The 243957-nt window shown below is 42.2% G+C and overlaps 9 protein-coding genes and 2 long non-coding RNA genes across 25 annotated transcripts; 4 read left to right on the forward strand and 7 right to left on the reverse strand.

Annotated features, from left to right (window-relative positions):
- Window positions 1–8254: 8254 nt before the first annotated feature.
- Window positions 8255–21409, reverse strand: KLF15 (KLF transcription factor 15). 3 transcript variants are annotated; one of them, XM_083795127.1, is made up of 3 exons: window positions 21092–21409; window positions 16021–17128; window positions 8255–10295 (listed from the first exon to the last, which is right to left on the reverse strand). In XM_083795127.1, exons 2-3 carry the CDS (start codon window positions 17061–17063, stop codon window positions 10127–10129), a joined length of 1212 nt encoding a protein of 403 aa, XP_083651253.1. In that variant the 5' UTR covers window positions 17064–17128; window positions 21092–21409; the 3' UTR covers window positions 8255–10126. The 3 variants fall into 3 exon arrangements, with proteins under 3 accessions (XP_083651253.1, XP_083651252.1, XP_083651251.1); XM_083795126.1 differs by lacking the exon at window positions 21092–21409 and adding an exon at window positions 18896–19334; XM_083795125.1 differs by lacking the exon at window positions 21092–21409 and adding an exon at window positions 18192–18786.
- An 87-nt stretch (window positions 21410–21496) lies between these two features.
- On the reverse strand, window positions 21497–58700 carry LOC310880432. Of its 3 annotated transcripts, XR_014571678.1 has the most exons (12): window positions 57756–58700; window positions 57128–57356; window positions 56776–56858; window positions 55681–55784; window positions 54375–54469; window positions 45837–45968; window positions 41054–41405; window positions 35594–40742; window positions 35327–35413; window positions 24652–30148; window positions 24022–24540; window positions 21497–22756 (listed from the first exon to the last, which is right to left on the reverse strand). It is a non-coding gene; the product is annotated as an uncharacterized lncRNA (long non-coding RNA). The 3 variants fall into 3 exon arrangements; XR_014571680.1 differs by lacking the exons at window positions 35594–40742; window positions 41054–41405; window positions 57756–58700 and having other exon boundaries at window positions 57128–57608; XR_014571679.1 differs by lacking the exons at window positions 35327–35413; window positions 35594–40742; window positions 41054–41405; window positions 57756–58700 and having other exon boundaries at window positions 57128–57608.
- Window positions 41430–59212, forward strand: CFAP100 (cilia and flagella associated protein 100). Of its 4 annotated transcripts, none has more exons than XM_083796200.1 (16): window positions 41434–43538; window positions 45185–45355; window positions 45763–45849; window positions 46666–46772; window positions 47852–48044; window positions 48609–48676; window positions 49314–49477; window positions 50057–50137; window positions 51659–51834; window positions 51961–52075; window positions 53642–53690; window positions 54978–55129; window positions 55789–55924; window positions 56392–56594; window positions 57618–57711; window positions 58708–59212. In XM_083796200.1, exons 2-16 carry the CDS (start codon window positions 45289–45291, stop codon window positions 58816–58818), a joined length of 1803 nt encoding a protein of 600 aa, XP_083652326.1. In that variant the 5' UTR covers window positions 41434–43538; window positions 45185–45288; the 3' UTR covers window positions 58819–59212. The 4 variants fall into 4 exon arrangements, with proteins under 4 accessions (XP_083652324.1, XP_083652323.1, XP_083652326.1 ...); XM_083796199.1 differs by having other exon boundaries at window positions 41435–43538; window positions 53639–53690; XM_083796198.1 differs by having other exon boundaries at window positions 41430–43562; window positions 51659–52075; window positions 53639–53690.
- Window positions 59213–59363: 151 nt separating this feature from the next.
- On the reverse strand, window positions 59364–75981 carry ZXDC (ZXD family zinc finger C). 2 transcript variants are annotated; one of them, XR_014571672.1, is made up of 11 exons: window positions 70620–75981; window positions 69969–70121; window positions 68796–68874; window positions 68549–68679; window positions 67447–67617; window positions 66433–67118; window positions 65571–65655; window positions 63629–63801; window positions 62620–62721; window positions 61429–61574; window positions 59364–60097 (listed from the first exon to the last, which is right to left on the reverse strand). XR_014571672.1 is itself a non-coding variant. In XM_083796163.1 (10 exons), the coding sequence occupies exons 1-10, from the start codon at window positions 71752–71754 to the stop codon at window positions 61488–61490; spliced, it is 2802 nt and encodes a 933-aa protein (XP_083652289.1). In that variant the 5' UTR covers window positions 71755–75981; the 3' UTR covers window positions 59364–61487. The 2 variants fall into 2 exon arrangements, 1 of the variants encoding a protein (XP_083652289.1); XM_083796163.1 differs by having other exon boundaries at window positions 59364–61574.
- A 145-nt stretch (window positions 75982–76126) lies between these two features.
- On the reverse strand, window positions 76127–115366 carry UROC1 (urocanate hydratase 1). 4 transcript variants are annotated; one of them, XM_083796184.1, is made up of 22 exons: window positions 112238–112547; window positions 109268–109358; window positions 108196–108326; window positions 107037–107130; window positions 105939–105998; window positions 103245–103373; window positions 102513–102574; window positions 101388–101454; window positions 100788–100931; window positions 97060–97148; window positions 96554–96616; window positions 95660–95839; window positions 94056–94153; window positions 93720–93792; window positions 92268–92389; window positions 88377–88447; window positions 87347–87445; window positions 85717–85816; window positions 82810–82891; window positions 77474–77573; window positions 76340–76361; window positions 76127–76262 (listed from the first exon to the last, which is right to left on the reverse strand). In XM_083796184.1, exons 1-22 carry the CDS (start codon window positions 112288–112290, stop codon window positions 76252–76254), a joined length of 1941 nt encoding a protein of 646 aa, XP_083652310.1. In that variant the 5' UTR covers window positions 112291–112547; the 3' UTR covers window positions 76127–76251. The 4 variants fall into 4 exon arrangements, with proteins under 4 accessions (XP_083652310.1, XP_083652308.1, XP_083652309.1 ...); XM_083796182.1 differs by having other exon boundaries at window positions 76127–76361; window positions 112238–112546; XM_083796183.1 differs by lacking the exons at window positions 109268–109358; window positions 112238–112547 and adding an exon at window positions 115074–115366 and having other exon boundaries at window positions 76127–76361.
- Window positions 115367–115472: 106 nt separating this feature from the next.
- On the forward strand, window positions 115473–170271 carry LOC310880411 (netrin-4-like). Of its 3 annotated transcripts, none has more exons than XM_083796201.1 (10): window positions 115473–118703; window positions 125454–125995; window positions 138046–138309; window positions 152336–152462; window positions 152998–153186; window positions 160832–161045; window positions 161878–162014; window positions 163029–163097; window positions 164018–164188; window positions 166092–170271. In XM_083796201.1, exons 1-10 carry the CDS (start codon window positions 118637–118639, stop codon window positions 166226–166228), a joined length of 1917 nt encoding a protein of 638 aa, XP_083652327.1. In that variant the 5' UTR covers window positions 115473–118636; the 3' UTR covers window positions 166229–170271. The 3 variants fall into 3 exon arrangements, with proteins under 3 accessions (XP_083652327.1, XP_083652328.1, XP_083652329.1); XM_083796202.1 differs by lacking the exon at window positions 166092–170271 and adding an exon at window positions 164299–166076; XM_083796203.1 differs by lacking the exon at window positions 166092–170271 and adding an exon at window positions 164302–166076.
- On the reverse strand, window positions 158001–160956 carry LOC310880433. Its single transcript, XR_014571681.1, has 2 exons — window positions 160819–160956; window positions 158001–158371 (listed from the first exon to the last, which is right to left on the reverse strand). It is a non-coding gene; the product is annotated as an uncharacterized lncRNA (long non-coding RNA).
- Window positions 170272–176109: 5838 nt separating the features above from the next.
- On the reverse strand, window positions 176110–185307 carry CHCHD4 (coiled-coil-helix-coiled-coil-helix domain containing 4). The gene is made up of 3 exons (XM_083796228.1): window positions 185189–185307; window positions 183010–183108; window positions 176110–177275 (listed from the first exon to the last, which is right to left on the reverse strand). The coding sequence occupies exons 1-3, from the start codon at window positions 185208–185210 to the stop codon at window positions 176980–176982; spliced, it is 417 nt and encodes a 138-aa protein (XP_083652354.1). The 5' UTR covers window positions 185211–185307; the 3' UTR covers window positions 176110–176979.
- A 112-nt stretch (window positions 185308–185419) lies between these two features.
- On the forward strand, window positions 185420–197983 carry TMEM43 (transmembrane protein 43). The gene is made up of 12 exons (XM_083796214.1): window positions 185420–185578; window positions 186185–186334; window positions 187369–187503; window positions 188201–188295; window positions 189058–189107; window positions 190614–190683; window positions 192442–192512; window positions 192665–192786; window positions 193420–193494; window positions 193576–193677; window positions 195195–195312; window positions 196277–197983. Exons 1-12 carry the CDS (start codon window positions 185567–185569, stop codon window positions 196477–196479), a joined length of 1203 nt encoding a protein of 400 aa, XP_083652340.1. The 5' UTR covers window positions 185420–185566; the 3' UTR covers window positions 196480–197983.
- Window positions 197984–199148: 1165 nt separating this feature from the next.
- XPC (XPC complex subunit, DNA damage recognition and repair factor) lies at window positions 199149–210885 on the reverse strand. Of its 2 annotated transcripts, XM_083796165.1 has the most exons (16): window positions 210677–210885; window positions 210030–210228; window positions 208943–209079; window positions 207941–208064; window positions 207760–207844; window positions 207112–207269; window positions 206781–206901; window positions 205796–205885; window positions 204368–205303; window positions 203730–203890; window positions 203412–203493; window positions 202860–202994; window positions 202202–202371; window positions 201783–201876; window positions 201172–201261; window positions 199149–200515 (listed from the first exon to the last, which is right to left on the reverse strand). In XM_083796165.1, exons 1-16 carry the CDS (start codon window positions 210804–210806, stop codon window positions 200303–200305), a joined length of 2925 nt encoding a protein of 974 aa, XP_083652291.1. In that variant the 5' UTR covers window positions 210807–210885; the 3' UTR covers window positions 199149–200302. The 2 variants fall into 2 exon arrangements, with proteins under 2 accessions (XP_083652291.1, XP_083652290.1); XM_083796164.1 differs by lacking the exons at window positions 199149–200515; window positions 201172–201261 and having other exon boundaries at window positions 201783–201908; window positions 210677–210864.
- LSM3 (LSM3 homolog, U6 small nuclear RNA and mRNA degradation associated) lies at window positions 210813–213727 on the forward strand. The gene is made up of 4 exons (XM_083796229.1): window positions 210813–210965; window positions 211818–211928; window positions 212901–212996; window positions 213320–213727. Exons 1-4 carry the CDS (start codon window positions 210945–210947, stop codon window positions 213398–213400), a joined length of 309 nt encoding a protein of 102 aa, XP_083652355.1. The 5' UTR covers window positions 210813–210944; the 3' UTR covers window positions 213401–213727.
- The last annotated feature ends 30230 nt before the right edge of the window (window positions 213728–243957 follow it).

A 243957-nucleotide genomic window follows, 5' to 3' on the forward strand; every position in this document is an offset into this window, starting at 1 on the left:
CCTGGCAGCCACAGGCACGTAGATCAAACACGAGGCAGGACATCGGGTCTGCAAATCACGTTTCCACCTCTGTCAAGGCGGCCACCAGTGTCCCTGTGTCTGTCTAACAATGTAGGGGAGTTAAAGCCACTGCATTGCCTAAACAGTATCTCTGACCAGAGAAAGCAAAGCAAGGTGGAGGGTACAGTTTAGAAACGACTGAGAATATGACCTAGAGGATCTGAACATCTTTTCTCTGCAATATTTTCTCTTTTCCCTCATGATGGTAGCTGTCACATTGCAACGCTAGTCAGAACTATCACTGTGTTGTGGCTGCCTCCAATTAAAGGCCCTAAAAACTTTAGCTGAGTCTTCACATCTCTTCAGTGTTGCATTTGCCCTGGAATATGAAAAGGGCCTTGTCATGAAAAATCATATTTCTGGGGTTGCTGAAAAGTGAGGGAAAAGTCAAATTCAAAGATAGCTGCTGAGGTTTGAACAAAACCAGACAGTTCTCCTGAAAATTCCCATATGACAAAATATATATCTGAAAAAAGAAAAAAAAAAAAAGAAGAAGAAAAAAAAAAGACAAAATCTGAAGCTTATTTGACAGGAAAGTTTTGACTGGTGGAAGACCTTGACCAGGCAGGAGAGAGGAAGCTCAGAGAGTAGAGACAAAGGGGTTATGGAGAGTCGTCCACTGCCTGTACTAACCTTCGTGACCCACGGTCCCAGGGCTCCTCCATTAGTGTGGACACAGATGTGACTCATAAGGGCTCTTCAAGGACAAAAGTTGAGAGAAGTGCTTTCACTGGATTGCACTCCTTGCTCTCGCTGCATAGCTGCATGACCTCAGTAAGTCCCCAAACAACACCTCACTTAAGTAAAACCCTCAGCAGGCTATGAAGTTTTGCATACTTTTGTCTTTTACATTAGCTTATCAATAGAGCTTTTCTGGTAAAATCAAGACATGTTCAGTTCACAAGGGAAGCCTCAGTGGCAAGAAAACAAGAAAGAAGCACCATTTCAACGTAGCCAATTTGAGGGACCAACCCAGTAGCTCTGGGACCTGAACCAGGACAGCCAACATCCCCAGTAACTGCCTGCCACCACATTAGCAGTCCAGCTCTCTCTCATGCTCCCTCATATCTTCTGGCGAACAATTTTGGCATTTCCTAGTGAAATTGAATTTTTTTTTTTTTTCTGAGCAGCCCTAACTGTTCTTTCTTTGTCCTGCCCATCTGATTAAACTGCCTGCCTCTACAAATATACTGCGTCTATGTCACAGAGACCCTACTTATGAGGTTTCTGGGTGGATTACACGTACCTAAGTAGTCACTATGAACAAGGCAGGCAAAAACCTGTCTCTCAGCAGCACATCTCTCTAGCTAGTGACTAGTTATTTGTTGATCCAATTAACTGCCTTGAAAACAATAATTAGCACTTATCACAACAAAGAGTAGAGTTTATTAATTCCAACACAAATTATCTAGTTGCAGAAGTTGAATAAAAGATCAGAATAAACAGCAGAGATTAAATTGGACTAGATCTTCTGTACCAACTTTCAAAATGAGCACTCTTACACAATCCAAAATGTTTGTGTTAATAGATAACAGCTAGATAGATAGCTCACATACAGTACATCAGCAACTGGTCATTTTCTTTAAAACAAATGAGTTTGAGGAGATTCCTGATAAGCGGAAAGTTTCAAAGTCAAGGAAGGAAAGGTTGCAGGCAGATGAACAGGAAGATCCAGCAAGGTACACATTGGATTTTAGCACAAGGAATCCTCTGAGGGTACTAATCAGCTTCACACCATAAGGGTGAAGTTTTAAACAGTGTAGAAGTGCTTTATGGAGTGACAAAGTCAGCAATAAAAGGAAATCAAGCTGAACTTCTTGCCACTTAATGTGGGACCCAAGAGGGCCCCCACAGAAGAATATGAACCCATCTGCAGAGGCCACCTAGGGCCATTGCAAAGACTCAAAAATCCACGAGCAGATACAGCCAAGCTGTCCCCTCCTTTTCCCCAGGGTTCTGCAGCAGCCGCAGAGACCACAGTACACCTGCTCCAACGTCACTCATGCTACATAAGCAAAATGAACACATTTGTCACCCCTTGTGCTTGACCTCATGGTTTTCTACAGTACAGATCTTAGGCCTATCCAGAGGGCTAAAATGCATCCCCACTCCTCCCCCAGTGTGCTTCAGTTAATTGCATCTACATATCAGTGTACACGTCTCAAAATCGCATCATGTGATGAAGGTCTGGGCCTGTGAAAAGGAAATGTTGTGTTTGGGTTTGCTGTACAGCTCTGCTACAAGCTGCCCAAGAAATACTAGTCAAATCATTTAAATCCATTTTCTGCCTTTGTGCAATGAAGGTGACAACTACTCTTCAGGGGGCTTGAAAGGCTTAAATCCCCAGTGGGAAGCACGTTCTGCTCTTCAGCTGAGAGATGCTAGTGAAGTGCCAAATATTGTTATTAACTTAGCACAGCTAATTTGTTCCATGGAGATTAGCATGCGACTGCTAGAGCAAAACGAAGGAGGTAGCTCCAGCTCTCCCTGGATTCATGGTCCTCCAGCCACCAGGGATCAGGTAACTCTCATGAAGTCATCAGGACTGATTCTAATTTGCTAATCATTTCCTGAGGCATGACACAGATTGATTCGCATTAAACTTTCATGGGTGCCTCTGATCTCTTGCAGAAGCTCGGACTATCCGCAAGGCACTGCCAGCAATACTGAGCAAGGGGCACGCACTCAGGCAGCTGGGCAGTGCTTGAGAAGGACTGTTGTGAGCTTTGGTGGCCAAAGAAAACCCACTCTCCCTTGAAGAGAAATGTGTTACTAATGTGTGTTTATTTATCAGTTGTTGGAATACACTGTGAGGAGACTAAAGGTCCCGGGTGGCAGGTAAATGAACACCCTCCAGTTGTGCCATTAATTCCTAGGGAGCGAGAGGAAGAGCTCACCAGCCAACTTGCCAGCTGTAAATCACTAACTGGCTTTTCTGGAGAGGACAGATCACTCCTCGTCCCTTTCAGCCAAACCTGGTCCTCCCCAGCAGCCCTTGCCACTTCCAGGAGAGACAGACATCTATCTGCCTTTCCATCATCAGAGGCTGTTCCCCCATCAGCTAAAGCAGAGAGATCTCACTGACAGCAAGGGGCTCCCCGCATCAGCCCTGCCTCAGGACGTTCACATCCCACCTCAGCCCCGTAGAACTGCAGCACCACATGGTCAAACCCCAGTTCCTGTCCATCAGCCGGCGTGCAGACGCGCTGCTGCCCTCAGCACAGTCAGGGTGTTTTTCCAGCCTCTCTGACATAATAAAATTTCCAAGCCCTTTGCCCTCCCTGATGCATTATCTGCCACCAGGGACAGCCGGGCTGAATGAATCAAGCCCCAGCCAGCTCTCTAAGGTCCAGGACATGCTGTCCATGGAAAAACAACACACACCAGAGAAACAAAAAGTGAGAGACTACCTGGCTGCCACTTATAGTCTTCTCAGAAGAAGCCAGCAGTCAACAGCCAAACCTGAACATTCACGTCACTCTTCCACTTATGGAAGGCGAGCGTACTGAATGCCTGGACTCCTTTCAGCCCAACAGCCCCATCTCTGCATTTGCAACCATAACATTGGAATAACTAGCAGGGCTCAAGCTGGTGCCCGCTGGAGTCAATAGGAGATGCAGGTGCCAGAGGCTTTTTTAGATGCAGAACAGTGATTCTTTGTACCTTTCTTTCTGTGGGTTGCAGGACTCCACCCTCAGTCACATGCAAAACAATTCCTGGATAGATGTTTCCACTAAAGATCTCAGAGAGTTTTGTAATTATTGAGTTTCCCGGTATCCGCGTCATATGAATAAATAACATTTCTGCTTATGGAAGTGCTAAGACTCACTCAAGGCCCCTCCAAGAATCAGCTACAGTGTCCAGAAGAGCAAAGGGAGTGTCCTTATAGCAGGAAGGACCCAGGGGACCAACAGCGAGTGATCCCAGCCCTGTCTCTCCATGCCTGCCAGCTGCCCAAGGCGCAGCCCAGGGACTCCCCTCTGTGCCATCCCTGCCACCGAGCTGCAGTTGCCCCAGGGCTCTGCACTCTGACTGCTGCTGGCTGCTGGCTGAGACCACCCTCCTCCTACACAAGACGCAAAGCCCTTCCTGCATGCAATGAGCCTGTCACCTATTCATGCTGGAAAAAGACCAAATGGGGTCTGTTACACCATAACATGCTTCACTTTCTGTTTTCATTCCCCTCTCCGCTCCCTTCCAGGAAATTATAGGCCACATTCACCTTGATTTTCTCTGCCTTTCAGGACAGTTACAATTCCAACATGAGCAGAGGCAGTTACTGTCAACTAGTGAAAGCAAGATGAGAGCAGGTTTCTCCAACAGTTACTTGTCACCCCTGCATTTCACTCCCATTTTACCTAACGACTTGGCTCTGTGGAGATGCAAACACTGCCCTCTGCTCCTGCTGGCCAGAGCGCTGCTGGATGTTGCTCTGCACTGCAGGACGCTTAGACAGGGAGCTGGGGCTCAGCAACATGCTGGCCAAGGCATACACGCTCCATAGGGCAGGACAGGTGAGCTGATGAAAGCTCTCCACAGCAACGTCTCCAAGGGCCAAGAGGTTCATCCAGCTGTAGCAATGTAGGAGACCAAGTACTAACATGGGCTTTGAGTCAGCCTGACCACAAAACCATTAGAAAAGTGGTACTTGGGCAGGGAATGCAGCAAGAGCTGGAGGATGTGCTCCAGCTCCAGCTGGAGGAAGACCTGCGGAGCAGGCAGAGCAGATCAAAGCTTAGCCCTGGGAAATGCTGAGCACTGAGTAGCTACAAACCTTACAATATAGGAACATTGGACTAGAAGAGTCACTAAGTCCTATCTCTGCTGCTGCATGCAAACACACACCAGGTGTTAAGGCCAGAAGATTCTTTACAATATCTATTTTTCACACACCACACACCCTCAACCCCCCTTCCCCCCAGCAAGCTAGAATAAAACTAAAACCTGTGGGATAAGAGGCTGATAGCCACAAAAGCACAGATGTCCCAGAAGAAACAACTGAATGAAGCCAAGGACCTGCCGGGATCTGCAGTTCCTGCCTTAGCTGGGATTTTTTTTCCCTGGGTAAACCATGGCAGTCACTGTCCTTGGCTTGCACTGAAGTCAGTGGGAACTTAGCACAACTCATTCTTTAAGAGCAATGTCTCTGAATAACAAGAAAACACAGCATGGCAATCACTGAGCCGAGTGAATAACGGGTTTCATAGGTGCTGTCAGAAGGGGAGAAGGAAAATCCCAGCTGGCTCCAAACAGCTTTCTATGTGCATTGGCAGGTCCTTGGTATTTCTCCCAGACGGGGAGGGCAGGTCCAAGCCGAGTGCCCATGGTACAGCACATCCAGGCTTACATAACCCAAGGGGCCCAGGGTAATAATTAACACTGGCTTATTGCCACTGGCTTTGTGCTGGAGTCACCTGGCTGTTTGGATTAAATGTATAGTGGCCATTTAGACAAGGAGAAGGCTCCTGGCACAAGGATTTAAGTGGAAACAACCCCCAGGGAGGGCAGGGAGCAGGGAACTGTTGCAAACATGTAATGTGGTCGGGGAGCAGGTCCCTTTTTAGGGAGCTTTGCCTGGACGAGTCCCAAGCACAATGTACCAGCAAGCGAGCTCTCATTTCTCTCTCCTTGGCATCCTTTCCAAAAGCAGACGCTATCAGCGCAGCTCGACTTTATCTCATGGCCCGTCTTTACCTTTCTTTGCTTATCTGATGTCTCACTTACACGTCCTATCACTCTTTGCCTTCTATTACCTTCTGTTTGCTATTGATACGCAGTCTGTGCCACTGTCTGGGGCAAAGGAGATTTGGGACTTCTTGGTTCTGTTCCCGCTTTCCCTCTGCTTTGCTCTGTGGTCTCGGACACATCACTCCACTGCCCTCTGATTAGCCACAGGTCACAGAAGTCAGGTCACCTTACAGAAATGTCACTTTACTCTCATTCCTTACACTTAATCCTTACCTTGAGAATGACCTTCCCAGATGACTGTTCCTCCACCACTAGCTCTGATGAAGAGCTAAAATATAAACAGCCAGAAATCGGCAGTAAAACCGTTCAGAATTACACAGAGCACTCACAAGCATTAGGGACTGGCTCGCAGTCATTATACAAAGGCTGTAACACTGCACATGTGTCCATTCATGCCTCAGAAAGCCAATTAGAGATGTCTCAAGTCAATGAGACTTAGGTATATGCATAACGATGCCATGCTGTGCTTTACCGTGCAGAGTTGCCAAAGCAAAGACATAATAAACCTATCTACAGATGTAGCATCAAAGAACTTAAATATATGTTTATCTTCGCGTGGCTAGAGTAACCAGGCTTAAGGCAAAGCCACCTTTTTCTCATGAATTAGCAAGACCTACAGCCCAGCCTAGGCAGGCCAGTAATTCCATGTAAAACAAACACCCAAAATTTTTTTTTTTTTAAATTTCTACTTTTTTGTGTGTGACAAACCTCTGAAAATACCATTTATTTTCATGCAGAACTAACTCTCCTTTCACAGCAGCTATGACCCTGCTCTTCTGAGCAAAATGTTGCAACTTTATATAAACTTATATTTCCCTACAGCTAAGCATCTAAAACCAGGAAAAAAAAAGAAAAAGAAGAAAAAAACTACACACACAAACCACACAGAAACTGTACTTAGAAGAGGAAAAGAGAAAAAAAAAAAAAAAGTAAGAGAGAATAAGTGTTTCATGGACAATATTCCAGGCTAAAACATAGCTTAGATCTTAAGATTTCTGTACTGCTCTGCTCCAAGAGTGGGTATTTTGCATTACTCCACTTCAGCTGTAAGTACTGCCTCTTGCAGAAAAAAATAACAACTTCTGCCCCAAGTACCTTGCAGGGTGAATTACCCAATGTTACAGCAATATCAGAACTCCAGAGGAGATGGGGAGGAGACTGAGACGCTGGTTAAAATAAAGCCACTTGTTTAATGCATAATGTCGATAGGGTGAGAACAGAAGGGAATCGGAGATCCTCTTGGTGCAGGTTTGCTAATTAAAGCTTCTATGCAATTAGAACTCTTAAAGCAGCTGTCCTTAGGACTCTGGTCTTCAGGCTACATCTCAGGAAGTAACACCACCACGGAGTGACCAGAGCTTGCTCTGCTACGTCCCTCAGTCCTCTTGCCAGGCTCATAGGAGTGCTCTGGGAAAAATAAAGGTCTGGAGATCCATGGCTCATCAGCTGGCCTGTTTTGGTGGCTGTACTTCAGGGAGATGCTTTAATCCCCAAGTCTCAGGGGATCCCCATTAGTCTCAGGGTGTTTCTTGCTGGGAGAAGATCTGGACCTGCTGCACCATTGCTCCCATGGAGACTCAGAAGCGGACACCAATAACATTGCTGGCTTCTTCTTCCAGTGGAGGCCGAGCACCCGAAAGCATATTGCAAGAGATGTCCCAGCTTGCAAACCACAAGACTATCATGTTCGTGCCTGTGTTGTTGCACATGGGAAGCAATGGTTGTTGCAGGACATGGTGTCTTCTCCTCAGGCCTGAGGCAAGCTTTGTACCGCAGGTCCCACACATCTCTCCTTCAGATGTGGGATTCGCAGCAGAGCCAACTGAAGCGCCTTGGCACCAAGACCTCCGCCGTGCTGAGCCATTCTTTCACAATCTAATCCCATGACTGGTCTTACTGCGGGCTCCTTCCATCCACGGATCGCACGCACAGCAGTCAAGTCCCACAGTGTCACCGCGATGAACTGTCATCCCCGTTTGACAAGACAAGGAACTGAGGCACATGGCAGTGAGCCCTTTGCCCTGGGTCACACAGCGAGTCACCGTCTCAGACTCTGAAGCCCTCCTCCTTCATGCTAGCCCCTAGAGCTTGAATTTCCTCAAAACCTGCTTGCTCTAATGTATTAACCACAGCCTGACTGTGGTTAATAGTCAGTTGCAGACCTGTTCCACAGCTGTCAGAAACCACAGAAGGCATTCGGGGCCCAGCGGCTGCCAGGCGAGGCGTGAGAGCTCCGGTGAAACATCTCGCACCTCCCAAGAGCTTTGAGGTGAGGAAAAACTGAAGGCGGCTTGAGGTCTGTTCCATCACCTCTCTGTTCCCCAGCACCTGAAAACTTACATCCAGGTGAATCAAAATTTCAAGCACTAACTTGATTTCAACCACTTTCTTGATTACAGAGCTGGCTACAAAGGAAATTGATGAATAATAATTTCAAAAAGGGATATAAAATTTCCATTTTCATTTTATTGTCAAAGTAAATATATTTTTATGAAGAACAAAAGAAAATATACAGAATTGTAACTTATGTACACTGGCTTTATAGGTATTTTTGTTTCCAATTTACACAAATTTTGATACGTTATTAAAAGATATTTTATATAGATATGCATCTATGTACAGTTTTATTTACATACATTCATAGGATGTGATATAAACCAGTCAATAGATGATAGCTCATTTATATTAATTTCTAGAGGACAAAAGGAATGCATTCGCTTTAGCTAGACCTGCTGTTCTTACACAGCGCGGGCTCCTGCTCTGCCTAGCACTAGGATGGCAGTTAGCTATTTCCCATTTTGCCAACAAAAAGACAAACAGATGCCGTCTGTGAATGGAAAGGAAATGCAACATCCATTATAAAATCGTTCCTAATTACTGAATTCTATTTTCTTCTAAAGCTTCTTACAATCACCAGAGTTCAAAAGGAAAAACAAAACAAGAAGAAGAAACACAAACAAAATTGCTTGCCTGCTACCATCTGATTATTTGCTTAAATTCCCTTCTTAGCCATCTACCATATAAATTTGTTTCTTTTGGCTACTGTTCTCACCCATTTGCCCAGCCCAGCTGTGTGGAGCTCTGACATGGCTGTTGGTAAGGGAAGGTTCAGTGCTGAAGCTCACCCTGGGACAGAAGATCTCCTGGTGCTGTCCCACCAGGCCATGATGCTCCCTTTGTCCCCAGCCACTGGCACACCCTGATAAATGGATAGGGAAAAAGAGGCTCAGCCCCAGCCACTGTGGGCAGGGGATGCTTGGGATGCCCAGTGCTCACCAGGACCACCGGGCACCTTGGGGGCTGGTGCTCTGGTTTCTCCCCAAGGACCACACAAGAGGACAGGAGTGGAGATGGAAGCAGAACACAGCCATTCTCACAAATGGCTTCCTGTTGCTTTACACTCTAAACAATAGATCTTCTGCTAAAGACAGTGGATGCTTCCAAACAGTCAAAGGAAAGCAGCATTTCTTTTGATGCGTGGGCATCCTTTCACCCTCAGTGGCAGCACAGGGCAGGAAAAGCATGCACATGGTACGCGGTGAGCCACACCAAAAAGCCTCCACGCCAAGCCATTTTACCCAGCCTGAGCTTCAGGTTTGTTTGGGATATACCTTTGCTTAAATATATACATATATATATGTATGAATATATATACATAAATATTTATATATAGCCCTAACTGAGGAAAAGGTAAATGTGAGCTGGAGAAATGAGAGGGGCGTGGGGGCACGCTGCAGCACCCGCCATGCCTCGCCTCCCCCTCTCCCCGACTCCCACTGTTCCTCCTCCTATGGCCAGCCCCTACAAATCCTTGGCTCAGGCAACCCAAAAACAAAGGAGTTGTTTTCATTTCAAAAGGAATTTGCTGTTTCCAAACTGGACAAATAGAGCAGCTTAATAAAAACTCACAATGAATGGCCTGTACATGAGCAAAGCCCTCAGGAATGCCAGGGCTATAATTAACTAGCAGCAAGCAACTCTTACATTTTCATGTGCAGCAGAAAACAGCTAAAAATAAAACACTGTAATTTCCAAAAGAAGCAGCAGCAAAGGAGGGAAAGATAGGAGGAAAGGAAAATAACATCCTTAAAAAAAAAAAAAAAGACAAAAAAGGAAGAACACCCCCCTCCCCTGACCCAAAAAGAACTTCATTCTCAAATCATCTTTAAAGGACATGGGACACTCAGACATGGTGGTATCAAGTAACAGCATTGACTGTTGTGTGAAGACAAATAAATTATCACTAGAAATATAGTGAGCAAAGTGCTGTCATCGGCTGCTGTAGGACGGCTGGGCGGGAAGGGGAAAGCAGGACCGATCAGTTCACGGAGCGGACGGAGCGGTTGCTTCGCGGGAACCGATGCACCTTGACGTGTTTGGACAAGTGGTCACTTCGAGCAAACTTCTTCTCGCAGACGGGACACTGATAGGGTTTCACTCCCGAGTGGGAGCGCCTGTGCCGAGACAGCTCATCTGACCTGGAGAACCTGCGGGAGAAGAGAAGCCTTTTCAGACAAAATGAATAAATTCTCTTACGGCCCCCAAATGTCCCCTCAGGCCACTCGGAGACTCTGCTTGCAGCAAAGCCCAAATATGCAAACTGAAAGGGCCAGGACACACAACAGAGCCACCCTGGTCCCAGCTAGAGGACAGCAATAGTGATGAAAACACACAATTCACAACCTCATCCCATGTAAACTCTAGACTTGGCACAATGCATGGAGGCACCATTTGTAGAAACCTTGCCCTAAGCCCAGTCATAAGGGTGCAGCTCAACTAAGACAGCTCTGCTCCTCATCCCTCTGCCAGTGCCCTTCAGAGTCAGTTCCCAGCCTCTTTCCTACAAAGCCAAGCAGAGGTAACCACCAACGTCCCGCAGGTAAAGTCTGCTCCAAGCTCCCACCAGCACTATAGCACATTTATCTGAGATGGACCCCAGATAACAGCCAGATATAGTTACCCAGAAGCTATCTGGCTTATCAGATCCAGCTGAAAAATTGGCCTTGGCACATGCTCCTGCAGGCTAAATGAAGAGCAATTAGCATCTCAGTACCAGAGATGCTCAGGGCTGTAACAGCTGAAATCCAGGTGGGCCCCATGGCCATTAGCATAGATACTTCAAGAGCAAATTGAAATCAAGATGGGGACTTTAATTACCAAAATTGTCTCTCAGAGTCATTTTAATTTTAGATATTCCCCACTTTCCACCTCAACAGAAAAATCCCCAAATCCCACTGCTAGTCTCGTAGGCGTTACTGAACTCCAATCAGCCAACCCTTTGGTCTGGGCAGCAGGGCTGGCTCTGCTTCCAGCTTGGACATGACTGGGAGCCACAGGGTTAATTAGCACTGTCATGCTAAAACAGCCCTGTCCAGATGGGTACAAAAAATTTGCTGCCTGACAAAGGGCAATTAAGTGTTTTGTTGCCAGCACAGTAACAAAGAGCAGCACAGAAAGCGAGCTTGCAAGAAATGGTATCAGCTGTTTATTTACAATAAATAAATGAAGTCATGGGCACTAGTGGAATAAATGGGGGAAAGAACATGTAGAAAAATGTGCCCTTCTGGAGCAAAATATCACATCACCAACCGGGTGAATACGCTATTTTTATGAAAGGGGAAAAACAGGACTGCTGGGCTCCTATGAATAAGTCCTTCATGCAAGAAAAATAAGTTTCCACATAAAGGTTTTAATTAGCAGTGATCTCCCGCCACTAGTTGCAGAACAGGGCACAGGCACTGGGAACACTGGGAAGAGCTCCTTCGGTTCCCACAGCTCTTCGGTCTGCTGTTCCTACCCGGAGAGAGCCCCGCAGCCAGCACAGAGCGGATGCAAATACTCGCCCTGGGCAAGGTGTGGTGTGGATGCAGCTCCCCCAGGGGCATTTCTAGGGGAGATTCCCTCACCTGTTCTCTTGCTTTTCTGCCTTGTCCTTGCTGTGGTGTCTCCACAGTGAAAGAGTCAAATTCACCATCAAGAGCAACAGGCAGGTGCTCTAATGGAGCCACCAACCCAGGATACATCTTCACAAAGGCTACAAGAGGAGCTTCTCTTTGCCTCTGGGACCTGCAGACTTGCTTGCTCTAACACCCCTGCTCCTTCCAGCCTTGGCTTCCTGAAACCACAGCCTGGGCCTGGGAGCAGCAGGGCCAGGAGCTTCTCCCAAGTCTCTAGCAGTGAGCTGGTCCCAGTGCCGCATCCCTAGAGGGACGGTCTTGCAGAGCTATGGGCAAGTGGGATTTGGCAACGTTTTGGAGAGCGCAGGTTGTTGCCTGTGCAGGCTGTCTCAGAGGGACTCAGGACTAGGAATAGACCAGTTGCCAGTGATGGCAATAGCAACCACATCCAGGAAAAGAGGGAGCAGCAAGAGGGAAGCTCCTTTGCAAAGAGCTGTCCTCCTATATACTGCCTTATCACCCAGGGAAGGAGCAAAACCAGATGTGGCTGGGTTGCTTTGTCCCATGTCCTTGGCTGTTAAGGTCACCATCTGCAACAGAAGTGCCGTAGCACACGGCTAATCCCGCACAAGAGCTCCACAAGTGCATTTCAATGGGAATCGCATGGTGAGTGGGGGAGAAGGAGGTGCACATTGGGAATGAGCAGCTCCGCTCCTACCCTGGGAGCTCGGATGAGTTCATCCGATAAAAATACACTCTGCCTCATAACGATGTCCTTAGCTGAAGAGGCAGGAATGTTGCAATACTGTTCCCCAGCAGTCACGGAAAGATCAGCTTACGAGCCCACAGAAATAAACCTCGAGCTATCGGTGTGTTTACAAAAAAACAACGCAAAGGTTAGGACAAGGAAGCTGGGAGGATCTGGCGGCCTGGCTCCACGGTGAAATGATATTTGCAGCACATTCTGGCACCGAAAACACCCAAGAACCAGGCAATCCCACAGCAACTGGAAGAGTTGCTTCATCCCCCTGTCTGGTGGGACCGCCACAAGACCTGTAAGCGCATCTCCCTCGGAGACAAACCTCAGAGCTCCCTGGTGTGCAGGACACGTGTCCCGCAGCTCCTGGCCACACGAGGACACGTGGCTCGCAGGGCAGGAAAGGCCAGGCGCTTCAGCTGGTCCTCCACGGCCCCCACCATGGCCACCAGCCACTGGACTGCCCCAGGCTGTACCTCTGCTCTGCGGTGGAGGGGAGGCTCTGGACATGCATCCTGACCTGCCCCAAGCCTCTAAACCCTCCCAGCCAAACCTCTGCCACCTGCAGAGCAAGCTGCGGGCAGTGCCCCCAGCCCCAGGACGTGCAGGTCCCTTAAACGCGCCTGCCTAATCCCGCAGGTGTCGGGAACAAGGGCAGCTTGGGTGCTGCTGCCCAGGGGAGGGACAGCGAGAGCTTCTCCGGATCCTGACGCAGCACGGCTGCTCGGGCCGGCCCGTGCCACAGCCCTGCGTGTTGGTGGGGATGTCTGAGGGGCAGAGAACCAGTGGCTGCCAAAGGCACAAGCTGGCCAGGCACGGATCAGCGCGCCGGCCAGTCCAGTGGGGTATCGAACGCGATGGGTCACCGGCCGCTCCTCACCCCCTCCTCTGCACCCTGCAGAAAACATTTCTCTCCCTGCACCAGGGAAGGGCACAAGCAAGGAGGATTCAGCCTCCTCCAGGGCTCTGCCGCTGTCCTGGGGGCTGGCAAAGCCCCCACGCAGCCCTGCCCTGGTGCGGTTACGGCACACAGCTTCCCTGCGGCAGCGCTGCCCAGCGAGCAGGGCGGGCTTTAATCCCCTCCACTCAGCCGCCTTGTGCTAGGCAACACTTTGTTTTGTTTTCGAAATGACCATCTTCAGCGAGCTCAGATCTTAAGTGTCTTTGGTGAAAAATAAATACACAAGCACAAGAATGTGGGGAAAGGAGGGAGGGAAGCAGAGCCCAGCAGCGTTTCGGCGCTTAAATTCATTTGAGATGATACAAAACTGGGAGAGGACAGAGAGTCCGGATGCATTTGACGTAAGTCATGCGAGACCACAGCTCTCGCTGCACTTCTGGAAAAGGTAAACACGCCTTATTGATGGAAGGGGGCTGAGCAATTCAGCGCTCGGGTGGGTCTGCCCTTCGGTGTGGGAGTGGGACACATGAAGCCCCAGCAAGCAGCGAGGAGGGCTCCCCGGGAGACGCCTCCCTCCCTTCCCACCTCCGTGGATGCCCTGCTGACATCTGGGGGTGCTGGGGGCCGGCTACCTGCCTGTGCCACGCGAACACAATACAAACAGCCAAAGTGAGTCTGCACAGCTCCCCCAGCAGCTGCTGGTGGACAGGAGAAACTCCTCGTAGCTAAGGGGATCAATTCTTCCCTCTTGGGCTCCTCATCTTTAAGGGGCTGTGGCTGGCAGAGAGCGAAAGGTGCGGATGCTCCGTGCTGCTGGATCAGCACATCTCCTGGCCTACCCGACCATGCACCCCGTGCTGCAGCAGGAGGCACCCGGCTGCAAAGTCAGCATCCCTCCCTCACTGCTTCAGGCATTTCCCCAAATGCTTCCCCTGGTTCTGCAGTCCGGAAAGCAGCAGCCCTGCGGGGAGACGGAGCCAGAGGTCACCCAGAGGCAACGCTTCAGACTCCTGAGCCTGAGCCACAAAAGTCACCGGAAGCATTGGCGTAAATCTCGGCATGGACCGGACCCAAACTCTCACGTGCCACATGCATTTGCCACGGAAACGAGGGTTTTGCTCACATCCCAGCACAAGGAAAGCCAACGCGACACCCACAGGCACGTTCGCAGGCAGGAGGCACATCTGCTGCCTGCGCGCACGTACTCTGACAGCCGAATAAACAGGGGCAGTGCCCCTGTGACAGGCCAGGAACCGCACCGCCTGCGCCTGGCGGGACCAACCGGGGAATAACAGGGCTTTAATTTCAGTGCAGTTCCAGCAGCAGCCCCTGAGCCCAGCTCATCAGCAGTGCCACCGGCACAAATGAGAAGAAAATCCCTGCCTGTTTGCAGAAACGCCACAAACTGAAATGGGGAAGAAAAAAAAAATCACCAAAGAGATCAATTGCAATGATCCCCCCAGTCCCTCCAAGAGGCTCCAAACTGGTCCAGTTTGGGAACAGAGGATTCAGCCCTATTCTGACCTTTTCCCTCAAACCAATCCAGCCATCTCTAATTGCTGCATGTCTCACATAGTTGCGTTTTTACTCGACCCTCTCCTGTTACTTTTTACCTTGTCTGTTCCCCATGACCACCACCCATTTCCTCATTAGCCGTTGCTCACTGAAGTTCTGCAGGATATTCTTTCAAAGAAATGTGGTTTAATTTACTACAAGGGAGTTAGGACTATGTTTTGCTCCCATCATAATTTGCGGTGCTCTTTATTAACACTAGCCAGCAGGCAGACTATTAGCACAGTTAATTGGAAAGAGGGATGAAGGCTTCCATCAAAGTTTCTGTCAAAAAAAATTCGACTTTTTCTCTTTAAAAAGTTTTAATGCTTTCTACTGGTATATAAAAAAAATCACCTCTACTTTTGTAGAGATCACCTGTACAAAACGTTTTGCTCAATCAAACCTGCAATCTTCCATTCAAGCAACACTCAATTCCATCTCAGCCTTCTGGGTGTGCTGTTACATCTGACAGCTTTTTGCAATTTTGAGCAGCACCCACGCATTTTTCTCAATCAATGCAGAGAATAAAACCCAGAGCAGGCTGGAGTGCCACTGCCAGCATTTCCAGAAGGAACAGGATGGAGTGCGTTTTCTACGAAACTGCACAAAATGCTCTTCTTAACTGCATTCACATCTCACAGCCCTTCACTAATCATGCTTAGCCCCCTGCAGCTGGGGCCCCACACAGCCATGCGCACCGTGACTCTGTCCTAAACCACCCAGCTCATTTACAGCCCTCAGCTGGTACCAGCTGAGCATCTGCTGCAGCTGGTGTGTTGCAACCAGATAGATCAATGTGACTGCAAGGCATTGCCTGCAGTAACAGGCTTAATCTGACCATCTTGGAATGAAATACGAGTTATAATGGGCTTTAAAGACACTCATACAGCTGGTGGCAGCAGGTGATGCTCTGCCATTTAATTTATCTCAGCCTTTGGATTACCTAATAGTAAGAAAAAAGTTCAAGTCGTCAAACAAACCGAGCCACTTTTGGGAACAGAAACTATTCAGAAATGAGTGCAAATGCTGAGAGTACTCAGCAAGTTAGGTGAAACGAGCAAAAGGGCGAGGGGAACTGGACCCTGCTGCACCCCAATACTAACCTCCATCCGCAACCTGGCCACGTGCACGCAAAAGGCTTTTCTCCTGTATGCCTCCTCAGGTGGGCTTTCAAATGGCTGCTTTTCGTGTACATCTTGGTACAACCAGGGAAAGAACATTTGTGCATTTTAATGAGTTCTGCTGCAGGGTTCTTTTGAAATTTCTGACCCATGATGATTCCCGTCTGACCCTGGATCATGCCTCCTGGCCCAATTGGCTTGGCGGCGATGGGGACGGGAGCAATGCGGACAAATTTAGAGGACAAGTTCAAATTGGATGACTGAACTATCTGGGGCACAAGGGCAAATGTCTGTCCTTGGATGTTGACTAGGAGCTGTGCAATTTTAATGTTGTCTTGTGCTGGTCCTTGGGAACTAGGGCTGGTGTTGGACTCCTGTTTGACCTGTACAGGTTGAATTTGGAGCATAACCGGTATCCCATTCTCCAGGGGCATTCCTCCATTTGAAGCTTGGCCACCTTCTGTCGAGCTGCTCAACTGTTCGTTTTTACTCTCTTTTAAACTAGCGCTGGGTAACATATGGTCTTTTTGCTGTAGCGAGGCAACAGAAACTTGGCTGCAAGCTCTCAAGTCCTTGGTCTCACTTTTAGGTCTGTCTTTGAGCTCCAGCTCCATGTTCTCTTCCAGAAACTCCTCAATTTCCTCAAGCGTGGGCTGAAATGGTCCAGAGTCTTCCATATCCACAGCAAATTCAGGCAACCTAAAGTACTCCTCTTTGACTATGGGCTGAAGTCTCCTTTTGTCCCACCATGACGCGGCGGCGTTCCCCAGAGATGCCTGGGACAACAAGTAGTCTAAGATGCTGTCCTGACTCTCCGCACTGGACGTGCTCCCATAGCTGGAGCTGAGAACCTGGGAGTCCGGGCTGGAACAAGAACAAAAGCTGGACGAGTCGCTGTCATCTTCTGACAGGGGAGAGGGCAGCATTTGGTAGGACCTCACCCCTGCCGTCATGTCCCCAAAGTATCCCAGAGAAGACCTCGTAGATGAAAAGGACTCATCGGTAGGCAGCAAGTGATCCACCATTCCTGGGCGATCTCTTACGGGTATCCCAACAGCATATACCACACGGCGAAAGTTCACGTGGGAGCCTGGGTGCAGGGAAACAAAACAGCAGCAGTCAGAACTCGGTGTAATCATTTACCTCCATGAACTAACCCTCGCAAAGCCCTGTAGCTCGCAGGAAAGTCCCAAGCATCCAGCCTCGGTGCGCACATGCTGCTGCACGCTGCGATACGTCTCTACCACCCCCAAAGGACTGTCAGGGCCTAAGCGCCTTGCAGGATTGCACCACATATTTGCAAAAGAATTCTTTCAGGAACCATTTCACAACCGTGTGTACTCTAGATTTACAGCTCCCTTCCAGAATATTACTGGCCAGAGGAAATAAATTGCGGGCTTTCACCTAACAGTGAAACTGAGAGCCAAAGAAGGGAATGGAGAAGGAAAAAAAAAAAGTGTTGAAATTTTTAGCACCCATAAAAAAAAATAATCAAGTTTACTGCTGGTGTCCATAAAATGCAAATCCTTTCCTTATCTTGTAGCTTTCCACCAACCTTATTTTTAACTTCCTCCGTTCCACAAATATAGGCTAATCAGCGGAATGCAAGGATCAATCTGTCAGGAGCTGGGAATATTTACTGTGCTTCAGCATTTACTAGGCGGATTTTCCCCTCCAGATGTAATGAATCAGTGTGCCAACGTCATCGTCACCTGCGCTGCCCTTAATCAGGCTGGCACGGCGCTGAGCTAATTGCCACGGCCTGGCAAGGCAGCTGGTGGCTGGTTTCACCCCATCACTCCGCGCTCCCGTCTCTCTCCGGCTGCAGAGATCGAGCTGACCCCAGCCTCGTGCCAGTTGCTGAGCGGGGAGGGCAGCCCTGTGCCCGGTGCCCCCCGTGTGGAGGTGGCAAAGGGGCAGTGTCCCGTGGGGCCACCCCACCGTGAGCCCTAACCCCGCTGCCACCCGTGCAGGCACCGCGGCCAAACGCGACCTCGCTAGCGCAGCCGGGCACGTCCCGTGCTCTCCCAGTTAAGCTGAGCAAAATTCCCAGCAAGGTTTCTGGGGAGGGGGAGGCAGGAGGGGCAGCTGTGGGTCTGTTTTCTTCTTTTTTCACCCCCACCCCAGTGGAAAAGAAAAAAAAAATTGCTTACGGGCTGGAGACTGTGCCCCTTAAGAGAGCAACTGCAGAGACCTCCGGACGGAGCAAACACTGGCTCTCAGTCATCCGCTCAAGGTGACTGATTGAAAACAGAGCTGTATATGTGCATAATAAAACAACTCTTTCTGTGGAAGGTATGCGGAGCGCAGAGATAGAAGTCATTTGATCAGCCTATGAGGTTTTGTGTGTGTGTGAATTAGGAGGCATGTGACCAGCGCGAAGGAAATGCCAGTCAAGCTTGTTACACGCTGTCATTTTCCACAGGCTCTGCCGCTGCGCTTTGGACGTTTTGCCATGAATAGTCAATAGCTCCCAGTTTTGTGCAGGGAAGGGGAAGCTTGTTATTGCTACTGCCGAGCATCCTTGCTGCCTGAGCTCCAGAATTTGCCCGTCTTTGCCTTCTCTGGAGAAAAATCAAAAGCCATCTATGTGCTTAGCAGCTAACGCGGCATGAGATGCTTCACACAACACCCTTAAAGAGCTCCATCCCAGCAGCACCTATTAATATTTCACAGGAAACAAGGAAAAAAAACCCACACATTTCTACATTTCTTAAAGACACAGCTTCCTCCCTTATATGCACACGAGGACGCAGAGACAGGTTGACAGAAAGAGACTTAAAAGTAAGATGGCATTTCCCTGGTTTGCACAGCCCGTCAGCCAGCTACGCCTCTGACCCGATAACAGAATACTCACATGTGCTGAACACGAGGAAGTTCAAACAGAGGTTAGTGGCTCTGCTTTGCGACCTCAGCCTACAATAATCTCTTATAGTAAAAGTGAAGAGCCAGGAGAGCCGTGTTTAAGACACATGACGTCTGTTTTTGTAAAAAAAAAACCTCTGCTGGAGGAACTTTCCCTCGAGGCAGAAGTCACAGAGCTGAGCGATGTGAAACAGAAAACCCAGCCTGTTTCTGAGAAGTTTTTGTTGCTCCCAGTAAGAATTCACCCCGGCAGCTCGCTTCGCGCCTGCACGAGGAAGGGGTGACTGCCTTGTGACACGGGCAGCAGAGGGGAGCTCTTGCCCTCAGCTGCTTTCCGATCCTCCCTCGTCCGTCCGCATTGCTCCAGCCTGAACTGCTGAAGAACGGTGCCGTGAGTGAAATCTGGACCACAACGTGTTTTTTCTAAGAAAAGCTGGCGTGCTCTGCGTGCGCAGGGAATGAGCGTGCACTCAGAGCAGCTGGCAAGTTTGCTTTTCCAAAAGGAAAAAAAGGAAAAAAAAAAAAAAAAAAAAAGCTCAAGTTTTCTTTAAATGCCTGCAAGAACTAGGAAGCCACATATCAAAATATCCGTAGATTTCACAGGGAATAAAACTAAACCTTATTTTGAATGAAGACTGAAAAGAGAGGGGGGAAAAAAACAACCGAGCCCTAGCAGCTGCTGCGAGCAGCATACCTCAGCAGAACCCAGCCAGCATGCTCATTTCCCCATTGCTTTTGACAAGGAGCAATGTCACTCGGTGTAACCAGAGTCGTCTCAAGAAGACAGGGGACTGTCAGAGGCAAACAGATCCAGGCACATTGCGGGCCAGAGCTGCTTTCTGCGCGCTCGCAAAACTTGCACAGCAGCCAAGAAGATTTTGGGGAATGCCTGGAATGCGGGATCGGGCCCAGGCTCTATTTTATCCTAAAGGCCAGACTAACAACTAAAAGGCTTTCATCCCTACTTTGTCTGAAGCCAAAACCAGAAGCTTAAAAAACAAAAACAAAAAAAAAAAGCCAGGGCTACGCGAGCTATGAAAACTAATGATGCTGTTTACATAAAGCACTTTCATCCCTGGAAGGGATGAAAACATGTCAGAAATGTAAGCACCTATACGGGGAGCTGAGCGCCCGAGCCACTGGAAAACAGCCGCTTCTGGAGTGAAATAGAGCAGCTGTTCAACAGCGCACGGCAACGCGACGGGCTCCAACTTTTAAGAGTTCCCTGGGTTGTTACGAAGTCCTTCCTGCCAGAAACATGTTGTTCTGCTTAAAATCTGTCCGTCTAATCACCAGCTTAAAGGGAAATAGGGAGAGAAGGCATATTCTGTCTCAGAATAACCTTAAAACGTTAAGTCCTGGGAACTTGCTGCAACATGGGGACCCATTTCCCAGCACAGATAACACAGCAGTACGTGGGTTCAGATATGCTGACAGTCATTTCCCATGTATGTTGCTACAGCTCTTTCTAGTTTAGGACTAATCTGTTTACTGTTTTCCCTTGCTCCCTAGAAGATTTAATATCTGTTCAGGCTGACTCGTGCTCCACGGACAGAGCCATAAACTGGCCAGGGAACCAGGGCCAGCGTTTCTAAGAAATCAGAATGGAAATGCATGGGGGGGTAATAAAAAAATAATTTAAAAAAAAAAAAAAAAGGAGCCACGAGCCAGGAAACCCGTTTACTCTCAGCCCTGCTGCAAGGTGGCTGCACTGCTCATCGGACACTAGGGGTGGGGGGGCTACATTTAGGGGCCTCCCCCGCTTTTTTTTCAGCGCCACTGCTTCTGGAATGCTGTAAAACCCTTCCCAAAGCCCTGTTTTCTCCCTGTTTTCTGCAAAGTGCCCCCACCTTTAGACCCAAACTTCGGCCTCCACGAGCGGCGCGCACCCCGGGCCGGCACCGAACTCCCCAAACAACGCGCGGTGACAGCGGTCGGGGGGGGGCCACAATCCTCACCCCGGCACTGCCAGATCTCCAACGCTGCGAAGTTGTTATTATTTTCCCCTATTTTATTGATCCTTTTTCTACTTTTTAGGAGGCTTTGGTAGCTCTCCCCCCCATCCCACCCGGCCCCGATGGCCGGGAGCAGCGCACCCCCCCCGCCGCCCCTTGTGCGCTGCCCAGCCCCAGCCTTGCGGCAGCCCCCCCCCGCTGCCACATCCCACCCCCCCGGTGCAAACCCTCACCTGAACTCCTCCGCAAGCCGAGCCGGGGCAAAAAAAAATCACCAAGAAAAATGCGAAAGCAACGACGAAAAGGCGAAGGAGCGCGGTGCAAAAATAGAGTAGAAAACGCAAAAAAAGATACAAAAATAAAAATTAAAAAAACAAGGCCGAGGGACACCCCCCCCCCGGGAGCGTAGTAGCCCCCAGCCCAGCCCACCCCCCCCGGTGACAGATCCGAGCCGCGGGGCGCGGAGCGGCGGGCGCGGCTCCCCCGGGAGGCGGCAGCGCGGGTGCGGAGCGCGGCGCGGGCCGCGTAGTGCTTTATCCCCGCGGGCCGGGCGGCCGGCGGCGGCGGGGGGGCCGGGGAGAGGCTCGCCCCGCTCCGCCGCCACCATTGGCCCCGCGGCGCCGGGGGCCGGCCCCAGCCCGGCCCCGATGGGAGCCCGGCCCCCGCCGTGCCCGCGGCCGCTGGATGCCCGGGGGGGGTTAGAAAGGGGGGTGCTGGGGCTGGGGGTGTCCCCCATCGCGCTGCCGGGCGTGGGGGGCTGTAGGCTCGCGTGTAGGGGCTCGGCGGGGTGTGTATGTGCACGGATATGCACCTGTATGTGCACCGCGTCCGTATGTATATGCTGGTTAAGTATGGACATGGATATATGCACTGGTTGCATACATACACACACATACACGCTGGTTATATGTGTACATATATATACACTCCTTACACATATACATACATATACTGCTTACATATATACAGGTATATACATATATACACATATACATACACTTACACATATATACACATAAACATATACTCACACTTTCATATACTGCTTACATACATACAGGTATATATACACTGGTTATATATGTACATATATACACTCATTACATATATATACACACATACATACACTCATTATATATATACATACATACACACTGGTTACATATATCATAGAATCATAGAATCAGAATATCCTGAGTTGGAAGGGACCAACAGGGATCACCAAGTCCAACACAGGACCACCCAAAAATCAGACCATATGTCTGAGAGTGTATATAGATGTATATATACACTGTATACATATATATGTGTATATATATACTTATTATATATATACATATATATACTAGTTACATATATACGCGGATATATACACTCGTTATATATATACATGTATATATACCCTGATTATATATACACACATGTATATACCAGTTATACATATATATATACACACACACACTGGTTAAATACACTAGTATGTATGTATGTATATATGTATAAACAAACTAGTGTATATATATGTATATACAGGTACACGTGCATTAATTATATATACACAAATTATACATAAATTTACAATTTTAAAGCTTTATATATGCAAATATAGCACTATTCATGCAACGTCGGGGCGATCAGGATCCACATTTAACTCCCGCAGTGGTGAAGCCCAGTGAGGAAGCTGCTGTTTGGACGCACAGGCTGCCAGCTCCCGCAGCAGTGGGTTTCCCTACTACATCAGAGATATTTCAAGTCACATTTTTTTTATTTTTCTGATCCCAGGGAAGGCGCAGGCCGGGCTGGCTGGGCACAGCCCAGTGACACAGGTCTGGGCGCCTTTCTGATCTCTTCACTCTGATGCTGCAGGACTGTGGGCCTCAGGGCTGCAAATTGCTGTCCTGTAGGAAAAATGAAGCATTAACGTCATTCTATGAATTCATGGTGAAACTGAAGCACAGACGGTTGAACCAAATGTCTCTGGTAGAACCAAGCCACAGCCTATTCTCTTTTCAACTCCAGCCCAGTGCCTTGAAGAGGAAAACTCTCCTCAGTCCTCATTGCTTCAGAATTGCCAGCAGCACATTTCACACTTTGGCAAACACCAAACAGCCTCTTCCAAAAGGACTTCCAGCCGAGACAAGCCCCGACAGATGCAGCCAAAGGACCTGGGGGTGCCCAGGCAGCACCCAGTACCTAAGGACCTGAGAGGCTTCAATGGCCAGGCTGGGCTGGGCAAAACCCTGAGGGGTCACAGGAATGGTCTGCAAGGAGGCACGGAGGCTGGAGATGTGCCCTGCAAGGGACGGGAGGGATGGGTTTGTGGCCTGTCCTCCCCACCCCAGACACACGGAGGTTAGGACCGTGAAGAAAAGGGGTCACAGCACATTCTTAACAAAGTGGAAACGCTTTCCTCATTTCAGCCAGTTTTGTCCTACCGAGTTTGCTTTAGCAGAGATTAGTGAGGTTTTCACCTTCCCTCGGTTTAGCCAGAGGAATTAGAGATGCAATTTCCACTTTCTCCGGATGCTCGGTGCCCTTGCAGCCGTCCCGCTTGCTCAGCGCTGCCTTTCAGCTTGCAGCACAGAGCAGCGCGCACACGCTCGCTGTGTTCTGCTCTCGTGCAGGGACCTCGCTCTTCCTTTCCTCGTATCGCAATGAATAATGCATAAGTGCACGCTCATCAGATTCCTAATACTATATTTATACACAAACACCAGGGCCAAATCCTGCATTAGTGTAACTTCACTGATGTAAAAAGCATTGCATTGGTAAAAACACTGGCCTTGAATATTTGTACCCCAAATAGATTTTTAGCAAGTCTTGTTTCACTGTTTTCTATCCCTTTGTTCCCTGAGTAGGTGAAGTTTAGCTTGATGCAATGCAAAGGATTAGATTTAGATATGGCTAAAATCCCAAACCCTCAAGATTGGATTTATTGGAATCAGAATTGTTGGTTTGTGCAGATATGGAATTACCTTAGAATGTTTAATGCCAGGAACACAACCCAAATTTATAGTCTTAATTTTATCATTATGACCTAGAAATGCACTGGGACACATTAGTGTTTGCTCTGAATTTTGGACAACTTCTTTAGATTTAAGTTACAGTAATTTCCAACTGTGTCTCAGTCGCAGAAGGGTAGGGAAATCCCATGTTTACTCACGTGGAAATGAACCGGTGCATGTCCCAGTTCTGCTTTTCAAGCCGCTTCCACTTCACTAGGCCCAAACTTTTCTGTTTTCCTACCAGTATCCCGCAGGGCTGGCTGCATTCAGCTCTTACTGAAGCAAATACAGAGGTTGGTGTCTCCAGGGGTCTCCAGCAGACCCAGATGTGCCGCTTGTGCTGGTGCTAGCCCTGTGCGGCTGCACACAGAGGAGGGATCCGTGGCTTTTTACCACCTGCTATGGACCAGTCGCTTCGAGAGGCAGGTGGGAATTTGGTAAATCAGGTAATGAGCTTGTGAGTCTGAGCCCAAGGACACCCATGGGATGAATAAACACAGCTCCAGTTCATCATCACTTTGGATGGCTCGGGATGAGTAACTTCAGCTACACTGCAGAACCCTACAGAGCTTCATACCCATTCAGTACAAGGCAAGAGCAATTCTCGGGAGTTCAAATGCAATGGCAATAAATAACCAAGTGTAACTAGGGCCTCTGTATTTGTCCTGGAAATTTCCCTAGGAAAAATAAAATAAAATAAAATAAAAATAAAATAAAATAAAATAAAATAAAACAAAATAAAACAAAACAAAATAATAAAATTAAAAATGCATGCAGGCAACACATACTGCCAGGGGAAAGGAGTCCAGAGCGTCCAGGACGAACCCCTGATGTGAGCTCGCTCACCCACTGTGTGACAGGTTCTGGATGCACCAAAATTCTTGCACATGTCCAGATGCCCTTAGCCACACATGTGGGATCAGCTGTGCTGGGAAACTTCAGGAAAGTCCTTGTACATACATGCAGAGGCTGTGCCTTTGGGACTTCTGGAGGTCCAGCAATCTTGTAGAAATTCCTGCTCTGTCCAGGCTATCGGACATTAGGACACCCCGGACAAATAGCCAAAGTCCATTTTTTTCTGACCAGACAAAAATTCTAGACAGACAAGGGACATGCTAAAAACAAACAAACAGGATACATGAAAGCATGCATTCTGATATTTCATTTCAGCACAAACAATTTCATTCCTGTGCTAACCCACTACCATGTAACAGAGAATAATGACAATGCATGCAAAAGTCAGTGTCACGTGGAGCCCGGATCTGGGGTCATCCTTGGTGAAAGATGCCCACAGCCTCATCCTCTACAGCATCTTTTCTGAGCAGAGATTTTACCTCAGAAGGTTTTTTTCACCTCACGCTGAGACTGTTGTGAGGCCTCAAATCACAGTCCTGGTTCTGGGGTCCACAGAAGTGCTTTTGGGCTTAAACCCAAACCTGAGATTTACGAGCTGCAGTGGCAATGCCAGCCTCTTCTCCATCCATCCAGGATAACTGAATGAACCTCTCAAGCTACGAACTGATTTACTGATCAATTCCTTGGAGCCCCGTGACAGTGAAAGCAAGTTGGCACACATCTCAGCTTTGCTCAAGGTTTTGGAGACACTATGAGCTTTTGCATAACAGCAGGAAATACACATATCGAGACTTATCCTCTGATCACTTTTGGCTGCCAACTTTTCACAAGAACCAGCAATGACTGTTGGGCTGGGGCAGGCTTTTTGGGGATGATCTTTTGTGCCGTTGTCACCAATGTCTCAAGTCAGCTTTCTTCTGTCCAGTGGCTTTATTTGGTACTGCAGCAAAACTGAACCCATTCTCCCTGCTGTAAAATACATGCACCTTTTCCCCTGCCCCATGCTTTTTGTGCATTGCTAAGTGACTTCCTTCCCTGTCCAGCTCGTCGCCAAGTTCTTTAAAAATCAGTTGTCACCTCTATGGCTTGATCCTGCCTGGGGAATTTCCATCGCCTTTTTTGCCACCTTTCAGGAGAGAACTTCGGTCAAACTGGTTCCCCTGCTCAGACAGCCTCTGTGGCATTCCTACTGCCCCGCCAAACACGGGGGCTAAGGCGTAGTTAAGGCACTTTCCATTGTCCTTTGTCTGATGGCTGTGTGCTAAGATCCAGTCAGGAAAGGCAAATAAAGCTCAGCATTCAAGGCTTTTAAAATTTTCCTGGAGATAATAATAGCACTGCATTGTAAAATCAAAAAGAAATTGCGGGCTGAAGTTGTTCCCAAGCTGCTACGCCACGTAGCACAGCACCGGGAAAGGTGGGAGAGGGAGCAAAAGGCTGCTCCGTGCTCAGCAGTTTGCACCTAAGGCTTGTTTGGCTCTGCCCACACTTTGCCTTTCCACATGTGGCTGTCCTGAGGCTGATTTTTTTCCTGCCTCAGGTTTTCCCATCTTCTGTAAGCTTTTTTGCAGTTTTGTGTTACAAATGACTTCTCGCTTTTGAGGGGACTGGAAGGGAAAGTGTTTGAGCTTCACGGATGGGCAAAAAGAGGGATTGTGCTGCACAGGGTAAGTGCTTTGCCGCCTTAGAGGTCACCTGTGGTATTTTTGCCCCAGCCCCTGCTATTCCCCGTCGCTGCAGCAGCAAACTGTCAGCAGTCTGGAGAGCCAACCAACCACTTAGCAGAAGAGTTAGCAAGGCTGAATTGATTACTTGCACATTTACATGTGATTTACAAATCGAGGCCGCTCTTTCCCAATGAGAGAAGCAAAAACAATCAGGCGAAGAAAAATTTACGAGTTCAACTTCTATTTGGAGATTTTCCTGAACCAGCCACCTGCAGACAGATCCCGTTCCTCTGCCACAAAGCCGGTGGCAGTGTCCGACCGAGCCTTGCCGAGCTGCAGCTCTCAGCCCCGGAGCCGTAACACAGCCCAGGGCGAGCACCCAAGCCTGTCAAACTCCCCAGTAACGTTACGATCGCTTTAACTCGGCAGTCCTTGACACTCGCAGATAAGGACTGCAAGTTCTCTCGGTACTACAGAAATATTGACACAAAGAATATGTTTATCCCTGACTGTGGTTCTGCAGGACAAGGTGGAAACGGCAACAGCAATCTCAGGGCTTCATTTCTTTGGCCTTGCAAGGGCATCTGCGCTGCAGGGCCAACAGTTTATTGATTCTTTCATATATTTTTTTCTTTCCTTAACTAGTTTGGAAATTATGTGGTCTTTTCAAGTCAGAGTTATAGGTCTAGGCGGGGATAAGATGGAAGAAACTCATTTTAGGATTTTTGTATGTTAATGCCCTTTGGAATATTAAAAACTGTGGAGAGCTGGCGAGAGTTTCTGACTTTCTCCCAAACTTTCTGTTCATTAAGATACTGAAAAAGAAAATATCAGCTGACTTTCTGGCTGCTATTTTTCCAAACCATCTTCAACCAGGTCCTGTTCCGAACCTGGCTTTCGATGCAGACCTCCTGGGTTTTAATCTGTGGTCAAACACACCCAAGAGCAGAGCTGCACCAATTACTATTCTGAACGGCCAAGGGAATCAGGCCATCTCCTGCAGGGATATGGGTTTGCTAAGCAAGTGACAGACATGCTGTCCCATCACTGCCTCCCCTGATGTGATGATAAGAAGCAGAAGAGCTGGGCCTCAGCTGTTTAAACCTTGGTCCCAAGGCTGTGCAGGAGCTGATGATGCTTCCAATGTGACAGATGAGGCTTGTTCCTAGAGGTCCAAGAGCAAGGCAAGCAGCGCAGTCCAAGCTGTCCCTCGTGAAGATGACTCAGGAACAGGCAGGTCTGTAAATGTGACAAAATCCACTGACTCACTTCAAGATTCAGCACTTACCTCTCTACTGCGTTTAGGAAAGCAAAATAGACTAGAAGACATACAGGAAGATCTGGGACATGACTAAACCTGGCTCCTGTTCAGGAGTGAATCTGCAATAAACTGTATTCCCCTGCCCTCTCCTGGAAGGAATACGCCAGAGCTGGGTGTGTTTGTGCAGGAGCCTGGTGCTGAGGACTCCAGGGAAGTGGCTCAAGGTGTTAAGAGAAGATGGTGCTTTTGCAGACAACGTTTACAAAAACGAACAGCTATGACTGTGTTGTATCCATCACATGCTGCCAGCACCGAGTCTGCCAGAAACTGGCAATAGAATTTGGAGGTTTTCAAGGAAGAGCTACCTTGCCTGTCTGTCCGTTTACATTGAGTTGGGAAACAGAGAGGATGACCCAACCAGTGGAATCCAGAGCCTCTTGCTCACCTTAAATAGTAAACACAGAGTCCACACAAAAACACTGGTAACCTTCGCTCAGGTCACGGAGCAACGACAGGTCAGAAATGCAACACCGCAGCACCAACAGGCGTGTGCCTGGGGGGACCAGTGCTGGACAGGCAAGTGGGAGCCCATCACTTGGCCAGAGATGTGGCGAGAGCCCAGCAGGGAGGTTCAGTCAACGTCTTTGGAGGTTATAGAGTTGAGACAGAGCCAAAGTTCACAAACCTGGGGAGATCCAAGGCTGGGGGTTTGGACCCTTTGGCTGTGATGTTACTCCAGGCACTCAGTTCAGTGCATATGGCCCATTTGTGTAGGTTCAGTGTTGAATAGATAAGATGCTTTTGTGAAGTTTCATTCTTCTCCAGCGTCACCTGAATTACAGCCATCTTCCAAAATGCCAAACATCCAAAGCAATACTGATCCTGCTTTAGAAAGAGGACTGATCAGTGAATTGCTGCTGTTAAGATCAGAATGGGAGCAATGAATCACGAAAGCTGAGTGTGGACACTCTACAGGTAAGTCTACAGTTCAACAGTTACCACATGTGCACTATATAACCACAAAAAAAGTCTCACATGCTTCGAGGTTTTTTTTGCCATTGTATTTCAGCTCCTCCAACGTGCAGTAGAGCTGAATTACCTCCTTGCTGCTGAGGTGCTGCTCAGCACAAAGGAAAGTGGGACCATGGCTTGAAGACAGACCATGAGCAAGTACTCCTATGGGGAGGGGGGCATTAGCTTCTAAACCCTGGGATATTGCCCCATCTTCATGTTGGGGGAGTCACTGAAGACCACAACAGACACCACATAATATCTCAACAAGCTCCACAGGTGGTTTCTTTCCCTGTTCCAAGCACAAGGCCCGTTTGCTGGGTTTGCAGCATGTTCAGCACATTTCTTTATCCTCCCCTTCACCCGCTTATCAAAGATATGAACTTCAACAAAGCAGTTCCAGCTGCCTCAAGAAGAGAGAAGGCTCCTATTTCCTGCTTCAGCACAGGGGTTAAGAACAACGTTTCTGTTCATCACAGAAATAAACATTAAATGAATGTTGAGTTATATCCCTCCTGTGACTAATGTTCTAGCTTGTTTTCTAAAGTTAATTCTCCATACACTTTTTCCCCTCTTGTTCTGTCTTACATTTGTCCAGACTCCCGTGTTCCTGGGGGAATAATTACCCACTCAGCAGTTACTCTGAAGTCCAATTGTAATAGTTGGCAAAACTCCATTCTTCCATGCAAGCTTTCAAAATAATACTTCAACTTATTTCAAATAGCACCACTCTCTGGAGCTTCTTCCCAATTTGTTTTGCCCTGGACTGAGATTTATTTCGCTGCTGTTGAGAGCTGACTGCTTTGCTTGCCACAGGCCAGATATTCTCAACAGAATAATTAACAACAAACAAATAAACAAGCCAGAGGGACTGCTCATTTAAAAATGATCCACTGTGATGTAATGTTCTATTTCTTCATCCACTGAATCCTTAGTAGCAGTGTAAGCAATGAAGAAAACACAGATGCAGACCTGGATTATACTTCCCCAAAATACAGACGTGATCATAGGAAGTGTTTTCATTCACGCCAGCCTTGGACTTGTCAGAAAGTTTAGGGAAATTTTAGTCATGCATCCTGTGATCTAAAAATTCACATTTTCTTATGTTGTAGGTGTTCCTGGGCAAAATATTCACCTCCACTAGCGTCACAAGAAATAACTAAGAGCTGAATTCAGATCACTGGCATATATTTTTTCCCATAAACACTGCTTTGGAGGAAAACATGTCCTTTCCCAACTCTGCTCCTATTTAATTAACGTCTATATGGCCAGAAGCAACTCACCTCATCTCCTTGCTCTTCGTTTTTTCCAATGGTTCCCTGAGGATAGCAGTCTTGACGCTGAACAAACTGATATTCATAAAAAGCATTTAGACTGTCCAGTGCAGAATATATAGCAAAAAGATGATGACAAAGCCTTTTTTTCAGGACACCTGAGTTGTGCCAATGTCACAGGGAATGTGGCAGCTCCTGCAGGAAGAACCTGCCATCACTGAATGGGAGAGAACAACGCATCTTATTTAACCATTTCACTCTTCTATAACCTCTACTTAATGACATGCTAATTCAGTGTAAAAAAAAAAAAAGGCACTAAACCACTGCACATCACCCAATAGTTGACGAAGTGGACGTGGGATCTACTTGTTGCAGAGACACAGAGCAGCACCAGCTGTTGGCACTGAAGTGCTTCAGTCTGTATTTAATTGTGAGCATCCCATGAACTAGTGCATGCAGTAGGGCTTCTCTGGATAGCACTATGGCTCCTGTCAATAAACAAGTATCAACTCCATTATTACAGTCAAGTATTGGTCATGCTAACTTGCCAGGTTTAGCTAAAGTTCACTATTGTAATTCCATTTTGCAATGGAATTCCTGTCTAAATATCACAGCCCCTAAGGTAAATACAGGCTAGTTGCTGCCCTGCAAAGTATCGCAACCTCACTAGGGTGACCAGTCAAGAAAATTAATTTTGCTTTTACGCCCAGAAATAAAAAATTTTCACTGATGAGAGAGCACAGAAAGCATGTTGGTTCTTGGATGTCAAGTTTTTCACTTTTAGCATGTAAAGTCAATTATAATCACAAGTATAAGTTACTCGCTGACAGGACCCACACCAGTACTAACCAGGAATTTCACTGGTTGGTGCAGCAGAGGATAAAGAAATCAATTGTAAACTCTAGATCTTTATTAAAATTGATCCAGTAATTAAATATTTACCCTCAAGACTTGTCTCAGCCCTATTTCCAGATCAAAATTACATTTTTTTTAAGGATAATTTCCTTACCTCTTTTCCTACACGTTAAAAAACACTCTCCCATTTTCTTAAACTCCATGAAAATTTATTCTTTTTTAAAAAATATCTACACAGGTTTATGTGTCTTCCAGTTTCTTCACTTCATGAGCCATCACAAATGTTCTCGCTAACATTGCAGGTCACCTTTTGTTACTTTCCCACTTCCCATTGCTATTTTTGCCCCATGCAGCCATGCCCTGTGCACAGCTACTGCTGAACAGCGCTGATCTGCCTGAAGGCAAGGACACTTTGTGCCCCCACGTCATGCTGGAACTTCTCCTGCTGGACTTAAAACTCGGAAAATCCAAGTACTTCCAAAATCTAAAATTGGGAGCGGTTCTTATTCTGTCAGAAGCTTTGAAGAAGAATCGAAGAAGTGCGTGGGCATTCATATAAAAATTGAAACTGCAAGACACCCTTTCCTTCCTTCTGACCTATGTGCAGAGCTGTCAAGATGGACCGCAGCCTGGGCCAGCACTCAGCCAACCAGCCGAAAGATTTAGAAGAATCATTTCTCTAGCTCGGGGTTGGAATCAGCCCGGGCCAGCGAGGCGCAGGCAATGCTTGTGATGACGCCAGGAGGTCCCAGCGAATCCACTCCTGCTGAGCAGCTCAACGCCATTTCACAGCTCTCCTGCCCTGCCTCTGGGGAGTGCAAGAGGCCAGGGTGCCTCGAGGTGCAGGGATGGAAGTGTGTGCTGCCCCGAGGATGTGAGGATCTCCTCCTTCCCTGCAGCACCAGGACACCTCCCTGCTGCAGTCAGGTGTAGCCGTTGTATCTGCCACCCTTATATTCCACCATGGTGGGTTGGGTGCAAGCTGAGGCTGCTGTTTTACCCGTCACTATTGCCTTCAGCAGACCTCAGCAGCAAGTATTCACAATAGCTGCTTCTAGATAATGTACTCTTGTTCTCTTAATCAGTGCCACGAGGATGAGCACCAAGCCAAGGCCAGTGATTTACTGGCACTCTCTGTGGTGCTGGCTGCTGCAGCTCCATGACAAAAGGCATTCACTTGTGCCAGCCCGAGCCCCAAGCACAGGAAAGGCTGCAAATTTGCTGGAGTTTTATCCCAGCCGCTGCCCTGCTCACAGGTCAAAACACGAGGATCCTCCTTTTAAAAGCAACTTCCATTTGCTTCCAGCCTGAGGTTTCTGGAGCTGCAGGGCCACCCGTGCTGCCCGTCGGTAACCTGTTAATTGCAGGTCAAAGCAGCAGCGGCTGCACGACCTCCAGCGCGGCTGCAGCTGCTGCAGCAGCAGAGTGCCAGGACGAGGTACAGTATTGCAGCCCTTGACGTCACTCCAGCAGGATCAGGCTCAGACGTCTGTCCGGATGGGAGATTGCGCACAGCCCCCCCGAGAACAGATGCGTTGTGCAACACCAGAACAGACTTTGCTGAGGAACCGGGCATAACTCTGCCTCGCAGTGAATCTGCTCAGCACTGCCAGGATCAGGCCTCGGGCATGCAGAAGTACATGAAATCGGTGCAAGTCTGCTCAGAAAACTCTATAATAATTTGTCCTCAAGCAAAAACATTTTAAAAGAGGGTACGCTCACATGCAGCAGCAAAAATCATAGACAAAAGAGCTATTTCCCCTCCCAAGCCAGAAAGTTTGCATGGGGCAGAAGGAGAGGGTTTGAATCCCCCTTGGACTTGCTGTTTGGTGTTAGGACAGTGCAATTGCTTGGGCAAGAGAAATAAAGGTTAAAAAAATCTCAGGGATCAATCAGTCAGGATCAGTACATGGAGACATTCAGGTCTTTTTTGGAATAAGAGAATTAAGGAAGGTTCATGGGGGAGCCAAAAGGGGATGATGTTTTGGGGAAAGGGAAAGAAATCAGAGCATGTGGTGCAAAAGGCACCAAAGGAGCTGGACACAGACAGGAGCAAAGCAAGCCCTGAGGGCCTCCAGGCGGCTCCGTTTGCTGCTTGGAGCAAATGGTTCACTGCTGGACTCAGGCATGGGCTGTCACCTCCAAGGAGAACGCTGAGGGCTGGTGTTTATGCTGAGCCAAGAGAAAATGAGCAATGGGGAGGGAGCAATGGGCTCGAAGAGGGACCAGAGAACTGCAGTGGCAGCCTGCCGGGGCGGCTGATGGACACATCCAGGCGTCCTGGGTAGGGCCCAGCAGCGGCGATGCTTTTCTGGAAACAGGGACCAAAAGGTGTCCCAGCGATCAGAGCCCAGTGGGTGAGACAAATCCTCATAAAAACACAAGCCAGTAGAAAAGCTTCAGCAACCCAGAAGAAGAGGCGCAGAAAGGAATTAAAATGCTGAAAAGTCACCTCGAGCAGAGGCTCCTGAGCCACACTGGAAGGCAGCCGCCACATGGGACAGGGCCAACCTGAGAACTTGGCACTTCTCAACCCTCTTTGGAGCCCACTGAGACCCAGACAGGAGACGAAAAATTTTCTCAGCTCAATTATTGCAGCCTCCTCCTCCCTCATCCCCAACTTTGAGGAGAAAACATGCCAGGAGCCTTCTTCGGCAGACTTCAAGGCCACATGCCTGCAGACGAGCCACGTGGGCTGCTTCATGGGGCCACTGTGAGCAGCTGCACACTGGTGGAGCTGCAGGATTTACCCTCTGAAAAGAGACCAAGCCACGACCCAGAGGAGCATAGCACGAAGTCCGAGGTCTAACAGTGCATGGGGAGTGGAAGGTAAATGAGGCAAACTGATAGAGTGTTCACTGGGCTGATCCCAAAGCGATGCTATACATTAAAACTTAGAACAACTCAAAAGACCTTCAGTCAGGAGCTGGGCTCTGTTTCTCCTGCTGTAACAAAATGTAGATATATTGCAGTGGTGGAACTGCTTGCTTCACCCTTTACCACTGCCAAAGACAGAAGATGATTTACAAGACACTAGGAAAAGCATCAAGAAAACAAACAAGAGACTTCAACTAGTCCTTGAGAATGGTTTAGCCATAACTCAGGCTCAGAAAGCACTGAAAAGCCTACAGGAAACTAAATACGAGGATAAGAGAAATCTAAGCACTCTTATTTACAAGACCCTTTCCCACAGCTGCCACCAATCTCAACAGCTTTAACAAGCTCCATTAAATTTTATTTGGGAAGCTTACAAGGGGGTGCTGGCCAGAGGGGCTGGATCTGAAGGACAGGCACCAGATGGCTTTTGCTGCAGGGTACAGCCTGGGGTAACTGGGCTCAGGGAAGGTTACTGCGTGTAACGCACACGCAGGGCAGGCCACTGGAGAGGGTGCAGCATGGCGAGGGTTTGCAGGCTTCTTTCCATGCCTGGGTGGCGTCCTGCTGCGATACTAAACTTTGAATGGGAGCTGCCATATCGAGAAATTTCACAGCAAGACAGGGGCTGCCAGTCTGAGCCTGAACCAAAGCGGTTCCAAAATGAGATGGTTTACCTTGGACATGCTACTGCTGACAGGGGAAAAAGCGATGGGCAGGCAGTGAGCTCACCGAGCTGCTCCGGCCGCTCCTCCGCCACCAGGCTGACCGGTGCCAACATTGCACAACCCCTGGGGAGACGGGGTGAGAAGGGAAACCATTGCAGTGGGCACCTGAACGCAATCGAGCCTCTTCGGCAGTAGAAATAGCTCTCGTCCCTGTGCCCTGACTCAGCCCTCCCAATGTTGCAAAATCCCTGTTCATATCATATGCAGGTGGTAGGGTTTCTAATTTAGAAGCTGCGTTGGAACAAGAACAGAAGAGGCATTCAGGGGTGAGGGCTTAACCTGGCATAAGTCTGCATTCAGCAGAGCGAGACTGCTGCCATACCCAAAAGAAGCTCCATCAGAGGTGTTGAGCACCGCTTCCCCTGTTCTCCCCAGGGAAGAGTCCTGGGTCAGGATCCGCCTTACTTCTCTGGGGTGCACATTTAGAGATAGCAGCAACTAAAAACAACTCTAAGAATCATGAAACCTGCAGTGGTGCAGGCCCCAGCCCAAAGGCAGCAACACTGGTGCTCGCTCCAGACAGCCCGGCTGCACGCACCACTCTCAGGGCAGCTCCATGCGAGGTGTTCCTATGAGGTGGGGATGGGCTGAGGGGATGCCAGCTGCAGAATCCACATTAGGAGTTTGTCTCCTTTTGGGAGAAAATGGGCAGAGTCTGAACCTGAAACCAGCTGAGAGGGAAAACAGGGCAGACAGCAGACCACCGCTGAGACCTAGATGGCAGAGGAGCTGGGTGGGCGCTGATAAGGGGAGATGCTGCTGCTACGTGGGAGGTGAATATAAGGAGACAAATATCAATTAACTTTATCTCCTTGTCTCAATAATCAGATAGCAGTGCATGAGCCACTCACCCGTGGCTCTCGGTAGTCAACAAGACACCTCCAGAAGGAGGATGGGCACTGAGAACTCAACGCAAGGAGTCAGACGGAGCCGCTTACCTCAGCCACCGGCCCCAGGAGATGCCTGTCTGCAGCCGAGCTGCGGGGAAAGGAGGAGGTGTCATTCAGTAATGACAGCATCAACACCTAGGAAGAGAAAGCAGCCAAAAAGCAGAGTTACATTAGGATTAGTATTGGCAGCATTGCTACGAGAGAATGCCCAGAGGAGGGAGAGGGTTTTTGAGCCCTGGCTGCAAAGGGGCCGAGGACTGGCAGCATTTTGAGCGTGACCAGCTCAGCATTGCAGGGCAGGGACCTTTGCCCCACCTTGGTAAAGAAAGAGGGTCACCGCTCAGCAGCACACATCCCCTTTGCTGAGGGCTCTGGGGAGCTTATCCCACCCACGAGAGGCAATGGGGTAAGCGAGCTGCAAGGCTTCTTCAGGCGAGATGCCTCTGATCTAACGGCAGATGCAGGAAGCCGCCGCTGTGCTAAGTGACCTTTATTCCATTTGCAAAACGACACAAGCTCCACACGCTGCCACTCGGCCGGCTGCCGGCTGGGGCTGTTGGGTCAAGCTTTGTCGGAGGGATCTGACTCACTTCTTGCATCAGACTTGCAAGAAAATGAGTCAGGGATAATCTCTAATATCCCAATCGGCCTCTCCTGCCTACATTTAGCTCTATTTGGGGGGCTCTTGGGGAGCTGAATTTGAGGCTCATTCAGTACAAATGCGGGTGGGAAATGAAAGTTATCACTCAAGGAGGTCACCAAAAGAAAAAGGGACTAAGAGAGATGCACCAAGGAAGGACGGAGGAGTTTGCACAGGGTTGTTGCTGCTCCTAGTTCCCTGGAAGGCAGAGGACTGCGTGGCATTTAGATGGGAGAACTGGTGCTCAGGAAAGCATCGCAGGACAGATCTCTGCAGGGATTGCCAGACCTACAACAGATTCAGTGAGTCCAGCAAGGAAACAGAATCTGTCCTCGATGAAGGAGGAGGAAACAGGGAGTGTGAGGATGAAGGGAATAGCAGGAGCCTGGGGGCAACCTGTGTGTGAAGCAGAGGGGAAGGTCTGGGACTTGGAGCTGTGCAGAGGGAGCCCTGACCTGCACCCACGGAGCAGGGAGAGCAGGGAACAGTGAAAGAGCCTCGTTACCCAAATGTTGCCTTTCCCTCATCTCTTAGGGAGGAATCAGAGACTAGGACGAGACTGAGGAACTGCCAATCTGGAACAGAGCAGCGGTGCCTGCAGTCAAGTACCCGGCTTCCAGAGGAGGCAAATTTGGATGCTTTAGAGGAAAATCTTCAATAGCATCCCAGTTCCAGGAAGAGTGCAATACGTTGGGTGTTTACTCGTGTTGGGATAGCTGCAGAACCATAGCAGGGCAGACAGGCTATTTATAAGTGTATCAGATATCAGCTAAGCACTTTGCACTTTCTATGGAGCATACATCAAGATTAACGAGAAGGAACATGGGCTGAGGGCAGCAAATGAGCACAGGTTGGAGAAGAGGTATCCTTTAATACAGTGCAGATGGGGAAGAACAGCAGCTGGCCCTGTGCCCAGTGCTACTTCTAAGACCTCTCAAAGCTGAGGAAGATTGCTTTATTACTAACACTGTGAGAAGGAAGGGTTGAAAATGCTGGGTTTGATGTCTTTGCAGTATTAGATGGAGAATTGTTTGCTCCTAAATATATATATATATATACACACACAAATCTATTCATAGATATTTCATTAAACTCTTCTAACTACATGCTGTGTGTAACAAAATAATAAGCCAGCTAAAGAGTTAACTCTCTATATATATCCAAACCTACTAGGAGAGAGCTAGAACACAGATTTAAGCAGACAGAAGATGATACTTGTTCCAATTAATGTTCCAGCTAGCATCTGCTCGTTTTAATTAGTTGAAGTCTGGTTTTGTCTGGAGACAGAATTGCTGAGCAGAAGCGTGCTGGCTTCTTTTCTGCTTAGTTGGCTATTCTGATCTCTCTTGGTCTTTGGAAACTTTTTCTACACTTCACAGAGGCTAAAAACTATTGTGCACTGATATTTGTGTGTGCCCATAGGCTCTCTCTAAGTTTCACTGCAACCAGCTTCCATCTGTGTTTCCACTGGAGGGAAAACAGGCACAGGAAGAGCTTTTACAGATGTCCTCCCCACCACACACACATTTGTGCATTGCTTCACTTATCCGAGACTCAGTTTTCTTCTGCAAGCAAGAATTCCTGTTGAGCAGATGCAGGTGGATGGAGAAGGGTTCCCCAGGACCTGTTAACCTTTCTGTTTTGCTCAAAGCTTGCTGATCCTTCACCTCACCCTTTGTAACACGACCTTTGAGGATCTGCATGTTTCAATTACGCACAGATGAATAATTTACAAGCCATGGCTGTTGGAATAAACAAGCCCTTCTGCTCTGTCCAAGCACTAGAGAGTTTGTCCTAAATTTCCCTCACTTTGCTGAAACCTCCATGACTTCAGCAGCATTCAAAAACCTTTAAAGGAGAAGCTGGTGAGGGAAAAGCAGGATGGCATATCACAGCAGCAAACAGCACTCACAGCAAGTATTCCTGTTATCTCTGAGCAGGGCATTGACCTGTTGTACAAACTCCAGGTAGGAAAGCCACTGGCAAAGCAACCTCAGATGTAATATTTACCTAAGAGGAGACATTTCAGTGGAAAACAAGCTACAGGATCTGCTGACACCCTGGTGGAGAGAACAGCGGGCATTCACGCAGGTGCAGTCAATGGAATAGGAACAGGATGTGGAAACTTTCTAGCATTTCCAAGTAACAAGGCTGTTGTTGCATGAGGGGCATGTTTGCGCTGTCTGTGATTGCAGCTGAACAGCTAAGAGAAGCTGTGGATCTGGGGCTTGACCTGCCAGAGCCCCACCGTGCGGCATCAGAGGAGTCACTTGGCTCCTCTCTGCCCCACTACTCCGTCCTTAAAGCAGAGATGCAAGCAGGCAGGTCCTGCAAGGAAACAGCCAGGCTTGCACCACACGTTTAGGAACTGCTATGACAGGTACCCACTGACGCCTAGTCCTCTGGCAAGGGAAACGGATCCCATGAGCTGCCCTGGGGATATGAGCTGCAGTTTAGGACCATAGATAACAACTCCTGTCAAAGCTTCTCTGCAGAAGAAGACAGGACCGAAACAGCTCAGGAGCAAAGTGAATAACGGGGTTGTTTTTTCTCTTTAATCCTTTCCACATGAGCAGAAATTGTTTGGAGCCATAAAGCATGTGCTCTCTCTTACAGCTCTTAGAAATCAGCCCTTTACTTTACAGATCCTTTTTGGTATGATCCTTATGCCCCTACTGAAGGAAGGGAGCCTGCAGCACCACCTGTTATACTAACAAAAAGCCACAGTTTCTCTATCTCCCTAAGCAGAGACTGGCACTGACAGGGCCAATCCCACCTTCCCCCAGCCTTTGATCACAGTAATCAAAATAAAAGGATCTTTTCCTCAGGCAGGGTATTTTTCAGCTGGACAGTCACAGCAGCTGTACTTTTGCCATGAAGCAAGGGCCAGGAAAACAGCTGGAACTGTGCCGTAAGAGCTTAATGTAAAATCATGAAGTTGCAACCTCAGGTTCCTGGGTCATTTGTCCCTGCAAATAGCAAGAATTTATAGCCCTTGTTATAGCCTTGGTTAGGAAAGTCTCCTTGGCTTCAGTTCCGTGGCTCTCTTTCCAATGGGCCAAACACAAACTCCTAGGCCCCAAATGTACTCAGTTTTGAGGGAAATCTGGAACTAGTTTTCAATTTGGGATTAGGTCTAAACAGGTATTCAGAACTGGCCTTGAAATCACAACTATGTCATGTATTTATCATCCTTACCAACACAAGGCCGTGAGAGGCCATTCAGGGGCCCAACCTCGGCCTCCCAGATCTCCTCCCTGTCACCTGGAGAGCTTCTGAAACGTCCATTCTTTGAGGTTTTCAAAACAGCTGCACAAGGCCTTCAGCAGCCTGATCCGACTTTGAAGTTAGCCTTGCTTGGAGCAAGAGGTTGGGCCTGAGACCTCCAGTGGTCTCTCCCAGGTGGTATTTTTCTGTGGTTCTGTCATCTTCAGCTGCATTTGCATCATGCTCTGCTAGGCCACTATCAGCAGACAGATCAGCAGGTGTCCCCACACTGACTAATCCAGGCCAGAAGTCAGTGAGCCTGAATCAACCGACTCTTCAGTGTTGGCTGCATTATTTCAGGAGACAGAGCAAAGCCCAGAGCTTATCTGCATGCAGTTGTCTAAGAAGAGTACTGTGGACAGTCATTGCAAGGGAGGATCCTTGCCACCATGGCACACGCTAGAATAAGGTCTGCATTGCAAAAGAAACTGGCCCAGGTCTGGAGAGGGTCCCAAAAAAAAGACTGCAGAGTATTTTCTCCTCTTCTCAGCAGGAAAGAATCCACAATCTCAGCAGGAAAAGGAGAGGGTGAAGTACAAATCATCATGCACTTGCTGCTTTCTGCCCAAGTCATTACACAAGTACCCTCAGCAAAAGGATGGATGACAGGGGCTGTCCTGTCATTTCCACGTCTCTTTAGAGTATTTATCAGCTTTCAACCACCAGATTGAATCGAGAAGAATTCTTGTTGCAAGAATATCACAAATTCATTTTGGATGAGGCAGCCCTGGAAGACACTGGGTGTGAGAATCAGTGGCAGGACTCAAAGACCTGAGAGAGTCTTGCTCCATCAGTTTGTTTGCGATGATGAGAGTTGAGCTCACGGGTCTTCTTGCAGAGCCCCCTGTCTGGGGACACTTCTAAGTGTCACTTCTTTCTTCAGCAGCCAGAGGATGGGCCAGATTTTTCTTGGTGTGCCTCATGTCTAGAGACCTCACATATATGGTAAGAGTGGGAAATATGGGTCACTGAGCCAAATCCCCGGCCTTGGCAATACAAGGTTGCTGCCACCTCATGGCTGGCTCTGGCCGTCCAAAGGTTACCGGGCATGTTTTTCCAGCTGGAAAATTTTACATTGAGATAAAAATCCCTCCTAGAAGTGAGCTTCAATTGGGGGTAAACAGCAGTGCCAGTAGATAGACCCCATGGAGCCAGGGCACCTGGGTATCACAGCTTTGCTGTGCACAGGAGGTCTTCTGCTTACTTTCTGCACTAGCTGCTTGTCCCTGTTTGGGAAGGCTCCAGCCCAAGTCATGGTACCTCTATTTCTGTTAGGCCACCACTTCCTTGTGCCCCACAACCTAAGGAGACAAGGAAACATCCACATTTTTGTCAAGAGGCCCTGGGTTTGCCGTGCACATGCAGCAGTTGGTATGTGTAGCAGTTCGGCATGGATGGCCATTACAACAGTCAGGTGCTGGGAAGGAAAAAAATCTGCAGAGAAGCAGAGACATGCTATAGCCCTAATGCTTGATCAGATGGGATAAGATATGGTCTCCAGTACTGTTTCTTTATGTCGTCTTTCATTGAGCTGTGGTGCTGATGCAGGGATGTGTACTGTAAATAAAGCACAGAGGAGAACCACCTAGTCAGTGTTCCTCCCTGACTCAGTGTCTATACAGAGCTCAGCGGTGTGTATGGACCTTGCAAGAAGGGTGTGAGCAGCTGTAATTTCCCCATCATATCTCCACAACCAACCTGAAGCTGCTCCCCTCTGAGCAGGGAAAAGGCACAAGAACAGTCTCCCTAAGAGACCCGCCAGCAGAAAAGCACCCAGAAGCCGTAAGACCACACTGAACACACTGAAGCAGAGTGCTGGTTTCATCACCTTCAGTGGAACTCTTACACTTTGTGCTGTGGACACTCACTTGTAGATCCCTTCTCCTAACTTGTGTGCAACACTGGAAATAGGTTCTGATTTCCTCTTCTTCCTCTTGGGATGCTCTGGGTTCTGCAGCCACACAGTTCAGCAGGAAACAGAGGAACAAGAGCTCCAGAGAATGAAAAAGCTGCCAAACCATTTGGTATTCCTGTGCCATTTGCTGGTTACTAAGGCTTTTCCCTTTGTGTGGTACGTATTGTGTCTCACTTTGAAGAAACTGAAGCAGAATACTTAAATAAATGAGTTCCCCTTGAGAAGACTCCAGGCAATGGGGAGATGGCTGCTCAGTGACCTGTGCAGTATCCTGGGTACATAGGGAGTTTCCTGTAAAGATAAGACTACAAAGGAATATTTATTTATCTAGATACTTACTTAGCTTTCATCTCTGGCAGTGTTTCTCAATCAGCCATTTCAAAATGTTTTGCCAACGCTAATTAACCCTCACAGCACCTCTGTGCTAGTAGAGAAGACAAGCAACTCCTTCACAAGCAACTCCTTCAAGAAAAAAATGAAAGGAGCAAAGAAATAACCATATCTTGCAATCCTAATCCCAGTTCCTAACAAAACCATCCCCTAAAAGCCCCCAGAACATCCTTCTGTTGGAAACACAAGAGGCAATCTGCAATTCTTATCGTGCAGCCTGTCTTCCTCAGATCTGCACCAGGGAAGCACTGTCCAGACATTTAATAAGACCCAAAAATGCAGTGCCCTGAAGCTACATTGCACAACCCGGAAATCCCTAACGAGCTACAGCATCAGTCAGCTGTACAGCCTATGCCACCAAGCAGGCTTTCCCATGATGTGCACATGATACTTATTCCATTCATTAACCAAGTTAATGGTGGCCAAGAATAGACCCCAGATGTCCTTCTGGCCTTAAAAACTTCTATGCCCTGAAGGAAACAAAAAGCCTAAGCGGCTTGTGGCAAGTGCGGGATATGAAAAAGGAACCAAAACTATGAAGAGCTTGTGCATTTCCAAGAATTCACAAAATACATCTCCGATTTTAAATAATTTCCCCAAACATGAACAGAGATAAGCGTTTAGGAAGGATAGCACAGAACTGAGCAATGCCTATATAAATGCATCATTCATTGATGTAGAGATTACGCCAGACAGAGCTGTAGCTGTTCCAATGTCTTAGTCCTGTTATCTATTTCCGTGATGGCTACTGCTGTTACTACTACTGCAAATTTGCAATTCTGTAATAAACTGGTATTTCCGAACAAAGGCCATTTGATATTATGCCTTTAGAAAAGTGCGTCTTAAGTACACTTCATTCCTGAATTATTTTTTTGGTAATGGAAATTACTTTACAGTCTCATTTTCAATACATACTCCCAAGTACATTTGGAAAATTTCCCAAAATATACCAAAGATAGCACTTTTCTGCATCACTGCTAAAATCAAAGTAATCATGTGCAGAATAAAGAGAAATTTCTTTCTTTATAAGCATTTTCCTTCTGTTGCCTGAATCCAATGTCTCGATAATCAGCAATCACGGAAAAGAACAATAACAATCAAATGAGAGTTTGCACTTACAGAAAATCATGCTATTTATTGCATGACTTATTCAGAGGGAGAAAGCTGTTTGGAAACCTATCTGTAAATGAAGGAAACCGCTATTTCAGAAAGCTGAAATTATATTAATAGAAAATCTAAAGAGTCTAGAGAAGAACATGGTCCATTTGGAATTGATTTGGTCTTCTCAGAAAGACGAAAAAGAAAAAAATGGTATTTAAAGATCTTTTCCTTCTTAAAACATATTACTTTTTTCAACTGATAAAGTATCAAATCATCTTTCAAATTATTTGAGTTTCTATAGCATTATTGACTTGGGGAGAATCCAGTAAATGACAGTTCATTCACCCATACCACATGTCAGCCCCCTGAACTGAGACTATTCAGACCTTGTGAACAGAAAGACCAAAGCAGAGGGAAAAAAGAAAAAAAGATGGTTTGAAGTCACACGATGACTAAAAATTGCAGTCACTTCCACAGTCCAGGGCTCCAACTCTCATCTCCTCAACCCACTGCTTTGCTCATTGAGATGGGGTTAAATGCCTGATCCCCAGGCCAGGTGGATCAAAATAAAGAAACCCAGCAAGGGAGGGGAGCCTTTTACACCTGATGAGTTTTCTCCCTTTACCATCCAGACAGATGGTTTGTACTTAAGGGAGCCGCCTGCTCGGGAGGCACGTAGCAGCACCTGTGTTGGGAAGCCTCCTGGGAGGACCCACCTGGCTCAGCCCTGTGCCATCAGGCCAGGGACACTTGTCCCTGCTGCAGGGAACCCAGGCCAAGGCATCCCTTCGGTGCATGGGCCGGGTGCCACCCGACAGCAGGCGCAGGGGTTCCCATGGCAGCACAAACAGAAGGACAACAGCCGGAGCAGAGCCGAGCTGCACCGCGTCTGCTGCAACGCGTCCACGGCCGTCTGCGGAGAGAAGCCCGGTGGAGGTCTCCTTTGGGTGAGAAGCCATAAAAATAAAGGGGTGAGGGCAACCACAGCATTTTCTTTGCTTGTCAGCATCGGATATAACTACGTGCTCAGACGAGCAGAGGCACTGGGGTGTTTCAGTGGGAAATCACACACACTAATGGTCTCCTCCTCCGTGCCAGCTGGGAAATGGGACACATCTGTCCCTACAATAGCTGCCCCACAGCTCAGAACTTGAAGCGATTTCCCAGTGAGCACAAGCCTTCTCTGTGAGTGATGGTATCATTTAAATTATTTGAGTATAAAGCACATACACTTATCACATACTCTGGGAACATGGTGGATGGATTTTATTGTATTATTTTTAGAATTGTTTGCATGTTTACTTTGGCTTTAATTTTTTTTTTTTTTGCACAGCAGATTGGTGCTTGGAAAATCACTGAATAAATGTTTCAGTAGATTAAAGCCATGAATGCCTTATCTTCTGATTCACATACTGCTGGACATTGATGTGTAGCTACTGAAACATAAAAGTGTCAGAGGCAGTGAAATATATGCCAAATGATTCTAGTAACAAAGTATTTTTCATTAGCATTATAGAGCTTAATAATTATAATTAGCACAACTAGCGCTTCTGTAGCTTTTGGCATTATTTCCAAAGTGCTGTGCAAACAATCTATTAAAAAAAACAACCACCGCAAAAACAATATCCTCAAAACAAAAATACCTTCATAAAATTAATATTTATAAGTTAATCTTAGAAACAGGGCTTTGTATACTTAGCTAAGTGTATTACAAAGCACTTTTTATCTCAGGGAGCTTCCCTGACAAATTATTTCCCACATATCAGTATCCTCTGTCTAGTTCTGCTTTTCAGTCCCATTCCCTATAACAGAAATTGGAATCAACCACTTGAAAAAAAAGATTTTTATGAGAAGGTTTTGGGATTACAGAAGCCAAGGTATGCACTGAGAGGGCTGAACGTTTGCTAGAACTGCTCTGTGTATTTCACAAAGTGTACTCATCTGAACACTGCCTTCCTACACCTGGCCCGATGGGTTTTTCCTCCAAAACTCACAACATCAGCAAAGTTTATGTTGTGGCAGGACACAGATGGGAGACCCCTAGAGAAAAAATCCCATGAAGTTACACCCAGGTTCAGAGAGACATGAAATCTAAGTGAACAGACAATGATGCTTTTGGAAAAGGTACTTCAGGATCTGAAAAGCAGAGAGAAAACATTTGGGGTGCATTCAAACAGCTTAAATTCTACCTCAGTCTCTGTGTCTCATCAATGCTGAAAGTTTGACACCTCTGAAGAATAAGACTAATTGGGCAGCTGCAGAAACACAGCCAGTAAAAAACACAAAGCACCAAGGACGTACATGGAAATTAGGCCAGATGAGTTTAGCTCAAAATACATGAAAACTGGAGGCTGTTCAGAGCAAATAATGATGCTTTAAAATAGCCTTAAAACTAGTGCAAGCGGAAGAGGATATTTTCTGCTGTGTCTTATACCAGTGTGGATCAGGAATGGTCCCAGCAGCAGAATTACATCAATTGAACTAATACCTCCCTGGACCCAGCTTGCTGCCTTTGTTGATTACAGGGTAACTGTAACAATGATCTATCTGTTCTTTGTGAGTGAGATCATTACAATTATGTCTTTTCCCCTAGGACCCACAGCAAAGACTACAAAAGAGGTTGGATTCAGAGAAACAAAAAGCTAATCTTCAACAGTTTGCCAGCCTAAAATTAAACACGAACCAGTTCCCTACAGCATGTCTGTGTTGTCCAGCAGTCATTCAGCCTTATCACAAGAAACCCACAGTACTGGAGCAATTTCTGGTAAGAGCTTTAGGGAGTAAAAATGTTACTTGTGAACCAGCATGGGCAGATGAAAGCATGGGTTTGGATCAGAACTGGAGCTGTGGATGGAACAAGAAAAGACAAGGGACTCGAGCTGCTTATTGTCTCCAAATTGTTTTGTCTTTGCTTTCCCATCATTGTGTATGTGAGGAGGACTCTTGTTTTACACAACCTTCACATCAGCCAAGGATCAACATCTCCTGTTTGGTGTCAGAACAGAAACATTTTCCAGTTTGCTGAAGCTTTTTTTTTAATTCCCACCGATGCAAAAGGCTCAGCAGTTAAGATCCAGAAAGCCCCTAGGCCATCACTGCTGTAAAACCTTACTGCATCACTTACTGGCAGGTTCCAATTGATCGATTTGTTTATGGTTTTCTTTGGGCCAGGGTCAACAATGCCATCTCCACATGAAGAGTCAATCTCTGAAAGTCTCTCTTCCAAACCTGGAATGGAAACATACCTTGTGCTGTCAGGTAAGGTCATGATGCTCTGGCAGCTTTTTGTTGTTAGGTCAAAGGAGAGGTCTGTGTTCATACTCTTCTGCCCATGATCAGGTTAGACAGACTCCCAAAAGCTTCAGCAAAAGTTCTGCCTGAGGAAAACAGTGAACAAACACTTCAGTAAACAAGGTTTGGAAATGGGAAGATGGACTGTAAGGGAACACAGCTCTTGCTCTGCCACCAACAGCTCCTCAGAGAAGAGCAAAGGAATCAGTTTGGTCTCTGATAGATCTCCTAGTACAGCCAAGATCTGAGGTCCTTCCTGAGTTTTTCTTGGTCTCTCAGACACTGATTTTACCTTGAGCATTTACCCAGGCTGACTTTATATCACAGTATTAAATTGTGAACCAGAGTCTCCCTGCACAGGGGCAAAAAGCATTCTGCTCTTCAGACTTGGGTCTGGCTAAAGCTTTCCTGATTTCCAGATAAACCAATTATTTTGAGGCTTTGACAATTAACTAAAAGCTTATATTTATATTAATAGGAATGACCTATGTATAATACTTTTCCAAGTACCCCTCCTGAGAGGACTATGTGCCTACCAGTCACAAGAGAGCTGGAGAAGGTCCAAACAATTGACACTTGTTATACTGGGGCTCCTAATCTTGGAGCAGGATTGTTAAATGCTAATGTTCAAAGTTAAAGTAGGCAGTCAGCTGTCACCAGCCAGAGGCATACATTGTCTCTGATCAGGAGATGTGCTGCTGCGGTGCAACACAGCAGTGTCCCTTTGCACTAGGTCCTGATGTTCTGCCTTGCACCTTCTACATCCTTGTCTATTTCTTGCAGAATTCCCAGAAGAGGGTGAAGAAAACCCAATGAAAAATCCTTTTACAATTCCTCCGGATCTTGATGTTTTCTTAATAAGGGACAAGGAAAGAAAAAAGGCTAAGGCGGTACGTACACATGTTTTACACCAGTGTGTATAGAAGGGGCTCACTAGGGGAGGCAACCAACTAATACAAAGTAAGACCAAAATCTACTGCGTGAGAGAAACAACACCTGCCATATTCAGCTGAGATTCCCCCAAATCAGCTACAAGCCCACTGAGGTCCATGATGAAAGATTACCTTTACCAAGGGCAGATGTGAACATAAGCTTGCTGGTCACTAGTGCACTAGCCCGGAGAGCTGCGTCTGTGGAACATCTCTTTCTTCCTTATTTCCACTGTGGATTTTCCCTAGGACATGTGATCCAAGGGGGCGGGAAGTCACGGAGAGCTTATGGTGTCTCTGAGAGGCCTGAGCATTGACGTGGTTGCAGAAGCCACGCAGTAGTGTGGAAGCAAGAGGTCTTTGTTTCTAAATCACAAAGGGAAGGCTCCAAACAAGCTTAGGCAAGCCTCCTCACCTCACCGACTGATGACTGATAGTCTGGGTTGAGCTTGGGTTCAATATCACTATGTAAGTATGGGGAAGGGCCTAGCAGGAAGTGCACTACGGATGTCTGCTGCGTGATGTCCTCAGCCTAACCCAGACCCACACTGAGGAGGGAGCAATGAATTACAGACTTCAGACCAAAGCTTTAAAGAGGGTTTGAAGAGAGACCCTCAATTCAAACTTGAGGGTTTACATGCCTGCGTGAAGGCTGGCTGAGGTGGAAACTGAACGTGGGCTGTCCTGTACCCTTTGAATAGGGGAAGGACGAATCTCTGACAATTTCCATTCTGTCCCAGGAATAACCCAGGAAGGAAAAATGAGGACACTGAGTGGGTACCAGCTGTCACAGCTGGTGGCTGGATGCAGAACGCAAAGTCAACAAACTAATGAGAACAAATGCTAAGAAAAGAAACAGTGTTTTGGTTGCACCAAGAGAGGGTATCACTGAGATCAGTCAGATAAACCAGGCAAACAGGCATCAGCAGGGTATCAGTTGCTGCAAATTTCTAGACTGTGAATAACCACTGATGTCATTAAAAACCACAGAAGACAAAACACATTATCAAGCTGTCCGCATAACTGACTCCTCCTCACAGGAACGTGAAAAGATGAAGACCATGAAAATCCATGAGAAAATGACATACTCCACTAAAGTAAAAGCAAAGCAAAAAGGGTTCAGGAAAGCTCTGCAAAAGGAGGAGGAGGAAGAAAACAGAAAACAGGCAACAGATGAAGAAAGACTGAAAGCTCTTCAGGAGTGTCTTTCGTGGAAGATAGCCATTAAAAAAGGTAGGGAACAGTTACTGTCTTTGTAGCAGTGCTGCTCAGCTGGATAGCAGACTACATCAAAAGTCACACAGGGGATGGGACTAGCAGTTAGCTCTAGCTGACTTCGGTGAGCTCTTCTTGCAGACACGATAGTTATCTGCTGCATCTTGCCAGCCGCTGTGTGGCCAGGCTGTCTCCATCTCATGCATTTACATACGCAGGAGGTGTCACCACCACCACAGTATCCGGGGTTCCGCCATCCCCTGTGGCCACAACAGTAGCTGGGAGTCCTGGGAAGCAGCACAGAAGACAGCTGAGAGTTTGCTGGACCTTGTGTCATGGAGACATTTCCACTAAAATTCACATTTAGGTCAGCTTAGTAGACATGACCCTAAACTTCCTGCCTCTAACATGGGGAATAGTTTTGCCAACTGAGCCTAACTGATGTCAAAATGGTAATAAAATAATTGGTATTGCTGCCTTCAGTGCCAAGCACATTCATGCTCACAGCAGCCACCATATTCACTGTTCTTTGCATGACCATGTTTCCCCCCAGTTTTGATGAACTTTTTGTCTTTGTTTCAGATTACCCATTAGAAAAGGAGACCTTCCGCGACTACATAAATGACAGAAGAGAAATATTTTTACTTGAGGTACTTGGCTTTCTTTAAGGATGTTGTTCTCTGTTCATTTAATTATTCTTCCCTGTGTTGCTTTTTTCCCCCATAATGAGATCCATCGCATAGAGGTTACGCTAGTAGGGCATAAATGAGACCTCATGAACTGATTGTCCAAGCCCTGTGTTGGAGGCTCATAATCCAGCAATCCACAACTAAGAAGTGAACACAGGTCACTCACACCACCCAGTGGCAGCCATCCAACTATTTCCTCTTCATTTACAAGATGCGCAGATACACTGACCTTTTGGCTTCTGCTGCACCATATGTAGTTTATAGCTGGGAGCCATTATGAAATCAAAATATGGGAGCCATGCGGGAATATCCCCATTATTCACCCCTATTGTTTTACTATAACACCATTGAATCAATCTTTATCAGCTAGGAGTTAATTCAGTGCTGGGACTTCTTGATTCTGCCTTCAGTTTCACCACTTACATGTTATTTCTGAAACATCTCCTGGCCTCTGTGTACCTCATTTGCACTAAGACATATCTTGGTTTGAAATCCTTACCCTCTCTGCCAACAACTAGAAGGCAAAAAGGTAACCAAGAACAAAGCCAAAACAACACACCACTAATACTAACCGATTTGCCTTTTGGGTTCATTTCAGTATGCCATGGCAGTGAAGAGAGAGGAGATTCAAAGGATAGAGAACATAGCAAAGAAAGAGGAAAAAAAGCTGGAAAAGGCTGAACACCGCCTGGAGAAGGATGTTGCCATGTTTGATGAGTTCCTGAAGGAGAACCACAAAAATTCCGTTCAAGCCCTGAAAATGTAAAGGACGTTGAGGGAACCACACATATACTCTTTTGCATAGGGCAGAAGGTTTTTTGCTTGACCTCCCCAGAGGGTTTGGGCTAGCATCCAACCTCAAATTCTGTGTGTCTGGGTTTTCCCAGAGTTACAGTCCCGGTAGCATTTTCTCCCCTTGTTGCAAAAATTTGGCTGCAGTGAAGAACATAACATTGTCCCCACCACTTCCGTTCTTCTCACAACACCCCTACAATGGGCAGATTCTTCTCCCCAACCCATCACAGCAGGAACAGTTCCCTAAGAGAGGCAAGTTGGGCACTTTGTCCCATTACAGATATCATAAAAGTACAGCAGCAAGTGATGCTCAGCAGCAGCCAAATTAGGGACACCTTGACCTTGACCACAAACCCTTTACCAAGGCAAGTGGGGCCTTCAGCCAGGATTAAAGTGTCACTTGAGGTACATCTCTACCATTAAAAAAAAAAAAAAAAAAAAAACATTTCTAGGATTCCTCCCCATCTTTGATCTGTTTCACATGCATCACAGCTCACTGCCTGCTTATCGCTAAATTGTTTCATGGCTTATGTTGATGCATTCTAGTGCTGAAAAAGAATCTGCAGCAAAGACAAAGAAAATAACAGAGATCCAGATGATCAATTCCCAAATAAACAACCTCCAAAGGTAAGAGCAGCACGTTATTCTTGCTCAGCCTTTAACAGCCCCTACAGCACTATACCCTTTACAGTCCTTAGGGGGGAGAAAAGTTCAAAAAACATTACTATTTTAAAAGTCAAAAGATTTCAGTGATTTCTAGACAAAATGTTAGAGCTTTTGTTTTCCAGATGCTGATTTTGTTCTCTAAAACAATTTAACAGTTTAACAAGTTTAACAGTATTTTAAAAAAAGAACTAATCTAAAACCAAAATGAAATGCCTAGTCTCAGATTAAAAACAAATAAAACTACAGCAAGGCATTTTAATAGTTTCTTTAAAAATGATAATTCCCATGACAAGTGGAGCTGGCAAGATTTGTATTCATTTTTCAAGTAAAAATGCTATTATTTGGCACCAAAGCTAAGAATGTGGCTTGGGGTTTGATTCACTGACTGAAAGACTGAGCTTTTTTAGAGGCAGCAGGAGCACTTGGTAATACATTAATTACTCATTTTGTTAAATGCTGCCATGCTCCCTCCTATGGGCAGCGTGCAGGGAGCAGGTATTTCTTTCCTGAGGCGACAGATACTTGGGGGAAAGTAAAAGAGCTGAACAAGTTATCACCTGCCAGCCAAGGCACAATACCTCATCACGTGCATCTTTTGAGCCCTTCTGAAGTAACACACAGATGTTTAATGAAGGTAACTTGACTGCTTTATTGTAATGTCCCTTCTAGATGTTTGCTCACACTGAGCTCAGAGCCAGGTCAGGTCCTTTAATCTCACCGCTTCCGTCTTCCACACCAAAGGTGACACGGGCCACATTAAACCCCTGGAGATACCTGCAGAGCATGGGTGCTCTCTGCTGGCTTCCCAAGGCACAGGGGCTGAAGTTTGGGTGGGACAAGACAGCAAAATGGAAGCATTTCTTTTCTTCTAAATGTACTTCTCTGCCTCTTCATTTCAATTGACACCATCAGAGTGTATTTTGACATGCATCAGTGTATTTTGACACTGGCAAAGCTGCAAATGGCAGCAAGTCACCACTCCTACTGGAGACACGTGGATGAGGGAGATCTCTGTTCACTCCCTTCTAGCTGCACAGGCCTTGCAGAGTTGACAGATGTAAAAACTAAGCTGCAAGGCCTGCTGCTCAGATTTCAATACTCTGCTGGAGATGTGGGTAAAATGCTGCTTTGACATCAGGTAACTCTCTCTGGACATGTGCAATTAGATCTGAACTTGTCTGCCTGTTTTTCAGGCTGGCCAGATGCCAGTCACTCTGACAAACTTTTCTAGTATTTTTCCTATATTAGTAAGCCCAGTGCCACAGAAGGGGTCTGGCCACAGAGATGTGACCAGAGGGATTTCACACGAGGAACCATAGAGAGCACATGCAGGGCAGGTTTACATTTGTCTTTGTGTGTCCACAAGGACATGTGCCTTCTTGTCCGTTTTCTGAGTGGAGCTCACTGTCAAGAGTTAGAAAGAACCTGCTCAAACAGGGACTTTCCTTCTTGCTAACATGTTGCCCACTTCTCCCACTCCAGTGACATATCCAGATTTGAGAATACTCTGCAAGAGTACAAGATCTACAAGGACTTCCTCTATCAGCTATCTCCAAAAGAGTGGCAGGAGGAACGTGTGAAAAAGAACACAAAGCAGTTGAAAACAGCCTCCAAAGCTAACAAAGAAAATGCCTCCCCTCCCACCGCTGCAGAGGAGGGTAAGTGCCATGGAAGAGCTGCCCACTCCTCACCAGGACAGCTCCATGCTTTAAGTCTACACCCCTTCTTGTGTCCAGGCCCAGACCTGACAGCTGGGATTAATGCTGCCTGTCCGTACACTACAGGTTATACAGATGCGCCAAGTTCTCTGCTGTCTGCAGAAAGTTTGAATTTGAGGCTATTACGTGAGATCAGGCCACAGCTCAAAAGCCTCCTGAAGCCTCTCTCAACAAAAAAAACGTAAGTGCAAGACAACGAAAACAACAGAGTTAAGTAATACAGAGAACGCTCAACTGGGAGTCAGGATAGAGAAAGCCTACTCCTCACCTTTGCTCTCAGCATGCATAGGTCTGGGTCTTATTGGAACGAATCAACATATCAGATGTTCCAAAGATGTGCAACTCAGTACCTGTACACCTACCCCGAAAGAGCTCCGTCCCCAAATCCTCTGCTAAGAGCCTGCCCAGGGTTTGGGCCCAAAGGTGACCCCAGGAGGAATCATAGACCTTGGGCACTGTCCTGGAGCAAAGCTTCTCCGTGGCCAGTTTGTGGCTGGGTTACTGGGTCCCACTGTTGGTCACATCGATCCCATCAACGAGGTCCATATTGCACTGACCACCTGCTTTCAGTAAGAAGCTTCCATAAAGTGGGCAGGCCCAGACTGAGCAGCAGAGGGCAGCTGATACAGCAGAGGGCAGCTGATAGTAAGAGACAAGCAAGGCCCACTCCTTTTTTTTTTTTTTTTTTTTTTTTTTGAAGGCAAATTAAACAGTTGCCTGGAAATGCAAAGCATGGGTTCGCGGTGATTGTATAGCCTCCTGAGACCAAAAAACACCTGGTTATCAGTAGAGTTTAAGCCAAGTCTCCACCTGCAGGGCCAGCTCCTCAGCCTCCCCTCAGAGCACTGCAGGTGCCAGGCCCTCCCAAGCAGGGCTGCTTTGTGCCACCCCTTGTGAAGCCACTGCAATTACTGGGCTGCTGCCACGTGGCAGAAACAATGCGTGCACAAGCGGGCCTGGCACTAAAATGATGCAAACTGAGGTTTTTCACCCCTCCCATGGCCCCAGGGCAATAGGTGCAAATGAAGGCAATGAGCAGACAGCTGCCAGTGCCAGAGAGGCTCCTCTTGCCTTGCTTTTGCAGCTCAGACTCATCCCTGGGGCTGAGCAGGGAAGAAAGAGACTGCATTGCTGGTAAATGGCATATGGCTGTGCAGAAGAAGCACTTAACAGCCTTCTCCAAGGGCAAGTAGAAGCTGCAGACTCCTGTGGTGGCCACAGCATGTTGTTCGGGAGCAGTAGCACACTCCACACAGAGCACAAAGCTTTCTCTACACTTACTGTGCTGCTGAGTCTTTTTAACAAGTCTTTTGCCTCAGCCTTCTCATTACGCAAGAGCCCAGCTTCCCACCACATTTACAGGCATTTGGATCAACACCCTCAGGTCAGGCTCATCTGTTGAGTCCTCACCCCACTGGCCAGCAGAGCCTGGAGCAGCTCAAAAACCATCTTGTCTGAGGACAGACGCAGTTTCTACAGTGCACCTTGGTGTGACCTCTAGCTCCTACTGACCCCCAAGTAGCCCACAGACAAATGGGGGGCAAACCTGCAAACGTTCAAAGGAGTATTCAGGAGCAAACAGCCAACACACAACGGAAAGGGAAGCTGCCGGCTACCTGCAGCTGAAACTAGAAGTTGTTTGCAGGTGTCAGTGTTGGCTAGTTGCCATGTTCATAGTATACTAACAAGGTCTCCTTTGAGCTGTCATTTCTCTAAGGGCCTGATATACAAAATGCTTTTTCAGAAGTTCCCTGGAAGAGCGAGACAGCGAAACCTGCTCAGACGAAGAAGATGAGGTCAGAAGTCTTTATACTGAAATATTTACACTTTGTCCTGTGTCATTTATTGATGTTATTAATTTCTCTCACCTTCTAACCATTCATTATGGGGTTGAGGTGTTATTGTGGCCACTAGTTGTAAATGTATGTTTATATATTCATAAACATTCATGGTTTTAGCAACCTTCATTATAAGTATCTTCATATAACTTTCCTCCTCTGCTTTCCAAAAACCCACCATCACTTCAAAGCTTGCCAACCCACAACAAGATACGACATGTCACAACAGGAGGTTTTGAGATTAGCAAAGTTATCATTTTATGTCCAAAACTGAAATTTTCTCACTCAGATGTTTGCATCACTTTTTACTCCCCAAAATTCAACTTGGTGCAGCTACTGAGGTAGTGTCAAGCTAAACACCTGGCAGGAAAGTAGGAGACATTTGTATGTGGACAGCCAGGTACCTCTCTACATGCAAGAGCACTTACTCAGCCCCAGCTGTCAAAGCTCTTCACTCCCTTTATTTCAGTGCATGCCTGTTTTGTACCATCTGTGCAAAAACTGAAATAAGAGCTTCCCCTATCTTATACCGGTTGAATGAAATTAAAGCAAAACTAACAGCATCGCCACCCCAAGTCAGCCAGTGCTATAAGGCACACAGACTTTTTGTAAGTCTTGCCATTCTATCCAAGTAAGCCTTACCTCCCTCTTTTCTTGAGTTCATCACTTTGGCTGCAGATAACAAATCACATAAACCTTCTCCATAAAAAGGCAAGGCTTCAGAGACAGACCTGGTCCTAGAGAAAAGAAAGAGACAGAAAGTTTCAGGAGTCAAAAATCAATGCTCAGAATTGGGCGCAAAACACTCAGCTTTTTGTTGCCACAGCCCCTCCAGCCCACACTGCCATAAGAAACCAGAGAGCCACTCCGCTGAGCAGCAAAACTTCTTTAACCTAGGGCAGGGTCTACTTGGTAGTTTCCCCTAACTTTTTTTTTTTTTTTTTTTTTAAGAACATAGTCATATTTGGGGATCATGCCTGGCTGCCCTGCTGGGGGGAGCCACAAATAACTCCTTAATAATGCTTAATGAATGCTTTCTTTCTGAATGGAAGAAAAGTCTTTCCAGTGTGAATTTTCTGGCACAGGTACAAGTTCTTGCCCTCACTCTGTGTATGCTGTGCTGTTTGTAAAATAACGCCATAACGCCTCCTGGCAGATGACACCAGTTGTAGACAACCCTCCATGTAGCACAATGGAAAAGAAGCTAGGAAAGGGCAAAAGCTCATCACGTGTTTTCCTCTCCAGGAGCCTGAGCTATATTTTACTGATCCCCAACAACTGCTGTCTATTTTCACGGAGATGGAGGAAGAGAACTTGTCCTTCATCCAGAATTCCCAGGAGATAGAGGAATGTTTGGATGAGCTCCAAAACACTTTCATCACCACACACCAAAGGACGTAAGTGTGATCCTGCGATTCTGTGAGTGATGGGAATGGGGTCCCCTGTGCCCCAGCTTTCAAACACAAGTGACCCCCCCATCTACTAGCACCTTCCCACCAGGCTGCACAGTCCTCAAGGCACCGGCTGGGGAACTGATGCACTTAGCATTCTGTGGGGTACACACGCCAGGAAGTATCATGTAATTCTCATAAGGAAAGATCAAAGCAAGAAACAAGGAACCTGGAGCGATCCAGACCAGCATCTGTTTTGACTCAATGCAAACCCTTCCCAGAGGAAGCCAGCAGGGAACCTGAGTGTAATTGCAGCACAGTATTTCTATGGCAGGTAGGCACACCTATTCCCATTTGCAGTGCACCTTAACCCCTTGTGAATGTTTTTAAATGCAATCTACTTCCTGCATTGACTCATTAGAAATTCTTGAGTGTTATTTAGCTATGCTACTTCTCCCTCCTCCACACCGACACAATAACTGTTATTCCAGAAAATCCAAAGCTCTCTGCTCTCAGAGCTACAGTGCAAGCTGTCCAGAACTGGCATGCAGTGTTACCTCCATCTGCCGGCAGCGGGAGGGATGGTCCTGGGCTGGAAAGCAGAAGAGCAGCCAAGGGGTTCTGAGATGCCTTTTACAAAATACCTCCCTTCTCTTCTGGCCTAGGGAGCAAGAGATAGGACAGCTGAAGCAGGATATGGTCAACCTCAAATCCGCCATCGCCAAAGAAGAAGAGAGGGCAGCAGATCTGAAGCACAGAGTTCAAGTCTTTTCTTCTGAAGAACACAATGCTGATGTCCAGGTACTCCTTGAGATCAAGGCAAGGTGGGAGAGCATGGCAATGAGCAGTTCCTCTCCACTGACTGTAATCATCCTGGGTAAAAAGTGACAGAGGGCTGGGATCAGCATTTTTCTCAGCGGTGGAACTGCAGCTAGGGCAGATTTGGGGCATTGCAGAGCCAGCAAACTGGGACAAATGTGCTCACACCATGCGGCTACCGTGAGGTGGGACAAGGACCCAGACAGGCACCCAGGCTGCTGCAACCTGGCCCAGGCCACAGCAAAGCTGGGATGAGGAGGCCAACAAAAGAACGGCTCGATACAGCCATCCACCCAGGCACTGCAAAGCAAATTGAGAAGCAAACAACTGAGTTTTGTTGAGGGAATTGAAATCTACTGATTTCCTTTTCTATTCTTTTGAAGGGATGTGGTGTTTCTACTGGACAGACGCTCACTGGTGCATCTCACCTTATCTCCTCTTATCCCTAGGACAAAATGCTCACAAGCTTGAACAAAAAGGTGCAGGAGGTCTACAGCCAGTGCATTGGAGACAATGAGGCAAACCTGCCGACACTGCAGATGCTAGCAGCGATAGAAAAACAGCTCAATGATTTACTGGACAACCTGGAGAGAGTCCCACCAGAAAAGATAGCACAGATTGAGAAAGCCAAAGAAAAGGAACGGAGGATAAGGTAAGACAAGACCCTCTGGAAACAGGGCCTCTATTTTTTAAACACTGAGGATCAACAGCAAAACCACTGAAAGAACTAAATTTGTCAAATCAACCCTGGAAACTGTAACAGTAATCTGACTGCCCAGGTGACCAATGGATCCCATTTTACTCCTGTATTGCTTCAAATTCACAGTACTCACAACTCTTCACCGGCAAGCAGCAGCCCACAGCTATGTTAGAAAAGACCTGGAAGGTGCCTGTGTCCTGAACTGAAAGGCAAAATCTAGAAAAAGAAAAGATAAAAAAGTTGTCTGAGCAAATTTGATGAGAACTATAGTTTTAAGAAGACAATTTGCATTAACAATATTTAAAGTAATTGAATAGAAAATTAATCCTCCGTATAAGTACATAAGGCCACTTGGCAGCAACACCAGTTTCCAAATGTTTCTTCTAAAGAACTCTAAATTTAATTTGTGCTTTTTAATTGAAATAGTAGCTAGTTAACACAATAAATTCAGGTTTTGAGATGTTGCTATTGCTTCAGTTACCCACCTGAAAGTTCCCCTTGCAAACAGCAAAGAAGTAACTGGAGAGCTGGCTGTATCTGGCTGTCCCCAGGTGAAGAAGATTAATCAGAAGAGAAAATAGCTCGAGCATTTAAAGCCAGAACACTGACATTTTGCTCCTACTTAGTTTCTTTCTCTGCATTTTTCTTCACCTTTGTAGTAGAAAGGGTGCGATACTTCTTCCTGATGTGCTGTGAATGATTTTGCACTCTTAACTGACAAAAGAAAGAAGACACACACATAGTGCTCTCTGGGAATGGAAAGAGAGGAACCCAGGAAGGAATCTGACCAACCCCTGCCCCTGCCTCCACACCCCCCATGCCAAAAAACACCATTCAAAGACCATTTAAAATCCAACGTTGTCTATACTCAACCTCCACACTCCATTGCACTTACACTGTTAGACAACATGTATGTCAAAAGCGTACTCTGTGTAGCTGTGTACGTTTAAATCCTTTTTTCATTCCCTTCAAAAGGCTCAGAGAGGAAAACCTAAAGCAACAGAAGAAGCTGCAGGAGGAAAGATTGCAACGGGCCCTGGAAAGAGCACAGGCAACCATAAAAATAAAGGTCAGTGCAGTAACCCATAGGAACATCTTGTCTCCATAGCCCACCTCAGAGAAGCTGCGGGTACCATTAAGCATTCAAGGGAAGAGCTGTTACAAGGAGGCCTCCACAGCTGCGAGGGGATGTCACCCACACTCAGGTGTAGGCCAGTTTACAGGATTCATATAAGTTAAACAACTGCCAGAAGGCAGCTGTGCTGAGTTATTCCAGTTCTGTGTCCTTCTACTGTCCACCCATTCTTATGACTTGACCAAATGGTGCTCTCCGGTTCTTGCTAATTTTCTCACTGAGCTCATTTCAACTTGATAACCTGGCAATATTAAAAAAAAAAAATGGGCAGGAAAATCAACAAAGGAGGAACGAGGCAGCAGCAGGACACCCTGCACAAGCAGCAAGCCCCTAGACCAGCTCAGCTGTATCACCAAGCCATACCTTTTGTTGCATGGTCCTCATCACAACAAACCGAGACTTCCCCCCCTCAGAGGTACGTGCAGAACCGCAGGCCATGGCTCCTGCTGCACACCAAGCGAGCACATTTCACAGGTCAAGGTGACCGTGAGGGCAGCCCATCTCTGTCACACACCAAGCTGGTGACAGGACGGGTGACCAAGAACAGGTACCACGAGTCCTGGCCCCTTTACTCAACATAAAATAGTTCTGCAGGCTCCCTCAGGTATTCCCTCACATTCCAACCTTCCACCCTCTTGCAGTACAAAAAGGTTTTAGTCAGAAAACAGCTGCAGAAACATCTTCTACAGTACTTTATAGAAGCTGAAGTACTAGCACACGGATCGTCTTCAGGTGCTTGATGCTTATACTTAATAGAAAAACCACGCTGAACAGACACACTCAAGCCTGCCTAGAAAGCAGCCAGCACAGGGCCATGGCTCCAGGCAGCAGGAGAGCCCCACAGCGTGAAGCAGCTGTAGCAGGAGCCGCGGGGCTCAGAGATGCTGCTCAGCACAGCACTGATGTGCACGGCCTCTGCTTTCTCTGCAGACTGGCAGGAGGCTGATGTTCCGCTCCAGCCCACCCGCCAAGAAGGAAAAGAAGCGCAGCCAAGAACAAATGGATAAGGAGAAGGAAGAACTACTCTATTATTTCACTTGACAGCACAGCCTTTGCTATACCACGTAGGGCTGATAATCATTCTAGAAAAAAAGGTTTTCCTAGATCTACAGTCTGTTAGAGTCTAAGCCATTTACTCAGCGTATGAACTTCATAAAATTCCTTTTCTTATACCACAACATCCCAGGGAAAAGAGCTAGTGTCAGGTAAACGCTTTTTACCCCCCGATTTTTTTCCTTAAGGAAATAAAATTTTCTCTCATTTCATTGCAGGCAACAATGCTTTTCTCAGTCAGTTCTTGAAGCAGAAAGCTTTATTCCTACAAACCTGACTAGTGAGATTTATCACAGTAACGATTTTTTGTTATGGCAGAACTAAGTCAGGAACTTACCAGACATTTATTATTAAAATCAGAGATCCGGTGAATAACTATAAACATGAAGGCTATCCCTTAGTCCAAAGGATGGGTTTTGTTACACATCAGTAACTCCAGAAAAGGAAAAAACAAGCTATATAGAAACCAAGCTGTTGACCGCTAGCTTTATGTCAGATGCATCCATACAAAGAACACCACCCAGTGACAAACTGACCATAAAAAAAAAAGCTTTATTAACCCTTTTGCACCAGCAGTTCTTCGGGTATCCATTGCCAGCAATGGACTTCAAGCCAAGTGATCCAATTTTCGGCCCCCAGAGGTTAGCGCTTTACATTCATTTACAAAGCTGAATGAGGTACATTTTCAGAAGTATAAAGATTCAGTTGCAAGTCCCATAAAAAGATGGAGTGTTCCTTGGCCATTTTGTTAGATTAAGAACTGGTATGGTCCTTGAAAACAGATCAACACAGGCAATGGGAGCTTGAGGAGTTTCAGCTTCCAGAGAGAGCACAGTGACCACTAGGAAAAGCACCAGTAGTCCCTTCAGCATGATTCCTCCTCAACCCTTCTACCTCTCAGGAGTGGGTTCCACGCTGTGGTCACAGCCATCGAGTATATCCCCTACCAATTAGCTTGGTTTCGAAACCCCACCTGAGAGGGTTATGAGATTCCCTGGACATGTACTGTAAACTCGGGATGAGAGGAACAGAGAGACTTCAATGCTCAGATAGTTAAGCAAAAGATAGAAAAAATAAAAACTGGTTCAACCAGAAGATAAAATACTGCCTACAAACCAGGACCTGAAGTTAAACGTAACCTGTATGCTCCCCCCCACCCCCTCCCATTAACCGAAAAAAGTATTTTTCTGGACACATACATAGTTCAAAAGGCACAGGAAGTAAAAGCATTTCTGAATGACCTCGTGTGAATTCAACATCAGTAAAACTGTAAAATAAATAAATATGTGCAAGGTTAGAAAGATCACAACGTTCTTCTGCATGACATAATCTTATTTCATAAAAAATATACACATACGTGCATACACACACCTCATTGAGAATAAAAAACAGTACATACACCCTTTTATCAAATTCCTATACATAATTTTATAGGCATTCAGTACATTACCATAAGAAACATTTAAATTGCCACCTTAAAATGTAACCAAATGGTGGTTTTTTTTCCCCCATACAACCCTAAACGTACTTAGGTGTCTGCAATTCAATCCAGATAAGTACAGTACATACAACCTCTCCCCCCACCCCCCGGCAGAAACTGCAGCTTTTCAGCGGGACAAATCTTACTAGGTAACAATTCTTTTCCCCTCCCAACATATTCTAACAACTGCATATTCTGTAAACCAGACGGAAGCTCCACGTGCATGTGATACTCTGTGATATCAATAAAGAAAAAGTGTTAACAGTGTTCCATTAAAAAAAAAAAAAAGGGTAGTGGCCAGTTTACAGCTAACTTGGCAGCAGTTCATAGATGAGAGATAATCAAGGTGCTTAAAATTTACGTGACGGTCAACATCTCTCCCGAAAAAGGGAACACAAAGATAAAACTAACCTCTCTCAGACACTGTTGGAGTCTTAGCTAATCACTTACAGTGAGTACAGTTCTATTGCAGTTCTTTTCTTCAAGTTTTGCTGGAAGAATTCAGCAGATAATTTGGGATGCAGGAGCAAGGAAAGGGAGAAACTCAACATGAGCTACAAACTGATTCACAGCTAAGTTAACATTTAGAATCTAGCTTGCTAAAACAAAGACTTTAGAGCATTTCATTTTCATGGTGTAGAACATTAACTTTGTTGTATGTGACATTTTATTCCAGTTTTCTGCCAAAACACAGGGGCCAAAACAATCTGTATGTGTGCACGCGTAAAATACTTGCAAATTTTAGCTTTTAATTCCTCAATGCCACTGGTTCCAGCAGGAGACCAACGGAAGGGAAGTCTGAACTGTCATAGGCAGGTTTATAAATTTGTACTTGTTAGCTGTAGAATACTTGCTTTCCTGTGAAAACAGTAAATATTACCTCAGTTTGAAGTTTAATACAGTACTTCTCCCTGAAACAACACTGTACAGCAGCCTGCCTCAGTCTCTGTGACCATTAGGCAGACAGGTTATACTACACAGGCACATCAAGTAGGATTTACATTTTTTTAAAGAAAATCTTTCAGCTGTAACTGTCTTTAGCAAATTGCAAAGAGTGCAACCATAGTCCAGTACTCCTAGTTTTCATATTTTCCTTGGAAAAAGACCCACACAGTTACCTCACTTTGTCAAGACATGATTGCCCAATTTGTTTTCAAGTAATAGTTCTTAATAATGGTCACTCCAGATCCTGTAAGTTTATTGTGCTTCCAGTGAACTGAGAGTTATCAGAACCTGCATCATCTTCAGTGGAATTGTGTGGCTCCTGTTAAAGCAAATAGATAGCATGAAGAGTTCAGTGGTGCTCTAGATGCTCTTAAGTGTTTATCACTAAGACTACCTTGACATTTAACCAAGATGGGAGAAATGCTTTTAGCTGTTTAGAGGAAACATAAAGCTCTCCTACTTTGGGGACCCACTCAGACAGTGCCACTCCAGTTTCTCGTTGGAAAATTTTACACGAATATTACTAAGGGAGATAAAATTTAACATCACTGACTATTTGCTTTTCCTCTGTTAACTCTCTACCACAGCCAATGATCCTAGTACTCCTGCACTTCTACATTTATCATAGTAAAGTGCTTCTCCCAAATACAAAAAATTATTTTCTATATCCAAGACACACACACTTGGTAAGAATACTGCATGGCAGAGTTTAACAAAACCATAGCTCCACAAGGTCAAGTAGAAAATCTGGTCTATGTATGTGCTAATCACTCATTGCTGCTTGGTTCTCAGCTGCTCATATTCACTGACAAGCAGCTTACCGGAACAGCAGATACCAAAATATTCATGCTAGCAGCAAGACACTGAGCCATATGAAGCTTTCGGCATTCAAACAACTAAATTTCCACTGACACTGAATAGTTAACAAGCAATAAAACCAAGGATTGCAGAAGTGAGCAGACTTTAATCTAACAGCCATGCCCATATAAACACCTCTTTGACATCTAGGATCAAGATTTTATTGCCCACTTCCCACCCTTCACGTAGCCTGTTACAGATCAGAATATCAATTCTGATCCCCTTTCTTGACCTACTTAATACCTGCAGAATGGGATCAGGAAAACAAGAATGGGGCACTTCAGTAATAAATTAGTAATGCCTAGTTATTCATTAGCAGAGGAAGAAAAACAAGTGGCTATGATGCGTCACAGGTTGGTAACACACACAAGATAAATCTTGCAGCGCAGTTCTGAACTCCTAATGGAAAATGGGGTATTTCCATTAGGCAGAACATCAGAGTTCACAGTAAGCTATATTCACTTCCAAGCAAGCCAATAAAACCCAACAGCTTTGACATGCTGTACCTGAAGTATGTGAACAGGTAAATCCACTGTAAGCTGAGAATGTGATGAGGAGGACTGCGAGCTCAGTTGAAAGGGTAAATCTCCCTCTCCTGAGGGATCATCCTGTGAAGGCAGAAGCATGATGCAATTACAAGACTCTGAAGCATCTCGGCACAATACAGCAAATTTCACTCAACCTTAGAGTCTTAAAAGATCTGATAAAGCAACTGCTCTGTACTAGTATAAAGCCTAAACCCACCGAGATATGTATAAAGCTAACTACTACTTAAATCCAAACCTAGAAAGACAGAAAGGAAGAACTCTGCCCATAGCTTCCTTCATACTGAATATCCTTGTTAGGAATCCTCCATACTGAATATCCTTGTTAGGAATAAAGTGGAACTTACCTTCTCTCTGGATAATACAAAGATATGCACCAGACCAAAAATGTACTGCCCAACATGCTCCACTAACTAGCTCACATGGATTATTAGGCATTTTTAGAAAAAAAGCCAAACTTTATTTCAACAGTTTAGAGGAATACCAGTTTTAGATGAAACTTCATTTTGCACAAAACTCTTCGTGTCAGTTTTATTTACCTTGTATATGTGACAAAGATGGAGCAATGCAAGAATTTTGGTGGAAGGTAGGGACAGGAGTGGAGGTGGGTTGTCAAAGGGAAAGACTTTCTTTTTTCAAAGAGGAAAAAGTCCAGCTTAAGAAGTTGAATAGGATGCTCCCTACAGTCTGGCCCATATGGTCCAGACTGGACTGAATGTTAGCACTAAAACAAATAAAAATATCTTATCCACTTGTGCAATGCATCGGGGTTCTGGCCCCAGCTGTTGCATGACTGAACCAGCTGTTCTCAGGCACATCTAGACCTCTCTAAAGCCGCATTTCATATAAACTTCCAGGAGAGTATTTCTCCAGGGAGAGTCGTACCTGAGTTCACAGACAGACAGACTCGTCTATAAACGTGCTAGTTCAAGTAACAGAGACGGGCATGTTTGTCCTCCTCAACTCTTACCTGAAGAAGCTGAATTTGCACATACTGTGCTCCAGTGGCAGGGTCCCTTATTGTCAGCCCCCCATTTGGCAGAACAATGTTGCCACCCAGTCGACTGCCAGTATTGGATGACGAAAAGTTAGTAGGGCTTACTTTACCACCTTTGCTTTTCCTCTGACCAGAGCCAGATGCCCCTGAAAAAGATGGTTTAATATTTAGATAGTCAGAAGCAATTTGCCAAAGTTTCTTGCTAGCATTTTTCAATCTTATGCAGTTAATTTACACTGTACCACTAATTAGCACTACATAGCAAATGCCTGGAACAGTGCAATATAATTAAGCACCATCTGATAGCTAAAAGGCCAGACAGCAATCAGCTGATGAACTCCAACTGCTGACTGAGCAGTTATCTTTCAACATGAATGCCATTAAAACCACATCACAAATTGCTAAGCTTAGGGCTCTCCCCTCTGGTAGAACAGAAATACCAGCACATTTGTGGAGTTATAGAGAGGAATTAGGAACTAGAAGTGCATTTTCTATTTTTAATTTTGCAACTCATTTCCTGAGAAGTCATGTACACAATTTTTCCAAATCGAAAAAAAAAAAAAAGCATAGTGAAGCAATGAAGCTCGCATACTTCCAGATAAAAAAAACTGAAGTACTGTTAGGTGTACTTCTGTAGCCTATTCTATCACCACCTTAAGAATTATTTTCAGCTTAAAACAAGATGAACCAGCTTCTTTTATCAAAGGCTGAAAACCACAAACGTAATCAAAATAAACATAAGGATACAAAGAATAACCAGATGACAGGATTATTTTTTGATCTATAGTAAATAAAAGGCTTTGGCAACTTCCTTTTAAAAATAAATTTCTCTCCACAATTTTTATTTAGCCTAATTAGAAATACAATCACACAGTAGCATTAAGGCAGTAACAGCTGGTGAAAAGTTGACCGCTGGGAGTCTTGAGTAAGAAAGGAAATAGGCATTTTCTGAGGCCATTTCATAAACAGGTACAGATTAAGTGCAATCATCTGTTTAAACCAATGTACAGAAGATATGTTTGATGATACGAACACACTTAGAACTAACTTCATAAAGCAGCTATCTTTTTGCATGATGATTCACTGAACCAGACAATACATGCAGCTATAGCTTTTACAGATACAGAAACATGATAGTGCCCAATTCAGAACCAGTCCCTTAACTTACCTTAAAACTTACCACCTTTATTTTCAGAGGTAGAAGAGGCAGCAAGGAAGAACTAAACTAGATATAAATGTATAAAAGACCACACCAGCCTCAAGGGTAGGCATAATTCAAATGCCCAAGTCTGTGCAAGCCTAGAGAGTCATGGAACACACTTGATCTGACAAAGTAACAGGGTACGATCACATCAGACAGCTTTGAGTCAAGCTACTGTTTAAGATAAAGAGGACACGTCTGAAATTATGACCTAAATTTCACCCTGCTCTCTACAACACTAAAACCTAACAGAGAGGTTTGAGTATTTCTGGATAACTGAAGAAATCAATTCCTTAACACTACCTACACAGTGTTACTAAGTGAAAAACAGAAGCTAAAGAAATCCAGCTGATCTTTTCATTGTCTGTACAGAATAAATGAGAACCCACAAGGTAAGACCAAAAGCGACCATAGCTTTTTGTTTGTTTGTTTTAATAAGAAAAATCAACAGCAGATGAAGAGATGGAAGCATCATATCTTTTTAACAATCACAGAACATAGGGTGCAAAATTCTTTGTAAACTTACTGTGAATTTGATATTCCACAGAATGTGATTTTATTATTAACAAATGGTACACCATAGGCACAATTATTTTAACTACCGACAAATGGATGGGTTAGTTAAGAACGTACTCTGATAGCTGCTCCCATTTCACTGCCAAAACCCCTAAATACTTGTGTTTAACAAATTTAACAAAATGAGCGTCTTCTCACCTGTGCTGCTCCCATTCCCTTTCTGTTTTCTTTTCTTGGCTAGCTGAATAGCTCTGTAGTCTGTTCTCGCAGACCCACTGCTCTCCTGAGGGGAGAAATAAAAAAAAAGGCAAAGGGTGCAAAGTGTTTTGAATGCAAGAACTAACCAAGACAATGAGAACAGACTGAGTTCCCAGTCATGGTTATCTTTTATATTGCAAACACTGAATTCTATTTCCCATGCTGTTCAGATTAGGGTTTCAATAACTTACCTGCATGTACTTAATATCTGGAGTTCAACACAAAAGGAAGTTAGCTCTGTATTTGTAAGCTTTTAGATTTTAACATGGTAAACATCACAATAGAAAGAATACTTCATGCTGTAAGTAAACAGGCTTCCAATAACATAATAAAGCAGAAAGGAATGACTATTTGAAACAGCTATGGGAATGAGGACTGAGATGAATATGTTTCAGTTACTCTCCTAACTTAAATCTTTCCCTGCAACTAATGTACATGAGATCATCTTGTACGTTACATGTACTTGTAATGTACATGAGAACATCTTGTTCTTGGGTTTTCTTGTACATCCCATTTCATCCTCAGATGGATGGATATTTTTAAAATCCCTTATTTTGAAAGGTTTTCCCTTCACTCTCCCCACCAGAATTGCAACTGTTCTTAAGGGAACTTATCACCATTCTGATTCTGACAACACACAACTCAACATAACATTCTACATCCTTCATCCAATAAAAGCCAAAACACATCACCTGCAAACTCCAAGAAAGGAGTCTGCCTATAAGGTGTAAGTAGCAATGGATATCCCCAAATTCAGGGTGTCTCACTCATCTAAGGGTAAATGAATATAGCTACCGCATACCAAAAATGAGCTGCCAGTGACTGCGCTAAGATCCATTTCTTTCTGAGCACTGTAGCTTCCTGGAGGGTTGGAGAAAACAAACTGAGTCACTACTTTGCTGCCCTCTTGCTGACCAACAACGTCCGAGCTGGGAAGCAAATTCCGTTCAATTTTAGTTGGCGTAAGTAACTCAGGCACGTTGGTACCACCAAGGCTACTAGAAGGAGTCAAAGTGGCTGTGTCAATTGTTAAATTATTGCTGGACGTCAAACTGTGCACATCTTGGCTGGAATTCCTCACTGACAGAGACGCTAGCGAACCCAAGGCTTCTGCGTTGACAGTCTGTACATCATCCAAATTTAAAGTGCTTTGCTGTAGAACTGTTGTGCTGGTTCCCAGCAAGAGAGAACTGTCCAGGCTCTGCGGCATATCGCTGCTGGCCACCAGTATCAACGGATCAACTGCCTGACTTAAAGAACTGTTACTGACAGGCAGGTTTCCTCCAAGAGTTGAGCCTACCGAAGCAACATCTATCGTGACTATTCCAGAGTTCACTAACGCCATATCTGTTGCAATTCCAGAACTGTTACTTGACACGTTGGAGAACAGGGACACGAGGTCTATGTTGCTGAGATCACTTTGTCCCGGACTGGTAAGTTCGCTGCTGGGTGTGAGGGAGCTGGTTGCTTCAAGCTGAGTTAGGAGATCTGCAACAGAATACAGTTTAAACATCTTTAATTGTTAGGACAAACAAGGGAGAAAATGCTATGACTTATCAGGAGAAGGAGCTATTAGGATACAAAAACATGGATAAGAAAATGCACAAACAGACCATACTATCATCTGCTCTTGGGGAACACAGTGAAGATAAAACAGGAACAGTATACTAAATGCAACTAATCTTTCTGGGCAGGGTTCGGGCCCCTTTTCATCAGACAATGGGGACAAAAGAATATGAAAGATCAAAGGAGGAAGCTTTTAAAAACTTCTAGGTGTTCGATTACACCTTGCCACAGTTTGAAACAAATACATTACCTGGACTGAAGTTGTGCTGTTTGACCATGTGTGTCTTCATACTGTGTTTGGAAGTGAACAATTTATTACAGCTTGATACAGGGCAACGCGTCTTTAACGAGTCCACATCCTGAAGATGTTTTTTGGAGTGAATATACAGACTACTACGCGCTGAGAATTTTGCGCAACAGCCTGCAAAAAAGATATGGAAGGCTTTATAGATTCATCTAGCTTCAATTTGATATTTCTTTTTAGTGTCTTAACAAAACAAATCAAAAGAGCTCTGCAGACTCTATTTGTTGCTTTGCAGTGTCTGGACATATGTTTAGAGGAAATCAGAAGACAGCCACATATACACTTTCTTGTTTTACACTGAGGATATCTCAGCGGGTAGAATAGTTCAGCAACCTCGCTTCCAACAACACGAAATGCTAAATCATTCAGTGTAAAGTACATCCCTTCCTCACTACGGCATCTTAAGAGAAAACTCTTCATGCTGGCTGCTGGAAAAAAACATTAAAAGGAGAAACAATCACGAAATGGAGCTGTTTTACTTTATGAAGAATATTCAAAATCAGACCCAAGACATTTACATTCCTGGAATCTTACTGAAGTGATGGATGCAGTGCTAAGAAACTCGGAGCGTCAGTTAGGTTCCCACGTGACCACAAACCACAACAGAAACCACTCACACGGCCATTCCAGCAGCAGAACCTATCACAGAGCAACCACTGAACAGCCAAGACCACATCACAGCAACAAAATGGGGCCTTGGAAGTGTTGGATGGTACCACTTTTCACTGCTTTTGATGAACCAAGTCATAAATCTGAGCTGCAGAAACTGAGCATCAGAAGTAGGATTTTCCAGAGTAAAGCAGTTTTTGTTTAGCATAAAGAAAAAAAAAACAACCTACAGCAAGAACCGCTGTTTTCTTGGCAATCCATAAATTTGAAAGTGATCACTCAAATTCAGTTACATCTTCTGTTTTACCTCTTCAATCTCAGTTAAAAGGCTGACTCTAAATTTCTCTGATCCTGTAACTAGCTTGTGTCTGGGGAAAAGCACACTACCTTTGGGCTATATATACACCAATTATCAGTTAATGCAAAAGCTGAACTGTACCTTCTACTGGACACTCAAATGGTTTTGTACCAAGGTGGGTTATGCTGTGGCCTTTCAAGTGTTCTGCTCTTGTGAAGGACTTCCCACAGCCTTCTACTGGACACATAAATCTCCTGTCATCTTCATGTTTCCTACAAAGGAAGGAAACCATCAATGGCAAGATTAAACCCGCTGTTTAACTACTGCAATAATAACGAAAAAAAATAAATAGCAAGTGACTTAGAAGAGCATAACCAGAAAAGGCTACCTTTTATGTCTCAGCAGCTTGGACATACTGGTGAAAGACCAGCCACAGCCTTCAAAGTCGCAAATAAAAGGCCTTTCACCTTAAGCAAAGAAAGGTTACATTAATAATCTAATACCAAATTACACACTACTATCAAGAAATCTCAAAAGCTGCTTAAATTGAATAAGATTAAGACAAGAAGACTTGACCATCCCCTCAAGTAAATAATTTCTGAGTAGTGATGTCCCCTTCCCTCTCCTGAAGTCTGAATGTTGTTTAACACAAGGACTTTGCCTTTTCTCACATGCACCTGGGAGCACAGATCATTATCAATCCATCTTATGCTTATCAAAAACCATGGTCCTTCCTGGTTTTGCGCTCTTTATGTTCAGCACTAACGGCCCACCCTACCTTTCCTTGTTTGTTTTCTAAAACCAGACCTTCCCCAGTGTTCTCCTAATTTTCTCCCAAACACTCTTTGCAAATAACCCACAGCTATCGTGAAGGTGCTTCAATAACCAGTGATGGCATTGTTCAAAACAGAAACATAACTGAGAGGATAATTTTCCTGTTTTCATGACCTGTGACTGTATGTTGATTACAGCACAATGAAGTACTTAAAGTTAGTTTCCAACACTTCTATTAACCTTCACTTAATAAAGTGACACTTCTTGAAACGCACTGTAAAACCATGAAACCAGGAAAACACAGGACAGCAGCAAGTACACAAAATTGTCTTTAAAATATTAAAATGCTAGATTTCAGCTCAGCAGTAGTCCTTCCAAGTCAGGAGTGCTTGCTTGACCTGAAATTTATCTTTGCGTTGTTTCAAATCTTAGCACAGACATTTTACATGTTCTGAGAATCTTTTTCAGCATCTTATTTTGAACATGATTAGAATTTACATAATGATCTGAATGTCTACAAACTTGGGAATAGAGCTAGGATAATTTTTATGAACAAGCTCACATGCCAAAAGCCTTATCTCTCACATGTCGATCGTTATTTCAGATTTGACAAGTACGTCCAGTGAACTCCTAGAATCCCAAGAATCAAACATTTTCACTGCCTTTAAGTAACTCATGTCTTTGTTCCTCTCTTCAAGACGATCAGCCTTTCCAGCAAACTGAAATTCACTGCTCACACATCATCTTCTACGTACTTCCCCAAGGTGCAAGGTGCCCCTGTGAATACCTGTGTGACTCCTCATGTGGATTTTCAGTCGGCAGGCTTTGTCGTACTGCTTGTTACAGCCAGGGAACGAACAGGAAAATTGTTCTTGCTCTCTAAAGTGGGCTCGGTTATGGGAGAATAACGCACTCACTGTGATGAATGTTCTTTCACAGCCTGAGGAAAGAAGGGAAACAGCACATCAGCTTGATACACAAGTGGTTCAGGAAAGGTGTGTTGTTTTGTTTTGCTTTAGTTAGGGACCTTCATCGTCTTCCTGGATAGTACATCCAGACACACAGGAAAAAAAAAGAAAAACACAATCAAGGTTTGTGTTATTTGCATAGGTTATAGCTACTTAGACAAGGTGAGTGATCAGAACATGTAGAGCCTGGCCTAGGGCACACAGCCAAACACCTATGCTTCGACCTCAGGCTACCAAAGCCGTAAGGAAGGTGCCAAACTCCCAGACAACCGAGGCGGTGGGGAACAGGAGCCTGCTGGACACCCAGAGGGCGACCCGAGGGGGAAGGCGAGGCGGCAGGGAAGAAAACCGAGCGGGGGCTGCGAAACAGCCAGCGGGCAAGGGCGGGAGACCCCATCCCCAACAGGTGCCAGCCCCACTGGGCGAGGAAGGGCCCGAAAACCCGGGGGACGATCGCGGCGCCGCCTTACCGGGGAAATCGCAGCGGTAGGGCCGCTCGGGCTCCAGGTGGCTGCGGCGGCGGTGGGCGGCGAGGCGGGCGGCGCTGGGGAAGCGCTGCCCGCACGCCTCGCACTTGTGCGCCGCCTCCTGCTCGTGGGCGCGGCTGTGGGCCCGCAGGTTGTACACGGTGGTGAAGCGCTTGGAGCAGCCGGGAGCGGAGCAGGCGAAGGGCCGCAGCTTGTCGTGCGAGTGCAGGTGGCGCCGCAGCTTGTAGGCGGTGGCGAACGACCAAGCGCAGCCCGGCACCGGGCAGCCGAAAGGCCGGGCCGCCGTCACCGCCGCCCCCCGGCCGTCCTCCTCCTCCCCCCCTCCGCCGCCGCCACCGTGCGCAGTCAGGCGGTGCAGCCGCAGCTGCTGCTTGCGGGGAAAGGCCTGGCCGCAGCGGGGCTCCGGGCACGGGAAAGCCGGCGGGGAGCGCGGCCGGGGCCCGCCCGGGGGCTCGGAGGACGAGGAGGAGGAGGTTGACGAGGCGGCCGCAGGAGGAGGAGGAGGCGGCGGCAGCGCGGAGCCCGCGGCCTGCTGCTCGGCGCCGGGCCCCAGCGTCAGGACGCCGTTCTCGATGCGCACCACCAGGCTCTGGTTGTTGATGGTGATGGTGCCCGAGAAGGAGCCCTCCTCCTCCTCCGGCACCTCGCGGGGCGCCGGGGACGGAGGCTGCGGCGGCGGCGGCGGAGGAGGTGGTGGAGGAGGAGGAGGAGGAGGCGGCGGCGAAGAACCGGGGGCCTCGCCCTCCTCCTCCTCCTCCTGCTGCTGGTCTCGCCCCGCTTCCCCGCCGCCCGGGCCGGCCTCAGCGGCGCCGCGCACCACGTTGAAGACGAGCAGCAGCCCGTCGCTGTCGGGCGGCGGCGGCGGCGGCCCCGCCGGCGGCGCGCAGGGGCCGGGCAGCGGGCTGGAGCCGGGCTCCGGCTTCTCCTCCAGCAGCAGCACCGGGAAGCTGACGTAGAGGCCGGGCGAGGAGGAGGAGGAGGAGGATGAGGAGGAGGCGGCGGCGGGCGGCGGTTGCCAGGCGGGCGGCGGGGCGGCGGGCGGCGCGGCGGGGCCGCCATGTTGGGCGCCGGGCCGGGCCCGGGCCGCCTCCGCGGCGGGCAGCCCCTGCGTTTCCATCTTGGGGGTCCCTGTAGCAGCGGCTGAAACCGGAGCCGCGGGGCGGGGCCGGCGCGGCCCGCGGGGAAACGCGGAGCGCGGAGCCGCGCGGAGCGGAGCGGGAGGCGCCGGGGAAAAGGCGGAGAGCGGAGTTGCGGAGCGGGGCCGGGCGGGAGGTGCTGCAGGAGCGGGGTTGGGGATGTGGTGCTGGCTGCCCTGTAAAGAGGCATCGCTGGAATTGTTTCCGTATTATTATTATTGTTACTCCTGTTAAAGCCAAAGGAGAAGTTGTGCCAGGGTAGAGCGCTTCTAAACTTGCAGCCATGGTGGGAGAGTTGGAATACGTGAATGTTTTGGCAAAATAGCCCATTCACTGTTATTAGGATCACAAAAACAGCATTACGAACCAGCCAGGAGGGATGCAAATTATTTCCCTCACGTTGAAAGCGTGGCTGTGCTGCTTCCTTCACCTCAGCCCCTCAGAGAGGGAACCTGAGGGAGGGAGGCCAGCGAGAAATCCTGGAATCATTAAGGCTGGAAAAGGCCTTCAGGACCACCTGGTCCAACCCTCACCCTACTGCCAACGTCACTAACAGAGGGAGGGACAGGCAGGAGGAAAGGGGCTCTAAAATGACATACGGATGCTGAAGGTGGTGGAAGTCCTGAAAAAACAAAACAAAAAACAAAACAACCACCACCTAGAAAGCTAGTTAATGCATAAAAAGAGGTGTGGGTCTTTTTTTTTTTTCTCCCCACTTATTTGGGAGAATTTCTCTCTCCAGTTTTAAGCAAAACAGAATTTTCCTGTAGTTCGTGGTGGAAATAACATAAGTCCTTCAAGCAGGCCCAGCAGATGGTGCTATGATCATTCCACTGGGCAAATTACTTCTACCTTCCTCAGAGCAATTTTGCATCAAATCTCCAACAGCAAGGATGGGGAACTGCTGTCCAGCCACACTTGGCTCTGGGGGAACTGGTACTTGTTGCAATACCGCTGTAGGTACCCCCACTCTGCACCTTCACAGCTGACTCTGCAGAGGCTGAAGGCTCTGGTTGCCTGAGCTCAGCCTCCCCAAAATCCCTCTTACCCCCCTGCTGACTGGGTCTGGGTCACTCCTGTTGTTGGCTGCCCCAGGCCATCCTGACTTCACCTTTGAGCAGCTCTCCTGCATGTTCCTAGGAAAAGAAAAATCTGCCCAGGACCTACTGCTCAAGCCATAGGTTCCTCCCCAGTTGATGGATGTCAAGCTGAAGGCCAGAAAAAAAAAAGCCACAAATCTAACTTGCCATTGCCAGGAGAGACTTGACAAGATTCTAACTAGGAAAGCAAGCAGCAGACATCAGAAAATTTTTGCATTCAAAAGCCACTGTACTTAGGCACACACGCATCTTGCACGCTGTTTTTCCTCCCCAGGCTCTGATGTTCTCTTGCCTCTATCTGCAGTCACGCACAAGGTTTTCAGATAGGTGTCTGTGTTACGAGGAAAGCATCGAGGTACTGCAGCTCATAGGAAGGACATTTCAGCCTGGGGGAAGCTTGAAACCTCACTACAAAAACTCACTACCTCTATATCCACTGTCAGGGTCTGATACAATGACTGCAGATACATGGTTTGAGAGACTGCTCTGCCTCCATTGAGCTTTTCCAGCAGTGAGGTCATCTACCTAGAAATGACATCTGCATCCTCACTGAACAAGGCAGAACAATTGCTCATTCATAGTCACAGTTTCTCTGCAAACAAGCAGAGAGCAGAAAAAATAAGGAGACTGAGCCAAGCTCAGAATAGGAATCTTCACCCTGGCCTGGTCTATGGCTTCTGTACGCTCAAAATCACCTGCTCTTTCCTCCCAGCAGGCGGGAATAGGTTGCTGTTTCCCACTGCTTTCCCAAAGGTACTGTAAACCTCAGTTTGCATATGTTAAGTGCTTTGAAATATACAGTTAAAGGACCACAAAGTAGACTTAAGAGTAAGCACATAACTCTATGTACTTTATAACTCAAAAATTAACAGCAGTGTGTAGTCTTAAATAAGACCAGCTGCTTGTCAGCTCATTGCCTTTCTGTAATCCGTTTGCCATATTCATACTAATTAATAGACAAAGATTTCATAACCTCATCTTCAGCTAGAAGCTCGTGTATATGCCTTCAGGTTCTGTATCTCCCTACTGGTGGCCCAGAGTTACAAACTCCCAGGGACTTGGGTGACATTAAATGTAGTTGTACTTGCAAGGTTATGTCCTCTTGGCAGTAAAGTTGCAAAGAGGAAAACGGGGTTCCTTTTTTTTTTGTCTAGGGTGTGAAGGTGAGCATGCTGTCAGGTGTCAGTACTAAATAACACAAAAGTGAAAATTCCATAATATTTCTTCAAAATTTTGTCTTTGATATATTTTCAATTCAGCATTAGGGTTACTATGGAGCAGGTATACATTCCATAATACAGAAAGCCGTTATATTTTCTGTATGTTCCTCATGACAAAACAGTACCCCAGTTCTTTTGGCTGTGAAAACTAGAGTGGTTTTATATGATACAGCTACTTTAGGCCCAGCTCAGTGTGGTTATTAATAATAGGTAACGCATAACATATGTCAAAGCAAAGGCTGTCAAATCTGGCTGTCATCTACTCACATCTCAATCGTACAACTTGTCAATGTGTGCATTTTTTCCATGATGTAAAGCAATACCAGTGAACTGCAGATTGCACTTCACAGAAGGTTCAGCTGCAAGCAGATGCCAGACTCTCACTATTCATCTGGAGACATATGCAGTATGTGAACAGAGTAAAGAACTGATTTCTGATAAAAAAAAAATAAAGGTTTTCTTTATGGGGCCCAAGAGGCAATACAGAGAGTACATTTTTGGTAAGTACCACAGGGTCTAACAGTTACTTGCTTTCTTGAGACCCCACAGTCCAGAGGACTTAGCTCATCGCTCCTCACCTGCAGCAGGCAGCACAGGTTTACCTGTGTAACCCCCCCTTCCCACCACGGGGTGATGGATCCCGTGCCAAGCAGATCGAGTGCCAGGCTGGATCAGCGATGCATGTCCAGAACCACGCACGTACTGAGGCAGGGGCTGCTGGCGCTCTGTGTTCCTGTCGGAATGAGGCCCATAGGCAAGGGCTGTACTTAGCATGAGGCTGATGATAGCTGAGAACTATTTTTGTACACATACCGATATGTAAAACATTTCTCTGTGTGCATATAAATATAGCTATATGTATCTGACAATACGTATGTGTATAGGGGGTTCATTCACAGAAAGCTTCAGTTTTCACTTCAGCCTCATAGCTGATTAGAACAATATATACTTCAGTGAGTTACCGTTAACAAATATAATGGTAGGTTCAAGTATAAAATAGGAAGTTTCTTTTTGGTTGCATCTAGGCATATTGGGGTCTGCGTCTTCCTCTCTCTTTCTTGGAGGAAGGGAGACCAAAAGACCTTTTTCTCTTTCTTACTTTATAACCAATTTCTGTGTGAAGGAAGCCCTTATCATCCTGTCCTTGATGCTTTAGTTTATTTCATATCAGAAAGTCAGACAGCACTCAGGATCTAGATTTTATGGAGGTTTCCATCCATTTGGAAACTGCTGGAGTGCAATGTGTTTCTGCAGAAGAAACTCATCAGTGTGGGGCAGCAAAGCACACGGCAGATTCAGCAGCAGGGCACTATCTCAGTCTGAAGCAGAATATGACTCCCACGAATTTATCATGAGTTGTTCCACGTTTTTCTGGCTCTAGTCTAAGATGTTTGGAAGTGTTCTACTACTTAACACCCTCTGATTCTCCACCACCACCACCCCTCCCAACCTACTTAAATACTACCTAAATAATTGGCACTACATTCTGTTCTTTTTCCTCAGGTAATGATTTCAGGGAGAAACACATGCAGGCAAGCTGCACTGGCCATTTACAGTTTACCTGTCTTTCTGTTGCAATAACTAAATGTTTTTATGGTGATATAGAAAAGCTTGATTCTAGCATATGTAATATTAGTGCATCTTCCAACAGCCAAATGATAAATTTGTTTTACATATCAACATGTTTGACTACTGGATTTCATGACTATTTGCTGATAGCAGCAGACTCTGAATTAGAATGAAGAGTTCCAATTTCCAATTTGAAGTCTGATCTGCCAGAGCTAAGAAGTCTCAAATTCTGAATTATCAGGAATAAGTTTGGTTGTGTTTTGTTTTTCTTAATTTTGTGGGACAAAATTCCAGTTCATTTTCTTAAAATGAATAGTTTCTTATTGCAAATAGCCTTCCATTATGTTAGTGAAAAAGGCTGTTCCTGACATCAGGGGACCTGTCACAGACTGTTATAGGCCTGCTCTATTAACAGGGAAAAAAAACAAAACACAGAAAACAGAAAAACTCACTCACAAGGAGGAGACAGTTGCAAGGTTTTTATCAATTGCACGGGTAGGATATCAAGGAAGCAGCTTCAAATATTTCTGCCAGGACGACATCGCACTTGGAATACCACTAACTTTGCAGGGCTTGCTCTAAGATGTCTTCATCTACCACCTTTTGAGGAAGAGTCACTTTCAGTGTGACATTCTCTTTCATTGCTTGGCAGATCGTTTCATAAGCATAGTCATTACCTGACCAGCAGCGTCTTGCAACCTGTTAGACAAGAAAATCAGTGAGTGTAAAAATCGTACATTTCTCATGCCACATCCCATCTTATGCAATATTTGTGCAAACACTGGCACCCAATTTCATTACAATATATCTTTCAACTCTGCCAGTTTCTAGTTTCCTTACTGATTTTGGAAGTAAAATTTTTTTTAAATAGCTTCATTTTTTTAAATACTTAATTTTCATGAATATTTGGATGGTCTTGGAACATTTTCATGCAGAAGCATATTGCTGGGCTAATAACATTGGTAGGGCCAAGTACCTTATAAACTTCCCAAAATTCTCTCTTCAAAAACGTGTACTCCATCCCAGTTTGGTAAAAACTAGCAGTTTCTTTAGATAACAGTATGATTTAAACACTTGATGCTTTTTTAGTTGGATAAATGTCTCTCAATGCATTTTCAAAATATGAAATCAAGGTGCCAAATTCTCTGCCAGGATGTATGAATGAAACTCCACAGACAAGCAGGGAACTATAAAACCTCTCTTCCAATAGCAAAGTTCTGCATTTAGGTCTATGTACAAGAAAGGTATCCCAAATGAAAAAACATCATAAATTGACACAAAGGGAATAAGCACTTCCTTGTATACAATGGTTTACAAGTCTCTGCATTATGAATTGCATAGCAGAGTGTGAAATATTCAGGCTCAAAAGTGTTCAAGCAAGAAAATCCTTCGGTTCCAACTTAGCAAAATGTTTACACATTTGATTAATGTAAGGCTAGTAAGAAGTTGCCAGGATCATAGCAATAACAGCTAGAAATGACCTTTCAAGTCAGCAAGTCAATTTCCCTGCCACTCACCTATGATTATTCCTGGCAGTATATTTTCAAAGGTTCACTATAGTGTCTGAATCAAGACCTCTTGATACAAAAATACTGACTTATCTGAACTGAAAAATAAAAACCATCTTGGCCACTTCAGAGATGGAAATTACAGTACTAAACCAAACAGGATCTATCTGGACACTAGTGAAGACAAAAACGCTAATGGTAGCAAGGGCTGTGCAAACTGACACTTCAGTGACAAGCCTTTCAAGATACCTAGATCTAGAATTTAAGAAGATAAAGTGAATGCATATAGTGAGTTTTGCTTACTCCATTGGAAACATCCCAGCTGAGCATCATCTTAGCTCGTTCTTCAGCCTCTGTGGACCCATCCAAAACCAAGCCGAATCCCCCATTGATCACTTCACCCCTGAAAATATGAACATAAGAGAATTCAATCGAAAGAACTGGAGCCAATCCCACAAAACTTACGGGAATGAATTTGTTCAGTTGCACTGGAAGAAGGAAGAAAACAGAAATTATGTTGAATAACAGAAACTAAGTGACCTCTTTTATACTTTAAAAAAAGGGGGGGGGGGGGTGGAACTAGTTTCTGAGCTGCATAAAACCTATTCTACCTTTCATGTAAAGTGCTGCTGGCAGTCAGTATCTCCTCTAAGCAGGAGTGCCAAAAACTAAGCTTATGCTGTGCTTCCTGGGAACCGCACTCTGTACTGGCTCTAGAAACAAGTAAAGAAAGATTAGCACTTCTGATGGACTAGCGAGTTACCTATCTTAGGGTATTTTTGAAGGGTAAGCTGATCGTGTTTGCTACACTAGAGCCTGCCATATACTTAGGTACGTGAGGAGGATTGCGTACTTACTGAAGCAGACAGATGGATCTATTTATATTCTCTCAAGACAAATGAGAGAGCATCTCTAATTTAAAAAGTGTTAACCACTGCTTAATGCACATCTGCCTTGATCATTTCAAAAGTTGTCATTCATTTTGCATGAGATACGTAGATGTTTAAAGACACCAGTGCCAACTTTTCAGGAAGCAGACTTACTGGCAGAAGAGGAACAGAAACATGCTCCAAACTAACAGACTATACTTGGGAGAAATACCAGTCTGGTTTTAAAAGGACAGGGAAAACACAGAAAAACATCTTGTCTCACTTCAAAATCTGGTCTGCTCGAGTTCCTGTTTTGTTGCATATGGTGAATAGTGGAGAATACAGTTTGAAAATTATCTGTTGCTGTAAATCTGTAAGAGACTTCTAGCATTATAACCCAGCATCAGCAGTGTGTGAGATGGGGCATGTTTTACAGCAAAGCAACATGTGGTATGAGAGAATACTAACGAAGGTCCTGGGGGCAGGATTTTGTCCTCAATGTTTTATAGTTAATAGAATGAGTACGTTCACAAAATTTACTTAGAATAACATCGGACATATCCATGAATCAGGCAGGAGTTAGGTGTCCAGAAAAACGTTTCTTATTGAATATTTTCCAGCAGTAACTTGATCTTCTCAAGAAATGGGAAAAATCAAGCTGCACTGGAGCCTCAACAAACTTGAGCTCTGCTTTGTGACACTAGAACACACATTTTTCCCCTTTTCAATGTTATGTTGTTACTTACGCGATTTTAATTCCCTTTCACTAGTTATATACACTACCTGTGTGATAAGTAGAAGCTTACCACATAGCCGAGCAAGGAGCTCAGAGCTCCAGGTCTCACAATCATCCTACCCATTACTGGAACTCCCTCTACTTTGCCATTGTTAGATATACCACTATTACAAATGCAAAAAAAAAAAAAAAACAAAAAAAACCCACAAACAAACCTTCTTTTCAACAGGAAACGTAACTAACAGTTGTCATAAGAGAACATCAGAAGATGAATCACTTTCTTATCTTTAGCAGGAAAATTTGAAACAAAATCCCATTTTAACTGAGATGTTTGAATATCCTAAGCTCTGACATTCAAAATAAAACATTTCTTTTTGATCGACACTCAACACGTTTCAGTTTGGAATTTAATTCCCAGGATCTTCTTACTGTATGAAATCTTTCACTAATGCCGCTCTTGGTCTCATTTTGGGATGAAAACAAGCATCCAAACATTTGTATTTCTTGCAAATTCTACTTTTTGAATGGTTCACATTGTTACTGTCTTCTCCAAAAGAAGTGACCAGATTGGACTACAACATTACAAGTATCACTGCATGAAGACCAGGGCCAGTTACCTCACTACACTCTGCTTCTTCCGCATACAGAGACCAAATTCGCACTAGTCTTTCTTTACTGTCAAAGTATAAGCCTAGAGTACACTTACAAACATCAGTTATGTCATCGCAATGTAATCAGGATCATAGTATGACCACCCCTCAAGGCAGCCTACTGATGATTTCAGACAATAAGAAGATGAGACCTCTGGATTGGTGCTTTATAAAGATTTTTCACATTGACAGATGATGTTCTGTCAGTGGTAGAGATCCCCTCTGTGCACAGCATCCCAAAGAGCATCCTTTGAAGCTCAGGCATCAGCAGTGAGCGTCTGATCTTGCTTGCACTCCATAAATTCGAAGTCTCTCCATCAATTTCCACAGAGTTACCCCAGTGTAAATCAGAATTACTCATCAGAATCTGTCCTACTGTCTAAAAATCACTCATAAATTAGATGCCAACATTTGTTAGGATGGATTTTCTGGCAAAACCTCTCACTTTTAAAGGAGAACTCTCTGCCTTCATTAGCATTGGGTCATATTTTCAGGTAATTAAAGAAACATGTGGCATTTTGACCTAAGCTACCTCCTATAATTTCCAGATGTCTCCTTCTAAGGTGATCAAAGAAAACAAGGCCTCTCTCACAAACAAGATGTCACACTGTCAACAGCTCAGTTCAATTCTTAAATTACTTCTGCTTTTTTGTTACTATAGGTTACCCAGGCTCCATGCTAATATATATTCTCCCGCAAATAAAGAGGCAGCAAGAAATGAATAACATTCATTTGCTGTAATTATAGTCAAGACTATGTTAATCTTAAATCTCTACAACAGCACGTGATGCAGATTCCAGCTAAATATTAATCCTGCTTTTTTTCTGTTTGCCCACCAGCCTATAGTGCAGGATGTCAGAGCAGGTAAAATACATCTCTCTGGTCTCAGAAAGAAGACACAGCGGATCTATCAACAGATCCAGGTGAGCCCAGCCTCTACAAGGAGGACTGGGAACTTGGCACAGTGCAAATGCTATTTCTGAACTCACTGAACAAAAACAGTACAATGGCAACTTCATTTCCTTCTAATCATATGCATGTTTGTTTATAAATATATGTTTATTACTTATAAACTTTCGCATGCTTCACATTTCCAAATCAGCTGACAAGAAGATTTTTATCAGGCACATGGAGATTTTTTACGACGAAGCTGATTTTTTACTTCCCCAGAGAGAAAGCAAAACAGTCCTAAAACCTAAAAGCATCTGTCTTTCAGGCAAAGAAAGTCATTTATAATGGTTGGGGGATGGTTTTGCTTCTTTTCCCACCTTTAAATTATTCTTCTCTTTCTCCTGAGAAGGCAGAGGGACACAGTGCTTTAACTAGCCCGGGTGGTGCCGTGATTAGTTAAACCAAGCAGAACCACCTGTCGTGCCACGGCTTTCGGGGCTCTGCAGACCGCGGCATCTAATGACACGACATTGTTACTGCATCTGAGTCCCAGCATGGAGGCTTATTAAAGCTCGTGCAGAGACAGGACTAATTTTCAGGCTCTGCCTTCTTCACTGAAGCACAGTAATTTAATCACAGAGGGCTAAGACTACTCCTGAGAACAAGGTGAGCAGACACTGTGCCACAATGACAAGTCACTAAGCAGCCATAGGAGCTGGTAAAGAGGGTAATCAAGCTCTACTTTTCCATGGATATTTTGATTTCAGTGAATAGCCACATGCTAGTTTCCCAATTCATTACATAAATGACAGCACCTTTCCTCTGCCTGCAGGGACAACTTCTTTCCAATGATGCAGTTTCACTTAAGCAGCAACAATACAAGTGAAACTGTAGTGCCAGTTTTTCCAGAAGTCAGGGCAGTCTCACCATTGATCCAGTCTGAATTGCTCAGAGGACTAGGAATGTGCAGGAGGGATTGGCTTTATAGAGGCCAGAAAGAGACAGGGAATAAAATCATTTTGATTAAGCATCATTAATGCACAGAACACTCATGGCATAAGCAATTTCTTAAGCTATACCAGTAATTATAAACACCATAAAAACATTCCAAGTATTTTGCACAACAGGTCAAGGAAAGTGTTTTTCTTCTCTTGTATTCCATAAGCAATATTTTAAAAGGTTAAACTCAACTAAAGCCATTCAGACAGATCTAGTCTGCTACCGTCTGGAGTCTGTGACTGCAATGACCAGAGTAAGTAGATATTCTGGTATTTTCCATTCAGAATTACGGAAGTTGTGAATAAAATCCTGACCATTGTGGTTGTTACTACTGAAATCAGTAAAGTCAGATTGTCACTCCATGTGTCTAAGCCCTCAGAAAGCTTTCGTATCCCATTTGTTCGGTTTTGCTCTTGCATACCTTCTATTCAGTAACTACCTCACTGAAAAATCAAAGGAGGTAGAGTACAGGGGAGGGAATTCTCCATCTGACTTGAAGGGTTATATTTCTAGCTCCAGCTCATCCAGATGAGTAATAACTAGGTATCATCAAGTGTCTCTTAGGAAAACATCTGCAACAAGTTCTTTGGTTTGCTGCTGTTGGCATATTCCAGAGCTGGATGAAACAGTGAAGTGAGAGATCACTAGAGTATTTAATAGAGGGTTGTCCTCCTTTTGACTGGCTACACGACAAAATGAAGACATGACAGTAAATGGGAGAGGCTTTGCTGGATTACGCCATAAAGAACAAACAAGAGTTAAAGACTCTGCAGTGTAGCCAGGCTCTTATTTTCCCTAAGTCTGTGCCAAGCCAGAGTAGCCTTTTAGTAGCATACGAATGAGATTAATTTCCCTTTCCATACATGATATTTCTCTCTGCTTCTGAGTCTAGGCATTTATCCTAGTTCTGCATCTTACGTGAAGAAGGTGCTTAATCAAGTCCTTGCTTAACTGTGGTCTTTTATGGTACCATGCAGAAACAAGGGGAGAAAGAAGACCGGGGGGTTTGCTGGCACCTGAGCTGTTTTGTATCAGCAACCCCTCGTTGCACTTTAGCACATGGGCATTTATATTGGGGTCCTAAGGTCACAGATTTAAATACAGCTTAAGGGGAAACCTAAGCATAATCCATCCACTAACACTCTGGCTGTGCATGTGTGAAGACAACTTTAGAAATGGGATCTGTTCAAAAAGACCATGGCAGACTGTCCTTGTTTCGCAAATTAAGTTCTCCAAACTGTGCTGTGGCCAATGTCCAAAACACTTTTTCTTGACATATGGACACTAATTAAGAGAGCCTCATACAACACCACACTTTACCTTATAATGCATCCTTCCAGCCCTTGTCTCCAAACCCATCCTTCCCATCATACTTCTCCAGTCATACACACACCTCCTCTAAAATTCACCTCCTGTCTCTCGTCCCCACACACATACACAGCAGCAATAACTGGATTCAGAGTCCAGCTTTAGAAAAAAAAAGTAAGTTCCTACCAGCCAACTCCACCACCATTGTGCAAGGCAACCCAGGTTGCTCCTCTGAACGCATCTCCTACGAAGTTTTGTACTGCCATGTCTGTGAGGAGAGAAAAGGAGATACCAGGGCTCTGACATGCTGCATTTGTTCTTTTGTTGTTGTGCTGCTCACTTCCTTCCACTGCCACCTTGATTATGGCTGATTGAAGGCAGTGTTGGAAGCAGGGTTTACACACAGCTTCTCTCACATATATAGTAAACATCTCATGTTGAGTGGGGGGGCAAACAGGCAAGAGTTCTTCTCCCATTCTTTCTTTCCTCCCTACACTGCAGGAACCAAACGCTAATTTCACAACATGGCTTATGAGGAGTTTTCTGTATTTGTGATCCAGTTCAAGTAGCTGAAGAACATACCGCTCCTCAGCTGGGAGATAGCTCCTGAGGGTGGAAAGAAATACAATCTTCTCCTTGGGAGTACCTCAGTCGTGGAACAGGCTGGACACATCCACATAGAAGATTTCAAAGTGAGGGGACACTTGGAAAACTACATATCTTGTAGTTCTCAGGAGAGCCTGAGCTGAAGTATTTTCAGATCAGACTAAGGAGTTAATTCAGCCCTGTGCAGAAAACCAGTCTAAAGCTAACGGGTTGCATTTTAGGAACACAGTCACAATGGAAATGATACAAGCTGCCATTCTCTGGACACAGGAATTTTGCCCTCAAAACTGGAACTGCTGAAATCACATGGGATGTTTCTTTTGTTTGAATAAATGAAGAAAAATAAATGTAGGAGCCAAATGTAATTTGACTAATGTTAAATGCCCAATTTCTGCTGAAGTGTTCACTAGAATTTCATGTTCGCAACAACTTGTGCTAAAAGATATACCCAGAGAGGTGGAAAGAGGTACACACAGAGGATAAGAGTAAAATTACCAAAAACACTTGTGCAGATTTAATTCAGGAGCAATAGATTATTTGCTATGCTTTTAACGGCAAAAAATAGGACATAGCAAATGTCCCACTAGTCACATTTGTAGACCTACGGTTGTTACACGTCTGATGGAAAAATGAGTTTACTTGAGCACTAATCTATGTTAAACCCTGTCAAAAGCCCTATTATGGCATCTTTTATCTGGCATTATGTCACTTTAATAACCCAATTATCATAATTACAGTGCTGTCAGGAGGAAATGGGAGAGATTCAAATCCCTATACTCTAAAAATGTACAGATTTCTTCCTCAGCCACTAGCATGATAAGAGTGGAGCTTATACAAGGAGCACAGTAAATAGACCAACAATGTAATAACACTTTGCTCCTTGGTTTCAGTAAAGGTCACTAACTGCGCAAATGTCTGTGCTGAAATACTCTTTGCAATGACCCCTGTTTGACAGGGATCAGACTGAGGTCCTTAATGCAAAACAAAATGAGATAGGCAAAGACTCAAAAATTTCAGTGTGCCAGAGAGGAGCCAATTTGAACTGAAGTAGCTCAAATGTGGCATTAAAACAACGGGAAAGGATCGAGAGAAGAGAGAGGAAGACCTAAGATGTAAGATGTTCTTTAATTACCTCCAGAGGCTCATCTGGTAAAACAGAGTTAGACTTGGTTTCAAAGACCAGTGAAATCAGTGGTCAACAGGATTTGGATAAGCCCATGGAGAAGGCAAATAGTTCATGTAATTCACAAAACTCAAAGAAAAACAGATAACATAGTAAGCAACCGGGTTAGCAGGCCTTGTTTCTGTTTGCCCTCTTCTGAGGGCATTGCCTGGTGTTTACTTATATGGTTAGGCTCTTTGGTGGAGACATCAGTTTGGATTGCTGTTCTCTGTGCAGCTGCACCATTTTCTCACAGCTTGGCAGAAGCAAACATTATTTCAGGCCTCTATCCATCTGGCACATTAGAACCAGCCAACATACTCAGAAAACATTGAAGTGGGACTGATAGGTACTACTAAAAGCCTCATTTCTTCAAGCAGTCCATTTAAGATAGCAGGGAACTTTTCTCCTTAACATTGAGCTGTAATTTGTTTCTATTATGAAATCCCTGTCATAATGGAAGCCATTCAATAGTCTCAGCTACCTCAATCATAATTTCTCCTTCTACGGCAGCTTGCATCCTCCTGTCTGAAGTCACTTTATGATTGTCAGTTCATGGCATGTGAAAACACTACTGGGCTAAAATTATCGTCATCATTTCCACTTATGGATGGAAAATTGAGGAAGATTTAGGCTAAAAACATTTAGTGCTTCATTCATTTTTCACATCTGCAGCCTGATATTTGTTGAGTTTATTTTTTCTGAAGCACCATTTCACAATCTTAAAAGCAGATTCTGGTTAGCTCAGGTCAGGTTTCTTTTGAACAGCAAATGTACATGATTTGCCCACAGTCACACTGAGTGAACAACAAAGTTTGCAATATAATCCAGAACGCCTGACTTCCATTTTTGTGCTTTCACTAGCAAAGTATGTTGTACCTTATGCCCAGAAAAGTTCCTCTCAGAGACTCCAGACTTTTCCCGAGTCCTTGATTTTGCTTTAAGCAAAATGCTGCTATAGATCTGATTTTGTGCATCCCAAGGAAGTACTGCTGTAATTCTGGTCAGATCACCTCTTTGAAAGAGTGAGGGGCAAAATTAAAATCAAACACAAGATGCAGTCCTCTAAGACAGATTGCTCTCCATTTACATTGAAGTAAATCTGGTGCATCTTCACTGAATTTTCGTTGTTCTGAGCCTCTCCTATTTAACTAGCTCTACCGTCATTTCTTTATCTCTTGACAGCTACGTTAAGTTCACAGAAAATCTGATTAATTGGGATTAAAGGGTTGAACAAAAACATTTCAAAATGTTGCATAAAAAATTCTCTTTTAAAGCAATTTTCTTGTTTGCCTGTTCAGACAAGTCTCAGATGCTCTGCTGACCTGCACAAAAGGCGGATCCATCATAAATGTTTGACGTTTCTCTGTAAGGACTGTCAGTCCCGCTCACATCATGGTGATCTCGGCTGAGGACTACCGGAGCCTGCAAAAGCCAAGGACAAGCAAATGGAGTCCTTCATGGACTGTCAATGTTACCACAGATCATATTTTGCTGAATTCATTTTATCTGAAGTCATTTCAAATCTCAGCTTTGTTCCATCTCCTAAACCCCCTAAATCTCCTTCTCTCCCTGCTATTATTTATTAGCAAAGAAATGTTGATATGCTGTTCATGAGTCATCATCATTTCATAGACAGTAACAGGAGGCTGTTTCCATGTCAATGACATCCTCGAACAGGACAGGGAGAAGGAAAGCAGTGTGGCAATTTCATCTGAAGCCTTTCTTTGCTGAAATTTCAAAGACACTTCAGAATGCAAAAAATCTTCATTCACAAGTTGTTCTTTTTCTGAACAACAGCAAACAAATAGCAAATGTTACTGTTTTCATTCTTTTGGAAGACTTCAAGACTAAAAATAAGGCAACAATTAAAATTAGTGATCTCCTGCAGCTCAAACAAGTCCATTCTTGATTTGGAATTTAACTAACAGTGTGAATCTAGACTAGCTGCAGGTCTTACACCAGGCTTCTGTAAGAATAATTCACTCTCTTGGCATGGTTTGGTATAGAATTAGCTGGCTTTGTTTTATGCTGGCAGTGGATTAGAAAATAATTGAAAATAGAAATGAGCATCCAACTTGCAAGAGGCAGAACGGAGATTTGAAGGAATGAAAAAAGTACATAAAATCTGAAGGGCCTGGGAGTCTGACCCTGTCAGTCACAGCTCCATGGGAGTGCTCTGCCTGGTCAGGTTTATTTTTTAAGACTAGCTTGCAGTGGGGTTCGTTTTGAATCCTGAGAAGGTCAACAGCTCAACATTTGAAATATTTTAACAAACTTTTTCTGAGTAACAAAAACACAAGCCTTTCCTAGCTGGAATCCATTCTAAATTTTACTTGAATTTGCCCCTTTTGATATGGCAATTATTGTGGTTTGGCTATAAAAGAGATTGAGGTGAGTAAACATGCCTAGGTCTGCTGCTGCTGTATACACACAGCCGGGACGCTGATGAAGACTGTTTAAAAGCAGGTATCACAATCTTTCAAAAGTTTTACTATCCAGAGAAGGAAAGGGTTTTGAATTAAATCACTAGATGTAATAATATGGCTGAAATCAAGGGATTAAGGGTAAGAAACACCGGGCGGTGGCATGGCCTCTTGTTATGCGTGATGTCTGGGCACTGCTAAGGAGTTTGAGACCCTATCTTGTGTTTTCAGCAGGTCACAGTGTGGTGCATTGTACTTGTAGTTGCTCAGACATAGAATAAGGCAAATTTCCAACATGAAATAAAGGGTAATGTATTTCAGTTTCTAAACCTGTCTCTTCCTTTACACAACACAATACTGGTTACATACAGAGGAGGACTGACCTCTAACATATTTTAACAGAATGGTCCCATGTAAATGGCAGGCATTTCTCCTCTTATTGATTGAAGCTTTCTCCTTTCCCACCTGCCACCCTAGTCTCAGATACTAAACACAATTACTGGACCATATCAAGAGGAAAAAGGCAAACCTTAATCCTTCCTTCGGAAATCGCTCGATTAATAGCCATGGCTATAGACACACGACCCCTCTGATCAGAATATAAGATTCTAGCTTGAGAGCCAACAACCTGCAAAATAAAAAAAAAACAGAGTGACAAGGTTCTCTGTGCAACTGGCTTATCTTCAGGCCCCAGATAGATACAGTCACAGGATTGCCTCCTTCTGTAGGAGAAAGCACAGATTATTCATTCATCAACATCCAGCTTCCAGAAAATAGAAATTAAAGCCCCTCTTTGAACTGAGTTTTATCTCCACTTGCACAAACAGTGAGATGTATTTCTGTATTTAGCCGCTACTGTCCAATAAATCCCATTTTTTAAATCAACCTGATTGCTAGACTATAATCCCCCTATCAACAAACCCCTTATCAACATCTGAGAAGCAGAGGTTTGGAGCTGGTGATGGTGGGCTGGAAGGGAAGAGAAATACAGAGACAAAGAATGTCAAAGAACATCTGTCCTGCACAGCTATGCTCCTCTCCAGCCTTTACTCCACAGACCAGTCTGGTTTCCAGATGAGGAGAGCACATGTAAGCCCTTCAGTATTACCAGTTAGCTTCACAGTGAGAGCCTGCCCTAAAAGAAAAACAAAGGATGTTTCATGCCATCCTGCTTCCTATAATACACTATGCCTATTTTGAAAGGGGAACTGAGAACTGCAGGCGTAATGAGGTTGGGCCAAATGAAGGACATTTTGAATGGTGCTGAAAGGTAGTTACCAATCAGGTGGAGAATGAATCACTAGCCTCTTTCACTCCAGATATGAGACTACAGCTTGCTGTATTATTTTAACATTTCCAGATGAAGAGGTGAAGGGAAAACTGCTTCAGCTCATCCTAAACCCCTGCTGTGGAGAGATGTTTAGTTATGAACCCTGGTATTTACAGACAGTGTTTTCATTCATACACATTCCTACTTTTCACTCCAGCATTTGAAACTGTTCTGGACCAGAAATGAAACTGTTCTGGACCACTTGTGCTGAAGGAGGTTGTGCACTTACCAAGCTGTGCCTGCCAGCTTCCCGAATCCAGCGGATGTTGTCATGGTACTGCTGCTTCACAGATGTGCTCACTTGCAAGAGAAAGCAAGGAAAAAAATAGGTTTTGAAAATGAATGCAATATGCTCTAAATTAAATTAAATTCATCTGACAGCACTAGCAAGTCATATTCTGCTCTGAGATACAAGCACGCATATATGAAGTGCTGTATAGTCCTCTTCGCAGCCAATGCAGTAATTGGTAAAATATATTTAGAGGAAGGTATGAGATGTTGTGCAGGAGGCAGTTAGAATGATAGCTCTCATTCAGATCTTTAGCAAACTAAATTAAAACTTGAAATATGGGCTGCACATACTGCTCATTTTCAGTGACCTGGCTTGCTGCCTACTAGATGCCCAAACCCTTTCTGAGCCTTTACTAAATTAATAACTTCAGCGAACTCCATGATATTGGGTACCACAGCCCAGTGTTGCATCAGGGATTAAATAACTCTTCTGAACATCTGTCAGAATTTCCCAGAAGCAGCTGGTAATATATACTTGAGAATAAGTTACATCTGTGCTTGGGGTATAGATTTCTAGGACCGCAATTGCCCTGTACTGAATTGCTCATGTGAACGTTCTTATCCCAAGATAAACCCAAAGTCACGTATATCCTACAAACTGAGGTACATTGCCTCACGTTACTGCAGAGCACAAACTGCATGGAAAAACTTCTTATGGGTTAGCAACTGTGTGTAAATCCACCCTACACCTTGTCTAGACATGTATGTTATCTGAGAATTGAATACAACATCTTGAATTACCCTCCAGCTTCTCCTCTCATTTATACCTGTGCAATTCCATCTCAATCAACCAAACCAAAGAGGACAAAGAACAAAGATATTTGAAGTGAAAGACAGGCAAATATGGCACATATCAGTCAGATACATGGCAACATCAGTAACCAGCTGCTTCCAAAGGCATGACACCGTCTGCAGCGAGTAACAAAAGGGAGAGGGAGTGTAGAACAGCACAGAAGCATCGTCTTATTATCTTAATCTGGGGGGCTTTTACAGTTATGCCTTTCCACAAAGGGTGCGTGTGAGCTCAGCTGAGGTTACGGTGGCTTAGGAAGTCACTCACTGTAGGCACAGTTATGGGCAAAGTTTGGTCTAGAGTTATGTTGCATCACTTTGGCCTGAGAGACACAGGCAGCCACCAGGACTCAGCTGGCATGTGGCAGCATGCTAAGCCACAGTGAGTTGCTTGTGCACTGGAGCTCCAAATCATAATCATTTCTGCAGATGCCAAGATAGCATGTCTCCTACCTCTTCCTAGCTCTCACCCATTTTCAAGTCAGATTATAATGTACAAATGACTTGCATTTGAAAGTCAAACTGGAGTAACTGCACACTGAAAACTTGAAACTGGCCAGGTAACTGAGCAGTGTTTAGACTGCTATCTTTCCATTTAGGCAATATGACAGCAAATATGCATGTAAAACTAGAACTACTCCGGGTTAAACATATCATTAAAGAGAAATACAAAATACATTAATTCTTGCAGAGGCAGGCCTTCCACACAGTTTTAACAATCCTAAAAGGACCTGTCAGGGCTTTATGGGTTGGTTCCAAATAAGAGCTTCTAAACACTGCAATGAGGATTAACGTGTCAGCTCTTAGACTCGCAGGGAGTGAAAGACGAAACATCTGCTTGTGCTGTCCTAGTAGGATTGTGCTGCCATTCAGAATTTTCAAGGAAACATCTTCTAGAATGTAACGGGTAGTACTCATTTAGGTTATTACAGACATTTTGTGAGAGTTTACAGGTGTTACTCTAGAAAACCAAATAGTGAAAGAGTTCCTTTCTACCACATTTATAAGCCATCTCAGAATACTTATCACGTTTAATACCTCACTGTGCATGGACTTATAGAAGAGATCCATCTGTTAATTCTATAGATCATCCCCAGAAGGGTAGCCAGATGAGCAAACTGCCTACACAGACCTAGCTCCACACAGCACATCTGTCTCTCCCAGACAGCTCCAGTAACAGTCATTCTCTGTCCTAAGCTGTGGTGTTGACCACCAGGTTGGTTTTCATCTGTTAGCCCTGGGGAAGTAAGAATCCTCCCTTTTATTTAGACCTTCCTGCAGCTGAAAATCTTACAGCTTTTTCTAGAAAGAGCTTAACTTTAGATTAGCTCCATGTGTTTCATTTGCTAAACTGCTGCCAGCCCTCAATCCAACACCCCAAAAGGAATCCCTTCCTAAATCAGGCAAGGCTACTGTGTTGCTTCTGGAATTTCATGGGCTCCTGTGCTTTTTTAGGCTTTAAAAAAATACTAGAAGACATTGTGTATGCACAGGAACAGTCTTCATTAACACAGAGATTACTTCCCTTTTGCTCTTGGGAGATATGTGTTGCTGTTAACAGCTCAGCCTTCAAGCTGCCAGAGAGGTAGTAAATCCAAGTTGCACTTCAGCCATCAGTGCTGCATCTCTTGCACAAATGCTAATTTAAAGCTGAGGTGCCTTGGAATTGGAAGCAAATAAAACTATATAGGATTTTTTTTCAGTTTGTGAGGTTTAAACATAAAAATTCATCTCCCCAAAAGAGGAAGAATGCTTAACATTGAGTTCAAGGCCAGGTCAAAAGTTTAGACTTTGAATACAATAGACTTCAGCTCTGTGGAGTTTTCTTTCAACCATCACAACCAATTCTTTTATAAAATTCAAATGCAGGCTCAGATTTTAGATACATATGTATATGAGTATATCCAGACCCTGGAATTTGGTCCAAGCCCACGTCCCACAGGGACCGGACAGCAAGTGTAACAGTTAAGAACGTGAACCCATGAATGGCTGTTTATTTTCTGGCCAAATTCTGTTTTCATTTCTCTTTGAAATCCTATTCCCATTGTCCTGCCAAATACAACAGCAAATCCAATAATAGCATTGCTAGCATTGCCCTTAAGCCTGTTTTCACCTGTTGGGATTTTAAAATGCCATTTTAAAATTTGAATTAAGAATATACATGCAAGAGTTCAATTTTTATTTTATTTATTTTTTTAATGTGGAAGAGAATTCTCTCCTCAGCTTTACATTAACATCCGTATAAACACCCACATACTATTGAACACACAGTAACTGATCCATTTCTGAGTCTTGCAATGCAACCATCCAAAGGTCATGCATCAGTTCAGTCTTGAGAGATGACTGGTGATTTCAGTACACGGCAGAAAAATAGCTACATTATTTTTTAAAGAAACTACAGTATTTTGATATGGAAGAGTGAAAGTGTAATTCCTAGATACTAGAGCAGTATACACAACCATGAATCCCAAATTGGTTCCACAAATGGCAGAATCAGCTGTCACTTTGTTAACAAATAGCAAAAAACTTTTAGATCTCAAAATTGTAATCCCAAATAAATGACACTGGATGGAGCACCAAGCCCATGAAATCTGGCTTTCATGCCACCGATCTGCTTACTAACCTCTTACAAACCTCTGTAGATTCCCATACCTCATTCCCCTGAGAGACAGGGGCAAAACAATTTGACTCCATTATGAAGCTCTTGTAGGCCAAATGAAAGATACTGTTTGCCTTAAATTTTCAAGGTGACAGAGTGCAGGAAAATCTTTAACAAATGAAGAGAAATGCTCTTAGCCCAAACTGAAACAATAGTTTTGGGATCGATAACCTCTCTACATGGTGTTTTTACATCTTACCTACTGGTTACACTCCTTATAGGAGTTTGGGGAAGAGTGAGATCTCCTGCTCACATGGAACAAGCAAGAGACTGCTTTCTATGGTTTCAGCCAAAAGCCATCACATGTTGCACAACTCAGTTCCCTTTTGTTCCCAAAACACTCCCAGTGATGGAGGCATGGGATGTTTGTTGCCTTACCTCCCTGACGAATGGAGTCCTCCAACACAGACATGGCAATTGAGTCAGTGGTAGCAAGATCCTGTGGGTCACCTGAGGTACAAACCCAGCGGAATGGCCCAAATCCCAGGGAAAAAATGTCCCTGGGAAGAGAACATGTTTCATTAACAGATGGTTGAAATTCTTTCTTTATTTATCCTGGCTGCTAGCAGTGCTTTTCTTTCATTAGCTGGAGACGGAAGAATTTCAAACATTTTCAATGAACTAATCTAAACAGAAGCATCAGGAGCCATTAACTAATTAAACAGTGCTGTTTCCTGCAGCCATTGACTGGCGTGTAAAAATACAGTCAGACAAAAATTTTGATAGAAATGTTGGACAGTTCAATCAAACAGGTGCACCATCAGATGAATTGCAATTTTGTTTTCTGTTTCATAAAATTTACTATACCTGTTGCCTGGTCTTTTCCTCCTTAAGCCAGGCTAACTCAGAGTACATCTATGCTATCAGACTATTGTAGGTTTGAGAAAGTGCCTGAGTCCAGACTCATCTGTTGTCCACATTGTTTACACACAAGAGTAAGACACACCTCATTTGAGCTTCAGAGAATCTGGTGGGTGCCTTACTCTACATTCAAGCTTTTATTCACATGCAAGCTAAGCATGAGTCAGAAGGTGGTATAACCAAGTCTTTCAGTGGATGTCCTAAGCTCAGGTCTTTCTGAAAGTAGTGCATGGACAGCTTGAGTGAGGAGTGCAGTTGGTGACACAGGCAGAAAAGAGTCTTATTTCAGATGTGTTTTGAGTTTGGTGCAGACAGGCTCCAATGATTTGAAATTATGCTCTACTGCTCTGAAGAGACAAGCTCTTCAATTTAAGCTCTTAGAGGTGAATTTGCAGATAGTTACAGTTTGAGGCAGCAAGTTGGCTATTTTCTTGAGAAGAGCTGCTTAAGGAAAATTGATGAAACAAAAGAGAAAATGCAACTATTCATGTAAAGGAATAAAGAGTTTTGTTTTGGCAATGTTTTAGCTTACTGTTCAGACATCTGGTATCTGTTTTCATAAGGCTTTTTAATCCTCAAAAGGATAAAGCTTTTACACCAAGTTAACAAGACTTGTCATGCCTTTCACCACAAATTATTAGCAAAACACCTCTGCTATCAGAGTCTTATACTAGTCACGCACAACATGTCCCTCCAGATCTGGCACTTCTTTTCATTGTAGCTCTACTGAAACCAATAGAAAATACAAGTATGATGCTTATAGGACATCCTCCTAAGCTGCACTGGGCACTTCTCCAAAGCAGAGGAAAATTAGACTAACTCTGACATAACACCTGTAAGATCAAATTTCCTACTGCTGTAGTTGAGTCCTTTTCATTGTATACACTACACTGCCAGATTTTCACTAAGTGAAGTCTCCAATAGCCATAAAGCATTAGAGTACTTTAGTCCAAGATCTACCCAACATACCCCATGATATGCTGAACGTAGGAAGGATATCTGAATTCTGTTTTATTGGCTCCTTTTTTCTCAACATCAGCACCTATAAAAGGATTTTAGAGTCATCAGTGACTTGACGATGAAGAAAAAAATATTAAATGTATAACCAGACTGCACCTGGGTTCCCATGAAGGCCTTCCCTCAGCCACAGAGGAAGTAAGGGACCCCAGAGAACAGTGATAGAACAAGAGGGACTAAAGAGTTGGCATAACACTCTGACCAACCCTATCCTACCAGAGAATAGGGATGGAAAGAAGTATTCAAAATTGCTCTTGTTCCCACCTAAGAACTCCAGAATCTACTCACCAGCCCTTCGAGCTTCCAAGAGAAACGCATTGCCATAATCCCAAAAAAACATGCCCTTATCAGCTAGTCTGTTAATAGCAGCCACGTGTCTCCTCAGACTGAAATAAAGAATGAAACCATTATTCCTGATTGATTAAATATCAAAGAGAATCATATCATGAGCTCACTAAAGGCAGGGAAGCAGTGTGGAGACAGATGGAACTAAAAAAAACAAAAAACAAAAAAACAAACAGACATAAACCCATAAGATATATAAGATATTTTCGATCTCTGTAGCACCTGTTATCCCCAAATCTTCAACTGGTTCATAGCCATTGTAATTAACAATTAATTAACAGTGAAGGGTCATATCTTTCAGCAAAGAAGTGCAGCCAGATCTGAGGACTGAAAGTAGTAACAGCTTATAAAAACATGCAAAAGAATTCAAAGAGTTCAGAGAGAAAGCCTGCAAAGACAGAAACATTTAAAATGGCCAGACATCACTGCTTTGGCCTCTCCCTTGGCAAGAACAGCCCAGTTTTCCCTTTGCTTCCAATAGTGGATTATACCCCAAGACTATCCTCTCTGATACCTTTCTCACTTAGTAATATCCAATTCTAATCTCAATGCATAGTTGCATATGGAGTTGTACATGCATAGGTGTAACCTTTGGAACTCTAAAAAGGTAAATCAATGCCTAACAAATTAAATTGTGCTTGTTCAGGTCATACCAGACTCTTACAAATGAGTCCTTCCAAGAAATTTACCTGTTACCTTTGTCTTAGAGTAGTACATATAATACAGACTTGGGAAACTGGAAAGGTCTTTGTAGGTTCATAATCCAAAATCAAATAGATTACACGCCCATGTTTTAGCTTCTACTAGAAAATAGCTCTCCAGTGAGAATATTTAAGGTGAACAATAACAGAGTCATAATGTCTCAAAAGTACCAGCTGAGAACAACAGTACAGTCTGACGCCTCTATACCACAGTTCTTTATTTATAGATAAATTATACTAAATTTTTCCCTTTATAACATCCAATTCTAATTTCACTGGCAAACTTGTAAATCAGGAGTAGCTCCCTGAACTTAAACAGAACTTAGTTACAGTTTCAGAAAGCTGGGAGGACTCATTGGGAAAATTTGTTCCCTTGTTATATCCTTCCATAAAAAACTATCACCGGCCACAGATGGAAGTGTGGTAGGCTACATGGATTCCTGGCTTACCAATTGCTGTTTTATGCCTTAGTCAGTGAACCTAAACCAACTGTTAGTCTACACGGAATTGTATTTATTGCCCTGGATGTTTAAAACTTAATGCAATTTAGGAATATTTAGAAGTGAAATAAATCATAAATCATTCAGGCCTCTGGATTTTGTATTCTAGTGATGACTCCTAAAATGGTGGGTAGGTGACTCGTCTGCCAGACTTTGTGTAACAACTGTGTAAGTACAAGTCAGTAGTTACTAGTGTTACTGGTACAATATCTCTACCCCAGCTTTCTACTGAAGGGCAGTATCTTATACTTAATACAGTGAAACTTCTTGTGAAAAAGACAAAGATCCAATCACTTGCAGAGCAACAAAATTTAAAGGTTAAAGCATGCATCAACAAAACATTTACCTCTCTTGTACCATGGTCCGGAACTTCCCTGGATTGGTGGACAGGAGCTGCTTTGCCTCCTCAAAGCCAAGCTGGACTGGATAATATCCCCCACTGAATGGGTTATGACACGAAGTTTGGTCAGACCCCAGATCAACTAGCAGCTCTCCTGTTGTGTCCAGCTCATACACTAGCCTCTCCCTAGAGGGAAGGGAAGAGAATGAATGAAATGTTTGAACAAAAGCTGTTATCTCACATTGAAGCTCCTCTTTCAGGTGAACACCTTCCATCTAAAGAAGTTGTTTATAAAGGTATGCCCTTGGCAAGCTGTCTTTTAGCATGCAGGAAGTGGGAAACTAAAAGTTGCATGCAAATCTTCGTCACCATATACTTCACATTTCCCTGCACAGGAATGCCAACAGGTAAGTCAAATGCCAGTATGATGTATCAGTCATATATTGATCAGTTTCAACCCTTGGTGTATGGTGTAACAGCAAGGTTTACCATTGGGTAAAGCCACAAGAGTGCTAGAATTTACATCCCTTATTTGATTGTTTTTATTCAATCGATGCCTCAATACTCCTATTCTTCACTGAAGTCAAAGACATTTTCTGGCTAACCAAATAGCAAAAGCTTAGGAGATGGAGAAATTCCCTCTTTATCCGAGGACGAATCTTAGTGATTTCTTTCCCTAAGAGATTCACTGTTCCATGAGGAAAGATGATGCATTTCCCATGCAACTGGAAACTGGGACACAAGGATGAAAATCCCTCTTTTTACAATACAGTTTTTCATGAATATCTAGAGTCATGAACTCAGCACTACATTTAACGTTGCTTCTATTCCAAGTCTGGGAACTAATCCCGGGTTGACTTAACAAGCAAGAACATTAGTATGTCCATATATACTACTTACCACAGATCTACTACATTCCCATGGTAACCCAAACTAAGGGCAATTTTATTCTTTCTTGCATCTCTAGAATAGAGTTTAAAAAAGACAGGTTGATGAAAAAGTACCTCATGTAATTCTATCTCACAACATACAAATTGCAAACAAAACTCTGTATGTTGTTTCCAACACTAATCTAGGCAATAAAACTTTTGACCTTTATGTAGCTTGACTGTTCAACTGTAACATTATTTGTAATCACTATATGCATAATCATGAAAAAATGAAGACATTTAACATATAATATAAACTATATGAAGCACTGGTAATGGCAAGTTGTAAGCATTGGTAATCACTAACAAGGAAAGCTGCTGTTTGGAAGGATAGATACACATTCGAAAGCAGACCTGGGGTAAGAGGAGGTGTCCTTCAATCCCTCCCTCTTTGCATACTAAAATAGCACAATGCAGTAAGATGTAAAGCAAGGATTAGGGAGTAGACATAAAGTGACTGAATGTTACAAATCATACCTAAGACGAGCAATGCAATGGTCCAGGTTGTTAGAGATTTCCATGAGCCAGCCCTGCTTGTAACGTTTCAAAAGCGCTGCTTCATCAACCTAAGACAAATAACAGAGGATCTTAAAACTCCTGTTTCTCCCATTGAGTCCCTTTTACCTTTTATTTCTTTTCTTTTTTTTTTTTTTTTAATAAGAAAGTAGCAAGTGAGTGAAAGGAATAGCCCTACGTTGGCCTTAAGATGAAGTGATTGTCCAAGTACTTCTTTTCCATCTTTGATATTTACCAATCCCATTCTCTATTATTTCAGGCTAGAAGTAGGAAAAAACCTGACCTATTACTTCCTAAATATATTTTACAAACCAGAAATTCTCATTAAAATTATGCAAGAGGTAATATATTTACATGAATTTTAAATGATCTTTAATGTTTGTTTTGATGATTTTCATTGAAAATTGTAAACTTTTTTTTTTTTTTTTAAATAACTCAGACTTTTCTGCCAGACTGCCCAGGACAAAAGAATAGTTTGCTTTTGACCCTCACTTTTGTACTTTGACTGCTGGTTGAAAATCTCAACCAAATATGGGAAAGAAAAGAAGAAAGTATTTTCTTGTCCCAGCTGACTGGTGCCTCTGTGAAAAATGGAATGGATCAAAACAAAACTACGTCTTCAATCCCCTCTTGCTTTGAACTTTGAAGCTCCAAACAAGCTCAATCCCAAATTGGTACTCTTCTGGAACCAGTTTGTGTGTATGCACCAGAGACAGCAGGATAAAAATATAAATGGATAGACAAACTGTGGAGGCTTTGGCACAGATTCCATATTAATGATTCAATGCACAAACTTGTACATCATTAAGACATTTATAATGAGTTATCAGTGGCATAAAGCAAGTGGCAAAATTAATTCAAGCCAATTTTCTGTGGTGGCAACTGATTTAGACACCCAGAGTGTTATGGGTGCACAAGAATGCATAACCTGAATATCTTACAATATTACATTAAAGCATTTTTACTTCTCTATAATCCACCCCCATCATTTCCATTTCATTATTTCTCATTAACAAAGTATTTATATGTAAATTAAATAAGTTCTGTATTCAGGAGTTGCTTGAACACCAGGAAACCTTTTCTTCCCCAATTATTCTTAGCATGAGAAACCTTCCATCATTTCCCACATCAGTAATAAAGACTATCCTTCCAAAACCCCAGATTATGATAATAGCAGTGTCACTACCAATAGAATTATTCAACAAAAAGTCAGGTGCCGTGGGGGACAGCTGCTTTGGGAATTATTTAAATCATCACAGGGGAAAAGGATATTAAATGGTCCGTATGAATTACAGGAATGGGGTTCATTTAAAGCTCTGCATAATACAGATCAGATCTATTTAAGTCTGTTACCACATCTTATATACTTTATTTCAGACCTCTCTGACAGTCTTGGAAAGTCTTTCAGACTTGCTGGCACACTCAAAGCTAGCTTCCTTTGAACCATCTTTTCAAATATGGGATCTTTTTTAAAAAACACATTTTAAAAATTGCACAAACATGATGAGCTAATGTCACCTCCAGTGTAACCCTAGAGAGCTTAGCACAGCTCAGAGGAGATCATCTGGCCCTCCACACAGCTATTTCATAAAATTACAATCTGCTTCATGTCAAACAGAAGAGGTAAAAGACTTGCACCATTAATCCCTTCTGTCTGAGCTTCGGAAGCCCTGGCTGACAAAATGACATCTCTTGCACAATTCATCAATGCCATTTGCATAAATAGTTCCTTAAATAAATAATATGTACATATATATAGCTATCCACATGTGCTCCTGAGACTCATTTCCGACAAGGATCATCTCACAGGAGATAAAAACCAGGCGATATTCAGTCTCCTGAACAAAATCATCTGCAGCCGTGGAGATGAAAAGGACAAAGGACTGCTTTGAATAGCATTCACTGAAATCTCTCCTTTTGTATTCTAGCATTTGAAAGTTCATGATGACAGAGTCAAAGTCTGAACAAGATAATTTATTCAATAATAATTTATTCAATAGTAAATTTGATCTTCATGGACTACCTGATGAGATCTCAAACACACGCAAAATTCACGTTGTGCTAAAAAAATATTTTTGCACCATCATTACAAAATAGATGAAATCCTAACTTTCCATGAGTAAGACTTCTGCTAGCCAGAGTGGGACAGATTTTCTGCATGCCACGTAAGCAGTCTGACCCATTATGTTTTGAACTTACAATTATTACAGGTTAGATTGCAATATTCTTACCCTTTTGATTGCAGCAAGTGGCATGTCCATAGCAGAGGTCTGCCAGCTAATTCTTTTTATAAGCTACTTTGGCTGAGAAAGCTAAACTCACACTCTAGTCTGCTCTGAAGATTTTTTCTCAAAATCTTTCTTCCTCTGGAGCAGTAGCAAGAGCTGATTACCTACCAATCAAAGAGCTCAATGCATTTTGGTCAGCTCTTATATCTGTTAAGAACGTTTCCCCAGTGTACTGAATTCAAAGGTTGTCATGAAGAAGGAAATGCATGGAAGGGTTTATTACTTCCCAATAGTCGCTATCATTAAAGAAATTCACTACCATTTTCACAGAATTGCAGAGCAACATTTTCAGTTAAAAACTGTTGCAATGATTTTATAGTCCATTCTTCTGATTTGTTAGAACAGAATTCTGTGATAAGCATAATAGCTGAAAAATGCAAGTATTAGGAGTTACGTTACTTTCTTTATATAAAAATCTATTTTACTTGAAAACTATACATATGAATACTTATCAAGATCTTGTTCAGGTTCAGCATCAGATATAGGATACTTAGAGATATCTATGTATCCAGTGGATCCTACCATACACTATTCTAATCACTCGAACATTAGCAATCTTTGAATCACAGATCATTATTAGATTCTCTTTGTTTATGGGAGGAAACAGCTGGGTTATTTTAACATATTTGCAACAGAAATATTACATCAGGATGGAAGACTCTACAAAACAATATAAGCTGTGGGTAAACTTCAGGGAACAGTGAAAATGATAACACAGAACTTCTCCCCAACAGCATTTTCTCTAAGCAGAACTTACCTTTGTTGTCTACCAAGATAGCCTACAACTGAAATTCTCATCAGTGCTTGTAATTACCCTCACCGTTTTCACACCAAAGCCAACTTTAAGTTTCCCAGTTTTACAAAATCTCATTGACTTCAGAGAATGGCAACACTAAGCAAATTTGTTAGTCCCAACCTGGATGACTGAATCATACCACCATTTTTAACAGGTATTTTCACTGCACCTGATAAGGGTGTTAGAGAAATTAAATGTTAATCATAATATAACTAATACTTTTTTAACCTAATAGACTTTTTGGCATAAAGAGGATATAGTTCCCATGGGAATTACCTGCGGAAGTTATATCCTTTCACACATGTAATGACAATAGTTCAAGTGCTGAGTATGGCTTATCTAACAGAATTGTTCTGCATTATTTGTGAAGCAACTATAAGAAGTAACAGTTCATATCTTTACAGCACAACCCAGTGGGCAAACAGATAGAGGGTGCAATAGCAGTGAAAAATGCTCAGCAATGGAAAGACATACAGAGCTTGGAAGGCAGTATCTTTTTTTGAGTTTTGCCTGACAGGGTTGTTTGAGGAACACATCTGATCAGGAGAATGAGACTTCTAAATCAGCACATGAAGACAAGAAGACAACAAAAGAATTGCTCTCACCTCTGCAATGATCCCCACACACCCAGCAATGACTGCAGCCTTTGCTTGAGCCCCACTCATCCCTCCAAGACCAGAAGTAACAAACACCTTTCCAGATAGGTCTTCTGCCTTCAAGTAGCGACGGCCTGCATTCAGCACTGTGAGCTACACACAGCACAAAATAGAAATTATCAGGAGGTATTTCTTCTAGAGTCACCAAAATTTAATGAAAAAAAAAACACATTTTCCCCAATTAATTTCCACAGATACCTATAACACATGGCTGTTTGCAAGCAGGACTGTTAAAGGGACTCACAAGCACTTATTTCCTACGTCCAACTGACATTCTGTTCCTTTTGGTCAATTCATACTTCATTTACTGTAGCTAGATGTGATCTCAGATTGAGACCTTGATAATAGATTCCTTCAGGTCTGCTTTCTGCTTAAGATGTCATGGACTGAGTAGAATGACACCAACTTTTTAAGGAGCAGGCAATGAGAATTTCTTTGGTAATCAGAACATCCTCTCACAGCAGTCCATGCCGCTCCAGTCACCAGGCACTGCAGGGGACGCCCTCCTCCAACAGCTATCAACAAATAAATCTTTCCTCAATTTCTTACCACAGTCCCATGGACTATTCCCTGAGGTCCAATGTAGCAGTAGCTTCCTGCAGTCATCTGGCCGTACCTGGCAATATCAATGAAAACAATGATACCACAAGTTACTCAGGCTGGAAGGAGGGCTGTATACATCTACATATATTTCTAGCATAACAAAAACAAAACAAATAAAGCAAAGAAAGAAACAAGTCATTCTCCTGTGTTTCTTTTTGATGTTAAAGACCTGGCATTATTAAATTCCTAACTTAATTGACCTTCCTCATTTGCAATGCACAAACAGGCTTTCAGAAGATCATTTAACTCTTTAAATTACTGAGTTCCAAAATGTGTAGAACAAAAGAATTGAGTTTAAATTTAATTTTTGTCTATTAGCATAGCAACTAAGAAACAAAAAGACTCCTTTTCCCATTTGGGCCTATACCACTGGATTTTAGTGGCACTCCCACTTTTAAGTCACAATTGGTTTTGAGGTTGTAACCCTAAAATCATTGTCCACATTCCTACAAAATCCCTGAGAAAGCGGCAGTGAACATACTCTGCTCATTCCCTTCCTTTCCTCCAGCATTCTGGTCTATACACACCCAGCTCTCTCATAGCTTAAATTGATTCTCTCCATCGTACACAGCAGAATAACAACCCTGTGCTCATCAACTAGATGAGCATTCAAAAAAAGGGTAAATAAGCATGTCAAGTATATTAAAAAAAATAGCTTTCTACTTCAAAGCTTTTTCTTAGTGTAGAATTAAAGGAAAACTTCATAACTTATGTTTTTTTTTGTTTGGTTAATTGGTTTTTCGAAGATTGCAAAACAACCACTGCCAAGTGTAACTAGCCCAGGCTATAATTAGGTTATGATTATGGCTTCAGGCTGTAATTCAGCCAAGTCTTACACATAAACCTAATACTAATTCCTAGCAGACCTCAATGACAACCTTATATATGTGGCTGAACATAACTCAAACTCCTAAGCAATTGCACTTAAGTGTACATTAACGCTTTGCAGCATCAGGACTTTATGCAGTACAGTTGAAATCCACATGCATTGGAAAGTTTAACGAGCCACTGCTCAATGTCTGAGTTAAATTTTATATAAATGTTTTATATATTTTAATAGTATCTTCTTACATTGTTACTCCCAAAGCAAACATCTTCTCATATTCATCTCTGGTAGAATAGTTGGGAATAACCTAGGAAAACAATCAAAAAGAAAATCCAGATAAGCAAATTAAAGATTTAAGCAGATCTTTTTCACCACCTGAATTTTCTGTGGTCAAACACACACAAAAAAAGACGAAAAACAGGAGTAGTAATTCAGGGGTTTTATTCCGTGCATTCTAGTATTATACAAAAAAAAAAAGATGTCTGGTCTTTCCATCAGCATGACTTTCATACAAGTCTTAAAGAACACAGTTGTCTAGCCACAAAACTAGCCTACAGAGAGATGAATATTGAATAGGTCAAGACAACAGGCAATGGACCAGCAGGCCCATTTGTCTAGCTTGCCTTCTGAGCAAAGCAGTCCAGGTATCTGAGCATTTGATGCAGGTCATCTGTTTGACTGTTGAGGGCTTTCATGTCTTCCAAAATGAGCCTAGATTAATTGTTTTGGTCAAGAACATGTATAGCTCAGGCTGAGCCAGAACATAAATCCTCTGACAAGGTAAGAATTGTTCCCTCCATCACTGCGGATCAGCCCACTTGAGTTGAGAGTGACTGTACTGGAATAAATGCTGCAGAATTTAGACCCCAGATTTTTGGTGTGCTATATTGTAAGTTCAGGTAGCACAAATAATGTCTAATTCAGCAGAGACATGAAGAGGAGAAAAAGAGGAAAGAAAACAAGATGTTAACACCTACCATGCCATTAGTAATGATTAACCGAGGAGCGTATCGATGGCTGGGAAAGAGTCCCAGAGGATGTCCACTGTACATTACTAATGTTTGCTCTTCAGTCATCTCTGACAAATACTGCATTACCAACCAGAACTGAAAGGGAAAGCAAGGAAAGTGAGGGAATCTGTTTCTATCTTGCATTATGTTTCTTCAGGAAGCTGCTAAACTGAGTATGAAGGCAGCTACAGAGATAATGAGGTGTATTCATGTACAGAATAACAGCCAGAGCTCTCAACACATTCTTGCTTTTAATAAAGTCCATTAAGAGACACCGCTCAGCAGGAAACATAAATCAACTAGCAAAGGTCTGAATAAGTTCCAGAGTAATTTCTCCAGTACAAACCCCAGAAATGCTTTGCTAGCTTTTCAGTGCATCATTTTTAAAGCCATTCTAATTTTATCTTGAGGTTAACCATTTGGACCTAGCAATTTTCTGGCAATCTTTCCAAAAGCAAGCTGTGAAATTTTCACTAAAAAAGAGATCAAAACACCCATGTATAACGTTGATCCTAACCTGATATGGTTAATTCAACATCTTCTGGTGCTTGTCATCTTTTCAAGAGATCATCATTACAGTATGCACTTAATGAAATAACTTCTCAAAAAATAGCTTTCACTATGGACAATGAAGAGAACCCTTGAGACACCCCGGAATCTGTAAATAAATGCATCTCAAATCTAACTGCATAATTCAATAGTTACTTTTGATCTGTGCCAAAAAGTAGACTTGACCATCTAAACTTTTATAAATTTAACTCACATCCGTCATCATCTACTACAAAGCCCATTATATTCCATGGGAATTTTAGCATGAGACAACCAGGTCCAAGAAGAGCAGCTGTTAACTGCTGTTAACACATTTAACTTCTGTGGCTGCCTTTCACCCATATTAAAGGGGTACAGATTTGAAGCTAGTCCCTTCTAACCCAGATAATTTCTAAGATGGGTTTAGCAAGTTAAGTTGGTCAGGAAAGAATTACTTGTGTTTTTTTGTTTGCTTTTTCATTTTGTTTGTTTCATGAAAAGTTTTGAGCTTGTTCCAGTACAGAACAAGTAACAGGCTGTGAAAACTTTAGCAGGCTGGGAAAAGCTTGTAACAAAACCAGAAGCTGTGAGGTACTTAGATTTTTCTGCATTGACTGAAAGATACAACTAGTAAGTAGGAAGGAAAAGGAAGATGGAGTCTGTATTTCCTAGCCTGCAAGCTTGCAGACAAGTTAGTAAGGGGAAATTTACTTCTGGTCATGTTTTTCTCTTTAAAAGTCATTCAAAAGAAAGCACCAGCCTGTGTGGATGATATAAACCAAACTCAGCCTTTTCCCTAGGAATTTTGCAATGACAGATTTTCAAAAAGGATGTTGTTTTCAAGACTCAGAGGGCAAAATGTTCCATCATAATTGAATCATTCATGTGATTGCTACTCTAAGCAAGCAAAAACAGAAAAGTTTTGTTTGCTCTGCTGTGAAACAACTGCAGGTCATAGCTCTAACCTGGATGAGAACAAGAGAAGAGAAAGTATTTCTGTCTTTGGCAGTGCTTCTACTTCATCTTGCAGCCCAACATCTGCCTTTGGGGTGTCAGCCCAGGCAATGCCACTATATGAACTGCTGGCACTGGACACGTGAGAAATGCTGTAAAACATTCATGCAACGTGTTAACTGGCATGACTGACATTTATGAATTAACACGGAATAAAGAAATGGTGTGCATTGCCATAGTACCTTTATTGTAAAAAAAGTCAGAACAGTTTTACCTCAACAGCTAAGATTTCCATTAAACTCCCATTTACCAGATTCAGAAACTGAAGCATGTTTTTTTTTCTTAGCTACAGATGAAAACCACAAAGAAGAGAGACCAGGTCTCTCAGTTCTGTGCTACAGTGAGGAATCCATTTCTTTTTTCCTTAGTGAGGAACGTCATTTACAGGTTAGTTTTGCTTGGAATTTTTAATAAACATGAAGCCGGATTCAGGTAAAGCCACAAATACCTCAAAATGTTTTTCACATGCATTTTGCGGTTGTTGGATTAAAGCAAGTGTATTTAGTGCCACTTTCGGATAGACAATTATACCTTAAACATCCCAGTTCAGATTTCAGACAAGACTTTACCCACCTGACATTACTATCAGAAGTTCAGAGTTAGGCCTGAAAATAAAGTGCACTATGACCAGACCAGCTAGCATGTAAATATTTTCAGCTCATCTGATTTTACTGGAAAAAGCTAAGGACTACACTTTCTTAAAGCCATATTGTTTTCTTTTTTTATTCCACTATATATTGTGCAAAAGTACCACAAACAGGCAAGCAGAAGTTATATGTTGTTTCCTAGAATTTATTTTGCCTCTAAAACTATCTGTGCAAAGTACAGGCACATACACATGCATCAGAGAAAGACAGAGAACTTTTACATCATCTTACAGAGCTTGATATGTTTAAAATACAGTATTTTTATTGGGCTGTCTGTGCTCTCCTTACTAAATAAAGCTCTCTCCATCTATGCAGTTCATAACTGGGCATTCCTCTATCCAGACAGGATGTTTTGGAGTACTGTGAGACAATGACTGCCAAGAATTATCACAAATTCTGCCTAAGCAGAATGTGCCTGGGGGACATTGAAATGGGTTTCATGAAAGAAGCTGCAAAGCCAGCAGTGTCCTACCTGTGCCCAGTTGCTGAAGACCTGCCCATTTCCTCCATAAGTGACAAGCTCCTGGGGAAACTGAGAAAGACAATTTAACAATAGTAACACAATTATTTTTCTGAAATGTTTCACATTATCTCCAAGGTATTTTTTTAAAAATCTCAATAATGAATTCTTTCTATAGCTTACACCTTATTGCACCGACACTATTAAAAACAGAGAATACCATCCAAAAAGTTATAGGTTAAGCAAAAAAAAAATCATTAAAATTCTTTTTCAAAGTAAGCATTTGTTATTGTTACAATGACATTTTGGTGATACAGAATGCTAGAAAGTAATTCCTGGATTGCAGGTTCTACAACAAACATACACACGAGTAAACTCCCTTAAACTGACCCTGAGTGAGCTTACAGTTTGGTTGCCACTAGATTTTACAGCTGGAAGAGTCTAAGACCAGCAGGGCATTGCTGAACGGCCTCTCCCCTGCCATTTGTAGAACCGATGCATTACACTGGATAGTGCTTGTAAAGAGGGACTTCGTCCTGTAACCCTCTAGTAAATGTGTCCTTGGGGGCTGAGCTTGCCAAGCTACAGGAAATATCAACACTAATTTTTCAACATATGTTGTAGAAGCAGTGTACTAAGAGCTGAACTCTGCCTATCTCACAGAGAGCAACCAAGCTCCTGTATATAGCGGGAGATGGAGTGAGCCTTGTTAGTGCTGCAGGAGTCCTCAGAGGTCTAAAATAGGACCAGAACCCCATGTGCAGAATGAAGCACAATGCACAGCACAAAACTAAAGAACTTAGCAAGTAAGACCCAAATCTCAAGGTACCAAAACAACCACAGGAAAAGGGGTAGAATCACCTTTACTCTATTGCAAGGTTAGCCTAACACAGCAGCCAGCTCCACATGTACAGGGACTTGGGGCACTGAATCAGCAAAAGGCTTCTCAACAACTGAAATCCTATTCAATCCATTGAAGGAACATCATTTGCACAAGGATTAATTTCACCTATATGCTTAAATCCTCCAATTTTTATGTGAGCAGGAAGGAACTTGCAGATTTGTTTCTGTTCTATGCATCCAGCTTCCTTTATTATCACCATAGCTTACCTGAGCCACTGAGGGATCCAGATTATTCATGATCATCAGCATAATGGCAGCAGCTGACTTGGTCTTGCAAGGATAGTCTTTGATGGGGTATGCTCTGAAATGGTATTCATCAGACTTCAGGAGTCACATAAGGGACTCATAAGGGTAACAACAACAACAAAACACACCACAGAAATATTCCTGCATGCCAACACATTCCTTTGAGTTAAAGGTTTTTACTCAGAAGGGATTAAAAAAATGAAGGAGAAAGTGCAGATCTGATATGACATGTACATTAACAGGAAAACCAGGTTTCAACTTCTATCAGAACTAAGCAAAGAAAAAAAAAAGATTACATTCAGCTTATCATTTGCTGAATCAGTTAATCACAACAGGTTATAAATATGGTAGCCACAAGCTCACATTGCTTTTCTACGAGAATTTTTTGGGTCACACTTGCACTGGCCTCTGTAACCCAATTACCAGGTAAAGCAGCTCAGTCCTGCAATACCAAGGAAAAGAGCAATGGGAGAAATTGTCTTCAGGCTCATCAGCCCTTGTTATTTAAGATCCTATCTAAGAAAAAATGCCCAACTTGAAATTTGGTTCCAAAGAAGCTCTCAAACACTTAACTAGTTAGGAGAAATATGCAGTCCAGCTCTGCAATACCTTTCAGACTCTCTTCCAGTTGTTGTCCCCGTAGCTGATTTCTGCAAGAGCTGACCCCAGCCTAGTATGGACAGCATAGAAATATGTATGTCTGTGGAAATTAGAGTGCTTTCTAGTTGCTTGCTTTATTCAGATTTATGTACAGACATTAACCAGACCCCTGCTGGATGCAAAAAGGAATCAATCAGTCTAAAAAAAGCAGCTAGCCCCTGGCAGCCCTCTCCAAAACTGTTCTGCTTCACAAACATTAGCCCCATCAGCCCTATAATGAAGCGATGCTCCAAGATCAACAGGCACAGCATATTAAAAACCAGGGTCAGCTACAGGTTCCAAGGAAGGAAAAAAAAATGCACTGCCTCTCTTTTAAGCCCAGGAAGACTGGAAAATAACCAGCCTCTCACAGCAGGTCCCAATGCCATCCACAGTGCAGTCACTATTTAAAGTCAGTTCCACAGGTGAAAGCTGGTAAGCAAATGGTAGCCAAATGCAGTGTGAACCCCTCAGTTCTTACCTCATCTCAATATCTGGAAAGAATCTGTACATGTAGATATGTCCATAGAGCCTGAGTTCTTCAGCAAATTCCAGCACCAACTTCTTTTGTATTTCAGGTGGGAAATAACGCAAGGCGTTACGCAAAGCAAGCTGCCAGGGAAAAAAAGAGAAAAAAAAAAAAGACAAAATAATTGAGGTAAAAGAGATGTGGAGGTAAGCGGGTGGCCCTGAATCTTATCAGCTGGAAACATGCCCCAGCTCTCACAAAGATGATTTAATTTAAAAGGCCAACCTCACACCAGGGGAGCTTCAATTCCTGCTTTCCCATTGAAATATTTCCATCTGTGTCTTTCCTTGTAAATTCATTTGCTGTACATATATAACTTTCCCCTTTCCTCCCACCCCCCAAACCTTTATGGAAAGACCTCAAAGATTTGTTATGTGGCGTTCAATCCTACAGACACTTGACACAGATGAATCCCTTCCTACAGTGCTAGGGGGCACTGAACTACCAAGAAAAACATTGTCCAGAAATCCTTATCCTGAGATCCTGAACTCTTAGAGGCACTGAAGACCTTACTATACTTTGTATTCAAGAAAGGAACCTTAGCCTTGAATTATGAGACTTAACAGATGAAGATGTTCTTGGCCTAAGTTTTATTAAAGATTCACTACATTTAGCATACTAATATATTGCAGAGGGTGGTGGTTTACATTATTTTATTGAAGCTACGCATATCACTTCTAAATTAGCTAAAGTGATTAGTAGGCATTGAATTAAATTCTGCAGATGATACTAAGTGGCTTATAGTCCCTATGGCCTTCAAAGACATTACCCATATTTTGCAAAGTACAGTGTGTCCTTTCGGATGAAAGAAATCATAAATAAATCACCATCTTTAGTAACAGTCTGTTAGTTAAGTCATGTCTCTGTATTCCATGTTCCACTTGATTAAAACCATAAAGAGAATAAAGACTTTGTAATCTTTAAAAAGCCAATTTCATGCAAAGATGCTAGAAGCTCTTATAAGTTCCCCAATAAATGAAAACACTCTCCAAATGACTCTTAACTGAAGAGATTCACAACTCACATGGAATTTCCACATCTTCATTAGGATGATTTTTAAGGAGTTTTGCAAAGGATAGGAACGGATCAAAGTTGCTTCCTGATCTGATAACAGCCTACAAAACGACCAGGAAAGCCCAGTTTTGGAGACTGCTGACTATAGCAAGGATAATTCACGTTTGTAAAACCTGCTGTTGGAAGATCAAAGAGTTATGGAAGTATTTACTGGAAGAAGTGAAGGGGTTGCACATAGTACAGAAAATAGGTATCTAGAACAAAGGCGCATAGAGCCATGCAGCCTAGGTAACTTTACTCTCCTTATTCTTCTGGGAAGATAAAACATGGTAGTACGAAATCTGAAAAGCTCTACAAAGCCGTCTTCTCAGCTCAGTGACAGACCTCCTCATTTAACATGAGTATACTCTATCTCTTATGGCTAGAGTTCTCCAGTCTCTTCATCACATTGGTCTCACATACCTTAGAGCAGACGAAGTACAATGCCCTGAATCTACAAACAATCCATACTAAGAGACATTCCTGTTGGTGTACTTGCTACTGAACAGGAACACAGGTCAGACCCTTTCAGACCAGCAACACTAAGCCTGCAAATGGGCTTGGCTATTCTACACAGAGAATGACAAGGGGTAAAACCCACTTAAGACAAGCAAACACAAATTCCACCTTCATATACTGCCTTATTCTCCAGCTAGATAAGCAGGTTTTTTTTTTTTCAAAAGCAGGCTATTAAACACAAAAATCCCAGCTATATACACACTGTGACAAAATACGAGGGGATTTTCAAAGTCAGTATCTCAGAGGCAAGCAGCCATCACAGTGGCTCTAGCTCTAAGAAATTCCTACAGTGAGAATGAAATCAGCTGTACCCCTTGCAACAACAAAATCAAGTTCTACAAGAGGAAAACACTGATTCTTTTTTTTTCCCCCAGAAGTTTAAAAAAAAAAAGTTGCTGCATTTGGCATTCTGGCTACAGAGAACTATCAGGATGAAAGTATTTTACTTCCATTCTGGCAAGGATCATCTTGATCAATATACTATTTGTATTATAATGAAACTGATGGGCAAATATTTTTCTTTGCTCTACAAATATAAGAATGCAAAATCTGTTTGGATTTTCAAATAAATTCACTTCGACTGAGCCCCCGTACTGTTAGTGTTCCATGTTAGCAGAAGCCTGAATTTTGATGATGCAAACATTAATGAAACATGAACTTCAATGTTACATGAAGGGTGAGAAGGGCTCCTGGGTTGCACAGACAATAGAGAGCTGATCTTATAAAAGAAGACTAAGACTGTGGCTTGTTTATCTTAACAGAACAAAGCTGACATTTGATTGCTGTCTTACTGCTGGATAAGTGTCAAAGCAGGAAGGAGCTTCAGGGAAATGCTGGGAGAAGAATAAATAGCTGTAAATTAGCCGTGAAGAAATGTAGTCTTGAAATTCAAGGAATTTAAATAACGAATTCTGAAGCAGTCTCTCAATAGCAGTGCTGGGTCCCTTAAAATTGCTTAGATGGAGCCTGACTGCTTCATGAAAAAGCAATTGCCATGTGCATCAGGGAGAATTTTGCATATTCATGATTGAGTCATAAACTGGATAACCTGAGAAGGGTATTTAAGGAACAAATTTAAATAGACTGATCATCAGGCTTTCATGGAAATTCCATACAAGGCCATTATTCCTTAAGTTTTAATAAAACACCATAAAAAATATTATTTTGAGCTTTAAGTAAAATTAATTTTACCCATAACTGACACATTCCACCCTGATGTTAGAAAGCATGCATTTGATATTTAGGTGTTCCTGTTCATAGTTTCCTCAGACAGCAGCATGAGCTGCACTTATCTGCTCAGCACCTCTGAAAAAACATGTTTGAGATCACTTATATCTGGAAAAATATATTAAAAAAATCACTTATACTTCTGAAACTGATACATTGCTTTTAAAAACCTACTGTGAATTTTTTGAGTTACTGATTCAGTTCAGCTCAGTGCAATGCAAACATTTGATGGAGAATCTTGCTCTTAGATCTACCCGGCAGAGCTAACATTTAATTTTTGTTCATAAGCTCTAGTCATTAATAGAGGGTCCTTTTTTGATTGGCATTTACACAGCAAACCAAGATCTTGCTGCCATTTAGTCAAGATTCAGTGACTCTTAACGTCAGCTAAATACTCAAAAGAACCTATGAAATCCTGCTCCAATTGATTATCTGTATGATTTTTTGATATGGGATTCTCTTGAGAAACCAAGTATGCCAGCTTATTGGTCCATTGGTGTTCGTTGAAGAGCCAGTGCCTCTCTGAGAATGGCATTCAGTCTCCTTTTCTAACATCTTGATCAGGACTTCCAATTTAAGGATCGTAAGGAAAAAAAAATTAGGATTTGCATTTGCCCCATTTACTGAGGAGAAAGGGAAGAATGAAGAGAAGAAATGAGAAACATTCTCAGTTCTGCTCTTTCTCACTGGAGATGTTGCTTGCCTCCCAATCTTCTATGTGATGACATCCAGGTCTAGAATCATTTGTGGTATTATTGTCTAAACAATTGCAAAAGCAAGATTGTGATTGCATGTATTCTCACTCATAGGCCCCAGCTCAGATCAGCTGTTAGGAAGTAAGCATGGCAATTTCTGAGTAGCAGTTGCTATAAATGTCCCATTGGCTGGGAAAGTATGCCAAGATCTCTATCATCCAGACTTTCCAAAACAGAAGACAACAGGCTAGCCTTTCCAATCCATATACAAACATTCAAAAGCAGCCTAATTTCTAGGCATGTAAAGCAGCCATTAAGGACAAATGTCTTGCTTCTTCTCCAGAAAATTCAGCAGGAACTTCAGGTACCATGCAACTTCACAGGCTTTGGTTTTCAGCTTTTTATATCAGGATGTCACAAAGCAGCAAAGACCAGATGCTTCCTGAGAGACAGGGAGACAAGAAGAGTAAAACAGCCAACAGGACAGGCACCTCACCCACCGTGGCCCAGAACCAGGCCCATAATGCCCAAGGGAGGCAAGCAGGGCAGCCATGGGGTGGCAGCGAGGTTCAAACAGGGGTCTAGGTCATCAGGCAAGGTCATGGTAACGTGCAGGTCTCAGTGAAATCAGGAATGCAGGTCAGGACCAGATGGTGGTTACCAGAAGGAGATACAGCTCAGAGATTACCAGGAAGGTCCATAACGACAAGTCAGGCTCAAGGTCAAGTCATCCTACAGGTTGGGGTCCAGATCAGTTAGGCCCCTGGCTAGGCACAGGCACACCCCAGAGCTCTAACATAAGCCAAATCTCCAATATAAGTAGGATTAAGCTTAAATGAAGCCCCTAAGCCTATGGGCAGAGGGTGTGTGTGTGTGGAGCTCTCAGGTGAGGCTGGTCAGAGCCATCAAGGCTGGTTAATTCCCTCAGGGCCCTGTGACAGAAACACAGGTGATAATACAGTCAGCTAGAAGGTGATGGTGCTGGGTAGAAAGAAACTGTAACGTGATTTGGCTCAAAGTTAAGGGAACTGCTACGTGTAAAAGATATGTCATTTTTTTTTCTGATTCTAAGCAACACCAAAAAGTGTACATTCTTCCCAAATGGCACTGAATTTACTGGAAGGTCAATGAATATCAAGCATGCAATTTCCTTGTTTTGCAAAGGACGCAATACACATAAGATTTTAGGGGTATCTGCTTTGCAGCATATTTACACGAAGATACAGATGCTGAGAAACAGAAAACCAGAGTTTCCTCCTGTGGAGGGAAAGGGAGAGGATGTGGATGTTACAGGCATCAGGCAAAGAATGCAGAAGGAAGAGGACTCAGGAAACATATAAACAAAAATCAGTTATGAGAAATAGCTTGATTTATCCAAAGAGATTAAAGTTGATATGATAGGAGGAATTGTATATCTTTGAGCAAGCCCCCAAACACGCAGAACTTTATAAATCTTGCCTATAGGATTTCTGTTATAGCCACAAAAGGAAGCCTCAAAAAAGATTAAAAAAAAATGGCACTACTACAGATTATTACTGTAAAAAAGGGAAACGTCAGAATGAAAGCATATGAAGAGAGGGACAGATCCTTACTGTGAGAAAATTAGCAGAGCATTATTAACTTCACTGCTGTCAAAGCTTCCCATGAACACTTCAATTAGAAAATGAACGCGGTGTCATACATAATGACAAGCCACACAATATGCTCAGCATTACACACTGCCAACAAAATCTGGAAGCCTGTCTCAAGACTTAAGAACCACCTTGTAGACAGACAACCTTTTCTCAGCATGAAACACCTCTTAAAAAAGAGATTCGGCCTTTCAGATATAAAATAAATACCATCTGAGCCTCTAACCCTGTTAAGAGTTTAAGGTGGAGGATTAAGAGTAAAATAAATCAGAAAGGAAGCTTTTAAATTTTTAACAGGCTAATAAAAGACCCAGTCAGCATGACCTTTTATCACATGTGGTAGATAAGAAGGAGAGATGAGGGTAGGATGTTAGACAGTAGACGGACCAGAAAAGCAGTCTACTGCTGTCTCCTTGAACACTTAAACGAGGCAGGAAACAATTCCAGTTTCTGTATAGGGAGTGAGGGCTTTGTCATTACCAATCTTTCCCCAGGTAAAGAGTAAGGTTTGGCATTGTTTTGTGAGATACCATCTTCTCTCCTGCAGCGTGGACTTCTCATGATAAAGCAAACTTCTCCTGGGGAAAGGAATAAAGTGGAGATGGTTGGCAATGTTCTACCATGCAGTGAAGCTCACTCCCTGCTCCTTTATCTCCACAACTACCACCACAGCTTCCTTCCGCACACTCAGTAGCCACATTTCCATCTGTCTGAGCTGTCCCAGGCATAGACAGGATGCCTGTGCCATGAATGCTCCTGACATTGAAGTAAATCCTCTTTGGATATCTCACAGCTGTTCCTCCTTCTACCCCTTGGCTGAGCTCTCCTCTGCTTGTGGAAGTGGACTTTGAAAGAATTTCCGTGCTGATGCCAGTGAGGAACTCCCACGAGGGCAAGGAAGTTGCATGTAACTTGCTAGTGGGGAATGAACTTCTGCATTCTGACCAGAAAGTCACATTGTAAGAGTTACATGTGATGAAGCAAAGGCTTTCAAACTAAGAAACCAACCTTATCACGTCCTGCACAAAATTCCTAAGGATGTCCACCCCTTGAACATTAATTTCTGCTGCTGGTTTTTTTTTTTTTATTATTGTCTCTAACATGAAATAATTCAACGATTACTTTAGAGTGTACACAGGCTATTTAAACAAAAAGAGGCAGAAAAAGAATTACACAACTAAGGACAAATAATTAACTCAATCCCTTACAAGCTTGTCTAAATGCCAGGATGCTTCAGACTGCTGGTTAAACTAATTTATCTTTGGATCCCTACGCAAACATACAGATACATAGCTTGTACCACGATGTTGATTTGACACATTTCATGTTAACTGTATTTGAGGGGTTAGTATTCACTCCCATACATATGCAGCGTTTTTGCAGCAGCATTCATAATTTCATCTCCAAGGAACAATGCTGGATTGACAGCATTGAAGTCTAAGGCCTCTTGTTTAGCCATTTGAAGTCATGCACAAAGGTGTTGTGTGGCAAATTTCCCTCATATCAATCAACTTGGGGAGAAAGAGAAAGCAAGCACACAGAAAAGTTTCCAGTATTTTGTCTCACTAACCATTACTGAAAATATAACACCAAGGAAATATATCTGCTGGCACTCAGAAGAGCATTTGAGGCGATCAGGTCTGCCGCTCCAAGCTGCATTTATCTGAAAGGAAGAGAAGTGAGGCCTTGTGAAACCCCGTGTTACCTTTTTCTCCTGAGCAGTGAGATTAGGGGTTCTCACAGGTGCATGGGGTATTCCTTTCCTCCGACCTCTGTTTTCAGGCAAAGGGTTTAGAGGAAGGCCACGACAGATTTCCTTCAGGCTGGTCATAGTTGCTGAAGAAATACAAGGAGGAAAGGCAAGACAAATTAGAGAGACACAAGGAATGGAGACAAAGGGTGAAAGCAAACAAGATGCTCAGCGATTGAGATGTGCCACCACTCTGGGGCGATCTCCAAGAGGACAGCCCGTCCTCTGGCTTTTGCAATCAGGCCTGCAGAGCACAGAGGGCAGGCAGCACAGGTGACACACCTACCCCCTCTGTGCCATGCCATTGGCTCTCCTGTCCTCCTCCAAAATGAATGATTCACAGTTTTGCTGTTTGTTCTCTGGGTGCTTTGTCAGGTGGTGCTGTGCTAAGCCACTAGAGCAGTCACTTTCCACATTAGCTGGTTCCCCCAGCGAAAGTCAGGGTCTGGAGCATGAACCTTGCTTGAGACTTCAGGGATTGTGCTTTTACATTTCTATAGTTCAGGAGCTGACTAAAGCAAATCATCATTATTCACATCATTGTTCATACACACTGTTCAGCTAAGATGTGCATTCTCTGCCTGACACCTCTAGGTATGGGCTGTTCCTCAAATATCATCAGGCTGTCCTCTGGACAGCAGCAGCTGTCAATGATAACAGCAAAATGTCCCCCTTAGATTTTAGCTCCTCTTAGCTCACAGGCATGCCTGGGTTTTAGTAGTACTAAACTGAAAACAGTACCTCTGTTACTGTTTTCCTCAAGACAGGCAATAATAAGGAAGAGAAATTAAGGCTTTCAGTTTTAAGTCACTTTTATAACCTACAGTTAACAACAACTGGAAAGTCTTATGTTGTTGCCATCCAGACATCACAAGTAAATGAATATGCTTAACTTTGACTTTCCACTTAAAGAGCAACATGAACTTTGCTCCCCATTTTGAGTTGTTGTTTAAATTATACAGGAGCTTCTTGACCTTTATTACATCCACGGAACTACAACTCACGGCCAGGGAATTTTCTCAAGTGCCACAGTTTAAGTCTGAGGAAATTATCTGGAAGAAACTTTTCAGTTAGTGACAAGCCTAAAACCTAGGAATAAAAAAAATGCCACGTTATTTTTTTTCACAAAGGCAGCAATCAACAAGCAATGGCGACAAAGCACAATTATTAAATGACAGCATCTCATTAATGTCACACTGCCTGTAGCTCTAGGACATACTGCATTTCCCCAGCTCCCGCTGAAGATGCTTGAGTTGAAAGAACTCAGAACGTCCTAGGGGAGCTGAGCGCACCGCTCTCAAACCCTCTGAAGGATGCTAACTGTCACTTAGGAGAGAGAATTATGTTTTGTAATTATTCAGTATTTTAACTGTTTTCAAACAAAAGGCAAAGACAAAAAGGAGAGGAAATTTTTCCTACATATTTTAAAATTTTCTATTTGGTTTTCTTATTAAAAACGCACAAAAAAAGGAAGATAAGGGTAAAGTTAGAAAATTCTCCTCCAATACATAGCTAAATAACTCTGCCTTACATAAACATTCCCACTGCAAAGGGAAATAAATCTTTCCTTATTCTTCTTTGTATGACCCACATTCTGCAAATCCCTCTAAGGTCTGATCCTGTGCACACATGGGCACGAGAATAACCTCGTCTACTCCCATCGAGCCTGCTTCCCTCCGTGACATCAAACAGAAGGTAATGGCATTACACTGCCTTAAAAGCTGAAGAAAGAGAGAACGGAGCTGGGGGGTGGGTTGGGGGGGTTGTCACTCCCTGAATTAAAATTATTTCTAGGGCTGAGTGCTTTTACCCCTGATGCTGGAGCCTCGCTGGGTGTTGGAGTTACCGCCTCCAAAAAAATCTGGGGCTGGCAGATCCGACTTCACGGTCATGCCCTGCATGAAGGCAGATGTGTCAGCGGTGCCAGCGCAGCCCCCCAGGAAGCCCCAAGTCCCCTCGCTGGCTTCTCCCAGCTCGTGTCTACCCTTGCCTATGGAAATAAACCCGATGCTCGCTCCCAATCGCCCACCTTGCGAGGGACAAACCCCCCAGACCTTCCCCGCTGTCCCCACGCCTTGAGGCTGCCTTTGGGGTGCCCTGGGGGGGCTGTGTCGCCGCGGTGTGGGGCAGCTGTCATGTGCCGGCAGGGCTGGCAGAGGGTGCTGCAGGGACAAGGGACAGCAGGCAGCAGCCGGGGCGGGCTGAGCGGGCTGCCCCCGCCCCGCACACCCACGGCCGGGCAGACGGCCGGGCAGACGGACGGGCAGACGGAGGACGGGCAGGCTCCTGGAGCAGAAGATGCTGCCGGAGAACAACGCCTGCATCTGAGCGCACCGAGGACCAGCCCAGCCGACGAGGAGGTGCGGAACCGACCCATCCTCCTCCTCCTCCACCCTAAAAAAAAAAAAAAAAAAAAAAAAAGCACGTATAAAGAACAGGAAGAAGATCACATGTTATAATAATCCCCTCTGCAGCCAGACAGGACCAGAGAGGCGAACTGCCCGCTCAGGACCGAGGGATGTGCTAGAGGCAGAGAGGAAACTTGAGGCTAACTCCCAGCCCCGGAGGGGGGGAACCCCAACCCTGAGCCTCGCTGCAGCCGGAGGGAGACAGGAGCTGCCCTCCAGCCCCTTTTTTTCCCCCGCACCTGAGCGCAGCCCCTGCCCCAGGCTCCCTCCGGCAGCCCCGACCCCGACCAGGGGTCCCCCGGCCCCGGCGAGCGCCCCCCCCGCCCCCCCCCCCCGCTTTGGGGTTTTGCTCTTAGCCCCTGGCGCTCGCTGTGGGATCAGTGGCTTCCGTGCCAGCGGAGGGAGGAGGGCTAGGAAATAAAATCAAGCCACCCAAACTGACAAGAGAGAAGAGCCAGGAAAGCACTTGCTTCTCATCAGCTCTCAGCGAGAAAAGCCAACTCTCTTCTTATGACCCCTCTGCTGCAGGGAGCAAAGGGGAAGCAGGTTTTGGGGCAGAGCTCCCACCAAAGCGGGGTTCCCGCAGCCGGGACCCCATCGCCACCCCGGCTAGCTGCGGGGGCTGCCAGGGGGGTAGGGAAGGTTGCCAGGGGGAAGGAAGCCAAAACGAAGCTCCAGCAAAAGCAAGGAGCAGAAAGGAAAGTTTCGGACTAGCATCCGCAAGAGAGCGGACCGAAGAGAGCTCCCCGCGTCGCACCAGCCCTCGATGGTGCATTCAGGGGGCTGCAGCAGGGATGTGAACATCCCCGGCCCGCTGCATGGAGAGGGGTGAAGACACGGCAAATCCTTGTTATTTATTTATTTATTGGAAGCGATGTACGGGTGACACCCAGAAGGCATCTGAGCCCTGAAAGAGAAAAAAAAAAAAAAAAAAAGGCTCCAGACCCAAAGGAAAACAAGAAGAATGAGACAGCAGCCTTGACCCCTGCACTAAGAGGAAGGTGAGCAGAAAGAAAGAAAGAAAATACAGAAAAGCCATGCAAGCACCAAACCTGTAGATTACTGCAGCTCTTTTTTGCTTCACTGAGGACAGATATTTTACTGACAGCCATGCAGCATAAAGGCATCGTGCTGATTGTGTTCTTGGAATATTTTATTTCTGGCCACGGAGGAGCAGGTAAGCAAAATAAATCAATATTGCCATTCATGAAACAATTTATCCTAAGTTGAGCAAGGGGAAAAGGAATAGAAATCTAATCTGTAAAGTATGGTAATTTTTTTTATGTCAACCTCTTTATTTTAGATTGCATTTTTACAAGGAATCTGGGTTAGTCGATGTATATGAATGCCTCTTATTCCATGATACACAGCTTTACAGCTCAGTCATCCCCCAAAGACTTATAATAGGATGTACTATTTCATACATTCTTTAAGGGAAAAGCTGTATTATTTCTATGAATGAAAGAAAAATAAGAGAGAAAGAAAGAGGTGGATAGATTGAGATATGCTGGATGTTTGTTTTGAGGAAGAAACACTGGCTTCCTGGGCAGGACAAGAGTGAAATGACAAGATCCTTGGACAGCACCACTGAAGGAATCTGAATTATTCTCTGCTAACTCCATTTTTCATCATTAAAAGTCAGAGACACTGCTTATGAGTTCCTATTAATCAAAGAAAACCCATTCATTCAGTGTATTCACTGATTCAGTTGTTAACATGCAGTGGACAAGATTAAATCTGTATTAGAGAAAAAAAAACACAACGGACTAGGGCAGAAAGAGAAGTTGGTAAGTTGTGTGTGTATATGGGGGTGTACAAATGAGCATACATAGGAATGATATAGCTGTATTGGTATTTACATAGGCTTCTACAAATACCTGGATTATGATAGAGACTAATTCCTTAAGGGAAAGGAAGCAAAGCATTAGATTGCTTTCTTCCTACTGTGATTTAACACCTCTTTAAGGTTAAAAGGGATGAATTACGCAGATCAGTCCAGAAAAATATAAACAAGCATTGACAAAATAACAATATGTCCTTGGTGACTTTCCCATTGGGATACTGGCTTGGGATCTGTCTTTCTGCATAGCAAAGCATACCAGTGGTTTAAATTTCACCTGCGTGCTCTGAGTATTAGGACTGGAGCAACACTCCTCATGCAGTGATTTTAAAGTGACTGAAGTGTTCAGATACCATGCAGGATTTGGTAAAATCAAAGGCAGATCAGGAGGCTTCAGCTCAGATTATGGCTTAGTTAGAACCTTTTTAATAACACAGACATTAGACTTCCTAACTGCAGAAGTTATTTTCTTAAAAACTGAAAATAGCTCATAAATTTACAGTCCTGCCAGATTATCCTGTGACTCATTTGGGAAAACGTTTGGCTATCACAACATTACAGGGACTGATTGGAGGGAGGACAAGGTATCTTAGTCCCCTTAGTGTTTTATCTTGGGCATTTACTAGTCTCCTGGGCTAGAACTCTCCCTACAGGATACGTATGTTGAAACATAGCACAGGAAGGTTACAGAGATGTCTTGCAAACTTGCTGATGCTGCTGCAGAAAGCAGCCTGCTATAAACTAACCTTAATTTGCTCTGCATCCAATACTCAAAGTGAAGATGAATCTTCAAGGAAAAGCAGCCCACAGCTGACTGTGTGGAGCTAAACACTCTCAGAATAATAGTGTAGGACACCGTGATTAACAGCAAAATAATTGGCTATTGAAGGTGATGACACTGAAGATTCAAAGTCGCTTTAAATAAATATACACTGTTTGGCCAAAAGGTTGCACAAACCACCAGTCTGTGAAAGCCCAAGGTCTACCTGTTCATTTTAGTCTTTTTTCTTTTTAAGAAGCAAGTTAAAAATCTTGAACTAACCTTGAATCTTTCCAGGTCCTATCGGAGGCAGGGTCAATATTGCTTGGACTACAGCTAATTCTGGCAGTATTTAGCCAATCTGTGTAAAAGGAAGCAGACAGGTATACAGAGAAGTATTGTCATAATCTATTAGCCTACCCAGGAAATTCCTTTTTCAGCACTATAGTTGGTCCATCCTGATCAGAAGTGAAACAAATTGCTGGGCGGTTGTGTGGGGAGTACATGGAGTACATTATTTGTGGGAAGTGCCATATTTACCTTCTGCCACCTCTGTGCAGAGGAGACAGCCGCAGTTGTCAGGATTGGCTCCTTAGATCTTCAAATACAATGCAAGGGGAAAAAAAAACTTAGTTGTGAGGCTGGAGGAATCACCTAGGTTTTATATTGTCAGATGTGGACCTTCCCCTCTTCTCCCAGGCGGCGACCTTATTCCCCTCATATAAACCCCACAGCAGCCTGAAGACTCTTGCATATGGGGCCAGCTGCTCACGGGGCTGACAGCAGCCTGGGCTCTCCCTTCGCCCCTGGCCAGCCGCAGCCCTCCCCAGGGAGCAGCGCCCAGGGGAGTGGTGCTGGGCCAGCTCTCCTCCCGATGGCAGCCCTCCAAAAGGGGGCGTGGTGTGGTCAAAAATGGCCATTTCTTGCACCAAGCTTATGATCAGCTGCAGGACCTCGTTATCAGCTGGGTTTGGTTTCCTCTGGGCTGGGATTGTTCAGTTCTTCTGCAATAAGGGTGCAGGTGTTGGAGCCCACTGCTGCTCCAGGAAGGATGCTGCGGGCAGACTGCAACTGCCTGATATGAAAGAGCGCCCAGACCTGGGATCTCATACTCATTCTGCCCGTGCCTCAGGCCATGTCTCAGGAGCAGTTTGGTCTTGTAGCATATTCAGAACATCACCGTTAGGGTATTTATGAAGGCTAGCTCATTAGCTTCAGCTGTGAGGCCACTCACAAATGGATGACAACTTGCCAAACTTATTGCGTGCTGGCCCCAGACAAACCAAAGGGTTGTAGCACTTCTTTTGAAACCAGCATCGAGGACCAAAGTCCTAGATTTGATTAATAAAACCTTGAGCAATTCATGTCCCCAGGATAGTAGGCTTTAGAATGGCGTTTAAAAGTCTTTGCTTATTAAGAAAAAAGTTAAGCAGATACAGAACAAGTGAAATCCAGGCTGGACATAGATGCTGAAACTGCTCCATCAAAAACTTTGCAGAAGAAGCCCAAAGATCTTCTATTCAGAAGGGTGAAAGTTGCTCTCCTGTTTCACTGTAAGAGACTCAAATGCACAAAATCACAATTTTTGCATATGGAAAAGAAATAAAACCCCCAATTCAAATCACACAGAAAATATTTGGCATTTTTCTACTCATGTCAGCAGGCTTTGACTCAGTTCCCACATGGCCTTTCTTCCACTGGATATCCATGGAGGGAGAAAAAATAAATAAATAAAACATTGAATATGTTTTTAGTTAATATCCGTAAGGTTACAAGACCCTGAAGAAAGACACCTTCCTTTGAAATGGTGTCCCAGTCATATCATCAGTGTGACCTCCCCTGAAATGTACGGCTCCCCAGCCACCAGCTAACACCACTGTAAGAACACGTGCCAGCCAAGTGCCACTGACCTGCCGCTTTGTGGCACAGCTCGGAGGGAGCAGAAAGACAAATAGATTAATGATATCACTTCTGGAGCCAAGCCGTCCACCATGGAGTGTAAGCTAATCAACTTCAATACTAGGCAGTGCCCGTGCACAATCAAACTGTTTCATTTTTTATGAATTATTCAGTGAGCCCTCTCGGGTTAAATTGCTTGCTTGCCTGGCTGCTGTTTCTCTTCTGCAGCAGTACCCCCTCGCTGTCCAAATTCCACACTTGGTGTTCTTTCCACAGAATTGGTGAGTGATGGGAAGGCTGCACTATCCTTGTAGCCAAGCAGTGTTCTGCCAATTGATTTCTTTAAATGCAAAGTTTTTAATCAACTGCAGATTTTGTTTTCCACCATCTCTCCTGCTCTCGAACTCCCTTCTGCTAATTTAGATGTTGCTCTTCTCCCGTTTTCCTAATGACACAGCAGTTTGGACAGGAACTATTTATCGATGTTGCTGCATTAGCAGGCGGAGCAGATAAAGCTTCTTGTGACTGTTGTTCAGGAGAACAACCACGTTCTTCCTCCTTTTCCAGGTTCAGATAAAAACAGCTGAAAAACTTGGTGCGAGACTGATATCCCATTAATGGGAAATGTGAAAAGCAGCCATTCTTTTTAAAAAATTTTTCCTTTTTTACTTTCTCACATTCTTGTCTGCAAAGCTTCCCCTGTGCAACTCCTTAAATTTAGAACTCCAGCATGCCATTTCCTCTGTGAAAGCATCAGTGGTGTGGTGCATCAATAAAGATGGACTTTCTTTTAATTATACGCTATATTAATCCATAACCCAATAGCATTTGTAACATGAACCCACTCTTGTTCAGAACTTAGCAATCTGGACTCTTGTTAGAGCTAATGCTTGTTCAAAGCTCAGCTATAAAGCTGGTCCCACTACAATTCTCTGGAGGCAAAGATGACACCTCTCTGCAGCACGGAGCAAAAGCACTTACTATCCAATCTACTTGAAACACAGAAATTGCTGTGCTTTCCTTATTTCCAGTAATTTCTACTGAACAGCTGAGACATGAACAAGCCAGACCAGGTAATATGGGCATTTAAGTGCCACTTGCGAAGACTTTCTTGAGGCATTGCAGTTGCAGGCCATTATATTTTTGCTGACCTGCAAGGATGGATTATGTTTATCTCAGGAACTGTGCATGACTCAGTGAAATTCACCCTCTAGGCAGAAAAATTTGGAATGTCAATTGTTCTGCAAAAAGAACAAAGCTCTAAACAACTTTTGGGGAAACCTGAGTCCTTTCTTATGAAAAGACTCAGAAATTGCAAGAAACCTTCCAGGTAAAATATCTGAACCTCCTGATGTTCCCCTGTAACTCTACTAGCCTCAGATAAGAAGTTTACGGTCAGAAAGAAAATCTCTTGACATGGTTGTCAAGCAGTCAGGATGGTAAGAGGGCTTGGTGGAGGACCACCAGCAGTGCTAAGAATCAGCTGCTCAGTTGAAGATGTGGAGCAAAGAACAGAACTGATACAGTCAAGCATTACCATCTTCTTTGCTTTCATTTCCAGCTGACTTGTGAAAGTCATTCTCCTCATTCTCCTCATTCCCTCCTCATGGTGGGACAGCTTTCATTCCTTCAATCCAGGGACAATTAGGTGCAGATCAGGCACTGCTGCCCTCCAAGCTCTACCAGTCTCCTAGGATTTCACTGGAATACCCAAATAAATCTTGGTCATCCCATCGTAGTCAATGGTGGAAGAGCACCTCCATCAAGAGGAAACATACTGTGTCTCCTGACAACCATCCTTCCCTGAGACTTCTGCTTAAAATGTCTGCAAGGCAAACACGCACCCAATCCAAGTGCCTCTGAAGGTGGCTTCCATCTTCTTCTAAGTAAAGAGCATTTTTGGATTATGCACTTCCATGCTACCTGAAATTTAATATCACCTTACATTGTATGTAAGCTAAAATAGCACACACCATTGGTCAATGGGATTCAGTGGACGTGCAGCAGCTTGATTTTGTGTCCTAATCCTGGAATGCAAAATGCATGAGATGTTTTCCAAAACAATGTCTATCCCTTTCTCTTCTGGCCTGTGCAGAACTGTCATTAAGAACTAAGGACAGAAGCAGCTCAGAGGGAAAACCGTGCAGGCTGGATGCATTTTTTCACCTTAATTCTTTGGGAAAGAAGAACTTCAGCTTCACCCAAATACATTTATGATTGGCTAATTTCATAAGGCTGAATCAAAATGAATTTTCTTTGGCCTAACTTGATTTGAAAACTTATTTTGCCTGAGGAAGGGCCAAATATAACCTGAGCAGGGATTTTAAAATTTGACCTAGAATCTTGAACTAATAGCTGACCTTTGAACTGCTCCTAGATTACCCAGGGTTTACGGTCATCCTATGTTTCATTGGAAGGGTCATTTCCTGTAGGACTTATATTGAGTCATCTGACTTGTGACCTCTTGGATTAGATTTATGACCTTGCAAGGTCAGTCTTTAACTCATTCTGGACTGTTAAATTGCAAAGAGGACATTGTATGTCATTAGAGAAGCAGTTTTCTCCAATTTGGTAATAAGGTTTTGGGAGCGACCTATAAATCCAGTGTCACAAAGCACTACTAATTTCCAAACAATATTAGGATTTTGTAGTTATCCCTACCTTTCCTAATTTAGAAATAAGTAGATGCATACATTGAAGATAGCAAAACATTTTTTTTGCTGTATTTGCAAACTTGGCAAACAGAATATATTCACCTATCTCCATGTCAATGTGTTTAAAAAAAATGAAAAAAAAGAAAGACTTGATTTTCAGCTCTACTAAGTATTAGAAACTCCAGCTCCTCTCAATAGGAGTAGCAGAAATTCAGCACCTCTTAAAATTAGGTCAATAACACATAACTAGAGAGATATATGCTTTCTTCATCTGTTTTTATGTGTAAACAGTGTCTGCAATTTGTAGCGCAGGAATCATCTCTTTTCTTAATGAATCTATAATGTACAGTACAGTTTAGCTTAGCTTTCTGATTACAGTAAAATAAACACATTGCACAGATTCAGCCCTCAGATATGCAGCTGTACAAGAGTGAGAGTAAGAAAACACAAGATTCCTGCAGTTAAATGTATAACTTAATGGACTGATGCAACTGCATTCTCAACAGGTATCAAAGTTAGAGTTTCAAGTGCTTATGGGAAAAGGCTGAGTTTTCTAAAGACCTCAGCTTCCAAGTCAGACACCTAAAACAATGACTAGATTTACTGAGAAAGTCCCTCCAAACTTTGTGTGAGAAGAAGCTCTCCTTAGGAGAAGTCCTCTTGGACGTCGATCCCCAGAAGAGGACACCAACCATTTTCACAGTCACCAGTCTTACAGCTTTAGAATTGTTTGAGGAGTTCTGCTTAGCTTTATTTCTTTTGCCTGTCTTTCAGATCCCATGAGGCTACAAGCTTTGCGCTGTAATGGCCGTTCTTGCAACCCTCCAGTGGGAAACCTTGCAAGAGGGAGGACACCAGTCACCCTCACCACGTGTGGGCAGAACAGCACAGAACTGTACTGCTTCTACCCAGACCAAAATCTCCTCCACCTGGCCTCCCGTGGCTGTGGGCAGCCTCACTGCACCAAATGCAATGCCAACCAGCCTGATAACTCCCACCTCCCTGCTGACATGACAGATGATTTCTTCGCAAATCCAGTCTCCTGGTGGCAGTCTGCCCAAGGGGTGCACAGGGAAGAAATCAGGCTGGACTTCGAAACGGAGTTCTACCTGACCCACGTCATCGCTGTGTTCAAGTCCCCGCGCCCAGCCGCGATGGTGCTGGAAAGATCCCAGGACTATGGGCAGACTTGGAGGCCCTACAAGTATTTCTCCGTCAACTGTACAGCGACTTTCGGGCTCCAGGATGATCTCAATGAGGAGGGCTCCATGTGTACTTCCAGATATTCAGATGCAGTGCCCTGCACCAGAGGAGAGGTAAGTGATAACTAAGGTTTGGACAAAGTTTAGTGTCAAACAGCTAAAGACGGGCTGAAAGTTGGAGAGTACAAGCTCAAAAAGACACTGCCTATAAATTAAGAAAGGTAGCCCCTTCTCAAAGGTTTTATGTTAAGAAAATAAAGGGGAAGAAATAAAGAAATGATATATCAATGAAATTGAATGGAAATGTTTTAGCAAGTTTCTTTTATGAGAGTTGCAGAGGATAGGATTAACATTTTTGCCTATTTTTACATTGCAGATGCCAATAACTGAAGTAAAACACCACCAAAACAGATGTAGAAAAAATATACATTTGTAGAGCCTTATTTATCCAAAATGTTTTCCTCCTTTAGGATGACATGAACAGCACTTTCAAATTGTCTTTCACCATATAAAAGGTCCTGGATGTTTTAAATACAACCTTCCCTGAACTTTTAATGCAACTACTCCTGCTGGCGGTGTCCATTCTGGTTGTATCAAGACAAAGGCTCCAAAAATGAAACCATTTAGAAACAGGAATTGTGACTGAGCAGGCAGATTCCACTGTTCAGCAGGGGGAAAGGGTCCTCCTTTGGTATGAATATTCTGATTAAACATGCAGAAGGTTTTCTTTTAAAATAAATGCACAATTGTTCTGATAAATTCCTCTGAGAATAAGTGACTGCTTAGTAATCAGATAATTAGCTTAGCTATATTTGCATTCATTAATCTGAAAACAATTTAGATGGGAAAGAAGGTAAATATCATTGGTGTCTTTTTTTTAGAGGAGACAGAAAAGCACACAGGGAGACTATGAGACATTCCTGTAGTCCCGCCAGAGGCTGGAATCCTTTCACTTCCTTCTCTCTTCCTTAGAGAAGTCACAGTCCTCTTGGTTTCCCTGTCTGGAAGTGATCACACAGGTTTGGCAGTAATACTTGCTGTAAATTAAGCTCAGGTGTGAGGTAAATGATCCCAATAGCCTTCAGAAAAACACAGTGGTTTCAGCAGTGCACTTCAAAATGCACTTGAGAAGAAAGAAATCAGTGTCCTACACCTGAGACAGAAAAAGAGCAGTAAGCAGAGACTGAGTTAATCTTTGTGCAACAAGGCTGGGAAACATCTCTGTGTATTGGAAATCTGGAGCAAATCATCTAACTACTGTCTTCTTCCTGGAGTAGTAATTCTGCTAGTTAGTTATTAGGATACAATGAAGTCATATACATCCAAATGTCTTCTGTAGAGAGATTAGAATTTGCCACGTCAATACATAATCTAGGCAACTATTATGATTTTCCACTGTTTTGTGCCATCCAACGAAAAATCTGGAAGTACTTTGCAAGATCTATATAACGATCTTCAGCACGCATACAACGGTCCTGTTGCCATTTCACAGACACGGAAAGCTTCCCCAGAAAGGTAGAAGTGGCTTGTGGTGGAACAGGACAGTTCTGGTAAAATAAGGAATAGAATTCAGGCTTTGAGGTGAATGGCTTGGCCTTAGACACAAAACAACTCTTCCTTTTCTATACAGTATCTCCTGTTACCCTGCATTATGTAGGGTTTTGTGCTTGCTTAACCTTGGGGAATATCATTAAGACCACGTGTTGTTGCTGAAACAAATCCGAAGGGTGGATGGCAGAAAATCAAATAATAAAACATACATCCAACAAAAGCCTTTGTCATTACAAGTGTCGAATGATTCTTTCAACTTGGGCAGCCACCACACCTAAATGAATATGTGTATCTTTAACCAATTCATGCTGTGGTAGTAGATGTTAGAAAATAACAGTAACAGTAAGAACAGTCATATATTTACAGGTCATACCCTTGCAGATCCCAAATACTTTCATGAACTGTTACATGAATTGAATACATGCAGAGGTCACTTCCTCTATGGGATGGAGAGCTGAAAGCAGCACATGGGAATCTGTACAGCTGCTTAACAGAGAACAAGCTGAACAGTTTCACAGCAAATAAACTCGAAAGGATTCTGGAGTTCTGAACAGACTTTACAGAGAACTCTTAACCAATCCATCAAATACTGCTATGGCAAGGGTGCAAAAGCATTAGACTTTTCAGGTCAGCAATATGACACAGCAGATTCTTTTGTGAATGAAAATAAAAGGCGGCAGAGCGTAGTTATTTAAAGTGATACCTGATCAGATTTGCCTGAGTGACATTGCTACTTTTACTACAAGTCTCATGGGAGCTTTGCCCACACATCTCAGAAATGCAGTTTTACAATTTATTTTAAAGATGTCACAAATGTCACAAGGGTATCCCCTCAAGCACTGGCTCCCAACTGAGGTGGATGGAAGCTGAATCCCCATCAGTGCTTTGTGCAGTGTTCTCTCCTTTTGCACCTTCTCCCTGACCTATCCAATTACTGATGGTGGCTAAGCCTTGGAGAGCTGAGGAGCTCACATCACAAGCTGACATTTCTGAAATGATCAAAACTGTTTCCAACCTAATTTTTAACTAATGCACCGAGATGAATGTCAGTTTTCTCTACTGAGGGACAGTCAGGTTTTTCTTGGGTGCTGTTCTATTCACTTTCAGAAGAGACACAATATTCCTTTTTAACAGGGCACAAAAGGAATTGAAAAAAGGAGATTGCTTTCTAAGAACACTTAGGTTTAAAACCCATGGGAGACACATCATGGGACAAGATTTCTGGTCAGCTGGCTTCCAGACCTGAGAATGTAGGTGGTTAAAGAAAAGGTGGCAGAGTTGCAGTAACCTACATGCATCCATAAAGTGACACGCATGTCTCTGAGTCGGCACACTCTGGTGATCCTTCAAGACCAATGAAAGAGTCTGGAAGCATAAAAGGAAACTCGGCAGAAGAAAAACTTTGAGATGGTTAGAACAGAAGCAAAATCTCTTTAGAGGGTGATATTACAATATCACAAAAGAACCCAATGTATCACTAAGTTAAGCTGTATCCTTCTCTTCTGTAAATTATCCTTTATCTTTCACCTCTTGTCAGGGTCACACATCTCCACCTCACCTCAGATGGGGCAGAACTGAGACAGATGGTGTCATACATTCAGGAACAAGTCCAGTAGAAATGCAAGGAGATGACTTTTTAGTGTCCCTTTTGCAGTTTTCTTTTACTCCAGCATTTATTATATCCCTTGCTCCTGCACTTTTGGAGATAAAATCTCAGATCCTGGATCTCCCCATCTTAATTCTTCTGGCAAAGAACTTAGGCTATTGATAGTTTCTGATTTTGGAGTAAGAGCAATTTATTCACTGCCAGTTGCCTACAAATCATTTGCTTCACTTGTTTCATCTCTTCGAACAAGAACTTCCATTGGCTGAATTCCCAGGACATCATTCTTGTCATTTGTCTCACCTTTTAGCCACAATGAAACCTACACTGACTATTAGCTCATTAGTTACGGTGGGCATCCAAACTTCCAGCTACACTTCCAGAACTCCAGTTTTCAGCAAACTGTTTCTTCCTCAGTCCTTGTAACCACTAGAGAGTGATAAGGATCCTCTAATTCTCGAACTTGTTTAGCAATGTCTATTAGTTGTTATGTTTGCACCTGTACTCGCTAATTCTACATATTTTATAGATCAATTTTACACTGGTAAGTTAATCACCCAAAGTCATGTAATGTTGAAATCTAAAAGTGAATAGTGAGCCCAACACTCATTCATTCAAACTTTGCCAGTTCAACTTAGCGGTCTTGCAATTTACTAGGAGAAGCACTAGACATGCAATTTCCTTAATCATTTGTTCATAATACCATATACAATATCTTTTGAATTGCAGCAAGGGAAGAAATAAACTACAAAGCATGTTCCAATCCCTGCAAGCATTTTGTTTTCTTTCACTGGTGTTGATCTGCAAGCCACCTGAGCATGATACATTGGTTTCTTGCCACTCTTTCCTAGAAGTCCTTGTTACTGAATATGCCAAAAACCTGTGTCTCCATAGGCCTTTGCCAGTTCCAATACAATTTTTCCTCTTTGTCTCCAAATTGTAGCTGAGTCAGGGCCAACCCAGACTGACAGCTGGCTCCAAACATCATGTCAAGGGTTTGAATCACGCCTCGATAAGTCAAGTTAATTAGGGGTACAGCAGTCAAAGTGGTTTTAAAAACCAAGCCGTTTCTTCTGTCTAGCAGCACACTTGCCTGTCGTAACCCAATAAGCTTGTTAGCGGGTCTTTCCTTCCAAAATGGTGGTGTATTAGTTGAGTTACCACAGTTCAGTCTCTAGTTTCTTGGATTACAAATTAAGTAGAAGCCTAAAATAAACCTTCAGGTCAGCCAATGGAAATCTAACTCTAACCCAGACAAAAGGAGAAATTACCACTATTTTGCATCAGTTGTTAGTGTGACTTACAGTTCATACACCAGCTGGGGAAAACAACGACCAAAATGTTTCAACCTGCATCCTGACAGCATGTGCAGTTAAGGAGTGCAGTCAACTATCTGACAAATTAAGAGCAGGTTTTTAATAAACTGGAATATTAGGAAACGAAAACAAATGTTCTTTTCCATCTACAGCGATGTTTGCATGAAAGGAAGGCATTAGCATGCAAAGCTGGGTAAAACACTAACCTGCTTATAACCACAAGACCCTAAAGAAGACCCTACCACTATTGGGTCTGGCTAGAGGAAGGTAGTTTTAAATCAAAAGCTGGTTCATTTATGTGAATGTCTGCGTGACAGATGACACCAACGAAGTGTGATATAATAAACCCATTACTGGAATTCACTGGGGGCTGGAAGAATTGTGTGTGGCTGAATTAGGTACTGGTTTCTATGGCAACAAGTTAAATGTGCCTTGTGCAGAAGACCTGTTCCTTCTCCATTTTGTAGCCTGTGGTGACCTCTTTAGGGACAGAAGTCCCCATCAGTGTCTTTTGTCAAAGACCAGTGGACTTGCTTTATAGCTAAGAGACTTTTAATCACTCTTCTAAATGCACTCTGTGAGTGTCAGATCAAGACATGGTGTGATGGGATGCAATTCTCTCTGCTTCAAAAGCCACCGGGCTGTTCAGACAAAAGCCGCAGACAACCCTACCGAAGGTCTTTGCCTCTGCACTGACACTGTAGATCTCCACTGCCTTTCTCCACCTACAGGGACTCCTTGAGCAATGATTACTGCAAAGGGGAACCACTTGTGCACCAAACCAGGCCAGGGATGGGGCTCTGTGTGGAATGCGTGTGATCCTGCTCCAACAACCCACAATTTTTGCTGTCTTTTCTCAGGTTTTTCTTTTACTGTTTCATACCAAACCTTTTGATAAACAAAGGAGGATCCCCCTCCCCTCCCACACATACCTCATTAAGTGGCAGCATCAATAATTCAAGAGGTCACCACTGAGACTTCAGTGACTTCTTAAAGGTCTGATCTCATACAGCAGTGGGGTCACTAAAAAGAAACATGCTCAGCATGTCACGAGGTTGAATTCCTAGTAGCTAAGGTGCAAGGGCAGGGTCTTGCACTGGAGTGAATTGTCCAACAGTCATCAGGGCTGTCCTCTAAAAGTTGTATGATGTTATTCTGACTTACAGATGGAAAAGATTCCAGGAGGGATTAGTCACTCCTGAAGGTAAGTGCCTGGTTGTTATGACTAGGGCCGTCTGTTCAGCATTTCGTTTAACTTGAACTGTAGAGGAGATAAAATGCAGAGGAAAGTTGAGAGGAAGCAGTTAACACCAGCAGTGTAAACAAACAGATAGCACTGCCAGGCCCTGCTTCCCTGGAGGAAGAATTAAGGGGCTCAAGTATTTGTGTCTGAAGGGAATTTGAACTGACATGAGACTAGTCCAGGATTCCCATCCATGGCAAGTGAATTGAGGAGTGCACCAAGTGTCCTGCTCTGACCTGGTATGCAATGAGCCATTTCAGAGATATTCGGCACCCTACAAACCAGCCAGGAAGACAAAATAGTATTTTGAGCATTACTTCTGAATTTCCTGACATAATAGGCAGCAGATATCAAATCAATTTTTCTTCCTGCCCTGTTTTATGAAAGCTTAGTGAAAGCTTTCAAAGTGTCAAAAAGACTCAACTTTTAAAGTCTCAACTGTGAAAAAAAAGTTCTTGTCTAAAATGTTACAGATCTTAGAGATTCATTGTTGTAAGTTTTGAACTCCAGGCTAAAAACCACTTACTGTTTGCTCTTGATGATGAGTGTTGTCCACGCCTCACTCTCCTGATGAGACTATACTCTTTACTAGATCTTTTCATGTGTAAGGTTTCAGCCAAGACCTAAAGATATAAGTGGCTCCGCTTATGAGAAATGGATGCTCTCCCATGAGGATGCAGTAGACACTGCCGGCTACTAATGATAACTGGGTGTTTTAACTTTCCCTGACAATTCGGAAGAGTGAAATGAGACTCTTGTTCTCAGTCCAGGTCCCAGTAGGGCTGTCTGCGTCACAGAATTCCTCATGCCACCCTCTGCCGTTTCAGAGCAAATATCATAACTCATAATGAAAAAGGACACTGCTCTGTGTGGGAGCAAGGAAGTGTTCTCAGATCCTCATGTAAGGTGATGCTGTGTAGAACTGAAGGAATTTTGTCCGTTCCCTATATGCAGACTGCAGACTGAAGGGTTTTGTGCCCAACAGTCTAGATTTTGCACTCCAACTACATTATTTGGCTTGACAAAAGATACTTCTCCTTCCTACAAACCTTATTTTTCTACACAGATGTAGAAATTTATATCTGCAGATAACCTGAAGCTACAGGAAACATTTGGTTCGAGCAAGAGAAAAAAAGATTTGTCTGTCTCTGATCACAATTGTGCAGTCTTTCCCCATCATCATATTGGCAGCAATGCTTAAATATTAATATTAATACCACACTGACTGGATTACTGGAATAACCTCAAAGCAGATGCAAATTGAAAGGACATTGACCTGTTCTGTTTTGGAAAACACAGAATGGATTCAAGACACCACTGTATTGAAAGTAGTTGGTTTTACACAGATCAGATAAATTTAAAAAATCAAATGCACAAATAGATTATTTCTTTAACGAAGTCTTATATTCTATACTGGCTACTAAGTTTTGTTCTCCAGAAGGACAGAAGCACAGAGGATCATGACTAAGAAACCCTATTCCATGAATCATCAGAACAAGCCTTCTGATAGTTAACAGGGTACCTAGACTTTCTTTGTGCTCTAGGCTATTTCAAAACAGGAAAAAAGGCTGCTTTTATAGTAAAGTCTACTATTCCACAAGATGGAAGAATTTTAGTCAAGAGGCTCCATCAAATAGATCAGAGGATATTTGCCACTGGGTAGGAAAAATTCTGAGACACAATTGTTTACTATTCCTTTATGAGCAAAATCAACTCACATGAAAATCTCTTAATGAAGAGGATTTAGGGCTGATGAGAGTTTTTATTGCAGCTTCCTTCTGATGGGCCTAGTATAAGCACACAGACATTTCTGACCTCATTAACCTGATTGTGTGCAACATGATCAGCATAGCTTAAGGATGATTTGTAATACCAAATTCTTGTTCTGCACAAGGATCTTCTTTTGTAGGAGGCCATGCATTGGCTCTGCCCTCCATTTGTGACTCATATTCCTTGACCTTAGGCTATAAGCTTGCAAGGGGGAACCTTTGCTGTGTCCACATCTTTTCTGACTAATACTGGCTGGAAGATCAGGTTAAGAAAACAGAATTATCTGCATCAAGGATGGAGGGGCAAAACATGTGGCAAAAAATCAAAAATCTGAGACACTGTCTCTGGAATGAAGATGATCTCCTGACTGGGGATAAAACATCACCCTCTGTGAAGCTGTGCCAACTTGCATACAGCAAAACCAGCCCTTTAACTGTGGCTATCGTTTTTAGCTTTGCACACTTACAGCATTCTCCAAACTTCCTTGCTCTTAGAAAGGTCAGGAGAGGACAGGGTAGTGACCATCTTTTTGAGGCGTAGCTGATTGACTTTTGAAAATGAGAATGACAAATATGCGCTTGATAGCAGATATGCTGATAAGCATGAATGCCCTACTCAGCATTCAGCTCCAGTGGCAGCTCCTGATTATAAGGGAAACTCAGGATCTAGGGTGTATTTCCACAAAGGGTCGAGACTATAAAGGTGCTGAATACCCTTAACCTGCACACAGTTCTATGGAAACTGAAAGATTTCTCGGGTGTCCTTACGTTACTCAGCCCTTAGCAGACTTAATCACCAGCAGATTTTCTTCTGTAGCTGTGCATATGCTACTTTTATGAAGACTACACACTGATGCTTAGAGAAGTGACTGGGGGATAGCCTGTTACTACAAGAAAAGAGCAGATCTTCCATGGAGCTTGACACCAGATAGAGACTTAGATCTTAGATTCTTAGATGAGAAATATCCTTGTGGCAATATCACTGGGAAGCTCTTTTCAGAGCTTGCACCTTAATTATTAGAACATACTTCTTTTTCATCACACTTTCTTAATCTCTTTTACATTAATATAATGGCAAACAGCAAATTTGCAAGATATCTCTGGGAAATGAACAACGCACATGTTTTTCTTAAGCTAAGCAAAAGGCATAAGCCAAATGCCTATGTGTACAGAAGGAATCTCCTTCATAGGCTTCAGAAAGCAAAACACGACCTTGTGAAATAAACAAAGAACAGATAATACAGTGAAAATGAAGTGTCTCTTCCCACAGTGTACGACTCTAAGAGTTCATTAAGACTTAGATCCATTTCTAATCTAATCTTTCAAACATTTATGTCAAAATGGTTGAGATTGCTAAACTCGTCTTTGACCTGTTATTATTTTTTAAATTTTGCGTGTATTAAACATCCATCCCTAGGGATTCTAAGAGAATTTACAGATATAAATTTATTAACCTTCTTCCCCTCCTGTGAAGTATGTGAGTACTTGTATCCTATTTTTAAAAAATGTAAGCAGGACATACAGTAGATGTATGTACTAAAGTAGTACTAAATACTGATTAAAACTATGCTACCTCCACACAAAGTGCAGCTCACCTAAATCTACTTACATTGGCACAACATATCTGCTTTGACTCTGCTGACACAATCTTTGTTTAATTAAGTCCTCAATATCTTTGACTGGTACAAAGCTAGGGAAGACTAATTCTTTAATGGTTGTTGAATCCAAGAACATCTAAATGGCACTCCCAAAAGATTTCACTAGTGTTATGTCACCCAAATCAGATCTTTAACGTTTAACAAATCTTGCTTTGGGAGAGATGAGGACAAACAAATCCAGCCTTACCACTGAGCTTATTCCAGACAGAAATGTGTCATGAATTAATCATATAAGCAAACTCTTATATCTCAACTGGAATGGAACACTCTTTTTGCTTAAAAGGATATCGCAATCCCTATGGGACAACTAAGCTATTAATATGTCTATTCACAAATTAAGTTCAGAGTTCTAAGGGAATATGGAAATGTTAAAACAGCTCTCCTGAAGACATGCAAAGCCTGAAATGAAAATATTTGGAAAACAATAAATCCACAGGAAACCCAATCTTTCTTCCAAGCTGTAAAGCAAAGAAACAAAAAACAACCCAGCTTCATGAAAGCAAATGTCACTATGCTGAGAGAAGAGCACCCAACAACTGTTCTTTTGCCTGAAGAACTCAGTGCTGTCTGGATACCAGTTAAGACATGGCGAGGATGGATGACCGACTGGAGATCCCAAGACATGGACATCTCTCTAAACTTATCGTAATGTATGCAAAATAAGTTTCTACTGGCACAATATACAAGGTTTCCTTCATATTTATCATAACACAACGCAAGGCTATTGCCAGCAAGTAGAAGTATAATGCCGGAGATGCAGAGTAAAAAGAAACACTTTGGCCATTATCTAGTCATTTCTTTCAGAGGAGCCCAATAAAAACTCTGGTTCTTCACCTCATTCACCCTTCCTTTCTGTCTCCTGTGAGGAAATGCATACCTGTTTACAACTGGGAGCTCTGGTGCCCAGATACATTAAGCCTCTTGCTCAGGCTTGTATAAGGAGGTCATTGGCAGGACCAGTGCAGATCTTGCAGAAGCTAAAGACATATTGGTTACTTTTTTTCAGATGTCTTGTCCTGGAGCAAAAATCCTCTAACATTTATGTTCTTGAGCCAGTGATCTCTTAGGTATCCTCTGTTGAGCTATCCTGAAAGGAGAGACCATTTTTTACTAAGCATATGGATTAGAGAAGTCACAGGCAAGAAAGTCAAGTGTGAGAACAGAGCTTATAAAAACTGGTAACCAAACAGATTGCTTTACCCCTTGGCTCCTCTGTTTCACACCAACTTAAAACAGTTTCACCAGGGCTTTTAGCTCATTAATGTCCTAGTAGTTAGTTTTTAACCCTGCTTTGGGATCTTTGAGCTTAGCAGGCTCTGCAGAAGAATTTTGTTCAGTTCACTGCATTGGGCTCAGATGAATTGTCTAACCCACGCAGGAGGATGTGTGTGTCTGTACGTGACCAGGTGCTCAGGACTCTGAGAAACCACTCTACCTCTGTGTGGTCCACAGGGGACTGGGAAGAGGGAGAAAAGATTCATAAAACTTGCTTCCAGTAAAAAGACCAGACCGCCCGGGATTAGGGGAACTGGACAGATGAGATTGGTCTTTGTCCTTTGAATCCATCACAAGGGGAATGCTAGGCACCACGACAAAACCAGATGGGTCATTTGCTTATGGTTCCATTGACTGGGGGAATGTACACATTGGTGTGGAAAGGCCCAGGCTATTTTGTCATGGCTTCATTGGTCAGGGGAATGTAGGCACCTGCACTGCACAGCCTGGGCAATCTGCCCATAGCTCTATCAAACAAGACACCTCTGATCGCACCAAACAGGGCTGTTTGTAGTTCTGTAAATAGCTGACAGTACAAGATAAGGGAATTAAAAGAAAAAAAGATCAAAACTAACCAAACAGAAAATGCTGCAGACAGGTGGGAAATGTACTGCTGCCTTCACTGTGCTACTGTCAGGTGCAGCTCTGTGTGAAGCCTGGAAGCTGATTCTGTTAATTTAAGGGGGTTTATCTCTCCATGTGCCATCAACATGCAACAAAATTATCTTCCAAGTGTGTACCACAAGCTCTTTCCTGGATCCTATGAGCAAAATGAAACAAAAGTACTTTACATGCTGCAAGTATTTAAATTGGTTGGTTCACCAACCAAGAAAGAAAGAAAGAAAAATAAAAAAATAGAGAGAGAGAAAGAGGGAATCCCTGTGGAAACAAAGCTTTCACTCCACTAACAGAGTTAGTCAGACAGAGACTGTCACCACTTATTAAGCTGGGCCAAAGAACCCTGAGGGCAAGTCCCTCTGTTGTGATGGAGAAACTGAACCAGAGGAGAAAATAGCTCTCAGTTTGGAGTTAGCATACCCATAAAGGGCATCTAAGCCTGGGAATGAACACATCCAGCCCTCTATCTCACTGCTACAGACTGTGGCACAGCCCTCCATTGTCACCCTCTCCCCACAAAACCAACAGAGACAAACACACCCTGAGACATAGAGAGGGGCAGAGTGGTACATGAGCTAAAATACAGCAGACAGCCGGCAGACAGCAGGCAGGCACAAAGCCCTCCTATCCTGTTAGCTCGCTGCCATGTAGCTATTTCTCCTCTTCCAATGAATAAACCAGCTTGCTTTGTTTGAAAACAGGGTTCTCTCAGTGCTTACTCACCCTAAGCCAAGTTGTGTTTTCCAGCACATAGTCCAAGTGACCATGCCAAAAGTGTGATCACAGTTCTCACTTCTGTCACAGATCCCCTTAGTGCCTTAGTTTACCTGGCCCTAGAATTCATGCTAAAGCCATATTCCTAAAACACTTCAAGAAATTTGGATGGCATCAATACTGTATTTATGCCAATAAGCCTTGGGTTTCTCTGAGTGACACTCTGTTGTCACTTGGCTCAGAAACACGAGGAAGTAAACAGTGTTTGACAAGTTTCCATATATTTCCCGACCTGTAGAAAGTGATTGGGTTCAGTAACCCCAGTGACAGAAATGTAAACTAAAGTGTTTCCTGTTACACACTTGAGACGGAATGAAAGCAGGTACACAGTCACGTGCTGTATTTTTTGTCTTCCAGGTGATTTATCGTGCCTTAACTCCAGCTAACAAGATTGAAGACCCCTATAGCCCTGAGGCTCAAGATCTCCTGAAACTCACCAACCTTCGCCTCCTTTTGTTAAAAAGACAGGAATGTCCATGTCACGGCTCAGGATTGGTAGAGAAACCTCAGAGGTTTGCCCACTATGCTATTTATGACCTGATCATCCGAGGAAGCTGCTTTTGTAATGGGCATGCAGAGGAATGTGAGCTTGCCAACAGGACGGGAGACATGGAGAACGTGGTGAGTTGTAGACAGTCACTGATTTCCTAGACTCGTTACCTGCTTGTGCTTTCTCAGTTTAAGTGTGGATTTTGTGTATGGTTCTGTCCCACCTTTCTTAAGCCTGTCTAAAAAAAGGACAGCACTATTAATCCACATCAGTGAAACCTAAAACACCCTGGGAAAAGATTTTCTACAACCCTTTCTACAGTTCCAAGCATGAATTGCATTGCTAGAGATGAGTTTTTCCAAAACCCCTGGATCTCCAAACACCTATAAACTGTGAGGGAGCTTTGTAACAGGAACAGAGGTCCAAATCCAAATACAGGGACTGAAATCTACCTGCACAGAATGGAACCAATCTCTTTAATGCAAAGAGTGCCCTGACTTGAATTTCAGATTTTCTGAGTTTGTGAGACATGAGCATCTCTGTCATACTTGGGGTTTTAATCTTTACTTTTAGGTTGTCGGCCTTGTATGTTTTTGTTAATTTCACTGCATAGCCAGAGGTGTTCAGGATGTGAAAATATTTTCTCTTCCCTCCCTTTTTACTCTTTAACTTGCTTAAAATAAGTTAGAACTTAAAAAATAAAAGGAGCCAAACTTCATATGAATCATCTTCCACAATACTATGACTGCCCCCTGTTCAGTATTTTATACGCATGCTCAGATGTTGCTAGTCAGGGGTAATCACTGATGTCTACATTTTGATTTAGCTGCAAGTATTATACGGAAGAACTGTAATAACAGTCACAGGGAAATGATGCTAACCCAATACCCAGGTATTTCTAAACATGTACATCACAGACAGATGTCAATCCACACTGAACTAGTCAATGATTCCACTGGTTCCAGTAGGCTGTCTGTCTCTGTAATGTGTTTTTAAAACCAACATAACCCTATTTTTTTTAGTCCCTGATGCACTCTGACATAATAGACTTAAGAAATGCATCCTCAGGTAATTTCTGTCCCTTTAGATTTGTGGTACTTTACATTTTGGTTTATTTTCTTCTGGAATGTATATTCATTGTCTTTCTTTCAGCTTTTCTAAGCTGAGATGTAGAAATTGTATGGATAATTAGGACTGTATGAGTTTCACAATATTTGCAACATCATTTCTGAATCTGTACCATCTGTGGTATAAATCTAATTTACAGTACTCTAGCACTGGGTGATGTCATGAGACTCTGTTAACTACAAATATAGACCCACATAGGACATAACTGTGTGGAGAAAAGCTGTTTAAAGAGTGCATCCCCCCCATTGCAAACTGTTAAATACACACATGGTGAAACCAAATAGATGAATAACAGGCTAAATGGATACAGCTGGTAGAAGAATAAACACTGTCCATCAGAAGAGGAAAACAAAATATTGTGTATGTTACTGACATAACCATTGTAAACTATGACTGGATTTTTTTTTTACACTGTTCACAAGGGAATAGAATCTTTTCGTGCCATCAATGACTTCATGGGGCAGAAGATGAAGCAGTTTTGATGAAATGCACTTCATGAGTGAGTCATGTCTCAGGAGACCAGAGGGTGGATGCATCCCAGCATTGAACACAGGCATAGATATTATCAAGTCTTTGCCTAAGCAGGGATTCAAAGACAGCAGGAAGTGAGAAAAGCCTTCCAGACCTTTAACTACTTCTTGAATCCTAGGTGAGGGCTGGAAAAGACTGTGATTGAGCTGCTTTAAGTCCTTGCATTAAGGTATGATCGAGCATACCTAAGCCATTTGCTAGTGAATACCTTTTGAACTAGTTATTGAAAATCTGTAATTAAGGAGATTCAATAGCAATCTTCAGTAGTCGTTTCTATTCTGACAGTTTGAAAGATCTTCCATAGTGCCTGTCTAAATAAGGTGGTTCCTTCTTGTCCCTTTTCCTCCAGTGATTGTGGAGAGCAGTCAATCCTCATTCTGCTGATAGAACTAGAAGGTTCCTACCATGTCCTCTCCTGGTTTTTGCTTTTTTTACTAACCAGAGAAGTGTGAAACCTTAGGGGTCAAAACTGAAAATTCTAATACCAGATCATGCAAGCTTGAAGTAAAGATGGTCATATTATTTTGCTTCTGTTTTCTATCCTTTGGTAATTAAATCTTAGCTCTTTTTCATATATACATTGAAAATTGGCTAAAATGACAGTATTTAGGCAAGTGTATAACTCCACATCTTACAATACGGTAACCTCCTTGCCTGCAAGCAGAAGGAAAAGGTCTCTGACGTTGAGTGGCAAACACCAATGATACATTTCATATTAGCCAAACTACACTGCAACAAAAATCTTTGCCACCTTGCAATTCTCCTTTCTCAGCAGAGACATGGAAGGTGTTCTACTTTCACACAGCGACTAAAACAGAACAGAGGAAAGGGATGTTAAAGACAAACACTGCACATTCAGAAATAATCTGATGCATTCCACTAGCCACATCTAATATTTAACAAGCACATGGGCAGAGAAAGTCTCAAGACACAAGGTTTATTATGTGGCTAGTGTGGGTGATAAAACAGCATGAATGCAGAGCAACTTCAAGTTTCCTGCGTTCTGTCATGTAATTAAATAAAATGCTGGAAAAAATACAGACCTCCACAAAAAGGCCTAAGTAATAGGAGTGAACGTCTCTTAAGATTTCAGAGTCCTCATGCAATGGTCTTTTCTGTAGTTAACAAAAACAAAAGCAAGTCCATGTAGAAAAAAACTGTAATTATTTGTCATGGGATAGGCCCAAAAACTGAGATCATTCTGCACTTAGGTCTTGGAAAAGACATAATTGTAATAATTTCTAAGTCTGCTTTTCTTACTCTTGAAAGAAATCTGTTCCATTTGTAATACTTGTTCCACTGCTATATTATATGGAAACTAAATAATGGAGAAAACTAAAACAAATTTCTTCACAATTTTGAACCACAACTTTTCAACTCTACGTTGGAGGGACTAGATGATTTATTACTAGTAGATGATCTATCAATCATCAGTTCGTTTGTGGATCTGTCAGTTCAGTCAGGACAACCCATTCAGCTTCTGGCTTTTCCACAGAGGCTGCCAATAAGACAAGCAGCTGTATGAGAAGTAATGTCACAGATGCCACAGTGTCACAAAAAATAATGATACAAGACAAATGCAAATTATCATATTGACCCTCCAAATGGCATATAATTATTCCTACCTTGGAATCCTAGATAGTTTCACGTATATTGACTCTATTTGGCCATAAGTCACTAGTGAAAATACTAAGTGAGGTGCAAAGGATACCATGGAAAAGTCCTTTGACTTCTTAGTTGGACTGCAAACCAGTAATAATTACTCTTTCAACATGTTTTTTTTTTTTTTTAATTAGTTTGCAACCACCTCAATGCAATTTGTCCAGCTCTTATTTCCCATCTTAACTACTGAGAGAATCATGTCAGACAGGAGAAAAGCTTTGAGGAATGAAGATGGGAACTGCATGCAATAGTCAAGAAACTTCTGGGCAAGCATATATTGAATTTGGGGTTTGTTGCTAGAGACAGTGATATTTTCTTTTCTACTTCCCTTCTTCAGACCAAAGACAAGAGGCACAGAGATGCCATACCCAACTTAAATAGTTTCTTATGATAACTACGAACAAATTTCTTCCTTCTTAATTTCACTGACTGTAATATTCGAACTTTTAAAGGTAGCTCCTTTGTCAGTGAGCAAAATTGTCTATTGACATTGTATTTTGCTGCAGAAACTGCAGAGGTGCATTTGCTTTTAAATGTAGGGAGTGAATATACTCTTCTAAGGGAAACAAATACCAGCACCTAGCCATTTGAACATATCTCATCTTCTTCCGCCACTGGATTCAATGGAAATTAATCACGCCCAAGATGTTGCTGATGAAGAGTATACAAGGGTATGTGTTGTTTTACAGTACATGATTTCTTTGAGAAGCTCCAACAAAGTTAGGAACCTTTCAGGTTTAGAATCTGCTTTGATGACATATTTTAGCTGAATCCAGGGGGGCTTCCAGAACTTACAATGTTTACAAAGCAGAAAGCACACATGGACAATTCTGCTGAATCTAGACCAAATTCCTTTCCATTTGCCAAACATTTCACAATTCTCTTTCTGGTGCATGGGAAATAAGCATGGACAGAGGAAAGCAAATGTAGATTAAAATGTTACTGACTAAAGCATTAGGTTTTTTTACTCGTTAATTTTTGGTACCTTCACTGCCAGGAAATTCTTACAAGTTGCCTCGGATGTTTCTTTTCCTTCTTCATCCTGTTTACAGAGACAAACTAGACTCCCTGTGGGTCTGATACTCCACAATGAAGCAAATGGAAAGTTTTCCATTTACTTCAAAGGGAGCAGGATCTGGTCCTAAGTAAGATTCCTTGTTTGGCATAAAGTAGGTTACATAAGGTAAAACTTGTTTTTCTACAGTGATTTTCTAGGCAACTTGGCTGTCATCTCTCTTGCAAATATTATCTCTTCTTCGAATATCTTGTGCAGTTCTTGATAATCCCCCAACTAAGTTTTCACATTATCTGATCCACACTGTGCCAGTCTGTATGATGTCCAGCACTCAGAGCTGCCAGGAGGTGCACTATGCTGCAGCTGGCAACTCAAAGAGCGGGTTTTGTTTAGAAAAAAGTTAGTCTGTGAGTATCAGCCATGTGAGTAGCATCGTGAATGTTAAAAAGAATCACAAAAGCTTCAGAATATATTATAGAAACAGATGCCTATGCTGATATGGCCAACCCCCAAATCAGCACCTCCTTCTGAGATGTTAAAAATTTGCAACCAAGCGAAAATACCATACAACATTTCTGGTTTTGCTGGCTCTTCACCAGTAGACTCAAACCTGAACAAGATTGTCATCCCCACCCCGACAGCATCCCTACTTCGCTGTTTCAGCTAGAATAGCAGGACATGTGTAAGCAGTTGTGAACTGACATTCAGGTAAGGTTCAGGTAAGGACAGGTCTGCCCACTCCCTACCTTTCCACTACCTTTCCACTGCCCACTGAGTTGCAGCCAAGAGGAGGAGGAGCTTTGTGCTGCTCTGCAGCCCCATACATCTGCACTGGCTGACATGTCTTTTTGGAGGGGACATATCCTGCCTTCTGTTGAGCTCTGAAATGAAATTTGTCTGTGAGAGCTATTTCATCCTATGAAAGACAACTTATTTGGCTACTCTGGTGTACCCAGAAAATATACGATGTCACACTGTACCTTTAATTCACTTGTTGCACATAAAGTGTGTGGGCTGTTTCTGCTGATTATAATTGGTGTGTTTAACTTGACGTCCATGCAGGTTCTCCATAAGCACTACTAAGAACCTGTGGTTTGCCACCACAGCATCTGGCATTCAGACCATCAACATGAGGTTTAGCGTATGGTTTAGAGAGTAACCACAATTTTGATGGTATGATCCACATCGCGGTTCAGCCAGCAGGAATTCTGCAATTATAAAGTCAACAAGTTTTCCCTGCATTTTATTATTGTTGTGGAAATATCTTTTACTACTGCTAAAGTCCAAATCAGAAAAACATGCCTATTCAGGAGTGGTGTTTAAACAAATGTCTAAATGCTTTCCTGAGTCAGGGCTCAGGGCAGATTCACCCATGCAACACTCATACTACGTTTAGGAAACTGTCTCTTATTTTTTGCAATGGGGTAAACAATTTCTTATCTCACATTATTAGCCTTTAAACAGTGTTTTTCTTAAAGGCATGTTTATGAAAGAGCTATTTAAAAGTAGTTTAATTTTATTGCTTAATTGCTTTCATTAATGTTTTTGTTGTTGTTGTTGTGTTTTAATCGCTGAATTGATGTTCTCTGCTAATTTTATCCCTGTGAAGGAACTACAATAACCCTGCTAGTAGAAACATTTGACTGAAAACAGTTGTAAATATGCTTTAGGGCTGGTAAAATATGCCTTACAATTCCTTTAAGAATTGCTTTTCACAATAAAGCTACAAGAGTCTGTGTATGCGTGAGAGGGAGAAAAAATTGCATTATCTCAGAGATATCAGCCACCATTTTGCTACCAACACTTCTCTAACGTTCTGTAGTACAGCACATTTATGAGGGTCTTTCATTTAAGCTCCACACAATGTACACTGTTCTGTCTCTAGGTTAAATTAGACACAGCCACCAGTGCTAGGAAGTTGCTGTGATGTGACAATCATAGAAGCTGCTGTGTTTGGCCTCATACATTAGGTCCTTGTGTTTTTAAGCTTCCCTGGGATGAACAGACTGCTATGTTGTTTCTGTCCTCAGCTCACCTACCTCTCACCACAACAAAAGTTTGCAGTCTTTTACCACAGCTTTTCAAGGCCTTTCAGCCAGTGCACTCAACCCCACAAATCTCCTAGTAATTTAAGCAAATTTTTCTAGAGTTGTACCTTGTGGGTACATGGAGTTTGCAGTTAAGTGATTTGGAGGCAGGTGCAAAAAACATATGGAGAAAATTTTCACAGGATCTTTAAAAAATCATATTACTCTGCATAAAAGTTATAAAATCCTGCATCCATTTCCTTGCCTTGTTTTACTCATTGTGCTAGAAGGGACTTGGGGATGAGTCTTGTGCCCATTACGGCTTCAGAGTCTTTCTCTTGCAACATACAAGTTTTCTGCTAAATTATGGACTTTCTCTCCCTTTTTCTCCATTTTGTCAGACAGATTCCTCATAAATTTGGCTGGTCCGGTGCTATGTCAGCCCTGCCCTCCCCCACTCTCCGAACTGCAGCCATCTGCAGAGGAGTTGTAGAAAACTATTTTTCTCTTGGCTTCCTCTGCTCCATTACTCAACATAATTTCACTTGAATGGGAGCTACGCACGTTGCCAAATTCGCTCAATACTGAGGTAAAAATTCAGAGAAGAGTATGCAGGCCCACACTTGGAGTGGGTTTTGAATCTCACACCCCCAGAGCCACTATGGATTAAACAGCAGAAACTCATCTAGTCCAGACAGTGACTCAGGTATTCACTTATTGAAATATTGAGCCCTGCTCCACTTTCTGCCTCCTCCTTTCATAGGACAGTCCCTCAGATATTGTGACCTGTTGTAACTCAGGGGCGGCATTTCAGCGCGACAGCTGTTACTTGTATGCAGCTTGTTATAGACTGATAATGGAGTTGTTGGCACTGTAGGTAAAAATAAAATGACACTAGCTCAAAGATGAAGAAAAATCAAGCTAGCACTGAGGAAGAAAACAATAGGAAAACAGAGAGAAATGTGGCCTAAGGCAGAGCCAGGCGTGTGTGTAAAGACAGACGGAGGTGAATGCAGGCAGAGGATAGAGTTGTGTCTTGAAACTGCCACAGGCCGAGGTTAGCCTGCTATATTCCCTCACACGAAGCATGGATTTTGTACCTCTTCCGGTCTATTTATCCTGTTCTTTGTTACTGTTCAGATAGGGGCTTAGCGATTCCAGTCTGAATATGCAGCTAAACACTGTCACTGATTTTTTTCGTCACCATTACCTGGTTAGTGAATTTGGAACTGGTGGCAGCTCACTCACTCACTGCTGTAGAGACCAAAGCCTGTATGGTCTCAGGTGGCCTTGCCCCAACTGCCCCAGCTCTCCTTATCCCTGCCAAGTTCCCTCAGACTTAATTTACCAGAGTGACCAAGTACAAGCCAGAAATCCAATTCCCTCTGAAAACACCCATATGTGTACTAGTTTTCAGACACACACACTTATTAGACCTTTCCCCAGAAACCAGCAAGTGAAATAGGAAAATAATGGCTTTTTTCATTCCTGATTAGAGCAGGAATTTGAACTATCAACCCACCCATGGCAGGCACTGTACTCCCAAGCCACTCATTCTTTTAAGTCTTTGCAAACTTGAAAAAGTTGACGTAATTTTTTAATTTGGTCTCTTAGAAGTCAAATCTGCTCTCCTCAGGACCTGATATTGAAGAATTTATTATAAATCTGCACAGATACACCTCTTAATTAGAAGAGACAACAGAGCCCATTTGAACTGTGAGGCAAACAAAGGGGAACTGGAGACACTAGTTTGTACTTAACCATTCAAACGGCCCAGAAAAGGTCATTTTACTAAAAGCAGGTAAGGGACCAGCCTCTGATGTCATTGCAAACTGCTGTATCCAAAATTGCTCTGGCAACATTACAAAAGTGAATACAGAGCCCAAAGACAAACATTTTCTCCGAATCAGCAACAGTTGCTCTGTTCTGGAAGGCTTCCAAATTTAACCTTCATTCATTAGGGAAAAAAAAAATAGACTGAGAATAGCCCAGGAGAAAGACTAACAACCACAACATTTGCTGAAAAGACAAAAGGTAAAAGAAACTGAACAGGCAGATAGAAAAGCAAGAAGCTTGAGGTGTTATTCTAAGATGAACAGAGTTTAAAAAAAAAAAAAAAAGTGGAATAGAGATGGAAAATATGCACTTGTTCTCTCAGCTGCAGATCAGAATTTAGGTGAAATAATTTTGTGTAGGCAAAGGTGAATAAGTATTGTGTAATTTCTTGGAAGCACTGTACAATAGTAAGAGATGGTCCTACACTATTTGTTATAAACCAACCAGAAGTTACTGAGCTTCATGCAAAAACTACCAGATTAAATTCATGGTTTAGTGTAGCAGGGTGAGCTAAATGATTGAAATTGATCATTCAGGCATTAAAATCCATGAAGCTATAACCTCCTCTAAGTCATGACTCAAAGCTGCTCAGGTGGTAGATATACAAATCACAGCCTTTGGCAGCAATACCAGACTGTTGTAACAGCACAACTGTACTGTGAGTCAGATCATGGAATTAATCCAGATTAAGAATATTATTGCCAAGGTAAAAAAAAATATATATATATTTTTTAATATGGTTTAGTTTCACAGTCCAGTTTACACATGACTCAGGGCATGATGCAAAAGGCATAGACAGAAGCAGTAACAAAAGCAGAAATATCTTAAATTGTGCTTGCTGACAAAGACTTTACATCCTAAAACCACTGCCCGAGAACATAGACACTATACCAAGACACAAAAGCAGAGTTTGCTTTCAAGTGGCTGCTAAATCCAATATGATTGTGATTGAGAGCGTAGTATAACATTTTTGTTCCTGTCCTGGACTAATAATATCTTCAGACTGCCAGCATATCATCCTGTAAACTTCTAACCTTTGCAATAGCTGATTAGAAAACTGGAAGCTTGATGTAGACAGAATATTAGTATTGAAAGCTACAGTTTTCATCTTTCAAAACTCATAGCATGCATTAGTGACATAACTAACCTTGGCAGAAAACATTCTAAAAGCTGGACTGCAAGAATACAAACCGTCACAGGTTATGAACATGGTACTTCTGACTGGTTTTATAAATGTGGTAGTTTATATAATCACACAGTCTGCCCGCCTGTGAGTGCGCCTATTTCTCTGATCCATTTTGCACAGTAACTTTGGAAGGCACCATTCAGTTTCAAACAATTTTGTCAGACCAACTGAACTCTTAATACAATGATGATCCAATGAAGGGGAATGATCCTTGGAGACAACTAGAGTTATCACAGTAATAAGGAGAAGCAGATGGAGGGAGAGGTCATGAAAATAAATTCCTTATTATTTCTGAAGTACTCAATTATTGCAGCAATGAGCACTGTAGAAAGGCCCATATAGGCCTAAATTCTTTTATATCTACGGCTCAGTAAGCACTGAGTGATGTGGTGTCACATATTGCATGTTAAAGATAAAGTGAAATATTAGAGATGTGAGACACAAATCTCCTGGATCTTAATCTTTCCTCTGCTGTACCAACACATTTATATGTATTCATATAAATCCCTGTCAAAAACTAATCAGACTTGAGCTGAAAAATGGCTAGGCTTCTTAAATGACTGCATGAATCTCAAATAAGTCTGTGTTGCTCACACCTTACTTTCAAATCCCCTCCATCTGGATCACCAGCTCCAAGCCTAGAAAGGAGAAGCATTTTTGCCTCAAATGCCTCCTAACAGCCAGATATCCTAAATCTCCCAATAACATGAATCCAGTGGTAATCAAACAATTATCAGGGTCCTGAAGGCTTTAATAGGGCTTTAATGGCTGTAACCAGCCCCACCTGGGACTCACACCCCATGCCCTCTCTCCATAGGCCCAGAGGCTCCATTTAAGCTCAGCCTTGGGCCTGTATTTCTTGTTTGAGCAATGCTGTAGGTGCTCTTGCTTGCACCTCTGCCTCCTGGATGGACCTTGGGCTTGTGCTATAGGTGGCTTCCCTCCTGGTAGACCTGTTATATTTGTTGTAGCTTGTCTCCCTTTCTGTTTCTAGCGTGGGCTTTGGTCAGGTGTTGTAGGTTTGGTTCTAGGCCTGTCTCTTGCTGCTCTTGAAGTGAGGGCACAATCTTTGCTGTGGTCACTATCCCTTAATGTCCTTGCTGTTCCATGATAGTCATCTATCATATCATCTACTTTTAATTCTACCTTCCTTTCTAGGACCTAGAAAAACATGTGTCTCTCCCTTATATCTGTATTTCTTTAAATATTTTATTTACTGTGGTTTGATCATCCAGTGAGATCCTGTGTATCCTGAGGTCTTGTGTTATGCAGGGAGGACAAACTGCTTTTTGGACCCACTTAAGAGCTGTTAGTGTATTTCAGCAGGGAATAACAAGTCAGAGACCTGCTTGCTCTTGTGGTGTTGAGTGTGACTCTCACATTCTTCCTTCCCTGAGCAGATATCTCATTTCCTATTTTATCTAACAATTTCCTATATATCATTCTTGTTCCTTCCTGGACTTCAATCCCTGGCTGCCTTTCCTATCTCTTCTTCTCTAACAGAACACATTGTTTCTCTTGTTACTTACTTCTGCCCCTTCTATCCTCATTTCGCATTTTGTTCAAATGTAACAGGTCTCTTCACAGCTCAATTTCTCCTCCAGTCTTTCTGTCATTACCACTTACTGAGTTGCTTCTTTGCTCTCTTCTTTTGATCCTCTTTCTGTACTTGTCACTTCATGTTGCACTCTCCTCCTTAACTACTTTCTCCTATGAATGCAGCCTGAGATGATTCTCACTGACTAAACATCTTCTACCCAGTCACACGAAACACAGGCACATTTGTGTTCTCTTCAATTATCCTCTATTATTTTCCTAATTCCTATTAGTGCTTCTTCCCTGTTCTAAGCCAGTCATCCTTCCATGTATTTTGAAGTATATTTGCAACTGTTCAATAGTAGGGAGGCAGGAAGCTTCCTTTATGCCTCTGTCTTACTTGCAACATGTCATCCCTAGATAGTATCCACAAACTACGACTTGCAACAAAACAAATCAGTGGACAACAGATAAATGAACGCATCTACTTAGCTTCAAAGACCAACTTCAGTCTTCCTTTCTCACTGAACTTTCCTGTTTACTCTTAATAATTGTTCATGAGTGTTCACACCATCTGTGCTGTGCACTGTAAGCACAGGGTCCTGTGGAATAATGAATATTTGATCATATCATTCAAGGCTAAAACAAGATTGCATAGTTTAATTCTGCCATTTCCCAGCTGTGTAGTCTCTGTATTCCTTTCATGTGATTTTTATTGTATAAAGAAAATGTATATTTTGTATACCTATAATCTTTTTGAAAAAAGACAATTTACGAATGTTGTGCTGAAATACACAGGCATTTCCTGTAAACTAAGAAATTTTTGGTTCTAGTCTGTTTTGGAATCAGTTGCAAAGTTCAGAAAGTCTGAAGTTTGGGGGTCACTAAAAAAATAATTCTATAGTTCTGGGTCAGGCTCACTTTTTCCTCAGTCCTGGTCCTTTTCTCTGTTCTATGGTTTCTGAAAAGGACTCATTGCTTTTAAGTCACTGTGTTCAGAGGGGGAACTAAAAAGCCTGAAGACCTGAATTCAGATGTAGAAAAGCCCAACACTGTTTCTTATTGGTATTATTGTTTTTCTGTAATTTGTCATCATATTTAGTACTTTGAACATGGATGACTTTCTTGGACAAAGGTCTGGAGAGGCATCCCATAATGTGCTACATGCTGTATCCTCTTGAGGTTTGCTGGTGCTGAGCCCTGACAGAGAAATGCATACCCTGAAGTCTGTGCTCAGTCTTCCGTGAGGAGGCAGCCAACCGCTCTGTGCAGCAGCAAATCTGCCAGCTGGCCAGAGAGGGGCAACGGCATCAGCTGCAGCCTATCCCCTTTGCTAGCTGCATGACATATCTGGTCTGGGAGGATTAAAAACCAGGGCAGCGGAGAGCAAATTGCTGCAGGGAGATGGCTTTGGGGGCAGGGGAGAGCGCTCACTCTTTTTTGAATGTTTCTGTCTTGATCCTAAGCTACCTGCTATGAGGGATGAGATTGAGGGAGGACTGCAAAGGGGAAGTCTGACTTTCAGGAAAGACTGTGGAGAAGCATAACTCACATTAGTGGTGAGATTAAAGGATTACATTCAATTCACACCACAGTCAAAATGAAATCTCAGTTTCTGCTTTTTGTGTAACGTGCAGTGGGCAGAGCTGTGATGGTGGTTACAGAGCTTAGCATCCTGAACTGTGCACAGGGGAGAGAGTCTAGTCCCAGATTTCATTTGCTACTCTAGAACAAGTGTCTCCCTCTGTGTGAAATACATGCCACTAATTGACAGCTTCTTTTGTGGTGGGCAAGGAACAAGACCTATGGTTCCACCTTTCCTCAAATAATTTCTCAGAGGCCTTTCTCTGAGGCATTGCAAACATATTGCCATCTTTTCTTAATAAATTAACAACAACAACAAAAAAATGTGTAAAGCACTTTTTGGAGATAGTTCAATTATAGAATCTCATGCACCTGTAGTGGACCTGGTTATTATTATTGTGTGTGAAACTAATTTCAATAGTACCTTTCCATTTGAAGGCTGGACTCGCCCAGTTTTGATATCAAGTTTCTAGCGTGAATACCTGATTTCAAAACAGATATGTATTAAAATATTTTCATGAGTAAAATTAAATTATTGTATTCCACTGAAAGCAGGTAAGTACAGAGGAAGCAAGATCTTTCTTCAGATAACTTTTCAAGCAAATAGTCGCAGAGGAAACTACATTATTCAGCCATCTCTAGTCAAGACTTTTTGTCACTTCACTGTTTCTCCTTCAAATATTTTGTGAACTTCTGTTTCATCGCTTAGGTAGGTTCATATGTTTAGTTCCTGTAGATCAACTCTGTTCTTCATCCACACCAGTTTCGGTTGAACATCTTCTAGTTTCTCATTATCTGGTAACAATATGGTCAGAACTGAAACCAGTAGTGGAGGTACAGTTTTCTCACAACTGAACAATAAATAACTATTTCCTCTCTACTTAGAATCACAGTGCTTTTTCTTACACAGTCCAGAGTGTAACTGGGTCATTCCTGATCATCTGTTCTTTGCATATTCATATGTAGGCTGGTAAATTGGTGCCTATTGTACCTAGGTCTATTTCAGCATCTGTGCTGTCCTCATAGAACATGTGGTTTGGATTGTTTCTCTGTGGGTCTGCTGACTGGTATTTTTCCAGGTTTCACAATTATTTTTGTTCAATTTTTAACTGTGCTGGGAGGTCCTGGATTACTTGCTTGTTTTTCTAACAATTTATATTTTAGTAATTCATGATGATTTAATTACCATCTTCCAGATCACTGTTAGTACCAAATAAGACAGGGTCCAACACCCTCTGTTAGGCTGTGTTCTGTTCTCCTGTGACTCAGCTCTGCTAACCAAGACTGTATTTGACACTGTCTGGAGGTGACAACCTGCTCTGGCTTTTTGCATGCTCTTATCCTGAATTTATCAGTTAAAATAAGCTGCATTTATTTACATAGTTTAAACAGTCTGGCCTCTGTCCGTTGTCCATAGAAGTGAAATAGCCAGCAGAAGGGTTAAATTGTTGTCATGTGTGTTTAAACTACAAGATAAAAGAAAAATCCACTTGTGAAGAGATGAAGCTACATGTATGCTCCAGGCTCTGTGGGTTTCTTAACAGAATCAGGCAGCTGTGGGAGAGCTGTGCAGAAGTCCCAGATCTTCATGAGGCTGTTGGGCACTACACTGTGTTAATGCTTGTAACTGTTTGTGTTCTCTTTCCTGACAGGTCCATGGGAAGTGTGTGTGCAGACACAACACAGCAGGAGACCACTGTGAGAAATGTGCACCACTATACAACGATCAGCCTTGGAAGCCAGGAGATGGAAAAACAGGGGCACCAAATGAATGCAGAAGTAAGTGGGAGGGGGTTTACTGATCCAGGGCTTCAGGGTGAGCACTGACGATGACAGCAGGCAAAGTTCTCTAGCTGAGACGTCATCAATTCACATTAATGGTGCCATTACAGAAATGGTGATAAGTTGCTGGTCCTTGATGGAATATTTCAGTATGCTTATTGTTTTACTGCAGCTGATGCATTTGGGCTATTGGAAAGTGGAATTCACAACGTGGAAATCTTTTTGCCCACACTTATATCCCCTCCTGCATTTTAGCGTTCTAGGGTTTTGTGTAAGGCTTAAGATACCATCAGATAGGTTTGTTTTACTATGAGAATATGACACAACTTGCAACCACCCAAGCTTCTTGGGTGTTCTCTGTGTTGCAATTTTGATTTTTTTTTTTTTAAATGAAAGTCAAGGATTGCGAGCAGAGGAAATGTGTTGTATTCAGATATTTCCTCTATGATTCACAGTAGGAAAATGATACTATTTAAATAGCATGTCGTGCCTATTGGATAAGCCTGAAGTACATTTCCCTGTTTCCCATCAGAGTGTCGCTGTCATAACCATGCTGACAGCTGCCATTTTGATCTGAGTGTTTGGCTGGCATCAGGAAAACGCAGTGGTGGAGTCTGTGATAACTGCAAGCATAACACAGAGGGACATCGGTGTCAAAGGTGCAAACCAGGGTATTACCGAGATAAAGGGAAACCCATGTCTTCTACAGAGGTCTGCAAACGTAAGTGATTACTGTTATATCCAGTGAAGATAAATGAGTGGTGGAAGCCTGTTGAAAGAATCAACTACTATGGAAGTATTACTATCCTTTCTTTGTATTTTGTTCCTAGACTTCAGTTTTCTGATCAAAGGTAATTTTCCTGATTTTCTGTGGCTATTCCCCTGTGGTGTCACAATTTATTTTTTTCTGCCAACTGCTATAGTTCTCCAAATTCATTACATCCTGGCAAAAAGTACATTCCTGTTGTGCTTGCATTCAAAATAACGTGATTCTGTTTTTCACTTGAGGCATGTTTCATTTAACTTTTTCCTGCAACTCTCTTAAGACTACGGGCTTATGTGTAAGATTTTGTTAAATTCCATTTGATTGTGCAACATCTGTGAACATAAATGTATATGATAATGGCTACAGGAGGTGCATATCCATATGGGAACAGATGAATCAGAGCTCACAGTCTTATCTCTGAATTCTACAGCTGTATTATGGGGTGTTCTGCCCAAATTAATTGCCTCATTAACACTTCAGCAGGATGTGTTAGGAAGTAACTCACATACAAAGGCACTAACATGCATGTATAACCTCTGGATCAAGGTAGTTTGCACCCAGACAGTCTGGAACATAGCCAGAACAAGCCCAAATCTCCCTTACTTACTGTAGATGTTCTCTGAGTATTCTGCCAAGCTTCACACCTCTTATTCCATCTGGCATCTATTTGGGAGGATGCTATTTTCAACAATGTACGTAATTTTGATTCTCCCTTTGGATAGTCTTCCCTTCAACTCAGACATCGGTTGCCGGCATGGAGAACTTTGGCCTCTGTCATCTATACTCATGTCTGTTGGCAGCATATGCCTTTGAAGTTTTCCTAACACTTTGATGGCCTTCATCAAGATTTCTCTTAAATACTCCTCTCCCTGGGACTAATGTCCTGTGATATTGCTTAAACTTTCTGTGAACAGCACATCCTATGCTTCTGGTCTTTTGTACGCTTTCCACTGGAATATCTTCCCAATTAGTGGCAGCACAGACTGCTTCCACATGACTCTTTCTCTCTGATTTCATAATTTCCAAAGAAAACTGATCAACAGACAGGGTTAGGGTGAGTTTACCTAATTTACTCTGTATCCCATAGTGTTCTACAGTGGTCTCTCTTCAGTCCTATTTTTATTCGGCGCAGATTTTCCACAGGGAAATGTTTGTAATAGGGATACATCTTTATGCCAGAAGACTAGTTTTCAGTCTTATGGTATCTGAAAGTATTTGTGTATGAACACTGGTATACAACAGCAGGGTGAAGGTGTAGTAAGCAATGTTATGTGTAATATTAGATAACCAGTAAAATCAAGGTGCACTGGAGAGAAGCAGAGAGGAAAAAAAATTGTTTGAAAATAGAGCCTACCTGTGTGGAAACCCTAGAACAGTCTGCCTGGGTGAAATCAGACCTTGACTCTACCTCTGCATCTTTTGTCTGGTCCCATTACAAGCCTTGTAGTGCCTCCTGCATAGCAAAAGAAAATCTATTCAGAGGGATAAGCTGAAATTTACATTGCTGAAAGAACTTTATTCCTATCATGCCAATCAAGCACAATAACATTCTTTTCACCTGGGAACATGCTGCTGCCAGCAGAAGGCCCCCAAATGCAATTGTTTCCACTCTGCCTTGTGCAATCAAGCCTAGATTGCTGCCACTCCACTCTTGCCACCTGAAAGTTATGTCTTTTCCAGACTCCCTGTACAGTCAGTGGAGAAGCAGTAGGATGTCCAGGGTATGATTTATTGCGTTCCAACATAGACGCCTGTGATAGATGAACTGAATTGCACTCTGAAGGGTATCTATTTCTTTTCCCTGACTTAAGAGGTATTCTGGATCACTAGCCTGCACTACAGTTTCTGTTGGTTGAGATGAATTGAACAGGTTTGATCAAGCATTAACACCAATAAGTAAACCTGACTTTATCTGTGCATAACTGAAGTCAATGAGACCTTTCACAGGCATGTAAAGTCGTGCATGAATGCTTGCCATATTAAGGTATAAGGGAAGGGCATGCATTTCACTCTTGAGAGCATCAACTCCAGTAGACTGGTGTGTGCATGATGCTTGTACTTGTGTGGAAAAAGAAGGGATATTCCAGATATAATTAAAAAGTTAAACTTATATATAGTGAGGAGTGTGTGTGTTGGGGGGGATTTAGTCTATGTCTTTTCTTATCTAAGGTGAGGAGGACAATTCCTACAATGCCCTTTGACAAATTACCTTAACAAGGTAGCATTTTGTATGATGAAAGAACGGATCCCCACTTCCCCGTGTGATATGTAGGCAGTGTGTATGTGTGCACTTTATGCCGTACCTCTGCAGGCAATTTTCAGGGACCATTACCATACTTTGGACATTATTATCAGTGACAGCAAAAATGGAAACCATGGGGCAGACAGGCAGAATTGTTTTGGTTAGACTCAGTTTGATTGAGGTGAGATTTCACCTTCAGAACCACCACCATCTCTTTATGCCTAGTGCTGATACTAGAATCAGACCTCATGCAGATTGTAAGACAGAGACCATCTTCTCCATCCTTTATGTTGCAAGACCTGCAATGCTGTTAAGTGTAATCTGATGTGGTATGAGTAAATTGTTCAGGTTGTATGACCCTAAAAACTCTGGTTACTTGTTAAAAAGTACTAAAAGCAACAATTAGATCAGGTACATTTTTTTTTTCTCAGCCTGCTGATTATAAATTGAAGAGCTGCCAATTCTGGACCAGAAGGTGAGGATTTACATGTACCACTTCACAGAATCACAGAATAGTTGAGGTTGGAAGGGACCTCATCAACTCACTTTGAGAAAACCATGCGAACAGTACCAGGCAAACAACACTAAATAACCCACCTGCTGGGCAAATGCTGAAAAGCAGTAATAAACTACATACATCAGACTGAATGGATTATTTTGGTGAGAGCAACCTGGTCCTCAACTTCCCATTTTGAAATCAGAGAAGAAAAATCTCCATGGGAGATCAAAACTTGACCCATGTGTACAGTGGATACTGAGCTGGGAAAGGAAATCTGATGAAAAAGCTGAATGAAATGCTGTGCTAATCCCTTTGAGAAAGCACGCTTGAAGAGTGCTCTGCCATCCAGAGCAAAGTCTAGGTTCAGCTGTGGCAGCCCCCTCAGGCTCCCAGAAAGTGAACAGGACGCTGCCCAGGCCCAGAAAGTCTTTAAGCATTAGTCATAATAATGAACAGCATTGTCTCTTAATCGCTGCTAGGAAAAAAAAAAAAGTTGTATAACAATTGGATGTCCTGGCACTATCCAAACCACCCTTTGCTGACCCTCCAGTATGAGACTGCAAAGACATTCCCTTGGAAAAAAAAAAATAAAAAAATCTGTTGAAGTTTGACATGTAAGTGTGAATCTGCTATCCCTTTTCATCTGCAGAGACATCCCTTTGCTTCTCTTCTTCCTTGCAGCTGGGGATGAATGAGAGCCAGGTCATGTACAGAGACTTGTTTCAACACTGTTTAGATTTATTAAATTAAAAAAAAAGAAAGAAAAAGGAAGGCATGAGAAAAGTCCCAGAGCCAAGCCTGGGACACCTGCTTGTTATTGGGGGTGACAACAGAGGATTAAGCAGTTTGAACATAGATTTGTATGAGAGCTTTGACTCATAAACCTAATCGTTTCCTAACCAATGGTTAGAAAAGCTGCTGTATCCTTGGCTCTTTCCTGTGGCTTATTTGGAGGCTTAAAGGATCCTTCTGAAATGGCACCATCTTTTGTACTCACACTTGGTTTAGCTTAAAAAAAAATGCAGGCATGTAGACCCATTAGAAAGGCTCTCCAGGAAAACAAGCTTTCTACTCTAAGCACAAGGGTTGAAAATTAAAATGTGACCAGACGCACATGTACACACACTCTGAAAAGCTCTGCTGCTCTTCCTTTTACTTCTGCACAGAGGGAGTAAACTTTTAATTGTGATATCACAAAGGCCTGATCACATCTTGGTTCAGTCTGTCTTAATCAGCCCCGACCACACACACACACACAGCTGTCTATCTTATTGCCTTCAGTTAAGAAGCATCGTTGGCTGAGTCAATCCCCGCATCTGACATGCTTTAAAAATTGCTCTGACTTGGTCATATGCTCAAAAGATGCACATGTATATATTTCAGATTCAAAAGGCGTTGTTGCCTGTTTTTCATCAAATAGCCGGTCTGCTCACAACTATATCTTCTGCAGTGTAACTAGACAGAAGTTTAAGGGGAGATGCCTCAAAGTCCACTGAGCTACTTGGACCTCTTGCTATTTTCCTATAATGTGGGACCACACTGTTGCAACCCAGATTACATTTTACATCTGTGTCTAATTACATGGAGAAGACAGCTGTGTTGAGGGCAGACAGATTTATTGAAGACTTGAGTGGAGACTGTTGTATGAATAATTCATTTTTTTTATTTCTTGTCTCCCTCTTTTACAGTATGTTACATCCAGTAGAGTGACAAAAAAACTTAGGAGAATAAAAGCCAAGAGGATGCTGCTAATACACAGTGAAGTGTTTTTCATTACACTGCTGTCAAGGGGAGAACCCATACAAACCAGCCATCTCTGGGCCAGAACTGTCCGCACACCGTCCCTAACATAATTGATGATGCCTTTGACAAACAAGGCCATTGTCATGCTGGGTTATGTTTTGTTAGACAGGGAGGTGGATAAAGAGAAGACTAGGGTTTGCCAAGAGGAAAGAAGCAAAACTCAGCAGGGGAAGGTTCTTTGTTAAATATTGGGAAATGTAAAAGGATGAGGTTTTGGAAACTTGCTTTTCTGTTCCTTTAATTATGAGGTTTATTTTCAAATCTGTGATACTATTAAGCAGATAAAACCCAGTCATCAACAACTGTCCCTTCAGCATGTGGCAAGTGAGCTCTTATTTGGGGAGTTTCCTTAGATGCATAACTGCAATTTGGCCATAACACTCTGTAAGCCAGACAATGTACACACCCAAGCTGAAATGCTAAATAAACACAGACTGAGTAAAGCATTTGCAAGCCACTTGTATAACTCATCTGAAAGTGTTGTACATTTACTGATCCAGTTTGCTCTCTGATCCACCAGAAGGCTGTCCATGTTTCTAATTGGGAAATATGCCTCACAGTTCATTTGGGAACATCAGTTTTCCTCAACTGCAGTCCTGAAATAAATTAAGAAACAAACTCAAAACCAAACAAACAAGACAACAACAACAAAAAGCATGCTTTTTTTTTCTACCTCCTTATCAGTTGTCAATGCTGTCATTCACTGTCCTGCAATACTTTCCCTTAGGGATAGGCTGGGAGAAGGCCTTGTCTTGAATCAGAATCTAGACTTGGTAATAGGGAGGCTAATGATGCTAAGGATATATCCATCTGTTATGTGACCCTCACTGATAAAACATGAAAACTGGAAGTAAAATAGGAATGAAGACAGATCCAGAAGTTGCAGAAATATGAGGAATTTCAGGTGAAAACTCCACAGGTAGATCCTATCTACAGAGATACTAGAATGAAATCAGAAACCTGGATTCAAGCCAACATAGATGTTGGCAACCTCTGACTTCTTGTCAACCGCAGACAACCTGCATTAAAGAAAGCATGAGTTTCTGCTCCTTATCCCCAAATCTAAGGCATCCATTTTTTTTCAGTGGCGGATGGAACTAAATGTCTTCTTTTTTAGGATGATGTAGTCAGCCCTGCAAAAATCTGGGCAAAAGGAATTCAAGTTGAGCAGCGACAAATCAGAACTTGCCTTTGAAACTGTCAATGCTAATGAGCGCTTCGTTGTTACACCTGCTCTCCAGAACTGACAGCAAAATCCCTGGGTTTGCTCCCAAAGTCAAGACTGCTTTGTGGCAAACAGGCGAGCCTGCTGCCGTTCGCCTACCAGCTCATTGTGTTGAGTACATTGCCCATGACAGCACGCTTATTTTCTGTCCTTAGGCTATTGTGCTAATGTCCCTTGAAAACAACTGACTGAGATCCGTCTACAGCAGAGTGTAATAATATTATTAAAAATACTGGCATAAAGAACACAGAGCATGGTGAAAAAAATAACTATGTAGTAAGCAGATCATAAGAAAAATGCCTGTTAAACAAAACTGCTCACCCTTTTTCTCATACTGTTTTTGGAAGATATTTTTTCTTGAGCATCAAATGTGAGGTTGTAGACGAAAGTGAATCTGCACTTGCTACAGTTAACACTCTTTGTAGTCAAATACTCCCCCTCCCCTTGGAAAATGACGTGTGGAATCAGAGCATTCATTTGTTCTACTATCTGTGAGCTCATGAAGAAAAGTAGTTTGATTAGTAGCAATGATGGGCAAACTTCAAAAGCTTTGGAGATCATGTTTGGTTCAGATAACCATCCAAAAGGCTGGCCCCTGATCCAAGCTATCCAAACACCTTGGGTGTCCAACATTTAACCGAAAATCTCTGTTAAAGCAGGTCTTAGCCATAAGAGTTTCATTCCTCCCCTTTTCCAGATGGATGATGTAGTGATGCATTTACTTCTCAGTCTCTGCTACAAGCAAAAGCCAGGGCACACCGCTTTGTTAATATAAAAGTTCAGCTTAGTTCTCCTTTTAATCTAATTTGTTTGAATATCAAAATGGGTGGGTATGTTTATTGCTTTTATTTTACCTATGCAGAGCTGTTGGCACAAGGCTTGACCATTTCAGCTTGCCTCTTTCCTGATGAGGAGAAGTCAGCTGAGCCTGGCTTTGCAACACTAGATAGATAGATATAGATATGACTTTTCATCTCACTCCCTTATGCTGTCACCTTGGAAATATACTGGTGCCATGGGACTATGCCAATTTGTAGTATTTGAAGGCAGAGTGGCCCACAGGAGATGTAACTACTGCTATGTTGTCTTGAGTTGCCAAGGCTGGTGTCAAACATGCGATAGCATTGAAGATCTTTTATTTTTTCCTTGTATTGCTCTTCAGCTATATATGAAGTATGTCTAGTGAGTTTAGAGATCCTCTCCCATTCTGTCACCTTTTCTTTCAAGAAGACTGTTTGTGTGTTTGGACAATAAATTTAATCAGCTTCCCCCCACACCTACAGTACTGCATGGTGAGACATCCCTTAGAATTCCCAGTGAAGGAAATTTGTGGACTTTTTGGAGGCAGAAATTGAAATATTTCAGGTCATCTGAACCACCTGCATAAGCCACATCTAGCCCCAGAAGAAACACTAGTTTTGTGCTGTTTCCTTCATAGGAAAGATGAAATATATGCAGGCAGTAGCTGTCATTTGAGACCATATCCATGTTAGTGAATCTTTCTGTGAATCACCTGAAAGCCTCTTGAAAATTGAACGCACAGTGGAGGCCTCCTGCCACTGCTTCAAAACCTTGTATGTTCCAGACTTGTGGAGCAGGAAAGAATTTACTTTCACATACATGAGTCTTGGTTGGATTTGTTTTGCTGTGTTTAATGAGTTAGAGTATTGCAAGCACAGGCTGACAATGCAATGGTTACCTGCATCGTTCCGATATAAAACTGCTGAGCATCAGGAAGAGGGAAGGGGTCTACCAAGCCTTGCAAAAATGTCACTTAACCAGATGACCCCTGGGCACATAATCTCAGTCACCTCTTACCGTATTTCCATAGCTTGCTCCTGCCAGCCAATGGGTTCAGCCAACGCAACTTTCAGCAGAAGCTGGCGATGCCACCCCAAGACGGGATTCTGCTACTGCAAGCCAGGTGTGGCGGGCCCCAACTGCGATAGATGTCTCATGGGCTACTGGGGCTTTGGAGAGAATGGCTGTCGTCCTTGTGACTGTGCCAGAGACTGCGACCAGCATACTGGAAACTGTTTCAATGGGTAAAGAAGCCCTTGTTTGGGTTCGCTTTGAGATGGGATTCTGTAAAAATGAAACAAAGTTTAGCTGAAATAGTGCAGTGATGACAGTAAATGGAGGATGCTGGAGGGGACCAGGGGATGCACATGGTTTGAAAAGGTGGCTGTAAGTCATAAAATGTCTCTTGGATTCCATTTGGTGTCTGCCACACATGTAAATCCATTGTATTATCCAATGCAAACTAGAAATGATGACTTTGGCAGTAATAGGCAAGTCCACCGCACCAAAGTAGTCTGTACAGCATTTCTAAATGCACCTATTTGCCTTGGAAATAAATGGAAGAGTCTGGAGAGCTTGCCTTTCCTCTGTGCCCAGGGTAAAAAGTTACAAGGTCTACCTTTTTGTTTCTGGAAGGCAGGCATCTGCACCCCAAACATGCTTTAATCTCAGTACAGAAATCCCATGGCTTGCTTGCTGGCTGGCTGCAGCATTATTGGTTCTGCAGGTATCCTTAGATCATAGTGGTGCCAGCAAGCAACCACTAACTTTGAGTCACTTGGTTCAGTAAAAATAAAAAAAAAAACAACAAAACCAAAACTAACCTCAAAAAAAAAAAAAAGCAAGGAAGGCTCAATACACAGTTATTTCTTAAAAATATTAAGTCAGCAGCGCTGCTGAGGCCTAAATAAAAGCCTAGATCTTGTTGTTTCTCTGTATGGCATAAAGTCTTGCACTTATTTACACTCCCAACCTGGAGAGAAAATTTACCTGTCTGGATGCAGCTACATGCTACAAACACTTGCTTCCCCCCTTCTTGTGTCCTAACCAAGTCTTCTCTTTTTTGTTCCCTTCCAGCTATGACAATGAGCCATTCTTCAATATCCCCATTGGGGGACGAATCCCTGACCTTGTGCAAACACCAACTAATGAGAGTGAAGATGAGTGGAAATGGAATGACCACGAGCAGGGATTCTCTGCCCTGAGGCACCCAGGTACAGCCCAGAGTCTGGGAACAGCGGGAAGCTTCCCTCAGTGCAAGCTCTTTCTTCTCTCCACCCCTACTTAAATTCTCCTACTCATCTCTAGCTCCAGTCTGTCCCCCATCTGCTGGCAACATCTGATGATTTGAACTATCGTTGGTTATTATTATACCTACATTGTTATTTTCCAAACAAGGCTCTAGTTTTTTCTAGCACTTTGTTTTTGGAAACTGATGAGACATAATTAAGATTGTGTGAAAAAACACTCTCCATTTGTGGTCCTAATTATAGTCACAATGCTTATGAATTTGCACAGCTCCTTCTCAAGTATTTATTCAGTTTCCCACAACTTCAGATGCCACTTGCAAAAATATCATGTCAGCTGTCACTGAAATTCAGCCACCTCTGGGGTGGCACACAAATGATTTTAAGAATAAGGAATTCCTCAAGGCACAACAGCTCAAAAGAGAAAGCAAAGAATTATACTGTATCCAGCTAATGACGCAAGCTTATGGAATGAGGTGGAGCCTTTAATACTTTAACTGTTGTCGGTTTTGCTTGCCAAATGTGAAAGTCAGCACTTAATAGCATCAACGACTTTGTAAGGCCCAGAGGTAACAATGCCACCTGTTGCATATCAAGACTTCCCCTGAGAGGAATATTGCCTTAATAACAGCAAAGTTCAGCATTTCTTAGCTTATGTGATTGAATAAAACGTATTTTTACCTACTTGATTTATACCTGGATCCAACAAAACTCTATTAAATATCAGTTTATTATCTATATAATAGGCCCCATGAGGGCTTCATTTTACTCAACAGTACTGATAAGATATCAGACCAATTACTGTATCATCTAACAAGTAACAGATTTGCAAATAGCTGAGTTCACTCTCAAACTTCAGGTCCACCCAGATTATAGAAGTTACATACATTTAAATTTATAACTGAATAGCATTTGCTTGTCTTTCCTCTCTCATGTCCTGGCTCTTCTCCAACACCTTGTGTTCTGTGGTTTTCCTGCTAGAAAAGTGTGTGTGCAAAGAGAAGGTGCTTGGAAGTGTCACTGACTTCTGCCAAATGAAATATGCTTATGGTAAGTAGATGACATGCCCTCAAGGTATGATACTTTCACTATGTTTTCTATGCGTATTATTAGCTGTTAGCAGGGAAGAATTACAGAACTGGCAAAGTCATGAAATAAGAGGTAGGATTTCTTCTGCCCTTTTTGTCCAGCGACACGTCCAACTTCTGATCAGAGCTGATCAGTGAATAGCCTGTTTCATACCAGGTTCCTTGGTGTCTCCTTTCCACCTTCACCTTTTGCAGCTGGAGTGCTATGATTTGAAGTCTGCGGATCTCTAGATCAAGAATAAATGATAAAAGTCTTGCATCTAAACTGCCATTAGTTTTGCACTCATTGTGCAGGCTCACGTGGCCATGCTTGCTTACCGAGAACATACTTAATACTGTGGGTTATGAACACCTGGTTCATGCCATCACATGAAGAAAGGAAAGCTTTGAGATTCAAAGGTTTGATGTGTTTGCGTCATGACACAACAAAGCCTGCTTGTGGGGCCTATCTGGATGAGACTACTCTGCCAAAAAGTTATGGATCCTACTAAGTTAAAGGAGCAGAAATTTATCATGGCAACCAGATGTTAGACCACAAAACAAAAATACTTTTTCTGGTTTGTTGTGCAATCATGGAATTTCACCATGTGACATGCCTACAGTCTGACAGGAAACTTCCTGACTTCCTTCCTGTGGAAGAGACAGTCCCTTCCCACAGGACATGAATTTTGAAAGGTCAGAGTTAAAGCTATGCAAATTCGACACAAGTTTTCAAACTGTCAAACAGAAAAATCCAGTTTTCCTCTCCAAACTCATTTGGAAGGAACTATGAATGCTGTGGAACACACCTTCTGTAAAACTTCAGTGTTTTTCATGTCTTCTTCCAAGGTGTTAAATCACTTAGAAATTCATTGTTGGTCTTATCTTGATGTTTTCTGGCAGTGATAAAAGCAAGAATCCTATCAGCTCATGACAAAGGGACACATGCAGAAGTTGTTGTGAAAGTGAAGAAGATCCTGAAATCAGGCAAAGTGAAAATAGCTCGGAGCAACAGAAGCATTTACCCCGAATCCTGGACCAACAGGGGATGTACCTGTCCCATTCTCAATCCTGGTAAGGACAAAATGCTTATAGTACTTGTTCTGTGGGGTCACACTCAGATGTTCATCAGTCTCACCCTCTATATCTGCACTGCTGCGAATTGGGAATAACTCCCTGAAAAGAAGAAAGCCATGCAGTGTGAGACTGACAGAGATCAAAACCAATTGTGGTAAAGCAGTTCCAGGTACGTAAAGCAGAGTAAACCTATTTCTTTCTGTGGAGTATTAAGAAAAAGGACAGCTCTAAGGCACTCCAGGTTTAAACACTCAAAGCCAAACCACACTTCCTTGTGGTGGGTGTGCTAGGAGGCAGTAGGTGGAACCTTTATCCACTGGACAGGAGCTAGACTTAAACTACCTTCAACAGCTACTGTATGAGCAGTGCAGCTACTCCAGCCCACACCTTGCTTCCCCTGTAAACAGTGGTGGCAATTCTGAGTTTTTTGAGTAACAGTTCATTAAACATCTGTGAGAGACAGTAACTGAATGATCACCTATTAGGGTGCCCCACCACTGCAGGTTAGCCCTTGTATCCTGCCATGAATGCCTGATGGTTCCGTTTCCTGAGGTCTGAATTGCTGTGGAGTCTCCTAACTGCGAGAAGGAAGCGTGGATTGCTGTGGCAGAACACACGGCTGTCATACTGAACAGCCACGCCAGCTGAGCTGCACAGGGCACGTAGATTAATCCGGCCCTTTAGGCTGCCCACCAGCCAGTCCGCATGCAGCCTCTCTCAGGCACTTCAGTAATTGTGTTTATTTTGTTTCTCTCCAGAACACTGACAATGCGGTCTTTCTGTTGCCAAGAGTTTCGACTCTGAGTTCCTTCTTGTCTTTACTCCAAAAAGTTTCGTTCCACAGATGGAACCCAAAGAATTGCTCTTTGGAAGTTAAGTGGGTGGATATAAAAAGGTTGTCTGCCTTCCATCAGGATGGATGTACAAATCTCAGCTAAGATCAAACAGCCAGCACAAAATTTTACAATAACAAGTAAAATTAAACAAACGGAAAACAGCAAACATACAAAACTTATTCTGGGTGTATGACTTTAAAACACTTTTCTTCCCTGAACACCTCCACATAGAGGCTGCTGAAAATAAAAGATCATAAACTGCCAGTCCAAATCTAGTCGTGCATAGCGTATTCTGCCACTTTCAAAACCAGAAAATACACATGTGCAGTCCATGCTCTGCACATCTATTAATAATACTACAAAACCAAAATATCCAGCCCCGCACATAATTTGCAGTGGGTGCCCCTTGTTTCCTCCAAGTTCTGATCAACAAGGGAATTTTAATTGCCACAGTTCATAAAGCACAAGGAGTGCTTATCTATCTAAGTCAGGGACATGATTTTCACTGGTACTTGTTCCTAGTCTGCACGTGCAGTTATCTACTTTTTTGTTCACAGACCTTGTTCTTTGAGGCCCACATACCTGTATCTTAAGGTTATAGGTCTAAGAAGTCTGGCTTACTATTATCATATATAATAATTGAATTCTGCTACTCATTATACCTACACAGGCCAGAAGTAATGCTACTGAAGCATACAGAGTTATACTGGCTTAAAACAAAGGTCAGAGATCAGACTCAAAACTGGTCACCTGCACACTGAGGTAGTGAATTTGCAAGTGGTAAATCCACTGGAACTAAATCAATTTGTACTTGTAATTTCTGCACATATTTGTACGACGTTTAACCTGTGTGTCCAGGAGTCAGCACTGACAACATGCCCACGAAGGTATCTATATAGGTAAGACTGCACGTGCACAAGCTGGGATATAAAAAGTGCATGAAGCTAAAATGCCACAATACCACATGCCAGATCATTAAGAAATTGAGAAATTCTGTGTTTAGTCTTACTTTCTTCTTAGTTCTTCTTAGTTTACTTTTTATTTTTTTTCCTCCTTCAAACTAGGTACTGACTACCTTATAGCAGGCCAGGAAGACTCTAGGACCAGCAAACTTCTTGTGAACATGAACAGCTTGGTAAAACCCTGGAAAGCACATTTGGGAAAACAAGTAGCAGATATTCTTCGAACTGGGTGCAAGTAATTTCTGCTTCAAAACTCACAGTGATGAACTTTGCCTTTTAATAACACTGCAGTGAAAGGTTTAGGTAGTTTGTATGTTTCCATTCATTGTGCTCCTAGCTGAAGTAATGAAGGCAGGCTCACCACCCTTTCTCCTTTCATTTCCCTAGACAGAAAACTTTGGGATCTGACTGTTTTTTTCCAGCAATGCACAGCCTTATCACACAAAATGAACTAGTGCATCATACTTAGGTCGCAAGTCAGTTTTTAATTTGAGCCTGATTCCATGTATCCAGAGAATCATTTTACAAGGCCAAACTGAAGACATGGATTAGTGTTTCCATACTTCAAGTCAGAGCCTGATATTAGCATGTATAAGCTGCTTACATATTGCATTCATTACTGGGGTGTAGTTTTCTTTATATAAGTGACCACTAACAGGCAGCAATTTCTTTCAGCTTTACAAGTGGCATAATAGTAGACAGGTATGTCAAACATAACAATTACCTAAAAGAGCTCAGATATTTTTATTTACCATCAAACGGTCGTTATGCCAATATAACATGCTGCTTTCTAGAGGACAATATTATCACACTGCTGAGCAGAAACTAACATGGGACTTAGATTGGACAAGGCTCTCTAGATGTACATTGCTATCATCAGTGCTTAGTGATGAGGCCTGCTGCAAAAAGTAACTTGATTCCAAATCCAACTCTTGCTCTCCAAGGTCATTTTGCTCTTTCCTGTAGTACTTGAGTCTGTAACACCACACAAAGGTTTCACAACGATTACCACCAAAAAGCCTTACGCTAGGAAAGAGCCAAAACAAGCAAAGAACATCAGCTGCTCTACTGCCGAATTTGTAATTCTACAGAAGCTGCAGAGGTAGGCGGAAGTAAACGGGTTGGCTGGACTGTTTTAGATGAGGTAGCTATGAGAGAGATGTGGTACTGTGAGAGCAACCTGGCTATTCAAGCTGTGCTCAAGACCACTGCCATTTGATTTGCACTTAGTGCTTTCATTCTGCTTTATTTCTCTTGGTCATACTTGAGGTTAAGATCTGATCTTAGGCTGCCTTCCCATCGCACCTGAGGATTGCGTCCCCCCACAAAAACATAGGGGAGGTTAACACCTGCACTCTAGGTAGTAGTTCTGGTCTGCAAAAGCATTCTTTCTAAATCTCTTTTAGCTTTCTCTATAGGAAGGGAGAGGTAGCTACTTAAATTGTTCCCTAACAAAGCATTTTGAGGAAAGTGTACTTCTAGACTCTGTCCGTGAGACAGGGGACTCATGAGCAAATGAAGCTCATTGGAATGCCTTCCCTCGTTAAATAAAGCAGAAATTACAATGGATCGGTCTGTACTTTCAGGTAGTTACAAGTGCCACTTCTGCATATTTCTGCTCCATGTCTACAACTTGGGCTCTCAAGAAAGAGGAGATATCTTAATTTAGCACTCCTTGAGTGGTGCATGGAGTAGCTAGGAAAACCTTAAGCTAATGCACAAGGATGTCTGTTCCAGGCTACATTCAGGCCATCAGTTTGTTCTCTTTATCACTGAGAACCTGAAAAAATCAGCTTCATTAATTCCATTTGTCACTGTTTTTCCTTTAACTTTGTATTGGTTGAACAGCTGAAAAATCTTCAGGTCATTTGGAAATGGATGACAGGCAGATATTTACAAAATGAAAGCACCGCTTTTCTCCCAACTGTGGGTAAATAGTATTTCTTCCCCTTCCTTTTCAAGTGCTCCCCTTCTCCATTGCCATTGATTTTCCTCTTCCTTTCTATTTATTTGTTGTTGCTAAAGTGGTATCCAACTATATGGCATCTCCAACAAGCCATTTAATTAATGCAATAAAACACATTTTAACAAGGATATTTGGCTTAATTTATATTAAGTTTATAGAAGTTAAAGCATAACAACTGCTTTCTTTATAGTCTTCAGGCTGTCTGCACAAAAAGATTGACGATCTTCCTTCCAAGTAGCAATAAAGATGTGCACATTAATTTACAGTCTGTTCTCAAAGGGCCTCTCAGTATAAATGAAAATCAAGTGAAGGTTTATAACTAAGTTAAGGAACATGCTTTTCAACACAGGTCATTTTACCTGCGAGGCATCCCATTTACCAGTGATCATATTCCACTTTGGTTTACAGTCAGTATTGTATTAAAGCAAAATTCCATGTTTCAATTTTTGTGCCAGATGGATGGTTTTGTGGAGAGAGTAAACAGCTGCATAGTTCCTTCTGTGGGTGAAAATTATTTGTTACAGGGTCATTCACAAGTATTTCCAGCAACTGCTAGGAGAAATACCATCTGTAACGCAAATATTCATACCCCAGCATGTTCTCTTAAGACCTACTGTAATACAGCGATTAATGACTACCATACTGCAAACACTGCTGTGTGCAAAGATAGCCATCAATATATCACACTTCAAATATCTCAAAAATGGGTGATATCCATACACACACATTTTAGAGGGTTATGTAAAGCAAGTGAGGTGTTGGGGGGGTGACCCTAAAAACATTCAACCAATTTATTTTCCTAGTTTCCTTTTTTTTGAATCTCTAATTTATTTGCTCATAGCTGTATAATTAAGTGTTATTCCCTCCACTAGTTAGAAACAACACACATTTTATTCCAACTACTAGTTCTCGTTTAATGGCTTTGCTCTGTACAGTAACAGGTATTCCATAAGTATGGAATTTAATTTCAAAATATAAAATGAAAGCATATGAGGGTGAGTCAACACTGCAAGTTGACTTTTTATTGATATCTCTGTCTGCTGATCTGGTATCTGAATTAACAGAGAAGAAAAATCAAAGAATAAAGTTCCAACTCAGACTACCACATACAATCTATTTGTTCTGCAGTGTTAAAATCCAAGTAGTCTATCTGAAAATAAGTATTGAAAATTAGTCAACATGAACTGCAGAAATCAAGTTAGAACGGTTACTGATTAAGGTACTGATGAGAAAGTTTAAGTGATCATTATGTGACTCAGGAAAGGAAATAAAAAAAAAGTTATTTTCTTGTGTACTGGTATCTGAAAAGATGAGCATGAGACAGGGCAAGATGACAACTGTTTTCCTAGCAGGAGCTGTTACATATTTCTCGGAACAAGTACACATGGTCATGGCACAGTAAATTAACAAAAAAAACCCAAAACCCTACCACAGAAGATATCTCTTTCTAAGAGGAATTGTTTTGTAGATGTGTTCAGTATCAAATATCTAGTGATCCTCTTTGTGCCCATCTGTCATAGGTGGCACAGTAATATAAATAGCACTAACGTGGAAAAGAAGATGTATTTGCCCAATACAGAAGTGGCTGGACAGCTTCTTTCATTACAAGCACCCACCTTAAAAGATGTCCTCATGAACAACCCTACAACACCCAAACGGATAAGGTGGCTCAGGAGCAGTAGCAATCACATACCAAGCAGTAGCAATAATGCATCACTTGGAAATCCTGCATAAGGATTAAATAAAAGCATTTACCCACAAGACAAATCTGGAAAGCTGTGGAAAATTTGTAATAGTGCGGGCAATTGCTTGAAGGAGAAGCACATTTAAGTTTCCACAGCAGCAAACTTGGTATTGCTGGTCAAAATAGCTCTCGAGCAACTGTGCAGCATGTGTAGCCATTAACACATGGTCACTCTTGCAACATGGACCCCAAAGCATCAAATTAGTTCATTAAATGGCCATTGCAAGTGCACAGCCTTAACCCCAATGTAGTAACATATCATTACTAATGCTTCTTCCTCTTCTGCTCCTGGCAAACAGCTAAGGAAAATGTATCTATGCACAACCTCGTGCAGTGCTCTTTGGAAAATGGCTCACTGCTATAAAGAACAAGTTCTCTCTGTAGTGTTTACCGTGTCTCATGATTTTTCCATGCAGCTTGATGTAAGTTTTCTTTGAATTAATATAATTCATCTGATGTGCTCTCTGAAGAACCCCCCAAACCTGGAAGAGTTAGTGTGTTATTTGTTAAGTGTTACAGCACATTCTTTTTTGTACTTAAAACTTCAATTAAAAATACTCAAAACATTTACACTGATGTGAGGTTTGGGATCTATTTTTAAAATTTTAAACCACACAATCCTCAAACCACATGCACATTAGTTCTTTTTAAATTAATAAACCACACGCATTACAGACATCAGGCTTTTGCTTCAACAGTCAGGCATAGTCAGGCAAATGGAGAAAAGCATTTAGCTAATAAGGCAACCATGATGTTATTTTTCTACTAACTTGTGAAAAAAATGTCCATTTTGTATGAAAATGTACAGATTAAACACAGAACAAGTTCTGTTAATTTATGCTAATCCAATAACTGATTGAAATTCAATGCTGCAAAACCTTACATGCAGGTACTTGCAGGTATTTAATTCCCCATTAAAACACATACATGAAATTTTACAGGTTTGAGGTCTAAAATGATACTTACCAGGTCCTTAACTATTCCTTTGATTTGTGGGATGCAAGGGATGAAAATAGGTATTTTTGGTATGTGGAAAATGCCTTACCTATAAATGCTCAGAACTTAGACGGCTGCTTGTGTTGGTCCCCATGCTTAAAACCAAACCCAACAAGTTATCAGAGACTTACCTTTGCAACTCTGTTGTAGTTGAACTTATTCTTCAATATACTGTAAAACTGTACCTCTGAGGCCTAACTTACTTTCTTCATACAGTAATGATGTGATAAATATTGCCATCACACTTTTGTCTTGCAGCTTGCGATGAGAAAGCCATGATGTACCACTTTTAAATGCAGGTCTGAGTCCTGAATTAAAATTTTGTTTTAGGAGATTGTCCAGCACTGGCTTATGTTGTCATGGCAGCACTACACCTGACATAAAGCTGCTACATGGTACCAATGTAGAGGGACAATATACAATACAAATTCTGGTAGCTCAGATTCTCAGGACTGCGGCTCTTCTGTATTTGAAAAATTCTAAGTCTAGCTCTGAAAATACTAACTCCAATTCATTCATAATATGGCTCCTTAGGAGAAAATCACGTTAACAACATGTGTACACATTCCTAATATAAAAACAATGATTATAAACAGAACTAATTCTGAATCAGAAGCTTCATGTACAGCATTGGAAATACAAACTACAAGCACTGAACCCAACTGTCAAATTCTGCCAACCCTTGCTTGTCCCATGCAATGCAGTCCCAAATCAGAACAGTATCAGCTGTATCCAACTTAGGTCATTTTTAGGCTCTTTGTATCTCAAGGAGAAAGAAGTGATGGCCCCTTGGGCCAAAGAAGGGAACAAAGCACCTAAGGAGAAAGGTGACTGGCTGCAGTGGAAGAGGGATGAAAAGAAAGCAGTAATAATATTTGGGAGTATATGAGAAGGGGACAACATAAAAAGGAAAAGGAACAGCGTGGAAACAGCATGGTAACAGCAAGAAAAAGCACTGGAAACAGATGCAGAAATCTAATACCCCTCTCTCATGCAGCACCCTGTGAAAGGAATAAGAGTATTTTGAGAGGATGCTTTCACCTTAGGAAGCATAAAGGACCTGCCACTTTCAGAAACAAACAAATCAACAGGACCTGTCATCAGATCTGGTACAGCAAATCCTATGACCCTTCAAAGCATTGTGGCATCTGGGTTAATCTGCAATGTGCAATCATTACAAATCTTCCTGTGCTCTTTGTTTTGGCTATAACAGGGCCTTCGTGAATGGTCTGCGCACTGATTCATCAAGACTAGTCTGTAACGTGTTATCTTTAAATTTTTTTACAAAATACATTTGATATTGATTTAGAGATTGTATCTCCATTCAGGCTCTGACTGCTGACCATAGCTTATGCTAAGAACACAGAATTCACTAGAGGAAGCACAAAAAGAAATAAGATGTCCAAGGATTCCTGAGGAAAGTAAAGTCAGCAGCAGACAGGAGAAAATCACAGCCCTACATTAGGCAGCCACTGCCGTACATTCTACCTCTGACACTACTGGGGGAAACCTGTCACCTCAAGTTTATTTTCTTTGAATTGAAAAAAAAAAAAAAAATCAGTTTTTGTATATCAAGAAGCAACAGTTACTGCAGTCCCCATAACAAGGAGGACAAAAGGTCTATTGTTTAATGATTTCAATTGAATTAGCAAATGGCAGAAAATTAAGCAGCATTCCGAGCATTTCAGTGTTGCGTGGGGCTCCTTTCAGTGGATCTAAATGCCTGAAAAGGCCTTTCCAGCTTGAACCACTGGCTGACGCACAGCATACTCTAACCATAAGCCCTTGTGCTTCTGGCAGAGATGGGCATAGTGTTAGTAAAAGCAGTTACATATTACATTTACCAATACTTCACTATTTTAGCAGTCTTTGACATTATTTCTTGGTCTTCATAACACCAAGACACGTCAGTATTTGAGAGACAAGCTGCTTCTTCTTCCATGCTTAGCTACAGAACTAGAACTCCAGTCATCTTCCCTAGCAGTCAAAATTAGTCTACAGTGAAGAGCACAAAAACCCCTAATATCTTACCATTTCAAGCCTACAGAACTTCATGCTCTGGCTACGAATTTGATACCAAATTACACAGTTTGTATTTCAAATAGCGTAACACTGATAAATGAACAATACTAGGTACTGTTTGACATTACTGGGAAAGAATTATAACATTGGTGTTACAATTATTGCTGTACTTTTTCACCCTTCCTTTACTGGGGGGGATTTTTCTCATAAGTTCTCGGTATTACTAGCAAACAATCAGCTCCAGAGGGGTTAAAAGCAGTTAAAAAAAACACAACTAACTGCAGGCAGGCTAGTGCTGTTCTACAAAATGAAGTCACGTCCAATGAACAGAGCTGATGAAGAATAAATGACAAACTGCTGGTAGCTTCTCTACGATGTACGACACTAACAGTTAGAATTTTAATGAGAAGTAAAACAAGAGTCTAAGAAGTATATACTATCCTTTTTTCTTCCCTAGGAATAAGAAAGTAGGTTCTACCTATTTAGATAACAACTTTCCTCAAAGAGATTCATTGACATGTGATCAGATAAGTGCCTTAGATGAACAGGAGACATTGCTGTAAGGTTTAACAAGGACGTTCTCAGTAAGAACTGGATAGAATCTAGATCTTGTTTCCAACACAGCCCTGCCAGATTCCCAGATGTAATGATCCTTAAAATAAACTGTAAGATATACATCTCCCTCTTGATACCCTTGTGTACGGCATTCCTACCTAGTGCAAGGAAGAAGGCAAATAAAGGTCATTTTCACATCTGAATCAAGGTCATATCTCTAGGAAGGTTACTAAGCACAAATTAATGCCAGGTCTTTGAAATGGAAGTCGGCTGTATAGCAAAAGAAAAAAAGATAATCAGCAAATAATTTTAAAATGTTCTGGAAATACACTTGTAACTAATTTTAATAATTTTTTCAGGAACTATATTTTAGAATATACAGTATGTTAAAATATTTGCTAATAATAGGCAAGTTTTACAGAATCTTTATCATCAAAATATGTGACACTTTCTCCATTAATTAAAGGTTAAGTTGATTGTAGGAACAACCCCATCCTAACAAGTAAGTTACCACAAATTATATATGAATTTGCGGCCTGCATCATACATGGGTTCCAAGTGACTGACAGCAGCCCTACCCAGCCTTCAGAATTACAGCTTGTTTCACCCCTGCACTACGTCTGGAATTACAAGGACGTGAAGCATTACACAGTAATATTGTACAAGGCAGTATTTTAGGAGCAATGACAAAAATCAGTTAAATGGATAAAATCCAACTAGGATTACATTTGCACGTAACTGTCTGGACTAAACAGTTTGCATTAAAACCATGTTCTATCACGTCTAGAAGTACTTCATGTCTTGCTAACAGTTCCTTCCAGCTAAACGCTAATCAGCATTTCTTGATACTTGACACTTAAGTGTTTTTGTGATTTTTTTTTAAGATAGAGAACAACAGAAAAGCACAGAATTAAATAAAGATCAGTTCTTTCATACTGAAATCTTTCCTTCCCTCCCAATGATTACTTTTGACCTGACGCATAGGAGTACCTGGTAAAGCATGAATATCATTGGAAAGTAACTCCATGCAAGCAATTTCTCAGAAATATATAAATCACATCCAAGATCTGGTAGCTCACTGATGGCAGACAGACAACCCAAACGTTATTTATACAGCAAATAAGAAACGCATTAGAACATGACAGCATTATACAGCTACACATTTTGTATTCAGACAACAAGAAGACAACTTCCATTCATCTGTTTACTTCACAAGTTTGCCACATACTACGAGGGATCACTTTATCATACAGTTAAACTAGATGAGAAACTAGTTTAAAAAAGAAAAAAAAGAGGGGGCAGGTGAGAAAGACCAAAGAAATGTTTCCACTTTTAAGGGCTTATCCAGAACATGAATGCAGCGAAATGATGACTCTTTCTAATTTGACAGGGTGAGGGGGAAAAGAAAATGAATTTCCACACAGATGTCTTGAGGATGACAGCTGAGTCCCTTTCTCAAAACATCTCAAACACATTACATAGAGGTTTTCAAAGCTTCTAGTACAAAGCCCTTAAACATTACACCGTATTTGTACCACATCTAGCACAACAGGTTACCAAGCCACAGCAAGCTCGAACAGAAACAACTCCACCCTAAACAATCCTTCATATATGTTAGATTATATGCTGTAAATTCCCTCTGTCCATATAGCTTCTGGATCCTAACTACTGTGGCACCAGGATTCTTACATTTTATGTTTTGTACACAGATGCTATAAACACTTGTTACAGAGGTTAAATCCAAAACCTGTAGAGCATTGAGGCAACGTGGGAAAGAAAAGCAGAGCAGGAAAAATCCAAGACAAACAAACAGGTCTTAGAACAGAGCACCCCTTCACAAACTGCTATTGCTCCGTCACAAATAACGCATTGGATTTCCATTTGAACAACCAAAAGCTCAGGTGCATGTGACTTTTTTTGTATTTGGTGCCCAGTGTTTATCTGATTGCCTAACATTTCATGTTCATGGTCCAACTGCCTATGTGCCAAGGTTTATCACTGCTGCTTTTGTGCCTATTTACTCAGGTTAACTTGGCATTTGTCTTCCTGTGCATGAAAGAGTCACGCTGAGAAGCTCTGTCACACCTTGTCTCTTTTAAAAGCAGAGATGCTGAGTACCTGCTGTCCATCCCCCCAGAACTGAGTTGTCAGCGACTCAATTCCCTCTTCTCTTTTTTTGAGGATCCAATGGCAATACTGAAATATAAGCAGTTCATGCAGACCTTAAAATTTAACAGAAATTCCCCTCAAACATTCAGAAACATCACTACTAACATTGAAATAACTTCTGCAAACAAGATACTAAAACATTGTGATGAAGCAATGTTGCTGAGCACTCAAGACTGCTGCACACAGAGACAGGCAAGTGTTTAAACATTATTAGACTTACTGCACGCTTTTTATGCTTTAGTTAATCAACACATGGAGGAAACCTGCAAGGAACACTTACTGAAAGGCACTAGTAAAATCTGTTCTGTACTATCATTCTCAGAGCCTACATTTTGCTATGTGAGAAAAACAATGCAGCATTCCCTTATCCATAGGTATTAAACTATAGTGAATTACTATTAAATTAGTTGTACCTCTATACTAATTCTCACACAGTTTACTAGCTCTTCAGGTCCTCTATAGTGCTGGTTCATGATCCAGTCAACTATGGCTACTACAAATGCTTTACATTTTTTACACCTTCTTGCTTGAAGAGAAATAAAGCAGCCAATGATCTTCACGACCCACAAATTGATTCCAAGTTTCATCCTTGCAATGCAGAAGAATCTTTCCAATACAAGCAGCATTAGTTTAAAAACAAAACAAAAAAAACAAAAAAGAGCCTTCAGTGAAGGTAAAAAGTATTTGCTTTTTAATATGCACTTAAGTCACAGTATTTGTTTTGAGATCATTACACCAGGTAACATTTTCATTGTATTCTCGAAGTATTTTCTATGAGCCTGTCTAAACATTGAAGGCATAGGCGTTAACTAAGGGAAACGAAAAACTGCTTTAAGAACAAAAATAAAGCCAGTGATCAACATTCTTTCTATTCATTTATATCAGTGGTTGCACAAGACATTGTTTTTCAAAATTTAAAAGCCATCACCATAAGCAAACGAAATCAAAGGAACCACACACTTCATTGTTCTTCTAGCAGTCCTTACCTGATGTCAACAGTAAAATGCAACCCAAATCTAATCATACGATTTGAAATTATCTTACAAATTTTAGATTTAGGCTATTTTCTGCATCTTGTATCATTCTAGCAAAAAAAAATCATTAAGGAGAAACAATCATTTAATGCAATTTCTATTAACAGAACAGAAATACATTACAAAAGAGCAGCTACCGATCAGAGCATACTGAAATGAATACAGACCTGGTGCACTACCAAACTTTTTGCTGACAGCTATGTATATTTAAAGAGATTATTCAAGTCAAAACTCAAGGAGAAATTGAGGTGTGAGAACAGCTGTTAAAGTATTAACTGTGTCCGGTAACAGTTTATACAGCAGACACACATACTGGTTCTTTCTGCAGTATTTATTTGCAAGGCTGTAGCACTGAGAGTTCTCCTTCTACAATAAATTACTTACTATGATACAGTGTATAGAACAATGGTGAAACATTTCTTGACAACTCAAAAGACAGACATACTGCAAAAGTCCACGCCTCTGAAAATGAGAAATGGAGACAACAGCCTCCTTGCATCTTCATTAGCTAGATCCTTTCTCTTCTTTGGCAACAGAAGCCTCCACAGGAGTATCTTCCAAATCTTTGCTTGACTTCTCTTTCTCTTCGTTTTCATCTTCTTGAGGGTAAAGATCTGGGTATTTTTGCATGCATTCCTGCATGGCACGGAATTGGTCCACACAGTCTGATCCCTTTATTTCTTCTGTGCTATAGTGGAAACAAGAAAAGGCTGACTTGAACTGCTCCCCACAAGGACCACTAGCCATTCCACCCAGACACGGGCAGTTCCAATTGATATCTCCATTGGGCAATACCAAGCCTGAACAAACAAAAGAGAGAAGAAAAGTTAAATGCTCCTTTCAAAAATTAATTTCATTCAATGAAAGCTGCTAAGCTGCAGGTGTAAGTGGAAGTATTAGTAATACCATACTAATTCTGTAGCTTCAAGAGTACAAAACACCTCATGTTTCCTGGCCCATTTGTTTCTCTCTGATCTTTATGATCCATTATTGGGCACAAGCAAGACTGGTTCTATATCTATGCCTGAATTAAGGCTCTGTCCCTTGACCACAGACCACTTAGAATATTCTAAGGCAACTCCAAAAGAAATCAGAGTCAAGTCAATCCACTTGCCAGACTCTGTCAGGGAAGCATGAAAGCCTTAAAATCACATCACACAGGACATAAGAATTTAATTCCTGTATTAAAATTAGAATTCTTTTAAATCAAGCTGAATGGATGCTTTTATTTCTTTGTTTTAGATGAACTCTGGAACACTAATCCAGGACTTCTCCCCTCAAAATTTGAGCAGGAAATCCATAATAACAAAAAAAGAAAATCAGTTTCTTTTAAGACATGCAAAGATTAAGTCTCATACGGCAGAACAAAAGGAATAGTGAGAGCATGACTGTCTGATCCCAGAAATCAAACAGCACTTTAGATGACATCTGAAAGTGAGTTAGGTTGCATTCTAGACCCTAAATAAACTGAAGTAGCTGGAAATTTCTGCTCCAGAACAATTAGTCATCACAGAAATACTTTAATGATGGAATAGCAAGGTGGAGATATAAACGGGGAATATGCTCTTTGATATATCAGCTGATTTGCATGATGGAGTTCAAGCAGAAAGCCAGAGAACTCATTTTCTCTGTACATTTTAGAAAATCCTTTAAACAGTCAGGTAGGAAAATTTAATATGATGGACCTGTTAATGTGCACTTCTGAGGTTGCTATTAATAAGCAATACAACTTCATTCCCTTTCTCTACTTTGTGAGAATGTACATGTAGTTATGTTCATCAATGAAGAACAATGAAGAAAAATGCTCTGCAATCCAAGCCGGTTTATTCTTCACTTCAACAGTTTTCTCCCCTCCACTCCAACAGAAGACTTCCCTAACTTCATCGCCAGGCTGATTTCCTGCAGGAGCGTAAAACTGAAGTTTAAGTACTTTCCCTTTAGAGGAAGGTATGCAACTACCATTATTAGATCGTAAGTCTGTAGAAGTTCTGATCTGAACAAGAAATTATATTTAGGGCCTGATGGAACTTAAGATCACCTAAATTACTCCCACAGATTTTAATATGCCTACTTCATGTCTTTGTCCTGTGAGATCATGAAGTTCCAGATATGCTTATTGTTGTATTAACAAGAACAAAAGGAAAATTTTACTCAATACTTCGCTCTCAGTCACACCAGTTCAGCAGAAAATTTCACTAAGTCAAATCTCAGTGCTGATCTCCTTTTCATTCAGGAGGTAAGTCTCCTCAGCATGACTTTGTCAACTACAATATTGTCATTTTTCATAGATTAAGCTTTATTCAGCACGACAGTTTTGTAAAATATCTGCATTAATCACTGTACCAACAAGATATACCTAGTACAGTGCATCGGGGCACCTAGCTGTCTGGAGGAGAAACAGAAAAGCTAAGACAAGGAGATGGATGGCTGGTGCCGGATTTCTTCTTGCCAAAGATGACAAAGGAGAAAGAAGGGATGTTGACCATACAGTATAGAAGAAAATTGGCTTGCTTTGTTAACTAGACTTTGAAGTCCTATATTCTTCCTAACATCAGCCAGTCATTTTTTCAATACTTAAAAAAACAGAAAACACAAGAGGAGCTTTGAAAGGTTCTTGAAGATTACACAGCAACAAAATTACTTATAAAATATTTATCTTTAATAAATACAAATTATTCATTTTGGAATCAGAACTGCTTGTGAGCATGCAAATTTTAACCATAATAGAAGAGTTACCTGCTAAACAGTACATTCCTGGATATCACATAAATACCAGTTGGTACCTATGTGACTGAGGTGGCACCAGTGTCTTATGTTGTTCGGACAGAAACCACACTTTAAAAAGCAGATAAATAACACAAACATTTCCTTGCTGATAATTACAACAGGATGCACACTTAAATGATTCAGTGTGTCAGTTACATAATAACACAGTTAAAATGGAAGCAGTCTTCCCAAGTCACAAGTCTGCAATAGACAAGGTTACCATCTTTAATTCTCCGAATTAACACTTCTTTCAAATGCAGCCTGAATGTCACTGATCCAGTGGGATATAAATTATTTGAGCCTGTACTTGGGGGAAGAAAAAACACCTGTTTACATCACAGGAGATCAAGGCTTGGGTTAGCAATCAACTGGTAACTTCTCTTAGCTCGTGGGATCTGCTAATATCACGGACAAATGCGGAAATATTTGCGTTGCCTACTGAAATCTCATAGCTGATAGGACAGAAGTCAAAAAAACCCCCACCACCATACAGCTTTATTTTCTTCCAAGGGAAACAAAGCACAAGTTTTCTTGAGCAATCTAATAACTAAATAGACTTCTCAAATACGAATGTCTGTTAATGCCAGATGCTACGTAAGAACAAACCAATAGTAGAAAACTACATGTTTATCTTAAGGATGGGAAAGGCTCCTACAAAAAAAAAAAAGGCTCCTACAAAAAAAAGCAACACCAAGTAAATTAAAAAAAATCAGTTGTATTAAAAAAATACAGATTATTATGTATCTATATGACAAAACTATTCTTTCTCAATATGACTGTTCTGTATACAGTACAGCAGAGAAGATAAAAAGAGACAAAACAGGGGATTATGCCACAAAAATTGAACACTGGAAACCAAGTCTTCTATTCAAAGTAGAAACTAAATTAGAAAAGCCTTCCTGTTACTTTACGTACAAAGCCCTTTCCAATTTTCTTTTAAATAAAACCCACACAAACCAGAGCTTCTGCACTTCAACGTATTCTAGAATGTTTTGCCCGTATGTCTTTCCTGGCCACAAATTTCTCTCCCATTAGATGCAGCTCATTCTGTGATGTGTGAATTGTTTTGATCTGCTGCGTTGTAACCTGAGGCTGTTCAAGTGAGAAGCTTTCAGAGAACCCTTAAAACATGGCAGCAACTAACCACATACTAAGAATAAACTTATTACAATTTTTAAACATCGAGTTTCACATTCTGAATTATACAGACACACATTGTCACTGCAAGGTGTCCCTGATGTAACCAGCTTCTGGCTTTCTCTGTTCTCTATAGTTCAGGAGGAAGGTGATCTAGCATACTGTAAATACAGGACTGTATACAAATAAACATATCAGAGGAATCAAAGAATATGGCATTCATAAAAGGAAGAAGCAGCTCCTTTAATTTTTGCTAGTTTATAACCCAAATAAATGGCACAACACTGTGTACTCACCAAATACGTACAAACAGAAAAATAATAATTTGGGGTATAAGGACAGAGACAGAAGACAGAGAAACCCCTTCTTTAGAGGCGCCAAGAGAGTTGTATTTTATGTTTGCATTCTGAATCATCATACTAAGTCTCTGTATTATCTCTGTGTTAGATCTGAGACAGGCAGCCTTTCCTCTTAAAATCCAGTGTCAAAAATAGATGCTTAGTTGTAGGACCAATATGCACCCTCATGCTGTGGCTACATACCCAGCTTTTGTTAATTGAATATCTTAATTATCACCAAAGAAAGACCATAAGTGATTGTAACACAGAAGACGGGCAAACTTGAAACTACCACATGTAACATCAATACAGCTTGCGCGTTTTGATTGCATACCTTTATTTAGTTCAACAGCAAGCTTCTTTAGCTGCACACCACACAAGGCAGCTTAACAGCTCAGCGAACAATAAACTCTCCAAAGGTTTGTATGCGCTACAGATGTGATACCCAGAAAAAGTATCTTCCTTTGCTTTATTTCGCAAGCAGTCACCAGTTTTTCAGAGGGAACAGAAAGCAACTGGCCAATGAAAAGCAATTGGGAAATTCATGGTGCCATTTAATCATTAGAGGCTGTTATCTCTTCACTTAACAGACCAATAATGGATTATAAATTTGTCTGAGACAGGAATTAAAAATTCAGATTTTGATTCATTTCCACATATCATACTGACCAGAGTAAATACCCTTAAAATTAGCTCGCCTCAGACACTGTTTTCCACGTAAGGGTGAACTCCTTTATGTGAATCATTTGTATGTTCCATCTTCTGCCCAAGTCAAGGCAGTAACAGATATGTGCCACTTGGATTTTATTGCCTATGGGTGTCTCGATTTGAAATCTTTAGCAGCTGAAGCACTGCTGTCATGACAAAGATGGTGACAAAGCCCAAAGCATAGACTGTGTCCACCACGTAGGCAGGTCTGGCATGGCATCGCAGCCAGAAAAACACAACCTGCCTGAAAACATGACAGGTAGAGGAATTCCTGACAGATACTAAGCTGCAGCTTTGAAATATCTTTCTGAAATAAGACACAGCCACCTTACGACCTAAGGCAACTTGATGTTTCTATATTCACTTCTCGTTATTCTCATGTGGGTCATTATAAAACTAACAGATTCTGTTCACATGAAATAAAACATTTGTGTATATATGTTTGCTGCACATACAGTTCTAATGAAACCAGGATAAACAGCTAGAGTGCAAGATCATTTTCACACAGCTCTATGTAAGAAAACAAAGTTATTTTAACGACACAGAAAGATACGGTTCAAATTAAACTACATATCACATCAGTTAACAAAGCATCCCGTGTGCTACAGCTGCTAAACAGTGCTTAAATGCTGCCCTCTAAAGGTCACACAGCCACTTGCATATCTTCAGTTTCTAACAAAATTTTAGTCTCAGTTGAGCTATAGGCAATGAAATCGCACAAAGTGAAAAGGGTAAAAGATGTATAAGCACAAAGGCAATTAAAAGAAAAAAAGAAACAACAATTTCACAGACATTCAGATCATTTTGTTAACCTAGGGCAAAATTTTGTTAATCATCATGATAGGAACAAGGTATTTCATTCACCCATTAGAAACAACCTAAAAACCTATATAACCAAAATATTAAGAGTCAGTCTCAGAAATATTCTGATTTTTTAAGTCTCCTGAACTAATTCATTTGCAGGTTCGATGTACTTTCTGTAAGATCTATAATCTTCATTGAAAACTTGAACTCACCTCTTCTCAAGACAAGATGGTTACACCTGAAAACTAGTGATTTGAACTTACCTGTCATGAAATAAAAATATTTCACATCTACTGATTACATTGCCACTTGTACCATATAGGATAAGTGATAAACATATAGGATAACAACAAGAATTTACACTTTTTAAGCCCTAACTATGTTAATACAAGAAAGACTTTTTTTTCCTGGATATCTCTTCGGATATACTATCCGAAATCATAAGCCATCAAGTGATGTATTTGAACAGGTCACTTTGAAAGATTGTGACAAATTAAGGAAAAAAAAGCCCGCCATTTGGAAAGCATGTCATTTGCACTGTCCTAATTTGGAACTTAGGACTGACAAGAGTTTGTGTGTTTATTTACTGAACAGATTTCTAAATTTACTAAATAGATTGCTTATTTAACGAATCAGTTGCCCTGCTATCAGTCTGTAAAAATGAATCAATAGTTTGCTCCTACTTCATACAAAATTTGGTGGTTTTGTTCTTTTTTGGGGATTGTCAGATTACCATATATGTCACATGTCACTTCCTACTTCTAGCCTGCTTACTACTGACCTTGTTCTTCATAAGGGTCATCTGGGTCATCTGCAACCAGTTCAGCACTGCTTGGTGTTTCATGGTCCTCCTTGGTCACAAATATAATTTTGTCTTTTCCTGTCGCATAGGAGACAAAAAGCAAAAGTTCAGAGAAAGCTGAGACAGAATGAGTCATTTACAAAGCTGCTGAACAGCACGAGATGATGAGATATTCAACATGATGCTCTGGTGGTAATAGTGAATTAATTCTACTGTACTTATTTATCACCTTCAATTACAAGTTGTTGGTTCACAGGAACAAACATAGAAAAACAATCTGGAAAGTATTCACAGGGAAGGTGATAAAAACTATATAAAAAGACCTCGAAATAAGACCTACAATAAAATCAGTGGAAGTTAAAAAAGATTAGGTAGTAATTTATCTAGAAAAATGGTGAAAGAAACTGAGCCTGTCCTCTTTGTACCACGCTCATGTACCTGTAGGAGATTATTCTCATTAGTCAACAGGAAAAGAAAAAGACATAACCAATTAAATTGATTTACAATAAACATTTGCATAAAGCACAGTTAGGCAATGCAAACAAATGTCTACAGAGATTGCAACAAGTCCTCACTAAAGAGAAACAAGATAAAACAGGTACTTATTTCTGGAGGAGACGAGAATCAACTGTCAGGACTCACAGAAGCAGTAGAAGATTGCACGTTATTCCTGAGCTGTGACAGCATTTAACATTCCTCAAAGAATTTTAATTAATTAATTTATTTATTTATTTTTAAAACACCAGCATCCCCCTCCCCACCCTAATGGAGGCGGGGACCAACACAGTGTGGTGACACGAGCTGGGTGCAAGCAACCCAAGAAAGGAGGTGGAGAACATGAAATAGTTTGGGAAGTGTTCTTTTAAAGCACTCATTTAAATAGTGTTAGCATACATAATAACAGATCGCCCATTTATTTGTCAGAATATACAGAAGCTACCTGAAATTCTTTTCCTCTACAGTTCCAGTTTTCGCAGCAACAAACCGTAATGGCTGCAGATCACAGCACAGTTCATTGAACTGTGAAGTTAAAAAGTTGTTTTGAAACAAGCTCAAGCTACTACTCTCCTAGAAGGACTTGCTCAGCTGAAGGGGTTTAGACAAAAAAGGAGCAGTGAAAGCAAAACTATACAGAACTACAGGCAAGCGTTCAGTAGGATACTCATTAAGATCAGCAGTCTCCATTAGGGACCAGTGCCATGTTTTGCAGTTATTATGTGAATTAAATACTGAAGAATACCTTAACGGTGTTGAACCAACTACACCGAACCGTGCTGCACACGTTACCAAGGGCAGAAAAGCACCAGGGTGTGCTTCCTGCTCCGGTGCCACTCCTGATTTAACAAAGAGGTTCTGAAGGGGAAAAAGGAGGCTTGGCTGGAAACCAGGGCAGAGTTTCCCAACAACTCTGTGAAACTATAAAAAATGTTCAGAGGCAGGAAGGTCACTACAAGGACGCAGCGTATTAGAAATTAGTCGCTCCTTGCATCTCAATGTGACCTCAACCAGCAGCTGCTCAGTGATTCCCTTGGCTTTGCATTCAGACATGTCTCACACATTCAAACGTGTCTCAGAAGCAAATAAACCCAAGTTCTTTTTAGGAACAAAACGGTTGTCTTTTTTTTTTTTTTTTCTGTCAATTCTGCGTTGTACTCCAGCACGCTTTACGCCACTGAACACCTCAGGATTTCTCATAGGAAACTAGAAACACATGAACTCTAACCCCTATTACTCTAACTGTAATTTTGTAGGATGCCATCAGTCAATTTATTGATCTTATGATCCAGAATATTGTTAAATCAGGTTAAAACCATGAAGCAAAGAGGACTATAACTTAAGGCTGCCTCATCACAGCATTCAAACAGCATTCAGCGTGCATCACCAGCTTTCCGAACGAGAGAAAAACAGCTTTTAAGACTAGAAAACGCTTCTTTCTAGCGTAAAACCAGTCACGTTATCAAACGGGGAAGAAAAAAAAGCACCAAAAAACCAACCCCCGGGGCAGGAGGCGGCCAAGCCTCAGCAGCCCCAGGACCCCTGCAGCAGCCCAGGCCTGCCCCCCCACTCAGTGGCCGCTTTCCCTCCCCGGCACTCGGGCCCTGCCCGCCTCACCCCGCCCCGCCTCGCCTCCCGGCGGCCCGGCCGGAGCCCGGCGCACCTTCTTGCCTGCAGTAGGACATGGCGGCGCCGCGCACACCGCGGCGGCGCGCGGCTCCCCCCTCACACACACACACTCCCGCCTCCGGAAGCGGCCGCCCGCCGCTGAGGCGCCTCCTCGCCGCGGCGGGAACGGAGCGACCAATCCACTCAGGACTACATCTCCCAGAGCGCTTCGCGCGAAGGGGGGGACGCCATTTTCTTGCGCGCCGTGCGGTGGCTGGTGGTTGGGACTACGCGTCCCGGCGTGCACCGCGGCGGTGGCTGAGGCGAGGCGTGAGGCGGGGTCTGCCTGAGGCGGGGTCGGGCGGAGCGCGGTGCTCGCGGCGGTTCCTACGGCTCGTCCCGGGGTGCTGCCCGCTGGGGGAACGGCCCCAAGATGTCGAGGAACGTAAGTTTGGCCCTGCCGCCGCCCCTTCTCGCTCTGGGGGCTCCTTCGGCTGCCCCGGGGTGGTTCGCGGCCAGCCCCTGCAGCCCCCGTACCGCAGGGGGTGTAACCCCCGCTGTCATCCTTTAACGCCGCACCAGCGAGGGGGGCGATGCCAGATTTGTGTTGATAGCCCTCTTTGGTGCCCGAGCAGCGTTTATTTTAAAGTATGCTGGCGCTTGCCACTGGCGAAGTAAAGCGTAACGCGTTATTTATAGCTGTGTTGTAGCTGGTGTGGAATCTGGGAGCATTACTCAATTTCTCATGGCCCGAGTGCGGGGCGTGGGCACCAAGTTGGGAACGCTGGGACTGACTGAAGGAGGCCTGGAGGGGTGGGCTGAACAACTGTTAAACCAATTGTTTTCTCCGTCAGGTTTAAGTTTGCTTATTGACTGCATTTCTGGTATCAAAAGCATGACCTGGTATTTAATAAGAGTGGGCAAGTTTAGGCCCAAGACAAGAGGTACTACTTTGCAGAGTAACAGTTTTAACAAAACTACAAAACTCATTTTGGAACAGAATGCCTTCCCCTTTCACACCGATACTGCATTTTTGGTTTATCTCCAACAGTTCTCTGACACAAGCAGCAAAAAAGAGCATGTTAAAATCACAAGTGAGGCCAAACCGGGGTTCCTGGAGAGGCTCAGCGAGACCTCTGGAGGCATGTTGATGGGACTTGTGACATTTCTTCTGTCTTTCTACCTTCTTTTTACCAACGAAGTAAGTGAAGTACTGTCAGTCTTTATACACCGCTTTAACATGTCATAGCCGAGTTGACATTCAACTGGTTTGGCATGTATAGACTCACTGAAATTGTCATGCTAAAGTTTTAATATTGCATCCATGAAAAGAGAGCAGTATGTCTGGAGAGTCTGGTGCTTATGCTTGGGATGTAACAGAAGAGTGAAATCACAGGGCCACAGATGTTCTTTCTATAGAACAGAGTGTGACAGAGACGTAGGATGTGTGTGGTGGGAGGTAAGATCCAAAACCTATGAAGTGGTGGGGAAACAGGCTATATATAGTGTTATTGAAAGAGGCTTGTATGAGACAGTCACATTCCATTCATCTCCCTTCTCGAGATAACACAGGGTCCTCATTTCTAGTGCTGTTACAATTTCGTTAAAGGAATTCATATTCCATGTTGCAAAAGTGAGGGTGTTAATTATTCTCAGTGTTACTTTGTCTTGGTTTTAGATTTTAAAAGTAATAAAAGTAAACAAGGAATTCTTATACCCTACCCTTGCAAACGTGCGTGATTTTGGCAGTTTTGAAGTGAGGTATTAGACCTTCACTTAGGTGAATTTTCACCTAACACTTTCTTTCGTACCTCGACAAGAGGAAAAGGAACTACTCCCAGTTTCAGTGACTGTGCAGGAAAAAAATTAAGTAGTCAAGTAGTTATACAAGCCTTTGGAAAAAGGATTATAACTAACATAATTTTTGCAGTCATTCAGGAACAATAAGGTAAGAGATGAAGAGCAATAATTTTAGACCTTTGTAATAATAAACTATGTGTGTTTGTGTAGTTAAGTCAGTGTTAATTGTCCTGCTGCATGGGTAAGAAGTACTGCACCAAACTGTCAGATGTGGAGAAAGAGAGTGAAGGATTACAAGTGGGTTTTGAGAGCGTGCCTTGAGTCTGAATGTAGGAGTCCCAAGGGTCTGCAAATTGCTTGTCTGCTAACCTTTTTCACAAAATACTGCAATATCTCTGTTTCTCTACAACTTGATTTTGTTTTTCTTGATTACAGGGACGAGCTTTGAGGACAGCCAAATCTCTTGATGAAGGACTTTCTCTTGTGATTCCTCTTGATAACATTCACAGTGTGTCTCAGCAGAATGAGGGGAGACTAGTGCACTTAGCTGGCGCTTTGAGCACATCAAAGGTAAATACAACCAGCATCTTGAAGATAGGAGAATTTCAAGCTCGGAGGGAAGAAATCTTTGCTGCCAATTAAAACTGATATCCGGGCAGAAAACAAGTAGCTTGTCTCCTCTCCTGTAAGAATTACGTGCTACCATCCGAGCTATAGTTCTTGGCCAAAATCAGGGAGGTGCTGTACAGCACCAGTCTTCATTCTCCTAAGCAACATGCTGTGTTTACCCTTCCACTAACTTGAAGGATAATTTCAGTTTCCTTTTGCATAAGGAACCTGTTGTACATTCATGGCATTATAAAGTGTTTATGCTTTTACAGTACGGATGGGATGGAGATGCTACCTCATGTGTTTAAGGTACTTAATTCAGTTGTGAAGTTGTTAAAGATTTTTGAATGAAAGAGGCTGTGTGGTGAGAAGGCAGCACTGATGCATCGTGTTGCTCCTTTGGCCATGCAGAAGTAACAAACTGGAGAAGCTTTGATCCTCTATTTCATCTTCTTTTGCACATTGTCGCTTTGTTTAGAAACATGTTTTTCTTTCAATTCATGTTTTCTAAAGGATGAACTTTACCTTTGCTCTAGCAAAGTAATAAAAGTATAGTAGTAATATAGTAATAAAAGTAATCAGTAATAAAAGTATAGTGTTTGAATTTGTGAAGTACAGCATTTATACTGACTTTTTTTTTTCTTTATATTTGATATAGCCTTTGTTTGATCCCAGCTATGGGCTGACAATCCACGCTGTCAAGCTTAAGCGCACAGTGGAAATGTACCAGTGGGTAGAATATGAAGATTCTAGGTCAGTGAAAGAAACTTTTAAAAGTTGTTTATGAATATGTTATCTTAACAGGATCCCATTAACAAATACTCTTTTTCTTTTCTTTTCCCACTCACAAAGCCAAAAAAAAAGCCACCTACCAACCAACCACACAACTGAACTCTGTCAGGAGAGTTCTGGAATTCTGGGGTGTTTCATGGAATCACTTTAATTTCCTTAAAGATGTCAGGTTTTGTAGATGGCTGATGTTGCAGAATTTGCATTTGATAAAATCAAGGCTGTTTATAAAATGTTTCCACTTCCTGATTTATTATAGCTTTGTATGGGGTTTGTTGACCTCCGTGCTGTGGCTGTGGCTTTTTGTTTTCATTATTGTTGTCCTGTTCTGGGCTTCTTCAGAAACCATTGATTTTCGGTCATATGTGTTTTCAGCAGAATTCAAAAATCTTTAACAATTTATGGAAAAAATATAAAACACTCCTGTTTTTCCCAAAGGCCCAGCTGACTGCTAACCTTTCTAACGTTCCTGAAGCTTCTCTAATGTATTGATGTTCTTTCTGACTGCTAGGAATTCCATAGTTCCACCCCCGTAATATTCCCTGCCTGCTAGTTGATTAGCCAAATCAAAACTGTTATTCCTGAATATTTGGTCCTGATTTTTTTTTTTTAAATAAAACTTTATAATCCTTTTTTTTTTTCCCCTGTGATTGCTAAACCTTTCCTTCTGTTCTTTAAAACTTGAGCATAGACCATGAAGCCAATTCTTTTATCTTTTCTTTGCAGGGAATATGAAGAAAATGGTGAGATTAAGAAAGAAACAAAGTATACATACAGTAAGTTGACAAACATATGTGCTGTTAGCAAGCAACTGCTACAGAATATCTGAGTCTTGTCTTGGAAATCCCAGCGTTCGGAAGAGCATCTGGAGATAGGATGTGTGCTCCAGGGGTAGGACCCATAGGGTCCTTGGTGATGGGAGATGGAGAGCACACTGTGCAGAGCTGGGAGCAGAGTGTGTTCAGAGCTACTTCTGAGATTGCTCTTCCAAAGTGTTGTAATTAGGCATATGTCAGGTGTGAGCAGAAGAGAACAGACAGGGAAGAACAGCGTAGCTCCAGCCTATAAAGGCAGCACGTTGAGAGTCTGTTTAGGTGTTGATACTATCTAATGAAAACCACCACCACCTTCTGATGTGTGCTGTAGTTTTTGCCAAGTATTTCTTTTTTGGTAGGAGCAGAAGTGGGAGGATCATTCTGATCTACCCAGTGGCAAAAATAATACTATTGAGTCATTGTGTATCTGGGGATGAGTCTCTCTGCTTCATTTACTCCCAGTTAAAGCACGTGGATACGTAACGTGGGGGTGCGGTTTCTGGGTGCGATCACAAAAATTTCCCAGCTCACTGTAGCATGGGGCTCTGCAGCATGGTGATCTGTAAGGAGCAAAGTTAGTGGTGGGTGTGAGCTATTAAAAATGGCAATTAAAAAAAAAAAACAAAACAAAAACAAAAAACTGTGCTCTCAAGATTGTTGGATTCTGTCCAGGAAAAATTGGTATTTTTCTAGATCCTGGTGGGTTGTCCTTGTCTGGCAGCCAAGGGCCTAGATAGCTGATCGCTCGTTTACCCTGCAGCCAGATTTGGGGAGAGAATAGGAAAAATAAGAACAAGAGAGTTTATGGAGTCAAAGACGGGGAGATCACTTGCCATTGTGGACAGAACAGGTTTGGTTTGTGGAAAACTAACTTAATATATTGTCAGTTAAATAAAATACATAATTACTGATTTGGGTATTGGGAAAACCCCTTTGCTCCCACCCTTTTCCAGGCTCAAGTTCACTCCAGACTCCTCTCCCCTCTAACCCCCTACTCTGCTCTGGGGATGCGGGGAGCCTGCTGTAGCCCAAATGAAGGCAGTGTTATGCATTTTTGACAGTGGCAGCTACAGGTTCCATCTCTATCTTGTTTGACTGCGCTGAAATCTGCTAGTTCCAGCAGAGCTCACAGCCTTTCCTTGCAAAACCAGTTTGATCCCAAAGAGTGGAGCCAGGACTCAAAGTCTGATCAGGGAAGGTGCCAACAGGAAAGCTCCCACTGAGTGAAGATGAGTTACAGTTTTATCTCTAAAATCCCTCTCTAAGCCCTTACATTCATTGCTAATATGTTAGGAGGCTGGATTTAAGTATCATTACAGACTATCACATTTTGTCTCTTGATGTAAAAAGTATTACTGTGAGTGTAATTATGTAATTTAGAACTGATTGATTGAGAGGTGTCTTCAGTAACTAAGATCTCAGTGGCAATTCTTTCCGTCTTCTCAACCTTCGTATCATTTTCTTTAGATACTGAATGGAAATCTGAAGTTGTGAACAGCAGGAATTTCGATCGAGAAATTGGACATAAAAACCCCAGGTAATTTATCACCTAGCACAGTCTCTCTAGATTCTGTCAATGTATGTGATCAAAGATGAGAGCTCCATGACTGATCTTCATGACACAGCAAAGTAGATGGAAAGTGTTTGTCTTTTTCTATTTGGGAGAATTTAGGCACAGATAGGTAGCAGTTTCAAGCTGCCTGGTGGAACCAGCATTATGCTACTCATTAGCCATGGCTGGACATCAGGCTATTATTGTACCTCTGGACCACGTGGTTTCCATGTGGGAGAAGTTGAATGGGTTTCTTTCTGGCTTTTATTGTCTGTTAGTGTAGGCTATTACTAGTTCTTTCTTCTCTCACAAATAGAGTGAGAATAGCAGGCATCCCATGAGCTTGCCATACCACTTGCATGCTGTTCTTTTAAGCTAGCATGTATGAGCTCAGGCATATTTGTGGCAATTGCTTTTATATAATCAGTTTTGTATTTCTCTCGTCTGCAACATTTTAATTACACTGCGGTGTGCCATTTTTAATACTAAGTTTTAACTTGCTTGTCATTCTTACAGCACCTGCTAGGTTCCTTAGGATGCAGGATACCATCTGGCAAAAAAAATAAAAATAAAAAAATGTGTAAGTGACAAATACAGCCAAAGGAATAGGAGAACCAGGATTTGAATAAAACTTACAACTCTGCCTAATCTCCAGAGCTTTGTTTTGGCCCTATGGGCTCATCCAAATAAACTGCCCTTTATTTGGAAATACTACGTTAGGAAGGAAAATGAAGACATACACGTTTTTAATTATAAGTCCCAAGTAACATAGACCTGTTTAGATGAGAATGGAAAAAGGATGCATAGATGACATACCTGCTTTGTCTCTTGTCCCCATGCATGCTTTTTTGTTAACGAACGTTCAGTGAGCATTCTCCAGCAAATGCAAATCTGCACTTGAGAGTAGGGAATATTTGATTAGTGCTATTGGAGTACATCATTTAAAAAGTGCTGCAACTTAGAATGCTTCATCTGAGTGTACAAACCAAGGAGTCTGAGTGTAACTGTGGTGGATCCTTGCCTGAAACAGCACTACGTATGCAGACATGATGAACTTTAGAATACATACTTGGCATTAATGAGACTATTTTGAGTGTGTACAGCATGTCTTCTTCCTTTCATCCATCCATCTTACTGTTTATGCAGCTTAATAGATTTTGTTTTCAAAAACGTTTATTTATTGCCGAGGAGAATCCAGTAGGGCCACTTATGAAAATGAAGTCAAGTCTGTAATTAAAGGTTTACAGAACTGGGAATTTATTTAACTTGGCCATGATATAGAAGTACCTTTATCTGGAGAAGGTTTATGATCTGTTTTTCTTAATTTAGCAAATAAGATTTAATAACTTCCAGCAGAAGCTAAGTAAATTCAGGCTAGAAATAAAGTACATTTAGACGTGTGGTTAAACATTGCAAGTATTCATCTGGGAATGTGATTAATCATTGTCACTTGAAACATAGGGTCAGCACAGAAAAAAAATGATGAATTCCTATGGTGTGGATGGAAGGTTAAGCCAGGTGATGAGACAGTCGTACCTTGCTTTAACTTACTCTAGTGGTTCCAATGCCAAGAAGTCAGGACAGTTTCTCAATGAATTTGTTCTCACATATGTCAGCTATTTAGCTCATTGAGTTTCTCCTGATGTTTGATACAGTACCTTTTATGTGTTTTATATTACATACTGCAAATTAAGAATTTGATCATAATTCTGGAACTAATCAGGGGCTCTTTCTGTTCCCCAGTGCCATGGCTGTGGAGTCTTTCACTGCTGTTTCTCCTAATGTTCAGGTTGGAAGCTTTGTCCTTTCCAAAGGTAAGAATTGCTTTGTACTGACTTCGTGTCTTCTGTTAGCAGCAGACTTCAGTTCTTTCTGCAACGGCAGTCATTTCAAATGAAGCCAGGAAGCCAGCCTGCAAACTGGCTGTTAGACACCAGACCTGAGCTTGTTTCTTTATTCTGCTTAGGTCTTGTGGATAAGATTGATGACTTCAAGCAGTTGAGCTTGTCAAACCTTGAGGATCCACATGCTGACGTTACCCGGGGAGGAGATTATTTTTACCACAGCGAGAACCCCAGGCGTCCAGAAGTAAGATGAGAAAAAAACTAAAGCAGAAATTGCTATAATGTGAAAAAGAAAGCTGGGGTATGTCCCATTTCTATTTCAACATGTAGAACTTGGGGTACAGAGTACCACATAGGACAATACCGTTAGTACAGTCCTTCAGTGAGAGTGATTGTCTTGAAGGAAGCTTCTGATTCTGCTTGCATCTTCTCTGTTTGTTTGCTTGTTTTTTTGTCTAGCATGCTTTTAGATAGAATGGCATGGGATGGTGTTGGGAGGTAGGTTCCACCCGTGCCTTGCTGTACTGAACTGAGTACAAAGAAGTAGCTTGTTCTCAGCTTGTGCTGCTTGCCCTCCTCTGAAAAAAGATGAAATGACAAGGGATGAACATAGGATCTCTTTGGTGTTAATGTGTTCATGCAGCTAAATCAGAGGGGATGTTGCAAAGCAGCATTTGAGCTATCACATTTTGGCTATCAGCTAGGTCTCAAAAAAGTGCAGCTTAGAATTCCTACAGGATATCCTCTGGCTTGACATAAATGCTTAAGAAAAGTGATGATACAGAAATAGCGTTCCCATGCATAGTTGTCTTTTCTGTGATTCTCCTTTGTAAAGAAATCTTTCTCTGTTGATTTGAAATATTCTCTTTATTTGTAGGTGGGAGACCTTCGTGTCTCATTCTTCTATGCAGGTCTGAGTGGAGATGACCCCCATTTGGGCTCAGCTGATAAGGTGGGTCTTCAGCTGCTTGAGAATTTTGCAAATTCTGTCCCTAACTCAGTAACCAGTAAAATTATTTCTCTTTCTTCCAAGGTGACTGTGATTGCTCGCCAGAAAGGTGATCAACTTGTTCCATATCACACCAAGTCTGGAGTTGTCCTGCAGATTCTCTACCCTGGGGATCTGTCCGTGGAGGTAAGATACCACAGTGTACAAGTGAAGGGTTAAAATTACAGATGGTAGTGCAGAAGCAGCAATGGAATAAGCTCTCATTCTCCCGCAGGCCTGTTCTAGAGGAGGAGATAGCTGATGTAAACATTGGCTTTTCTCCATGCTTTATCTAGGGCAAAGCGTTACAGCCTGTGTTTGCCTTCCTGCTTTCTGCATGTTATTTGTGTTGCAGCTAAATGCTGTGCTTCACCTGCTAGCAGTATATAATCTGACTATAGTTATTCCTACTTCTTTTTCCATTTTAAGAAGAAGCTGTAGCTAAACTGTAGTAAAAAAAAAAAAAAAAGTCCCCTTGTAATGCTACTGAACATCATTTGCTCTAAGGAGTGTTCCTGTGCCTTCTCATTTTGCTTTTATTTTCTCTTTGGTAGCTTCCCACTTACACACACACAAACACATGCTTTTGAAAAGGTCATATGCAAAAACTGTACAAATCAGGCTTTAATTAAATAAACCGTAGGAGCTATCCTTTCTTCAGCCTCTCTAAACAGGGAGTTTAGGCTTGCTTGAAATGTTTATTGCTCTTCTGGCTGAGAAAGAACCTTCAGGCGGTGCATAATGCTCCAATAAATCCTGCATGCTCCAGCAATTTGGTGATTCATTTACTACTTTTAGTAGGTTGGTTTCCATTAATGATTGCTTTATGCCCTGCCGCAAAAATCCCAGATGTCAGGAATTTACAGGAGCTTCCAAAAGCAGTTAAAGCGTTTGTTTTGAGTTGAAAGAGTAGCAGTAGAATCAGCTTTCTGCTGTGAGCTCTGAATCTTCGTCAAGTAGAATTTTAGTTCATTGGAAACGAACTCACTAAAAATGAATATATTCTAAAGTATTTGTACATACAAGTAGTCAATCAGTCATACGTGTGTCTTTTCCTATGAGTGTTGTATTATTTCTTAGCCATCTGCATGTGTAGGTTTTATAGAGGGAGAGGGGCACGCAATCCATTTTGAAAAAATCTTTCTTGGAATTCTTGCAAATAGATGTTTTGCTTTGCTTGGTGAAATATACACATCTTTTATCTTTTCTTCTCTGCATACTACTTTTTTTTTTTTCTTTCATGCAGTTTTCCTTCATTGCCTTTTCTCTCTTCCTGCAAAGATACTGAAACTAAATCTTGCATGTTACATGTACTTACTTGTGCCCTGTTTTCCACAGTAATGTTCAGTGTATCCATTTGCACCAAAACCTGTGCTCACCCTCTCCCTCTCTTTCTCTTTGGTTATAGAGAGTGTCAGAGGGTGCTTATTTAGCTGTCTTAATTTAGAAAAATAGAGGCTTCCCTTGTGCTGCGCTTTGAAATCTCTTGTAGTGTGCTGGGATATTACTGCCAAAAAAAACGCCTTAAAGAATGAACTGCAAAGTGTCTTTTACAGGAGAACTTGCACCCCTAAAATACTCTGACTTGTTCAGAATGCACTGGAAAGAGTTGGATCTCAAAAGAAGTTGAGAAACAGACTGCATGTAATGGCATTTGTTTTCAGGAGGTGTTTCAGAAAGAGCACGAGAGTAACACCATGCAGACTTGGGCCCTCCGTGCAGCCGGCTGGCTGGCTATGTTTGTAGGCATCAACCTAATGACCCGAATTGTGTACACTTTGGGTAAGTTTGTGACAGAAAGCTAAAATGACTTAGAAATAGGATCATAATCCACAGAGCGTCCTCTCTTGCTCAGATGTGCAATCAATTAATTTGGAGGCCAGGAAGAATCTTGTTTGATCTTAGATTGGATTCAGTGTGAAAGTCCCTGTAAACAATTGCGGATAAACAGGATTCCAGCACCAGATGGAGACTTTGTGAAGATAAATAAACAAACAGGTATCTCTCTGCCAGTCTCAGAAGATCCCAGCCCAGTGCTTACCAAAATTAGAAGCCAAAGCACAAGCTGAGCTGGTTCTTTCAAGTCTTGCTGTGGCTGCTGCAATCCAATTTCTTTCTACACCCATATACAGGTGGTCTCCCAACAAGTCTTAATTAGTAGTTTTATAATAACTTGTCTTTTGTTATTCTACGCTATTGTGGGCACAGCAAAGAAGTTTTGGTTCATCCTTTTAACTTAGAAGAATGTTGGAATAAACACAGAACAGGAGGATGGTGCCTCAAACTTGCATAAACTCCAAACATCAAAGCTATTATTCGCTTTGATAAACTTTGATACTCCTTATTTATTTATTTATTTACTTATCCATACACATACAACTGGAAGGATTATTTTTGCCAGAAATTCCTTTTTGGCTTGCATATTATTGCATTGCCTTAGACTTGTTCCATAGCTGCAAGGCTATCTGTCTACACTGCCTCTTAAGCATTGGACAAGACTTCAGACTTAATTTTGCATGACTTCCTGTCTGAACAGATGAGGATGCCATTGTCTTAGATGTTTAGCTGTTGCTTATTTATCAAATGCCTGGAGGATACTCTGAAATGCCTTTTCCAGTGCCCTTGATAATAATTTGAGTCTTCCTTTTGATTGCAATTGTTTATGTGCGGATCCTAGGTATGAAAAAGAGTTGCTTGTAAATGATAATCTTGTCAACTACTTTATCCCGTTTAATTCTTTCTGCAGTGGACTGGTTTCCTGTTGTGAGAGATCTGGTTAACATTGGATTAAAAGCTTTTGCCTTCTGCGTAGCCAGTTCGTTGTCACTCTTGACTATCTCCGTTGGCTGGCTCTTCTACCGCCCTCTCTGGGCTTTGCTGATTGGATTGCTCTCTGTAGTTCCAATTGTGGTTGCAAAATCCCGTGTTCCACCAAAGAAGCACCAGTGAGAAAGAAGCTCTCAGGTTCTGCACTGAATCCTGGCTAGAAACTCTTCAAGTGCATTTCTGTTCCAGTTACTGCAGCATGCTTACAGCACATCGTGGTTCAGCAGTGTGCACCAGCAGCCGGGGCGAGCCATTCATAAATGTATTATCTATGGAAAAGATGACTGTAGCATGCTATTTGTAGGAAGTCAGTGATACTGACTTCAGGAAAAAAGCATTTTGGAGCATCTGTATTCATTATAACTCAGAGAGAAAGGAGATACTATCGTTCACCATTTATTAATTCCCCCTGAACTGGCAAATCCTTACCAACAGGTGGGGCACTGTGTGTATTATGGAGAAAGTGCCAGCTTCATCACATGGTCTGGGATCTGAAATCCTTAGGAAAAACGTGTTCGTACCTATCTCTGACAATCCATCCCTCTGCTGCCGTTTCTGATTTGTACAGTCATGTGCGCTTCTTTGGCTGATGTATTTGGAAGTGCATCGTTAAAGGAAAAACAACTTTTGACAAAATATTTTTGTAAAATATATCTCTTGGACTCAGTATTTTTAAAGTAACTTGAAGTCTTGAGTGTCCAGGTTAGCCGTGCTCTAAGACAGGGAAGATTTGCCAGAAAGCAGTGATTTTCCTCAACTTCTTTTAAAAGTCTCAGAAGCTGTTCTTGGTTAAGCACCCAAAATGGTGGCGTTACATAAAAACTTCAAATTGCACGTCTTTAAGGGGATACTCAGAGGTCACTCACCTTTAACTTTAAAAATAAAACCTGCTGCCTTGAAACAAGACTGGTTAATAATCAAATATATATTCTTTATAATATTTGGTGTGTTTTGCCATACATACTGTTTTTTTCTTGAATTTCACTTAGCAAGGACAATGGAAATGCTCCATGAAATTAAGTCATGAAAACATTTCTGCCTGATTAGCTTTCATAGACTTAGTAGCTTAAACATTGCGCTATCATTATATCATAAGAACACTTTTCTTGTAGTGTTGCGATGCTTACAGGTTTCTGTTGTAACTAGTACTTGAGACTGTATTCCCCATACCAAAAGGATTTAACTTGAATATACATTGAAGCAAATGTTTCCTATAAATGGTACTAAAATAGAGATCTGATTTATAAATCACAAACATTTTGAGAAGTAGGAATTACCTTATTAGCCTTAATTATTTTCATTCTTCTTTCTGGTATTTTAATATTGTCAATTCAGTCTCATGTCTCTGAAAGCAGTGGTAGCGAGTGGAAGGTTATAGGAAGTGCACGTAGTCTCATGCGTGTAGCTGACATGCATTGGTGATCCCAGGCAGTCTCTATCTGCTGCCCTCTGACTTTTGCTGCATCAAATGAGAAATTGCACTTTGCTGGGGAGAAAAACAAACGCTGGACTGCTGTTTTACTGATGATGCAGGAAGCTAACCAGTATTACTATATTAGAGATGAAGATACAATTTTCTACAGAAGTGCTGAGCTTTTGTATGTTTAATAAAATACAATTTTCAGAAGGTTGGTCTGCGGGCTTCTTTTTTGTTACCTTTAAGCATGGCACACTTTGTGTCCAGAAGTTGCGTCCAGGTACATGGAAGATTAGTTTGTGGCTTCCAGGTGAGCTAGTTTTCTACTGTTGGTGAAGATAAATGTTCAGCTGGGTTTTGAATAACCTGCAACTATTTCCCCATCTTGGGAAACAAGTTCCAGATAATCTCGCAGCTGTTACCTGGTCCATATATATATGATAAGGCTGATTCCAGACTACCCTGGCTTTACTCCCCATCACGTACTACTTAAGTAACAGAGTTTCCTTGCCTCCATCGGATCACTTAAGGAGTATGATGGTTCTACTTGACTGGATTCAACATCTTTTATTTTTAAAGAGTTTGGGGGTTTACATATGTACTCAACATCTTAAAATACAGTAAGATTCCTTTCACAGAAACAAACTTGGTGTTTCCCAGCATAGGCATTTAGGGGTAGCCAAAGCTTGCTTTCAATGTATGTATACAAACATTTCTATAGAAACGATGGAAGCAATATTTTTCTTGCCTTACCAAAATCTGACAATGTGTACCTATCTGTCAATAATTGTTCCTTTCTGCTTTGCTCTCCCTTAAGTTGTGTTTACTCTCTCATTTTTTGCACGCTTAGTTTAGGAGCTGGCTCTCTTTGGAGCTGTGTCCTGCCTTCTGCAGTCATTTTGTCTCTCTTTCCCCACTGACTGTATATAATGACTAGACTCACAACTTCATGTATTTAAGTATCCCGAGTTAAGAAGTGCTGAGTCACTTTGGTACAACTGGTATCAGCTCCTAGTTTAAGCAGATGAAAAATTACTGATGCCCGGCATAGCTGGACTTGAATCCTTGCATTCAAAGTACTTGTCTCAGGGTGTACCTTCCTCCATACCCACACAATGATTAACACAAAACATACTATGGGCTCGAGTCCACTGCAATGGTAATACTTCATGCAAGACAGAGACTTTTTCATGAAGTCATGTTTTTGTTTTAGAACTCAGTAGCAAAAACTAGAACTCAGAATGAGTATTGCAATTCTGCAACATCCTGGGACCTGATGCGTGATGTTTAGAAATAGTACTCTTACAGTGCTCTTTGTCTCATGTAAGAATCCTTCCAGCTGCTGCCAGAAGGGAGGAGTAACAGACAGCATTAGTCTGTTTTAATACTTTATTTTGTTCTACAAATACAGTACAAAAATAGATTTTTTAGAAACATAATTAAATGAAAACCATTCTCTTGCATTTTAAAGTCTTCCTCTGTAACAGCATCCAGCAATAAGTACACTATTTCCCTCTTTAAAAATAGAGACAGTGTCAGTTTGATTTGGTTTTAAAGATACTGCAAAAGACAGATCAGTATTTCTATTTCAAAACTGCAGGAAAAGCTTGTATAGATTTAACATTCCTCTCGTAACATTTTTTAAGTACTTAAGTACTAGATAACATTTTTAAAAACCTCCCTGGTTTCACTGAATTTCTTTTCTGACAACACTGCCAGATTTACACATTTTTTTCCAGAACAATAGCAAACAGTCTTGATAAAACAAAACTGAAACGTATACATTTTAAATGACTTAAGATGACATATTTAACCTTAAGTTTGAAACAAGGACACGGCTTCTTCCTTCTAATGAACAAGATTTCGGAAAGTAAAGGAAGGCTGAAGACGGTAGGCTGAAAAGCCAAAGCTGAGTTTTCACAAAAGGCACGTGTTCTGCAGAAAGTAAGTTTTCGGATTCCTCTAAATCTTGATTGCACGTTTCATTACACCTTAGAGGAAGTATTTCCCCCTCTGTGATGATGAGACAGACAGTGAGACTAGAACTCGACGTCACTACTGATTTGGATAAAGTATGAATTGAAAGTATTGAAGTGGATATTAGCAGCATCTTGGCCAGCTCACCACAGACTGTTAAATAGCAGCTGCATGCTTTAATTCTGGGCAAGTAGGAAAAATGGAAAGGAGAAAAATGGGAAGAGAGTGCTAATGAAAGAAACGCCTTAGAAAATTGATTTATTACAGTGCTGAGTGGTATTTACAAAAGAGAACAAAAAAGACCAACTTCATATAGATAGAGATCTTAGAAAGTCCAACTCTGCATCTGCTTCTCCTAAGTCCAAGGATAAAGGGATGAACTTAATCATCCACAACAGCAAAAGACATTCCTGATACTGAATTAGGTTGCTCCCTGATAGCTCAGAAACACAAGTGCACAGAAGACTAAGAAGTTCTTAACTGGCATAGGATACATTTCTTGTGACAATTCTGTTCTTGCATCTGGAAATGGTAAATAAATGCTTGTTCTGATCACAGTTTCTCAAAAGGAAACAACTGTGCTGCCTCTCCCTTTTTTTCTCGCTTGCTCTTTTTAGTTGTCTGCTCTTCCTTCTGCTTCTCTACCTGGCGATTTTGGGGCCAAGAAATTGCCACATCCCGTCCTGCAGTCCCTGAACTTGGACCTCCTTCTTCATCAGAGGAGAATCCAGCTCCTTTCTCTGTCTCAGGTGCAGATGGCTCAGTCTGAAAAAAAAAAATATGAAAATGGAAAAGGAAGCTCTAGGAATCACTTGTAACTACCCCTTTTCTAAAAAGGCTCATTTTCTGTCATAGTGGCTCTCAATGACATTACAAAAGTTGACTGCCCTGGTCTGGGCTTCTCACCCAAAGCAGTGTGTTTCTACTTCTGAATGTCAAACATTCCTTCAACTCAAGCAAGTGTTTAAGGTCACAGAAGAATAAAAATTAACCATCTTTAAAAAGATCATGCTTTTCACCTTTCTCAACAGGGAAAGGATTAAGACATCTGATTTCATACAGAAGAGCAGCCCACTGACGTTCTTATAGCTATATACTTGGCTTAGAGAAAGAAATTTAGGAAGGAGGTATATCACAACAAAAGAGCAATATAAAAATAACAATGCTTTGGGGAAACAGTTGTCTCTTGTTAAACAATACTTAATCTTTCATGGACATGACTGTTGGATTTCTGGTGTAGATTTTTTTTTTAACTAGTTGTTAGTCAAATATTAACAGGAAAGAGAAAGATTTTTGAGCAATTACATTCTGAAGTTCTACGCTCTACTGCTGGAAAAATAACACATTGGAAGTACTGGAAAAAACATCTCTCTGTAGAGAAATATCATCCTGAAAAAGAAAATAACAGAAATGCAGAATACCTTGATGGAATAGCGTTGCTTCAGTCTCTCTCTGATGAGAAGTCCTTTTGTCAGCAACTTCCAATTCCCCAGAGCTCTCTTCTCACGCTTCTGTGTGGTATTAGTATTGAAAAGAAAAACATTACTATTTCAAGTTCCAATGTATTTACATTGACAGAAAATAGAAGTTTGAAGACTTTTAAATGGCAATTAAAAAAACAACACACCACCAACTTAAATGCGTCACATTAAAAGATTATAGGCTGGTAGGATTCTTAGGAGTACGATGTATTGGTGTCTGCTTATCTGCTAACCATACGAATTACTGTCACTCACTGTGTAAAACACACTGGAGCTTCCTCAAAAAGTTTAACCTCATACATGTATTCCTCACTTCCATTTCCCAGGAGCCATGGAAAACTGTTCCAACGTATGCACTATTTCAGATATCACTACACATTTGTATTGTTTCCCATTGCAGTGCAGACAGCAAGCCCCAGGTAAGGCATTTGGGGGATGCAATTAGCCTCTTACCATCATAGAGCTGTGTCTGCTGCTTACATAGCCTACCTTTTACTGTCCACAGCTTAAATTGAATTTAACAGTAAGGAGGCTGCAAAAATAGTTCTCACCTCCTTCTCCTTCTTTTCTATTTCTGCTTGTTCATTCTCCCAGGCAGCAATGAGCACATCTTTATATTCTTCACAAACAACGTAGCCATCAGTACTAGGAAGGAGAACAGAATCCTCTGTCAGCTACTAGAAGAAAAAAAAAAGGGAGCAAATGCCTGCTGACCCAGCCAAACTGAAAGCTGCTGAATACTGACAGAACTAACTAAGCTGTCTCATGGGATCTAAATGTGTAATTCGTCAGCTATCCTCCCCACACAAGTGCAGACCCTGTAAGCATATAAAGTCAATTCTGCATGCCAGGGCCATTAACTCTACTACCACAGCTAGCACAAAAGAGGAGGACATCCTCCTTAGCACAGGGGATACAACTTCTGCAGAAAATCAAAATTCCTCAGCTGCAACAAAGCACCTTTACGTACACTGGGTGCGAGTAGCCACCATGAAAATCAAATCCTGTGATTGCTTGAGCACAGTCAATGTCCAGCTTCCGTGCCAATCTGTTCAGGTTGGGGAGTCTGAGCTGCACACAGCCAACAGGTAACATGGATGGCAAGAAGAGATAGACGTTTCCGTATTCATTCCGGGGAACCTGTTATTGCAAAATTAAAGAGAAATGACACTCCTGCCCTCTGGAGAGAGGTGAAAATCCCCACTGCAATTCAAGGTCTCTCCTCTATTGCTGACCTTCTACATTCCACTCCAGTACCATAATCGTATTCACATGAAAAGGCACAAGTCTAGATTTTAGCTGCATGGTTATCTCCTAGTTATGTTCACCAACCAGACCTTGTTACTCTGGCTGTAATGCACAGAATTAGCAAAACAAAGATGGGGTAGGTAAATTGGATCAACTAAATTAGAAAGTCAGCAGCCTTTCATTACTCGGACTCAGGAATGAAAGGCCTTGACAAAACTTTCACCATTCTCTCGTGGGTACAGTTACGTCAGAACAATAAGCCTGAGTCCAGATGTTATTGACTGATCTCACCTTTGAAACATAGAGCTTCTGGAAAAATAAAGCCCACAGCTTCATACAAAACAATTCCTTTAACACCAGCCCCCTGCCTTCCTGGCTACCTTTCCATCCACTGCTATAGGTGGCTGGTACTCCTCTGTCTGCCAGCGACCAAACAGTGCCAGGTCCTCTTTGTCCCGGTTTGCAGGCTCTGCAAGGCGTGCCTTCCTTGCCTGGTTGGAATATCCCTTCACCATCTGTGCAAATACAACGATCAAACTTGTAACACCACAAAAACAAGCTGACAGTGATTTCAGATTTTCCTGGGACAAAGGAAAAGGCATCAGAAAGAAGAAATGCCTACTTCCTTTCTTCAGTATCTATTGCTTATAATGATAACTCATGGCTCCTGTATGGTACAGGGAGCTAGATTCCTAAGTTTACATGGAAGAGGATGAAAAGGGTGCAGTTCTTCTAGACACCCTTGGCATGGGAAGAATAGACAGCTGCGCTTTGTTTTTCAACAGGCCCAGTAGGTGGACAGATTCACTGTGCTGCTATGACATGCAAGCAAGTCAGAAATCTATGTCTGCCAACAGAAAGAAGGCAAAAACAAAACAAAGCTTGAACTTTAGAGGGCAGACATTGCACAGGAGGAAGCCAAACCCTCTTACCTTGTAAGGTACTTCTCCAATCCTCACCACTCGAGCCTGCTTTAGCCAAGTGTCCTTGGAGTGGAGCGTGTGTACACAATCTCTAAAAAGGCCAAGAGAAAGCAACCATTTCTATCAGAGACTTCCAAACCGATATTCACGTGCTAGGAATGGTAAAAAAAAACAAAAAGCTGTATCTAAGTGGTATGCAAATGCTGTCTGAGTTGCTGAATGTCTCACCCTATCCATGTGGCCTGAGACTACTGTTGATGCCACTGCGGTCTTAACGCCAATTAGCTCTTTGATTTATTACAGAGATCACAGACACATTCCACTCACCTGGAGTAGACAGCCTCTCCCCTGCAGTACCCTAGGATAGCAGCTGACTCAGGATAGATTGCCTGATACTTCAAGAGATGCCTCTTCAGTGCATAAAGAGGGTGGTTCTTGTACTCTCCAATTGCCGTTGGTAGAGGTTGATCTTGAAGCTTAACTTGAAACTGTAGGAATTATGCAAAAAAAAAAAAAAAAGAATGATTTTGTGGCTCTCTTGAATTAGCCTTTTTAAAAATAATAATGATTATAGTCTGTATCAAAGGAAAAAAAACACCAGAAACTTTATCAGGTGAACCAATGGACCAAAGCACTCCTGTTGCAAATAGATGTGTACTCAGATCTACGTATCCTATCCTAGACTCTCTCCAAGAAGGGTAATGCTAGGCTATACAGAAACCCATGCTGGTACGTTTTCAGAATGAGCTGTCCAATACTTTTGTTATCCACATTCCTCTTAACAGCCTCCATTTGATTATTATTTGAATTGTATCATTGTATATTCCCTTTAAAACATGAGTATTTCAAGTTCAAATAGAAACTTCCTTCCCCATGGAACCGTTACTGATGATTCTTACCTGAATGAGAATCCAAGGACTGAACTCTTGGTATTAAAAGTCCTGAAAAAAATGATTATCATTTACCTCCCTTTCCTCCTTCTCGTCTCTTTCCACAAAGGGACTTCTATATGGCTGCAGCGTGTCCTCCCACCACTCAGGGTCCACACGGTTCTTCCTCGTTGTGGTCATCCACACTGGGTCATATCTTTGTGTCACATCCTTGACGCTCCCATCGTTGTCAAATCCCACAATGTAGTAAAGTGGCTTTGTGGAATATGTGAAGCACTGCTGGGGCTGGCCAACGCTGCCATGAACACAGTCCACACACACCCACTTGTCCTCACGCTCAAGGAAAACCTCTAGCCACTGGTCTGTGCCAACCACTTTCCTTACCACCTGCTGCCCATCATCCTCATCACTAGAAATTATTTTGTTCCTCTTTCTCGGTGCATGAGGCAATGCTGGAGCTGTGCTTTTGACTGGTCTGGGCTCAACTCCAGAACAATTTTTGGATTGCTTTGATTCTGAAGTCTCAGTTTTGGGGCTTTTGATAGATGTTAGCTTTGATTTCTGGGAGCCCAATGACCTTCTCTGCTTTTTAGATACAGTTTCAAAATCCTCATCAGAGAGATCGCTCTCCTCCTCTGAAATCTCAAAGTCAGAAACACTGCCCTCATCACTTCCACTCTCTTCTTTGTAACACACTTTGGAGGCCACTCGTCTCCTGCGATCATTCTTGGGCCTGACGGGCACATCTTTTTCCCCTAAACCACTCTCCTCATTACTAATTTCCTTCTGCTCCTGGCTGCCTGAAGTCAGCTTTGACTTGTGTGTCCTTTTGGTCCGAGCAGTTCTGGGTTTCTTTGGCTCCTTGTCGTCTTCTTCACTCCCTGAGGATTTCTCATCCTTCTTTGCTTTTTTGCAGGGGCATTTTTTTGCCCCGGCTTTGGGTGTTGTGCCAGAGCTTTCCCGCCCTTCAGAGGTACTGCTGAGCGACTGCCTCTTGGATGAGCCTTTTCCCTGCAAGTAAGAGGCTAGGTCACTTTTACCATAGCTAACAACACGCGGGGTGGGGGGGAAAAAAAAAAAAGAAAAAAGAAGATAATACTGAGATCAGCATGAAGTAAATAAAGACCAAAGGCATTGCCAATCTGCATATCTTAGGGACTTGAAAACTTCAGGCAGATGGACAAAGAGAGGTGTACTCCAGCAGCATTTGCTGTCTAAGTTTTAAAGAAATGTTCATCAACTGAAAAATGAGAAAACATATAAAATACTTCGCTTAAACATACAAAATATGAGTTTTGTTTGTTTGTTTGTTTGTTTTTTAAAAGGAGAAACCTCAAGACTAAGGGTTTGTGTCTTCTGCACAACAGACAGAACATTTTTACCATCCTGGTTCATGCAGTAAGTGATTCACTTCAAGCTGCAACAGCCAGACAGCTTTTTCACTCCTTTTGGGGAGTGACTGATTAGGGAATTCTACTTTTCTACAAACCCTATGAAAATTACCTTTGCTGTTGTCTCCTTGAGAGGAACAGGCTGAAGAGACAGCACAAGGCGACACAGTAGTTGTAATGCTCGGAGAATAATTAAAAATATCTGCAAAAGTTAAAATAAAGCATGTTTAACCTTTTTTTAAGGTATATGAAAAAAATCTCAAAACTCTTTTACAGCTCACAAACCATTTTCATTCCTAGCTTTTACCCAGCACTGTAGACACTGACACAGACATGCAGGTAGCCCAGCTGCTATAGTATCAAAGCACTGCACAGTTGTCTTTGGCTCTTATTTATGGTACAACAGTGACAGAGGCACTGCTGTGAACTCACAGATAAAGAGCCAAGAGGCTAGATGACCCATCCTCCTGGAGTACACGTGGTGAGTTACCCTAGTCCCATCTACAGTGTCAGCCTCTTGTTCTTGAGGCAAACTGAGTAAGATGACTCTAAATTCTCCTTCCCAAAGGTGGCTGAGGCCAACAACACACCACCAGCTGAACCCAGCAGAAACACCAACTATTCAGAAAATGGCATTACAGTCACAACTGAGTGCTAACAGCTGTAACCCAGCATAACAGCTGTAACCCAGCACCTGCTTTCCTGCATGGGACTTCTAAGTGTCTAAACCAGGCTTGCTTTGTCTTTACCTCCTGTCCCAGGAAGTGGCATTTCTATTTACACAGCAGGGTTGCAGAGACCACAATAACTGCTTTGCGACACAGAAGCTGCAACGTCCCATTTATCAGCAACAGGGCAAAGCTGCAAGCCACACATCTGCAAAGCAGCAGCTCTTTCAGTTCTTTCTTAGGCACAGTTCATACTGAAGAACTTAATCACAGAAGGACTCCAGACGAAAATACAACAGAAAGAAAAAAGCAGGAAATACTCTAAATCACCAACTTGTTTTCTCCAAATCCACCCCTCAAACACCACCTTGTTTGCAATGATCTAGCATCCAAATTCAGTGACCAACCCTGCAGTTCCAAGTCACTTACATGAACCAACTCTTCATCGTCTCGTGCAGCATAGATGGCAAAGCGCCTCTCCAAGGTTGACTGAAGGGACTCTCCTTTTTCAGTGGAAAGCTCATCATTGACAGTGAAGGTTCCAATAAACCTGAAATGTTGAGACACCTATTTATTGTCGACTGTTGTGCGTATATTCTTACAATTCATAGTTCATCCTTTCCTTCTTCACAAAGGACAGCCTCTCACTCTTGTATTTCAAATCAAAAAATCAGTGAAAATTTTTAATTACATTTACCCCTTTCCCTGGACCCTGATTCTACATTCTATACGATAGCAGGACTAGGAGAGAGTATTTTACCATTTCACCAAGTTGGAAAGGTAGAGAATGTCCACTTGGCCTGCAGGCACTTTTGTGAAGTGTGTGGGGATGATGGACAGACCAATGGCATGAAGATCTGGCTGGCTGCAGATCCTGTTCCTATAGAAACCATTCGCTAATAAACACAAGAGGTGAACCTGAGAGAAGAAAGTTTCTATAGTGAGTTCACACAAGATTTTCTTTGCTGGAACTACTGTCCATGGTTAAAAACGAAGATGCCTCTACTGCTCCTTTTGACAGAGACAGGCAACTACAAACAGGGTTGACACAGGACTGTCATCTGATCACCATCATAACAGAGTAAAGCCTTGAAGTTCCTGTCAGTGTCTCCTGCTCATTTGACCGACAGTTTAACATGAATAGAATGAGCAGATACACGCAATGGAGAAACACACCCCCTACTCACATCTGTTTTCATTTAGAAATTCAATAATGCAGTCATGGATGTTTCTAACTTACAGTTCAGAAGAAGTCCAGTGAGCATTTGTCTGGACTACAGCCTTTTTATTTTTTCTCTTCTAGCCATAACCCAAAATTATTTTGATCAAAAATTACTTCCTCATTATGGGCCAGTTCAGAGATCTTACACTCATTTTTTTCTCTGCCAGGTTTCTTTGTGACCAATACCTTATGTGTGTCCTCACGAACCTCCTTGCTGAAACGTTTCATCATTCTCCGAAGATAGGTCTCAAACTCAGCTTTCCTTTTTTCTCTGCATAAGATTACAGAAGAAATGGATGTTGTAGTTTTCTATGGATCTGCCTTTCTAGATTCATGAGATGCCCTCCACTGCCTTCCCTGTTCTTACCCTCTCTCTCTTTTCTTACGTTGTTCTGGCGTTTCAATCTCTATCTCAACCGGATTGCTTGGCAGCGCCACTGATGAAAGAACAGCAGCTTCTTCTAATTTATCTGTGACAGGTTCCTGGAGTTCTGGAAAAAAAAAAACACAAAACAAAATATTACTAAATAATACGCAAATGTGGAGTACTTGCCATAAGGAGGACTGACAATGGGTAAAAACCCACCCACTCCTCCTCATGTGTTCAAACAACCTACAAAGAGAACGTCCCCAGTAATTACCAGTTCCTGGATCTTCTGTAACACAGTGTCTACTCAGCTTTTTCAAGTAACTGGGGGATGCTAGTAAACTGCCACTGAGGAATCAGCTCAGCACAGTCTAATGACAAGTGACTGCAACAAGCAAATTTAATCAGGAGAAAGCTGAATGAAGCAGATACCACCCAAAGAGTACTTGTAGAGTACTGAAAAAACAAACAAACAAACAACAACAAAAACACAACTGACTTCACTTTGGAAGGCATAAATCTATAGTAGCAAATTATGAAGATTATGATCATCATGATTCTTACAGGTTGTTGGTAGAAACCTCATTGAACAGCTCAGTTGATTGCATCTCCATTTTTCTTTACAAGGAAGTCAAGAGTTTTCAATCTTCAGACCAATTCATTCTTTGCTTCTCGCAGTATTACACAATGCTAACAGCTAAGAAAGTGCTATACACGGTAGCATACCCCTAACATACACCAAAAAATTGTCAAATGCAAAGCTTTACCTTCAAGTCAGTTGTCTGTTTTTTTCCTACTTTGGAATCATTCTAAAAGTATTGTGAGATATGACCTTTTGATATAGAACACACATGGAACATGGCACATGGAACATACTCTGTACACTTAGAGTATATATTTACCTGAATCCAAATGGGAAACGGCTCAAAAATCAAATTACAAAAAGACCCATTGTGTACAAGAATATTTACTGCTTAAAACAAATAAACATGCAATTGTTACCTTCCACATCCTCCCATTCATCTTCACTTTCATCATCATTGTCGTCATCGTCGTCAGTATTGTCTTCATCCATCTCTTTTTTAACAGGAGATTCTCTCTTCAACTTTGTCTCCCTCTGAGGGGGCTTCAGTGAGTCACTATTAAAATTACCAAAATGGTTTTAGCATCACAAAGTTCAGGTGCTCGTTTATTTTAAAAAAATATAGAAAGAAAACGTTTAAAATGGGGAAATACATGAAGCATGACCTCTACATCAGTAACAACAGATGCAAAGATTTTGAATATTTGACACGTACACCACAGATGTCGTCTCAGAAAAGCAAGCAATCTTTGCCATAAATAACCACAGGCTCATTGGGCAACATTTTTTCAGTGCAAACTTAAATCTTGGTTCTGTGAGATTGTTTAGGAAAAAAGATGCTTGAACCTAAAAAAAAAAAAGGTCCCATCCTTTTTAACAGCTTGTATAAATGAGTTCTTGGAGAATTCGTTCATTGAATAATTTGTCCTTGCCAAACCTTCAAAGTGTACTGGGATTGGAACTGTTTCTGTCTCACTACGCTAATACCAAAGGATCTGGTTGGCCAGTGAAGTGAGACCAGTTTCATTTCTTCTCATTGATATACTCCCTATAGAAATCATGGCAAAAACATGCTAATATTGTATTTGGATTCTTAAAAAAACACAGAGGAATTATATGTTTAAAAAGTTTCTACTCATCATCCTAAACCCTAATCTCAGGGTCATATTTCTATTCATGCTAGATTCCATAACACCTCCCTTGTCCTATGTAAAAAATAGAACAAATAACATCATATATTTAAACCATTGTTTTGAAAAGGCTCAGATATTTGCTTTCTGTACAGACGGTCTTCCTCAAGACTGATTCTGCAATCAATCAGACGTACTGTCTAACTGTTAAAGTGTGTGGCACAAATGAACTAAACTGGACTTTCAGCCTAAAGCAATCTACTTACATGCATATTTGCAGCAAAAGGCCCTAAAAAAAACCCCAAAAAATAAACAACCAACAACCTGAAACAGAGAGCTCCTCTATACTCTAATGATGAATAATAAGTAAACTTACCTGCAGGTTTGCTCTTTGCTATGATTTCCTTTATTTTTTGTGATTTTTTTATTTTCTTTTGCTAGCAATTTTACCCCTTTTTGTTTTGAAGTTTTACTTGCTGACTTGGAAACTCCAGGATCAGAGTCTTCTTTCTTCTTTGTAGCTGGAACTTTGGGTTTGTTCTTCTTTATACTAGGCTGCTTCTCTTCAAAATCATCTGCATTGAATAGAAGAAAAGAACGTATATCAAAGGATAAAATCTCATCTCCATAGCAATCAGAGAAAATACCTCCAAAGACTTTGTTAGAAGCAAATTATCCACCAGTTACATAAGAAAGCGAACACTCAAAATGAAGAGCGCATCGCCGTTTTGTAGTAAATAGGCAAGAACTGAACAACAGCTACCGGAACGTACTCGTAACAACGCGGTGAACAAGAAGTACATAGAGTTTCCTGCGGTCCTACCAGTGGGGTCAGCTGAAGAACAAGCCCCCTACTTACCCAAGCAGCTTATCCCTCTTCCAATCCCACATAACGGCCCCTGTCCCTCCTCGCAGCCAGCCGAGCCCCAGGGCTGCGCTACGGGCGAGTGCCGCCCCCCTGCCCCCCGACACACCAGGGGCCGAGAGAAGCCCCACACCCCGGCGATGGCCGCCCGCACCCACCTTCCTCCTCCTCCTCCTCCTCCTCCTCCTCCTCTTCCTTCTTCTTCTTCACCTCGGCCCTCGGCCCCCCGGGACGCTTCTTGCTGGCGGCCGCCGCCGCCGGGGTAGAAGCTTTGCGTTTCTTCGCCATGGCGCTACGGCGGCAGCGGACACCCCGCCCGCCTGCCCGCCCCACGGCCCGCCCCGCCGGAGGGGAAGGGGACGGGGAAGAGAAGGAAGGGGAAGGGCCATAGCGTCTCGCGGGAGAAGGCGGGCGGCTGTTTGAAAGATGGCGGATGAGGTGGATCAGGTGAGCGGCTCCCTTCGGCCGGGAGGCACCGGGGAGGTCTTCGCCGGGCCCTGGCTGCCAGCCCCTGAGCGCCGTGGTGGCGGCGGGGCTCTTCCCGGCTCCTGGCCGCCATTTGCTGAGCTCCTTCCCTCCCTCCCGCCTGCTCTCCGCGGCTGTGAGGAGAGCGAAGGGGGGCGTAAGATGGAGGCGGCCCGCCGTGGGTTTTAGGGCTGCTCAGCTCGGGTGTTGTAACAGTCGGCTGTCCCTCGCTGAGGAAGAAATGGGTGGCATGCTGGGGGTGGTGGTGTAAAAAGGTGTTCACACTTGTTAGACGTGGTCCTGAAAGTTCGCCTTCCTCACAAGGAAGAGCCCCGAGTGTGTCCGGGTCTCTAACCTGCTTTGGGGCTTGGCAGAACTGAGGTGTGGTGCTCTGCCTCAGCTAGGGGTGTCTGTGTTACCCAGCCGGCTGATGTGGGCTCGTGAAATGTGTTTGTGTGTTTGGCTTTCTACCTAGAGCCGTGTGGTGCTACAGGTACGGTACTTTCTGTTACCATGCTCCTTTGTGCGGATTAGACTTTCTGTTTCAGTACTGACGGTGCTTGCGGATTAAAAAATACACCTCTTATGACAGTATACATGAGGCACGATTTACTACAAACTAACCTGGAGTCTGTTAACTAATTCTGTACAGACTGCTGGACATCCATAGAGTGTTAATACCACCTGCACTCAGAGTCACCAGGATTTGAAGGTGTTTCAAAATACCAGCTTCTGTGTTCTTACCTGTTTGTTTTCAGTGTCTTTCAAATGCTGAGGAATCTAGAAGTTCACAATCATCTTTATAAATAATTTTCTTTATTGTGGTTTTTTTAGCAACAAACAACAAATACTGTAGAGGAGCCACTTGACCTCATTAGACTCAGTCTAGATGAGCGAATCTATGTTAAAATGAGGAATGACAGAGAACTTAGAGGCAGACTACACGTAAGTAAAACTCAGAATGCTACTATGCTTATCCAGACAAGCACTGGGCAACACTTTTTATTTGCAACACTTTATTATACAAGCTTGCCTGTAATATTCTATTGATCAATTTGTTTAAAAGCACAGGTAATTAATTATATCTCTTGATTAAAAGTGGAGAAGTGGTTAGAGAAGGCAGGTTAAAGGTCATCTTAGTAACAAGGGTTGAACTCTTTCTTCTTTCAAAGGTGTAATATGTTCAGGGGCAAAATAAAATTTGTTCAGTACTCTGCTATAAAATGCTCTTCCAGAGATTTAAAAGATGCATTTTGTTTTTTCTTGCCTGTGGTCTTCTAAATGATATCATGTAATTCATTCCTCTGCTTCTGACTTCTGTTTCCATGTCTGTAAAGTAATGATGCAGACATCTTCTTGTAAAGGACTCTAAGGTCTATTTAGACTGAAATAACAATCATTATCAAACAACTATCTTATCAGGCAGGACCATGAGGGTATGCTGGGTTAAGTACTCTGCTGAATTCTCTGCAAATTTCATTTTAAGTGCTTTTTTCTGAGAGTAATATGTCTCTTAATAGAAAACCAGTCTGTCTCATTAGGTCTGTCATTCTTCCTGAATACAGTACAGTGTTGTGGAAGAGAACCAGTTGCCCTATGTATTAACTAGGCCTCAAACTCATTTGGGAACACAAAGATGATGCACTGGTGTAATTCCTAATGTGCTTTTGTAGGGTGGAGCTTGTGCTTATTTTAAATTTTTCTAACACTGTAGGAGTTACAGTTTTCATAGCCATTTAGTTGGCCCCAGAAAAATAAATTCTGGGAATATGGACTGATGGGAAAGAATTGTTTTGACATAACAGTACATTTGGGTCAAATCAGGCTAAAATAATTCTGTCTGAACGTCTTGCTAAAATTGTCATTTTATTGAGTTTGTTTGAATTTTGGAAGAAATAATTAACTTTATTCCTACAGGCATATGATCAGCACTTAAATATGATTCTGGGTGATGTAGAAGAAACTGTAACAACAATAGAGATTGATGAAGAAACCTATGAAGAAATTTATAAAGTAAGGACTTCAGTGTATTTATCTCTATAAAAAACTTTTTTTAAGTGAAACTATGTCATATAGTTAAAATAGTGTATTGATAACTACTTTTTGGACTAAGATTTAACAAGTTTCAGACAAGTTGTTGCGGAAGTCCGAAGGATATGGAGAGACTTGGTGTTGATTGTTTTGATTTCATCAGCATGACAGAGTTATATATCTGAGCTCATGTTTGTTGGAGTTGTTTCTGGTGTTTTGTTATGATTGAATTTGGTCACGTGCTTAGCATGTGTTCTGCAAACTTATCTTTTTGTAAATGTAAACTTTTCTTTCCTTCTTCATAGTCTACGAAAAGGAATATTCCGATGCTCTTTGTCAGAGGTGACGGCGTTGTGCTTGTAGCTCCCCCGTTGAGGGTTGGCTGAAGCAACCAAGGATTTTACCTTGTTGGAAGGTTTCAGGCTCTCGGACAATGGTTCGTGCTTTGATCATGTGTCTCAAAATTGTGTACACATTTTTGTAGGATGTTTTTGCCTATCCTTTTTGGAAGGAGAACAAATTTATCTTGCAGAATGTGCATGTAGTCAGTTGAAGCAGTGTAAAACAACCACGTTTTCCCTGAATTAATGTAACTGCTGTAAATTGGCTGTCTTGTCACATCAGTAAAAAAAATCCTTTTTTTTTTTTTCTTTTTCAAATCTTGGGAATAGCAGTGTCTTTTTTTGTTTCAAATAAACTTGGCTTATCTTTCAGTTTTGACTGGTCATATTTTTGTTGGAGAAGTTGTTACGTACTTATGTAGACCTAATATTGCGGTATGTGGATTTACTTTCTGAGAAAGTAGTAATTTGAGCGTGTTGTGTTAATTTTTGTCCTTACTAACACTTGAGACTTGCAGATTAACATTTCTGGGGGGACAGCACTACATCTATGATGCTATAATTTATGACTTTTCTGTGTTCAAATTCTCTAGCCTTACCCTTGTGGCAGGGAAACTGTATGTGTGTATATATACACCCACATGTGCATTTCCCACTTATGATACATAAAGAAGATAAAGTTTTAGATAGTGTTTCAAATACTTTTATTGCAGCTTTATTAACAGAACAGTGGTTTGCAAAAACATAAGCAGGGAACAGAGATGCTGCTTCACATGCTCTTGAGTTGCCTGTTGTGTGTTCATTTTCCCCTATCTGTAGCTTGCTTCAGTTCTTGAATACATTAAATTCTGCAGAATGCTTAAGATGCTTATTGGTTATCTGCTGCAAAGGTGTACTGGAACCCTGAACAAAGTCCTTTTTTTAATATATAGTTTCTCAGGCCTGCACTACTTGCAGATTATTCTCCTGGGGGATAGAAAGGCTTGAGTACAGTTACTCTATGCATTGTTTAAGTATGTTTGAAAGGCATACCTAGACAATAGGTCTACACTGGGACACTTTTTACAGACCTTGACTCATGACTTTATAAACTTGTCTAGGTTCTTAGGCGTGCTTTTTATGGTTGGCAAAAGCAGCTTGCTTTGGCACTTTGTCTACAGTTAAAATCTTCCTAACTTACAATGTCCATAACCTGTGACAAGGGTGAGGAATGCAAGATCTATCTTGGTCAGCTCCAAGCTGGATCCTTTTTAAAGGAAAGCTAACTTTTTTATTATTTATTTTTATTATATATTTATTTAATTATATATATCCTCAAAAAGTGAATGTATACTTCATGCGCTCAGAAATAAAGAGAGTAGGGACTAATACAAAAAGCTCTGGCTTACAGGTGGCTGCTCCTTTGCGGCTCTCATGAAATGTCCTCTAGCATTGGAATAGATGTAAAAAGTAGGAATGGTAGCTGAAGCTGAAATAGTGAAGCTATTACTGAGAATTAGTGTTAGTAGCAATTATGTTAAACATTTTTATCATGTAGATTTATATGTATACTCCTTTTACTGCAGCCTAGAAAGGACAAGTCATTCCAGTTGTATACACGTGAAAGAATTTTAGAGCTGTGCTTGATGCTATTTTCATATATAGGTAACTCAGATGCAAAAGAGAGGAAAATGTACATGTACAACTTAAAATTCTTAACGTTATTTGAATGATGAGAAGGTATGCAGTGGCTTTGTAGTAGGCTTCCTTCACTATACCATCCTTGTTTGAAGTTGGTCTGAGCTAGTTTAAAAACAACTGTTGTCTGCGATCCATATCTCATCCATCCCTAACATGCCATCTCTGCAAGATCAGCTCAACTCCTGTTCCATGCGTGCAAAACTCCTTGATGTTGGAAGAATCCTATGGATGCTATAATAGTTCCTGTTTTGAATTGATACAAGGATGACTGTTCTGAGATTCTCTTTATTGTATTATCTCCTACCACTCCAGAAACCCAGAATAGATACCTAGGGGGAGAGAGTAAAGATGGGTGAACACAGTCATAGTCTTCCAGTTTCAGGGATCTACAAATCTGAGAAGGGAGAGTTCTCTTTCACAGAACCTTATGGAGTTTTCTTCAATTAATGAGTCTACATCCGTCTAGCAGTCTTGTATTGTTACAGGATGTCACAGGCTGGGTACATGTTCTCTGAAGAAATGCTTCTAGTTTTGCCTTTGTATAGTTTGGACTTTGGTTTTTAACTTGCCACCTGTTACTTTCATGTGATGCCCCTTATGTCTGTGCAGCACTGTTGTCTTCTCAGTATTCTGAGATAGCAGATTACGTGTTTACTTTTTCATCTTTTCTACTCCTAATTGTCCTTCAGTTATCTCTTTCCTAGACTGCAAAGAGATTTCCTGTTTAACTGTTTCAGGGAAAAGCTGCTCCATTCCTTTTGTACTATGATTTTGTAATTGAAGAACTGATGCGATACACAAGGTACAGGTTATAGGTACATCAGGAACTTCTACACTGATAACTTTTAGAGTAGATAACTTGTTAACAGTTATGCATTTTGAGAATGCTAATGGAGATGTACGGTGTAAAGTTCTCTTTACTTGAACCATATATGCCTGCGTAACATGCTTATCTCTCTAGTAATTCTTACTAGACATTATAAACTATCAGCAGAGCTGAAAAGTTAGATTTAGTAATACACAACTCACTGGAATCCCTATAGAAATCTTTTCAAAATTGTCTCAACACCTTCTGCTTCTTTTGAATTTTTAAGTAACAGATTGTGCATAGTGGTTGCTCACTCAATTATTGTCTAATTGAGTCCTTGGGTATTTGTGGTCTGGTCATAATGTTCTGTTATTACGTTGCTGAAATGTCCAGCAACATCTTTTACTGACCATTGAAATTGAAATGAGCTCTTCAGAGTGGAAGCTAGCCTAAGGTCATCTGTGATGAATGTGGATTTTAAAAAAATAAAGTTTTTCTACAATCTTGTCTTTCTGACTGTTTTTATTCTTTTGTTGCATATCAACTGTAATCTTACATACATACTTACACTTTATTTTTCAAACATGAGGCGTACGTACATAATGTATCGTTAACTTTCCTAAAATAACTTCTCAAGACTTCTCAAATGCCTTTTCAGCTTGTCTCATCGTTTTAGATTGCCAGAATTTCTTTATGTGATTCAACTTCTTAAAGATTATTCTAGTAGCTTTTTATAAATACTAGTAAACTCCCTAGTAGCCTTCCAGTTGTTTTCAGCTTTTGGATTTCATCTTTTTTGAGAAGGTGGCAGAGTAAGTTCTCAATTTATTGTCTTTGCAGACAGTGCAGAAATTCTTTAAACATTTGACTCCCAGTGGCTCTTTTATTACAAACTATTTATTTTGTAATTCCCATTCCCGAAGTGCTGGTACAGCTGGACTCTTTCTTGTCCTCTTAATTTTGTGAGTGTCAACTGCTTGTGAAATTCCTATGCAGACTTTTTTGAATGTAACTCCTGTAGAACGCTAGGTGGCGGTGTTGTCTCAAACTTAAGCTTGGTTGGCTTTGCCTGATTTTGATGTATGTAGCCTGTGTCAACAGGCCCTGTAGTTGTACAATTACTCATTTGTTTTTAATTAGTATGGCACTTGCTGACAGTTTTAAATCAACTCTGCTGCTCACCCATTAAGTCAAAATCAAAATATGTTTTGATGTTTATGTAGGCACAGAGCAAGCCCTCAGAAGAATTGAAGTAAAACAGTATGCGTGTCTTGCATTGTGAGACTTCAAAATGCACGAGCTCCAAGCTAGCAGTTGTGCTGGTAGCATTAGCTGAAGCAGTATACCATTTAGAACAAACTGCTGTGGTTAACCACTTTGCTGCTGAGCACTGCTTGGAGATGAACAGCACACTGTTGTGTGTGGCATATAGCGCTGCTTCTACACCAACCGCTGCAAGTGCTAGTTGGATGGCTGTTCAGTAGCTTCACCGGAGAACTTCCCTGCTGAATTAATGGCACGGTGAAACAGCCTGTGCTTGAATGTATGGAGATCAGACTCTCGAGGTGAAAACATCACATTTTACTTTTAGTCACCAACACTTCTTCTTGAACCCAGAGAAACACGTTTTGATCCAGCCTACATATCTAACAACACACAATTTTATTTTAGTTCATGTAGGTTTTTTTCAGGTTGTGCTTGTTTTCGTTTAGTTGAACAGAGTTTACATTTTCTGTTTCATTCCTATTCCCTAGCACAGGACAAGCCCAGGATGTGGATAATAGGTTCCAGTAGGCCTTGAGCTGTGTGAGCAATGGCAGACCTCTGCAGGGACTCAGGGCTGGAAAAGCAGAACAGTGTTGATTATACTGGGAGTTCTCCAATGACATTGTCTTCTCTTGGTGTTTTGTTCTTGTTCTATAGGCATTAGGAATCTATAATTTGAACTATTTAAGAGAATAGCATTTAAGCTTCTAAGCCCTTAGAATTCTTATTAGAACTGGAGCACTGGGAAGGGAGCGTGATTCAGTGCAAGATGACAAATGCTGTGCATTGTTTTTTGGGCTGATGATGACATGTACAGAAAATCCCATCAGGCTTATTAAGGTTTAAGGCATTCATGCCAAGATCATTGATGGGCTGAATACATCATTACTGAGGGTGTAGGGCTCCTATGTTTCTAAACAGGAAGCTGCTTTCATATACTAAACAAAAAGAATGGGAAAGAAAAATAGAAAGTTCTACAGAAAATTGAAGCACAGTGTCTAAGCCAGACTTTTCTGGGGGGAAAAGAATGGGTGGAAGGAAGAGAATAGATGATGTGGGTTGGAGCGGAAAACGAGAACCACTGACGGAAGAAGATGTAGTCAAAAACCCTGTTTATGAGTGAATTTTTTCATTGTTACCCAAATTAGTTTGAATGGAAGAAAGGCCTACTCCCAAATTTTGGAAACTTAGGCCAAAAAGCCTATTTAGTTTTACAATGGCATTTGATTGGTTTATGATGTGACTGCCTGCAACAGCAAGGGACTAGGCCTGCTGACTGTCTGTGTGGCTAGACAAACTATTGCTGAAAGATTCGGGTGATCATGACTGATCATGAGAGGCTTTTAGCAGTGTTTTCCACTGTATGTTACTTGGCAAATGTGGATATTTACTTAAGGTGCATATAGAAATCTTTGGAAGAGATCACAATATTGAAATGCAAGCACTTTTTGAGAGTTGGGATGATACTTCATCCAGAATATACACAGGGGTCTTTAGTCTAACGACACTTTTTAAATTCTGAAAGTAAGGGATAGCATAAACCTTAAATATATAGCTATATTTAGATCATAAAATACCTTTTAATCCCTCAGATAATTGATGTATTTCTAGTTTCTCTTTGGTTTTAATGAAGAAAATTGCTCAAGATTTTATAGAGCTAGTTTTTGAATTAATTGTCTGATAAAGACCTGTGCTTTCTGCATCTGTGCTGGCTAAACATGATGCTTTCTGATCAGTCTGTTGGTTCACATCACCCAAAGTCCCTGTCAGTACACAGTTCTGTAAAGCAGATGGTGTAGTGCTTTGCCCAGCCTGTTTCCAGATGATTTGATCAAGGAACTTTCACTGATGTCTTCGTGTTATAAATAGTTACCTGTTTGACAAGTGCAAGCCTCAATTCCATCAACTCTACTGCGATACTGGATCTGTTGTAGCCTCTAAAGGAGGCCTTCGTGCTACGGCCCTCTTAATCTTGTTCCTTTCTCACAGCTGTTGCACAGCCAGGTTGTGTTTGTTGGTAAGGCAGCTGCAAAAATCTTTTCTACCAATGATACAGTTTATTAAACGATTCACTCTCTGTTCACTACCTAATAGAACTGAGTGTGGTGATTCTGCTACAGTAAATTTTCATTTGCTCTTATCTAATCTGCCAAACTGTTGGACATAAATAATTACATCAAGTATGTACGTCACTGGAGCCTGTCACGCTAATTAGTGTAATATGCTGTCTAAAATTTTGAATAAGGAAGCCAGGTAATCCCTTCCCCAGTCTGTCCTATAGAAATCACAGAACTTTCATGAAAGCAAACGTTTTCTTTTAAAGAAGAAGTTGCTGCTCTAAATTCAAGTCAAAGCTCCGCTCCCCTCGTGAGGGAGATGCAGGCTGCAATGAGGCCTCCCCTCAGCCTCCTCTGCTCTGGGCAGAACAAACCAAGGGACCTCAGCTGCTCCTCACACATCTTCCCCTCCAGATCCTTCACCATCTTCATAGCCCTCCTTTGGTGGACACACTCTAATAGTTTTATGTCCTTCTTATATTATGGTGCCCAAGACTGCATGCAGTGCTCGAGGTAAGACTGCACTGTAACACTTTGAGCCTGGCCTGTCAGCCGATTGTTCACCCATCGTATTATGTGTTGTCATAACTGAATGCATTACTGAATTCCTCCAGAGCCTCCAAATTTCATTGGCAGGGAAAAAATCTGAGCTAATAAATAGTGCTCTAAGTCTTGATTTCTTTAAATTAAATCTGCAGTAGAGGACTGTGGCTTTGTCACTCATCGTATCATTGCTCTAAGTAGTCTTTGTGCCATAAGGTGATGCAGCCTAGGTAGACCTAATTGCATTTTCGTAGCAGGTAATTGTTAGTTCATCCTGTGCTGTAGGTGGTGTAGTAAAGCAGCGTGCCATAATGTTTTGTAACACCTATATTTAGTACTTTACAGTAAAAGCTGCCTCCCTTGACTGCCCAGATGTTGGTTGCATTCCAGTGGTTAGCAGAAATCTGAGGAAGAAATGAGATACCACCAGATAACATCTGAGAGCTAATTTGATTTGTTCTACATTTGTAATGCATTCCTCCAAGTTAAATTCCTGTGGACTGAGGTGCTGCTTATATAAGGAAAGAGATGCAAAGCTCTGTTGCAGCCTGGGAGAATACACTATAGTTACATTGGACATAATTTTATATGTTTTCATACTAAACCTTCCGATCATTGTTGCTGTCTCGTGGTGTAATTCAGATATTCAGGGAGTTGTTTCTGTATCAGGGCTGTCCTATCCATAAAGCACTGCCCTTAATCTCAGTACCAGCTAACAGAGATTTTCCTCGTGATTAAACGTTGAGCCTTAAAACCAGCATTGCTATATGGATGCAGTTTCCAGTTTCATAGCGTGCTACGGATAACACAAGAGATACTTGTCCTCTGTTCTCAGTCCTAGACCCAGCTGTCATAGCTATTTTTTCTTCTTGAGGCAGTTATGTTTATACTATGATTTTTCTCTGGCATGTGCTGTTTCATGAGTTAAGGACAAATATTTTACATGTGATGTTTCAGGTGTTGAATATGAAGTTGTGTAACTTGCCAGTACTTCTGTTTTTCTCTGGATTCTTTTAGTACCATCATCCCACAGGAGGGGTTCTCTTATTATGAAGGACTCTGATGTCTCTGGGATGAAACTTCCCGAATAGGCATTTCTTCATCTTACTGTTAACTTTCTGGTACTACTCTTGATGCACAACTCTAAAAACAGACAGCACTGTTCTTTCAAATCAACACTACTGCACTGAGAAGAGAACATTATCAGTCCCACAGACAAATAATAATAGCATCACTCTTATGACAGAGATCTGCCGGTTCTGGATCCAGTGTCTCTTCTGCTGTCTGGATTCTTTTGGCACAGCACTGTCGCTTATAATCTAGTTCTCTTTTCTGAAAGGGTTTAAATCCATTCACCTGATTCAAAATAAATTACTGGTTACAAAAAAGCCATGTCCAAGGAAGTAAGCAAACACTGACCTAATCTCCACGATATTTTTCCTTGTTTTGTAGCCTAGAGCTGGTTGTTTGTCAACTTCCAGAATATACTCTAGTATGTCCTTCATTGTAAATGATGACATTTTTTCTCTTCTGTTCTCCTCTGATTTTTAATTGTTTTGTTGTTTTCCAGGAAAACAAATCATAAATATCAGTGAACACTTGATAAACATCTGCATGGATATGAAGTTTCTGTAGACACTATATTGACCTCACAGGAGAAATGTCAGTACAGTTGGGATCTGTGGATATCTTCTAGCACATCAAGCAAATCTCTGAAACTTTTTAAACTATACTCAAACTGCAGCTGCAGCTTTGTTCTGATGATAATCTCAATGTACTGTGTACTGGCAAGAGAAATGTCAGGCATGTGATTTGTGACACATTTATAGTAACCTAATAAAAGCACGGTACTGATCTACCGTAGCGATTGAGAGAAATTATCTGCTCCTCTAATCCTGATTTCAAAGTGGAGATCAGCTAGGAGATCTACTGTTTGAAAGATCCTAGTGCAAGCGATTCAAAGAAGTGGCAGGCTTCTGTATTTCCTCCTCTACAGTGCACCATTTTCATGCAGGAAGCAGTAGGTGGATTCAACCAGCATCAGTATAAGATGCTTAGCAGCAAGATGATCATGGAATGATGGCTGCCAGGATGGTATAAATATTCAAGAATATCTTACAATTTAAAAAGGAGAGGGGTGGAGAAAGATTTCCTCTCATGCTGCTTCAATCTCACCAGTTTAGGGCACTTTTTTTTCTTATTTATTTTTCATCTCAAAGGCTCTGTCCTGGTCCCTTGTAGCATGTATCAGGTTTAGATTTAATTTTCAATCCTCACTGTAGTTTCATGTTCCACTGAGATCTTAATGAGAGGGTGCGAAATTGGGGAAATCAGATAAATCTGGTGTTGAAGTATGAGTGAAGGAAGATGCAATGCATAGCTGCTGACATCCTTGGAGCACGAACTCTTACAGCAATATATTATTTTTAATTTCTGGCAAGCTGTGTTCAAAGTTCCTGAGCTCTTATACCAGTACAGCAGGCAATCAAGAAGAAAAACTGAAGTTTGCCTTTGCAAATCAGTAAGTAATCTAAGTTCCTTTAAACTGTGGAAAGACGTGAATTAAAACGCTTGTCTCGACAACAAGAAGAAGGAAAAAAAGCCCCCAAAGAAGCTACACTTTCTCTTCGCTCTTCAGGGTCAGAAAATTGTGTAGAAGAAAAAAATGTCTGGAATTAGATATCCTGGAAACATATGTAATGTTTGCTTAACAATATTTGGTTAGAAATTTTATCCTTGCCTGGTTTTGGAGCTCACTGAAAAGACCCTCAAACAGATGTACTGAGGTGTAAATTCATGCAAGCAGAAGTGTTACAAAGGAAAAGGCTGAGCTGGGATTTGTGACCCATGGCTGCCCACGGGGACTTGAATTTCCATGTGAATTAACCATTTTCTTTTTCAAAATCATCTGTTCTCATCAGGTATTTAATAAAGAAGTATAGCCGTGTAAGGAATGATTTAACTTTTGGCCTGTTTAAAACATGCAGATGCATCTCTGAAGTGTTTGCTTTCTGTTCAGGATGTTTCTACCTCAGGAACTCTTCTCTCCTTGTGATGAAAGAAAAGTGTTAGACGGTGAGTTGCAGAGCATCCTTTCAACTAATTGTCCACCCACTTGTTTACTTTAAAGTAAGCCTTTTCTGTGGCATTAGCAATTAGTCATTAACCCTTAGGATTCTTATTTCTGGTGAGAGTTTATGATGACTGAATATCCAAAGCCATGGAGTTCTAGATGCAAAGAGGGCATCCAAATGTTTAAAACCTTTTTTTTCTGAGCCTGGCTCCAAAATTTTGGAAGTCTGTAGATACAATGTATGTCTAATTCTCATAGTATTTTCTCCTTCTAGCTGTAGACAAACTCCCTTGATTCCTGCATTTCTCTGCTCAGGGATATTCTGCTCTCAGAGGAGAATTGATCTTTTTTCCACTCTTGAAACCAATCATTACAGCACTGCTTGAATTCTCATCTCCTGCATGCCTAGCTGATGCAAGTCTTCATAATCATAGAACCATTAAGGTTGGAAAAGACCCTTAAGATTAGGTCCAACCACATGATGGGTACTGCGTTAAGTTTCTCTCTCTCCCCCTCTCACTCCCACCCCATGGTGAACTCCAGCCACCATCTCTGTCACTTTGAAATGCTTTCTGAAGTTAGGATCTCCTTTCTTAGAAATGAAACCACAAACTGACTGCTTAAGGATGTGATCTTCCTTGTAGTTAACTCTTTAGGGAGTTGTGACATTTGAAAGAATTTGATGAAAAGCTTTGCAGCAGCTTGTCAAAATCAAGTCGTTATTCAAGACCACGAAGGAAATTAACAGGATTTTTTAAAATCGCATTATAATTTTAAGACTTCCCTACTTCATTTTTGGTCCCACACGTACGTGTTCTCCTGACTTGGGTCTAATGCCTTTTAGAGCTGATCATTTTTGGCTGAGCTCTCTTTTCACACCATTACCTTTCTTTAAAAACGTGGGGTCTCCCTCCAGCTTCTGCATGCAGTATGCAATAGTTCTGGATCATCACTCAGTCAGCAGATTCCCTCTTGCTCAGGAAACCTGCCTCTGAGTTCCTATGAGTCGTTCTTGAATATTTAGTTATTCTGTTTTTAAGCGTCTGCTTTATGTCCTGCTTTTGGTCTCTAGTCCTTTTGCTCCTTAAAACTTTAGGTGTCTTCGGCCAAGCTGGAAGAATCCAGTTGTCTCTAGGATGGAGATTTCCAACTGGCGAAATCCAGTGAGCTCTGACATCCTGTATGGCAGTTACCAACAGCGGATTCCTGGATTCTCAGTTCCATGATACTGGGGCATTGGGGGTCATTTTCAGGCTTTTCTTACTTATAAACCTTTCCTTCCCATCTACCTGATCTCCCTTCTATTTTCTGCACAACATTCCCAATTCTGCTTTTTTTTTTTTTCTTTTGTGGGGACCTCACTGTGACTCAGTCTGTGAATCGAGTTAAGAAACGGACATGGTGGGTGAGGGAGAATTTTCAGGAAATTTTCAGTTATTCAGGGTTTACTGATAACAGTAGGATACTATTGACAGAAGTATGATAAAAGGAGGAATTGTTCGTGTTGTCTGAGCAACTTGGGGAACTGACACAAGTAAAAGAATTGTACCTTCAACCTGCATCAGTTCTCAGGTCAGTTCACTGCGGGGGGCAGGAAACAGGAGCTGCTTTAGCCAGCACTTCACCTGGGGAAAAATGTTTGTTAAGTTCCTGCTTAAATTAACATCAGAGTCCCCTTAGTGAAGAGTAGAGGTTTCAGACTCCACTCTTTTCTTTGGTAGTGCTGATAAGTAGGAATATATACGACAGAATTCAGAAGTGAACGTGGAGGGAACAGTGCTCTCAGAACAGAATTCCCAGGGAGTATATGGAGGGCATCCCCCCTCATTATACTTGGCCTATTAATGGTTTAGACATTTAAAAAACAAAGCAATAAAATAACAAAAACTCAGATAAACACATGACACTTAAAAGAAGACGATGTTCAATTGAAAGTTGAGATTAATGTTCAATAGTTTGGCTTTTTCTTATTTCATTAGAAGCGATGCACCCATATCTTATACAGCAGAATTGTGAGAGTCCTATAAGGAGAGATTGTAAACAGAGCATGAAAATATTTGATGTACATGTCCAATTTGCCTTGAGCAGTGTTTTCTCTTCCACCAGGCCCTGTTGCATAACTGTTCCCTTCAGTCTGGCTTGTGTGTTTGTGAGCTGGATGGTTACATGATGAACTAATCAGCATGTTTTCTGTTTCTAAGGACTGGTAAATTTTAGTGAAATCTAGAGGTCTCTATATGTAGTAATAACATTCATAGAAGCAAGGGTTAATTTTCATAGGATTGCTTCCCAGAGATTTCTCCAAATATGCTAAGTTAGTAGTATTTTTGTGTCCTTTGAGTAGTAAATTTGGGACAAAGAGGCTTGTCATATTTCTTTCCTTTTTTTTTTTTTTTTTTTCAAGCTGTTCTGCCAGGGAGTTGTGTAGGGTGATAGCTAGTCCTTGGTCTGTGTTTAAGAGCAGCAGAAGCAATTACTGCAGGTCATACTGACCTTGGGCTAGGTTCCTTTTGATTTTATGTTGCTTATTAATTCCCCTTCTAACCCAACATCTTTTGTTTCTGATTGAAAGCCATTGTAGGAATGCAATAGCAAGGGAAAGAGGAATGCTTCATTCATAAATCTGAGAGCATTTACAAAGGAGGCTGTAAATTATTATCTAATTTATCTTTCATCTCAAGAAGAGAAGGAAGGACATTGTAATTAACGTTTTGTTCAAGACTGCATGCTGAAACAGTGGCGGGGCTGCAAATAGGGAACATTGCTGTTCTCTGTAAAAGGTCTCAGATCCTAGAGTAATGGGCCCAGTAATGCAGCCCGTACCATAAGCACATGGATCACTGTTTCCACTGTTATGTCGGTAACATGGAAGACGGTGGTGCACAGAGAGTTTGGCATTGCCAGACACTGTAAGGTATTGGAGGAGGAGTTAAATTGAAACTACTGGGGAAAGTTTACTTTCCATCAATACATAATGCAAATGAAAGCACGTCATGTTACTAGAAAGTAAGATACTTTCAATATTAAGTGTTAATCTTAAAGATAAATAATAAAATAAACTAAAAAAATGTCTATCCTGATTAACTTAATCTCTTTCTCTGCAGACAGCTGATAGTGATTGACCATACTGCTGTAAAGTTCAAGTCAACAAAAGGTAATTCAAGAGACAGAATAGAATACTGGGCTAAGAAAAGGGATGCGATCCCCAGATTTGGTCTGAGCTTTGGGAATCAAAAATTACAGGTTTATTCTAACCTTTTCTTACTCTGTTGTCACAGCAAAATCACTCAGATGTCATTAGCACAACTTAAAATTGTGTAATGACTTTTGCACTGGTAGCTTTGGATCTGCATTAGGCAGCAAACTGACTTGATTGAAACTCTTAGCATGCAAATTCTTTATCTTTCTGCATTTTTAGTCTGTACTTTGCTATTTCACAGATGTTTTGAGAAGAACTTATTTATAACATTTTTTAAATAGTGTTACTAATAAATTATTATTATAATTTTCTACTGTCAATCCAGAAAGGTAGGTTATGGTACAGAGTTTATTTATTAAGGTTATACCACCAAATCCTCCAAAGGTATTTCAGACATCCAGCTACAACTGCATTTATTCAAGCTTCATTTTTTAAAAACTCCCTGTTATGTATCAAAGGGTCTTATGATATGTTATCTACTGTGAAAATTCCCATGTTTATGTGAAACTTTGCAGGACATTATTTCTTGCTGCCTTTCTGGACACCTTTGCAACAAAGTATATACGCAATTTCTATGATTTTGGTAATGTCATTAGGTTTTGGTGAGGTGGGAGGAAGATGCTTTTATTTTGTACTTTTTAGTGGTGTGTAAATGTTAGCATAGGGCATACTTATATGCGAATGCAATTCATGAAAGAATCAGCAAAATGATGGGTGAATACATACAGGGTCAATTACAAACTTCAGAATAAGAAGAAGCTCTGTGGGAACCTTGCTGGTTACAGGGGAGTAAGTAGTCTCACCCTCTTGAAATCCAAACCGAGCCCCTCTGTTGAGTACTTACAGATAACAAGCCAGGAGCCTTCTCAGTAGTGGTGTGACAGGACGGCTCAGGAAAGGTACGGGCCCTAGCATGCGATACGTGGATACGTGTTAGCTGGGAGCCAGATGGAACTCTTCTGTGGGCTGTACCTCAGGTTGCTGAACATGAAAGCTTCAGCAGTGTGAAGCTCTGCGTGGGCTGTTTGGCCACAGGCTACGTTCACCAGCCCTCATGTGCACTAGAATGTCGTGCTTTCCAGCCTAATACAGATTGTGCTTCGTTTTTGTTTGTTTGTTTGTTTGTTTTGTGTGTGTCTGGTTTTGTTTTCAAAACTATTTAACATAATGGAACTTGTGATTATCTGACCCTAACAGGGACTCACATAAAATGCATTAGTTGAGGCCAAAGGAATTACCATTTCACCCAAGGCTCACTCTAGCCCATATAAGCTCTCTCCTATGCTGAGAAACTGACAACTCCACTGCAGATGAACCATCTTTACTGGCATGATGTTGCTCAGATTGATGCCAGGCATTCTCATTTTAGACTCAGGGTTTTACACTGACACCCTGTGCACCCCTTGGGCACACTTTTACACACTTTTACACTTTAAGTGAGAACTCCCTGCATAGCTCTGTGACTTCTTTAATTCTTGAGGCTGAATTTATAAATTAATGCACCCCTGCTTATCCTCTATGGCTTCACTAAGGAGACTTGTATAAATTCTGAATGAGTATTACTTTTTAGAGAAATAATCCAAGCAGTTCAGAAGTGCCTTCCAGCTCTACAAGGTAACTCCTTTAAAATATCCAGATAACCAGTGAATTCTGGTTTTACAAAATGCAATGTCAAATAATTTTCAGCAAGGGTTCAGACCATGAAGTTTGTCTCTGGCAGGTTCCAGCTTCTTCAGCATATTGATACTGGCTTCACCTTTCTCTCCAGCTCTCTGTAAAGAATCTGCCTCCGCGTTTGTTGAGAAGTCCTTTTGAAGGTAGATGGGAATTCATGATTAAGAATTATTGTTTGATACTTAAAATTTCCACTAATTTTGGAAAAACATCCTGTGTCAGTGAACCTAATACAAAATACTCTTCATACGTGGTTATTGGAATGAGCAGATGCAATGGAGGATGGAGGACTGTATGCATGTAGCAGCTGTGCCTTGGCTAGCCTGGTGGTCTTAATGACTTGATGATGTGTTGGGGGGGGGGGTATTTTTCCTGTTTTTCTCCTGGAATTTCTCCAATCAATAGATTTCCAATAGTTACATGATGGAATGACAAAAATGATCCTGTTTCCTAAGAAATGTCTCTGGTGGCTAACTTTTTAAAGGTCTGGGAGTTTCCCTATTGAATTTAATAGGGCCTTTGGCTCATAAACACATTAAACAAAGAAACAATAGATCCCTAGGGGAATTTTAAAATCTGAAGTGTAGGAACTTTAATAACATTATGAAGAACTAATATGTCTGATGTGGAAACTTAAATCTTAGGCAAGAATTTTGAAAAGAATGTTCGAAGTGAAGATTTAATTACATGATTTATTGTTAATCATTTATTATTATATATATGGTGCCAGGGGCATTCCTGGTGCTTTACAGATGATTGCAGAATAGCAGTTCTCAGATCAAAGGTCCTGATCATGCAATCTTTATTCATGTAAATATTGCCCATGGTGCCTGATCTTCTTCCATGTTAAAACTCAATAATCTCCCCCTCAACACACCCCCATCATAAACAATTAAAAGAACTTCAGCAAGCAAACACTCATTAATTATCCTCCCCAGAACACTGAATGTTTTGGTGCCATATATTGTATGGATAGAAGATATCTATTGTGTTTTAGCAAAACTCACATTTTTGTGCAGCTTTAATTCTTAATTATAGTGTCAGCAAACATTAAGATTATTTTCATGATAGCAGCGGCTTATTTCTGGAACAAAAAATGTCCAGTGGCTTAGCCCCATATGTTTCAGACACTGTTGATTTAATGGAGCCAATTTGCTTGCATTAATTGTTCCCTCATTGACCAGTATGGAAAGTTTCACCTTCAGAGGCGGATGCTGAATGTGAAATGCCCCTGCGAGCTATGAAGATGCTGAAATCTCTGCAGAAGGTTCTGCTTTTCTTTCTTTCTTCCTGCGACAGTTTGTACTCTACGGGAAATGCCACCAATAAGCAAGGCACTTAAATGCTTTTCTTATTCTTCAGCTGAAATGGCTGCTGTTTACCTACTGGGTTGCTGTAGGCAGCCGCAGAAGTGAACACAGCTTGTGCAGCAGTCTTGGCTTATGTCTTTGAGACATAACAGCTCTGGTGGAGAGAGATTGAGGCGATTGTGCGCAGAAGGCAAAGGAAGTTTTTTTCCCCTCCATCTGTTGCAGGATTTAATATAGCTTTTTGCAGCATGTTGGCCTGTTCCTCTAAAAGCAGTGGCATGTAGCACACAGAAAGGTATTCTAGTTAGTGATGTGTGATGGTCTGCATACCGAAGATTCCAGTGGGGTGATCGGGATTCAGATTCCTATCTGAATATCACTGGTCTGGACAGTGGGTAGGGAATATTGCTAAGGAGGCACTTTGGATGATACCCAACATTGAAAACACACTCTTTTTTCCTTTCAAGGTCGCGTTTAATCATTAAGATTTAAACGGTCTAAGGTGTGATATAATTCCTCAGGATGTTAATGAAGTTGTACTCTGCAGGAATGGGCATTGCTCTGGCCAGTAGTTGCATTGCACTGACCAATTTTGTGTTTACAGCTAATAACAGGGAAGCACTTTTTCATGCAACTCCTAATTACCTTTAGAAACTTACTGCCATGAGATAGTGTTGAGGTCAAAAGTCTAGGTAGGTTAAAAATGAGACTAAGGTAATTTATGGAGGGTAGGTCAATTTGTGACTCTTAAACACAATAGTTCTGGTGTGATCTCCCTGTCCTAAATTGTTTGCTGCTGGAGAGTAGGAGGATGTCCCTGGGGAAGAATTGCTTTACATACACACCCTGTTTTTTATGCTCTTTACCTGACTGTAGAAAACAATGCACTGGGCTAAAGGCAGCTGTCAGCTGGCTCAGCATGATTGTTTTTACATTCTTACGTGTTCCAGGTTCTTGGAAACTTGTGATTTCAGACCCTAATAGCACTATTAATCCTCCTTATATTGTATTCATAGCCACACAACCCTTCTCAAACTCCCTAGCTCCTGTCTCAGCATGCCTTGGGTTGAATTCTCAAGATGGGCTGGTCTGTCGGTGCTACCAATTCCCCACAAAATTCAGGTTCCCCCAAATCCATGACAAATCTCCAGAGGGACGGGAGATTCACTGCTGTCATGGATCCTCCAGAGACTGCTCAGGTTCAGCACCAAACAAAAGTTGTTTAACTAACCTTCCCAGCTGTCTGCTAGGTCTCTCCTAAGTGCTTTGGCAGCAGGCAGTTTTGAGGTATTAAAGCTGAAGTATGGCTATGAAGTGGTTTACTTTAGGTACAATGGAAGGAATTGTGAACTAGAATTAGGATTATCTAGACACAGAATGTGAAGTTTCTGGCCAAACAATATAATATCGCTTTTGGAGGGCTTCTAAACCACATAATATTATATTAAGGATCAGCTTGATGGTCACAGGCAGGTTTGGCTGTGAACAGCAGAAGAGATATCTCTGTCTTCCCCCTTCTCTTTTCTTGAGATGTTACAGTTCCCAGTCTAATGCATTAGCAAAATCTGCAGCTAATTTCAGTTCACATGAATAAAACAAGCTGTATTGTGTGATATCTGAATAGGGCTACACATACCACGCAGTCCTGCCTGTTGTGGGACCAGTGAACTCTGGCACAAAAATGGGGTAAACAGATGGGAGTGATAATAGCTGCAGCTCCCACAGCTACAAGCACCTCTGATCATAAGCCAAAGACCTTCTGGTTGAAAATAATTTGGGAGTGGGACAGGCTCATCCCATAGGTTGGATGCAGTCTGTAGGCTGTCACTTTCTCTGATCTAGACATCCGTAGTATTCAGGTCTAGCTGGAAGGCCCCTAAACATGCTAATTTTTGTTAATTATTCTTGTTAATATTCTGGTAGTGCTTAGAAGCCCTAGCTGAGATTGGGACTCCATTGTGTTAGGTGCAGTGCTAACATACACACCGTGTTCCCTTCTCAATCTGTCTTGAGTTCAGCAAGGAGTATCGAAAGGAAAATGGAAGTTAAAGGTAAGGGATTACTGATTTGGGTTGTTGTAGCTCCACTGAACACAGTGGACATTGTCAGGTTTAAGTTTTTCCCAAAGATTTGTTTTCCTGGAGACTGAAAGCATTCTCCTCACTTTTTGAAACAGCTTCAGATGCACTTTTTTTTTTTTATCTGTAATGCTATGCGTTGATATAAAGTCTCACAACAGAGCCTGAAACTAGATAAGTGATCCTGGCATGACTGGAACCTATCTTCAACAGCATGTAGAAGGAGAATTGAGATGCACTTTGTTCACTTTGTTTTCTAAGTTTTCTATAAATGGATGTTTAAAAACAAGTGACCTCCTGGAGGCCTCAGGATTTGAAGAATAACTCAGAAGTGTCCTACAGGGTAGTGTGACCCACAAAATATCTATTACTCATTCCTCTTTAATTCTGAAACTGCAGTACCTTTGTGTGTGTCTCTTTCTTGTGCTTCCTCTTTTTTCGCCTCTAACTTGAAGGCAATAACAGGACCTGTGGCTTTGCTCCATGCATGTCACTGCCTGCCAAGAAGAGCAGGCAAATGAATAATAGTATTTCTTCCTTGAAATTCTTTCCTTGAAGTGAAATTAATGAAGATCTTTACCAGGAAATCAAATAATTCAGTTTTGTGGAGAAACAAAGGAAGGATTTAGACTTTGATTGGTTTACCCCTTTTGCAGTTGTTTTTACAAGTAATGGTGGAGCAAAAATGGTCCTTAGAAAGCCTCAGGGAAAAGGAAAAGAAGGAGTTTTTGCACACTTAAATTTTGATCTTCCAGCAACTGATTAGAAGCTAGTAAAGCTAAAGACAAGACAGCATTGTGATCAAAATGTGAAAAAAAGTAATCATAAAAATACCTTTCTAGCCTCTGATGCTGAAAGAGTCATCGCTACCAATTTTTGCACCAAGAACTGGGAGCTTTGGGACAGGACTCTGTGAAGGCCCTCAGCTGCAAGAACAAAATCCCTTCACCACCAAGCCAGCTGCTACGCTGCTTCTTCAAGGGTGGGAGGTAAACACGCAAACGGGCTCTAGAACAGCAGAGGTGTGTGGTAAAATGACGTGCTTTTTCTATCTCATCATTAAGCAGTGTTCACCAGATCTTGGTGGTGTTATCATCAGACAAGTATTCTCTTGTAAAATTGATACCTCCCCGACTACTACTTAATAGTAATGTAATAGCTGTGTTGAAGTCATGGTGGTCTAAGGATAGAATGGAAGCTAGGCATTCAGAGAGAGATGATATCTTTTATTAGATATTTGTATGCACATTCTGCCTTCCCTGAGAGACTTTAAAAGAGTCTAGTGGACAACTTTATAGCATAGGCTGATGAGTGAAAAGGATGCTTTCTCACCCTTAAACAACTTCTCTTTGGGCGGGGTTCAAAAAGGATAAAGTAATGTAAAGAAGCTTGCACTGTTGTGTTCTGTGGTATGTTTGCTGTGTGAATAAACAAAAGACTTCAATCTCCAGCACTGTTCCTGCTCCGGTGACTGCTTTGTAAATGCTGATGGATGGCTCAGGGGAGGATATAAAGATAAAAGTCTGACACATCTTGCCAGAACTGAATTCACGTATGGATCGAAAGTGAAGTGTAACTACCACCCAGATCAAATTCTTTCAAGAGCCAGAGCTGTCTAGACCAACAGCAGATATTTATTTTTAGGGTTGATATTTGTGGGTTTTATTAGCAATGCTCCTTTCCCTGGGGTAAAAGCAGGGGAGAGAAGAACACCAAATCATCCCGAGCTTCTATTGTTAAAGCAAGCTTTATTTCTGTGGTGTTCCTGAAATATTCTGAAATATTCTCTGCTTTAAAATGCCTTGAGGAATCAGTGTAATAAAACTGGCATTTGAAAACTAAATGAGGTATTTAGAGAAAAGGGACTCTGTAACTTAGATAAAGGGTATCATAATGAAGTGGTTTTTTGTGTGTGTTTTTTTTTTAGTTTTTTTTTTTTTTTTAATTCCGTTGAGATAGTTCTGGGCAGGTAATTTTACCACTAGTTATGATGTGTAGATAATGAGGTTTGCAGGTTAGCTCAAATGTAGGTATGGATCTGTTAACTACAGCAACACAGAAGGCAGCCTTTGGTTCCCTTGTACGAACAGTACCCCTTCTTTAGCAAATTGGGTAGCCACTGCTAGGCTCTGGTGGGCCTTGCTTCTGCATTTGGGTTTGCACTCATGAAACACCTGCAGACAAATCTTTCAGGTGTAGGAAGCACTGACTTCTTCATTACGTTCAGCTGGGTTGTGGGCAATGAGCAGGAGGTGTGCATGAAGTTTTCCAAGCAGTTTACTCAAACTGGAAAGCAGAAGAGATGAACTTGGATGTTTTGTTAAACAACTCTTCTCAAGGACCTGGAGTGGGATCTTCACAACGTGTTTTCACCACCAGTAAGGCATTCTTAAGACTTTCAAAATGTTCTAAAGGTCTCACAGAAAACAATCTCTACACAAATTCAGGTTTTTATTTCTGCAGCATTTTGTCTGAACAGCACTGTTCTGCTCAGCAAAGCTCGGTAACTGCCTATTCATAATGTAGGAACATCCCAGCACTGGAAATCATTTGCGCTTAAATATGTTGCATCGCTGACCTCCAGCAGTTGCTCTGAAGAACTTTTCAGCCAAGGCAGAAGTAAACGTGTCTCTTTCTAATACCCTCTTCAAAGTGAGTTTGAGGGGAATTTGTCAATCAAAAAAGAGCTAGCAGGATGGAATTCCAGTTTGGTATCTGAGGCAGCTTATAAGTGGAAGAAGCAAGTTCATTTTTAGTTACAGGTGGGTGGCTGCTTTTCCCCCTCGTGCCAGCTACTTGGCAGTACAGCTCTCTGGTGCTGTAACCTACCAAACAGCACAACCTTCCCTGCTCTCCAGACGTGCCTCCGCTAGATGACAGTGTTGGACAAAGCTAGGCTGAGAAGGCTTGTGCCCAGTCCTGCAGCCCTGGGTGCTTTGCTCATGACATTGGGAGCAGAAACAGGTCTCCGTCTCCTGTATGAAATCGGTGTTTTGTCTGGTGGGTTGGCTGTCTAACTGCACAGGGAGATGCTGTGAATGAGAAGACACTGAGAAGTGCTGCGAATGTGTCAGCTGGTTGATCTGGGATTACAAACAGGATTCAGGACCCCCACGTCAATAGAAATGGCTACATGGAGAAGACAGTTTCAATTTTGCTGTGATACCTGTAGCAGCAGTTCCCAGTGCACAGCTGGGTAACAGCAGACTTCTCTAATTTCCCCCCACTCCCCATAAATATAGATAGATAGATAGATAGATAGATGTAGATATATGCATACACATAATTATCATTGGTTTCAGGTGGCTCAAAGACTAGAATGAATTGTCTGTTGTTTTGAAAACACAGAGGTTTTCCTCCTGGGAGCATGAATTAGAATATTAAGCGGATGTGGCACCCCGGGTATTAGAAAGGAGTAATGCCCATGTTCTCATGTGGGGAATGGGATGCAGTGGCCAAGATTAGAATATTGGCTGCTAGTCCAGTGAGGAGAAAAACAGATTTGAATTTATTTTGCTTTTTTTTCCCCCAGTTATGTCAATTCCCTTTTCCTTTGACGTGCTGTTTCTGTCATTTCTGCACAGATAGTGAAGTTTTTATATAGTAGCGAATAATACAAGACAAGTTGATCAGGAGCCTCTAGCTTCTGTCTTGGGGCTTAAGAGCAAACATACATATAATTTTCTGAAAGTCAACAAGTTTGTAGTGGATAAAAGAAAATACTTTCAGCCCCCAAAAAACAAAGGTCTTTATTATACTGTTGTGGAAAATGTTGCAGAGGATACTCCTTGTTGCCAGGCTTGTTTCAAGACATTTGGGATAAATTACTCTATAAAAGAAAATTTTACAGCTGCTTTACATTTTGTTTAAACTTTTAAGAGTAAAGACTTTGTAAAAGCTGTCTTCCTGGAGCATACATGTGTGGAATGATGTGATTCTGTGTCTGACCCAAGTACTTTCTTCCTGCCTCATGCATATTCTGTTGTTTGTATATTTGGAAGCTTAAGAGCAGAAATCCTTGATGACAACACAAACATAAACGCTTTGGTTGTGGTATGGGAAATGGCACCTGGTCCATTGATTGTCTGTGGCTTTGCAGGGTACAGCTGAAGCATATATCAGGGTGATGTTGCTGCAGCCTGCAGTAACAGGTGCAGCGTATGGTTTGTGTGCCTTGGAAAGGGACCCTTCCACCTGCACTGTCACATTTCCCACCTCTTTAAGTCTCTGCTTTTCCCATATTCCCATGTGGGCAGTTGGATGACAGTTGGTGCGATGTAGTTTCCTGATGTGTTTCCTGATGTCCATTGCTTTTTATGGGGTTTCCTCCTGTGCTCCATCCTGGCCCCTGTAAAGATGTCCCCTCCTCCTGATGCACCTCTTCTGTCCTATCCCATGGCATTTTCACAGGGAAAAAAACACATTCTGTCCTGTATCACCCAAGTTGCTTGGAAGACCTATACTCACCTCACACTTTTTATTTTTTTTATGTTGCTAAATAAAGCCCTCTGTACTTAACAAGAATAAGTAGAATTTAATGGCAGGATTAGTATTGCAACGTTTATAAAGGTCAAGATAAGGAAGAGGTCCACAGCAGCACCCTCCCAACTTCGGGAGAACAAAATCACAGCAGAGAAGGTGCCAAAGCATAACTGAGGCTTAGTTAGCCCTGAAATTCAAGGACATCTGGATCCAGATAAAAAGCTGTGGTCAGCTTTCTTCTCTAATATGAACTGAATTCAAACACCCTTGGACTTTGTGTTGAGCCAGTTCTGGAACCCATCCCCATCTCTAATCTCTATTGATCTATGCCCCTTTTTGTGTGTAGCTAAATTAAGAGAATTTGGCATTCTAACAAAATGGCTAAGCCAAACACTCAAAACTTGAGAAATGCAAGAATTTAAGTTGTTGGTACAAATTCATTATAGCCTTTGGGTGTATGCATTATGGCATTGTCTTTAATCACAGGCTCACATACTATAAACGTATGCTCTGTTTAAAGTGCAGGATGGATACTGCTCACTTAATGAGCAACTATTTAATATTTTCTTTTATCTTCATTGTTCAATCTGTACCCCATGGCCTATTTACTGCATACTATTCAAAGCCTTTTCTCAATACAGAATTATTAACTTCCTTGGGAGCTTTCCTTCAGCAGTCATCGTTATTGTATCTGGGTGCTTCACAGACATGAAATAATCTATTTTCACAATGCCTCAATGAAGTGAGGGGATACTGCACCCCCACTTGGACAGATGGCAAGCAGAGATATGAAGATGAAGTGAAAACATTGCCAAAGATTTTTGAATGTCTGGGACTTGATTTTTTTTTTTGAGTTCACAGCACTGCAGAATATTTTCTATATTCAGAGCATAGGTCCTACCAGTTTCAGTTCTAGCTGTGAGTGCTCAGCAGTTTTGCAGATCAGACTCCAGGGTCTCCTGTTGTGTCCCTAAGAGGATGACTAACAAGCTGCAAAAATGTGGATTAATCGATTTGCTTGGCAACACACACAAACACTGTGCTGGAGGCTAGGGTAGAGTCCAGTTCTGCAGGAGCAGCTTTCATCCATCTCAAACAGAGACCTGGACTAATAAGCACCCAGAGAAGAGACTTGATTCCCCTATTCACAGGTGAATCCTCAAACCCCTTTCTGCAGCTGAACCGTGGAAATGAACCATCTGTCACCCTTGCATAGACTCTTTCACAGAGTCTAGCTTCACCCTGTGGAGGCTCACTGCCCTAGTGAGAAGGGTTTCTCCAGAAGGTGGTTCAAATCGGGAGCTTAGTTCAGTCAATCTGACCAGCAAGCCAGTGCAGCAAGTCCTTTCTTCACTGACCGTGGAGGGACCTGAAGGAAAATATCCTCACTAGGCCCAAGTTACTCGGTGTAAATGACCTACCTGGGTTTCCAGCACTGCTAGCTGCTCTGAAGCTCCGCTCAGTGCATTGCTGGCCTCCCAGTCCCAACAGCTGTGTCTTCTTCTCCCCCTTCCCTTCATGCCCAGTTCCTACATCAAAACAGCCCTGCGCTCCCTTTTTGCCCATCCTGCAGTCCTTGCCTCACCAAACTCTGTTTCAGTTTCTTTCCCTTCGTAGTAAGCTTGTGCTTTTTACCATCTGCATGTAGACAGTTCCACCATCAGTACTACCAGCTTGTCGCAAGGTGGGCATTAAAAAAAAAAAGCACAGGGGAGTCGTGAACCTTCCCCTGCCTTTTAATACTGGGATGTATCTCAAACGGATGGGAATGAGAGTGCACAGGGAAAGAAAACAGACAGACAAACAAACAACCCCCCCCCAAAAAAAAACAAAAAAAAACCCACAAACACAACAGCTCCAACAACATAGTCTTGAATGCTGCATGCTCAGCTTAGAGGTAAAATTTCCTTGTTGCATCCACCCGTTCCCATGTAGGTGCTCCCAGGGAATAGAGATCTGTAGTGAAAAGGGATTTTTTTCTCCCTTCAAGAAATACTGATTAAAGTCTTTGAAACACAGTTTCTGAGTTTCACAGGAACAACACAGGACACACGCATAATGAAAACTCTCTTCTCCTTCAGGATCTTTTGTGAAGTGTAGAGATTTCCAGATTTTGTTTTAAAGATAGCCAAAGCGATGTATTTTTCTCTAGTTTCATTCTTGGAAAAGGCAGAGTGTTTTGGCTAAAATTTCCCTTAAAGTAAATAAATCAGCCAACGAGAGGCACTCAGCATGGAAAATTTCAGCCTGGATAGCTAAAGGTTGGCAAGGTTTTCAGCAATTGAAAAGAGGATTTTATAATGAATGGGAAGTGTCAAGCAACCTTTGTAATAATTGATGCTACCAGCCCCTGCTTATAATAAGTACAATTATCAAATGTTTCAGTAAAATCATCTCTGTCCCAGAAAGAAGCTCCCTTTTAGTGCCAAATCCTTCAGGCTTAATACCTTTGTTACTAAATGAAGCCTCCATTGCCAACTCCTAAGTACTTAGAAAGGAATGTTCTACTTAATTCCCATTCATAGCTGTAATTCATGACTAGTCTGAACTTTCCGTGCACCTGTAAAGGCGCTGTTTGTGTGTGTTGTACTGCTGGCAACAGCGACCGTAGTAAAAGGTACGGAATAGATGCCACAATGAAAACGTTTTCCTAAGATAATAGGAATATTAGTCAATTAAAGCAATCCAATCTAGATCCAAATCAGTGGAGACGGTAGGAAGATGAGGTAAGTGGCACTGCAGTTACCTGCGTAGTGTTCTCCAAACAGCAAATGTCACTCTCCAGTCTTCAGTAGCACTAATCTGATGGGGAGAACATCAGCAGTGGGAATGAGCGTGGGGTATCGGTGGGTAAAGGTTATTGAAAGCTGAGCCTATCTTCACTTTGAGGGTGTGTGTGTATATGTGTAGGCGATGATGAGTTCTGAGATTGGTTTTCAGATATAATTCGGAGACCAACTGCAAGGAAACCAAATTAGAGCCAGGAAGTGTATTCAGGTAAAACACGGCCATCTCGTGAAGGGGGGACGTCGGCATGGGGTCTTCTCTCTCAGCTGATTTCTGAGCAGAGTCACAATTACAGGCTTGGTAAAAGCGAACTTATTTTTTCTGCCTTTTGCCCTCTTCCTTCTTTAAAAGCCAAAGCAGCATATAGAGAATTGGACAGTATTCCTCCTTTAGGATGCTGCTTATTAAGTTGTGATCGGTTTCACCAAAGTACCAGGAGGATTTATTTTCAAGGCGTTGGAACTGGATGACCGGCTTTGAAAGCCTGCTTTCGCCTGCAGAGTCTCTGCAGATGCTGGGAACAAAGGGACCTAGTCAGAGTCCAAAAGTTGCACAGTAGATTTGCAGAGGGAATTAAAAAGTTATTTGTCCAGCATTTACTTTTTAATCTTGCTTTTAGAAAAAAGAAATTAAGCCCAGTAAGGAACAGCTTACAAGAGAAACTGCCTCATTCATAGGTGTGATGCAGACCGTGTATCTTGACACCTCATCAGATCTTTAACTTAATTGCATTTCTGCAACTTGTGGCAACGTGCCGGAGTGCTTATATCCCATCAGCTTCCAGCACTGAATATAGCAAGTAAATATGTAGGAAAAGTCAGCTGATGAGGCTAAAGAAAGACAAAACAGAGACAGAACACAGTCCTATGTTAAATTTAGGGGGGGGAAAAATGGCAACATATAAGATTTAGAAATCTTGCCCTTAATAGGTTTATTATTTTTATGGACTGGGTGTCCCCTCCAGTCACTCTGCTTTGCCCAGGAATCGATCCCGCAGGCCACACAAGACTCGCAGCATTAATAGCTCTCTGGGCACCTAAGCACCCAAGTTTTTCAGCACCTTCTCTCTTTGATCTGGATTTGTCTAAGAAAAGCACTTAAAGTTCTGATGAAAAGATGTATTTTTGACTAGAAGATACTCTTCTTAAAACAGAACTATCAAATTGCCAACAATGAGACCTGAACAAATATCTAAACCACTTCCAATGAATCCCAAATACCTTTTGTTTCAGTGCATTTTCATTTGTCACTTTCAAATTTCATAACCCCATGAGAGTCTCCGTTGAACTTTTGGTCTATGTAAGGCTGATTATGATCAGCCTAGTTTTATGTCTTCACATAATGCTTTCCTCCATCAATAGTTTAAAAAATATACCTATTGATTTAAGTTACCAGGACACTTCTTTTTCTGAAAACAGATGCTGTTAAGTTTTACTTCAAGTTTGTTATAAGTAACTGTAGATTCAAGTAACTCTTCTTCAGATGTAAGGGAGGTTCCTCCTCCTCTGTAGACTCAGAACTGAAATTGATGGCGATCTTCAGGACGTATTTGGAATTGACTTTTATCTGACCAGCCCAAAATTTAGGGGAATTTTAGGTTTAGATATGAATTAATGATTCATGTAAGATTTCTAAAATTATCACTAACCAAAGGGTAATACACCTCATGTTTTTCTCTGTGATTATCTTTTTTGTTTGTTTCTCTTTCTCTCTCTCTCTCTCTTTTTATTTTTTTTATTTTTATTTTGTTTTTGTTTTGTTTTTGTTTTAAGATGGTAGAAGTGGGCAGCAGAGGCCCTGAGCAGAATGATTTCAGGCACCAAGTGCAGTATTCTACTAAATCACCGTCTGTTTTCTTGACCGTTTGCCAGCAGTTGGCAGAAATATTTCACATAAATGTTGCTTTAAACTGCTTTAAACTCCAGGAATGGTGACTTTGTTGTCTCTGCCTACCAATTTCATGTGATCTTAACAAAATATTGACTTCAAACACAATCTTTGTCCCTGAGTTGTACTCCCATGACATTTTGTCCATGACTCCTGCATTGTAAGCATGCTGTCTCAGAGCACTGGATCCAGCCCCTTCTTACCATGATAACAACAGTAATTATTTAGTTCTAGGGAAATACTAGCTTAAAAATCTGTGTAATTTGTATTACTTCGTAAGCCAAATAGGAGTCAAGAATGTCCCTCTGTAAAAATATTTAAAACATGCCACTTCAGATAGGTTGTCATGTTCCCATTTAAAAGATTTCTTTTATCCTGCAGAGATCATACCTGGAATGACCACTTTTCACTCACTGATCTTCAAACACTTCATAAAGGAGGGAAAGATGGAGAGGTTCCTGACCCTTCGTTTAATGCCCTTTCAATTTGACTATGCTGGCTGCCACTTAGCTTGCTAATAAAAAAGTCCAAGCACTACATTTTGTGCTAGAGGAGATTACATCTCCTTTTCATTGGTACAAAGCATTCAGAGCCAATTCTATTCTCCCAGAGTACAATGGTAACACTCCCAATGAGGGGCAATCAGTCCTGGGAGTCATTTGCTTCACCAAATATCTCTTCAAATTGCTCTCTCATGTCTCCAAATATATCCCTCAGTTTCATCACACTGTTTCATCTGTCGCCTCAGTACACAGGCTCCTGCAGGGGTAGTACCAGTTCCCTTAAGATACTTGTAATCCTGCTGCAGCACCGTGCAAACTGTGCTGGTTTTTTTTCTTGTTTTTTTTTTTCCCCTTTCAGTAAGGGAAATGCATTTTCATGCATTTACTGGGTATGTTCTGTAGCCATATCGATGTGTTCTTTTTAAGGGATCTCTGCCTTCGTATCTTCTTCACTTGACTGTGTTCTGAAGCATCCTAGTGTTCTTAAGTAGATATTACATGCCCTCCATTTGATCGGCATAAGACATAAAGGTACAGCTGTCAATAAGGTGGGTAGAACCTCTTTTGCAATCCAGTTTTCTTTCATACACATTTAGTGTTAGAAAAATTGCTAGTATTTAAACCAAACTGTTCATCCACGAGCAAGGGAAGGACTTGGCAATTACTAAATCTCTTCCCTCGTTCATTTCTGTATTTTCCAAAAGGTAATATTCTTCTTGTTCTTAAGGAATATCAAAAAATTATTTATAAACTCTTAATAAGGCAAGAGAGAAAGCACCTCATGTTCTTCCTCTTTTCTGAGTCAGCCCTCATGTGGTAGGTGTTGCAGATGCTAAAGTTAAGTACATTCAAAGGCAATCTAAGGCTTGCTTTCTTTTATTTTAAAGACAGACAAACAGCATCTTTTCTTCTTTTAAGCTAATTCTTGACTGCAACCCATATGACACTTTTAAAGTTGAAATTTCTTCATAACCTTAAACAATCCTGAAACTGTGATTTACTCCCAATATATTGCTTGTTACTCTGATGCCTTCTAATATTGTCTCAGAGCCATCACCTGCAGAACCTGGAGCTGGACACTGACACTGTCCTGTGTCGTGTCGTGTTCTGTCCATGCCCGTTTTTACTTTAAATTGTATCCATGGTGTCAAATGTCATTTAGAAACATGCTGCTAGGAAGGGATTGAGAGTGATATTTATCTTCCGTCACTAAGATTCTTTTAAAAAATCTGCACTGGATAGGACACATCTTTTAGGGGAAAAGTGAAGATGGTGATATGTCTGAGATCTAACCCCTTGGAATAAGCAAGGAACAATAAGTAAAACTGAACAGTTTTCCAGGAAGAGCAAATTTGAGAACTGAGTCCTTTAGCTAATAAGGGATACATGTGCATCATTTGCAGCTTACACTTGTATACTCAGCCTGTCCACATTTGAGCTGCGTCTCAACAGAAATAATAATCCTGATGACTTTCTGAGACTTATGGCTTTGAGACGCGTTCTGTAAACAAAAGGAAAACTTAGCCAGTCTAGAATGGTCTAAGCCGGATGAAATAAAACAAAGACATCATCAACAGAAAAGTACTTTAAAAAATCATTTTGAATAGACTGGAGTGTTATCCCAGATTTATGGTGATTGTGCCTCTTGAAGCAATTGCCAAGTTTATAGGCAGTTTGTGTGTGGTTTTTGAATGCTTGGCACCAAGTGACATCGAGAGGGTTTTTTTTCACATGCTCTGCTTCTCCCGTTAATTCCAATTCCCTAGGGCTCCTCACAGAATAATTTCAGATACTGTTAGCTAATATGTTCATCTGCATAATTTCATCTTTAAGATTTTCTCCCTGTTAAGCGTGTGATCAGTATGATTGCTTGGGGTGGTCATTATCTGATCTATGATCTTAATGAAGAGGATGAGGTATTCATGTGTACATCTTGAAGAGCTCCAGCGAAGTGCCGTGGTATTTAAGAACTGCCTAAGGCACGCTTTGTGCCAAGAGACAAACTGAATGACTACAGGAAGAGGGGGTAAATCAAGGGTCCAACCCCAATGCACGGGTCAGGACAAAACAAAAGGTTACCTAAAGCACATTTATTGGATTTGGGACATTTTGACATATGTCTTTAAATGACAGCAGTGTGCTTCCCCCATCAGAGGTATTACACTAATTACCTTCGTTTTAAAGTTGAGCAGCATTTGGAGGTAAGATGACATGACTCGAAGCCATCAAGCTGGGCACTAGCTAACCCGTCCAGCTATGCAGGCTCATCATTAAGGAGTTCATCAGGAGCTTCCTGATTAGATTTTTCTTCCAAAAATGCTGATTTGTCAAAAAGAGCCTTACTGGAGCAGATGTGGAAGTGAGCCCTGCCCCAGCAGTGCTGCAGAACTCACCTGCAACAGGACTGAGCCAGGATTCACATCCAACTCCATCTAATTAGCATAAGGGATTTCAGCTTGGCTTTCCATTGCCAAGCTGTAAATCAATGGTCTTGAATGTGCACACATACTCTAACTAGTTCTGGCCCAATTTGTTTTGAATTATTTATACAAAATAGAAATTCCCAAATAGAAAGACTGAGTCAGAAACTGATTAAAAAAAGAATGGTCAGGACATTTAACTGGGATGACCCAGGGACATGTCTTACGCCTGAGTCAAGCATAGCAAGGGCTTGAATTTGTCTTTTCCTCATTCCTCATGAGCACCGAGTGCTGAGCAGGTGGATGCTCTGAGATCAATGTTTTCCTTCCCCTCCTGGCCCCTAGCTTTGACTTTTGCAGCTTGTTTTTGAAGTCTACAAAGAGTAGGCTTTCTGAGGCAAAGCCAGATGCAGTGAGACCTTGACCCCGCTCAGGACCTGTGGCTGAAAATGAAGCACATCACTGGCAAAGTGTATCATCCCCCTCCGGAATGGACAGTCTGCCAGTAAACAACAGCCTGCTGTCACCTGAGGGACTCACACCTATAGTTTCAGTGTAAAAGATCAGTGCCATAGATTTAAGGCATCCGGTTCAAATCCAGAGGAGTTTCAGCACAGACCCAAGCATCACCCTTAGAAATTTGCATAATAACAGGCTGCCTGAAACCCTCTGTCAATAATGGCATCTCAGTTTCAATGCTCACAGGATTATGCTCGATACAGGACAACCTGTAGGAGTAGCTGTACGGCTGCAACAACAGGAGATTTTCCAATGCAAATATCCTCTAACAGAGATTAGCCTTAAAGGCATGGTAACGTACTGGAATATATCCCGG

The sequence above is a fragment of the Anser anser genome (genome assembly GCF_964211835.1).
Source record: "Anser anser genome assembly, chromosome: 12".
Taxonomy (NCBI): Eukaryota; Metazoa; Chordata; class Aves; order Anseriformes; family Anatidae; genus Anser; species Anser anser.

Excerpts from the sequence above, each read along its gene's own strand:
- KLF15 (XM_083795127.1), bottom strand. The coding sequence starts at position 17,063 with ATGGTGGATCACTTGCTGCCTACCGATGAGTCCTTTTCATCTACGAGG. Across the intron at positions 10,296-16,020 it reads TGGCCAGGTTGCGGATGGAG|GTTCTCCAGGTCAGATGAGC; the intron begins GTTAGTATTGGG and ends CTTCTCCCGCAG.
- CFAP100 (XM_083796198.1), top strand. The coding sequence starts at position 45,289 with ATGTCTGTGTTGTCCAGCAGTCATTCAGCCTTATCACAAGAAACCCAC. Across the intron at positions 50,138-51,658 it reads CAAATAAACAACCTCCAAAG|TGACATATCCAGATTTGAGA; the intron begins GTAAGAGCAGCA and ends CTCCCACTCCAG. Across the intron at positions 56,595-57,617 it reads GAAAAGGAACGGAGGATAAG|GCTCAGAGAGGAAAACCTAA; the intron begins GTAAGACAAGAC and ends TCCCTTCAAAAG.
- ZXDC (XM_083796163.1), bottom strand. The coding sequence starts at position 71,754 with ATGGAAACGCAGGGGCTGCCCGCCGCGGAGGCGGCCCGGGCCCGGCCC. Across the intron at positions 70,122-70,619 it reads CTACCGCTGCGATTTCCCCG|GCTGTGAAAGAACATTCATC; the intron begins GTAAGGCGGCGC and ends TTCTTTCCTCAG. Across the intron at positions 68,680-68,795 it reads AAGCTGCTGAGACATAAAAG|GAAACATGAAGATGACAGGA; the intron begins GTAGCCTTTTCT and ends CTTCCTTTGTAG.
- UROC1 (XM_083796182.1), bottom strand. The coding sequence starts at position 112,290 with ATGGCTGCCCTGCTTGCCTCCCTTGGGCATTATGGGCCTGGTTCTGGG. Across the intron at positions 97,149-100,787 it reads GTGTGGGGATCATTGCAGAG|GTTGATGAAGCAGCGCTTTT; the intron begins GTGAGAGCAATT and ends TATTTGTCTTAG. Across the intron at positions 76,362-77,473 it reads GCTGGGATGTTTCCAATGGA|GTTGCAAGACGCTGCTGGTC; the intron begins GTAAGCAAAACT and ends CTTGTCTAACAG.
- LOC310880411 (XM_083796201.1), top strand. The coding sequence starts at position 118,637 with ATGCAGCATAAAGGCATCGTGCTGATTGTGTTCTTGGAATATTTTATT. Across the intron at positions 163,098-164,017 it reads CCAAATGAAATATGCTTATG|TGATAAAAGCAAGAATCCTA; the intron begins GTAAGTAGATGA and ends GTTTTCTGGCAG. Across the intron at positions 164,189-166,091 it reads CTGTCCCATTCTCAATCCTG|GTACTGACTACCTTATAGCA; the intron begins GTAAGGACAAAA and ends CCTTCAAACTAG.
- CHCHD4 (XM_083796228.1), bottom strand. The coding sequence starts at position 185,210 with ATGTCCTACTGCAGGCAAGAAG. Across the intron at positions 183,109-185,188 it reads GTCCTACTGCAGGCAAGAAG|GAAAAGACAAAATTATATTT; the intron begins GTGCGCCGGGCT and ends CCTATGCGACAG. Across the intron at positions 177,276-183,009 it reads TGACCCTTATGAAGAACAAG|GCTTGGTATTGCCCAATGGA; the intron begins GTCAGTAGTAAG and ends TTGTTTGTTCAG.
- TMEM43 (XM_083796214.1), top strand. Across the intron at positions 186,335-187,368 it reads ACCTTCTTTTTACCAACGAA|GGACGAGCTTTGAGGACAGC; the intron begins GTAAGTGAAGTA and ends TCTTGATTACAG. Across the intron at positions 187,504-188,200 it reads GCGCTTTGAGCACATCAAAG|CCTTTGTTTGATCCCAGCTA; the intron begins GTAAATACAACC and ends TATTTGATATAG.
- XPC (XM_083796165.1), bottom strand. The coding sequence starts at position 210,806 with ATGGCGAAGAAACGCAAAGCTTCTACCCCGGCGGCGGCGGCCGCCAGC. Across the intron at positions 202,995-203,411 it reads TTGGAGAAGTACCTTACAAG|ATGGTGAAGGGATATTCCAA; the intron begins GTAAGAGGGTTT and ends GTATTTGCACAG. Across the intron at positions 202,372-202,859 it reads CTATAGCAGTGGATGGAAAG|GTTCCCCGGAATGAATACGG; the intron begins GTAGCCAGGAAG and ends TTGCAATAACAG.
- LSM3 (XM_083796229.1), top strand. The coding sequence starts at position 210,945 with ATGGCGGATGAGGTGGATCAG. Across the intron at positions 210,966-211,817 it reads TGGCGGATGAGGTGGATCAG|CAACAAACAACAAATACTGT; the intron begins GTGAGCGGCTCC and ends TGGTTTTTTTAG. Across the intron at positions 212,997-213,319 it reads CCTATGAAGAAATTTATAAA|TCTACGAAAAGGAATATTCC; the intron begins GTAAGGACTTCA and ends CCTTCTTCATAG.